Here is a 288358-nt window from a genome sequence, read left to right on the forward strand (position 1 = left end):
AGAGGTATGTGTGTGTTCACATAACATAACTTAGTCTAAAATGTGTAATTTTTAATATGTGTGTGTGTGAGAGAGCATGATCTGCATGGAGAGAGCTAAGTTTTTCATATTAAAAAGTAATTTTTATGCAATTTATTATTATTATTATTTGAAGTTGATGAAGTAATATTTCACTTGCATTTTTCAACCACGTGCATTTACATAAGATTTTTTTCAACTATTTAAATAAACTGAAAAACCAAAAGTACCCTTTTGAAGAGGATTCGTAAACGAAGATAGTGCCATTTTTTGATTTTTTTCATTCTATATATTTTATGATATTGTTTTTTTAGTCAACCTCTTTAAAACAATTCAAAAAAAATTCAAGCATTATGTTTATAATAAATTAGATGAAAAATACCATATCAATTTGAAAATGTGAAACTTATATGCCATTGAATATAGGATTCCTTCATGAAGACAATGTGATCAAATCCACCACCTAAGGACAAATTTAGCCCTAAGTATGATAGGTAAAAAATGGTATTGCAGGAAATTTTGGAAAAGGGGTGCTAAAATTGTGGATTTTAGGACTTATGAGGCTCGATAAAGTGCTTAAATTCGTTCAAGAACCTAACTTCAAATTCAAATAGCTCGATCAAGCTACCTTTTTAGCACCCAAGGAGCTCGATCGAGCCATTATATTTTCCACCCAAACAAGCCCTCTTTAACCATAAAGTGTAACCGAACTCCATGCTTTCACCTGCATATGGATACCATTAAGGTCTAATTTTAGATGGTACACTTCAAAGTTGAATTATAGTAACATGGGCATGATACTGAGCAAGTGGAATAACCTTAGGAATATCTCAAAATACCTTTATTGTTGATAACCTTTTGAAGATCCAAGGGAATAAAGGATATAGATTTTTGAACATCTAATGAACACATTTGCACATTTATGCCATGGGGTCCATTTTTGAGTAATTTTTTCATGATGTTAGAGATTATCACTTATAGAGTTCCCCTTGGATAGCTGTAAGAAAAATTTTCCTTTTAGGGAAAATCTCATGAAAATATCTTGAGCAAGTGGAAGACCCTTAGGTAGAATTCCGAAAACCTTGGAATGATGGTTGACAACTTTTTGGATATACACTAGAGTAGAGCATATAGATGTTAGAACTTCCAATGAAAACAATTGTGCAATTATACAATGGCGTCCTCTTTTTAATAAAATTTGTCATGTTATTAGAGCTTACCACTTTGGAGGATTTCCCTTGGATACCTCTAAGATATATTTCCTTTAAAATCTCGTGAAAAGATCTTGAAAATTGATGGTCATTGTTCCCAATGATTTTAACTGTTGGACTTATCACACAACATTAGCACCACCCATTTGGATTGAAATAATGGGACTATCAAATAAATACTCGCCCATATTAAGCTTAATATTATGGAACTTCCCTGAACAATTTATGGTACCTCCATATACAATCATTTCTTGAAATTATAGTGATGGAAATACAATGCATTTAAGAAGCTTTGCCAATTTGTAATTAACGAAGTTATTGTTACTACCTAAATTGATCAATGTTGTTACCTTTTTCCTCATCAAAGATCCTTCTATCTCAAGGGTTCTTCGAGTACTAATGCCAATCAATGAATGATAATATGTTGTTGGAGTAGTCCCTTCTAGCTCTAAATATTGTGATGGTTTCACTTATTGATTGTCTTCATCTTCACAACCTATTGAAAAAAATTCCTCTTGCCACATTTCTTCGCCTTACTATATTTTCATAGTTAAAACATAGTCCCTTTGATCATCATTCATCCATGTGTTCAGGTGTCAATCTTATCGGTTTGTGGCAAGGAGAATGGTTCAAAGAGATGCACCTCATGTTGGATTACTTCCTTGGTTTTCACCATATTTTCTTCCACATTCTTTATCGATCCTTGCATTTGTGATAACTGATCTTCCAACTTTGTTACTCAATAATAGATATCTTCTATTTCTTCATGCATCATGGATGAGCTTTTAGGAGATTTAATTATTGTAGTAACTTTTATATCTTTCTTTAGATCCATGTGAGAAAATATTAATAGTACTCCTTTTTATGATAGCTTTCAATCACCCAAAAAACATATATTCTAATCAAAATTACTTCATTATAATTTATGTACCTTAAAAAACTTAATCTGGAAAATCTTTGAATGACTGACCTTTCTCTTAATATAACTATGAGATTTCATCCCTTCTAAATATGAAAGTTTGTCCTGTAATACTATGGTGTGTCTTTTATGCAATTCCAAAGCTATGACCAAAATTTGATGTGCCAAGTGAATGTTATGGTAATATTCCCAAATTTTTATTTTTATTTTGGCTTCTTCCCAAGAGAAAATTTATATACCATATCATGCATTCAATTATTTATATGTGATTGTGAAATTTTTATATGAGTCACTCATGTTTGTCTACTCATGAAAATTTCGTAGTCTGAAATGTCTTAAAAAAATTATAGTGAAAATGCCATTATCACTCTTTTAAAATTAATTTTAGAACCATTCACAAACCCCAATTCCACATGGTATATCTATGAAATTATAGTGAATTGCAATATAGTTTTTTAATAGATATACCTTCACTTATTTTATCAATATGCTAGAAGCTTCACAATTTGATTCTTCACAAAAAGAGAGTTATAGAAAGAGTTTGAAGTTCATTTTCTTAAAATTGATTTCAAGGCCATTTACAAACCATAGTTCTCATTTATTATATCTCCAAAATTATAGAGAAACATGGCTTTTACTAGACATACCTTGATATTTCTTCTCGATCTTCTCCAAATTTCATGGTCTCAAACATCTCACAAAAATAATTGTAGTGAAATATCAAGATGACTCATTTGGAATATATTTAAGGACCAATAAAAAACCCTAACTTCCATAGTGTATATCTTTGAATGTATAGCAAACTAATTTACAATTTTAACTAGATGTTCCCCACAAACGCTCTTCAATATAATAAAATTTTCATGATCTGAAGTATCCTAAAAAAACATTATAGTGAAAATTCCATGATAGCTCATTTGAATTAGCAAAACTATAGGATAATAACTCCAATACCAAATGTTATGAATATTTCACTTTAGAAATGACAAGGAACCAATAATCACAATCCACATAAAAGGGGAAGCCTCCTTTTATAACGAATACAATGTATAAGATAAAATTTGATGATCCTAAGACTAGGTCTACTTAGTATATATATAGGAGACAAACATACAATTATAGTGAAACACTACAATGAAAGGTTCTAGCGAGCATAATAATATTTCAATAGATATGTAACAACTTGATATCTAGGGATTTATAATGGGTTTTGGGGTTAACACAAGGCTTATATAGGGCTTAATATATGTCCACACACTTTTATTCAATTATTTGAATGTATGGATCAATAACATTTTCAAGAAAGAGTGAACCATCTTTGAGAACTAAGGTTGTTCCTCCAAGTGATGGAGGGTTGAATTATTTTTTCCTATTGTTTGCCTCTTCTTTAGTAATTCTTTTTTTTCCAGGAAAGAAAAATCGTAATTTACATTATCAAGAAAATTACCTGTTGTAAATTCCCATGGCATAATTAGTAAGATTACCGTGGTCAACAGTAGAGTTGTAGAACCTGTAACAAAATTTACATAAAACCCCTGTTGGGTAGTCTGATTGTTCAAATGCTTATATATTTACATATTCGGATAGATGTGCACTATAATAACAAAATGACTGTAACTAGGGCTCATCTGCCCTTCGCAAAACTTGGTCTATGTACGGTCAGTGGTAGTACTGATAGACCTGTGCCTGAGTATGTTCTCTGATTAACCATTCTCCTCGAGGATGATTCGTTGCCTCTTTCGACAAACTGTCCGCGGCTGCATTGCATTCCCTGTATATATGAGAGCAAGTAACCAAGTCAAAAAGTGATTTTAAATATAAAACATCATCCAAAATTGTTCTAAGAGAGTAAGTATGGCATGTGTATGTGAAATTGAACCAATTTATGACCATCTTTGAGTCCCCATAAATCTGTAGTTGTCGACAGTTTTTGGTAATGGAAAAGTATAGTAATTGGTGCAAGGTCATAAGCTCTACATAGTTGTTGGTGCCATTTCCCAGCCCCAAACTGACATGGAAGTAGTGAGAATCTGATATGTGTAGGATAATGCCACCACCACACCCCTGGCCTTGTGCTGCGCAATCAAAATATGCCTAGGGGTTCCTTCGATCTATGATTTCCGTTGTAATGTGCCGTGTCTTGTTATTCGATGGCTCCTCTGGGATCTCAAGGTAGTTCGTGCAGATTTTTGGGATGATCAGGTCCCAGTTGATGTATTTCCCATGGAAGATAATGTTATTTCTGCTGATCCAAATGTGCCAGGACACAATCAGCGACAAATTCCTAGATTTCAGGGGCAAGCCATTGTTCCACCAATTTTTCCAAGCAGTGGAGATGTTTCCCCCAAACCATGTATGTGTTATATTAAGAATTTGGAGTACATGTGTCCAGACATTCTGAGTTGTCGCACAGGTAAGAAAGAGGTGATTGGTGGATTCCTCCTCATTCTTGCAAAGAACACACCATGTTGGTTGACCATTTTTTGAGGTTGTTTCCTGTCGGAATTTTGTTTGCTATAATCTTCCACATTAGTAGTCTGGTTTTGTGGGGGGGGGGGGGGGGGGGCTCTGAAGTTTCCATAGGTCCCTCCACCAGTTTTCTATGACATGAGGTTTGTGCCTTGCATGTATGATTATGTACCCCGCTTTTGCGGAATATTTCCATTTTGTGCCAGCCCCCAAATCAGCTCATCAAGCTCATCCCTTAATCTGACATGAGATTCGGATAATGCTCGCAAGTATGTCCCCCAATCCTCGAGCCATCTATCTGGGATTTCTAAAATCTCCCCTATTAACGAAGCTTGCTTGAAAACAGATGTGTTTTTTCAGTGCCCAATCTGTGCAAAGAAAAATATTTCTCTCTGATTTAGAATTTCTATAAGGGCTTATGGAAGTAGATGTGCATTCCCACATCCAATCCAAGGATCAACACCGATGCGGGCCTCCTCACCATTACCTATCCACCAAGTGAGTCCTTCTCTGATTGTGTGGAGGGTGTTCAGAACAGCTCTCCAGATGACCGAAATGTTCTTTCGGTTTCGGATAGGAAGTCTAATCTAGTCCGATAGTGGAGTCAGCCAGATATATTTGTAGAAGATCACATCGGGTTACAAGCTCCTATGCTTCAGGAGCATCCATCCCAGCTTTGCGGCAAGCGCTTGGGCAAAGGAAGATAGATGTTTTAGACCCCACCCGCCCCACTTTTTTGGCAGGGCAATGCTGCTCCATTTTACCCAAGAAAATAGCCTACCCTCTTTGTTTCCTTTCCATAAGAAATTGCAGCAGATTCTCTGAATCCTATGGATGATTCCTTGCAGGATCTAGGCCAGGGACATCCAGTATATTAGTGTTACTTCAAGGACCGATTTAATGAGTACCAACTGACCATCTCTAGACAGTAGCTGATGGCTCAATAGATTGAGTCTTCTTTCGATCTTAGTGATTAACCAGATCCAGTCCACTATCTTGTATCCATCTGGTTTTATCCTGAAGCCTAGATACTTCATCCCATCCTTAATGGCCAAATTTTGGAATGGGAAATTTCTCAGTGTGAAATTGATTTCTTGTTGAGAACATTTAGAAAAGGATATGGTATATTTGATCTGGTTGCAATCCATCCCAATGGCAAAGCTAAAGAGGCTCAGAGTGCCTGAGAAGGTGGTGATGTCATGAATCCCTCCATCCAAGAATATGAGGATGTCGTCTACAAATAGTAGATGGGTCAGAGAGCATTGGTATATGATTTTTAGTCCTTTGATGTTCCTAGCATCCTTCTCTACGGCGATCCTTCTGCTGATTCCTTCCATAACCATGAGGAAAAGGAGGGGAGAAAGAGGGCAACCTTGTCTGAGTCCCCTCTCAGCCCAGAAGGAGTGGGTGGCAGAGCCGTTGATAAGGATGGCAAAGGAGACTAAATTAATGCAGCACATGATCCATCGGATGAAGGTTGGAGGGAAGCCCAAGTGGATGAGTATCATTTTGATATATAGCCAACTAACCTTATCAAATGCCTTGGAGAGGTCGATTTTGAGCATCAATCCTTTAAGATTTTTCATCTTGATGGAGTGTAGAGCCTCTTGTGCAGTGCCAATGGCCTCATGAATTTTTGGTTTTGTAGGAAGGCAAACTTCTCCGGGGAGATATGCTCCGATAGGATGGGTTTAATGTGGTTGGCTATGATCTTGGTGATGATCTTGTAGAGAAAATTGTAGAGGGATATAGGCCTGAAGTCATTAGAAGATGAGGGGGAGTCCGATTTGTGGATAAGGGCAATGAATGTGGAGTTGATGGGACCATGTAATCAGCCCTGGACTCGGCATTCTTCAACCACAGCAAGAAGGTCATGTCCAAGAGTGTTGAAAAAGGTAAGGTAAAATTCTACTGGCCAGCTGTCTGGACTCGGGCTCCTGTCTCTTTTGAATCATTTGAGGGTGCTTTCCAGCTCCCCCAAACTCACAGGTTTAGTGAGGTTGTCCAAGATATCAGGCTCGACGAATCGAGGGAAATGCTCAGCCAGATGGATGATATCAAGTAGCGTAGCTCCAGGAGGGGATTTGTACAACTATTTGAAGTGCGGGATACCCAAGTTAGAGAGATGAGCATGAAAGATGGCCAGCCCACCATCCTCCGATGGGAGCTGCCAGATCATGTTACTGGCCTTTCTTCCATTTGCAAATTTATGGAAGAATTTTGTGTTTTCATCCCCTGCTTGAAGCCATATGGCCCTGCTTCTGAGTCTCCAAGACTCCTTCCAAGCTAGAAGAATCTTATCTCTTTGAGCTTCAATCTCCACTAGCTCCAATTGGGTATCTATGGAGTGATAACCCCTGCCCTTTTCGTCCATGAGATTGGCAATCAAAGATTCTAACTCAGAGATGGCTCGATCCTCCTTGACATTCTTCTGCTTGGCCCATTCAATCGAAATTCGTTTAAGTTTGTATAGGTTATTGCAGAACCCCACGACCTTCCATCGCTCGGCAAGGAGGGGGTGTGAATTCCAGAAATCCTTGACCATCTTGTGATAGTTAGGATCCAAGAGCGAGGACAAGTTGAACTTATATGGGCCCCGAGTTTTGGCTGAGGCAACCGCTATTTCCAGGTAAATAGGTGAGTGATCCGATATGCCACCCGAGCCCACCCATTTCCTATAGCTGTTTAATGTCATCAGTAGCTCTTCATGGATCAGGAAACGATCCAGTCTTCTTCCTAAGGCGGCCTCTCCAGTTCTTCTATTATGCTAGGTTGGCCTCTTTTTATTCATAGGGACGTCAATGAGACCTTTCAGTCAAATATGGAGCTCAGCTGATCCGAGAGAGGATCGAGTTGAGAGTGGTGACCCCATGATTCTTCGTTGCCTATGGAGAAATTAAGGTTACCTCCCAAAATATTGGAAGGGTTGGTCAGAGGCCCATCCAAAAGATGATTCCAGAAATTCAGTCTATGTTGATAGGGAGCATATATATTAATGATAGGGATCTGTTTGCTCAGTGATGTGGTGAAGATACCCATAGCAAGAAATCCGAGACCATCCCAAGATGCAATCACTTTGATGGTCTAAGGATTTATCCCGAGGGTAAGACCCCCAAATCTGCCAACTGCATCCATGGCTTAAAAATGCCATCTAGGTAGAATACTCAAAATAATTTTTACAGTTCATTCTAAGGACCCCAGAGTTTCTTGTAGGAAAATAATATCACAGGGTTCGCATGATATGAGTCTCTTGAGTGCCATTTTCTTTTAAGGGCTAACCAGGCAACTACAGTTGAAGGAGATCCATTTCATCGGGAAACCACGGAGGGGGAGTCTGCTGCTCTAAGCACCCAATGAATAATGTTTTGACAGCCCAAGGCAACGTTGACCCTGACAATTTTGATAGCTTTGGCGAGTTTTAAGGGCCACCCTTGTGCCGCGCGCGACCTATCCGATGGGCAACTTCATTTTGCAAAAAATCAGCATTTCTGGATTTGTCATGCAAAGATACACCTGCTCAGCAATTAACAAGAGATTTCATCAAGTTTTGAGCCTCGAGAAGGTCAAAAAACATGCAAAAATTGACTTTTTTCCACCTTTTTGACAAACAGGGAGCATTCTTGGAAGATTGCAATTTTGGAGGGGCAAATGGCCACCAAATTCAGAAATTCCAGTTGAGTTGGAAAGTAGACATCCAAACCTTTCCAACAAGCCCACTTTTGCCTCATTTGGACACCTGGAAGTGCCTCAAACGGAGCTCTAAAGAAGCACGACCTATCAGGCAATTTTCATAATTTTTCACCTACAGCTCAAGAATTCGCCTAGCTTTGGCCAGTTTTGACTTGGGATGGGATTTTTCACCCTCTTTGATGTAATTAATGTATTTTCATGTTGATATGACACTTATTTACCTATTCTAGAAGATTCATTCATGAAATAGCAAACATTTAATGAATGAATTGGTTTCCTAGCTTATAGAGGCAAGTTGTTTTGACTGCCTAGATTTTAGTGCTCAGTTTAGAATTGGTTGAAACAGCTCCTAGAAGGATGAGCTCGACCCCTAGAGGCTAGGGAATGGGTTGGCATGGTCTATATTATGTATTTTCTCAATCATTTTCATGGTTGGAGAGGTTGGACTCTTGAGGGAGAAAGCTCTATTGTATTATTCATTGTATCTCTGCAATTTTGGCAAAGGAAGAAAGACCAGGGTTTTGCAGTCCTTTTTGGGATTCCTGTGGTTACATGTATTGATGGTGTGCTTCTCTTTGTACTTGTAAGTGTGTTATGTGAAATCATCCTCTTTCTTTTTCTTCTGCAAATTAGGCAAATGAAGTGTTAAGGTAGAATTCATGGTTGTTGTGCTCTGCCTTTAAGTTTGCTTAATATCAATGTTTTCAGCTGTTTAAGGAGAATTCAAGGTGATTGCTTGCTCTCCTTAGCTCCTCACCAGTCATTCTCATCCATCCAAATCTTTCAAAGGCATCAATACAGTCTCCTACCTTGCCCCAAAGAACCCCCTGCAAAAACTGTGTCCAATCCCCGCACCCAAAATTGCCTTTCCCCAATTTTCCACCAAAACCCTAAAAATCCCAAAACAAACTCTTTTTATCATTTTACTAGCCTAAAATCAGTGTTTCCTTATTGGTTATCTCGCCCATTGAATATCTTTACCGAGATAGACCGGAGAGAGCCCTCTCCTGCCCCGTAGGGCTAGCTACGATGCTAAGTGGTTTGATGTTGCCTTGGAGTTTACCTTTTTCAGCCTGAGGTGAAATTTCAAGCGCTAACATATTGGCGACCATACTGGGGAGAACAAACTTGTTTGCGGGTTGATGTGTTTGTTTCATAAGTCTTAGACGGAGCCTGAAGTTATGCCAGGTAGCCTTCAAAACACTTTTGCTTTGCATAAGCGGAAGTAGATAAACGCTGCTTCAGTCCATCTCTGTGAGCTTGTGAATACAACACTTCATTTGCATTTTACCCCAGTACATGTATCAAGTTCAGATCTGATTTTTGATAGTGGACAATGATCAGACACTTGAAAGGCTGAAATCATTCACTTGGCGACTCTAAATCATTTTCGAGATCAGATCCAAAGACTCCACTGGAGGATGATCCCGACCAACAAAAACATGAAAGGACAACATGGACAGACCAGGTATTCAAGTTGGAATTTCATCCAAGACATTTTGTTCTTTGTCATAAATTATTTCTTCTCTTTTCCCAAGAATGTCAAGAAGGCTTTGCAAAGTATACTGTATTTGAGAAGAGATCCTTAGCCTGCAGCTGATTCTTTCCCTTTGAATATCGTGAAAACCAAAGATTTGCATGCCTTTGAGCTTGATCAAGACCTTTCTTCTAAATCTTTTGATGACTGTCTTAAAATTGATGAACCTCAAAAGACCAAGACTGATTCTATACTTGTTGTACATACCCATACACCTTGTAAAATTCCAGATCGGTATAAACCTCTTGTTTTACCTTCTGTGCTTCATGCTTTCCCCAAAAACTATGATCTATACTTGCCGAGGTTTGATGGTGAAAGTAGGAATGTCAACGCTGAGCAACATGTGCAGAATGTTGAGAATTTTCTAGATCTTTTTGAAGTTGATGAAGAAGATGTCAGTATAAGGCTTTTTGCTCTTTCTTTGCAATCCAAAGTCAAGAGTTGGTTCAAAACCCTGCCTGATGCGAGCATCTCAGATTTCCAGCAGTTCGTCAAATTTTTTCTCGATAGGTAGATGATCGGGCAGAACCTTCTCTTGATTGTAGAAGAGTATAACCAGCTGAAAAGATTGCCAGGGGAGACAGTACAACAGTTTTCAGCCAGATTTAACCAAGTTTATTATTTGATGCCAGTTGATATAAGGCCTACTCCTAAATCTGCTCTCTTGCACTATCCGGGTGCCTTTGATCCGGAGATGGAGTTTCAGCTGAGAGAAAGGGATATTGCAACACTTCACGAGATGCAAAACAGTGCAGTAAATTTAGAGGCTCATCTGCTGATCCGAAGGGCAAGGTTGAAAGAAGAAGAGATGAAAAACATAGATCCGGAAAAATCGACATCTCTAGAGGTAAAGCTTGATATTTTGGTAAGTGCAGTAGAAGAGATGATGGACAAGATCAACACAAGGAATGATTATGATGTTCAAGGCTCGCTGATTGAAGAAGAACAAGTTGTTGATCCAAAACATTTTGTTTCTTATCCTAGTTGTCATAGATCTGATAATGATTGTTTTGTAGATCACCTTGGCGAAGAAAGAACTGTTGATATGGCCTGCATGCTTGATGATGTGTTTTATAGTGATGGTTTGCCTCATTTTGATCAGTATGATGATGATTATGTTCTCCAAACAGAAGCTAATCTTGCAGACAAATCAGCAGCTAGTTTGTGGGAGGAAAAAGTTCATTTTCAGCAGCTTGAATACAATGTTCAGCCATCACATATCAGCTATGACATTGATGAGGAAAGTGCATCAAATTTTGAAGTAAGTGAAGGATCTTTGCCTTTTTGTTTTGATTCTTTTCAGTTCATCAGAGATAACTACTATGCAATCGGAAATCAAATGTCAACAAGTCTTGATTTGGACCATCTTGAGAGAAATGAAAATTTTGTTCAAGACTTCTCATATTCAGATTTGCAACCCCTGAAAGCCATTGATTGTCAAGTTGCAGCTGAAGACTTGGAAGTGGACACACATGATTTAATGATTCAAGGTGACTCCGTACCATTCTGTTTTGAATCATTTCAGTTTGTGAAGGGTAGATTGCATAGTAAATCTTCAAATGAACAGCCTATAACAAATCAGCAATCTCTCAGTGTTAATGTTGAGGATGAGACAGATAACAAAATTCTTGAGCAGCCTGTAGCATCAGATTTGCAGCCACCAAATGAAATTGAAAGGCAGATTACAGATGAAGTTGTGGCAGACAAAATACATGATTTGATGATGCAGGAAGATTCTATACCCTTTTGTTTCGAAGCATTTCAGTTTATAAGGCAGAATCTTCGTAAAATCTCTCAAGAAAAAGATGAACAGCTAGAAGGATGTCATGCATTTTCAACGGATAAATTACAGCAGTCTTTTCAAGTTTTTCATGATCCAATAGCTGATGTTTTGGATGAGGTTTGCAGTCAAAGTCTTTCTCCATTAACTACAGGTGAGCTTGAAACATGTGCTGATATGAACTTGATCTGGCAGCCAGTTTCTTCGTCATTTTCAGCAGAGGTCTCGTCACAAGGCTCAAATCAAAGTTTGCATTCATGGTATGAGGAAACGAGAAGTAATCCATTAGATGAGCTAAGTTCCAGTGTGCTTGAATTTCAAGATCCTTATGCAGTGTTTTTGGAGGTGGATAGAGAATTCATATCATTCCACGGATCTGTTTCTAAGTTGTCATGGGAGTTGCCTTTCAGGAGTTCTCTCTTGTTATTCATAAGCGAGAACTTGTGGAGAATTCAACCAGCAGACGTGATACTTACTTGGTTGCATTGGTTGTTTCATTTCACTTGATCAGGTGATGAATGAAACTGTTAGAGTAGGTTTTGATGAATAAGCTCAAACTTGAGCATCATTTCAGTTTGTCAGTTGTGTTTAAGTATCGAGTCAGTTTTTAGTTGAGTGAGAGTCAATTTGTGTTGTCAAGTCATCAGTTTTTAGTCATGCATTTCAGCTTGAGTTTTTGACTCCATTGCCCAATGGTTGAAAGCACTGGTTTGCTCTCCCAGAGGTCTATGGTTCTTGGCACCTCCAAGGAGCTACCATCCCCATTGGAGCCAATGTTAGTGTCAGTATTTCCAGCCTTCCTCCAGTGATCAAATATGCTCTTACAAAGTGGTCTCAGAGTGTCAAGGTCAAATTTTGTCATTTCAGTGAGTCTTCAAGCAAAATTTGGTCACTAGGCATTAGGTCTAGGGTTTGCTCTCACTCTTTTCAAAGTTGCCCAAATGCCAATATATGTCATCTTTCAGCTGAGTGTATCATCATTCAGAGGGTTTTCATCATCATGTCAAGTTCCATAGGGTCATTTTACATCTTGTTCATGCTTCAGTTGCGCCTAGGCAAGGTCATTTCCCTCTCCTAGGGTTTTGAAAGCTAATTTCTCTTGAATGGTCAAATCATTAGCAAAACTTGTATCTAGATGTTCATACACCTTCCCCTATCCTTCATGTACCTTATCAAACACTTTCCATCACTGAGATCCGCCAAATTCCTCATTTTTGTACAAACCCTAGTTTCTTGCTACAACCTGACAATTTTCTAGGTTGGGACTCTGTTTTGCCCTTTTGGACCCCTTCCCCTCACTCAATCTCTGAGATTCTACTTTCCCCTACTTCCTAACATCCCTCCCCACTCCCAAAAATTTCCCCAAGAATTTAGAAGCCCCTTATCCCCTTCATTTCGCTTCATTTCGACAAAATTCCTTGTTTCACACATCGGGATAAGTTTCACTCAAAAGATGTTTTAGAGAAATCAAAGATGAATTTTGGGAAACTGAGAGAGTTTTTTGTCCACAACATGCCAAAGAAGAAAAACCTTCTTCACTTTTTGCACAAGTGTCATGGTTTGAGAGAAATGTCAAGAATACCATTGCCTCAGGAGAATTAAAGACACCTCTGAAGTGACCTTGGGAAAATCACGTTTTCTCCTAGCTTGGCTGGCCAAATGATTTGATTGATGGGTAAAATGATAACTAGACACAAATATCTTTCCAATGAGCTATCATGAGCTCAATTTTGGGTTGAGGAAGGCATTCAAAAGTTGACTGCAACGGCACTCTTCCTTGAGGCAGCCTCATTTGGCACTTTCTGACAAGTCTTGGGAGATTTGATCTTTTACAAGGAAAATGAACTCCAAATTGAAAAATTCCAGTTGGGTTGGAAAGTAGACTTAAAGACCTTTCCAACGAGCTATCCTGCGCCCGATTCCGACACTGGGAAGGCCTCCAAAGGCCTCCTGAAATATCGCGCGACCTGTTGGGTGCGCGCGACCTATCAGGGGGTTCATCCAGTTGAAAAAATACACTGGCGCGACCTATTGAGCGCGCGCGACCTGTTGGGAATTCATCCACAATCTCTTCAAGGTTGCAGGTAGGTCTCTAATCATCAAGGTTTATTGCTTGCTAAAGCTTGCATGAGCATGAAAATGTGTTTTAATACCATCAATTTGAAAGGAGAAGTTCATGTGTATTTTGTTTAAAAATGTCAAAGTGCAAGTAAAGCTAGGGTTTTGTTTTGCTGCTCTCAAGGTTATCCCTTTCACTTCCATATTTTCCCCACATCCCATTGCCATCTCCCTTGTCATTTTCACCTAATCTCCTTACCAAAAATATCAAAGTCCCTAAACCCTACCTCCTATGAAACCCCTACAAAATATGATTATGTGATGGTATATGTTTCATAACTGCTTCCCTAAATTCCCCTTTCATATGTATTTTCCCTAAATCCCTTCAAAAGTCCCCCTCCCTAACATCTCCCTTGTGTTTTTGTCCCCTTGGAGCAGCATTTAAACAGTCAAAACAACAGGGTATCCCATGGGAGGATTTTATCTCTCGAGAGGCTATGCTTCTCCAGGTCAATGCTCATTTGGAGAGGCTGCTGGCTAAGGCCAACAAAGATAAGGACCTGCTCAGGAATATGAAAAACCACTATTGGGCCCGAATGCACGTATGCAAGGCGAAAATGAGGGTGATTCAAGGGCGGTTGGCCAAGGCACTAAAACGACGGAGAAGGCCCGGTCCCCTCCACATCTTGGCTGAGGCTTCCTTGAGGGAGCATGATATTAAATGACCTCACTACAGCGCAAATTTCAAAAAAATTTGAGCATTTTTGGTCACTTATGAATTTTTGGGCAAAAAACAGGTTTTTCACATTGATAGGTCGCGCGCCGCGCGCGACCTATCCGATGGGCAACTTCATTTTGCAAAAACTCAGCATTTCTGGATTTGTCATGCAAAGATACACCTGCTCAGCAATTACCAAGAGATTTCATCAAGTTTTGAGCCTCCAGAAGGTCAAAAAACATGCAAAAATTGACTTTCTGCCACATTTTTGACAAACAAGGAGCAGTCTTGGGAGATTGCAATTTTGGAGGGGCAAATGGCCACCAAATTCAGAAATTCCAGTTGGGTTGGAAATTAGACATCTAGACCTTTCCAACAAGCCCACTTTTGCCTCATTTGGACACCTGGAAGTGCCTCAAACGGAGCTCCAAAGAAGCACGACCTATCAGGCAATTTTCATAATTTTTCACCTACAGCTCAGGAATTCGCCCAGCTTTGGCCAGTTTTGACTTGGGATGGGATTTTTCACCCTCTTTGATGTAATTAATGTATTTTCATGTTGATATGACACTTATTTACCTATTCTAGAAGGTTCATTCATGAAATAGCAAACATTTAATGAATGAATTGGTTTCCTAGCTTATAGAGGCAAGTTGTTTTGACTGCCTAGATTTTAGTGCTCAGTTTAGAATTAGTTGAAACAGCTCCTAGAAGGATGAGCTCGACCCCTAGAGGCTAGGGAATGGGTTGGTATGGTCTATATTATGTATTTTCTCAATCATTTTCATGGTTGGAGAGGTTGGACTCTTGAGGGAGAAAGCTCTATTGTATTATTCATTGTATCTCTGCAATTTTGGCAAAGGAAGAAAGACCAGGGTTTTGCAGTCCTTTTTGGGATTCCTGTGGTTACATGTATTGATGGTGTGCTTCTCTTTGTACTTGTAAGTGTGTTATGTGAAATCATCCTCTTTCTTTTCTTCTGCAAATTAGGCAAATGAAGTGTTAAGGTAGAATTCATGGTTGTTGTGCTCTGCCTTTAAGTTTGCTTAATATCAATGTTTTCAGCTGTTTAAGGAGAATTCAAGGTGATTGCTTGCTCTCCTTAGCTCCTCACCAGTCATTCTCATCCATCCAAATCTTTCAAAGGCATCAATACAGTCTCCTACCTTGCCCCAAAGAACCCCCTGCGAAAACTGTGTCCAATCCCCGCACCCAAAATTGCCTTTCCCCAATTTTCCACCAAAACCCTAAAAATCCCAAAACAAACTCTTTTTATCAGTTTACTAGCCTAAAATCAGTGTTTCCTTATTGGTTATCTCGCCCATTGAATATCTTTACCGAGATAGACCGGAGAGAGCCCTCTCCTGCCCCGTAGGGCTAGCTACGAGGCTAAGTGGTTTGATGTTGCCTTGGAGTTTACCTTTTTCAGCCTGAGGTGAAATTTCAAGCGCTAACATATTGGCAACCATACTGGGGAGAACAAACTTGTTTGCGGGTTGATGTGTTTGTTTCATAAGTCTTAGACGGAGCCTGAAGTTATGCCAAGTAGCCTTCGAAACGCTTTTGCTTTGCATAAGCGGAACTAGATAAACGCTACTTCAGTCCATCTCCGTGAGCTTGTGAATATAGCACTTCATTTGCATTTTACCCCAGTACATGTATCAAGTTCAGATCTGATTGTTGATAGTGGACAATGATCAGACACTTGAAAGGCTGAAATCATTCACTTGGCGACTCTAAATCATTTTCGAGATCAGATCCAAAGACTCCACTGGAGGATGATCCCGACCAACAAAAACATGAAAGGACAACATGGACAGACCAGGTATTCAAGTTGGAATTTCATCCAAGACATTTTGTTCTTTGTCATAAATTATTTCTTCTCTTTTCCCAAGAATGTCAAGAAGGCTTTGCAAAGTATACTGTATTTGAGAAGAGATCCTCAGCCTGCAGCTGATTCTTTCCCTTTGAAGATCGTGAAAACCAAAGATTTGCATGCCTTTGAGCTTGATCAAGACCTTTCTTCTAAATCTTTTGATGACCGTCTTAAAATTGATGAACCTCAAAAGACCAAGACTGATTCTATACTTGTTGTACATACCCATACACCTTGTAAAATTCCAGATCGGTATAAACCTCTTGTTTTACCTTCTGTGCTTCATGCTTTCCCCAAAAACTATGATCTATACTTGCCGAGGTTTGATGGTGAAAGTAGGAATGTCAACGTTGAGCAACATGTGCAGAATGTTGAGAATTTTCTAGATCTTTTTGAAGTTGATGAAGAAGATGTCAGTATAAGGCTTTTTGCTCTTTCTTTGTAAGCCAAAGTCAAGAGTTGGTTCAAAACCGTGCCTGATGCGAGCATCTCAGATTTCCAGCAGTTCGTCAAAGTTTTTCTCGATAGGTAGATGATCGGGCAGAACCTTCTCTTGATTGTAGAAGAGTATAACCAGCTGAAAAGCTAGCTTGTACAATAATGGAAGAGATTGGATTAAGGAACACAATATGTGAGAGCAAAGGATGAACACAAAGCATGATGCACAATGAAATGAAATATCAAAAGGAACATGACGACAACTTTAAAATGTCTCATGTGTAATGGATAGGGACCGAACAAATTAAGAGATTTTGGATACAATTATAGCTTCAAATTTAAACCAATTGGGAAGCATGTACAACTTTTGAAGTACTAAAATTTGTTAGTCTAAAAGAAAACCATTGTCTTCTCATATATCTCTTATGTTTATTCATTTCTATCAAATTCTTTGACAAGATGAAATGGAATTCTATGTCAAATCATCTTTAATCAAATTATAGATTTAGGTCACCAAAGGACCTAACTAACCCTTTGACTAAGTAATTGTTGATCTCAAAATACATTATCTAATATTGTTTTTGATATAAATTTTGAAATCTTTATATTTATTTTTTTCAAATATATATAATATATTTTTAATGATAAAATTATTGAGGTCTATATTGACCTACCACTCCATGTACCAAAAAACAAACTTCAACTCCTTCGAAAACCTACCTTTATTTGCTCTTTTACCATCCTACAATCAACTTAAAAAAATACTTATGTACTTTCTCTCTTCGCTCTCCTTGATCACCACCATGCATGATTTCTCTTCAACTCACTTAACTAACCTCCAAAAAAAACCTTAAACGTTACACTTTCAAACATACCAGTAATGTTTACGATAAAGGGGAATTGAAAAATTGGTGAATAATAATGAAGTTGTTGTTGGTAGCTTCTGATCTTCAATCTGTTCAGACAAGATACAAAACTATGACACATGGCATGTTGCTAAAATGCCAACTGCCACTATCCAACACCACTTCCACCCAAACCTAAATATGATTCAAACAAAGACTAAAAACCATAAACATCAATAAAAATATTTTCGGATGGTAATAAGTGAAGAACATACAAATAAATGGAAATTATTTATGAAAACATTGAAATGACATATTCTTTTAACAAAGCTACCATTTGCATAATAGATTTGATAAATTAAATTCAAAAACAACACCTTGCTATTAAAGCGAAGATAAGCTGTACTACTTTAGAAATAGCATTGCCGAAAAAGATCATCAAACAATAATGGTTGAATTCGAAAGCTCCAACTGCTTAAATAAAATACATAGAGAGACTATTCCACGACTCCTATGCTCATGCTAAGCAGCATAGCCTTAGAGGGGAACTCCAAGGGATCCATCAACGTTGAAGCCAGACATTAGATCTAAATTTCATTTTCTAGAAAAACGAAACAGAAAAGGTTGCCAGAAGAAACTTGCTTTAATCTTCGTATGATTTAGCTAAAAAACTGTTTTAATCTTCGCAACAAATGCGGAAAGCCAGCTTGTACAATTTAGCTAGATAACTGTTTTACTCTTCGCAACAAACGCAGAAAGCTAGCTTGTACAATTTAGCGCAATAACTGTTTTAATCTTCGCAACGGGCTATAACTGCTGATCAGTTCTTCAAAACAGCCACAACTTTATGGCTATTTAGATATGACCAAATTTACAACCAAACAATTAGCAAGAACCAAGAAATCTATCAATTTACATGAACGTTCCTAGTCGTTTGAAACTATAAAAACTAAATAATAGCACTCGAATCTTATTTACAAAAACTACTCTGCAACCGCTGAATTTAAATCGATGGCAGGTTTCGAAATATTTTGAAATCTATTCATTTACATTTATTTAGATGAACGTTTTAGTAGTTTGAAACTATAAAAACTAAATAAATGCACTTATGTGCAAGGACTGCTTTGCAACTCTTAAATTTAAATTGATTGCAGATTTCCAAATATTTTGGAATATGATAAATAAAATGAAGATCAAATTAACTTTACTCTTATTCATAAACTCCTGGAAAATTTCCGAGACCTACACTATAGAGTTATTCATATATTCTATAAAATTTCCGAAATCTACGATAGAGAATATAGATAAAAACGGCTAACAGCAACTCCTGTCATATGCCGCACGCTTCCGTTAAACAGTTTATAAACCTGTCAGCAACATGAAAGTATTGCATGGCCGATCGTCTGCTCAGAGCTAATGCACCGACCACACTGCCAAACCCAATTGCGATTCCAAAACCCATTCCAGCTTCCCATGATTCCCACCAACGAACAAGTGTCTGCTCAGAGCTAATGCACCGACCACACTGCCAAACCCAATTGCGATTCCAAAACCCATTCCAGCTTTCCACGATTCCCACCAACGAACAAGTGTCCGCTCATGACTATGGTCAGGCTCACCTGATGCTTGATCGCTGCAGTTTCTCTGAAGCGGAGAACCGCACAGCTCCAGGTTACCCGAGAACGAGGGTACCCCAAATGTGTCCAATTGTCCTACATATGGAATCCTTCCTGATAGGTTGTTATTTGATAGGTTAAAAGCGCCGAGGAAGCTAAGCTTTGCAAGTGTAGCAGGTATTATTCCCTCTAACTGGTTGCATGACATATCTAAACTTTCTAAATTTACCATTCTCCCAATTTCTTCTGGAATGTTTCCCATAAGATGATTATGGGACAGATTCAAAATCTGCAGACCCCGCAGATCTCCAATTTCCACGGGGATGTCACCAGAAAGGATGTTTCCCGAAAGATCCAGAGAAGTGACAGACGTGAGGAAGAATTCATACGCCATTTCCTGACCCTTGTCAGTCACGTTAACTACATCTTTATAGTACTGTCCATACCTCAGCTCAGGCTTAGCGGGTCTGTACTTGGGGAAATTTTTGTCGATCATTACTGATATGTTTGAAAGATGTGGCGGTATCGTACCTGACAGACGGTTCATTCCTAGATCAAGAATTTGGAGCTGCTGAAGGCATCCGATTTGGATGGGTATTCTACCTTCCAAATTGTTTGATCTGAGAACAAGTATGCGGAGTTCAGAAAGTTCCACAATCCATTCGGGCACTTTGCCTGAGAGCCTGTTTCTGCTCAAATCCAAAATTTCTAATTTTTTACAATTTTGCAGAGACTCGGGAATATTTCCACTTAAATTGTTACTATTGATGTGCAGTACCTGAAGTTTCTTCAATTTTTCCAGTTCCATCGGTATCGGTCCATGGAATTTATTACCTGCTAGATTCAATACCTTGAGAAAAGAGCAGTCACCTAAATGGGAGGGCAGGTTGCCAGATAACATGTTGTCCGAAATATCCAGAGCCTCTAGATGCTCTGATTGCTCACAAATGCAAGAAGGAATTTGACCCTCTAGTTCATTTGAGGCTAAAGATAAGAAATTTGAAGCATGCAACATCGTGCAGAATTCTTGGGGGACTGAACCAGTAATGTTATTAATTGACAGATCAAGTTCCCAAGGAAAGGCAGCCACCGAACTTGATAGATGGCGAAGGCTGCCATTCAACTGATTACCTCGTAGCGCCACCTCCTTCAATGAAGTCGACGAGTTATACAACTGAGATGGTATTGGCCCTTCCAACTGATTGTACGAGAGGTCTATTTGCTCAAGCATGGGAAGATTCCACAACCATGAAGGAATTTGTCCCTTGAGGGCGTTCCTAGATAGAGCCAATGTCGTCATAGAATTTTGAGCCCTCAGGAAAAGAGGAAAGCTCTCTACTTCACAATAAGATAATCTCAACACATCTAACTGAAATGGTGGGTTCCAGTTGGAGGTGATATTGAAAGACAATTTGTTCTTGTACAGGTCAAGATATTTTAGATTCTTCAAACTGTGAAAGTGTGTCTCTGAGATCGGTCCGCTCAAACTGTTGTGAGAAAGACTAATATTTGTCAGTTTAGACAACCATCCTAGGGAGATAGGGATTGATCCCGATAAAAGGTTGTAGCCCAAGTCTAGTACAGTAAGCGAGCGGAGAAGGCCTAATGAAAATGGAATCCTTCCCTTCAAATGGTTGTGTTTCAGATCCGGCTGAGCCAAGGCCGACAGTTTTCCTATAGAAGATGGCAAGGATCCCTTCAAACTATTGTTTTCCATATGGAAAAGGGTCAGGGTCTTCCACTGGCCCTGAAAAATCTGAGAAACATTGCCAGATATTCTATTGTTGTCCAAGTAAATTCTTTTTAGGCGAGGCATCTGAGAGAGTTCAAACGGAAGAGATCCGTTGAGACTTGAATTGGACATCTGCAAGGAAATCAAACTAGTCATATTGCTTAACCAACTGGGGAATTCAGTGTGAAATGGGTTGCTATCAAGATGTAGAATTTCTATGGATGTAAGGTTTTGCAGCGAAGGGGGAATGGCATGTTGGGTATTTTTTTAAATGGAGAAATACCAAAACCAAATAAAATAACCACTACAGAGACAATGCTCTGTTTACTCTGTCCAGGATCTTTTGACAGAAAACCTCTTAGAAACAAAATGACTCAGATGACACCATTAAACTAACACAAAGCATTTCTATTCAAAAATATATTGCCTCATACATATTCATCCTCTGTTACTAAGAGGGATTTACCACTGTAAAATCTTTTTAACATTCACTGCCTGTGAAAAACAACTTACTGTTGTAATAAAAGTTTACATAAGTTTACTGCTGTAAACAAAATTCACACAGACTTACAAAAATCGCTCCACCATTTCCTTTATTCACTGTTGTGCAAAACCACACATGGTTTTTGCTATTTCTCAGTTTTACGATAGCAAAAACTAAAACATTACAACCTGTTCATATATTTTTTTTTACACACTGCTGTGCGCAGTCACCACAACAATAAAACTACTGCACGTAAACCTTTTTTACGACATACATAAAACATATAAAAAAAACTATATTAAATACATGCCCATAACGAGATTAAATGGGCCTCACCTAAATCTATATAAAACATATATAAAAGATATATGGGACTTATGCCCATTACCAAAATTAAACATATGCCCATGACTAAAATTAACGCCTGCACCTAATATCTACGAAGACACATTAAAAACATTGAATTCCTCCTACGGCGGTCAACCCATAAACCTTTTACTCCACGTAAAAATCGATTTGACGTGGGCCTGTGCACTTTCCGGAGATCGACGGTGAAGATTTCGTGCCCAGATCACTTGGCTGATCCAACGAGGTTCGCACACCAACCTCGGGCAAAACAAACGAACTTTACCGTCCGGGGAAAGTGGTTTTTGGGTGCTCGTACATGGGACGCGTGGCGGCCAGTGAATGTGTTCGGAGGGCTCCAAGGAAAAACAGCCTTTGCCAAAAGGCGGTGCGAACAAGATAGGTGGTTTTGTTTGGTGGTTTTCGGCTGCGTTGAAATTACACATTTAACACTCCCCTTTAATTTCAACAGCTGGGCATTCGGTCATTCCCAAACACTTCCTCAAAAATTCGAAACTCTTCTGAACTAGTGGCTTTGTCAAGATGTCTGCAACCTGTTCCTGGGTCCTGCAATGTTCTAGGACAATTTCTCCATTGTTCACTAATTCTCTGATGTAGTGAAACCTTGTATCAATGTGTTTCGTTCTCTTATGAAACACTGAATTCTTTGACAAAGCAATAGCAGAGCTATTGTCACAAAAGACCACTGTCGCTTTTGCCTACTCTTGGCCTAAGCTTCTCAACATCCTTCTCATCCAAACTGCCTGACAAGCTGCTGCTGTCGCTGCCACATATTCTGCCTCTGCTGTAGATAATGCTACAATGGACTGCTTCTTAGAAGCCCATGAAATGGCTCCTGAACCCATATTAAAAACATAACCGGAAGTGCTCTTCCGATCATCTACACTTCCAGCCCAATCGCTATCTGTGTACCCAACCAAATCTGAATGTTCTGAGGCATGATATAGAATTCCAAACATTTTGGTACCTTTGACATACCTCAAAATTCTCTTTGCTGCCTGCCAATGTGCCTCCTTTGGCCTCTCCATGAACCTGGAAATCAAACTAACAGCATACATAATATCAGGCCTAGTTGCTGTTAAATACATAAGGCTGCCCACAATGCTTTTGTACAGGCTAGGATCAAAATCCTTGTTGCTGTCCTCTCTGCTGAGTTTTAATCCCATCACTGTGGGAGTGATGGCTGCCTTGCATTCTTGCATGTTAAATCTGCCCAAAACTTGATTTACATATCTTGCTTGAGATATAAAAATTCCTTTTTCATTTTGATCTACTTCTATGCCTAAGAAGTATCTCAACAAACCCATGTCAGTCATTTCAAATTCATTCTTCATGACTGATTTAAAATTCTCAATAAGATAAATATCATTTCCAGTGAAAATAACATTATCTACATACAAGACAACAATTAAAATTTTACCATCCTTTTCCTTGATGTAGACTGTGGGTTCTCCTTCACATTTGTCAAATTCATTCTCCAATAGATATGAATCTATCCTGCTGTACCATGCTCTTGGCACTTGCTTCAGCCCATAAAGAGCTTTCTTCAATTTGCACACTTTGTGCTCTTCACCTTTCTTCTCATATCCGAGAGGCTGTTCCACATAGACCTCTTCCATTAACACTCCATTTAGGAATGCTGATTTCACATCCATTTGGTAGACTTTCCATTTGTTTTGAGCTGCTATGGACAGCACTGCTCTCACGGTTTCCATTCTTGCAACCGGGGCGAAAGTCTCCTCATAATCTCTCCCATACTGCTGCTTGTACCCTTTGACAACCAGCCTTGCTTTATGCCTTTCAATCTTGCCTTCAGCATTGCTCTTGGTCTTGTAGACCCATTTCACACCAATGACTTCTTTGCCTTTTGGTAGCTCAACCAAATCCCATGTTTTGTTCCTCTCTATGGCATTCATCTCCTCATCCATAGCTTCTATCCATTTTCTATCTTTAATAGCTTCTTCAAAATGAATAGGATCATCAACATGACAAAACAAGGCAAATAAGGAATTCATTCCTTCTTCATAAATTTCACTTAGATTTCTAAACTTCTTACCTCTTTCACTTGGTGTGCAAGTGCTTGAAGATGCACTTGAATTTCCTCCTTGTGGTGTGCTTGGAGAAGCACTCTCATTGAACCTCAATGGTGTACCTTGCTGTCCTTGTGTTGGTGCCGCTGTTTGGGGATTCATTTCAGCCACCTCCTCTTCATCCTCATCATGAGACAAACAGTTTTTAATGTTCACTGTTTTCTCTATGCTTCCATCCCAAGCTTCCTCTTCAATGAATTGAACATCCCTGCTGACAAAGAACTTCTTGGTAGATGGAATGTACAGCCTGTAGGCTTTGGATTCATCACTGTATCCAATGAAGATGCATTTCTCCCCTTTGCTGTCCAACTTCCTCCTTAGCTGATCCGGAATGTGTGCATAGGCCACACACCCAAAAACTCTCATGTGGGTGACTCCTTGCTTTCTCCCACTCCATGCCTCTTCAGGCACTTTGTTCATGACTGCTTTTGTAGGACACCTGTTCAGTATATACACTGCACAATGTACAGCTTCAGCCCAATACTCATTTGGCAAATGCTTTGCCTTCAACATGCTCCTTGCCATCTCCATGATGGTTCTGTTCTTCCTTTCAGCAACTCCATTTTGCTGTGGGGTGTACCGAGTTGTGAATTGTTTATGTATTCCATTTTCTCTACAAAACTTTAGGAATTCATTTGAGATATACTCACCTCCTCTATCAGTTCTCAATACTTTTATGTGCAGCCCGCTTTGGTTCTCCACAAGTGCTTTGAAGTTTTGGAATTTCTCAAAGACTTCACTTTTGTTCTTGAGGAAATATATCCAAGTCTTTCTTGTAAAATCATCAATGAATGTCAAGAAATATAGGCTGCCAGCTAATGATGGAGCTTGCATTGGTCCACACAAATCTGAGTGGATAATCTCTAAGGGTGCCTTTGCCCTTATGCTTTTCCCTGATGGAAAACTCTCTCTATGTTGTTTGCCCAATATACAGCCTTCACAAAGGCTATCCGGCTTCTCTATCAATGGCAATCCCTTTACCATTCCTTTTCTGCTCAATAAGTTTAGACCTCCAAAATTTAAATGCCCGAATCTCAAGTGCCATAACCAGTTCTCATCCTTTGGCACGCTTTGGAAGGCCTCTTGGGTGACTGCTGCCATTTCCTTCTTGTTCTTCAAGTCTGCTCTTATTCTAAGAGGGAACATTATGTTCCTTGTCATCTTCACTTCAGCAATGCATCTTTTGCTGGGTGGTATGTCCATGATGGTGCACACATCATTTACAAAGTAAACATTGTAACCCTTTTGGATAAGCTGTCCAACACTCAATAGGTTACATCTCATTCCGGGGACATAGTATACATCTGCTATGGTTTTCCTTTCTCCTTGTTTTGTAAATATTTTTACCTCCCCTTTTCCCATAACAGACACTTTACTATCAGTTCCTAGAGTGACCTCTGATTTCAAATTCTGATTTAAGGCTGAAAAGAGGGCTACATTCCCTGTCATATGGTTGCTGCAACCTGAGTCTAAAAACCATATGTCCTCACTATGTGTTTCAGCCATGTTACAAGCTAACAGGACATTTTCTTGACTGTTGTTTTCTCTTGTAACATTTGCATTTTGTCTGCTGTTCATATCATGTTGTTTCTTTCTACAATCACTAGCATAATGTCCATACTTTTTGCAATAATAGCATTGAACATTAGATTTATCATACCTTTGTCCTTGAGCATGATACTGATCTCTTTGTTGGCTGCTGCCTTGACCTTGGTTCTGATTTGGATTGCTGCCTCTTCCTTGTGCCTTTGATGGGCTGTTCCTTCCACCTCTGTTCTGGCTTCTGCCTCTTCCTCTTCTGTTTCCTCTTCCTTGACCTCTTCCTCTTCCAAAGGACATCTGGGTCTTGAAGGCTTGCTCAAGGGATGAGTTTTCATTCCTACTCAACCTCTGCTCATGAGTTATCAGTGATGCATGTAGCTCATCAACTGAATATTTTGAGAGATCCTTTGTCTCTTCAATGGTGGTGACTATGGCATCAAACCTTGAGGGTAAGACCCTCAATATTTTCTCCACTATTCTTCTATCTTCAATTGTTTCTCCATGAGTTCTCATTTGTGTGATTACACCAATCACATGAGTGAAGAATGATTCAATGTTGTCTGACTCCTTCATGTTCAAGTTTTCAAAATCCTTTCTCAGCATTTGCAATTTTGCTGTCTTCACTCTCTCCATGCCTTGATAGGCAGTCTTGAGGGTTTGCCATGCATTGTGTGATGTTGTAGCTGCTGCTATCCTTGGGAATATACTCTGGTCCACTGCTTGATACAAAAAGACAATGGCCTTTGCATCCTTCTTCCTATTGAGCTTCAGCTGATCCTTCTCTCCCTGAGTTAATGCATTGAACTCAGTTTCATCTGCTGGTTCCTCAAACCCATATTCTACTAGTTCCCATATATATTGAGCGATGAACAAAGCTCTCATGGTTATAGACCAGTAGTCATAGTTCTTCCCATTAAAGTGTGGGAGCTGGGTGTTGAACATACCCATGCTTGTGCTTGCCATTCCTTGCATCTTGAACTATGGTTTTAAATCCTTGACTGTGATTTTTTTTTAAAACTGACTGTCTTCAGCAATAACAAGAGAAATGCTTTTGGGGAATACCTGAATCCTTCGCTGTCTGAGTCTTCTGTCTGCCTGAGAGGTTTTGCTGCAGCAGCAACCTTCTCCCTTCAGCTTCTTTGTCTCCTACAAAGAGCCTAAGCCTTGCTCCGATACCACTGTTGGGTATTTTTTAAATGGAGAAATACCAAAACCAAATAAAATAACCACTACAGAGACAATGCTCTGTTTACTCTGTCCAGGATCTTTTGACAGAAAACCTCTTAGAAACAAAATGACTCAGATGACACCATTAAACTAACACAAAGCATTTCTATTCAAAAATATATTGCCTCATACATATTCATCCTCTGTTACTAAGAGGGATTTACCACTGTAAAATCTTTTTAACATTCACTGCCTGTGAAAAACAACTTACTGTTGTAATAAAAGTTTACATAAGTTTACTGCTGTAAACAAAATTCACACAGACTTACAAAAATCGCTCCACCATTTCCTTTATGCACTGCTGTGCAAAACCACACATGGTTTTTGCTATTCCTCAGTTTTACGATAGCAAAAACTAAAACATTACAACCTGTTCATATATTTTTTACACACTGCTGTGCGCAGTCACCACAACAATAAAACTACTGCACGTAAACCTTTTTTACGACATACATAAAACATATATAAAAAAAACTATATTAAATACATGCCCATAACGATATTAAATGGGCCTCACCTAAATCTATATAAAACATATATAAAAGATATATGGGACTTATGCCCATTACCAAAATTAAACATATGCCCATGACTAAAATTAACGCCTCCACCTAATATCTACGAAGACACATTAAAAACATTGAATTCCTCCTACGGCGGTCAACCCATAAACCTTTTACTCCACGTAAAAATCGATTTGACGTGGGCCTGTGCACTTTCCGGAGATCGACGGTGAAGATTTCGTGCCCAGATCACTTGGCTGATCCAACGAGGTTCGCACACCAACCTCGGGCAAAACAAACGAACTTTACCGTCCGGGGAAAGTGGTTTTTCGGTGCTCGTACATGGGACGCGTGGCGGCCAGTGAATGTGTTCGGAGGGCTCCAAGGAAAAACAGCCTTTGCCAAAAGGCGGTGCGAACAAGATAGGTGGTTTTGTTTGGTGGTTTTCGGCTGCGTTGAAATTACACATTTAACATGGCACCCGTCAGGCCACAGTTCGACAATGAAAGGTTCCTGAGCTGAGAAAGGCGACCTACTGACCGTCCCCATGCGGAAGACATCGCTGAGAGGTCGACTCTGTCAAGGGAAAGGTGTTTCAAGGCTGTGAGATTTGTAAGCCATGAGTGGTCGGGACTTTCCAGCGTAAAAGCAGAGGAAGAGAGATCGAGTACTGTCAACCTACAGAGGTTTCCCAGCTGCCGTGGAATGGTGCCTGAAAATCCCGCTTTAGAGAGGTTAAGGTGTGTTAATTTCTTCAACAGGCCCAGCTCTTCGGGAATATTTTGGCCCTTAAAATTATTGGAGCCGACATTCAAACGCTCCAAATCCCTTAATTGAGAAAGAAAGAATAGTGCAGGACGGAACTCACCATTCAGACTGCAATTATACACATCCACACCAACCACATGACCGGTCCGTCCGTCGCAAGACACGCCATCCCACTCGCAACAGTTAATTGAAGCAATATTCCATGAAGCCAAGCGTCCAACAGAATCATGTAGATGGTTTTTAAAATTCAAGAGAGAATGAATTTCGTGATTCAAACAACCAGTGTCGCAGTAAACAGGCTTCAATATAACCAGGAAAATGAAGCAACAAATGAACACCTGGGTAGCAAAACTTAACAAGCTCTTTCGCATGATACCTGTCAGACGCCATTCTTGTTTCAAGGGTCTGCTTCTGCAGTGTTGCAGGCTGCCTATTTTCGACATCATAATCATTTTTCCTGGGTGGCGGGATTATGGGTCCTCAACTATCTGGTTTAACAATACTAATTGTACTCTTTTATGCTTCACGAAAAGTCGAACGCTCTTATTCTTCACGACTTTTTTATTCTTTACTACGAAGGATATTCAACGCTTTTATTCTTCACGACTTTTTTATTCTTTACTACAAAGGATATTCAACGCTTTTATTCTTGACGACTTTTTTATTCAACGCTTTTCTTCTTCCCGACATTTTTATTCTTTACTACAAAGGATATTCAACGCTTTTATTATTCACGATTTTTTTATTCTTTACTACAAAGGATATTCAAAGAGAATGTAGGACTGAATAAACTAGCATTTACATTACATGTTGGAAAGGAACCAGTTAGTAGACATATCTATCAACATTAGGATTATACATAATGATCAAGAAATTTCCCATATACAAATAGCACCTTCCACAACAACTTTTTGTCACATTCACATTTTAAAAAATGCCTTGGAAAGTGATTGGAATCTCCCATATTGTCTTTTTCATTATGTAGATAAATCTTCCATATTGCTATTTTCGTCATGAATATTGTTAGTTCAGTGTTGTAAAGTGTTAAGTGTGTTAAATTCAATACTATAAGTTTGACAAGCGAAAAACATTCCTCAATTAGCGTTGTATACATTTTTCTCTCACCGTGTATTTTTCAGTCATGCATTACAAAACTTCTATCAAAGAACACAAATAACAGATTAACATGTATTTTCCCTTCATTATTTTCATCATAAAGCCAAGAAATCTACGCCTTATCTATAAAGTAACAAAAACATTTTGAAATAAGTTTAATATTTCAAGCCAGTGTCTAGCTTATAAAGTAACAAAAAAATTTGGAATAAATTTAACAGTTTAAGCGATTGACTAACCTAATTTAATAATTGAAAATTTCTCAAAGATGAATTATACTCCATGATAAGAGAGCCAACATTGGAGCCTATACTTTCACTGAAACCAAAAGAAACACGACCACTTGTTAAGAAGAAATTCAAGTGATAATAATAAAACAAAAATAATAAACATTAAAGTATAAAATGGTATTTCCAACACACAGGTATAAATATACATGCTCTATGTCCATTGTTAGATTAAATGGGTGTGGAGAAAATTAGTAGAGAACCCAAAATTGTATTTCTAACTAGGAGAGGGGTGGAGAAATGCTTTAAATGCGGGTTGTTATCATTATAATGAAACCCTTTGCAAAGGGGATGTTAAGATTCTGAGAGAGAAGCTAGGCTTGGCTCCTGTGAATCTGAACATCTCTTGAGGAACGATTATTTGTTATATTGGCTAATGATTCCTTTGACAGAGAGATATTTTTGTAATTCCTGTTTCCTTTCTTGTCAAGTCAAGTTGGGAGAGCATTATAGTTAGGCTTATATATAGCTAGAATGAGTAGAGTGAATCTACTGACACGGTGCCTGAGGCTTTTGAGAAGCCATTGTAATCCCTTCACGACAGGGGTGTAACTTTTATATTGTGTGGATAAGAAAATATTAATTGTTGTTTAAAACTACGCGGTATAACTTTTATATTGTGTGGATAAGAAAATATTAACTGTTGTTTCAAACTATTGTGTGTTGTCCACTATATTCATGTTGCCTATATATGTGTAGTTTGTGATTTTTTTTATTACTCGAATGGAAGATAACACGAATCTGGCCTCTGTCGATGATATAGAATTTAGTAATCCGGTAGGTTCCACTACTACTATTTTCCTTGGTGACTCTGAAGGTGTCCTTGGTGACTCTAAAGGCATGAGTTCATCTCTTCAAAATTAGAGACTTCCCACTGCTATTGTTGGTGCTTTTTCTAAACATGATGAACATGAGCAAGGTAATGAGGAAGATGTTGACCGAAATTCTAAACAAACCAGGCAAATTGTTGACTCTCCATCATTTAGGCATGGTATTTGCAACAAGAGGGTCAGGTCTCCTAGTGATGATCTGTCAGTATTGGAGAGTTAAAAGAAGATATCCAAACAGTCTAGGGATTCAACACTAACACAAATAAAGAACGATCCAGAAAATACCATAAAGTTCATCATGGATCTGCATTATTTTCTCGATATATTTTGGATGGAGATCATAAAAGCAGTGAAACAAATCTTGAGCCATTTATTAGAAATGGGCTTGGAGCAGTGGATATTCAATTTCTAAGAACACTAGATCTTGCCTTACCTGGAATTTCCTCTCCTCTTGGTAAAGAGAACGTCATTTTTCTCTTATAGTGGATAGAGGATTTGACCCTAAACTGCCTTTAAACATTCCTTGAAGAGTTAAAAAGGAGCATAACTGAAGGAAAATGGCTAAAACACATATATTCTCCATAGAAAAGAACTCAAATTTCGTCTAATTTCCTTGGTAATTGGAAGTAATTTTTCTCAGTCAGAGGTAAACATTTTCGTGGTTGCACATTTTTCAATGAATTGAAGATGATATAAGAAATTTTCTGCTAGATATTTCGTAAAAGTCATATTCTTTCAATGATTTTGATGATGTTATTTATTAAGATAGTCCATACAGTTTTGTAAGAACCTTTTCTCAATTAAGATACACAAAATAAACAAATTTTGGAAAATATGCCATACTAGCAGCGTATTTTCGCTTGAGAAGGGAATATTATTTAGTCATTTTGCCCATTCCTAAAATGAAGAACATGCACTCTGCCCTAGCAGCATATTTTCGCTTGAGAAGGGAATATTATTTAGTCATTTTGCCCATTCCTAAAATGAAAAACTCTATGCTTTGATTACACTTCTCATTTCAAATTCTCCAAAACAGACACAGATGTAATGAAAACAAAAAAGTGATATTGTAATTTTCTTTTATCAAAAATTGTTTATTGTAACAGTAATATTTATTTTACTTGAAAAACCAAATTGCTATGTTCAGCCCTAATTAAAGATAATGTATGCAAATGTCAAGCAAGAAATGAATTAAAATTTGATGCAGAACTCTATGCTTTGATTAAACTTCTCATTTCAAATTCTCTAAAACAGACACAGATGTAATGGAAACAAAAAAGTGATATTGTAATTTTCTTTTATCAAAAATTGTTTATCGTAACAGTAATATTTATTTTACTTGAAAATCCAAATTGCTATGTTCGGCCCTAATTAAAGATAATGTATGCAAATGTCAAGCAAGCAATGAATTAAAATTTGTTGCAGAACTCTATGCTTTGATTAAACTTCTCATTGCTATGACTTCTATTCGAAAATATGTGAATTGTCTTTCATTCCATGTCCCAGCTTTAAAATCCAGTTTCTAAATTTTTTATGACTGGTCCTTGAAACAATTACCTTACAAAATTAAAATTAAAATAACCTCAATATCACTGTTGTTATACAATAATCGCCCTAGAGATGCAGAAATTTCTATTTGCATATGTCTTCTTCTTATAGAGTATATTCTCCATAGGAAAGAACTCAAATTTCGTCTAATTTCCTTGGTAATTGGAAGCAATTTTTCTCAGTCAGGGGTTAACATTTTCGTGGTTGCACATTTTTCAATGAATTGAAGATGATATAAGAAATTTTCTGCTAGATATTTTGTAAAAGTCATATTCTTTTAATGATTTTGATGATGTTATTTATTAAGATAGTCCATACAGTTCCGTAAGAACCTTTTCTCAATTAAAATACACAAAATAAACAAATTTTGGAAAATATGACATACTGGTAGCGTATTTTCGCTTGAGAAGGGAATATTATTTAGTCATTTTGCCCATTCCTAAATGAAGAACATGCATTTTGCCTGTCAAATAAAAAACATTTTGCCAATTCATCCAATCGTCTTTGTGATAATTCAAATTCTCCAAGACAGACACAGATGTTAACGATGTAATGAAAACGAAAGAGTGATATTGTAATTTTTCTTTTATCAAAAACTATTTAGCTAAAACTTAAATCTTAAACTTAAAGATTACAGATAATTGGAGTTTCCTCTAACCAGAGACAAACGCTCCAAAGGGATTAGTCAAGTCCACCATTCCCTTATTCAATGAGGGTATGGCTTATGCAATGACAATAGTTTCAATAGTTGCACTTGCTAGTCTTGAACGCACAACATTTTTCGTGCTCTATGCATCTTTTTCTTCCCATATCTAAGGCAGGGCTTCTCTAATGTTGTGAATACTTTCAAGGGAAAAATATGATTCCTTTGTTCAGACTGAAGTTCACACTTGATGATGACAGTGAACACCAATATTAAATTAAGAAAATATTGGACCAATTAAACGAGCTTACAAAAGCCTCATATCCCATTTAGAAAGATACAGTCTTACCAATACAGTTTGCAAGCCTACACGCTTTCCTGTGGCTATATTTTGGTGATTGTCATCAAATAAAATCTGCAGGGAAACACAATAGATTTAATAGCAACTCCTGCAATAGACGCTTTTGAAATGACCTGCATACGGTAAAGAAAAATGGATGTTGTATGGTATGCCACAAGCCAAAAATGGCTGAAGTATGTGATGTCTAATTGCAGGTTGCCAGATTGTTTTGAGACTTGATTATGATTCAGTACAACAGTCTCTTTGTAGCTCCTCTCTACTAAAAAGGGGCTATAATTTGGGAACATAACTATAATTGAGCATTATGTGGGATGTGATCAAACTAATGAGCATGCCTTGTTTAAATATATCTGGCACACACCTTAAGCTTTATGTTTTGGGATGAAATTATTGCTGAACACAATATTCTCTTTCTAGATCCTCTTTGTTGAAGGATTGTGTACAGACACAAGTGGGTAATTGCAAAGTATATGTGACATGATCAGAGTAACATGCATCTCTTTCTTGTCAAAATACCACTGTAACACAACTTTTCAAAAGAAAATAAGGCATTCACCCTGGGGCAAGTTTTTACATTAAAATGAGAATTAACTCTCCATATTGTTAGAAAATTATATATTACGAAGCAATGGAACACAGAAAATATTGCAGAAATATAAACACAGAAAACGCATAAAACAAGAGAGACACAAATATACGTGGTTCACCCAGTTTGGGCTACGTCCACCCCGAACAGCTAGTCCTTCCTTTCTATTATCCAGCAAAATGAAGAGACGCAACCTGCAACAGATCCGATGTAATATCCTCTATTTTCTCTCACTGTCTCACCTCTCTGCTTCTCACTCGAAGAATACACATCTATTACACAGCCTCAAATACAATGCCCTCATACAAAGAGAGGGGTTTCCTTCTAGGGCAAAAAAACCTAAACTAAACATAAGTTCTACTGTCAGATCATCCGCCTAATGAACAACCCAGATTGACTAGAAATTACTATACTTTTACAAGGCAAATTTACATATGTTTTTAGCTTCGAGGGCGCTACCCCCGAAAACCCCCCGCAAGGGGGGGGCTCCCCAAAGGTCACAGCCGCCCCCCCCGGAACCCCCCCCCTGGAAATACAGAAGATAATCAGGCTCCACACCCAACAATCTCCCACTTGGAGACTGATTATAGAAACTCCATCGCTGCTTCATTTGCTGGACGATGACTCCTCTTTGGACTTGGCTGTTTCTCATCTTCATCGTCATCCTTGAAGACCAATTGAAACTGAGCATATTCTCAGTTTCTCCCTAGTTACAACTTTTGTTAGCATATCTACAAGATTCTGGCTAGTGTGTATCTTTCCCAGCTTCAACTCTCCATCTTCCAACACTAATCGTATGAAATGGTACTTGAGCTGTATGTGTTTAGTCCTGGAATGAAATGTTGAGTTCTTTGCAAGATGAATGGCACTTTGGCTATCACTGTATAACGTGCTCATATCATGCTCCTTACCCAATTCACCCATAAACCTTTGTAACCAAATCATTTCTTTACTAGCCTCTGTAGCAGCAACATACTCTGTTTCTGTTGTTGAAAGTGCAACAACACTTTGGATTTTTGAAACCCAACTGACAAGTGTTCCACCAACAGTAAATACATATCCTATAGTGCTCCTCCTATTATCTCTGTCACCTGTCATATCTGCATCAACATATCCCTGTAGAGAAATGTTTGAACCACCAAAGCATAATGCTTGATTTGTGGTACATTTCAAATATCTGAGAATCCATTTCACTGCCATCCAATGTTCATTTCCTGAATTGTTCATGTCCCTACTTACAACTCCCACTTCATGCACAATATCAGGCCTTGTGCATACCATTGCATACATTAAGCTTCCAACTGCTAATGCATATGAAACTTTAGACATATAATCCATGTCTTCTTGGGTCTTTGGGCACATTTCCTTACTAAGTTTGAAATGGCCAGCAAAAGGTGTACTAACTGGTTTTGCATTGTGCATGTTAAATCTTTTCAACACCTTTTGTATGTACTCATTATGAGATAATGTTAATTTACGATTTTTCCTGTCTCTAGTTATTCTCATACCAAGGATTTGTTTTGCAACTCCCAAATCCTTCATTGCAAATGAATTTGCCAATTTTCTTTTGAGCACATTTATTTCCTGCATGTTAGACCCTGCAACAAGCATGTCATCTACATACAATAACAATATAATATAGCCGCCATCATCTTTCCTTTTTAAATAAACACAATGATCAGAGTGACATCTAGCATAACCTTGTTCAAACATAAACTTGTCAAATTTTAGATACCACTGCCTTGGAGCCTGTTTTAAGCCATACAAGCTCTTCTTCAACCTGCACACTAGTTTCTCCTTCACTTTCACTTCATATCCTTGTGGCTGCTACATATATATCTCTTCCTCCAAATCCCCATGGAGAAAGGTTGTCTTTACATCTAACTGCTCATAATGCAAATCTTCAGCTGCTACTAGACTTAAAATAGTTCTGATTGAAGTCATTTTAACAATAGGAGAAAATATTTCATCAAGATCAATACCTTTCTTCTGTGCAAACCCCTTCACCACAAGTCTAGCTTTGTACCTTTGTTTTCCTCCATCTTCTTCATTCAAACTGTAAACCCATGTATTCTTAAATGTAGTTTTTCCTGCAGGCAACTTGACTAAGTCCCAAGTTTGGTTATGCATTAAGGAGTCCATCTCTTCTTCCATGGCTACCTCCCACTTCTTCTTGCTTTCAACCTGCATTGCTTCTTCATAAGATTCGGGTTCACCAGAATCAGTCAACAATAAATAATATAATGAAGGAAGGTATCATTCAGGGGGTCTACTTATCCTGGTAGATCTTCTAACACCAATTTCAGGTGTTTGGGGTGCCTGTTGCTGTTGTGGTAGTTGTTGTTGTTGTGGTTGTTGATTATTATTATTTTTAGGCACCTTTACTTTTTTAGTGATTTCATCAAGAACTGCATATTCCTTGTTTTCTTTTTCCTATTCCTTTTCCTATAACTGATTCTTATACAGGATCTTTTCATTGAATATTACATCTATGATCCTAATGATTTTGTGATTTTCATAATCATATAAGCGATAACCAAAATCATTAGCACCATATCCAATAAAGGTACATTTCTTTGACTTTGCCTCAAGCTTTGTTCTATTTTCTTTATCAATATGAACAAAGTCCTCACAACCAAAAGGCTTTAAAAAAGAGTAGTTTACCTTTTTACCTGTCCATGCTTCCTCTGGAACACCACCATCCAAGGAACTTGAAGGCCCTCTGTTTATTAGATAAACAACAGTATCTATAACATCTGCCCAAAACTGTAAAGGCATTCCTGCATGCAATCTCATGCACCTTGCACGCTCCATGATTGTTCTGTTCATCCTTTTTGACACACCATTTTCTTTTGGTGTTCTTGGAACTGTCTTCTCTCTACGAATTCCATGCTTTGAACAGTACCTATCAAACTCTTTGCTGCAATATTCACCTACATTGTCTGATCTAAGACACTTCAATTTCTTTCATGTCTCAATCTCAACCAAAGCTTTCCATTTCTTGAAAGTATCAAATACATCAGATTTATTCTTAATACAATAAATCCAAGTTTTTCTAGTTGCATCATCAATAAAAGTAACATAATAACGAGAGCCACCGAGAGATGATACCTGAGTAGGTCCCCATACATCTGTACGCACAAGCTCTAATTTTTCGCTCTTATTTTCTTTCCCAACTCTAAGAAATCTGACTCTCTTCTGTTTTCCATAAATGCAATTCTCACAGAAGTCCAAATCAACATTCTTCAAACCCGGCAACAAATTCCTTGAGTGAAGAATCTTCATCCCCTTTTCGCTCATGTGTCTGAGCCTATGATACCATAATGTTGCATCTGCTCCTTTGGAAGTTAAAGCATTAACAGAGTTAAAAATACCATTGCATAAATACAATGTACCAACCTTTTCGCCTTTTGCAATTACCAGGGCTCCTTTGGTAACCTTCCAAGCTTTATCTGTGAAAATTGTCACACAACCTTCACCGCCTAGCTGCCCTGTTGAAATCAGATTTTTCTTTAGATCTGGAACATGCCTTACCTCCTTTAGTAGCCATTGGTTTCCATTCTGCTATTTTACAAGAGCCTTACCCATTCCAACAATTTCACAGGGTTTATCATCACCCAAACGAACTTGTCCAAAATCTCCTTGAACATAGTCATGAAAGTATTTCTTATTAGGTGTGGCATGGAATGAGGCCCCTGAATCTACCACCCATGAATCAGTAATATTTTCGAAAGAAAGAATCAAAGCATCTTGTAACACCTCACCTGTCACAATTGCTTCATGATTGCTTTCTTGTTGTGCATCTCCTTCTTTTCCCTTCCGAGATCTACAGTCTTTCTTTAGGTGTCCTTTCTTTTCGCATTTCCAACACACTATCCCTGATTTGGACTTGGATCTTCCTTTTCTTGATTTACTGCGATATCCTAAGCTCTTTCCTCTTTCCATTTTTCTTCCCCTAAACTCTGCACTCAAAGCATTACCCGATGTCTCACCGGAGCTTTTCCGTTGCATTTTCTCACTAAGGATAGCACCGACAACATCATCAAACTTTAAAGTACTAGATCTAGAAACAGAGTTACTAATGGCCATTACTAAACCATTCCAACTTTCTGGTAATGAGCACAAGAATAACAGAGCTCTAACTTCATCATCAAAGTTTACCCCTACAGAACATAACTGACTTGTAACAGTATTAAAATCATTTAGATGGTCTACAACAGAACCACCTTCCAACATCTTCATATTAAATAACCGTTTCATAAGAAATACCTTGTTTGAGGCCGAGGGTTTTTCATATAGTTTCTCCAATGCCTTAATTAAACCCTCTGCCATTGTTTCTTTCGAAATGTTGAAGGCGACTGACGCTACGAGGCACAACCGTACTGTTCCAATTGCCTTTCTATTAAGAAGGTTCCATTCTTCATCTATCATACTCGTTGGCATCTTTGATTTTCCGCCCAATGGTAGGTATAGATCTTTCTGATACAGATAATCTTCCATCTTCATCTTCCACGGCGAGAAGTTTTGGCCGTTAAATTTCTTGACCCTAAACTTACCATCTTCCGCCATTGCTCCCACTCGAACCAGAAACCCTTCTTTCCTGTGAGTTTATTAACCAAATAGACCTTTGGCTTTGATACCAGTTGTTAAAAAATTATATATCACAGAGCAATGGAACACACAAAATATTGCAGAAATATAAACAGAGAAAAAGCATAAAACAAGAGAGACACAGATATACGTGGTTCACCCAGTTTGGGCTACGTCCACCCTAAACAGCCAGTCCTTCCTTTCTATTATCCAGCAAAATGAAGAGACACAACCTACAATAGATCCACTGTAATATCCTCTGTTTTCTCTCACAGTATCACCTCTTTGCTTCTCGCTCGGAGAATACACATCTATTACACAGCCTTAAATACAATGCCCTCATACAAAGAGAGGGGTTGCCTTCTAGGGCAAAAAACCCTAAACTAAACATAAGTTCTACCGTCAGATCATCCGCCTAATGAACGGCCTAGATTGACTATAAATTACTATACTTTTACAAGGCAATTTTACATCTGTTTTTAGCTTCGGGGGCACTGCCCCCGAAACCCCCCCGCCAGGGGGGGCTCCCTAAAGGTCGCAGCCGCCCCCCCTGGACCCCCCTGCAGTGAATATTTTACGGGCGGCGTTGCCACCCCCATTTCGAACTAGGTTCCAATGTGGCAATATCTTTGAATACAGAAGATAATCAGGCTCCACACCCAACACAGATTTTAGCCAAGATGGCCTTTTTAAGAAAATGTATAGATACCCCTGGGCCCTCACACTAAGCCAAAGCACAGATGCTAGCTATCCTTATTTGTGTACCAAGGGAGATTTGGTATAAAATTTCTATTTTACCTAAATGAGTCAATCTTAATGTAGACCTATATTGATTGCTAATGGATTATATAATTCATTTTCATGAAAAAAGCGATAGATGAAAGAAAATAGCCATCAAAATATTTAGTCCCATACCATTCTTAGTGGATCAACATTTGCAAGGTGAATAGCCTGCTCCATGGCCTCTTTTGAGGGCTTACAAATTATAGGTGCCTTCCGGGTTGTAGAGTTTATCAGTGGGCATATCAAAGTCATTATTGCTTTCAGTAATTTTTGAAGGAGGGTTAAGTGTCTCAAAGCATATTATGCCTTCAAAGTAATCGTCCAACCCTAGCTTGTTAAGGACCTTTGCAACATGAACTTTTTCATTGTTTGTAAATATTTGTTTTACACAACAAAGTTACAAAAGGTTGAGAAGTATGTTTATATATTTCCAAAAAAACCTAGGACTTCGTCATGTGCTATCATCATATAAAGAATTTGAAGGGATCCATATGATCTTAGAATTTTCCTCTCAGGCATGCTTAATAAAAAGTTCTTCAGCACAAGGTCTGGTTTAAGACTCTCATATGGAAATCCTCCATGAAAAAAATTGTATAAGAAATATTTGATTCCATTGAGTGAAGAAAGATAGTGTTTTTCACCAAAAGCAATATATGGTATTCTAAACAACGTAAACAATGCAAGTCAAATCAATGGAATTTTCTTTGATCTTGTCAAAAGTTAAAACATTAGATAGTTGTAAATTCACCAACCAGAAGACATAATATTTCTTAGGTACCTGTGGTAATCATCATAGTCGAAGTCATAGCCCATTACCTGCGTAGATCAAAGACAATTGTCAATAATAAGCAATGAATTCATGAATGAAAGCAATTCAAATGCAATTGTTAGCCATAAGATTGAACATATTGATGCCTAGTAATTATTAAATAAAGAAAATTTCAATTTGTAACACAATAAACTTGTATTCATACATCATCCTTAATGGACCAAGAAGAGAGATCCTTGAGGCTTAAACACCACAGACAAGAAACAAGGTTTCGGTCTCATAAATTTGCAAAGGGGCTTTTGGTAGAGCGCCACTAGTGGATCAATTTCCTTGGTTGAATCATAAAAACCCATCGAGTGATTATGGACAGTATATCTCAGATGTTTTGTATTCGTTTCAGGAAGAAGGGTCTGATTGAAATCAGAAAATAACTCTACTCTTAAGCTACTTTCCAAACTATTGCAATTAGCAGGGTTACAAAATTTCTTCAATAATCAGCTATAGAAGGCTCCCAATGCTAAAAATCAATCATTTTAACCTTAAAATTTGAAATACAAAGTTGAATCACATGAAACAATAGAGATTAAATGCTGACCCTGAGTCCATCCATGGTTGTCCCATAAGTCTCATAAAACTATCTCCTAAAGTTTGGGACTCAGCTCTTTTAAACTCCCATTTTTTTATGCATATAATATGGTATGCAACAACGAGGCCACACACATGATTCAAAACCCAAACGTTCCGTCAATGCCTAAGGATAAGTCTTAATTGCATCTACATCCCCAGTAGGGGTGGGATGATCCAACTCTTAGTGTGTGCAATAGTGCATTGAATCTAGACAACACAATTGGCGTATTGAATATGAACACTAAGCGCATGTCCATATGGGTCTAATCACCTTCAAGTTGAAAATTTGGAGATGCATATAAACGACTATACAAACAAGAATTAATGCAACCGAAGACAATGACTAATCGTAGGGATGAAACCCTCAATAAATTAAAAACCCGGTCCATGAAAAATTAAACATCGTTGTCTTAGCAACTTGTTATAGGACACCTTGAACATAATATTTAATGGCAAACTTGTCATGTATTTGGAATAGAGGACAGACCATATTAAGCAACAAAACCTCATCAAAGCCCCTCGACATTGTGGATGAAAAGGGAAGTTTAGGGTACCTGATTTAGGGTAAACGACAGTTAGAAAACAAGGTAGGAAAGGGAAATCTACTCTTCAACAGCATTATGGTGTCTATACATGTTTTTTTATTGCCATATCTGCAACAAGATAGCAATTTACCTACTAACAAGTAGACATGTTAAAGTTAGGGCATGTAGAAGTCAAGAATTACACTAAACTACCAATTCAAAGTATTACTTGGGTGTATAATCTTTGTGACACTTAAGCTAACAGTTGATGCGATGCTTCGGAGAGAGGCAAAAAAAATTGTGTAGAAAATATTAACCTGTAAGAAGGAATTATTGTAATCTGATGTAAATTAAAAGGGGCATATCAATGTATAGGGAAGGATTTATCTTCATACCTTGGCCATGTATGTTGCAATGCATTCCAATGCAAAACAAATACATATATAAATGTATTCCAGTGAAAACTTGAACGAGTAGTACCGCAGAGGAATGTTAACAAAAAGAAAACATAGCTGAGCTTTGGAGCCACAGTGAAAGTGAAATTTATAGTGGATAGTCAAGAAAATTTTCACTTACAAAACATAAAATGAGTTTTGTGCCTCCATCGCTTATCACTAATTACCCTGTAGTAAATAGTGGCTACAAGAAACTAAAGTAAAACAACAGAAATGAATCTAGGGTTTAATATATGCGATGGTAGAATCCCCAAAACATGTGGAGTTCGGAGCCATAGGGTGGAACGGTTGTCTAATAGCGCTAAGCCTGTTGACAACCATGCAAAGCTAAAGAGTGACCTGCGGGAAAATCAAACACAAATGTCATATTAAAACTTGTAATTATAATTAATCTATCTAGCTAGAAAAATTACCTTTGTCAGGTTCTGTTGAGTGGGCTCCAAGCCCCACACCGCCAAAATATTATGTGGGTTGGGATTGAGGTCGCAAAGGCTTCTGCATTTCCATAGCAGTCTTCCATGGTCCCCTTCTAAGCTCTGAGAAGTCCTCCTCCAAAGACCAAATCCTTAACTGTAGAATCGTGAGTGAAGAAAATAAAGAAGGTTGACGGAGAACCTTTGGATTATGGATAGGATGTTACACCCTCCCACGTGGCTTTGACATTCTGACTAGCCACAGGGCCACTGAGAAATTCCTCGATCGAAAAAAATAAATTGTAAAGCCCGGTTTGTATTTTCATTATTATTTATGTTTTATTATATATGTTATAGTTGGTTTCTATTTAATTTTTTATGTGTGTTAAAAAAAATTATTTATGAAAAAATGTAAAACATTAAAAATAAATTAGTTATAAACATATTATATAAATATAATAATTTAGAAAAAAACTTTTAAAACTAAAAAAAAACTCTATTTTTAAAAACTTATTCAATATGTCATTTAACAATTAAATGGTTACAATACATATTACTATATACTTTATAATATTTGGGAAATTTTTCATAATACAAAAATCAAAATTAACTCACTATGTTTTTTTCTTCCACCTAGCACTAAATAAATAAACATAACTAAAGCAATAAAACATTTGTATTTTTCATCTTTACTAGATCAATAACTCAAAACAACTAATACAACCAATAGCTTATTTTTATTTTTTCCCGGTATAGAAATATATTTTTTTTTTCACAAAGTCGGTTGTTGGCTTATATTCAAAAGAAAAAAGGAGGGATACGGATCTCCTATTTTACAAAATGATGTTGTAATATGATGATCCAACAGCAGATGCAGTTGTTGATTGAGTCAGCATTACAACTTGTTTCCTTCTCTGTGAAGAAGCGAAACGCTGTATAAATTCTGACAAACTGTAATGAAATATAACAGGTTTTGCACTTCATTTTTTATTTTTGCAGGTGTAATGAGTTTGCCGCCCACTGAGGTTATGCTCTTCCAGCAGTCCACCATATATCAAAACTAGATCCGCCATAGCTGCAGCAGCATGACAACAGCGCCTTGTGAGTTCGAGCAATGCTTCCCAACCAACAACGTCAACACTGTATCTTCCTATCCAAGGACTAATAGTCACTGACTTCCTGTCGCACCAGACTCCAGCTGCTGTATCCAGGACTAAAAAACAAGCATTGCAAATGTCTTTTATTTCCCATGGTTTATAATGGAAGGTGTGCAAGAGCGTTATGCCACTTGTGCAAGCAAAAAGGACTAGACAAGGACGCAACAGAGCCTCCTGTAAAGCGGACTCGGAGGAATACCAGGTTGTCAAGGGACTAAATTTGGGAGAGAGACACTCTGTCTGGGGGAGCTAAGAAGTTGTATTCGCAATGCCATTTCCAATATGCGCCTGAGACCGATAGGCTGGAGAACAATTGAATGGGCGCGAAGTGTTGGATTCGCTGAGATCGCAATGAATTCATGAATGAAAGCAATGAATTCATGAATGAAAGAAATTCAAATGCAATTGTTAGCCATAAGATTGAACATATTGATGCCTAGTAATTATTAAATAAAGAAAATTTCAATTTGTAACACAATAAACTTGTATTCATACATCATCCTTAATGGACCAAGAAGAGAGATCCTTGAGGCTTAAACACCACAGACAAGAAACAGGGTTTCGGTCTCATAAATTTGCAAAGGGGCTTTTGGTAGAGCGTCACTAGTGGATCAATTTCCTTGGTTGAATCATAAAAACCCATCGAGTGATTATGGACAGTATATCTCAGATGTTTTGTATTCGTTTCAGGAAGAAGGGTCTGATTGAAATCAGAAAATAACTCTACTCTTAAGCTACTTTCCAAACTATTGCAATTAGCAGGGTTACAAAATTTCTTCAATAATCAGCTATAGAAGGCTCCCAATGCTAAAAATCAATCATTTTAACCTTAAAATTTGAAATACAAAGTTGAATCACATGAAACAATAGAGATTAAATGTTGACCCTGAGTCCATCCATGGTTGTCCCATAAGTCTCATAAAACTATCTCCTAAAGTTTGGGACTCAGCTCTTTTAAACTCCCATTTTTTTATTCATATAATATGGTATGCAACAACGAGGCCACACACATGATTCAAAACCCAAACGTTCCCTCAATGCCTAAGGATAAGTCTTAATTGCATCTACATCCCCAGTAGGGGTGGGATGATCCAACTCTTAGTGTGTGCAATAGTGCATTGAATCTAGACAACACAATTGGCGTATTGAATATGAACACTAAGCGCATGTCCATATGGGTCTAATCACCTTCAAGTTGAAAATTTGGAGATGCATATAAACGACTATACAAACAAGAATTAATGCAACCGAAGACAATGACTAATCGTAGGGATGAAACCCTCAATAAATTAAAAACCCGGTCCATGAAAAATTAAACATCGTTGTCTTAGCAACTTGTTATAGGACACCTTGAACATAATATTTAATGGCAAACTTGTCATGTATTTGGAATAGAGGACAGACCATATTAAGCAACAAAACCTCATCAAAGCCCCTTGACATTGTGGATGAAAAGGGAAGTTTAGGGTACCTGATTTAGGGTAAACGACAGTTAGAAAACAAGGTAGGAAAGGGAAATCTACTCTTCAACAGCATTATGGTGTCTATACATGTTTTTTTATTGCCATATCTGCAACAAGATAGCAATTTACCTACTAACAAGTAGACATGTTAAAGTTAGGGCATGTAGAAGTCAAGAATTACACTAAACTACCAATTCAAAGTATTACTTGGGTGTATAATCTTTGTGACACTTAAGCTAACAGTTGATGCGATGCTTCGGAGAGAGGCAAAAAAAATTGTGTAGAAAATATTAACCTGTAAGAAGGAATTATTGTAATCTGATGTAAATTAAAAGGGGCATATCAATGTATAGGGAAGGATTTATCTTCATACCTTGGCCATGTATGTTGCAATGCATTCCAATGCAAAACAAATACATATATAAATGTATTCCAGTGAAAACTTGAATGAGTAGTACCGCAGAGGAATGTTAACAAAAAGAAAACATAGCTGAGCTTTGGAGCCACAGTGAAAGTGAAATTTATAGTGGATAGTCAAGAAAATTTTCACTTACAAAACATAAAATGAGTTTTGTGCCTCCATCGCTTATCACTAATTACCCTGTAGTAAATAGTGGCTACAAGAAACTAAAGTAAAACAACATAAATGAATCTAGGGTTTAATATATGCGATGGTAGAATCCCCAAAACATGTGGAGTTCGGAGCCATAGGGTGGAACGGTTGTCTAATAGCGCTAAGCCTGTTGACAACCATGCAAAGCTAAAGAGTGACCTGCGGGAAAATCAAACACAAATGTCATATTAAAACTTGTAATTATAATTAATCTATAGCATAACACAATAGCAGTGTTTACAAAAGAGGAATTAGTCAGCAAAGGAAATAAATGACAGCTGCCTCCAAGCCTGTGAAGTAGAGAAATCCTGGGAAGTTGTGGTCTCTAACCAATAGACCGCAAACAAAAAGAGATTATTAAGAAAACTTAGGGTGTACACCCATAATGAATCCAGCAGAGACAGAAAATAAAGGAACCATGGAAAGGAAGAAAATAAAAGAACCATGGAAAGTAAAACCTTGTTAACGCAGAAGTTATACCTGATAACTAATAATGGAGCAGAGAATCAGTGGCTAAGTGGATGTGGCTTAAAGGCAATGGCAAATAACCTGGAATCCCAAGTAGAAGAGGTGGTTGTATCCGTGACAATGTTACTGTTGACAGATGGGGTTAAGAGCTAAACAGTCCCATGACAAACGTGAGGAAACCAAAAAAAGACCTTCCAAATTATAACTGAAGAATACCTGTATTTTTTACAGATAGGGTTGAGAGCTAAACACTGTGGGAAACCACTAAAAATACCTTACAAACTGTAACTGAAGAATACTTGTATCTCCTGTGAATCTGCGCATTCCAGTAGTCGGTCCCTTCTTCTAGTCTTTCTGGAGGTTCATATTCGCCCGAGAGCCTCTTATGCGCAAAATGTTCATACCACAGAGACATTTGGTATCCGAATATTTCCCCTCGAGCTCCGCGACCCTGTTGGTTGATGTGCTCTAGCTGGTAATAGCCTTGGGCTATTTCTGTGTCTCTGGCTCCGTCCATGGATCGCTGGAGGATCATATTTGCGCTACTCAGGTGGTTAGGGAGTTGCAACTACCTCAACATAATCGAATGACTCAACATGTCTCAATCGTCTAACATGTCATCTAATGGTGCAAAGTAATGACATGTAGGCAGAGAGAAAGTTGATTTCAGAGGGAACGCCTTACGACATAAAAATTATTTTATTAACCAAAAAAGGTTGCCTTATTTATAAAAATAATAACAATATTATGAATTAAGTCAGCCATATAAATTACATAAAGTTCACATAAACATTATTATATAATAAATATCAAAATTTTTACTTTTAAATAGTTTAGTCTAAAGAGTATAGCTCAGAAAATAATGGAAATTTTGGCAAGATTATGATAAAATCTGATAGAACTTTTTTAAAATCTTAGTTATAGTTGTGAATTTCAGTATTTTGAGTGCCTTAGGGGTTCTTGATGGTACCGAACCCATTTCAACATTGAAAATACAATTCAAATACTGGAGCATTCTAATTTTTTGAATTTCTTTTCCCCTAATTCCCATAAGAAATATGTCATACGAGCGAATTTGTGACATCCATAGACAACTCCCTAGACTCTTAAACATTCATATAGAAATCACTATATAATAAACATCAAAACATTTACTTTAAAACACCTTTGGCATTGCTAAAATAAAAAAAAAAATCATAAAATCTAACTAAATTATAATATTATTTCAATTTAAATTATTATTATTAATTATAAAAAGAATTAATATATCATTGTAAAACATATATATATGGTTAACAAACATTCATATAAGCATTACTATATAATAAACATTAAAACATTTACGTTAACTTACATTTCAAATTCCTAAAATAAAATAAAAATCATAAAATCTAATTAAATTATGCAATTCATATCATTAGTTTCAATCACACTTCTTCACCCTTGTGAGCATCACCAATGAGTGCTAAGCGGACTATTCAAAAATCATGAGAAATTTAAGTGATCGTTGAGGCTATGTGATTCATTTCACTAGTTTCAATCCCGCTTCTTCAACCTTGTGAGAAGAGCATGACCAATAAGTGCTAAGTGGACTATTAAAAAATCATGAGAAATTAGTTAGTTACGACTACCTCTCATGGAAATGATCATAGATGAATGACTTACTTAACGCAATTGAATCCGGAAAAATGATATCTAATATAATGCATTGGGAAAACTCCTCAATATTTAAAAACATTAATTTAATTTAAATTATTATTATTATTAATTATAAAAATACTTAATATAAGACTGTGAAACAAATATATAGAATAAAATTTTTAAATATGGAGATTTATCCCAACCTTATTATGGAAAGTATTAATTTGTAAAGAGACTTTGTTACAATATAACTGGCAAATATCATGACTTATCAATACCACATCTTCAAAAACTATAACTCACTTTATATGACACTTGTTTATATGATATTTTTTTAAATTATTTTATTAAATTAAACCGCAAAAAAACATAAATCTTAGTTTTTGATGCGTCTATATTATTATGAATATTCTACAAAAATACTCCATCCAAATTAAATTCTTTCTATTCACCTAATAATTATTAATTATTAAATTGAAATTCTAATTTTTATTTTTTTTTCAAAATAAACCTTCCTAAAACATAATTAAAAAAAGAGACGATACTTCCAATTAACCATCATTCATTTGATTTCTAACGTTATTATTATATAAAGATGGCGATGATTATAAATTAAAATTTTATATTTTATATTCATTACATACTTTTTATTATATGAAGGTTAAAATGATTTGTATTTTATATTTTTCTCGAGAAAAAATTGTAACTTCCTATTAATAAGAGAAATAAAAAGTTACATTAGCAATCAATCCTCTTGTTAAGAGGCTAAAAAGAAATCTAGTTGTTTTGAATAAAAACCAGCGCAAAACTATATACAAAAGATTGTTTATGTTCATTGGCATATTGATCAAAATTGTTACATATACATTGCATGTATCGTACATAAATAGAAACTAAGAGCATGATAACCATAAAAAGGAGGGAAAGAGTCTAGAACCTCATTAGCTACAACTAAAATATGTCTATGATGAAAAATTAATAAGCTTAGATAGTTATTAAATTACAACAAAAGGCGTATGCTAAGAGTGACACTTCGTCCCATTTATGGGTTAAGTGTTCTACCAATCTCTAAGAGCATGTCAAGTGCTTTCATTGGATAGGGAATCTGCTTCAAAATTCCCTTCCTCGTATATATGGAAACAATAAATATAATTAAAAGCTTGCTTTAGTTGTAAAATTTCTTCAAGAATAGGAATTTTTGTGTGATTGTGTCATCTTTGTGAGTTGTTGAACCAATTAATAAGATTTATAGAATCTCCAAATACTTGAAGAGATTTGCAATCATGTTCCAGGACCTAGCACATTAGATGTTTTAAGGAAAGAAGCTTTGCGTAATTGTTAAACCCCTGCCTAGTCCACTTTTTTATTTTAGGACACATTGGGTACTTAAGTGAAGGACTGGGCCACCCCACATATGCTTTCTTCATTTGATGCCCCATCAAAATATGACCATGGCATTTGGGAATTTATTTCTTCTGCAATGATCATGTGAGGCATTTCAATAGGTTCTTGCTTAGGTAACATAGCATAGATTTCTCCAACTTCAGTTGCAATAAGATTTGGGATAAGTGGCGTTTCCCTAAAAGTAGCCTTGTTTCTAGCCAACCATACTCCCCAACATATATGAGGGGGGATATTTCAGAGAGTTTCATCCCGAGATGATTCCCACTAGCTTCTCCAAGCCTCAAACAGACTTGCCCCTCTCCATTCCATATTAAATCCCAACATTTGTCTACTCTTAGCCCAGATGCTTTGTGGGAAAGGGAAAACTAAGAACAAACGAAGAATTGATTCTTCAACATTTCTACATAGAGTGCACCATCCTGGCCCTTATTTTAGGCTCTTTTGGAGATTATCCCAAGTTGGCACTCTGTTTATAATGATACACCACATTAAAATCTGCATCTCAGCTAGGAATGTAAGGTTCCATAAGGGCTTCCATCACTATTCAAGGTTGATCACCCTTAATCTATCCTCAATATGATGACTATAACCTATTTTGTAGTGTAAATCCTGAATGGACTGTGTACCCAACATAACGTATATTCTTTGTCTCTAAGTCTAATACGCGACCTCTTTAGCACATCGATATAATCAACCCATATGCTAACATGATCACCACGAAGATTTAGTTGAGTTGTTGATTTCCAACATGCTGACGAGAAGGTATTTTGTGTTCCGTCCCTTATTTGGTGCAAATGAATGAAACCCTGACCATTTAGAAGAGTCACCATTTCATCCAAAAGTTTGAAGGTTTTTGAACAACCTGTCCAAGGGTCTAGCCCAATTCTCACTTTTTCTCCATTTCCCACCCTCCACAGTAGGTCACTTCCAATGATATTAAAAGAGTCATTGACTGCTTTGAAGATGACTAATGAATTTGGTATCATTTTACCTTGTGTTCTTATCCAGTCATCAATTGAGAGGGGGAAGATATATTTCCTTGTGACCACCATTGTCTATAGACTATATGTAGATAGGAGCCTCTAACTAACTTTCACAAAAAGAGTCTTTGCAAACATAAGAATGTCCTTAAGGCCCCATTCTCCCTAGGATTTTGGGAGGGCCACCATTTTCCAAGCTACCCAAGGATGGACATATTCTTCCTTTGATCTAACCCATAAGAATCTACCACATAGTTTTCATATCGAGGCTAAAATTTCTTTTGGGACCCATGCGAGGGCCATCCAATAAACTGGTATGGCCTCCAACACGAATTCAATAAGGACTAATCTTCCAGCTCTCGTCAACCACTTGAAGCTCTAGTGTTGAAGTATTTTTTCCATCTTGGCTAGTAACCCCAACCAATCATTTTTCTGGTAAGAGTTTGGTTTTAAAAGGAAACCTAGGCACTTGAGACTATCCCTTTGGGGATGATTCTAAAGGGATTTTTTTTTTTCACCCTTCTCACCTTGAATTGAGACAACCCTGTCACTGATAGTATTGATTTTTGAACATTTATTACCATACCTGTGGCTTTCTAAAAAAGAGTGAGGGATTATTTTATGGATTCCAAGTCCTATCTAAAGCCATTGCAAAAAATTAAAACGCCATCAACAAAAATTAAGTGGGTGGTGAATAATTTTAATGCCACTTTGATTCCATTTATCTCTCCTCGTCTTTTTTCTTCCAGTAGAAGTATACTTAGCCCTTCAACTTCCAATAGAAATCAGAGCGGGGGACAGGGGACAACCCTGTATCTGACCTCTCTAGCCATCAAAAAAGTTGGAGGTTGAACCATTTATTAAGACAAAAAATGAGAAATTAGTTATATACCCCACAACCCAATTAATAAATGGCACATTAAATCCTAGATGAGTAAGACTCATGCAAATGAAAATCTAGTTGATCTGCTCATAAGCTTTAGACAGGTCTGATTTTTCCATTACCCACTTTAGCTTTCACATTTTGATACTGTACAATCCTTCTTGGGCCACCCCAATGGCTTCATGGATCTGCTTGCCTTCAAGGAACCGAAATTGTTCTCTTGACATGTTTCTCGACATGACCGGTCTGAGGGGCATTACTATTATCTTGGCTATGATTTTATATATGCAATTGCATAGGGAGATAGGTATGTATTCATTGAATGATTTAGGCTCATCTACGTTTGGGATGAGTGCTATGAAGGTAGAGTTAAAGGGGCCATAGATTCTCCCTGTCTTGTGGGAATCCTCTACAACTTGCAAGAGTTCATCCATGAGAAACTAAGAAAATCGTAAATAGAATTACACCATCCATCCATCTAGCCTAGGGATTTTTTCCTTCTACAACCCTTCGAGAATTGCCCCCAACTCCCCTTTTGAGATAGGCTCCATCAACTGTTTAGTTTCTTCCTCCTCCACAAACCGAGGAAAATAATAGGCTACTTGGGTGACCTCTACAATGGAATCTTCCTCTCAAGCCTTGAATAAATTTTGAAAAAAAACCTTGTCGAGTGACACAAGTTCACCAAAATATTTTTCCTTTCTCCCATCAAGATATGGCATTTCCCAATTTGTGTTTGTATTCTTTTGAATTTTGGCATAGTCATGAAGGAATCTAGTATTCTCGTCCCCACCTTTTAATCACATCACCCTGCTCTTTTGCCTCCATTGTTCCTCTTTATCAGCCAATGATTTCCCCTCGGAGATTTGCAGTTGCATGATCCTTTACTTGGTCTCTACAGAATCATATCCTCCTCCTGTAGGTGATTCTAGCCTCTCCAGTTCTTGTTCAATTGATTTGAGATATGCTTCATCTCTAGTCTTCTTCTAAATAGTCCATTCAATGGAGGACTTTTTTTTCCTTTTTAGATTTTTTACGAAGTGATAGGTTGGGGAAATTCCCATATCATCTTTGAAAGGAATCCATGTTTCGTTTACGATCTGAGTATAACCTTCATCATCCAACCATGAGGGGTTGAATCTAAATGGACTACCAGGTTTTCTGTTCCCCCCTTTAGTTCTAAAAAAATTAGATGGTGGTTAGAAGACCCCCCTATACCAATCTATTGTTGGAGTAGAGGTATATTATTAACGAAAGTTCTAGCAAGGAGGAATTTTTCTAGTCTCTTGGAAACCCTATCTTCTCGAGTATGCTTGTTCTTCCATGCAGGTTTGAGTTTGTTTAAGTCAACATCAATAAGGTGTTTTTCCATGAAATTGAGACTAAATAATTTTTCCATTGGGTCTAGGAGAGCTTGGGGACCCCATATTATAGAGGCCCCTAGGTAAAAAATTATGTTCCCCCTCCCCCACCCCCCCCCCCCAAGAATTAGGTTATCCTCCTTCATAAAAGATTTGGCCATCAGTCTATCCCAATAATTGCCTCTATTGTGACAACGCCTATAAATGTTTATTAATCTCAGGTCCATATTCATGAGTTGAGTAGATGTTTATCCCTAGGATATTCTTTGAGCCCAAAGTGCTTGAGATTTTGATATATTTCATATTTATTCCCATAGCTAATCCCATAGATCAACCTCTCACAATTAGTGAGAAAAAGTACCAGCCTAGGAACATCTTAACCAAAGCTTCAATTTTTAGTCACCCTGCCCCATAGTTTCCTGAAGCATGATGATATCAGACCCAAAGGATGAAAGAGAGGGTTCCATCATTTTAACAGGACTGTTGACCCAAATTTCAACATGAACCAACCACTTGTAAGGATAATTACCTTAGCTTCTCTCCCTGGAGTATCGTCCCATGAAGCATGTATCCACCCATCTATTTTTTTTTGCTTTAAAGTGTCTTCTCGATGCCCTCCCAACTAGAATGTGCTTTGCCACCTCCATGCCTGAATCCAGTTGTATATCTTTCCCTAACACTAGGTGCTTGTCATCCAAATTGGTTTGTATGAACTTCCTTTTTTGTCAGTTTCACTCCTACCTTAATATTTTCCCCTTCCTCAATTCCAATGACCCTATCCACCACCTGTCGAAAAGGCTTGTGCCCTGCATGGCCCAGATCTGGATATTATGGCCTCCTCGAATTGATATTATAAGGATCAACTAACCCTTTCTCTATGAAAACTTCCCACGAAACTAATCCTATATTTTGTTTATGCTCTTTTAAGGTGTCCTCCCTCAACACCTCACAAATAGGCACATTTTACCCTCTCAAATTCTATAAATATTCTTCGGGACATACCCTAACCCAAAACATGATTGGTTTCCTACCGACCCTCTTACTAGAGCTTCCTCCTTGAGGCCAAAATTGAGTGTTCCTTGACCATCCAAAATTTCCCAACCATAAACAAGTGAAACTCCCTTCTCTAAAAATCTGCTAGAGAAAAACAACTCAAGGCTTTGGGAGCTTAGCTGCTTCGAGTTATTTCTGTCCAAGTGAGAAACCCTCGATGCCTGAAGAGAAAATGTTGGAGCTCAACCCTACCCAGGAAGGATTAGAAGGATTAAAGATATTAGATCTTACCCTAACACTGTTATGGATTATGTCTTTGAGCCCTCTTGATTGTTGAGCAAACTAAACCTCTGACCCTATAGGAAATGAGGGTCTTGTGCTAACATTAAAAGAGGTAGCCATGATCAAATTTGCACTAAGGTGGCCAGGATCACATCTGCACTGAGGTTGTTGTCTCCACCACAACAAACTAGGTTTCTTGTTTCTTCGATGGTTAAGGATTTCTTTCCTTCTAGAACATCAAGAGTTGGTCCCTTTAAGATACCTTGATCCAAACAAAATGAAGAGAATTCATCCCTGTGCATTGATGCTGAAAACCAACAAGAAGTTTCATCCCTCTGAAGCTGCTCGCCAAGATGATCAAATTTAGGGTCCACCTATCGCGCCACCAAGAAGCCCTCATCCCTATCCAACACCATCAAAGTTGATGCCACATCCAAAAATGCAAGGCCTCTATCTAGCTAGAAAAATTACCTTTGTCAGGTTCTGCTGAGTGGGCTCCAAGCCCCACACCGCCAAAATATTATGTGGGTTGGGATTGAGGTCGCAAAGGCTTCTGCATTTCCATAGCAGTCTTCCATGGTCCCCTTCTAAGCTCTTAGAAGTCCTCCTCCAAAGACCAAATCCTTAACTGTAGAATCGTGAGTGAAGAAAATAAAGAAGGTTGACGCAGAACCTTTGGATTATGGATAGGATGTTACAGCCTCCCACGTGGCTTTGACATTCTGACTAGCCACAGGACCACTGAGAAATTCCTCGATCGAAAAAAATAAATTGTAAAGCCCGGTTTGTATTTTCATTATTATTTATGTTTTATTATATATGTTATAGTTGGTTTCTATTTAATTTTTTATGTGTGTTAAAAAAAATTATTTATGAAAAAATGTAAAACATTAAAAATAAATTAGTTATAAACATATTATATAAATATAATAATTTAGAAAAAAACTTTTAAAACTAAAAAAAAACTCTATTTTTAAAAACTTATTCAATATGTCATTTAACAATTAAATGGTTACAATACATATTACTATATACTTTATAATATTTGGGAAATTTTTCATAATACAAAAATCAAAATTAACTCACTATGTTTTTTTCTTCCACCTAGCACTAAATAAATAAACATAACTAAAGCAATAAAACATTTGTATTTTTCATTTTTACTAGATCAATAACTCAAAACAACTAATACAACCAATAGCTTATTTTTATTTTTTCCCGGTATAGAAATATATTTTTTTTTCACAAAGTCGGTTGTTGGCTTATTCAAAAGAAAAAAGGAGGGATACAGATCTCCTATTTTACAAAATGATGTTGTAATATGATGATCCAACAGCAGATGCAGTTGTTGATTGAGTCAGCATTACAACTTGTTTCCTTCGCTGTGAAGAAGCGAAACGCTGTATAAATTCTGACAAACTGTAATGAAATATAACAGGTTTTGCACTTCATTTTTAATTTTTGCAAGTGTAATGAGTTTGCCGCCCACTGAGGTTATGCTCTTCCAGCAGTCCACCATATATCAAAACTAGATCCCCCATAGCTGCAGCAGCATGACAACAGCGCCTTGTGAGTTCGAGCAATGCTTCCCAACCAACAACGTCAACACTGTATCTTCCTATCCAAGGACTAATAGTCACTAACTTCCTGTCGCACCAAACTCCAGCTGCTGTATCCAGGACTAAAAAACAAGCATTGCAAATGTCTTTTATTTCCCATGGTTTATAATGGAAGGTGTGCAAGAGCGTTATGCCACTTGTGCAAGCAAAAAGGACTAGACAAGGACGCAACAGAGCCTCCTGTAAAGCGGACTCGGAGGAATACCAGGTTGTCAAGGGACTAAATTTGGGAGAGAGACACTCTGTCTGGGGGAGCTAAGAAGTTGTATTCGCAATGCCATTTCCAATATGCGCCTGAGACCGATAGGCTGGAGAACAATTGAATGGGCGCGAAGTGTTGGATTCGCTGAGATCGCAGAGCTTTGATGGATTTGAAAGGGCGGTCCAGAAAAAGTCCGAATTTGGTGTTGAAGAGATTAAAGCTGTGGTGGCCAATGCCATTGGATAGGAGGCAGAGATTTGGTTCTTCGCAGAGAGACAGGGCAGAGAGCTTCGAAAACCACGAACAGTGATCTGCTGTGGGGTGGATCTACAACTGGGATAGGGCCTGATCATGGCAGGAAAAAGTAATGGTTCGTGTCATTGCACCGAAGGTTGCCAACAGGGTGAGAGCAGGCTTTATTTGCCAGTTTATCTGCAGTTTTGTTAAGAGATCGAAGGACGTGGTAATAGTGATTGCCTTTCATTTGTTGGTCCAGAGTATGGCATTGCTCGATGATTTGCTGCAGACTCAGATTTTGGGCTTTTCTGTTGCTTATCATCAGACCAATGATAATGGCAGAGTCTCCAATGATAATAGCCTTGGATATGACAAGTTTCTGAAGCTGGAGCAGACCTTGAAGGAGGGCGAAAGCTTCAGCCCTGTTGTTTGAAGGATGGCCCAGACCCCATTCATATTCAGTTAACACATCTCCATTACGGTTGCATATAAAACCTCCAGCCCCAGCCATTCCTCGGTTTGATTTGGAGGCTCCATCGAAAAAAAAGATAATGAATATTGTTGTTCCTGAGCCACCGAGCAAATTCTTCATCTTTCATCCTGATTTTCCAGCTGCATCTGGGCCTGTCTCTGCTATTGGGATCACATCTTTTTTGTTCTATGTTGTTTCTGTCCAGCATATGCCCTATATAATTCCTTTCTTCTACTGTTAGATCCAGCACCTTCAGATTCCCATGACATTTTGTGAATAGAGTTTCCAAGTTGAGATTCCAAGCTTTGTTGAAGAGCTTTCTAACATTAGTTTTTGTGCCTTTGAAGATCGTTCTGTTTCTTGCTAGCCATATGTTCCAGAGAAGTGTACAGGGCAGGGCATTCCAGACCCTTCGAGCTGTATTGTTTCATTTTCTTCCCCACGGGTAGCTCTTTTTCCATATTTGCAACACTTCAGATATACTAGTGCCAGGCACCCAGGGGGGATTGTGACTCCGAAAGGCTTCTTTCCAGCAGGCTGAAGCAAAGGAACAATCTATAAATAGATGCTGAGATGTCTCTTCTTCATTTTGGCAATTTGGACAGCGTGATGGTCCAATTGTTCCTCGCTTTATGAGGTTCTCAACAGTGAGGACTTTCCCTCTTAAGAGGATCCATAAGAAGAATTTGATTTTTGGAAGGGTTTCTGCCTTCCAAACGAGTCTCCAATGTGCCCAAATTGTCGTGGGATACTCGGTGCAGATCTGATGATAAGCAACCTTAATAGTGTAGATAGTGCCTGAAGGATCCCATCGAAATTCATCAACAAGATAGAGTTTGATGGGCGCTATACCATGAAGATAAGTTTTCAGGTTGTTGAGACTGATTTCTACATCTGCTGGTATATGAGGGAATCTCCAACCTTTCCAGGAGTGGGAGTGGGTTTCCCAATGAGAGATCTGGGCCAGAGTTTGAATACCTACACTGTTGAAAAGAGCTAAAGCCCGCTGAGTACCAGGCCGTTGGCTTATGGGTTGTTGCCCCATTATTTTGTCTTCTCCAATTCTTATGTAGCTGCCTCCTTTGGGCACTTTGGAAGTGTTTTGGTCAAGAAAAGGAATAGCTTTCTTACACATCCTCCAGATTTTAGAGCATGCTCTGTTGGGGAGCTCATGATCCAAAAGCTGGTGCCTTGGGTGGCTGAGATATTTTTTTTCGAGAACAGTTTTCCACCAAGCATTCCTTCCAGTTATGAGTCTCCAAACCAGCTTGCCAGCAAAGGCGAGGTTTAGGAATTTAGATGATCTGATTCCCAGCCCTCCATTCTCACATGGCTGAGTGACCTGCTTCCAGCTTACCAAGTTGTATTTTTTTTTTCATTTCTCCCTCCTTGCCAAAGAAAGTGACGAAGGAGAGCATCCATTTTAAAATGGAAGTTAGCGGGGGCTTGTATAAGTGTAAAGCAGTACAAGGGCAGGGAGGAGAGGCCTGCTTTCAGAAGAGTTATGCGCCCTGCAGGGTTAAGCCAAGAAGTGCCCCAATGCTGTATCTTCCTTTTCATTTTGTCAATAATAACTTCCCAAGTTGTAGCTTTCAAGTTGCCAGCACTTACAGGCATGCCAAAGTAGGTAAATTGCTCCCAATTCAGCTTACAAGGGACCCCAAGAGTACGAGCAATCCTATGGAGAACATGTGCCGAAGTGTTCCACCCATATATACAGCTCTTAAGATAATTTATCAGACCTCTAGAGTAGCTCATGTAAATGTCTAGGAGGGTTTTAGAACGACGGGCTATGACGTTTGAAGCTCCCCCCATTAGAAGAGTATCATCGGCAAACTGAGAGTGGTTGATGTTTTTGACTTCATTGTCAAATTTGATCCCGGTGATGAGGCCCATGCGACGATTGTAATCCAGAGCTCTACTAAAAGACTCAGCCATTAATATAAAGAGATAAGGTGAGAGAGGGCAGCCTTGTCTAAGGCCTCGAGAGGATTGGAAGGAAGGTCCAGGTCTACCATTTAGAAGAGGGGAGATCCAAGGTCCTGTAATGCAGGCTTTGATAAGGCTAATAAAGGATGTGGCAAATCCCATTTTTTCAAGCACAGCAAACAGGAAGGAATGTCTGACACGGTCAAAGGCATTGGCTAAGTCTAACTTTAAGATGAAGCCTTTCTCATTTCGGGTTTGACTGGAGTGTATGGCCTCTTGGACAAGAAGGATGGAGTCCGTAATTTGCCTATTGGCCAAAAAACCCCCTTGATTTTCAGATATGAGAGTGGCGAGGATAGGCTTTAGACGAGTAGCCAAGATTTTTGTCAAAATTTTATATGATGAGTTACACAAGGATATTGGGCGAAAGCGAGAGAAAGTCAAAGGTCGATTTTCTTTAGGGATAAGGGCAAGATGGGTGGCATTAGTGAATCCTCCAATTTTGCATTTACGTTGGACCCATCTTAGCATTTTGACAAGATCTTTTTTTATTACTCCCCAGTATGTTCTATAGAAACAGATAGGAAAGCCATCTGGACCTGGGGCTTTATCTGGCTGGAGAGCCCAGATGGCATCATGTATTTCTTCTTCATTGATCTCCTTAGTCAAGTCTGCATTAATATCCTCACTGACTCCTTTGGGCATATGCTGTAGGAAGTCTGAATAATCCTCTGTTTCCTTTGTCTCAGTTAGAAGAGTGTTGTAATAGGGTGAGGCAGTTTGCTTGATAGCTTCTTGGGTTTTTTGAGGACGGCCTTCCTCATCGTTGATCATGGTGACATTATTCCTGACTTTCCGGACAACTGCTTGCTTATGGAAGAATGTTGTATTTTTGTCTCCTCCATGAAGCCAAAGCTGTCTTGACTTAATTCTCCATTTCTGCTCTTCTTCTCTATTAACCCGGTACAGCTGATAATATATATCACTTTCTAATGCTTTATCCTCTTGGGACAGCCCATTTTCCTCAATTTTTCTATGGGTTTCTTTCAATTTATTTTTCATCTCATCTTTGACATTTTCTGGTTCTTTGTAATGCTGCTTCACCCATTCCTTCAGGGCGTGTTTTGTATTCTTCAGCTTGCATTCCCAAATTAATCCCGGAGATCCTTCTATATGATGGTGCCAGGCTGTTTGGACAATCTGATCCACAATAGGATTGCTACGCCAAAGAGAATTGTATTTGAAAGGTAACGGCCCCAATGGACAGTGTGCTTCAAGAACAATGCTAGTGGGATAGTGGTCGGAAGCTGAATAAGGTAGAATATCAGCATGAGCAGTGGAAAAAACAGATAGGAAATAAGTATTTACCAAAATTCTGTCAAGGCGCTCCAGAATGTTATCTCTGCCCAGCCTGCGGTTGTTCCATGTGAACCTCCAATTTTTTGGGATGATGTCTACTAAATCGCATTCTTGCATGATGTTTTCTAGCTGTTCTCTGTAAGGATCATGAGTAAATATGCCTCCTCTTTTTTCATTGGAGTGTAATATAAGATTTAGATCTCCCCCAAAGATGATATTTCTATTGTCTTCAGTTTGGATGTCTTCCTGAAGTGTGGCCCAGCACTGATCTTTATCTCTGAAATGGTTTGGAGCATAAATGTTATAAATGACTATTTGCTTATCCTCTGCTTGCTTTTCTAGAGTGACTTTGATCCAGTATGGATTGATAGTTTTGGATGTCCATTTCCAAGTGTTTTTGTTCCACATTGTGGTGATACCGCCATAAGCTCCTCTTGCTTCACATATTTGTCCCTCATAGTGCTTGAGCTGTTCTATAATTCTTGTCATCTCTTGCAGTCTTTGCTTTGTTTCCTGAATCATTACAATTCCTGGCTTCTCATGTGCTGTGAGATCTTTCAGGGCAGCAATTTTTGAGGGGTGCCCTAGTCCCCTACAGTTCCATGATATGACTTTAATCATTGAGTATTTGGGTTTCGGAGGGATGCTCGTCCCTCTTGCTCCTTATGTGTTGTTTCATTGCTATTTTTCCCCAATATATAAGTTTCTATGGGGTTTTGAGTTCCCATGGCAATGTCTTTTTGAGCATTTTCGTTCCTTTGTTGTTTACTTGATTTCCTACCAGGTCCTTTTTTTTTAGGTTCTAGATTGACTCCATGCTCTTTCGAGGAGCTTCTAGTAGATCGGGGTGGGGGTGGGGCGAGGGAATGGGAGGGAGAGGATTGAGAAAGAGAAAGAAGGATGGGGGGGTCATTTTCAAGGGGGATCAGGGGGTCATTATCAGGGAGAGAGAGGGCGCCAAAGGGATTTGAAGAGATCAGGGGAGAACCAGGGGATGGCCCCAAGGTGGGGAAGATGGGTGGACCAAGAGGAGAGGAGGAGGAAGGGACAGCTGAGGAGGAGGCTATGGGCGGAGCTGAGGGGGAATTAGTCTTGGGAGGGGCAATTTTGGAAGGATCTTCAAAGTTTGCTTTCAAGCCAGAGGCAGTCTTCTTTTTCTTTACAGTTTCCCATTGTTCTTCTAATTGAGCAGGTTCAACATTAACAATTTTAGAACAGCGATTGGCAAAATGGCCGTATTCGTGGCATACCTTGCATTTGAAGGGAATTTGTTCGTAATCCAGTGGCTAAATATGCGTCCAGTCGTCCACTTTTAGTTTGATCGCTTCTGGAAGACCCTTGCCGAGATCAACTTCAACGCATATCCGCGCACATGCCTGCATATTATCCTTGGGCTCACACCGATCAATGTATTTTCCAACAGCATTGCCGATGGCTCGGACCGAGTCATCTCCCCAGCAGTGGAGCGGGAGGTGCGGTAGACGAACCCAGACCGGAACAGCATTAGGGACATCCAGCTCAGGATCGAAATCTGGAGTCCATTTGTTCAGGTACAGACCACGAGAGTCCATGAAGTACGGCCCATTTCTGAAGATTAGGTCCTTGTCTGCTCTAGATTCAAAGTGGAAAGTATAATAACCTTTTCCACAGAAACGAATGGAGATTTTGCCATTAACTTTGTCTGCCCAGTTTCTTTCGATCCATCGTTGAACAGTTTTCGGGGAAGGCCATAGGCCAGTGAACTGTCCGATGAGCCCCCGCTCAGCTAAAGAGAGAGCAGCCATTCGAGGTATCGAAGGAGGAAGGACAACCTCTTGCAACCCATCCAGTTTCTTGACAAACTTGGACAGCACAGGGCGAGTTCTCTGTGGCTGAAGAGATTTAACTAAGGCGGAAAACGCATCTGCTGCATTTTGGAGGCACGTATCTGCATCAATCTGAACTGGGCCCTCCGTGGCAGGGATCGGAGAGTCCATGGAAGGCCAGAGGCCAGGGCCTCGCTCTGCAAGGTAAGGACCAGCAGTCAGCTGCTAGGTCAGGAATGCGCAGGAGGCGCGCGCAGTCTCAGAGCCTACAAAATTTTATCCCCGGTATAGCAACATATTATTCTCTACTCCACTATAACATTGAAAAATTCTTTGATTACTTTTCGCTCCACTACAACAAGATAGGTGTATGACATACAAATTGCTAAAAATTTTTAACTAAAATTGATAAATATTATATTAATTTTAAATTAAAACTGATAAATAATATATTAAAAAGCATTATAACATAACTAAAAAAGCTTATAAAATTTAGAGTTTTCCCCATCCAGATAGAAAAGTTTTCAAAGATCTTGAGATATTACATCTAAAGTGTCTTTGAAGGTATACTTCTAAAAAAACACATATTCTATTTTACTTTAAGAAACATAGAAATTAACCAAAAAAATGCCAAACACTTATAGCTTCCTCTCAACCTTCATTCAACGAAGGAGGACTATGTCCTTCTGTGTCTCTATCATTTTTTTTTGTTGGTGCATTGTTTCATTGTTTATTTTCTTTAAAATATTCTTAGAGTGAGTTAATTGATACAGTTATGATCTGAGATAGTTGATCTTTTATGATTCGAAGCTATGTAATGAGAACTATTATTGAGCTTGATGAGAATATTTTGTAGCATTTTATATTTCATTTCTAGAGACTATTTGTTTCTCATGTTAAATTGAGATACCCACTATTGTTTCATTTTGTGAGGTACAATGTTGTTAATTTTCATGCACCTTGGAAGCTATTAAGAAGTGGGGTTTTATTGCATTAGATAGGCTTTTGAAAAGAGCTGGACGAATCTTTTGTGTTTCTGTGTAAATTTCATTCTTTACGGATCAAGAATAAAGATATTTGAATATAACATCGTCGAAATCGAACCAGTTTGACCAAGTACAAACCTACAACCAACAAAATGAAAATCCAACTCCATAAACAAAACAATAATACTACCAAATATCGTAGAAATTCTTGAAACCGAAATTTAAAAGGCGAACACATGGGAACCCAAATAAAATTGGATACTCATTTTTTGGGCTAGCAGAAAACAAAGAGCCACCTGGCCAAATTTGAAAATAGATGACAATTAAAATAGCATAGATAAATGCCAAGAAAGGAGAAATTCGCTAGAAAAGAAGGTTGCGTAGATATCACCCTTTAATGTGGGGAAGTCATAGAAATGAATTCTAGGATCTAGAACCCAAGAAATCCATGCCTGAGAGCCTGTTTCTGCTCAAATCCAAAATTTCTTATTTTTACAATTTTGCACAGACTCGGGAATAATTCCACTTAACTTGTTACTATTGATGTGCAGTACCTGAAGTTTCTTCAATTTTTCCAATTCCATCTGTATCTGTCCATGGAATTTATTATGTGCTAGATTCAATACCTTGATAAAAGAGAAGTCACCTAAATGGGATGGCAGTTTGCCAGATAACAGGTTGTCTGAAAGATCCAGAACTTCTAGATGCTCTGTTTGCTCACAAACGCAAGCAAGAATTTCTAGTTTATTCGATGCTAAAGATAAGAAATTCGAAGCATGTAACATCCTGCAGAATTCTTGGGGGACTGAACCATTAATGTTATTAATTGACAGATCAAGTTCCCAAGGAAAGACAGCCACAGTACTTGATAGATTGGGAAGGCTGTCATTCAACTGATTACCTCGCAGCTCTACCTCCTTCAATGAAGTCGACGAGTTATACAGCTGAGGTGGTACTGGCCCTTCCAACTGATTGTGCGAAAGGTCTGTTTCCTCAAGCATGGGAAGATTCCACAACCATGAAGATATTTGTCCCTTGAGGACGTTATTAGAGAGAGCCAATGTCTTCATAGAATTTTGAGCCCTCAGGAAAAGAGGAAAGCTATGTACTTCACAATAAGATAATCTCAACGCATCTAACTGAAATGGTGGGTTCCAGTTGGAGGTAATATTGAAGGACAATTTGTTCTTGTTCTTGTAGAGGCGTTAACTGAATTCCAAGAATCTTGTTCTTGTAGAGGCGTTAACTGAAATTCCATTTTGGAAAAACAATCTTTAAAAATTTCTCGCATTTTCACTTTAAGAATTTATATATAAAATAATTTGTGATGGTCAAATCTAACATTAATTTAGTTTCATGTAAATTGTTTTCACAACGAAAAAGCTGAAATATATTATATTGAGGCAATATAAGAAAGCAAATAATTACAATCAGATAGAGACCTTCAAAAGCTTATGAAAGCATATAGGAGGGCATAACTGGACACCCTGTGCATCAGGGGAAAACAAAACAAAAGACTGACACATATGAAACCGGAATACCAAGATACACTTGATCAAAAAAGCCCAAAGCTGTAAAACAGATTGCCAAAAGTATTAACAGCATACCTGTACAGGAATACATATCAAAAGGAACAAAAAGGACAGCACACCTGCAACTTGAGGGCATCAAAAACCCAGAAAGGAGAAATCCTGAATGGGGAAGGATTCCCCCTCAGAAAAAACCTTTACAGACCAGATACCTGTTTGAGTAAGCAACCCTTCCTTAGATAGGCAGTCAGCTTGCTGATTCTTTGACCTGTAGATGTGTTGAATGGAACACCCATCCACTTTATCCCACAAAAACATAATTCTGTTCATCCAGCCCAAAAGATGAGGGCAGGTTATACGGCATTTACCCAAGACGTGATCAATCACTAATTTAGAGTCCCCATAGATTGAAACCAGGTGAATGTCAAAAAAAATACAGAAAGAAAGAAGCCCTGCTAAAGCCATCGCCTCTGCCATGCTATTTGATCCCTTACCTCCATTCCAAGAAATGAGATAATGGAGGTCCTCATCCATAACAATATGAACCCCACAACCACAGGAATTTAGCTGAGCGGCACCATCAAAAAAAGCCCTGGGATTCCCTGAGGACACCACTTCCTGCCCGATCCGGTTGACTTTTAACCTTTTATGATTTCTTGCTGGAAGGGATTCATAAAGGGAGACAACATTTTGAAAAATAGTCATAAAAGGCTCTCTCCTGTCTCTAAAAATTATATCGTTTCTCCACTTCCAAACATACCACTGTAGTGTTCTAGCTAGTGTACTAGGCTAGACTCTATATTTAATATCGACCAAGGTGCGTAAGCTTAGAGGCATGGTCTAAAATATATAGACATAAAGGATTGTTGGCCAAGTGATTATGATGTAGGTTACAAGGCTTCTTTACGGAAGGCTGGGATATGTCACCTATCATTTAAACACTCAGATTACCTTACTAATATACCTGATTACAATGCTTATCATTAAATGCATTTACCAAATTAAACCCTGAACCTAAGCACTGTGTATGACTGTGCAAACCTAAGCACTGTGTATGACTGTAACAATGATTTTAATCTCCTTACAAAGATATTACCCAGAAAACCCTTGTTCAGTAAACACACAGCATTCAATGATATTTACACTATATCAAACTATATAGAGAGCATAAATGAATTGTGGAATAAAAACAGAGTTTATGATGGTGCTTTTACGAGACACAAAGAGATCGAATCCCTTACAGGACGCACTTCCAAATCTCAGTGATGACTGTGCAGCATAACCATAAACGCAAACCAACCATAAGCGCAAACCATATACATTCAATGGAAATCGAAAGCTATGGAAATCGAAAGCTATGTAATTGTAACTGTTATGCAAACCATATAAAACCTATTGAAATTGAAATCCAATCACTGTGCAAACCATACGATAACCGAAATGTAAATGAAATAAATGGACAGTATACCGATTGAACGCAGGGCCCGTCCGCGTTCCAAGGGTACACTGGCTTATAATCGACCGGCTACCAAATCAATGCACGAGATACACAAGTCGTAACTATGAATAGGTCTTAGTATTAAACTTAAAACTCTGTTCTGGAACGATTCAACGATTAAAACATTAACCATTAACCGGACTGTATTTACATATGTATATCCACAGCCATGTCATTGCTACAATGAATGTACATTCGGTTGTTGCCGCTTTTATTACATCAAGCCTTTTCAAAATGTTTCTATCCTAAGTGTTTTCAAAAAGAACAAAAACAAAATAAAAATAGAACGAGCTGTTGTTGCTGCTTTTGTCTGCCAGGTGCCATGCTTTGACTTGAGTTGACCGCGCATATAGGAGGATCGATTCGGCTGGGAGATAGGTGTTTGTCCATGCTTGGACATTCTGCTTTTCGTCCATGCCTTTCGTTCTAGCCCAACTGTTGCGCCACATGTCAAACGATAAGCTTATTACAGGATGTGGGAACTTCCTGTAACCATTTCATCAAAAACTTCTAATTCTTCAACATAAAACCCCTAAATCAATTTCTATGCAATTTAATAACTATAAGACTATTAATAATCAATTTTCAAGGATTCTAAGGGATATATGATGAAAATGAATGGATAAATGATATGTTTTTGGGAGGAAAAAGGGGTCTTGGGATGATACCAACATCTCTCCCCGACTTAAGGATTAGCATGTCCTCATGCTACCCCCGAAGTGCTTCCCTTGAACTCTGTCCCTGCCTGGATCTCTACTGCATTGAGCAAGGTGTCCACATTCTTTTTCACCTGGTTATCGTTCTGTCCCTTGAGCTCCTGCTTTAACTTTTTATATTTTTATTTAAGGGTCTTCTTCTGATTGTACCACTTAGTGGCCCAGTTAGAAATCTCAGTTTGCTCAGTCTCCAATTCACTGATTCTTTCCTTTAACTTTTCATTTTTCTTCTGAGTTTCTTTGCTTTGCGCCCGGAGCATTTCATTTTCTCTTTTAATAACTTTTTCCAACATGTTAGCTTCCATGAGTTCTTCCTTCAATTCTTCAATTTGTTTCTCTAATTTCTTCTGTCTTTTGATGGGAGGCGGTGAACATTTTTCCTGTTTGTTATTGCTTTCTACCTCCATGTCAACTTCTGGTGCTGGTAGTGAATGGTCACCACTCTCAACATCCATTTGTGCAGGTGCATGAGATTCAAACTGATCTTCTTGCAACTGGGCTTTTGGTGTCCGCCTTGTTCTTCGTGAGTAAGTGGTAAAAATTTTGTCTTTTTCGGCCCTCTTAGCATCTTATTTTTGCATGTTCCTGGTCCTTATGCTGCCCACAGGTAGAGGTGCTTTGCTGGCTTTGGATACTGGAATTTCTTCATCAATGTCCTTCATAAACCCTGAGTCCTCTTGCACTTCTTCTTTTTCTTCCTCATCTCTAATTTGATTGACAGCTAGGAATTCTTTCCATGGTTTCCCTCTTTTCTGCAATTCATGCTCAAGGAGGATTTTAATTAAGCCAAAATGGTACAAGCTCTTGTCTTCATTCCCCTTCTGCTTCTGGATAGTCTTGGACATCTTAGTTAAGCTTTGTAGCAGAAAATATGGCACACTGATTACACATTGTTTCTTCAAATGGAGGAGTAGTTTGATGTGGTATAGATAAACAATATTGTACCTACCTTCACAGGTTATGAATTTTTGAAGGATGTAAACCATTTCATCCCAAGGATGAACTAACCAGCTTCTTGGAACACCCTTCTTCCAGTTTACTGAGGAGACTCTAGATCTAGACATGAACTGTGTCCATGATTTCTCTTTAAATTGCTTGGTTTTAAAGTACTTCTCCCCTTCTGGACTAATCCCTATTGCCTGAGCTATAGTATCCTCTGAAATTCTGAAGGAGAAGTTACCTATTAGGGCCTTTTCTCCCTTAAAGGTGAAGGCAAATTGCTTGGTAACTTCCTCATTACTTCCATGGAATTTTTCTAGAAATGGTAACCACTGTATTTCTCTAAGAATTTCAATGCAATCCTCATGGTATTGTGAACTGTCAAACACACTCGGTTCGACCCTATTAGTCATGGTGGTGGCAGAGGGTCGTGCTTCTAACCCTTCTCTGTCTATATTCTTACAATTTTAACAAAGAAATTTCGAGTTGGTTACCTGATGTATCGCTTCCTTCAGTCTTCAATATGATGCTTGGCCGGTCGATATGACTGTGATGGGTGTCAAAATAGAATGGTGATACTTTCCTCTTTCGGCACTCACTAGTTTCAATCTTCACTGTGTAAAACGACCCAAACGGTAATACTCCCTTCGGCGCTCCTTGCTTCTGATTCCACTGTGTAAATCTACCCAAATGATAATACTCTCTTCGGCGCTCCTTGCTTCTGGTTCTCACTTTGGAAATTATGGGAATCGAAGGTGGAAATGATGGTGAGATAACCCTGTACTCACTTCACAACGTAACCATTCATTTAAAAAACAGAGGAGTGTTGTACGCTTGCATGGATGTCACCACAAGAGCGCTGGTAGCGTATCTATAATGCTGGGTATGATTTCGGGGAGCCCCTTTTGATCATTGGGTACGTTGGGTGGTGAAGTTATGATTTGGCTGTGTGGAGTGAAATATATATAGGTCGCTTATTATGATTTGGCTGTGTGGAGTGAAATATATATAGGCCGCTTTACATCTGTCTCTTCCTTTGTTTTTAAAAACACAACTCACCACGTGCCCTTTTCAGTTGGTATTCGGTCGTATAGAGGATGTTGGTATGACTGTAGGATATATGACAAGGTGGATGTGTTGGTAATGGGTTTTAGGGATATGAATAGGTTGATGTATGGGAATGATGAGAATCGGTGGGATAAGGGGTGATAGGAGATTGATGTAGGTGTCCTTGAAACTAATCATAACAGTTCATAGTCATCAAAGTTACATTAAAAATCAATCTAGGAAATTAAATGTTTAAGAACAGAAACACATTACTCTTTTGTTGATCGTTATTGTATTGACATGCTGAGTAGCTAGTCCCTTTTTGGACTGTTCTTTTGCTTGTTGTAACAGGTCCTCTGAGGAAGATTGAATGCACAGGTCCTTTGAGAAAAATTGAAGATGTAACAGGTCCCTTAGAAAATTTTTGAAGATGTAACAGGTCCCTCAGAAAATTTTTGAAAATGTTCATGCAGCTCCTTATATTGTTACGAGTTCACTGAGCTTGGCATTTGATGGAGTGTTGGTGCCCAAATCCTTGTAGAAGCTTGATGAAATTCTGTTGAAGTAGCCCTTGGTGTCAATTTCTTTAACAGGTCCCTTCTGAATGTCTTAAAACAGGTCCCATTAATGCTGGTGTTGGTAGCGTAGATATTTGAACAGAACAGGTCCCCCTGCAAAATGTTTAAGACCAGGTCCCTCTGAAATAAAATCATGACAAAACAGCTTATTTATTGAAGTCTGGAATGCTGGAACAAGCTGCTGTTGGAAATTTACATTGAAAATATAGAATAAGAAATCTTGAAGAATTTACAAGGGAGAGATAAAAGTAACAGAACAGAATGTTGATGCCTCTCTCCCCGACTAAAGTTTGACTTGTTCCTCAAGTCATGATTCAGCTGAGAAATCAAACAGTGAACAAAAGAAAGAGAATTCATACCCACCAGAGACTGGTTTTCAAGTAGGAATTCGAGGTTAGAGTGTGCCAGAGACTGGTTTTCACATCTAACCCATTATTTTTTTTATATTCTCTTTTTTTTTTAATATTTTTTTTAGTTTTTGTTTTATATATTTTTTTTATATTTCTTTTTATTTCTTTTTAACTTTGAAATTGAAAGGAAATGAAACTAAGGCAGTGATACTGCAGCTGAGGGCTGCAGTATCTCAACCTCTCTTTGCTGAGATAGTGTATGGAGAAAATCTTGCTTGCTGATGGGCTTGGTGTACAGTTTCAGGCGATGACCATTGACTGTGAAGGAGTGACCTTCGCCATCAATAGTTTTGAGCTTAACTGAACCATTGTCATAAGCCTGAATAATTTCATAGGGGCCCATCCAATGGGTGGTGAACTTGGCTTTATGATCCTTGAATTTTGAATCAAAAAGTAAAGCCCAGTCACCTTCCTTGAAGTGCTTCTTCTTAATGTGTGAATCATGCCATTGCTTCCTGTGTTTTTGCATGAGGATGGTGGTTTGTTCTGCTTGCTGCCTCATCTCATCCAGCTGGTTCAACTGCTGGATTCTTTCTTTTTGTGCTTGGTCCAAATCAATTTGTAAATATGTAGCCAGTTTAAAAGTTTGAATTTGGAATTCAATAGGAAGCATGACCTCCTTACCGTACACCAATTGGTATGGTGTAAATCCTGTGGTATCTTTCCAAGTAATCCTGTAAGCCCAGAGTGCCTCTTTGAGCTTTTCTTCCCAATTTTTCCTGTTTATTGCAACAGTTTTGGTAATGATCCCCTCCAAAGTTTTGTTTGTTGATTCCACCTGCCCATTGGCCTGTGGATGATAAGGGGTACTTTTTCTATGCTTTATTTGGTACTTGTCTGTGATGTCATTCATGAGATTTGAGGTGAATTGAGTACCCTGATCAGTTACAATTTCCCTTGGTACTCCATACCTCACAAAGATCTCCTCAAAAAGGAAATTGACTACTGTGTGTTCGGTTGCTCTCACCAGTGCTTTTGCTTCTGCCCACTTTGTGACGTAATCAGTACATACTAAGATGTACTTCTTACCATTGGAGGCTGGGTTAATAGGTCCTATAAAGTCCAGAGCCCACTTATCAAATGGCTCTAAGTGAACTTGGGGCTGAAGGGGCATCTCATCGGTAGCTGTTGGTCTGCCCATTCTTTGGCAGCTGTCACAACTCTTTACATACTTCTTGGCATCCTTGAAAATGGATGGCCAGTAGTATCCAAGAGTAAGAACTTTGAAGGCTATCCGCTTCGCTGCAAAATGCCCACCACACGGTTCATCATGGCAAGATTTTTAAATGTCAATTACCTCATCATTTCTTACACATCTCCTAATGATCATATCAAAACTAGTATAAAATAGATCGCCATTAAGCCATGAATATCTAGCACTTTGTTTGATTAGTCTTTTCCTTTCCTTTGCAGTGAAGTGTGGAGGTGTCCTTCCTATAGACAAGTAATTAGCCAAATCAGCATACCAAGGAGTTACTATGGAAATTGCAAATAAGTGTTCATCCGGAAAAGAATCTTCAACTGGAACAACCTCACCTGGATTTTGCAGTCTAGAGAGAAAATCAGCCACCTGGTTCTCTTTGCCTGGTCTATCTAACACTGTGATGTTAAATTCCTGTAACAATAGTAACCATCTGGTAACTCTGCCACTAGTTATTGGTTTATTCATGAGATGTCTAATGGCAGAATGATCAGTATGTACAAAGACTTCATAACCAGTTATGTAATGTCGGAATTTATTCACAGCATAAATGATGGCAAGCATTTCCTTTTCTGTAACTGTATAGTTTAGCTCTGCAGGTGTTAGATTTTTACTAATGAAATAAATGGCATAAGTACAAGATTCCTCTTTTTGGCCTAGTGATGCACCTATTGCAGTGTCAGATGCATCGGTAAAAATATGAAATGGTAAACTCCAATTAGGCCCTCTCAAGACTAGTGCGGTAGATAGTTTCTTTTTGAGTTGTTCGAATGCATGTTGACAGTTCTCAGTCCAATTGAAAAGTACATCTTTGGTTAGAAGTTTAAACAAAGGTAAAGCTATCTTGCTAAAATGTTCAATGAATCTGCGGTAATAGCTTGCATACCCAAGAAAACTTCTTACCTCTCTCTGATTTTGTGGAATAGGCAAATCGGCAATAATCTGGATCTTGGCTGGGTCAACCTGGATGCCTTGAAAAGAGATATAATGGCCCAACACTATCCCTTCATTTAACATCATAAAGCACTTTTCGTTGCTGAGGGACAGGTTAGCTTCAATACACCTTTTCAAAACTCTCTCAAGATTTTATAATGCATGTTCAAATGAATTGCCATATACTGAAAAATCATCCATATACACTTCAACACAATAATGAATTAAATCAGCGAAAATAGCTAACACAGCTCGCTGAAATGTAGCCGGAGCGTTACAAAGTCCAAATGGCAAAACATTGTAGGCATAGGTGCCCCAAGGACAGGTGAATGTGGTTTTGTCCTGGTCTTCAGAGGCAATCCTGATCTGGTTGTAGCCACTGAAACCATCAAGAAAAGAAAATGATGATTTGCCAGCTAGGGTGTCTAACACTTGGTCAATAAATGGCAGTGGGAAGTAATCTTTGAGCGTTGCTTTATTCAGCTATCTGTAATCAACACAGATGCGCCACTTACCATTTTTCTTGGGCACGATAACCAATGGGGATACCCACTGACTGTCAGAAATAGGATATATAAAGTTGACTCTCAAAAGTTTTTGCAATTCCTCTCTGACAATGTCTTGGAGCATGGGGTTCATTCTTCTTTGTGGTTGCCTCACTGGTTTAATGGTGCTATCTGTGTAGATATGGTGAGTGCATGTGTCGGGGTGAATCCCATGCATGTCAGTGTAATCCCAAGCAAAGGCTTTTTGGTACTTCTTCAAGAGTCTAATCAATTTCTCTTGCTGAGATGAGTCTAGGTGGTTGCCTATGTTCAAAGTTTTCCCTGGACTGATCTCTATGACCTGACTCTGTGTATTGGTGATGGATTGAACTGGAAAGATGTCGTGAAATGTAGATTGCAAAGAGTGGATAGTGCATGTTTCTTGAAAGTTTTGAGCCAAAAGTACATCTGCAACATTATATTGTTCATTTCCCAAATTTTCAGATACATCGGGTTGAGAAAGAAATAATTCTACCAAATCATTATTGTCTTCGTGGAAATCATAGATCTGGTCAATGCTAAAAACAGATTGTACTTCTTCTTTATCATTAAATTTATCATCAAGCCACAAGTTATGTGTTACTGCTGGTGATTGTGCCGATGGATAGAGGGTGAGTTGTTTTCTTTCGGTCCCTCTGGAAATAATCATGTTGCCTGATCGGCATCCAATGAATGCATCAGCAGTCGCTAACCATGGTCTACCTAGGATGATAGGGTGTCCTCCTAAATTGGATTTGGGTTGAAGGACTAGGAAATCCACTGGATACTCCCAAGAGTCCAGTGAGACAATGATGTCTTCCAAAATCCCTTCAGGAATGACTTTGGACCTATCAGCTAGTTCAAGAACAATCGTGGTATGTTGCAAATTCATGAGTTGGAGTGTTCTCATGGTTTCAAGGGTCATGACATTGATTGCGGCTCCAAGATCTATCAAAGTGTTTGGAATCCGTATGTTGTTAATGATGGTGGTCACTTTGGGAATGCCAGGATCAACATACTTCTCCATGGAGATGGTATTGGTCATAAGGCCTGCTAAATTTCCTAAAACATGAATGGTCTGAGGATCAATCCTTTTCCTAGCAGGCTTCTTGAGACACATGTCTTTGATGGCTTTGGTATAGATAGGAATGTCCTTTATAGCTTGCAGCAGTGGGATTTTTATGTAGACATTTTTAAGTTCATCCAAGACATCAAATTGTGGTGGAGGCAGTGGTGGTTTTACTTGGACCAATCGGTCTGGAAAAGGTGGATGCAGTGATTGCATCTGTTTTTCTTTGGTATCACTGCTTGGTTTTGTTTGAGTTGTCATTGCATTGTCTTTTTCTGAGTTTTCTTCTTGCTGATCTGTTATTGGAGAATCCTTCTGGAGCACCCTACCAGACCTCAGATTAATGTTTTGCAAAGGCAGTGTGGAGTATGAAGTTCCTTCCTCTACATTATAGGTTGGACTCTCTGCTCTATTATTCGGATTTGGGACAGTTTGAGCAGGTATTTGAGTGGGTCTGGGAGGTTGTGGGTTAGTTGGAAATTGCAGTTGTGGTACATTTATTGGTGGAGGAGCAGGCAGTGCTTGTTGAGAAGGTTGGGGTTGATAAACAACTTGTTGAGGGTGTTGCTGATATGTTTGAGAATGTGATGGATATGGCTGTTGGTACTGCTAATATGGCTGTGAGTAAGGTGGGTATGATTGCGGATATGGATGATAAGATGGTGAGTACTGTTGGGACGGTCTCCATTGATTTTGTGGTTGGTTTCCATGCTGCCATGGCATGGGTACATTCCATGAGTTTTGTGCATACATCTGATCATTCATAGGAAATTGCAGATTTTGATTAGGAAACATACCTTGGGGTGCTTGCCTTGGCTGCCATGGTCGCTTTGCGCCCATGTAATACACGTTTTCCATCTCTGTACTGGCTGCCATGTTACAGTTCTGCAAAATTTTAACTTTAGGACAGTTAAACATATCATGATGTTCAGTACAGAAAGCACAAACTTGGATATTTTCTAGAGGGCAGTCTTTTAATGCATGTTTCTTGCGGCATTTGGGGCAGAAAATAGCCATGATATTATCTTCTTCTTCCTGTTTCTTTTTGGCCTTTAAGGTATCAATTTGGTTCCCTAGAGTGCTCAACAAATCTGTTTTAAACTCTTCTAAAAGATTACCAATTTCAGCCCGGGTGACACTAGCAGAGGCAGTTTTTGTGACCCTTGATGACAAGGTTCTCTTTCCCATTTTAGCTTTACTCCTTGAATATTTTTCACACAGCTCAGCTATTTATTCAAAGGGTAAGGCAGAAATGTCACCTTTGCCCATTAAGTTGAGATCATCCATGTATTCTTCCCGGATACCTTTCAAGAATATTGTGCGGACCAGATCAGGAGGCATTGTTCGGTGTTTAGATTTTTGCAAGTTATAGACAAACCGTTCTAAATATTCTTCTAAGGTTTCATCCTCCTGCTGACTCATTCTAAAGATGTCATCTTTAGAGTCTTTGGATCTGCAATAAGGCTGATATTTCCTTAGAAATATTCTCCTCATGTCATCCCAATCAACTATGGCATGCTCACCTAGCCCCATAAACCATTTCAAGGCTGCTGCCTTTAATGTGGCTGGAAAAAATCTGAGCCTATGAGCATCATCTGTATAGCCATAAGTTCGACATACAATGTCAAACTCGAATAAGAATGAGTCCGGATCCTCTGAAGCCATACCATAGAAATTGGGTAGCACGGATGGGGGTATATTTTTCATTTTGATCTCCTCATCCTCCTGTGGTTCTTGTATAAGGAACTTAAAAGTTGACTCCTCCTCTTGGTGGGGAACTGATCCAGATCCCTCCTCAGCCATTCTAATTTGTCTCTTTGTGTCAGTGTCACTTGGTGGAAAAGAGAGAAAGGAAGATCGCTTGGTAATTGTACTACTTTTCCCTTGTGTAGAAGATCTAGGAAAGGGCTTCTGCTGTGATTTATGTGCAAATAGAGTTTCTCTCTCAGCAAGAGTAATTTGCTGTCCTGAATAAAATATTTCTTCCAACGTTTGGATATCCTCCTCAGCTGGTGTTGTATTCCCTAGAGAGTCTGCTCTTGATGATGATGGGTTAGTTTTTAGATGGTGGGGGGTTTTTACAAATCTCCCTTGATTGTCTCTAAGTCTAGGCATAAATGAACATGATTTCTAACTGTGTTTTTGTTTATTTTTGTGTATTGAAATTTTTTTTCTTTTTGTTTGAATCCTTTAAGTACGCCTCCCCGGCAACGGCGCCAAAATGTAGTGTCCTAGCTAGTGTACTAGGCTAGACTCTATATTTAATATCGACCAAGGTGCGTAAGCTTAGAGGCATGGTCTAAAATATATAGACATAAAGGATTGTTGGCCAAGTGATTATGATGTAGGTTACAAGGCTTCTTTACGGAAGGCTGGGATATGTCACCTATCATTCAAACACTCAGATTACCTTACTAATATACTTGATTACAATGCTTATCATTAAATGCATTTACCAAATTAAACCCTGAACCTAAGCACTGTGTATGACTGTGCAAACCTAAGCACTGCGTATGACTGTAACAATGATTTTAATCTCCTTACAAAGATATTACCCAGAAAACCCTTGTTCAGTAAACACACAGCATTCAATGATATTTACACTATATCAAACTATATAGAGAGCATAAATGAATTGTGGAATAAAAACAGAGTTTATGATGGTGCTTTTACGAGACACACAGAGATCGAATCCCTTACAGGACGCACTTCCAAATCTCAATGATGACTGTGCAGCATAACCATAAACGCAAACCAACCATAAGCGCAAACCATATACATTCAATGGAAATCGAAAGCTATGGAAATCGAAAGCCATGTAATTGTAACTGTTATGCAAACCATATAAAACCTATTGAAATCGAAATCCAATCACTGTGCAAACCATACGATAACCGAAATGTAAATGAAATAAATGGACAGTATACCGATTGAACGCAGGGCCCGTCCGCGTTCCAAGGGTACACTGGCTTATAATCGACCGGCTACCAAATCAATGCACGAGATACACAAGTCGTAACTGTGAATAGGTCTTAGTATTAAACTTAAAACTTTGTTCTGGAACGATTCAACGATTAAAACATTAACCATTAACCGGACTGTATTTAAATATGTATATCCACAGCCATGTCATTGCTACAATGAATGTACATTCGGTTGTTGCCGATTTTATTACATCAAGCCTTTTCAAAATGTTTCTATCCTAAGTGTTTTCAAAAAGAACAAAAACAAAATAAAAATAGAACGAGCTGTTGTTGCTGCTTTTGTCTGCCAGGTGCCATGCTTTGACTTGAGTTGACCGCGCATATAGGAGGATCGATTCGGCTGGGAGATAGGTGTTTTTCCATGCTTGGACATTCTGCTTTTCGTCCATGCCTTTCGTTCTAGCCCAACTGCTGCGCCACATGTCAAACGATAAGCTTATTACAGGATGTGGGAACTTCCTGTAACCATTTCATCAAAAACTTCTAATTCTTCAACATAAAACCCCTAAATCAATTTCTATGCAATTTAATAACTATAAGACTATTAATAATCAATTTTCAAGGATTCTAAGGGATATATGATGAAAATGAATGGATAAATGATATGTTTTTGGGAGGAAAAAGGGGTCTTGGGATGATACCAACAACCACAGTGCTATGACAATTATGGATCTCCACGATTCACGCTGCCCACTCCACCAAAAGAAAGCATCCTGCGTAGAAGCATGAGACACGTCGGGGAAGCCAAGTAATGCTGCCAAATCATACCACAACAAACGCGTTTTCTGACATTGGAAAAACATATGGAAATTGCTTTCCTCTGCCGCTCCACACAACATACATAAACCCGGACCATGCCACTTTCTCTTTATCAGATTCTCCCAAGACAGATTTTTATTGTAGAACACCAGCCACGCAAAGTAGATAAGTTTGGGAGGACATCCGGATTTCCAAAAACAGGGAGGAAACAGAGGGCCGGCGGGAGCATTTTTCAGCCCAATCAGGTGAGAATATATGTCTTTTACACAAACCTGTGATTTTGTATTTGGAACTTGCCAGACCAGAACATCAGCAGGCTGCGAGCGAAATAAACCACTACTCCGCAGGCCGTCCCTAATAGAGTTCCACTGTCGCGCAAGAAAAACATTCATCCCCAAACTGTCAGCCTCAATCCACATTGGGACGTGATCCTGCCATGAAGCAATGAGTTTATCCCAGGTGAAGAAACCCTTCCTATGGAAGAAACTTAGAAGATTTTCCGGAATAGAAATTTTCTCACGCCCGCTTATAAAAGAATCGACTCCAATGATAATCTTGGTTCCGGATTGGAAGCTCCATATTAAGTTCTTCAGAAAATAGTGTTCGATCTTTCGAAAACTCAGCCAAATAGCCGACCCTTGCTTGGATCCGATTCTCCCTAATCTGTACCAATGAGCCATCTCTTTGCCGCCCATGTATTTCATTTTAATTGTGCTGCTCCAGGGACCCTCACCATAGATCCCCCTCCATAATGATTTACACAGGAGCGCCTTCCCGAAAGATCTCAGGTCCAACAGACCCCATCCGCCAGAAGACTTCGGCATGGAAATCTTTTCCATTTTTACGAGATGAAATTTACTCTGCTGATATTTACCACCCCAAATAAAGTTTGCAGTGATCTTATTCATCTTCTGGAGGACACTCGCAGGGAGAAAGAATAAATGAGCCCAATAGACAGCGAGTTGAGATAGAACTGCCTGCGCCAATATAATCCTACCTGCCAGAGATAGGCATCTATATTCCCATGCAGATATTCTTTTGTAGTATCTGTCAATTATCCATAGCCAGTCTGCTTTTGAATATCCCTTTGCCTTTAGCTGGAAACCTAGATATTTAAATCCATCCTTTATGGATTTCATATCAATCCCAAACAACCGAGAGACCCATTCAGCCGTATCCATGTTGACATCATTGTGGAAAAGGATAGACTTTGACTTGTTGATATGAAGACCAGTAGCATCTTGGAACCTTTTCAAAATGATATAGAGGTGAGACCAGGTACCTCTGCACAGCATTGCGAAGATGAGCACATCATCAACAAAAAGGTTATGTGAAATGGAGATATTCCTGCAAATCTTTAGAGGTCTGCATCTGTTACCCCTGACTGCTTCGTTAATGTGAAGGCTTAAAGAGTTCATAGACAAAATAAACAAGAGAGGAGATAGGGGACAGCCTTGACGAAGGCCTCTTTCAGCAAGAAAGAAAGGGGAAGGGATCCCATTTATAATAACAGCATAGCTAACTTTCTCCACGCAAGCCATGATCCAGCTTATAATATTGGATCTGAGACCAATCTTAGCTAATAAGCATCGGATAAAACCCCAATCTAAGCAGTCATATGCTTTTTGTAAATCAATTTTCAGGATGGCAGCATCAGACTTATTTGAGAGCATGGAGAATAAACTTTCTTGCGTGATGGCCACCGCATCCAGAATATTCCTCCCTTGAAGAAAAGCATGTTGGTCCTTTGATAAAAAACAAGCTAAGGTAGATTTGATCCGCTCAGCAATGATTTTAGTGATAATTTTGAAAGTAATATTGCAAAGGGAAATCGGCCTAAAGTCTTGAAAGGAAACAGCCTCCGATTTCTTTGGGATGAGGGCTATTTGAGTGGAGGACATAATCTGGTGAATGCTGCCTGACATTCTCGCCGCCTCAACCATCCTTAGCAGGTCACGTTTGATAAGTTCAAAAAAGTGGATATAGAAATCTATTGTCCAGCCATCTGGACCAGGGCACTTGTCTTTCTTGAAGGACATCATTACGCCAAGAAGTTCATCCTCCGAGATGGGCCGGAAGAGATCTTCATTTTTTTCCTCATCAAACATTTGGGGATAAAGATCTATGCCCCATAGAATATCCTGAAACCTGCAGGCATCCCCTCTTTTATATTGCTTTTCAAAATATCTCACAGCTTCCATTTGGATGTCTTGCTGGGAGAAAAGGAAACCCCCCTGACCATCACTGATTTTCCATATGGAATTTTTTTCCCGCCTGGAGCTAGTGAACCTATGGAAAAATTTTGTGTTTTTGTCGCCTTCTTTAAGCCAAGTCGCCCTGCTTTTAAGTCTCCAAGAAGCCTCCTCCTGCTTTAAGATTTTTTGCTTACTCCTTTCCAGCTCATTTATGCGACATCTGATCTCAAAAGGAAGTGAATTAGCATCCAGGGATCCGGAGATACTGTCCAGTTCCTTTTGAATTTCCCACAGGAACTTTTTGTCCGAGTGTCTTTTCTTTATCTGCCAGTCTTTCACCACCTTCTTTATCGAGGCCATTTTGTCTCTGAAGGTCAAAAAGGGGGGGAGCTTATCTCTTGTTGATAGGTCCTTCCAAGCTCTCGATACAATCTCGTTGAAATCTTGATCTTCCAGCCAACACCTGTTAAATTTAAAGGGGTACCCTTTCCTAAAACCCTTCTCCCTCCATCTGAGATATATCGGCCTATGGTCAGAGATGAAAACATTTTCTATAGATGAGAAAGGCATTCCCAATCTGTCAATAATGCTGGCATGAACAATAAAACGGTCAATTCTTTTTGCAACATACGCCTCCCCGGACCTTCCATTGTCCCAAGTTGGCATCATTTTGGAAGGGGTAATATCTATAAGATTCCTGTGCAAAAGTTCACATTTGATACGATCTGCCAATGGGTCTCTTTTCCTGCTTTTGCCCCATCGTTCCTCTGAATTTAGAGTCACATTGAGATCTCCTGCAATCATTAAGGAATCAATATCAAAAATTTCTGAAGCAAATAACTTATCCCAAAAAGGGAGCCTGTTCTTGTATGGGGCATAGATATTCAAAATGTTAATTGGGCACACGTTTCCTCTAATAGAAGCCGAGATGAGAATGCCTGCGAAACATTTGAAAGCTTTTGCTCTGATCCAAGCAGGATCCCATAATACTGCAAGGCCTCCCGACAGACCATTTGCCTCCGAGGCAGCCATGTGCCAGGAAGGAAACATCTTCCTAAAGTAAGAGATGGTCACCGACTTATTATGCATAGTTTCTTGAACTAGAATAATTTTTGGCTGATCCGAGAGAAACAGATTTTTTAGAGCCAAAAATTTATGGTCTGCTCCCAGACCTCTAATGTTCATAGATAAGATGAAAGTCATCGAGGAGATTTCTCAGCCGCCCTTGCTCTAAGAGGCCGATTCTCAGTCATATCAACGATGGGAACGTCAACCAGAGACAGATTCCTTACTCCTTTTGCAGCGCCCTCCGGCCTCCCCCTAAAATGTCTGCTGCCTCTGTTGTTTTTTCTCCTCACTGTTATATTCTTTGCAGAGTCAGGGCTTATAAAAAGAGGCGAAGGATTTCTCGGCTTGTGGATAGTCAGGGGTTCCAGTTCAAGCGACTTCTTACTAAGAAGAAAATCGATGTCGCTATCAAACAGGTTCTGAGGAGAGGAGGCTGGAGAGTTGAGAGGGGTAGCAGAGATCAAAACCTCTTTTCCTTTTATAGATGGGCTAGCTGCCTTTTTGAGGGGCGGGGATGGAGATGAAATGACTATGGTTTGGGACCCCACGGATGAAGAGGAACTTCTTTGTCATCAATAGGTATCGGGGGGGGCAAACACTGGAGGCCTTGGGTCACAATGCCAGAGGATAAAACAGGCCTACTGGAGATTTCCGGAAGGGAGTTATCCTAAGAAAAATATAACGGGGATTGACTTATATACTTTCCCACATTAGACAGATCTTGCAATTCATCGTGATCTGAAGGCAAAAGGTTGATAGTGGAGGATGGCTTCGCCTTTTCAGGAGGCCGAGGATTCATTCTATGCCTGTTTTTATTTGTTTGATAGCTACCGGGAGCCATCCTGCGCCGCGGGCAATTTTTTATCAAATGTCCTGTTTTGTGACAAACCGCGCATCTAAAAGGGACTCCCCAGAAGTCCAATCTTTGAACAATTTTTGAGTCCTTCCACGATATCTCTAAATGGTTTGGGAACCCTCCTCTGAAAGCCTTTTCTATAAGAATCCATGCTATCCTTTTATCCTTTTCCCCAAGACATCTTGGGTCGACGTACACACATTTACCTATGGCATTTCCAATCTCCATAAGAGTTTCCTTTGACCATAGCTCCAAGGGCAAACCCGGGAGTTTAACCCATATTAGGTTGTTTGAGGGAGTGTTCTTCAGTGGGTTGTATCCAATATACCAGTTATAAAGAGCTAGGAAGCTCCTTTTATAGACCCATGGCAGTTTCTGGATAGCTTCAAGATCACTGGCGCTGATGAAATGAAAGCAGTACCAGTCTTTCATGAGGTTTGAAATGATTGGGACATAACCAATGAGGGGCTTCCATTGAATCTCCAGCCATTTCCGCATCGTGGCGTCGTCCATCTCTGGAAAATGCCACTTACCAACCAGAGCCAGATCCTGTAAACTTGAGATGCGATCAGACAGAAAGATGTTGTCTAAGTGGATAGCAGCAGGCGGAGGGGAAATTTTGACAGGCTTTCGGTTTTTGTCATGTTCATGTCTAACCTTATATCTACCCTTTTCCAAGCGGATATCGACTGTTCCATGGTTTTCCTCCCACTTGGCATGCACTTTGGATGACTCACCACCCATCCCGACATCGACCGGCATCGTGGGATGAATGACCACGTCGTCAAGGGTTGACTGCCAAGCACCCGGAAACGTGGCGCCATCCTGACCGGCCTCAGCTTGTATCGCTGCTCGAATCATGGCCTCCGTGGCCGCAGAATCCGACGCACTGTCCATGCGACGTCACACGCCACACCTCGGGATTATCTAGGGTACCTTCTGTCTTGGCCGGATTTCCCAAATCGGGACTTTACTCCCCCCGTTAATGGAGTTGTACTTTAGTTGTAACAAACACCTGGATAGGATAGAGCCAAAGGGGGAGAATTAAGAATGATCTGATGGAAGTACCGACAGATGGAAGAGTCGCGAGAGAGATCCGCTTAACGAGGAGGAGTTAGGAACCCAAGTAGGCAGATTCCCAAGGAAAAATAAAACCCAGTGACGTGTCCAGATATAAGACAAGATGGGTATAAGACTGGCTTTTACTCTACAACCCCGTCAAGTACATGCCACATCATCTTCAGTACAAAAATTTCGAAAACCAATAAGATTTGCAATCCAAGTTTTGCAGGCTTTTACAAAACTTTTGCTTGCAAGTTGAAATTTCCGGGAACCTGAGGGTTTTCCGGCCCTGAAAAATCAGGGCAGTCTTCTGAGATGGAAACCTGCCAATTACAGGCTCAGGGGGAACCTCCTCATCTCACAAGGGGATTCAAGGCTAACATTCAGGATTATGCAGGCCAAAACATAGCTTGAGACCATCCTACATTACTCCAAAATGATATAATCTTGCATCCAGACTATCAAGATGAAAAACTTGGGCATGAAAGACAACAGCAATACATTTCAATAATGCACCACCATGAACCTATTTTAAACCGGAAATCAGAACAAGGTTTATAAAGAACTACGAAATTCTTTGCTTTCTAAGCTAAAATTCGGAGAAAACTGAAACTATGAGCTTGGGAGTGTTCAGCTTCTGGGCTCATTGGAGCAAAAACAGTCTTCTTAACACTTTTTTTTTAAACCAGATAGACAAAAAAACTCTCTTATATCCTGCAGGTATATTAACCGTGGCTGTGCACTATATAATTTCAGAGCTATCCCATTGTAATCCTTGAAAAATCCTTAAAGCTAGACTATGAGCAAAAGAGAATCTGACCTTTTACCAGAAGCATGCCGAGGAAGGAGCCGATCACCGCCCGCCAGCAGAACCAGAGCCAGGAAGACAGATAAACAAAACTTGCAGGTCATCCGAGAAAACCATAGAGAAGCATGGCAGATGGAAGTCGAGACGATAGAAAAAAGTAGTAGGATAAGAGGTAAGCTGACCCCGCACTTTACGCGCAGGGTGGCGAAAGGAAAAACTGAGCGTTCTACGTGCGATGAAAACTGGAGTCTAGGGAAACTACTGAGACTGGAATCCAAACCTGAGAGAGTGGATGTGTCAGGAGGATGTTGTGCATGCAAACAGGCTGCCAAGGGGTAGACACGTCGCGGACTAGAGGTCAAGGATGGAGTAATATAGCGCGTGAGTATGGTAAAAAACCTTGCCTCGGAGGCTTTCACCTGCCTGAAAGCGATTGGGTGGTCGCCATGGGAGACCACTCCTTGGTTGGATGCTATAACGACAGCTCACCTCCTCGACAGCTCCCTTCAAAGTATAGCCATGAATAACCAACAAATGCTATAATGATATTGTTTTAAACATAATTTTTAATTTGACTTAGTTTCTAACATTGATTTAGTTTCATGTAAATTGTTATTGATTGTATAATGATATTGTTTTAAACATAATTTTTTAATTGATTTAGTTTCATGTGAAAATCAACACGGTCAACACATCTAATTTTTGTAGTGACATTGAAACCAAATTTGCATGAACAATGCTATATTTATCTGATATATGTGGAAATTTCGAAGTAATACATTATTTGAGAACATAATATAAATGAATCATTTAAATTTATTTATTTATAAAAAAAAATTTAAATAAATGAGTAAATAAATTTAAAATTTTCAATAACATATAGTAATTTAAATTTTAAAATTTCTATTATTAAAAATAATAAAATAAATTAACTAACATTTAATTTTAAAAATACTAAATTAAAAATTAAATTTATTTATTTATTTATTATTCCCATAAGCGTATCTATTTCAACTCACTGTGGATACATGCTTGTAGAATTTGATTTAGTTTGATGTAGAATTTTGCATTAAAGCTATCGCGATTGGAGAATCAGATAAGGGGTCCCTTCAATAATTATAAGATCTATGGATTCATTCTGGGGCCCATGATTTACCGGTAACAATTTTTTTGCATTAAATCTCTCGCGATTAAAGAATCAGATGGTGAGGTGTTCCCTTCAGTAAATATAAGATCTATAGGTTTAGTCATAAGTCTGGGCGAACACGTTTGAACATCATATTTTGCACTCTGATCATTTGATGGCATTGGAATATCATATTTTGCACTCTGATCATTTGATGGCATTGGAATATGGTGGGGTTGAAGTTGTTTTGTTGCTTTATTTACCATTAATAATATAGTCTATCATATTATATATAGGATTTTTTCCCAATATTACAAATTATGATTTTAATATTTTTAATGGCGACACCATGTGCTTAAAGGGGCATTTTAAGTCGATTGCAGATTCTCCAAATATTCAAAAATCAATGGATATGTCTGTCTGATTCCCAAATATTTGAAGAATCTGAAATCTACTTAAGCTCAAGGTGCCTCAAGCATTGGCACTCATAAACAAAATCAAGTGCATTGTTGAATTGTGTTCACAGAAAGGTACATTTTTGAATTGTGTTCACAAACAAACAGTTGACACTCAAGAATATAGTTATGTGCTACATTGGTGAATTTTGTTTTAAGGTTGGGCAAGATTATATAAAGCAAATAGTGCAAGGTGACAAACTAGTTTGATTACTTAAAATTATTTCTCTTATAAAACTATACAATTGGTCAAACTTGACGTACTGGCCAATAATATGTAAATTAATTTTATAATATTTATAAAAATATTAGATATTTAATACATTAATACATCCATTCAAATATGTTAATAAATTGATGGTGGTGGTGGTGGTGGTTAACGTCCACTGAGACCAAATTGGTCTATTAGACCTATAATTTTCTTAGTTTTTAATTATCTGTCTCCTCGTCTTTCATGGCGAGATTGGTGTTGCAGCTTTCTTTTTTTCTCTACGGTCTTCCAACTTCCTTTATCTTGCATCTCCTACATCTCTTCTGGTTCTTGGGACATTGGTGTCTTAGCTTTGCGATCTATTTTGTTCGTCCTTTTGAAGATAGTCAGAGAAGAAGTTTGGTCTAGGAGATCTGCTTTGCTGTTAAATGAAGATTTATTTTGTGCGGTATTTGAATCCTCATAACTGTTGATGCTTGAGGGGTTGTCGAGTTCACTTTTTTGTTGTTGGGCGGGGCTTTCTCCCTGCTTGTCTTGAGAGTTGTTTCTTTCTTGCCCGATTTCTTGTGATTCAGAGTTTTCTCTAGAGTATTCTTCTTTGATGACAGTGTAGTGTTCTTTTTGTGCTCCTTCCCACCATGTAGATCTGTGGTGGTTTTTTCTAGCAGAATTTTTCTGGGAGGCTTTTGGGCAATTTTTAGCTAGATGGCCTGTCTCAAAGCAGGATTGACATCTAAAAACGACACTTTCGTAATCGAGTTTCTAGTTCCACACATAGTCTTTACTTGTTAGGTTTATTTCCGCTGAGAATCCGGCGATGAAGTCCATTTCCACACATATGCGTGCATAAGTGGTTCTTTCATATTCCTCTGTTTCTGGGCACCTGCAGTAAAATTTCCCAATTGCATTTCCAGTGGCTTTTAGTGAGGTGAGATTCCAGAGATGCAAGGGTAGGCTTGGCAATCTCACCCAAACTGGTGCTGAGATTATGACTGCTATTGAGGGATCGAATGATGGGTTCCATGGCTTCATGAATAGGCCTAATTTTTCCCAAAACCAAGGGCCATAATCTAGAATACATTGTCTGCTTTCAGGGTTTTCAAAATCTACTATAAAGAAACCCCTAGCACGGGTAGATATTAATTTCATCAAAAATGACAGGCTTCCATACGTCCGAAATCCAATTGTGGAGAGTTGTCAGCCACGGCCAAAAAACCATTGAACCGACAGATTAGGGCACTTTCGGAAAACTTCAAAGCCTCATCGAGTGAGGCCTAGACCACCTGGACAGTGGGAGTTGGGGCTTTGCTAAAGATATGAGCAGGAGCTTGCCCTCCAAAAGCAGACGAAACTGAGCCAACAACTATTTTCGCGAAGCTAGGAGCCATATTTTACTTGCCCGTAGAACCTAGCCGTAGAGAAATAAGGCAGAAGATAAGATTAGATCTAGATCTAGCCGCAGAAGATTAGATCTAGAACCTAGCCGCAAAGAAATAAGGCAAAAGATTAGATCTAGATCTAGATCTAGCCGCAGAAGATTAGATCTAGAACCCAGCCGCAGAGTCTCAGTAAGCCTTTTAATCTGCAAGAAACCCTTAGCATACGTTTATTGCTGGTCTTGCCCAAACTGAATTGTAAACTCCAGAATTGGCAAACTCCAATCTTTACACGCAAAACGTCTTAATATATTTTCTTGAATGGTGATTGCCGACAAACACAGTCACTATTCGCACTGGAGATTGGCGGCAAACACTGCATCTCTATTCCAATTGACTGTCGAAAAGTGCCGCAAAGGCAATATGATCTCAATTCAAGGGGGATGGCCCGACTATCGAAGGATTATCTTGTCACAGAAAGAATAGCCATTCACCCAAGCGGATAGCTCTGCATTTTACAGCTGCTTGCGAGATCTGCTCCGATAATGGATACTGAATACTCTGTATTTAAATCAATTCAAAAGAAAAACATGATTGGCCTGGTCAATTCCCTAAAGATGCGGAGAAAACACAGCTCCGAGATTTCGTAAATTGGGAGATTTGAAATAATAAAAGCAGCAGAGACACCCAGTGTTTTCCAACGATCATAAAATCAAAGGGTCAATGGATAGCATTTGTATAGCAATTGGATTAGATCATGGCAAAACAGAAGAACCCAAATCACTATTACTGAACAACAGAATGGAAGATTGTAGCAAAACATTGATATATTAAATTTATTTAATACATTAATATAAACCTATCAGGACATATCAATCACATTGGTAGTTAACTATTTAACTCACCCCTATTTTGACTTTCTTATTATTAACCTGCCTGAAATAAAAAATATATATTTTTTAAATCATAGAATCATTATTTGCTCAATTCTTGCCTATGTGACAAATAGAAGTTCGAAAATAAAGAGAAAACAAGGACATTCATAAGGGTAATATCATGGCATGTCATGACATGGTAAAATCCATTCCCTGTGGGCAATGGGTAGGACAATGAATGAGCAGGATGTTTTTTGCTGCAATCATAAGGACAATGAATGAGCAAGATGTGATAATTCCCCGAGTTGTCGTTTTCTTCTTCCTGAAAAAAGAAAAATTCATCGGTGATAACTGTTGATCATACAGGGTATCGAATTTCTCAGTGTAGTGGCACAAACTTTGACGCAACGCCGACCACACCCGTAACAAAGTGTACTGGATTAAATGAAAAGCTCGTGGTAGATTCCAAGTGGATATCGACAGACAAAAGGCCGTTGTAAAACCTCCATTTAAAAAAAGCCTTCGGCGTAAATATGCAAGCCATTGAGGCATTTTTCAACAAAAAGTATGAAAATTCTACCAGATGCATGTAATTAAGTAATCAAAATAAATTATTTGTATTATGGAAGATACGGTTAATAAAAAATGTCGAAGTTGTGAACTGGATCTTCCACGCACCGTCAACTATAAATACCCACATCATGGAGTTGGGCATATAGATTTGTTTTGTTCCGTTATACCAACTGGTAACCGCATCTTTGAAGACACGGACATTCTGCTAGATGTTATTGTAATTCCTAGGCTTCCATTCAAATCACTGTTTTAAAATTCGGCTGAGTCATTAGTGACTTGGCCGAGTTGATCCGAGTCACTAAAAAAATTTACAACCCAACAGAAATACCAATTCGAGAGGCCGAGTCATCACTGACTCGGCCGAGTTATTGCATGACTCGGCTGAGTCAGTCATGACTCGATCAACCCGACCGGTTCCGCAATAGCTCGGCCAAGTCAATGAATGCGGCCTGTAACCCCAAAAAAAATGCGATTTTTCATATATATTTTTTTAAATTAATTGTTAGCTAAGTGTTGGGGACTCCAAGGTGTTTTATGAATTAGTTAGATGCTATTTGGGGTCCATTCCCCTCTCCCAAACCCTAGTATTTGATCATATTTCCCTACTAAGGCTATGCTATTCATGGTAATGTTAAATTCTTAAAGTAAAAGGATGAAAATGAAGATTAAGTAAAAGTGACATTCTCCTTGATCTTCATTTTCATCATTTTACTTAAATTTTTAACATTACCATGAAATGATTCAAGATGTTTGAGAGTGGTTCCAGACTCATTGGATTTCATATGGAGAAAGTAGAATTTTAGATTTCATTCAAAATCCAGCAGACTTATCGGTTTTTCAGGATTTCAAGATTGGGGAATTGCAATGTTTCCATTGAAGTTTGTCATGTATTAGGGTATGGAACTCGTATTTAATCAAGAGCACCAATCCCTCTATGTACCTTGATGTTGGGAGCTTCCAAAAATGTCGCTCCCGCTCCCGTTTTCACTCCCACTCCCGTTTTCGCTCCCGCTCACGCTCCCAAGTAACACTGAGCCAGATGATGTTGGCAACTCTAGTAGTAGCCAGTAGTACTGGTCACAAACTTTTGTTGTAGGGGCCATTTCTAGCCTCCTTGATTATGTGTTTTTTTTTATCTCTATATCATCATCGTGTATGTATTGGACAGTGCACTGGGTGCCATTTTAATATAATGGATATATTCATGAGCCTACTTTGATCATATGTCGTCTTCTATCTATATTCTAATGCTGCGTTTGGAAACATGAATGAAAATCTTTAAAATTATGTGTTTTTATAAAAAAATAAATATTTAATGTATTTTTTACAACGACCGAGTCATTGAAATCGAGCTGGCCGAGTCGATACCGAGTCAGAGTCGGAGTCGGAGTCAGCCATCGGCCGAGGCGGAGTTTTAAAAAATTGATTCAAATCCAAATTCCAGTGGAAAAAACTTAACAACCCACGTGCGCCATTGCCATCCGTCCTTTTTCCACGTAAGGTTTAAAAATATCGTTAGCTACTACAAGCTTAGCTACTCTCTACGTACACAACCACGTCACATTAGTTTCAAAGTGTCAACTCCAAAGTGGTAATATGGAACATGGTATCCTCCCAGCAAGTTTCCACCTAGTGGTTGATGTACTCTTTTTCTGTGTGGGGACAATGTTCAAAATTGAACCCTTCCTAGCTCTTCCTTAGGCTCGTGGCCTTTCCTAGAAGGGCTAAAAAAATTACACTTGGAAAAAAAGTTAAAATATCAAAATCACTCGTCAATTACAAAGGTTAGATTAATTTTTTATATTTCAAAAAAAGGGAAATATTACTAATAACCTGTCAATACTTTTTTAAGTTTACGATAATTTCGAGCCTGTACTAGCACATAAATCACTCTCACTAGTGATATTTTCGTAGAACAGACCAGTCAAAGTCCAAATGACCTCATACACTTTAATAGTTATGTCATGATTTGGGGACGTTTCCCTAAGGCCCCCAACTTACGCCAACACGATGCAACTTGCAACAATAAGACATGCAACAGTCATGGTACTATTACACCTAGCACAGGGCAGCAGAGCACATTGAATAACCATTCAACAACTATGCACGTGCTTTCGCTCCTTCGTGATTATCCTTTAGTGCTCTTTCCCTACATCCATTTTTTCTATTTTCATTTGAATTGCAACCCATCATCCATAGAAGGAAAGTTATCATTTGACACTAGACTATAAGGTATTTTTTATTATCCTCCTCATATCTTCATTAACATTTGGTTTTTCATTCTATGGATTTTTTACTTGATCCAGGTGGATATTGGTGGCCATCCGCCAATTCCACTTGGACCCCCACCATTTCTTCTTTCAGTTTTTCAGTTTCCTTAATTGTAGCACAATTTACTATTTTTAGCAGTTTTTTGGGTCCTAAACTTCTAGAGCCGTTTTGAGGACCTAAACGACGTTTTTTGGAAATCTGCCAACGATTTTTTGTGTAAAATCGTCTTTTTCTTCATAGTTTTCGGAGAGATCTTTCCAATGGGTTATCATGCGCGTCAAATGGAGATAATATGACCAAGTCGCGACCCTGGGAAGTTGGTTGTCCAACTCACCCCAACGGGGCCCATAAACTCTTGATGTTACATCTCCTCGGGTTAGGGTTTGGGTTGTTTAGGGTTTGCTCTTATTGTTTAATAATAAAAAGGCCCTTGAGCCTCATTGTAAGGTAGTTCAGAGACATGTAGCTGCCACATCTCTTCTCAGAGATAAGCTACCATTGCCCTAGCTGGTTTTATTTCCATTTCTGTTTGTAAGCATATTTCAATATTTTATATTAATGAAATGAAGTATTATTTCTGCTGCATATCTGTGTTTATGGTTATCTCTATAATTTGTTGTGCTCCTGTTTAAATCCGGATTAGTGGTATCAGAGCGGTCTCCTTTTTTCTCTGTTTTTCTTTGCATGTCCCCAACGAGGTTGAGATACAAGGAGTTAGGACTTGAACTGCTTGAACCTTTGCAAGACCAGCCTCACAAATCCCGATGGCCTCCCATGGCAGATGAAAAGAAAGACGAGGGAGCAGGAGATCCTATCAAAATATTGCTCGAAGAAGCCCTCGAGCGACAAATGAACGCGATGATGGACAGCTTTGCTCAGATCCTTCAGCGGCTACGCAGGGGCAACGAATCAGCTTCCAATAGCTACTCGGGAAACACCACACCATTTAAGGTACAAGTTAATTTTGAAATCCCCATATTCAAGGGTCAGATAGATGCAGATGTCGTCGATAAATGGTTAAATCTGCTAGAGGGTTATTTTCTATTCATGCTTTTTCCAGTCGAGAAAAGATTATTTTCGCTCTTCTCAAAGCAGCCCCCACGTCAAGGATTGGTGGGAAACCTATTGCGAGCAGAAGGATGAAAGTACAGGCTCACTATTTTTATCTGCACCCACTTGGAATTCATTCCCGGATGCCATCAAGGAGCAGTACTACCCTGTCGAACGCTATGAGGATCAATACATAAAGTGGACCACACTGTGGCAGGGAAAGGACCAAGACATGCCGGATTTTACCATTATTTTCCATACCCTTCACACAAAGCTGGGTATCAAGGATTCGGAGCAGCATTTGGTACTCAAATACTGTGGCTACCTGCACATGTACATCCAGGAAGAAATAGAATTCCTGAACATTTCCTCGCTTGGCACGGCATACCGATATGCCATCAAGGTCGAGCAAAAGTTTAAACAAAAGAAGTGAGACTTTGGATCTATGAATTCGAAGCAAGGGAAAGGTGCCCCCAAACCGCAGAACAAAGGACAAAGCCAAGGCGGGGCAGCCCAAGACAACCCGCCAAAGCTGCAAGTAAAGAACAACGTCGTGAAGCCGAGAAAGGACATGGGAAAGTGGTGTGAGTTCCATAAGAGCTCCACTCACAACACAAGTGAGTGTTGAGCCAAGCAGTCACTGGTGGCCAAGCTAAAGGTTTCAAAATCATATGCATGTTCCAACTCTGAGTCAGAACCTGACAAGGGAATGACAAAGAGAAGCAGATTATCGATGCGGAGCCCAATGCCACCATTGCCACCACGAAGATCCAGAAGGAGGAACCCAAAGATCCAGAGGAGGAGGAGTGTCTCTTCCACTACCAGATGTGAGTAAAGGGCTCCCCGCTACAGTTCATTGTCGACAGCGGGAGCCAAAAGAACCTTATTTCGGCAGAGGTCGTGAAGAGGTTGGGCTACCGACCACAGCACATCCATAACCGTACACCATCAGTGGCTTCACCAAGGACGGGATTTTGACGTGAGCCAGCAATGTCGCCTTCCATACAACATCAAGCCCTTCACAGATGAGGTATTGTGTCACATTGCTCCCCTTGAAGTTTGTGATGCATTATTAGGACAACCATACTTGTGGAAGTGACATGCTGTGTATGAATCAAGGCCCCGTGTTGTTATCATTACCTTGGGAAATAAGTTGTACAGGATACCGGAGGTAGCACTGCCTGCTGCCATCTCTTTGGTTACTGCAAAACAATGTAGTGAGCTCATTTCCAAAACTGGGAAATTTGTTTTCCTGATGATACACCCTCAAAGAAATAAGAAGACAGTGGCCACGACCTCTAGACAGGGCCCCTTTGCACGATAACCACAGATGGACAAGGTCGTGGAGGAGTACGAGGACATCTTCACTTCCCCCGCAGAGGTTCCTCTGCACTGTCAGGTCAAGCAATCCATCGATCCAACCCTAGGTGTGTTGTTGCCCAATGGACCAGTCTATCGGTGCTCCGTTCTAGAGAACGATGAAATCAAGAGGCAAATTCAGGATCTGTTGTAGAAATGTCACATCCGTCCGAGTTCATCGCCCTGTGGGAACCCGATCGTGTTGGTACAGAAGAAGGATGGGACTTGGAGACTCTATATTGACTATCGGGCACTGAAAAAGATCATTGTTCGTAATAGGTACCCGATCCCACGGATTGATGACCCCCTAAACCAATTGAAGAGGGGAAAATAGTTCAGCAAGATCGATTTGAAGTCAGGATATTACCAAGTACCAATCGAACCCTCCGATGTGTGGAAGACTACCTTCAAAGCTGAGGGCCTTTTCGAATGGTTGGTTATGCCTTTTGGATTGGCGAATGCTCCTGCAACTTTCATGAGGCTAATGGACGACATCTTGCAACCATTCACCAACTCATTTGTAGTGGTATACTTGGATGACATCCTGATCTTCAGCCAGAGTTGGGAAGAGCACCTCCACCACATCCGACAAGTTCTCCAAACATTGTGGCAACACAAGTTATGTGCCAATTTGGACAAATGCACTTTTGGCATGACCCAAGTTCAGTATCTGGGATACATTATTGATGAACAAGGGGTGCATGTGGATCCAACCAAGATTCAAGTCATCCAGGATTGGCCATCTCCAACCACTCTGACAGAGCTTCGCAGCTTTCTAGGTCTTGCCAACTTCTACCACAGGTTCATGTTTGGATTTTCTCATATCACTTGGCCCTTAAGTCAAGTCACCAAGGGAGGAGCGAAAGCAAAATTCTTTTGGTCTGAATCTCAACAGAAGGCATTCACAGAGTTGAAAGATCGCCTCTGCTCAGCACCAGTGCTCGCATTACCAGACTTGTAACAACCTTTTGAAGTCGAGACAGATGCCTCTAACTATGCTATTGGGGCAGTCCTTAGTCAACATGGGTATCTAGTGGCATATCACAGTGAGACACTTTCAACACAGTCCGAAAGTATCCCACTTATGACAAAGAGATGTATTCCATTGTGCAAGTCTGCCGACAATGGAAGCATTACATTTTGGGGAAGGAAATGATCATCCACATAGACCACCGACCCCTGCAGTTCATACAAACCCAAGGGAAATTGTAGAATGATCACCATTAGAAGTGGTCCACATACCTGCAACAATTCCATTTGAATATCAAGTATAAGAAGGGAAGCACCAATAATGTTGCAAATTCCCTCAGTCAACCACCGATCATGGCGTTAACCACCGTGCTCAACTCTTGTGGGCACGAGACTTTTGATTGGCCACTTCTCTATAAAAGCGACCCAGAATTCGACCACACATACCAAACACTCTTGGAGGGTCAACATGTTCCAGATTTTCACCTCCAGGATGCCCTGTTATGCCACCTAGGTCACCTTTGTGTTCCTTCAAGCGAGTGTGCCAAGATGATTTGGGAAGCACACTACAGTCGGGTTGTTGGGCATTTCGGGGTCGAGAAAATGGTGGCAATACTACAAAAGTATTTCTATTTGCCGAATCTTCGACATGATGTCGAGAAGTACATCAGATCATGCACTGCCTATGCCATTGCCAATTCAACCATCAAGAAGCAAGGCCTCTATACCCCGCTGCCTACCCCTAGTCGGCCTTGGGAATCCATCTCCATGGATCACATGCCAGGCCTTCCTTCCACTAAGCATGGAAATGACTGTGTTTTTGCGGTCATCGATAGGTTATCGACGATGGCCATTATGGCGGCCTGCAAGAATAATATCACAACAAAATCCACTGCTAAATTCTTCTTTGAATGAGTGTGGGTACACTTTGGGATCCCACAATTTATCATCTCAGATCGAGATAGCAGGTTCCTCAGTACATTTTTGTCCAGTCTCTGGTTGATGTTGGACACAAAACCTACTAAGTCCATAGCCTTACATCCTCAAACTGATGGCTAGAAAAATGTTGTGAACAGGATGATCGTACACATTCTGCGAATGTACAACTCAAAGCATCCACGCACATGGAACGAGAGCCTCCCCTATGTTCAACACAGCTACAATCGGGCTCTCCACAACTCGATTAGCCACAACCCTTTTTAGGTGGGCTTGGGATTCCAACCACTATGTCCCATTGATGTGGCCATGCCATTTGCAGCTACTCACATAGATTTAGCTCATGTCCAGTCCAAAATAGATAAGGCAAGCAGCTTCATTGAGCGTATCCAACATATTTTTCAGTAGGTCCACGACATTCTGGAGAAATCAAATGCCAAGTACAAGCAGTGACATGATCAACATCGAGTGCCACATAAGTTTCAGGTGGGCGATAAAGTCTGGTTGCATTTGCAAAAGGAATGCCTTACCGGAGCTTATCAAAAACTCGTACCACTCTGATGTGGTCCTTACAACATTACCAAGGTTGTGGGAGATAATGCATTTGAGTTCAGCATTTCCCCATTCCTTAGCTCGTACCCAGTGTTCAACGTGGACCGCCTTCGGCCATACTTTCCACCATTACTAAACACATCCAACATTGCAGAACAACACACACCCACAGAGTTAAATTCAAATTGTATAGAACAAGTTGCAACTGATCGGATCATGGACACACAAATCAAACACACTCGCCAACAGAATATCCAATTGTATCGAGTTGTCAAAGCAAGCCAACTCCTTCACCACGGCAAGTGGCTCACCAGGGACCAAGTTCAGTAGAAGTTTCCTCATCTCATGGAGGAACTCAACGTAATGGGGACCATTGCTTCCTAAGGGGGGAGGAATGATCTAGGTAGATATTGGTGGCCACCTGCCAATTCCACTTGGAACAATGTAAACTTTGAAATGGGAACTGATACTTTTATCCATTTTGTAGAGATAGCAAAAAAGTAACCCGATTTTGAAAAGGGGTGACGCAGAACACACATGTTTTTTTAAAGAATAGTTTTTTGGCACTATAAATTTTTTTATGTACATTGTGTTTTAGAATGGTAGTGATTTGATGTTGATTTTAAAAAGTGGTAATTCTACACCATGCCCTTTCGTTAAAAGGTTTTTTTTTTTTTTTTTTATAATGTATGAAATGTAAATAATTATTTTGTAAATTTAATAATTTTGTAAGTGGTTTTCTTCTTCATATTTTCTTATTTTTACTTCTTCTTTTTTGTAGTGAGGTTTTTATCATTTTTCATATTTAAAGAAGAAGGTCGATATTTTGCATTTTCGATATTCTACATATTTATACATCGTTAATTAAATTTTCAATCCACATGACATAATTGTCTCTAAAAAACATATATAAAAAAGACAGAAATAAAAAATAAAAAATGTTAAAAAAAATTATCTCATAAACCATAAAAGAATTTGGAAATATATATATATATATATATGTATATGTATATATAAGCAAAAATAGAGAAATTACAAAAAAACATTAGCAAAAACTATTAAAAAAAATTAAAAACAAACTAGTTAAAAAAAATAAATAAAAAATAGCGACAAAAAAAAAACAAATAACTAATAAAATTAATTAAAAAACAAAAACAAAAATAAACTCAAATTATAAATAAAAGGATATGAAAATTATTATAAAAAAAACCAAAAAAATATGAAGATATTAAAATATATATAAAATAAAAAATATATATTAAATTAAATTAAATTAAATTTTTTTTAAACAATTTTTTTTATTAAAAAAATATTATTATTACTATTTTTTGAACACTATTTTTTTTTATTTAAAAAAATAAATAAAATAATAATAAATTTTTTTTTAAGAATTTCATATTTTAATTTAAAATTTTGAAAAATCATTTCAAAAAAAAAATAAATGGTTTTTTATTGTAATTTCAAATTTTAAAAAATCATTTAAAAAAAAAATTAAATGATCTCTTGCACAACCTCCGCCTACTGTCGTGCAATTTTTTTTTTAAATAAATAAAAAAAAAAAAGCAAACAAACAACAAAAAACATTTAACTATTAAAAAAAATTAAATGATTTTTTTTAATTTTTAAATTTGAAAAAAAAAAAAACCAAATGATTTTTTAAAATTTTAAATTAAAATATGAAATTCTTTATAAAAAAATAAATAAATAAATAAATGATTTTAAAATAATAATAATATTATTGTTTTAACAAAAAATAGTAATAATAATTTTAAATAATATATATATATATATATATAATTAAAAAAATTGTTTAAAACAAAAAAATTAAATTTTAAATTTTTTTTTGTTTTTTTAATATTTTAATATTTTTTTTGTTTTTTTAAATAATTTTCATTTTTTTATGTATAATTTGAGTTTATTTTTGTTTTTTAATATTAATTTTATTTTTTTATTTTTTTTCACTAATTTTTTTAAACTAGTTTTTTTTTTTTTTTTTTTTTCCAAATTATTTTATGGTTTATGAGATAAAAAAAATTTAACATTTTTTATTTTTGTCTTCTTTAATCTTAATTTTAATAGTTTTTAAATTTTTTTTTTTGTTATTTTCTATTTTTTTTAAATCTAGTTTGTTTTTAATTTTTTCTTAATTTTTTTAAATTTTCTCTTTTTACCTACTTAATTTTTAGTTTATTTTTAATGTTTTCTTTTTTTCTTTTTTCTTTTTTCTCTCCTATAATTTTTTTTCTTTTTCCAATTTTTTTTGTATGGTTTGCCCAAAAAAAAAATCCATTTTTTTTTACTATTTATTTGTTTACAATGTTTAATTTTTTTTAGTTTTTTAATTCTTATCATTAATTTTGTTTTTTTTTAACATTTTTATGATTGATTTTTTTATATATATATATTTGATTTTTTTTTCCTTTTTTATTTTTTATTTATGTTTTGTTTTTAGTATAAATTTTAATTTATGTTTTGTTATTTTTTTAACCCTTTTTTTTGTTGTGTGTTTTTTCATTGTTTTAAAATTTTTATTTTTTATTTTATTTTATTTTTTATTTTTTTTTAATGTTTTTCGGGGTCATGATAAAATATTTTACGCCATTATTTCGAAATGTTGAAATTTTACTTTTGAAAAAAAAAAAAAATAAATAAATAAATATTTTCCCAGCGTTAACACTTTTCATTTTGAAGGTGTTTTCTGGACCATTTTTGCACAAAAAATTGGTTTTCAACGCCATTTTTAAAACATGTTGAAAAATTACCCAAAAAAAGGTGTTATTCCAGTATCAACACTTTTTTCGTTTTTAGCACTGCTTTTGATGTTTTTTCGAGGTTTTTTGGCCAGAGTTCCCGTTTGAGTTTATAGTTCCTGTTTCAAAGTTTACATTGTTTTGGACCACCACCATTGCTTCTTTCAGTTTTTCAGTTTCCTTAATTGTAGCATAGTTTACTATTTTTAGCAGTTTTTTGGGTCCTAAACTTCCGAAGTAGTTTTGAGGCCCTAAACGACGTTTTTTTGGAAATCTACCGCTAACAATTTTTTTCTCTAAAATCGTCTTTTCCGTCGGAGAGATCTTTCCAATGAGTTATCATGCACGTCAAACGGAGATAATATGACCAAGTCGCGACCCCGGGAAATTGGTTGTCCAACTCACCCCAACGGGGCCTATAAACTCTTGGTGTTACATCTCCTCGGATTAGGGTTTTGGTTGTTTAGGGTTTGCTCTTATTGTTCAATAATAAAAAAGCCCTTGAACCTCATTGTAAGGCAGTTCAGAGGCATGTAGCTGCCACATCTCTTCTCAGAGATAAGCTACCATCGCCCTAGCTGGTTTTATTTCCATTTCTATTTGTAAGCATATTTCAGTATTTTACATTAATGAAATGAAGTATTATTTTCGTTGCATATCTATGTTTATGGTTATCTCTATAATTTGTTGCATTCCTATTTAAATCTGGATCATTAATGCAACACTCCTTGAAGTAATTACAACCTTCATGGTCACACAATATATCTTGGGCACCATAGAATCCACACCCCAGGAAATCAACATTGTGGCTAGATACCATGAATGCAACTGCCACATCTCTTCTCAGAAATAAGCTACCATCGCCCTAGCTAGTTTTACAGGAAATCAACATTGTGGCTAGATACCCTGAATGCAACTGCTTGCCATCCTTCCATTCCAGGCATGGGTGGTCGAGTTGTTTTCTACATTGTTAATGGTGCAAAATTTTATTGTCATAATTATATGAATATACGAACTATGAGAAGAATATCTATCTTATATCGAGGGTATTGGACTCCACAACTATGCGCACTCATTCAAACTCTTGCTTATTTTTCTTCGTTGCTTAAATCCATATAGATTTCTTGTCCAAGTACCATTTTTCATGAAGTGTTTGTTCTCTATCATAAAGCTACAAGTTTCCTTGGATGTTACAAAACATAATTCAACAAATCAATGAATAACCTATTAAGAAATCTATAGTCAAATCCTATGGCATCTTGCTAAGGTTGAATATTTTCTATCTCAATCTTGCTAAGGGATTTTTAATTTATGTATTTACTTATTCTATTTTATTTATTTATTTAATAGTGTAAAACTTGAAAAACGTCTCATATTGGTCGTCCTAAGAAGGATAAAATGCAATTGTCAATTGTTGAATCATTTGGTCTTACACAACATTCTAATCAACTATGTAATATTCAAAATGAAGTTGATGCTCATCTACATGAATATGATGAATCAAATAGTGTAGAGTTTGTTGAAATAGAAAATCCCTCAAAGAAACACAAAATAATATTCAAATCTAAATGGAATACAAGGTTTCCATGGGCTTATGTTTTAAATCATTTAATGGTAATGAAAGGATAAAAAAATTTTGACGTGTTAAATTTAAAAGTGAGACTCCATTTTCAAAAGAGGGAACTACCACTCTTCAAGTTAGTGGTATAAGTGGTCATGCAAAATCAAAAGCTCAATTTTTGTTTTACAAATTTTGGAGGGAAAAAGCGATTGAAGTAATATTCTAATCACTAAACATGTAGAACTAATGGTAAATGTGGGGAAGGAGAAAATTATATCAATGATTGAAAACATGTATTTTTTTGCTATACATGATTTATCTTCAGAAATGTATAAGTTCATATGTGACTTGAATTGGTATAAATGCACTCCACGTGTACTTCTAACAGATGAATTTTCTACATACACAAATACCACACCAAGAAAATATTTTCTTCTAGTTTCTAAAGAGGCGTATTGGAACAATCTAAAAAAGAAGATTTTACATAGGTCATTTTACTCAATTTCGGTTGATGAAAGCACTGATCAAATTATGGAACACCAATTGATTGTTTATATTACATATTTGACGAAAGGAGGAAGAGGTCAATGTTTAACCAAGTTTATATGTTTACTTCAAATAAAGGATGGAATAGCTCAATGTACGTATGAACTAGTGAGAACTCTTTTAGAATAAATGGATTTATATTTGATGAATTTTGTTGGTTTTGGTTCAGATGATGCGTCTTCCATGACGGGTATTCATGAAGGTTTATCTCCTAAGCTTCGTATGATCCTGATTTATTAGTTATCCATTGCATAGCTCACAGGGGATCATTAACAAGAAATGACGCTTCCTCTCATTTTCCAGAGTTGAAATATATTAACAAATTTGATCAAATTTTATTCATGGCTTGGAAAATCAACTAAAGGACATGGAAAATTGAGAGAGATAACGTATATATTTCAAATCACTAAGTTAGTGGTATTACAAATTCATCAAATTAGGTGGATCTCAAGAGGAAAGGTCATGGAAAGACTTGTTAAACTCATGCATTATTTGTTAAGATTGGGAGTTAGTGGAGAAAAAATGTATGAGTTGGCAACAATATTTCAAGTGCAAATTTGTATCCATATACTTGTAGACATGCTCGTTGAATTAAATAAGTTGAATCAAAAGTTCAAAGAGGATCATGTTGATATTACATATATTGACACTATTTTAGATGTTTCTATTAGCATACTTCGTAAACGATTTTTGGAAAGGATTTTTGGTGTAGATGCAGTGCATATGTCTTCATTTTTAGTTAAAGCATAAAGAGGAACCCTTGAATTTAGATAGCACAGGTATGGTACATTTACATCCATTGAGGTTCGAAACTTTTCCAAAGATGAAAATATTCGCAGCTACTATATGATTGTATTCTTTTGGGAAAATGTTTTCTTGTAAAGGTAATTAAATCTTTAGATAGGAGATTCAAAGATTTACATGTATTTAATGTGGCTAAGTTTTTCACTTGTCAACATTATTATGAAGAAGTGAATGATATAGACTGTCCAACAAAAAGATAGTTGAAATGTTTATGTGAAAAAGTTTAGCACTGGGGAATCATCTATTGTGGATACTGCTAGATGTTTGGGTGAAATGAATGAATTTATTTGTGCTATTTGTAAATCATATCCTAAATATCATATGTATGGCATGAGACCTATGTGCATATGAACATGAATGATTTGAAGACTTTCCATATTTGATGCAATTATGGCAAGCTATTCTCGTTATCCCAACAACCACATCAATGCGTGAAAGAGGCGGCTTCTAAAAATTAAACAGGATAAAAAATGATGATAGATAAAGACTTTCATTGGAGACACTAGATATGTTAATGTTTATATCTCTAAGTGCACATCATGCTCTAAATGAGGTAGATTGGAATGCTACTTATGATGTATGGAAATAAATGAAAACTAGAATCCATTTCTATTGGGAAAATATATTTATATTTTCAATTATGTAAGTCTGAATACTTTTGAAGATCATCGAATGAATAGAAGAAACATATGTTTACCTTTTTTTAATGGAATTTGAGAATTTTTTTTTGTTTATTTACTAGTTATATTGAGATTTTATAGTGTTTTATTGAATCTACTCTTTCAATTTTAAAGATTTAGAATTGCACTATTTCATTATGGAATTTTTTTGAGGGGTTTATTTAATATATACTTTACAGTAGAAGTGAATTTTTTTTATAACCTTTCATCCTTGAAGGGTCAGATAAATATATGCCCTTCCAAATGAAGTTAAGAACAGACCTTCAAATTTGATCACTGTGTGGGGAGACGTTTTTCATTGGCACTTGTGAATGTCTACTGTTAACATTTCACGTTTCTCATGGATTCACGCGTTAACATGATAAGCGCGTCAAGTTCATCTTAGCAAGGCCCTTCCTATGTAGCATCATCTTTGTAAAGGCGCATTATGCTTATCTGGTGCATCGTCCCGTCGTTATTATTTTTGCCCACATAAATATACCAATTATAAAGGAAAACATATTCTGACTATGATGTATTCATAAATCATAGTGGTTTGGGTGTTGAGAACATTTTCACTATGTCTGGACTTCTTATTCCGACTAGAATGTGTTCATAAACCATAGCGTTCACAATGTTAATAATACGTTCGCTAGTCATCAGACGCCTTATTGACCATGGATTCATCATTATGGAAAAGTCCTAATTGGAGAAGGATGAGAATATTTATTCTCAAATGATGGACGCCAATCGAGTAGCCTCTATCCACACTACCATTTTTTCCCTATTGTTGTCAAGATGAACTCCTCATGAAAGATTCTGGAGCTACCGTCCTTCCCGTCTTTCTCAACGTAGAGCATTATGTGGTTTGTCAGTGTTAAAGACAGGGAGTAGTTTGAAGCTATGCAAAGGCTCCTAGAGAAAACAACATTTGGCCCTCAAACTAGGGAAGGAAACCACATTAGGACCAGGAGACTATTCAAAAAACTGAGAAACGCTCTTCCTTATGTAGCGGATAGAATGAGTGACGATTCCACTTTTCCATGCATGTTAGTTTTCAATTTGTTCGATTGATATAAAAAGCATGCTACTTGGACGTTTCTCCTTGCTTATAACTCTCAATTAAAATAATTTAGGGACGAGGGTGAGCTCTTGGATAAGGCCTTACACAACATTTTGCAAACAATTCCAAAGACACTAGTGGATGTGGCTATATATTCAACTAGCTTGGGCGAAAAGTTGTGAGTTTGAAAAAGGAGTGTTATCACAGCATTAGGAGGAGTGGTGAAAAGAGAGGTTGTTGGCACTGTTGATATCGGTGTGGTGGGGAAACGACATTGGCCAAAAAAATGTTCAATTGTAGGAGATCACACTACAATAAATCCTCTAATAAATACTCCTTTATATTTGATCTTAGAGAAAGGGCAGCTGGAATGTCTCTAAATTCTGTGCAGAACTATATTAAGGACTTGAAAGGTATAGATGTCAAAATTGAGAGTAGTACCCAAGGTATATGGATACTTGACATGCATCTCTCATATTATCGCGCTATTATCATTGTAGACGATGTAGATAATGCTGAACAGCTGGATGTGCTTTTGCCAATTAAAGATATTCTTAGTCCCCAAAGCTTGATTTTGGTTAACTCCCTGGACATACCTATCCCCAAGAGCTCAAGAATATTACAGTTGTCAATTTATAATTTCATAAAGGAGGAAAAACGTGGAGAGGGATTGCTCTTCTCAATATTCAAAATGGTTAAATAGATTACATTGTAAACATCAACAATAAATGACTGAAGTAGAACTCGACACCTATGGAGTAGAATTGAAGTAAAATTAAACTGTTTATGACACCTAGCAGACAACAAAATCAAATGAGATGACACCTAACCGACAGTGAGATTAATATCTCAACATCCCCTCCTAATCTCAATTGTTACATTTAGAGACACTTACAATGTCTAAATGTTTTCTTTGAAATTCTAATACATTCTTGCCCAATGACTTTGTGAAAATATCTGCTAGTTGATCTTTGGATCCACAAAAAGAAAGTATTATGTCTCCATCATTGACAAGCTCACGGATGAAATGAAAACATGTGTCAATGTGCTTGCTCTTTTTGTGGAAAACATGATTTTTTGATAAAGAAATTGTTGAAATGTTATCACAGTAGATTGGAGTTCACTCCTTCTGAATATTTGAAATATATTTCAATAATCTTCTCAACCACACAGCTTGACAAGCTGCTGAATTTGTTGCTACATATTCTGCCTCTACAAAAGATATTGAAACGATTGATTGTTTCTTCGATTCCCATGAAATCAAATTGGTTCTAAGATGAAAAACATATCATGAAGTGTGTTTGCGATCATATAAACTCCCTGCATAATCATTGACTGTATAACCTGAAAGTGAACAATTTTCAGAATGTGTATAGAACAAACCATAGTCTATTGTCCCTGCAATATACCTTAAGATCCTTTTTGCAACCTTCCAATGAGTGATCTTAGGTGACTGCATAAACCTCGAGACAAAACTTGCTGCAAACATAATGTCAGGTCTAGTTGTAGTTAGATACAACAAACTACCAACTAGACTTTTATACATTGTGGAATCAACTGGTGGTGCTACATCTTCTTTGCTCAGTTTTGTGCCTTGAGAAATTGGTGTATCTGCAGGTTTACAATTGGTCATTCTGAACTTTTGGATGATATCAGTGACATATTTTTGTTGACCAACAAAAATGCCATTAGCATATTGGTGAATTTCAATGCCTAAGAAGTATTTCATGACTCCTAGATCTGTCATATCAAACTTTATTTGCATTGCTGCTTTGAAATATTCTAACATCATGTTTCCTGTATAAAGAAGATCATCTACATAAAGGCATACAATAAGAATTTTACCTTCATGCATTTTGGTATACAAAGTTGGCTCATGATTGCTTTTGCAAAAACCACTTTTGATGAGATAGGTGTCAATGCGACTGTACCAAGCTCTTGGAGCTTGTTTCAAACCATACAAAGCTTTCTTCAATATGTATACCTTATGCTCCTGTCCTGAAACTTCAAAGCCAGGAGGCTGCTCTACATAAACTTCTTCCTACAATATACCATTTAGAAAGGCATATTTTACATCAAGTTGATAGACTTTCCATTTGTGTTGAGTTGTTGTGGACAAAATGGTTCTGACAATGTCTAACCTTGCTACTAGAGCAAAGGTTTCACCATAATCGACACCAAATTGTTGTGAGAATCCTTTTGCAACCAACCTTGCCTTATGTTTCTCAATCTCTCCTTTTTCATTCAGCTTGGTCTTATATACCCATTTTACACCAATTCTGGTTTTGTATTTTGGGAGATCAACTAATTCCCAAGTCTAATTCTTCTCTATGGCAGCAATTTCTTGGTTCATTTCATCTACCCAATGCTTTTCTTTAACTACTTCTTCAAAATGAGTTGGTTGAGATGAAAGAAATGCAAACATATTCTGCTATTCAAACTCATGCTCCTGCTCCTGCTCATATATTTCTCTCGTGCTTCTTGTTTTCTAATTGTCTTATGAATATGTTGAATCACTGATAGATTCACCACTTGAAGATGTACCATTTTCAAAATGGTATGGCTCTTCATTAACCTACAATCTTGGTGGTTGTGCTAGATAAAAAGGCTAATTTGAAGCTTCATCAACTTGATCAGACCAAGATTTATTTTCAAAAAAAATTATATCTATGCTTAAAAAAAACTTCTTGGTAACTGGATTATAAAGTTTGTAGGCCTTTGACTTCTCACTATAGCCTACGAAAATACATCTTTCACTCCTATCATCAAGCTTCTTTCTTAGCTTCTCAGGAACATGTGAAAATGCTAATGATCCAAAAATTCTAAAGTGAGATACATTTACCTTTTTACGAAACATACATTTGGCCATGTTCATGATTGACTGAATTTTCCTTTCTTCTACTCCATTTTTTTGTGGAGTATATATTGTTGTATTTGGCATTATGATTCCTTGTTGTTGACAAAAAGCTTTGAAATCATTGGAGATGTACTCTCCTCCTTTGTCGGATCTGAGTACTTTCAAGGATTTCCACTCTATTTTTCTGCTTCTGCTTTGATTTCTTTGAACCTTGAGAATGTATCTGATTTACTTTTGAGAAAATACACCCATGTCTTCTAGCTATAATTATCAATGAATGTAAGAAAATAAAGATTACCACCAATGGACTGTGTTTACATTGGACCACATAGATCTGTATGAACAAGCTCTAAATGCTCTTTTTCTTTAGAAGAGGGTGTGGGAAAGCTATCTCTTTTATGCTTAGACATAACACAAATTTCACAATTACAATATTTTGGGAGACCAGTGACGATTGACTATTTATGGCGCTGACTTAAAGTCTTGAATGGGATATGGACATATCTAGAATGCCATAAATGAGATTCATCTATTCTTGACACATTGTGGACTAAAGATGTGAGAGATTTCGACTTCTAAGAGTCAATGGAGACATCCTATTCTTGGTTTTTTCAACCTTTGCTAAAAGTCTTCTATTGGGAGGTTTGTCATAGATATAACATATGTTCCCTTGAAATAGTACATCATAACGATGTTCCATCAGTTGTCCTACACTAACGTGGTCATGCTTCACATTTGGAACATAATAAACATCAAGAATGCATTTCTATTGATTATGTTTTGTAAAAATAGGGACAGTACCTTTTCCTTCAACTTTAATGCAAGAATGATCTCCAAGAGTAATTTCTAATGTTATTAAAGCATCAAGATAAGAAAGTATATTTTTGTTACCTGTCATATGATTGCTACAGCCATTGTTGAGCAACCAAAGATCCTTGTTGTGAGCATCTTCAGAAAGATGGCAGGAAAGAAACATCGTTTCAAAGGATTCTCCTTCATTGTTGGAGAGATGGAGATTACCTCTTTGCTGATTTGGTTGTTTCTTTCTACATTCATGTTTATAATGCCCAAATTTCTTGTATAATAACTTTGGACATTAGATTTGCTCAATGGTTTGCTCCTCTAAGTTTGGTTTTGGGGAGGTCTCCACTTCTCTGTTGCATGATGATGTTATGCTCTACCTCTACTTCGGCCTTTGCCTCGCTTGTTTCCACCTCTATATCCTTTGCCTCTGCCTCTGTCGAAAGAGAGTTGTGCTTTCAAAGCTTGTTCCATGGAATCTTCTCCCAAGTTGAGTCTTGTTTCGTGTGCCATAAGTGATCCAGTCAACTGTTCTATTGAGAAAGTTGTAAAATCTTTGGATTCCAGAATGGTTGTTACAATCATGTCATATTTATTGGGAAAACTTCGAAGGACTTTTTGAACAATTTTATTATCTGAAATGGTTTCATCGATGAGCTTGATCTGATTGATTATTCCCACGACTCTAGTCATGAACTGGCCCACATTTTTTGTGTCAGACATCTTTATGGTTTCGAACTGTGATCTCAATGTCTGTAATTTCACTATCTTCACTATATCATTACCTTGATATGCAACTTTCAAGATTTCCCAAGCTTCATGTGTTGTGGATGCACCAGTTATCTTGTCAAAAATAGAGTCATCGACTGAGTTTTGTATCGAACATTTGGCTTTGTGTTCTTTCTTTCTGAGTTTAGTAGTTGCATTCCTCTGATTATTTGACATGGCCACCAATTCTTCTTGGTTCAGCTCTACATAGGCAGTCTTAAGTGTATCCCAAGACTCTTGGGCTTACATGAATGTCTTCATTCTCAAGAACCAAAACTCGTAATTTTTCCAAGCAGAGTCGGGATGTGTGGCAAAGCGCTAAAAAAAACCATTTCTTCAAACACATATTTACGCACCCTTCTACCTTTTTTAAATCCATTTTTTTGAATTTTTTATAAACCCCCTTTAAACAAAAATAATTCAAATAACAACCATACCTTTGAATTTAGACAAAGCCCCTCTTAACATATCTCTTTTAAAAAAAAAAAACATTCACGATTTTTTTTTAAATCATGAATTAAAACCTTTCATGAATAAACTCTTTCATGACTTTGTATTGTTGTGATTTTTTTTAGATTCAGAAAACGACAAATAATTTTGATATTCGAAAAACAAAAAATAATTTCGTGGCTTTGTGAATTTTAAAACAATTGAACCTTTGAACTTTGAACGAATTCTTGGGCGGATGTTGTTAATTCGTCAGGAATAAGTTTGACATTTCACACCTTAAATGTACGAGCCTTCGACCTTGAACTTTTAACTTTTACAATGTGCGCAGCTCCGACGGGATATGTTGAGCATAGATGTGCACAGTTCTTTAATTCACGGGGTTTAGGGTTTAACGCGCCGAGCCTCTTTTACTACTGCGCAATTGCTCTTTTCTCCTCGACTTTACACGTTTTTTACTTTGCAAGCCCAAAATATTTGAAATGCTCCTCTCTGTGGAGTCTTATGTGACCTCGTGCTCTGATATCATGAGAAAGAATGAGAAAAAATGTAGAGCAAAGATGGCTCTTTTCAATATTCAAATTGGTTAAATAGATTATATTGAAAATATCAACCATAAATTATTGAAATAGAACTGAAATAAATCTGAATTGTCTATGACACCTAACTGACAACAATCAATCAAATGAGATGACACCTAACCGACAGTGAAATTAATATCTCATGAGACTGAATACACTGCACTCCAAAGAACTCTTCTGTTGGTATGCCTTTATCGATAAACTACTTCTACCACCAAAATTTGAAGATGGGGTAGCTCTGTTTGTAAAGGCATGTGATGGTTTTCCATTGTCGTTGAAAATAATGGGGACCATTGTTTATAGAGGAGATGAAAAAGGTTCCTGGAAGGACCAATTGGATCGACTTCCCCAGACACTAATTTTGGAGATACAATGAAGATTTAAATCAGTCATGACAAACTCCATGATGAGTTGGATCACTGGTTATTCTTAGATATTGCTTAATATTTCATAGGAGAAGAAAGATAAGGTAATAAAAATATGGGGTATCGATACCCCTCCGTCGGGCATGACATGGCAGAAAACAATGATGATTTGTTGGAACAATCGTGACATCTGAGTGCTTCAATCATTTAAAGCTTTGCCTTTTCCTTTAAAGAGGAATCTTTAGTTTCTTAGAGAATCAAGACAAAGATAGATCTCTATAATGCATATTTTTTATCAATGAAATCTAATAACTGAAGTCATCGGAATCAAGATGGTTGATCACGCAATCGGATAACTTAATCTACACAAAACGATGATATCATAAATGTCCTGGTACAAAATATGGAGTGATGGGATTTCGGTTGTGGTGGTATTCTAAATTTGCAATTTGTTGCAGTTGAAGATGGTCATTTAGAATGGATATTAAGGAGGGTGCCGTGACCAAATCTCATATGGCCCCACTGATATAATTTTCCATATTATTTCCTGCCTTCTTTGATTCCCATGGAGAATTTCAAAGTTTTAGAGTGAAATTAAAAACATTATTGAAACATCCATCTCAAGTATCTGTATTGTTATTTTCTGATTCCACTCCATTTGTAAGTGAAAATCATCCTGTTCGTCTTTCATATAGCTCAAACATGGCAGGCCCCTCTTGAGTGGCGAGAGGTAAATATCATCTCTCTGGCACTTTGAGGCATTCCTATAGGGCAGCTGAAGCACCTCGAAAAAATTTCATGTGTTATCCAAATTTCGGAAGCAGCCTATTGCATCCTTTGCCGACAAAATTTTGTGACCCATGCTCCTTGAAATACCTTAGGATTTCAGCTATTGTGGAAGATGAATGTCGCTGCCTGATACCTTAGCAAAGCTAACAAATCTAGAGCACATCAATTTGACATGTGCTTCCGTTTTGCACATTATTTTGGCCATTTACGTCGACTCAAATATCTATGTTTGAATTGTTGGTCCACTTCCTTGATGCTTTATACTTTTGGGCATTTCAACTCAAACAATTGTATTTGGGGAGTTTCTCCAATTTGACCATGTCCAACGGAACAATTGGAAATATCATAACACTGGAATATTTGGATCTTTGATATTGTGGGCAATTGAAAGAATCGGCTTCCGATATCGCACATCAATAGCGCTTTGGCAGAATTATTATCGAAGGAAAGTGACTTAAAAGAATCTAGGAGGTAGTGGAGATTTTTGGAAATAATACTTCCATGTCATGTGTAGTTGTCATTAGGAGTTAAGAGGAGTCAGTATAGAAGTCATTGTTTCCAATATGTGAGTTGTAATGATGATCTGGTTGTGTAGAAATCAGTAATTTGTGTGTTATATATTTGTATCTGTGATGTGATGATCAATAAACTTATTGAAAAGTGATTTGTGTTATGTGAAATTACTCTCTGTGTTGTCGATCTCAATTTCTAATATGGTATCCGAGCTTGTTCTAGCTTGATTCCCTTACCCCGAAGACCAGGAAAATGAGAGATCCTTGAATTTTACTGCTTTATAAAATAGATAGAGAGTGTGAAATATGTGTGAAATTTTCGTAAGCTAAAGTGTTTTGTGTGCATCATTGATCTGTGTAAAGACATAGAATGATTGCCAAGAGGAATTTATGTTGAGTCAATAGATAAATCGTCATTTGTTAAGTGGAGATCTGCGACTGCATCTGAAATGCTTGTTGAATATTGGAGGAGGAAAAGGGTTCAACTACCGTGTAGATCTCCCCCTTGCGCCACTTCAAAACAAAAATCCTATGCAATCAGAATCCGTTGGAGTTGTTGTGATTGGTGTTATATCTGGGTAGAAGAAAAGAGTTCTGTGGGAGTCTGGGCTTGAACTCTCGCTAGAAACATTGATCTGTTGAAGTGATATGTCTTAAAATCGCCACCCTCACGTAGAAAAAGACCAAGATCCGAGCAGGAATTGAGATCCAGGGGTCTCACCATTCGCAAAGTAACTAATCCTAAGCGTGCAACAAGTTGTTTTCACTACTGACTGTGTCGTGGCAGAGGAGATTTAAGTTCGAAGAGTCCATCTCCGGTCTTATGTTGCAGAGTTTGGTCTTTGGGTGTCATTGTCCCTCTCAAAAGAACATTGTTGGTCTTCTTGTCCCGATCTGCATTGCGTAAACACGGTAGAATAAGAGTTCGGATCACAGTAGCGTAAGAGTTCGGATCTCTTGCAGGTGTAAATAAAGACTCATTTCTTGTTGGGTTCTTTTAGGAGGGAGACAAGAAAATATAGATTGATGTTGTGGCGAGGAAGAAGAAACTGATCCGCTCAAATCTCAAATGTCGACGCTGCAAAGGAGAATCGTCCTCAATTTTAATTTCATTGCTAATTTGTAACATATCTTCATAATAAGAAGATTCTTCTATCTTCATAATAAGAAGATTCTTCTTGTATGAATTAATTGTATTGATTGTGGGCTTGTCTGTATGTTTGTCCAAGTGTGTCTATGTTTTTGTTGTATGACTTGAAGTAGTTTTCTATTCTGGATATAAAAAGGGTTGGCGGTTTTTAAATTGGAAGCCATGGTGTCTGAAACATCAATTCTTGTGTGTTTTTATTAGTTATAAAAAGGGTTGGTGGTTCTTAAACTGGAAGCCCTGGTGTCTGAAACGTCAATTATTGTGTAAGGTCAAGTTGCTTGATTAACTCTTGAGAACATTCAATATCGAGATCTCCATTTTATCAACAGACAGACAGCTGAAAACAAAATATCCGACAAATGGTGGTTGGTCCATAGGATGGTTCATTACTTGACGACTCTTATCGCAAATGCCCCGATGAGACAAGTTGTCAATATTGTTGATCCTGCAAAGTTAGTCAATGATGGTCAGAGGAAGTTACGTTTTAAATCGAGGTCAAGTCACATATCAAAGATGTGGTGGTGAAAGAGTAGTGTTTGCGATATTTTAGATTGGATGTGGGTGTTGATGAAGACCAGTTAGACATATATCATATTGTTATTGTAATATTTTTTCCATGTAAGCATTAAGGGAGGGTGTTGGAAGTAATGCTTCAATGCCATGTGTAGTTGTCATTAAGAGTTACGAGGAGTTAGTCTAAAAGTCATCGTTTCCAATGTGTGAGTTGTAATGATAATCTAATTGTGTCGAAATCAGTAATTTGTGTGTTATATATATTTGTACCTGCAATAATAAATAAAAGTATCACCACACTGGAATACTTGGATCTTTGATATTGTGAGTAGGTGAAAGAATTAGTTCCCATATTGCACATCAATAGCACTTAGCAACATTATTATTGAACGAAAGCGACTTAAAAGAATTTCTAGGAGGTAAGTGGAGACCTCTGTAATTTTAAAGTTATGAGTTGAGGGACTTTGTTGGAAGATCTTCCACCTTGGCTCGGTAACCTTAAGAGCTTTAATTATTTGTCAATGATCTAGTTGACCCAAACTGATGCCCTTTTTTGCTTCTTTCAGACCGTTGACTCAGTTGAAAAAGTTGGAATTACCCGAATGAGGGATAGAATTTGGCACAAGATTTTTCTATGAAGAATTCCCTTGAGATTTAAAATGTGTATGATTGTCCATTGCGGGAACTTCCATCGCAAAGGGAAGGAGGAACAGGGGAAAGAGAGTTGAAGACATGCATGCTTGGTGAGAATAAAAATTGTTAAATACAAAAATATGTTGGGGGTAGACTTTTCTTTGGATATTCCCCATAACCTCTAAAGCCTTGAAATTCTGTGTTTTTCCATAATTGAGGCAAATAAGAGTGTTTTGTAGTTTGGGAAAACTTAAATGTCTCACCAGTACCAAATGTAATAAAGGTAAAGAGTTTTCCAATTTTGAATCATTGATATCGCTGGAGTGGTTGAGCGTTGTAGAGTGTGACCAGATGAAGAGCATAGAAGGGTTGGGCAGCTTTTAGAGAACTATTTGTCCTTGACTGCCATGAGATACAAGAACTTTGTGGTATGGAGCATGTGATGTCGTTGAAAACGCTAGAACTTTGGGCATGGCACAAACTAAATTGAATTAGAGGAGTGTTGGAGAAATTGAAGCATGAGTGATGGTTCATGGCATGATGAATTTATTGGGACGTCTGTATAATGTTTTTGAAAAATCAATGTATTCGAGTGTCCAATTCCAAATTCCAAATACACGCATCTATTTGCAATGATTATTTATATGTCAAATTTAACATTGATTTAGATACATCTATCTAGAGAATATATATGTGTGTTAATGTTGATTTAGTTTTATGTATATTATTATTAAATATATATGTGTCAAAATTAACATTGATTTAGATGCATCTATCCAGAGAATATAAATGTGTCGAATTTAATGTTGATTTAATTTTATGTATATTGTTATTAATTGCATAACAATATTGTTTTTAACTTATTCTTTTTTATATGATTTATATTATTATTTAATGGTTTAAATAAATTTATTTTTAATGAATTATTTTAAATAAATTGAAGTGACTGATTGGAGGCTTCCACACTTTATCATATTCTTAGAGATTTCTGAAATAACAATATGTAACATGTGTGATCTGTCCAATGCTTCGAATGGTGACTCTATCCATCATGAGGGATCACAGAGAGCCTTATGGGTAAACAGTGTTGGATAGCCTTTTTATAGGAAATATTTTTTCTTGAATGTTGGATTAACCATCAAAAAATAAATAAATAATATTTGACCAAATTCTTGAGATATGAGTTTAAAATGAGTCAAAAATAAATTAAAATGGTTTATTTTTATTTTTATTTTTTTTAGGTTATATATTAAATTAAGATATAAATAATATTTGACCAAATTCTTGAGATATGAGTTTAAAATGAGTCAAAAATAAATTAAAATGGTTTATTTTTATTTTTATTTTTTTTTTAGGTTATATATTAAATTAAGATACGAGTGTTTTTTTCCAAATGATATATATAACTTTTAAAGCAATGATTTTGATTATTTACATGGAAACTTAGCACAAACTCCTCACGTTTGAGTATATGACTTCTTAGCCAATTACTGCGAGATTATCATGGATGTGGAAGGGAGCACCCCCACTCTTTTCTATAGTATCTAGCCTCAATGAGAATTGAGCTTGGATAGGCATGGAGCTACTCCACCTAATTTACATTTAAACGATGAGCTCATGTGCTTACAAATTGAAGGACACAAGGTGGCTTTTTATCCACTTATCTATGAACAGGTAATGAAATGAATTAATATAATATCTCTAAGTGCATCCACACATTCAATAACTACCTCTAGGGGAAGCCATCACTCCATGAAAATCCCTTTTGGGTTCATTCAACATTTCTCATTAGTGATAAACCACTTTCTCTTCCCTAATGGATCTAACAAAAATAATTAAGGATATGGGAGTCTCCTTTGATCCACTTATTTACGCACATGTCAATACAATTTAATATAATCTCTATCACTGCAACCATATGTTTGGTTTCCACCTCAAAGTGACCATATGGCTTTAGAAAATACCTCATGAGAATTGAAACTTTCCCAATAGTGAAAAATCCTTGCTCCTCACCAATGGATCCAATAATAAAACTTAAAGGACATGGAAGTGGGATCTAATCCATTTATTGGTGTACAAATCACAATTCAATATAATTAATTTGAATGCAACCATACATTTGGCCACTACCTCGAGGTGAACTATGGCTCCAAGAAAATTCCTCTAGGGGATTAAATCTTTCCTAGTAGTGGAATGCCCCTTGTTCTTCACCAATGGAACCAAATACTTTGGGAAAACAAAATTGAAGGACATGGAAATGAGTTTTATCCAATTATGTGGATTAAATTAAAGGATGTGAGAGTGGGATTTGATCCACTTATTTATCCACGAGTCATGAGACCATTTAATATAATCTCTCTGAGTCTAACCACATATCCCACCAATACCTTAAGGTGACTCCAAAATATCTAGGAAAATCTCTCATGGAAATTGAACATTGCTCCTCTCCAACAAATCTGACCCTTTTGAGTTAAAAAAATAATGGGCACAGAAATGGAGTGTAATCCACATGTGTGTAATATGAGACAATTTAACTTAATATCCTTAGGGCCAACAACATGTTTTATCACCACTCCAATGTGACCATGGCTCCAAGAGAATCCATCATAGGAATTGAACTCATCCATTGGTGAGAAAATCTGTGCTCCTCACCAATAAATCCAACCATTTTGGGACTACTCAAAAAAAGAATGGTTGTTTACCCAATTTGTAAAATTGAGGCACTAATGAGCCTCCATCAAGGTTGAAATCTCGCCAACAATATTATATAAATATTTTGAGTGGACTTTGGGCCTTGTGCTATATTATGTTCATGTTGTTGTTTTGGGGGGGAATTTGGTTATCAAGGAATGCTACTTATTTGAGGATAGAGTCATTATCCCTCCATATTGTGGTTTATATAATTGGAATATTCTTAATAACTTTCCACAAAATATGGCCACTAAAATCCCTAGGGTTATTGATGAAGAAGGCATTTAAATTTACTTTGATGGTTTAACTTAAGGAGGCCCTCTTATTTGTGGAGTGGGATGTATATGTTATTTTTCATACTCTCATTATTTGAAATTCAAAGTAGGTTTGGAGAGGGGAACCAATAATTTTTTGGAGTTAATAGAATTAAAATTGACTCTTTTATTGGATACGGAAAAGGAGGTCAAAAAATACAAGTCTTCAAGACTCTCTTTTCATTATAAATTGGGTAGAGGAATATTTTGTTATTATCCAAGTGCCTTGAGAATGATAAAAAAGTTAATGAATATAATCAAATTCAAGGGGGAAACCTCCTTTCACAATGAATCTATTACAAAAGACAATATGAAATGATCCTAAGACTAGGTCTCCTTGGTATATATGGGAGACAAAGGGTAAATTATAATGAAAGAGCACAATGGTTTTGAAACACATAAAAATGTAAATGTAATAACTCAATATTTAGGGATCAATAAGGAGTTTTGCGTGCTTAACATGCTCTTCTGTTTGATGAGGTATTTAGTAATTGCTTGATTTTATAGCCACTTAATCCTTGTTTAGAGGATTGTTTCTAGTTCTAGTATAATCTTCCCTTCTTCATTAGTCTTTATTAAAAGAGTTTGGATTGGGATCTTGTCAAAAATTACCTTCTTTAAGTAAGAAACGTGGAATATTAGTAAGAAACGTGGAATATTGGATGTACAGGTGAAGATGAAGGAAAATCCAATATGTAAATCACACTTCCAATCCTCTACAACACCTTATAGGGACCATAATACCTATGTGTTAATTTATTATCATTCTTTTGTTTCTTGAGGGACATATGTTTATATTATTATAGCCTCAAAAATACCCAATCCCCCACTTCAAACTCTTGTTAATTGCAATGTTGATATGCTTGTCATTTCATCATATTTTGTGTTATAACAAAGTTTTCATTCAGTAGTTTGACAACCTCTTGTTGGTGCCCTATGTCAATTTCCACTACTTAAACCTTAGAAATTCCTTTCAGAGGTGATGTGATGGATGGAGGATGATATCCATAAAGTGCCATAAATGGGGACATTTTTTATAAAGTATGGAAGGATGTGTTGTACCACCCTTCTCACAAGGGAAACCACTTGACTCATTTTATTTATTTATAAGATATAAAGCAATGAAGATATCCTTCTGAGCATTTATAAAAAAAATTATTTTTCCCATCAAACTGAGGATCGATGATAACATGAGCTATGAGGAACTTGCCATATGAGTACCCAAATGAGAAAATAATTTAGTCCAAAATTTCCATTGAAAATTGGATCTTCGTCACTTACAATAATCTTATGGATTCCATGTCACTTTTGGAATATTTCCATGAATGTTGATTCCAATTTAGTTTCTTTAAAAGGATGAGAAAGAGGCAAAAAATGGACATGCTTTTCTAGTCAATACATTGCTACCATAATGGAATTATTTCTTTCAAATTTGGGTAACCCTATAGTAAAATTCATTGAAAATTATTCACAATATTCACTTCGTATAGCTAATGGTTGTAGGATACATTAGGTCTTAATTTTTCTCCCTTATTCTATTATTCAACCACACAATATTCCATTAAAATTTTAACATTAGTTTTAAGACATTCCTATAAGAATTCCTTCTTGATCATGTGGTATGTTTTCAAGAAAATGTCCTCTTATAGGAGAAGTGTGCAAATCTAAAATGGCCTTTTGTTTGAGATGGGAATTCCTACATAAATATAGGTGATCATGATACAATAACATATCATCCTCTCACACAAATTTATCTAATTCACTTAGGTCCTCTTGTAGTTGTGGAATCATATCACATACACTCTTGCCATGCTTCCATTCTATCCTTGCTTCTTCCACCTAGTCAAATTGTGGAATAGAAATATCACATGGTAAACCCTCTATTTCTTCTTCTTTTCTTGAAAGTGCATTTTCCGCCATATTATGTTTTCCTTTTTTTGCAGATAATATAAAAATCATAAAATAGCATATGTGTAACCCACTTTTATTGTTCATCTGAAGATAATCATTGTTTCAATAAGTACTTCAAATTATCATGACCTTTTTCTACTTTGAATTGTCTTCCAATTAGGTAATGGTGTCATTTTTTAATCACATACAGTATGACTAAAATTTATTTCTCATAAATGGGTTTAATCAAGTTTTCTCCTTTAAGTTGGATACTTCCTGTTAGCACCAATTTTGTAGTTTCCTAAAGGTTCACAGGTTATGATTTTCAGTCAATTGTGCAAGGGGTGTAAGGGCCTATCAATTTTTTATGCATAAATTACTATATGAGCCTAGGGACATGTCAAAGAAAGTCATTTCACCTAACCCTAAGCTTTCCCTAATTTTTTTTCAATGAAATCAGCTTATCGCAACCCTACAATTGGCGCTATGAAATATTTTTGTAGCGCCCACAAAAAAATATAAACTTAGGTTTTCAAGATGCTAACCTTATCATTTCAAATGCCTAAGTGGTTTTTCACAAAGTTATATCCATTTTTATCCTTGATGTGACATTTAGAACCATTTTAAAGACCAATAAATAATTTTAAAACCAAACCCTAAAAACACCAAGTTTTCCCTAAACAGTAATTTCCAGCAAACCCAAAAAATCATTTGTAGTGCGTAGGAAGGTTGTATAATGGTTTACAGTGTTCGATCATGGGGATTAAAGGTTGTGGAAGGGTTTACAGTATCTGACCAGGGGGATTCAAGGTCGTGGAAGGGTTTACAATGTTTGTCTAGGGGGATTCAAGGTTGTGGAAGGATTTGCTGTGTCAATGCATTTTCAAGATGTGAAGATCGCACCATGTGAAACGTTTTGAGACAGATGGAATGTATTTTGAGGTTTATCCATAAATGTTGTCATTATTCTGAAATGCAGGCTAGGATTTAGTCTTCCATCACTTCAATTGACATAACCTGAGTTAGTGTCATAACTTTATATTATTTTGATGGCAACACAACCCAGATACGAACCCTACAATTTCCAATCACCGAAGAATCCATTACACATGCCATGGGTTTTCCTACTGAAGGAGAGATATGGTTTAAAAAGAAGATACTACAGAACGTGGACCTAAATTTCTTCCTGAATGAGGACTATCAAGACCAAGACTTGAACGTAGGAGTCCCCCAAAACATGTTGAAGCCTGAATGGTCTAGCGATCTCAGGACTGTGCAGCTCTTGTTCACTTGTGAAGGCATGTAACCTTAATATTATTTGTATCACATGAGGTTTTTGTGTCATTTAACAAATTTCAGTAAAATGAATTTGCCATATTTTCTTCATCAAAGTTTGCTGAAAATGTGTACAAAAGCTAGAACCAGAGCTGAGTTGTTACCTCATGACATATGTCATCATGGCCTGATAAAGATATTTTATACTCGTGAGTTTAAAAAGCAGGTGGAACAACCGAGACAAAGAAATATGAGAAACCCTTCACCCATAAGGGAAAGGAGAGGTCAAACAATTTTTTTTGTCAAAACTCTAGCTCAAGAAACAGAGGGAAAACCTAGTCATATCCTTATTGAAGAAAATTTTGAAAACCTAACAAAAGGACGAGAGGTTAGGGTCTATGAGAGGAGAACAAGAAGAAAATAGAAGCAAATTCTAGAAGAAGAGGAAGAAAAATAGAAAACAAAAAAAAAAAGTGTAAAAGGGAAACAGAGCATGGAAATAGGGGATGACGAAATAGAAACAGAGCCTAGGGTTTACTATAGAAAACCCCATACTCATCCTACAAATAAACTAAGAATGAGTTTGAAATAAAATTTAAACCCTAAGCTACAGGAGGTAGTGATTGTTGATGATGAAGAAGAAATTGTGAATGTTTCAAAGAGAAAAATGAAGGCCACAAAACAAAGAAAAACATAGTATGTAGGCAGAAAAGGAAAGGAAACCCTAAAAGCTAGCAAAACCATATAGAAAGGTACAAGAAGGATGAAAATAAGCCAAGATAAGTTAAAACTCCTTTCTTAGGCTGCAAAGGCTATGGAAGTATGATCAGTTTAGTTTGTTGGAAAAGAAATATACAAAACCCTAATTTTCTTGAAAAACCCCTAATTCTACTTCAGTGTTTTGACACACTTCATTTCATCTTTTTGAAAGTCAGATTAATTTAGATATATTATGGTAATATGTCATAAAGGGTTTTGTGGATAAGGGAGGGAAGAAAATACGAGTCAACACAAGAGGAAAGAGCCTTAAAAGGACTAAACAGTTACACAGGACAATTGCACAATTTCAGTAGATTTTGCACGTTCATGTTTCAATTTTTCTACCAAGGAGGAATATAAGTTATAATTCCATATATGAACCCTACAAGGGTGTGAACAGTTTCAGGCATACACTTCAACTATGACTTGTCCTTTTCATATAAAAATTGCAAAGGATGCATACAACATTTTTTAGATGCTTTGACCTATGTTTAAATGGAGAATAAATATCTGACTAGCTAAAAGGTAGGATTTTTACAGTTCCATATATGAACCCTACAAGGGTGTGAACAGTTTCAGGCATACACTTCAACTATGGCTCGTCCTTTTCCCAGAAAAATTGCAGAGGATGCATACAACATTTTTTAGATGCTTTGACCTATGTTTAAATGGAGAATAGATATCTGACTAGCTAGAAAGGCAGGATTTTAATTATGATTGGTAAATTAAACTCTGAGATATTGTAAAATTCATAGTTATGCTACTAGACTTTGCGGATCTAAAACTTTATTTATCTCTCCTATGTAATACATCAAAAAGGAGGAAAAAAAGGTTGGATTTTGGAAACAAAAATAGTCTTTTTGTTGTTTGTGATCAATTTGTTGATTTTTAAGTACCAAGAGGACTAGGAGATTATGTTCATGATACATATATTCCTTTGATGGTATGCTCAGTCAGTTCTTCTACTATGATAGTTTCATTTTCTATGTGATATCATTTAGCTTCTATCTTCTAATGTTTGAATGAGATTATGTGACAAAATTCATTAATAAATGCTATGCTTCATATTGTTTAAGCATCTACATTATTTCTCCTAAATATTGCAGGATCATGTTTCATGCCCTGCTATAGTGGATTGTTTTCTTTTTATACTACCAACCATAAATTGTTTGACAGGTCTACGTTCTGCCCTATCCCTGTCTTTGTCCCTCTTGATTCATACAGTAAATATCTTGGTGTCTACATATAAAACCTAATTGGTTGACTCCATTTACCAATAGATTACTTGTCTCATCCTAACCCTAATGAAGATCTAAAAACCCTACTGAAGATCTAACAATTGTTTGAAGACACAACTAGCTGCTAAGCTAAGTGATTAGGTTTTCAAAGAAAACCCTCTCTGGATTGAAGGGGCTAGCCTTCAATCTAAGGGATTTGTTTGGAAAGGGTCACCTTAGGGAGTTATATGTTACATCTAAGAAAACTTTTTGAGTACTAACATCTTGGCGACCATACTGGGGATATGAAAGTATATCTTCCCTTTTAATGATCAGATCTACTTTCTGAGGGAAAACAAAAGGTTAGATAACAACATTAGTTGTTCTGTTTTCTCTAGCGACTCCACAATACAAAGTTTGAGGTACTTTTATTGGAAATTCTGGGGTGTAGAAGGATTCGTACAAGGAGAAATCTAGATCCTAATCCACCAAAGATCTTGACAAGCGTGGAAAAATTCTTTAGGAAAAGGAATTTTGCAAAAGAAACATGTACCATTCTTTTAGAAAAGTCTTTGTCTCTACCTAAAGAGATAGAATTTGTTGATGACATTTAATTTGATTTAAAATTTGAGCATTGTTTATTCAGGTCAAAATCATAGTTAAACAAAATTTAAACATTATATTCCTAGTACTATTGTTCAATGATGAAATGTTTTAGAAGAAGAAAAATATATTTGGTTACAGTTTCACAAATTAGAGAATTTCGTTCACCAATTTCAAATAGTTGTTTCTAAATCTCCCACATTTAAGTATTTTGTCCTACCACTTTCTACTCCAACTATTTCACTTCCATTTTCATTCGATATTTTTATGTTCCAGCTATTTCAGTTAGATCTGATATACCCATTCCATCAATTATTACAACAATAATTTCACTTCCTCTATCATCTGTACTCTAGATTCCTAGTATTGGTTCAACTTCACCTTACACAACCATGGCTATTAGATATGCCCCTCTCAATATCCATGCTCCACTACATGATCTTCCTTTGAATTATGGTCAATGTTTGCTATAGTTTTATGGTACATGACCCCTTACAAGTCAATAACATGTAGATAAATTGAATGACTTCATAGATTTGGAGGAGGTAGATCATGAAGATGTTAAACTAACACTTTTGGCACAAAACATCTTAGGGGAGGTTAAGAAATGGTTTAGAGGACTACTTGTAGGAAACATTGCAAATTTTCAACAGTTTGAACAACTCTTCCTTGCTAGATGGGAGGTGAAGAAAAAACCTTTTTAAATCTTGCCTGAATATGAGAATCTAAAGAGAAACCTAAGGCAAACAGTTAGGAGTTTTTTCCTACGTTCAATAGGGTTTATAATTCAACACCTGCCAATATTAAGCCCCCTTCCCCCCTACCCCGCCCCAATTTATCCCTACTTAACTATCCTGATGGTTTTGATGTTGAGCTAGATTATCAACTCAGAGAAAGAAATCATACTACATTGGAAGATATGAAAAACAATGTTATAGGAGTGGAAGCAATTTTGTTGTCTAAAAAGGAAAAAATGAAGACCGAGAGAAGAGAGGAATTTCAGGATGAACCATATTCTTCAACATATACCAAATTTTAAAGATCATCGAATGAATAGAAGAAACATATGTTTACCTTTGAAGATCAAATACTTTTGAAGATCATCAAATGAATAGAAGAAACATATGTTTACCTTTTTTTAATGGAATTTGAGAATTTTTCTTTTGTTTATTTACTAGTTATATTGAGATTTTATAGTGTTTTATTGAAGTTGCTCTTTAAATTTTACAGATTTAGAATTGCACTATTTCATTATGGATTTTTTTTTAGGGGTTTATTTAATATATACTTTACAATAGAAGTGAATTTTTTTTTATAACCTTTCATCCTTGAAGGGTCAAATAAATATATGCCCTTCCAAATGAAATTAAGAACAAACCGTCAAATTTGATCACTGTATGGGGAGACGTTTTTCATCAGCACTTGTGAATGTCTACTGTTAACATTTCACGTTTTTCATGGATTCACGCGTTAACATGATAAGCGTGTCGAGTTCATCTTTGAAAGGCACTTCCTATGTAGCATCATCTTTGCAAAGGCGCATTGTGCTTATCTCTGGTGCATCGTCCCATCGTTATTATTTCTGCCTACATAAATATACCAATTACAAAGGAAAACATATTCTGACTACGATGTATTCATAAATCATAGTGGTCTGGGTGTTGAGAACACATTCACTATGTCTGGACTTCTTATTCCAACTAGAATGTGTTCATAAACCATAGTGTTCACAATGTTAATAATATGTTCGCTAGTCATCAGACGCCTTATTGACCATGGATTCATCTTTATGCAAAATTCCTAATTGGAGAAGGATGAGAATATTTATTCTCAAATGATGGATGCCAACCAAGTAGCCTCTGTCCATGCTACCATTTTTTCCCTATTGTTGCCAAGATGAACTCCTCACGAAAGATTCTGGAGCTACCATCCTTCCCGTCTTTCTCAACGTAGAGCATTATGTGGTCTGTCAGTGTTAAAGACAGGGAGTAGTTTGAAGCTATGCAAAGGCTCCTAGAGAAAACAACATTTGGCCCTCAAACTAGGGAAGGAAACCACATTAGGACCAGGAGACTATTCAAAAAATTGAGAAACGCTCTTCCTTATGTAGCAGATAGAATGAGTGACAATTCCACTTTTCCATGCGTGTTAGTTTTCAATTTGTTGGATTGATATAAAATGCATGCTACTTGGACGTTTCTCCTTGCTTATATCTCTCAATTAAAATAATTTAGGGACGAGGGTGAGCTCTTGGATAAGGCCTTACACAACATTTTGAAAACAGTTCCAAAGACACTAGTGGATGTGGCTATATATCCAACTAGCTTGGGTGAAAAATTGTGACAGTTTGAAAAAGGAGTGTTCTCACAGCATTAGGAGGAGTGGTGAAAAGAGAGGTTGTTGGGATTGTTGATATCGATGGGGTGGGGAAACGACACTGGCCAAAAAATTGTTCAATTGTAGGAGATCACTCTACAATAAATCCTCTAATAAATACTCCTTTATATTTGATCTTAGAGAAAGGGCAGCTGGAATGTCTCCAAACTCTGTGCAAAACTATATTAAGGACTTGAAAGGTATAGACGTCAAAATTGAGAGTAGTGCCCAAGGTATATGGATACTTGACATGCATCTCTCATATTATCACGCTATTATCATTGTAGACGATGTAGATAATGTCGAACAGCTGGATGTGCTTTTGCCAATTAAAGATATTCTTAGTCCCCAAAGCTTGATTTTGGTTAACTCCCCGGACATACCTATCCCCAAGAGCTCAGGAGTGTTACGGTTGTCAATTTATAATTTCATAAAGAAGGAGAAAAAACGTGGAGCAGAGATTACTCTTCTCAATATTCAAAATGGTTAAATAGATTACATTGTAAACATCAACAATAAATGACTGAAGTAGAACTCGACACCTATGGAGTAGAATTAAAATAAAACTGAACTGTTTATGACACATAGCAGACAACAATTAAATGAGATGACACCTAACTGACAATGAGATTAATATCTCAACATCCCCGCCTAATCTCAATTTGCTACATTTAAAGACACTTACAATGTATAATTGTTCTCTTTGAAATTCTAATGCATTCTTGCCTAATGACTTTGTGAAAATATCTGCTAGTTGATCTTTGGAACCACAAAAAGAAAGTACTATGTCCCCATCATTGACAAGCTCACGGATGAAATGAAAACAGGTGTCAATGTGCTTGCTCTTTTTGTGGAAAACATGATTTTTTGATAAAGAAATTGTTGAACTGTTATCACAGTAGATAGGAGTTGGCTCCTTCTGAATATTTGAAATATATTTCAATAATCTTCTCAACCACACAACTTGACAAGCTGTTGAATTTGCTGCTACATATTCTGCCTCTGCAAAAGATATTGAAATGATTGACTGTTTCTTGGATTCCCATGAAATCAGATTGGTTCCAAGATGAAAAACATATCCTGAAGTGCTTTTGCGATCATCTAAACTCCCTACATAATCATTGTCTGTATAACCTGAAAGTGAACAATTTTCAGAATGTGTATAGAACAAACCATAGTCTATTGTCCCTGCAATATACCTTAAGATCCTTTTTGCAACCTTCCAATGAGTGATCTTAGGTGACTGCATAAACTTGGAGACAAAACTTGCTGCAAACATAATGTCAGGTCTAGTTGTAGTTAGATACAACAAACTACCAACTAGACTTTTATACAGTGTGGAATCAACTGGTGCTGCTACATCGTCTTTGCTCAGTTTTGTGCCTTGAGAAATTGGTGTATTTGCATGTTTACAATTGGTCATTCTAAACTTTTCGATGATACAAGTGACATATTTTTGTTGACCAACAAAAATTCCATTAGCATATTGGTGAATTTCAATGCCTAAGAAGTATTTCATGACTCCTAGATCTATCATATCAAACTTTGTTTGCATTGCTACTTTGAAATCTTCTAACATCATGTTTCCTGTATAAAGAAGATCATCTACATAAAGGCATACAATAAGAATTTTACCTTCATCCATTTTGGTATACAAAGTTGGCTCATGATTGCTTTTACAAAAACCACTTTTGATGAGATAGGTGTCAATGTGACTGTACCAAGATCTTGGAGCTTGTTTCAAACCATACAACGCTTTCTTCAATATGTATAGCTTATGCTCCTGTCCTGAAACTTCAAAGCCAGGAGGCTGCTCTACATAAACTTCTTCCTACAATATACCATTTAGAAAGGCATATTTTACATCAAGTTGATAGACTTTCCATTTGTGTTGAGTTGTTGTGGACAAAATGGTTCTGACAATGTCTAACTTTGCTACTAGAGCAAAGGTTTCACCATAATCAACACCAAACTGTTGTGAGAATCCTTTGGCAACCAATCATGCCTTATGTTTCTCAATCTCTCTTTTTTCATTCGGCTTGGTCTTATATACCCATTTTACTCCAATTCTGGTTTTGTCTTTTGGGAGATCAACTAATTCCCAAGTCTATTTTTTCTCTATGGCAGCAATTTTTTGGTTCATTTCATCTACCCAATGCTTTTCTTTAACTGCTTCTTCAAAATGAGTTGGTTGAGATGAAAGAAATGCAAACATATTCTTCTAGTCAAACTCATGCTCCTGCTCATATATTTCTCTAATGCTTCTTGTTTTCTGATTGTCTTATGAAGATGTTGAATCACTGATAGATTCACCACTTGAAGATGTACCATTTTCAAAATGGTATGGCTCTTCATTAACCTACAATCTTGGTGGTTGTGCTAGATAAAAAGGCTGATTTGAAGCTTCATCAACTTGATCAGACCAATATTTATTTTCAAAAAAAATTACATCTATGCTTAAAAAAAACTTCTTGGTAACTGGATTATAAAGTTTGTAGGCCTTTGACTTCTCACTATAGCCTATGAAAATACATCTTTCACTCCTATCATCAAGCTTCTTTCTTAGCTTCTCAGGAACATGTGAAAATGCTACTGATCCAAAAATTCTAAAGTGAGATACATTTACCTTTTTACCATCCCATGCTTCTTGGGGTACTGTATCTTGGAGATTGGTTGTTGGAGATATGTTGAGAACATACACTGTTGTCGAAATTGCTTTAGCCCAGTAGTTATTTGACAACTTCTTCTCACGAAGCATACATTTGGCCATGTTCATGATTGACTGATTTTTCCTTTCTGCTACTCCATTTTGCTGTGGAGTATATATTGTTGTATTCTGCATTATGATTCCTTGTTGTTGACAAAAAGCTTTGAAATCATTGGAGATGTACTCTCCTCCTTTGTCGAATTTAAGTACTTTCAAAGGCTTTCCACTCTATTTTTCTGCTTCTGCTTTGATTTCTTTGAACCTTGAGAATGTATCTAATTTACCTTTGAGAAAATACACCCATGTATTCTAGCTATAATTATCAATGAATGTAAGAAAATAAAGACTACCACCAATGGACTATGTCTACATTGGACCACATAAATCTGTATGAACAAGCTCTAAAGGCTCTTTTTCTCTAGAGGAGGATGTGGGAAAGCTATCTCTTTTATGCTTGGACATAACACAAATTTCACAATTACAATATTTTTAGTCATAGTAGGGAGACCAATGACGATTGATTGTTTCTAAAGTTGACTTAGAGTCTTGAATGGGATATGGCCATATCTAGAATGCCATAGCTGAGATTCATCTATTCTTGACACATTGTGGACTAAAGACTGTGAGAGATTTCGACTTCTAAGAGTCAAAGGAAACATCCTATTCTTGGTTTTTTCAACCTTTGCTATCAGTCTTCTATTGGGAGGTTTGTCATAGATATAACATATGTTCCCTTGAAATATTACATCATAACCATGTTCCATCAGTTTTCCTACACTAATGTGGTCATGCTTCACATTTGGAACATAATAAACATCAAGAATGCATTTATGTTGATTATGTTTTGTAAAAATAGGGACAGTACCTTTTCCTTCAACTTTAATGCAAGAACGATCTCCAAGAGTAATTTCTAATGTTATGGAAGCATCAAGATAAGAAAGAATATTTTTGTTACCTATCATATGATTGTTGCAGCCACTATCGAACAACCAAAGATCCTTGTTGTGAGTGTCTTTAGAAAGATGGCAAGAAAGAAACATCATTTCAGAGGATTCTCCTTCATTGTTGGAGAGATGGACATTACCTCTTTGCTGATTTGACTATTTCTTTCTACATTCATGTTCATAATGCCCAAATTTCTTGTAGTAATAGCATTGGACATTAGATTTGCTCCATGGTTTGCTTCTTTGAGTTTGGTTTTGGGGAGGTCTCCACTTCTCTGTTGCATAATGATGTTATGCTCTGCCTCTACTTCGGCCTTTGCCTCGCTTGTTTCCACCTCTATATCCTTTGCCTCTGCCTCTGCCTCTGTCGAAAGAGAGTTGTGCTTTGAAAGCTTGTTCCATGGAATCTTCTCCCAAGTTGAGTCTTGTTCCGTGTGCCATAAGTGATCCAGTCAACTGTTCTATTGAGAAAATTGTAAAATCTTTGGATTCGAGAATGGTTGTTACAATCATGTCATATTTCTTGGGAAAACTTCAAAGGACTTTTTGAACAATTTTATTATCTGAAATGGTTTCACCGATGAGCTTGATCTTATTGACTATTCCCACGACTCTAGTCATGAGCTGCCCCACATTTTTTGTGTCATAAATCTTTATGGTTTCGAACTGTGATCTCAATGTCTGTAATTTCACTGTCTTCACTATATCATTACCTTGATACGCAACTTGCAAGCTTTCCCAAGCTTCATGTGTTGTGGATGCACCAGTTATCTTGTCAAAAATAGAATCATCGACTAGTTTTGTATCGAACATTTGACTTTGTGTTCTTTATTTCTAAGTTTAGTAGTTGCATTCCTCTGATTATTTGACATGGCCACCAATTCTTCTTGGTTCGGCTCTACATAGGCAGACTCTTGGGCTTGCATGAATGTCTTCATTCTCAAGGACCAAAACTCATAATTTTTTCCAAACAAAGTTGGGGTGTGTGGCAAAGCGCTAAAAAAAACCATTTCTTCAAAAAAACACAGATTTACGCGTTGTTTTACCCTTTCTTTTAAATCATTTTTTTGATTTTTTTTATAAACCCCATTAGACAAAAATAATTCAAATAACACTATACCTTTGAATATAGACGAAGCCCCTTTTAACATATCTCTTTTAAAAAAAAAGCATTCACGATTTTTTTTTTTTTTTAAATCCTGAATTAAAACCTTTCATGAATAAAACCCTTCCTGACTTTTATGACTTTGTATTGTTGTGAATTTTTTTTAGATTCAAACAACAACAAATAATTTTGATATTCGAAAAACAAAAAATAATTTCGTGGTTTCGTGAATTTTAAAACAATTGAAACTTTGAACGAATTCTTGGGTGGATTTTGGGAGTTGTTTATAATGCGATTTTTTGGAAAGTCCGGTGACGGAATCTGGCGGAAGAAATTGAGGTTAAATTTTGATTTGTTGCAGTTAAAATGGTTTTTTAACTGCATATTTGGATTCAGCACTCTGAAAAACCCCTGGGACGCTTTGATTATGCAGAAACTAGCTATCAAACTTGCGATTCCAATAAATTGCTGCCGGATTTTGACCGGAAAAACCCACCAAAAAAAACTTCCAAAAAATCTCATTATAGACAACTGGTTTTGTTAATTCGTGAAAAAAAAGTTTGACATTTCACACCTTAAATGTACTAGCCTTCGACCTTGAAATTTTAACTTTTACCATGTGCGCAGCTCCGACGAGATATGTTGAGCATAGATGTGCACAGTTCTTTAACTCACGGGGTTTAGGGTTTAACGCGCCGAGCCTCTTTTACTGCTGCGCAATTGCTCTTTTCTCCTCGACTTTTCACGTTTTTTTCTTTGCAAGCCCAAAATATTTGAAACGCTGCTCTCTGTTGAGTCTTATGTGACCTCGTGCTCTGATATCATGAGAAAAAATGTAGAGCAGACAGGGCTCTTCTCAATATTCAAATTGATTAAATAAATTATATTGTAAATATAATCAATAAATTACTGAAATAAAATTGAAATAAATCTGAATTGTCTATGACACCTAACCGACAATAATCAATCCAATGAGATGACGCCTAACCAACACTGAAATTAACATCTCAACCTAGTTTAGTGGATCTGAATACACTGCACTCCAAAGAACTCTTCTGTTGGTATGCCTTTATCGATAAACTACTACTACCACCAAAATTTGAAGATGGGGTAGCTCCGTTTGTAAAGGCATGTGATGGTTTTCCATTGTCGTTGAAAATATTGGGGACGATTGTTTATAGAGGAGATGAAAAAGGTTACTGGAAGGACCAATTGGATCGACTTCCCCAGACACTAATTTTGGAGATACAATGAAGATTTAAATCAGTCATGACAAACTCCATGATGAGTTGGATCACTGGTTATTCTTAGATATTGCTTAAGATTTCATAGGGGAAGAAAGATAAGGTAATAAATATATGGGGTATCGATACCCCTCCGTCGGCATGACATTGCAGAAAACAATGATGATTTGTTGGAACAATCGTGACATCTGAGTGCTTCAATCATTTAAAGCTTTGCCTTTTCCTTTAAAGATGAATCTTTAGTTTCTTTGAGAATCAAGACAAAGATAGATCTCTATAATGCATATTTTTTATCAATGAAATCTAATAACTGAAGTCATCGGAATCAAGATGGTTGATCACGCAATCGGATAACTTATTCTACACAAGACGATGATATCATAAATGTGCTGGTACAAAATATGGAGTGACGGGATTTCGGTTGTGGTGGTATTCTAAATTTGCAATTTGTTGCAGTTGAAGATGGTCATTTAGAATGGATATTAAGGAGGGTGCGGTGACCAAATCTCATATGGCCCCACTGATATAATTTTCCATATTATTTCCTGCCCTCTTTGATTCCCATGGAGAATTTCAAAGTTTTAGAGTGAAATTAAAAACATTATTGAAACATCCATCTCAGGTATCTGTATTGTTATTTTCTGATTCCACTCCATTTGTAAGTGAAAATCATCCTGTTCGTCTTTCATATAGCTCAAACATGGCAGGCCCCTCTTGAGTTGCGAGAGATAAATATCATCTCTCTGGCACTTTGAGGCATTCCTAAGTCCATAGGGCAGCTGAAGCACCTCGAAAAAATTTCATATGTTATCCAAATTTCGGAAGCAGCCTATTGCATCCTTTGCCGACAAAATTTTGTGTCCCATGCTCCTTGAAATACCTTACGATTTCAGCTATTGTGGAAGATGAATGTCGCTGCCTGATACCTTAGCAAAGCTAACAAATCTAGAGAACATCAATTTGACATGTCCTTCCGTTTTGCACATTATTTTGGCCATTTACGTCGACTCAAATATCTATGTTTGAATTATTGATCCAGTTCCTTGATGCTTCATACTTTTGGGCATTTACTTCAACTCAAACAATTGTATTTGGGGAGTTTCTTCAATTTGACCATGTCCAACGGAACAATTGGAAATATCATAACACTGGAATATTTGGATCTGTGATATTGTGGGTAATTGAAAGAATCGGCTTCTCATATCGCACATCAATAGCGCTTTGGCAGAATTATTATTAAAGGAAAGTGACTTCAAAGCATAGTTACCAAGTTCGAATTTGAATTCAATTCGATACTATAAAAATTAGAATAAAAAAAATTCAATTCACAAAAAATTCGATAATAGACATCATAAAAACATTTTTTTTATTAAATTTTTCTCAATTTATTTTGAATTATGAATATTTTTTTATTAATTTTAAATAATATAAACAAAAAATTTCTAATATCAATTTTACCTTCTATTTTGCTCTGCCTTTTTAACTTTTTATTTTTCTTCTTTATATATGTCATCTAAACTCTATTTATTTCTATTCATAGAATCTTATAACAAACAAAGAATAAGTTACTTTCAATTATTTTCTGTTTCTTTTCTAAATTGGAGATTGAAAAACAGATTTTTCCTAATTTCACCAATATTTTCAATATTTGTTTTCTCTATTCGAGCAAGGGAAATTAGAAATGTTCTCTAATTGGTGGAAATACTATGAGTCTCACCCTCCTTAATAATACCAAGTCCATCCATGTCAGTTCTATTATTTGGGAGAAGAAATCAAAACTTATATATTTCCCTCTAATCGAATTTAACCGTATTAATCACCGAACTGAATCCAACTGCCGAATATTCGAATTTTTCAAGCTGATTCGGCCGAATTTGGTAACTATGCTTAAAAGAATCGCTAAGAGGTAGTGGAGATTTTTGGAAATAATACTTTCATGTCATGTGTAGTTGTCAGTATAGAAGTAGTCGTTTCCAATGTGTGAGTTGTAATGATGATCTGGGTGTGTAGAAGTCAATAATTTGTGTGTTATATATTTGTACCTGCGATAATCAATAAACATATTGAAGAGTGACTTGTGTTATGTGAAATTACTCTGTGTTGTGGATCTCAATTTCTAATATGGTATCGAAGCTTGTTCTAGCTTGATGCCCTTACCGGAAGCCAGGGAAATGAGAGATCCTTGAATTTTACTAATCTGTAAAATAGATAAAGAGTGTGAAATATGTGTGAAATTTTCGTAAGTTGAAGTGTTTTGTGTGCATCATTTATCTGTGTAAAGACAGAATGATTTCCAAGAGGAATTTATGTTGAGTCAATAGATAAATCGTCATTTGTTAAGTGGAGATCTGCGATTGCATCTGAAATGCCTGTTGAATATTGGAGGAGGAAAAGGGTTCAACTACCGTGTAGATCTCCCCCTTGGGCCACTTAAAAACAAAAATCCTATGCAATCAGAATCCGTTGGAATTGTTGTGATTGGTGTTATATCTGGGCAGAAGAAAAGAGTTCTGTGGGAGTCTGGGCTTGAACTCTCGCTCGAAACATTGATCTGTTGAAGTGATATGTCTTAAAATCGCCACCCTCACGTAGAAAAAGACCAAGATCCGAGCAGGAATTGAGATCCATGGGTCTCACCATTCGCAAAGTAACTAATCCTAAACGTGCAACAAGTTGTTTTCACTACTGACTGTGTCGTGGCAGAGGAGATTTAAGTTCGAAGAGTCCATCTCCGGTCTTATGTTGCAGAGTTTGGTCTTTGGGTGTCATTGACCCTCTCAAAAGAACGTTGTTGGTCTTCTTGTCCCGATCTGCATTGCGTAAACACGGTAGAATAAGAGTTCGGATCACAGTAGCATAAGAATTCGGATCTCTTGTAGGTGTAAATAAAGACTCATTTCTTGTTGCGTTCTTTTAGGAGGGAGACAAGAAAATATAGATTGATGTTGTGGCGAGGAAGAAGAAATTGATCCGCTCAAATCTCAAATGTCGACGTTGCAAAGGAAAATCGTCCTCAATTTTAATTTCATTGCTAATTTGTAACATATCTTCATAATAAGAAGATTCTTCTTGTATGAATTAATTGTATTGATTGTGGGCTTGTCTGGATGTTTGTCCAAGTGTGTGTGTTTTTGCTTTTGTTGTATGACTTGAAGTAGTTATCTATTCTGGATATAAAAAGGGTTGGTGGTTCTTAAATTGGAAGCCACGATGTCTGAAACATCAATTCTTGTGTGTTTTTATTAGTTACAAAAAGGGTTGGTGGTTCTTAAACTAGAAGCCCTGGTGTCTGAAACGTCAATTATTGTGTAAGGTCAAGTTGCTTGATTAACTCTTGAGAACATTCAATATCGAGATCTCCATTTTATCAACTGAAAGCAAAATATCCAACAAATGGTGGTTGGTCCATAGGATGGTTCATTACTTGACGACTCTTATCGCAAATGCGCTGATGAGACAAGTTGTCAATATTGTTGATCCTGCAAAGTTAGTCAATGATGGTCAGAGGAAGTTACGTTTTAAATGGAGGTCAAGTCACATATCAAAGATGTGGTGGTGAAAGAGTAGTGTTTGCGATATTCCAGATTGGATGTGGGTGTTGATGAAGACCAGTTAGACATATATCATATTGTTGTTGTAATATTTTTTCCATGTAAGCATTAAAAGAGGGTGTTGGAAGTAATGCTTCCATGCCATGTGTAGTTGTCATTAAGAATTACGAGGAGTCAGTCTAGAAATCATCGTTTCCAATGTGTGAGTTGTAATGATGATCTCGTTGTGTCGAAATCAGTAATTTGTGTGTTATATATATTTGTTCCTGCCATGATAAATAAAAGTATCACCACACTAGAATACTTGGATCTTTGATATTGTGAGTAGGTGAAAGAATTAGCTTCCCATATTGCACATCAATAGCACTCGGCAGAATTATTATTGAAGGAAAGCGACTTAAAAGAATTGCTAGGAGGTAGTGGAGACCTCTGCAATTTGAAAGTTATGAGTTGAGGGACTTTGTTGGAAGAGCTTCCACCTTGGCTCGGTAACCTTAAGAGCTTTAATGATTTGTCAGTTATCTAGTTGACCCAAACTGATGCCTTGCTCGCTTCTTTCAGACCTTTGACTCGGTTCAAAAAGTTGGAATTACCAGAACGAGGGATGGAATATTTGGCGCAAGATTTTGCTACGATGAATTCTCTTGAGATTTAAAATGTGTATGATTGTCCATTGCGGGAACTTCCATCGCAAAGGGAAGGAAGAACAGGGGAAAGAGAGTTGAAGACATGCATGTTTGGTGAGATAAAAATTGTTAAATACAAAAATATGTTGGGGTAGACTTTTCTTTGGATATTCCCCATAACCTCTAAAGCATTGAAATTCTGTGTTTTTCCATAATTGAGGCAAATAAGAAGGTTTTGTAGTTTGGGAAAACTTAAATGTCTCACTATTACCAAATGTAATAAAGGTAAAGAGTTTTCCAATTTTGAATCATTGATATCGCTGGAGTAGTTGAGCGTTGTAGAGTATGACCAGATGAAGAGCATAGAAGGGTTGGGCAGCTTTTAGAGAACTATTTGTCCTTGACTACCATGAGATACAAGAACTTTGTGGTATGGATCATGTGATGTCGTTGAAAACGCTAGAACTTTGGGCATGGCACAAACTAAATTGAATTAGAGGAGTGTTGGAGAAATTGAAGCATGAGTGATGGTTCACGGCATGATGAATTTATTGGGACGTTTGTATAATGTTTTTGAAAAATCAATGTATTCGATGAATTTATTGGGACGTTTGTATAATGTTTTTGAAAAATCAATGTATTCGAGTGTCCAATTCCAAATCCCAAATACACGCATCTATTTGCAATGATTATTTATATGTCAAATTTAACATTGATTTAGATGCATCCATCTAGAGAATATATATATCTAGAGAATATATATGTCTGTTAATGTTGATTTAGTTTTATGTATATTATTATTAAATATATATGTGTCAAAATTAACATTGATTTAGATGCATCTATCCAGAGAATATAAATGTGTCGAATTTAATGTTGATTTAATTTTATGTATATTGTTATTAATTGTATAACAATATTGTTTTTAACTTTCTTTTTTATATGATTTATATTATTATTTAATGGTTTAAATAAATTTATTTTTAATGAATTATTTTAAATAAATTAAAGTGAGTGATTGGAGGCTTCCACACTTTATCATATTCTTAGAGATTTCTGAAATAACAATGTGTAACATGTGTGATCTGTCCAATGCTTAGGATGGTGACTCCATCCATCATGAGGGACCACAGAGAGCCTTATGGGTAAACAGTGTTGGATAGCCTTTTTATAGGAAACATTTTTTCTTAAATGTTGGATTAACCGTCAAAAAATAAATAAATAATATTTTACCAAATTCTTGAGATATGAGTTTAAAATGAGTCAAAAATAAATTAAAATGGTTTATTTTTATTTTTTTTAGGTTATATATTAAATTAAGATATGAGTGTTTTTTTTTCCAAATGATATATATAACTTTTAAAGCAATGATCTTGATTATTTACATGTACTCATATATGTATAATTTCTAAACTCTCTTTTCTCTTTTCTTTTTTAAATGGAAACTTAGGACAAACTCCTCACGTTTGAGTATATGACTTCTTAGCCAATTACTGCGAGATTATCATGGATGTGGATGGGAGCACCCCCACTCTTTTCTATAGTATCTAGCCTCAATGAGAATTGAGCTTGGATAAGCATGGAGCTGCTCCACATAATTTACATTCAAACAATGAGCTCATGTGCTTACAAATTGAAGGACACAAGGTGGCTTTCGATCCACTTATCTATGCACAGGTAATGAAATGAATTAATATAATATCTCTAAGTGCATCCACACATTCAATAACTACCTCTAGGGGAAGCCATCACTACATGAAAATCCCTTTTGGGTTCATTCAACATTTCTCATTAGTGATAAACCGCTTTCTCTTCCTTAATGGATCTAACGAAAATAATTAAGGATATGGGAGTATCCTTTGATCCACTTATTTACGTGCATGTCACAATACAATTTAATATAATCTCTATCACTGCAACCATATGTTTGGTTTCCACCTCAAAGTGACCATATGGTTTTAGAAAATAACTCATGAGAATTGAAACTTTCCCAATAGTGAAAAATCCTTGCTCCTCACCAATGGATCTAATAACAAAACTTAAAGGACATGGAAGTGGGTTCTGATCCACTTATCGGTGTACAAATCACAATTCAATATAATTAATTTGAATGCAACCATACATTTGGCCACTACCTCGAGGTGAACCAACCATAGCTCTAGGAAAATTCCTCTTGGGGATTAAATCTTTCCTAGTAGTGGAATGCCCTTTGTTCTGCACCAATGGAACCAAATCCTTTGGGAAAACAAAATTGATAGACATGCAAATGAGTTTTATCCAATTATGTGGATTAAATTAAAGGATGTGAGAGTGGGATTTGATCCACTTATTTATCCACGAGTCATGAGACCATTTAATATAATCTATCTGAGTCTAACCACATATCCCACTAATACCTTAAGGTGACTCCAAAATATCTAGGAAAATCTCTCATGGAAATTGAACATTGCTCCTCTCCAACAAATCTGACCTTTTTGAGTTAAAAAAAATAATGGACATAGAAATGGAGTTTAATCCACATATGTGTAATATGAGACAATTTAATTTAATATCCTTGGGGCCAACAACATGTTTTATCACCACTCCAATGTGACCATGGCTCCAAGAGAATCCATCATAGGAATTGAACTCATCCATTCGTGAGAAAATCTGTGCTCCTCACCAATAAATCCAACCATTTTGGGACTACTCAAAAAAAGAATGGTTGTTTACCAAATTTGTAAAATTGAGGCACTAATGAGCCTCCATCAAGGTTGAAATCTCGCCAACAATATTATATAAATATTTTGAGTGGACTTTAGGCATTGTGCTAGATTATGTTCATGTTGTTGTTTTGGGGGGATTTGATTATCAAGGAATGCTACTTATTTGAGGATAGAGTCATTATCCCTCCATATTGTGGTTTATATAATTGGAATATTCTTAATAACTTTCGACAAAATATGGCCACTAAAATCCCTAGGGTTATTGATGAGGAAGGCATTTAAATTTACGTTGATGGTTTAACTTAAGGAGGCCCTCTTATTTGTGGAGTAGGATGTATATGTTATTTTTCATACTCTCATTATTTGAAATTCAAAGTAGGTTTGGAAAGGGGAACCAATAATTTTTTGGAGTTAATAGAATTAAAATTGACTCTTTTATTGGCTACGGAAAAGGAGGTCAAAAAATACAAGTCTTCAAGACTCTCTTTTCATTACAAATTGGGTGGAGGAATATTTTGTTATTATCCAAGTGCCTTGAGAATGATAAAAAAAGTTAGTGAATATAATCAAATTCAAGGGGGAAACCTCCTTTCACAATGAATCTATTACAAAAGACAATATGAAATGATCCTAAGACTAGGTCTCCTTAGTATATATGGGAGACAAAGGATAAATTATAATGAAAGGGCACAATGAAAGGTTTTGAAATACATAAAAATGTAAATGTAATAACTCAATATTTAGGGATCAATAAGGAGTTTTGTGTGCTTAACATGCTCCTCTGTTTGATGAGGTACTTAGTAATTGCTTGATTTTACAGCCACTTAATCCTTGTTTAGAGTATTGTTTCTAATTCTAGTATAATCTTCCCTTCTTCATTAGTCTTTATTAAAAGAGTTTGGATTGGGATCTTGTCAAAAATTACCTTCTTTAAGTAAGAAACATGGAATATTGGATGTACAAGTGAAGATGAAGGAAAATCCAATTTGTAAATCACACTTCCAATCCTCTACAACACCTTATAGGGACCATAATACCTATGTGTTAATTTATCATCATTCTTTTGTTTCTTGAGGGACATATGTTTATATTATTATAGCCTCAAAAATACCCAATCCCCCACTTCAAACTCTTGTTAATTGCAATGTTGATATGCTTGTCATTTCATCCTATTTTGTGTTATAACAAAGTTGTCATTCAATAGTTTGACAACCTCTTGTTGGTGCCCTATGTCATTTTCCACTACTTAAACCTTAGAAATTCCTTTCAAAGGTGATGTGATGGATGGAGGATGATATCCATAAAGTACCATAAATGGGGACATTTTTTATAAAGTACGGAAGGATGTGTTGTACCACCCTTCTCGCAAGGGAAACCACTCGACTCATTTTATTTATTTATTAGATATAAAGCAATGAAGATATCCTTTCCATTGAAAATTGGATCTTCGTCACTTACAATAATCTTATGGATTCCATGTCACTTTTGGCATATTTCCATGAATGTTGATTCCAATTTAGTTTCTTTAAAAGGATGAGAAAGAGGCAAAAAATGGACATGCTTTTCTAGTCAATACATTGCTACCATAATGGAATTATTTCTTTCAAATTTGGGTAACCTTATAGTAAAATTCATTGAAAATTCTTCACAATATTCACTTCGTATAGCTAATGGTTGTAGGATACATCGGGTCTTAATTTTTCTCCCTTATTCTATTATTCAACCACACAATCTTCCATTAAAGTGTTAGCCTTAGTTTAAGACATTCCTATAAGAATTCCTTCTTGATCATGTGGTATGTTTTCAAGAAAATGTCCTCTTATAGGAGAAGTGTGCAAATCCAAAATGACCTTTTGTTTGAGATGGGAATTCCTACATAAATATAGGTGATCATGATACAATAACATATCATCCTTTCACACAAATTTATCTAATTCACTTAAGTTCTCTTGTAGTTGTGGAATCACATCACATACATTCTTGCCATGCTTCCATTCTATCCTTGCTTCTTCCACCTAGTCAAATTGTGGAATAGAAATATCACATGGTAAATCCTCTATTTCTTCTTCTTTTCTTGAAAGTGCATTTTCTGCCATATTATGTTTTCCTTTTTTTGCAGATAATATAAAAATCATAAAATAGTATATGTGTAACCCACTTTTATCGTTTATCTGAAGATAATCATTGTTTCAATAAGTACTTCAAATTATCATGACCTTTTTCTACTTTGAATTGTCTTCCAATTAGGTAATGGTGTCATTTTTTAATCACATACAGTATGACTAAAATTTATTTCTCATAAATGGGTTTAATCAAGTTCTCTCCTTTAAGTTGGATACTTCCTGTTAGCACCAATTTTGTAGTTTCCTAAAGGTTCACAGGTTATGATTTTCAGTTAATTGTGCAAGGGGTGTAAGGGCCTATCAATTTTTTGTGCGTAAATTACTATATGAGCCTAGGTACATGTCAAAGAAAGTCATTTCACCTAACCCTAAGCTTTCCCTAATTTTTTTCAATGGAATCAGCCTATCGCAACCCTACAATTGGCGCAATGAAATATTTTTGTAGCGCTCACAAAAAAATATAAACTTAGGTTTTCAAGATGCTAGCCTTATCATTTCAAATGCCTAAGTGGTTTTTCACAAACTTACACCATTTTCATCCTTGATGTGACATTTAGAACCATTTTAAAGACTAATAAATAATTTTAAAACCAATCCCTAAAAACACCAAATTTTCCCTAAACAGTAATTTCCAGCAAACCCAAAAAATCATTTGTAGTGCATAGGAAGGTTGTATAATGGTTTACAGTGTTCGATCATGGGATTAAAGGTTTGGAAGGGTTTACAGTATCCGACCAAGGGGATTCAAGGTTGTGGAAGGGCTTACAACGTTTGTCTAGGGGGATTCAAGGTTGTGGAAGGATTTGTTGTGTCAATGCGTTTGCAAGATGTGAAGATCGCACCATGTGAAACGTTTTGAGACGGATGGAATGTATTTTGAGGTTTATCCAGAAATGTTGTCATCGTTCTGAAATGCAGGCTAGGATTTAGTCTTCCATCACTTCAATTGACATAACCTGAGTTAGTGTCATAACTTTATATATTATTTTGATGGCAACACAACCCGAATAAGAACCCTACAATTTCCAATCACCAAAGAATCCATTACACAAGCCATGGACCTAAATAGAAGATACGGTTTAAATAGAAGATACTAGAGAACGTGGACCTAAATTTCTTCTTGAATGGGACTATCAAGACCAAGACTGGAACGTAGGAGTCCCCTAAACATGTTGAAGCTTGAATGGTCTAGCGATCTCAGGACTGTGCGGCTCTTCTTCACTTTTGAAGGCATGTAATTTTAATATTATTTGTATCACATGAGGTTTTTGTGTCATTTAACAAATTTCAATAAAATGAATTTGCCATAATTTCTTCATCAAAGTTTGTTGAAAATGTTTACAAAAGCTAGAACCAGACCTGAGTTGTACCTCATGACATATGTCATCATGGCCTGATAAAGATATTATATACTCATGAGTTTAAAAAGCAAGTGGAACAACCGAGACAAAGAAATATGAGAAACCCTTCACCCAGAAGGGAAAGGAGAGGTCAAACTAAATTTTTTGTCAAAACTCTAGCTCAAGAAATAGAGGGAAAACCTAGTCATATCCTTGTTGAAGAAAATTTTGAAAACATAACAAAAGGACAAGAGATTAGGGTCTATGAGAGGAGAACAAGAAGAAAATAGGAGCAAATTCTAGAAGAAGAAGAAGAAAAATAGAAAACAAAAAAAAAAAGTGTAAAAGGGAAACAGAGCATGGAAATAGGGGATGAAGAAATAGAAACAGAGCCTAGGGTTTACTATAGAAAACCTCATACTCATCCTATAAATAAACTAAGAACGAGTTTGAAATAAAATTTAAACCCTAAGCTACAGGAGGTAGTGATTGTTGATGATGAAGAAGAAATTGTGAATGTTTCAAAGAGCAAAACGAAGGCCACAAAACAAAAAAAAAAAACATAGTATGTAGGCAGAAAAGGAAAGGAAACCCTAAAAGCTAGCAAAACCATACAGAAAGGTACAAGAAGGATGAAAATAAGCCAAGATAAGTTAAAAATCCTTTCTTAGGCTGCAAAGGCTATGGAAGTATGATCAGTTTAGTTTGTTGGAAAAGAAATATACAAAACCCTAATTTTCTTGAAAAACCCCTAATTCTACTTCAGTATTTTGACACGCTTCATTTCATCTTTTTGAAAGTCAGATTAATTTAGATATACCATGGTAATATGTCATAAAGGGTTTTGTGGATAAGGGAGGGAAGAAAATATGAGTCAACACAAGAGGAAAGAGCCTTAAAGGGACTAAATAGTTACACAGGACAATTGCACAATTTCAGCGGATTTCGCACGTTCATGTTTCAATTTTTCTACCAAGGAGGAATATAAGTTACAATTCCATATATGAACCCTACAAGGGTGTGAACAGTTTCAGGCATACACTTCAACTATGACTTGTCCTTTTCCTAGAAAAATTGCAGAGGATGCATACAACATTTTTTAGATGCTTTGACCTATGTTTAAATGGAGAATAGATATCTGACTAGCTAGAAAGGTAGGATTTTTAAAATTCCATATATGAACCCTACAAGGGTGTGAACAGTTTCAGGCATACACTTCAACTATGACTAGTCCTTTTCCCAGAAAAATTGCAGAGGATGCATACAACATTTTTTAGATGCTTTGACCTATGTTTAAATGGAGAATAGATATCTGACTAGCTAGAAAGGCAGGATTTTAATTATGCTTGGTAAATTACACTCTGAGATATTGTAAAAATTTCATAGTTATGCTACTAGACTTTGAGGATCTAAAACTTTATTTATCTCTCCTATGTAATACATCAAAAAGGAGGAAAAAAAGGTTGGATTTTGGAAACAAAAATAGTCTTTTTGTTGTTTGTGATCAATTTGTTGAATTTTAAGTACCAAGAGGACTCGGAGATTATGTTCATGATACATATATTCCTTTAATGGTGTCCTGAGTCAATTCTTCTACTATGATAGTTTCATCTATGTGATATCATTTAGTTTCTTTCTTCTAATGTTTGAATGAGATTATGTGACAAAATTCATTAGTAAATGCTATGCTTCATATTGTTTAAGCATCTACATTATTTCTCCTAAATATTGCAGGATCCATGTTTCATGCCCGGCTATAGTGGATTGTTTTCTTTTTCTACTACTAACCATAAATTGTTTGACAGGTCTACATTCTGCCCTCTCCCTGTCTTTGTCCCTCTTGATTCATACAGTAAATATCTTGGTGTCTACATATAAAACCTAATTGGTTAACTCCATTTCCCAATAGATTATTTATCTCATCCTAACCCTAATGAAGATCTAAAAACCCTATTGAAGATCTAACAATTGTTTGAAGACACAGCTAGCTGCTAAGCTAAGTGATTAGGTTTTCAAAGAAAACCCTCTCTGGATTGAAGGGGCTAGCCTTCAATGTAAGGGATTTGTTTGGAAAGGGTCACCTTAGGGATTTATCTGTTACATCTAAGAAAACTTTCTGAGTGCTAACATCTTGGCGACCATACTGGGGATAGAAAGTATATCTTCCCTTTTAATGATCAAATCTACTTTCTGAGGGAAAACAAAAGGTTAGATAACAAGATTAGTTGTTTTGTTTTCTCTGGCGACTCCACAATACAAAGTTTGAGGTGCTTTTATCGGAAATTCTGGGGTGTAGAAGGATTCGTACAACGAGAAATCTAGATCCTAATCCACCAAAGATCTTGACAAGCCTGGGAAAACTCTTTAGGAAAAGGAATTTTGCAAAAGAAACATGTACCATTCTTTTAGAAAAGTCTTTGCCTCTACCTAAAGAGATAGAATTTGTTGACGACATTTAATTTGATCTAAAATTTGAGCATTGTTTATTCAGGTCAAAATCATAGTTAAACAAAATTTAAACATTATATTCCTAGTAATATTGTTCAAGGATGAAATGTTTTAGAAGAAAAATATATTTGGTTACAGTTTCACAAATTAGAGAATTTGGTTCATCAATTTCAAATAGTTGTTTCTAAATCTCCCACGTTTAAGTATTTTTTCCTACCATTTTCTTCTCCAACTATTTCACTTCCATTTTCATTCGATATTGTTATGTTCCAGCTATTTCTGTTAGATCTGATATACCCATTTCATCAATTATTACAACAACAATTTCACTTCCTCTATCATCTGTACTCTAGATTCCTAGTATTGGTTAAACTTCACCTCACACAACCATGGCTATTAGATATGCCCCTCTCAATATCCATGCTCCACTACATGATCTTCCTTTGAATTATGGTCAATGTTTGCGATAGTTTGATGGTACAGGACCCCTTACAACTCAATAACATGTAGATAAATTGAATGACTTCATAGATTTGGAGGAGGTAGATCGTGAAGATGTTATACTAAGACTTTTTGCACAAAGTATCTTAGGGGAGGTTAAGAAATGGTTTAGAGGACTACCTATAGGAAACATTGCAAATTTTCAACAGTTTGAACAACTCTTCCTTGCTAGATGGGAGGTGAAGAAAAAACTTTTGCAAATCTTGCCTGAATATGAGAATCTAAAGAGAAACCTAGGGGAAAGAGTTAGGAGTTTTTTCCTACATTCAATAGGGTTTATAATTCAACACCTGCCGATATTAAGCCCTCGCCCTCCCCCCGCCCCCCCCCATTTATTCCTACTTCACTACCCTGATGGTTTTGATGTTGAGCTAGATTATCAACTCAGAGAAAGAAATCATACTACATTGGAAGATATGAAAAACAATGTTATAGGAGTGGAAGCAATTTTGTTGTCTAAAAAGGAAAAAATGAAGATCGAGAGAAGAGTGGAATTTCAGGATGAACCATATTCTTCAACATATACCAAATTTGATGTTATGTTAAAGACAATGGAGAAATCGGTTGACAAATTAACCCTTCTTAGAAGGGATCCTCAACCCCAAGTTAGAAATCCCAATTTTAGAAGGCCACCTAGATCTCAGGCTCGCCAGAAGAATCCATATGAACAACAAATAATCAAGCCTCCATTTCTTGAAAATTTTGTTCATGAGGAAGATAATGAAGAGACTGAACAACAAAAAATTAATTGTTTTGATGATGAAGAAACTCAAGTATTTCTAACGAAAGAGGAGCATGATAGGTTTGTTGAATGTTCAAAAGAAAGGGATAGTAATCAATTGATGTTTGACTCAGAAATATATCAGCAAGGGTACAATAATGTTATTGTTGATTTCTAGAGACAATGTAACCTCGAAGGTAAAAATATAGTTGTCGTTAAACCTCCTCGAGTGAAAGTTGCAATTGAGCAGAAACAAATTGAGCACAAGAAAGCAGAGGAACCTAAGAAAATAGTAGAATCAAAGAAATATACATCTAATAAGGGTGATGAAAGAAAAAAAGAAGGAAATGTCAAGGATTTAGAAAAAGTTCAGTCTTCTTTCAGTTTGGAAAATGAGATAGGAAAGGTTAAGATCTCCATTCCTTTTGTTGAATTGTTGAAGAATATGCAGTATAAAGAACATATTATCAAGATGATAAAGGGCTCACCAGTTGATCAAACATTGAATATTAATAATCAAGATTTTTTGAATATCCAAGATGATTCACCTACATTCTTATTTGGTCCTCATGCTATTGAGATAAATGAACATGTGTCTCCCTTTTATGTCAGCTTTAACATTCATGATATGGTTTTGCATAATGCAATACTTGATTCAGGGGATTTACACAATTTGATGCCCAAGATTGTTATGGATAATCTAGGGATGGATATCACTAGACCTTATAAAGATTTATTTTCATTTTATTCAAGAAAAGTGCAATGTTTAGGGCTGATTAAATATCTAGTTGTGAACTCGACTCAAATTCCAACAAAGACAATCGTGATGGATGTTGTGGTGAAGATATACCATCAAGTTTCATAATGTTACTTTCTCATTGTTGGGAAGCCAAAGTGGGTGGTATTCTACAAATGGACATGTCCTATGACTCCATCCGTAGTTTTGGAGAAAGAAGGAGACTCTATATGGAGTTCAAATGAAATATGTGGTAAGTAGTAAGACTAAACCATAAAATCATCCTATTTATGATGTAAATACTGATTTGGGGTCAACAATTTTATATAATGATTTAAATTTGGAGGAAGAAAATCAATAGCAAGTAGAAGATCAAGTTCAGACAGAAAATGAGCAGATAGCTGACATGGATGAGACATGGAGCATGCGTTTTGATGGGTTTGTTTACAAAGAGGGGTCAAGAGTTGGTATATGGATCATTACACCAGATGGAGGTAGTCAAGTTTATTCTTTCAACTTATATTTTGAATTCTCTAAAAACATAGTTGAATATGAGGCTTTATTCATTGGTTTGAACATACTCAAGGAGAAAAGAGCTAAAAGGATCCGCATTTTTGGGGACTCAGAGCTAATTATAAATCAGGTTAAAGGGATATATCAAACAAAGCACCCAAGGATGAGAGCTTACAGAAATGAAGTTTGGGACTTATTTGATAATTTCTTTGTTGAACCCAAAATTTTAGTAGTTTCTAGACAAGAAAACTATATTGCTAATTCACTAGCGAGTACAACAATTATGTTCAAAATTCCTATTTATCCAAATAAGAAATATCATATAGAAATGAGATATATACCTTCCATTCAAAAAAACATTAAACATTGATAGGTCTTTGAAGATGATCAACAAATAAAAAGATTTTTAGAAATGACAGATGAGTTTGCCAATAGTCCTATTGATGAAGTTAGAGATTCGGATAACCAAGTTGATATAGATGATTTTTTAAATGTTACAAGTGACTCGACAATAATTCAACTAAGCGATAATTGTTTGCCTAATGGATTAGTGCCCTTGGAAAAATTATTTGATAACCATGATCTGGTTGTTAAACCAAAGATGAAGCCTGATAGTAATGAATTACATTAGTATAATCTAAGCACAAAAAAGAGCCAAAATTTGTCAAAATTTCCAATTCTTTAAATGAGGAGTAGAGGGAGAAATATGTACTTTATTGCAAGAATTATCTAATGTATTTGCATGGAAATATGAAGTTTTAAGGATCTATGACAAAAGTATAATTTAGCACACTATACCCTTAAAAGAAAATGAAAAGCATTTCAAGCAAAAACCGAGGAGAATAAATCCATACTTGTTGCCATTAATAGAGAAAGAGGTGAAAAAGTTTTTGGATGCTAAGATTATAATTTCTTTGAGATGTTCAAAATGGGCTGCTAACCTTGTACCAGCGAGGAAAAAAATGGGGAGATTCGACTGTGTGGACTTCAGAAATCTAAACAAAGTGTCATTAAAAGATAATTACTCATTGCCTAAGATGGAGCACATTTTGCAAAGTATTGTTGGTTTAGAGAGGATTTCAATATTAGATGGTTTCTCAGGGTACAATCAGTTATTGGTGCAACTGAAAGACCAGGAAAAGACAACCTTCACTACACCATGAGTAACTTTCATGTACTCCAAAATGCCTTTTGGATTAATGAACGCATGAGCTACATTTCAAAGGGTGATCGACATAGCCTTTGTAGGGGAAAAAGATAAGTTTATGGTAGTCTATTCGGATGATATCACAGTATATCTAGTATCTAACTCAAAGCACTTAAAACATCTCAAGAAAGTATTTTTGAAATATAGAAAATTTGGTATTTCACTGAACCCCAAAAAATCACATTTTGTTATGAAAAAGGGTAAGCTATTAGGTCATATAATATCTAAAGATGGCATTCCAATTGATCTAGAGATATTTGAATTAATACAGAAGCTTGAGTTACCCAGAATTAAAAAGGAAGTCCAGTCATTTTTGGGTAGAGTAGATTTTTTGTGAAGATTCATTCCAAAATATGATGAAATCTTAAAGGTAATTAACAACATGTTAAAGAAGAATAGTGAAGTAAAGTGGACACTTGTGGCCAAGCAATCTTTTGAAAAAATAAAATCAGAAATAACTAAATCCCTCAATCTTATCAACCCATATTTCTCAAAATAATTCATAGTCTTTTCATTTGGTTTAGAACACACTATTTTAGGAGTCTTGTTACAGAAAATAAGGATAATTAGGAGCAACCCATTTCATTTTTTAGCATAACTTTAGGAGATGTAGAGCTAAAATAAAAAATTGTGGAAAAACAATCCTCTGCACTAATAAAAGCACTAACAAATTTCAAGGTACATGTTCTTCACTCTCATGTAATAACATTTGTTCCCAATGGGACTTGCTCATACAGCAAATTGAATGCATTTGCATATACTTGTAACTTTTTATCGATTATATAAAAAGTTCATTTTTTTCTTTGGAAAAAAAACATTTGTTCCCAATGTTGTTGTAAAGGACATCCTCAGTGAGCCTTACAATGATGGTCAAAGAGGCAAGTTGGTAGCAATATTATTGTAGTATGACCTAGATATTAAATCAACAAATTTGATCAAAGATGAGGGTCTAGGAAAACTTATGATTGAAACCAATTGTGACACTTTGGGCATAATTTTTTCTCAATCTTTTCCAATGATTCAAAAGAAATGTTGGTTCTTAAGGTTTCTAATGAACTTGGAACTTACCCCTGGTAAAACGACATAACATCTGTTTTGTAAAATTTGGAAACCCCACCAGAGATTAATAAAACTAAATCATGGTCATTGAAGTTGAAAAGTACCAAGTTATGTTGTGTTTATGGCTACTTGTTTTGGAAAGATCCAACAGGAATCATTTTGAATTGACTCATTGAAACTGAAGCAAAAAAGATTGTAGAAAAAATTCATCAATGAGTGTGTGGAGAGAATCACTACTCGAAATCCACACAAATTTAAAAAATAAATAAAATAAATAAATAAATAAATCCTTGTAGAAGGTTATTATTGGCCAACTCTTTTTGCATATGTACAAAAAAGAAGTAGCAGCCTGTTTCAAGTGTCAATTTTTTGAAGGAAAAACAAAATTGTTATCATTACCTCTGAAGCCAATCTCAGTAGAAACTCCTTTTCAATAATGGGGGTTGGAATTTATTGGAGAAATTCATCCACATTCTTCAGGACAACATAAGTGGATATTAACTGCTACATATTACTTCACTAAATGGATTGAATCCATACCAACAAGACATGCTACTGATAATGTGGTGATTCAGTTTTTAGAGAGTATCTTTTCAATATTTGGTTTCCCTAGAAAGATCATAACAGATAATGCTCAGTCTTTTAAATCTCATAAAATGGTTAAATTATGTGAGAATTAGCTTGTTACCTTAGGTCATTCAAAAACCTATTACTCCCAAGGTAATGCACTGGTTGAATCATCTAATAAAAGTTTAGTCAGAATCATTAAGAAAACAAAAAGGCTTGGCATACCAAGTTGAAGTTTGCATTGTGGGAAGATAGGATCAACATCAAAAAGTCCATTGGCACATCACCATTCTAGTTAGTCTATGGCACAGAAGTATTTTCCCACTTTCCTTTAGTATACTCGTGATGAGATTAGCGCTAGAACATGATGCAGAGGTTGATGATTTTCAAAGAAGAACTAATCAACTTATCGAAGTGCAGGAGCTAAGAGAGAAAGTACATAATCAGTATCAGTTGTTCGAGGACAAATCAAGATGATCCATGATAAAAAGGTCAAGGAGGATGATTTTAAGATTCAGGATTTAGTCTTGAAGTGGGATGTTAGATTTGAGGAAAAGGGGAAGCATGGAAAGTTTGATCATTTATGGAAGGGACCTTATAAAATTGTTTCTTTTAGAGGTAAGAATGCTTTCATTTTGGAAGATATAAATGGATTTATGTTGAGTTGAGGTCCAATAAATGAATGCTTCCTAAAACATTTTCTGGTTTGAGAAATATCAGTTTCCATAGTTCATTGTACATAACCACGTTCAGAGTAATTTGGAGGATTGGACAATGAAGGAGTTGAAGCCCAAGGTGAAGGCCATAAGATTCTGATTAGTGGTTGTGACACTTTAAAGAAATTCCAGTTTCATTTTTTTAGTTAAGTAGTCTAGAGCGTTTATATTTTAGAATAAAACATATTGAAATTTTCAAGTTTCTTCATAGGATATTTTCAAAGTTTTTTTAGTTCAATGGATCAGGCACAGGGTCTATATGTTCTTTTTTGCCTCACGAGGAGACAATATCCCCATTGGAGCCAACTGTTAGAACCAAGTTTATACTTTCCTAAAGGTTCACAAGTTATGATTTTCAGTCAATTGTATAAGGGGTGTAAGTCCTATCATTTTATTTTTTTGTAAATTGTTATATAAGCCTAGGGATATGTCAAAACAAGTAATTTCACATAACCCTAATCTTTCCATCAATTTTTTGCAACGAAATAAGCCTATTGCAAGCCTACAGTTAGAGCTACGAAATATTTTCGTAGTGCTGCACTACGAAATATTTTCATAGCGCTCACAGAAAAATTTAAACTTAGGTTTTCGAGTTGCTAGCCTTATCATTTCAAATGCCTAAGTTTTTTTTTCACAAATTTCTATCCCTTTTATCCTTGATGGGACATTTAGAAGCATTTTGAAGCCTAATAAAGAAGTCTAAAATCAACCCTAAAAATGCCTAGTTTTCCCTAAACAGTAATTTCCAGCAAACCCAAAAAATCATTTGCAATGCACAGGAAGGTTGTGGAAGGGTTTACAACATCTGGCCAGGAGGATTCAAGGTTATGGAAAGGTTTACAACGTCCAGTCATGGGTATTCAAGGTTGTGGAAGGGTTTACAACGTCCGACTAGGGGGATTCAAGGTTTCGAAAGGATTTGCAGCGTCATAGCATTTGCAAGATGGCAAGATCAAGCCATGTGAAACATTTTGATCTAAAATGCAAGCTAGGAATTATTATTTCATCACTTTAATAGACATAACCTGAGTTGGTGTCATAACTTTATATATTCTTTTGATGGAAGCATAGCCTGAATAATAACCCTACAGTTTCCATTCACCGAAGAATCCATTGTAGAGGCCACATATTTCCCTACTGAGGGAGAAACGTGATTTAAAAATCAGAGACTATAGATTGTGGACCTAAATTTCTTCTTGAAGGAGGAATTTCAATACCAAGACTGGAACATAAGAGTCCCCCAGAACATGTTGAAGCATGAACAATCTAACGCTCTTAGGATTGTGCAACTCTTCTTCACCAGTGAAGGCAAGTACTCTAAAGTTTACTTGTATCACATGGGTTTTTGTTTCATTTAGCAGGTTTCAGTAAAATGAATTTACCCTATTTTCTTCATCAAAGTCTGTTGAAAATGTCTATCAAAGCTAGAACCAAACTTGATTTTTTACCTCATGACATATGTCATCATGCTCTGATAATGATATTATATACTCATGAGTTGAACAAGTAGGTGGAACAACTGAGACAAAGAAATATGAGAAACCCTACACCCAGAAGGCAAAGGAGAGGTCAAACTAAATTTTTTGTCAAAACCCTAGCTCAGGAAATAGAGGGAGAGCCTAGTCATATCCCTGTTGAAGAAAATATTGAAAAGGTTAGGGTCTATGATAGGAGAACAAGAAGACAATGAGGAAAAAAGGTTGGATTTTGGAAACAAAAATAACCTTTATGTTGTGTGTATTCAATTTGTTGATTTTTAAGTACCAAGAGGACTAGGAGATTATGTTCATGATACATAGATTCCTGCGATGATATGCTCAGTCAGTTCTTCTACTATGATACTTTCATTTTCTATGTGATGTCATTTAGCTTCTATATTCCAATGTTTGAATGAGATTATGTGACATAATTCATTAGTAAATTCTCTAGTTCATATGGTTTAAGCATCTCCATTAATTCTCCTAAATTTTGTAGGATTCATGTTTCATGCCCTAGTATAGTGGATTTTTTTCTTTTTCTACTACCATTCATAAATTGTTTGGCAGGTCTATAGTTTGTCATCTATCCTGCTTCTATCCCTCTTGATTCATACAGTCAATATCTTGGTATCTACATCTCAGACCTAATTGGTTGACTCCATTGCCCAATACATTACGTGTTTCATACCAACCCTACTAAAAATCCAAAAACCCTACTAAATATATAGCCATTATTTGAAGACACAACCAGTTGCTAAACTAAGTGATTAGGTTGTGAGAGAGAGCCCTCTCTGGATTGAAGGGGCTAGCCTTCAATCTACAATATTGTTTTGAAAAGGTTACCTTAGGGAGTTCTTTGTTACAACGAAGAAAACTTTATGAGTGCTAACACTTTGAAGGGAAATGAGCCTTCCTTATCACATTAAAACTACATCAATGTTATGGCCTGAAAGATCACACTCCATCACAAAGGTTTTTGAGAAGCCAAGTGTGCCATGACAAGAGTTGTACACATGGCTTCCTTAAAAAATTTAGAGGCTTGGTTTCTTGTTGAGTCCAAGAAAATGCTTCCTTATTTTAAAATATCATTAGAGACGCTACTAATTAATCATAATCCTGTACAAAATTATAGTAATAGCCTATCAATCCTAAGAATCCTCTAAGTTTCTTCAACTTTTTTTAGATTGGAAATTCCATCATAGCTTTAATTTTGTTAGGATTTACTTTTAAACTGTCATGAGATACAATATGACCCAAGTATTCCATTTCTTTAACCTCAAAGGAACACTTGGGAGTATTTGTATATAATGTCACTCTCGCAATAGTTTTAAGACCGTGATAAAGTATGTTACATGACATTCACAAGATTTGTTATAGATTAGTGTGCCATAAAAAAATACTAACACAATTTTTTAAGGAACAATTTGAAAATATAATTCATCAATATTTGAAATTTAGAACGTCATTGATAAGCCCAAATGGCATAACCAAAAACTCATGATGACCTTCATGTGTTCCAAAGGATGTTTTGAGGATGTCTTCGTGCCTCATTCTGATTTAATGATATCCCAAATGAGGATCCAACTTAGTAAAGAAAACTACTCCATGAAATTCATGTAATATTTCATCAATGAAAGGAATATGAAACTTAGATTTGATGGTGATTTTATTGAGTTTTCCACGTTCTAGAAACATACACCATGAACCATCCTTTTCGATAACCATCATCACTCGTGAACAAAAAGCAATTTGGCTAGGTTGAATGATGTTGTCCTTTGACATTTCTTGAATCAAACACTCAATATCACTCTTTTGTGCATGAACGAAAGCATGAATATGGGTTACAATTTTGGGGCAAATGTGGCGATGAAATTTCAATTTTTTCCTTTTTTATCGAATTGAAGCCCTCAAAATTCATATAAGCACTATGAATTTTGATTCAGAGTAAAAATAAAAATTGTGGAGAATTATATTGTTGTCCTAATGATATTTTTTGAAAAAACATTTAGTGTCGTATAATATGTCAATTCTCCATTAATGAAATGTTTTTCCTTGCAATTTTTCACACATCTTAAGAGGTATGTGTATGTTCACATAACATAACTTAGTCTAAAATGTGTAATGTTTAAAATATATATCTATGTGTTGGCTTGTTGAGGCCTGACCCAGGTTCAGAAGTGATTTAGCCAAATAAATCCTGAAACTACCAACCCTTTCGGCAACAGTCCGCGATGCGTGGAATAAGGTCTCACCAGAGGTAATATGGGAGGGTGCTGGAAACAGGTTTCCGCACCCTAGGGATGTCTTGATGAAGTTTAGGAAGTTCGTGAACCGAACCCGGCGCTTGCGCTGCTCTACGCAGTTGTCTGTCCTTCGCAACTTGTGCAACTACTTTCGCACAACTCTGTAAAGAGCGCGAAGAGGTGCTATCTAGATCCTTTATCCTCACTATGTTATTATTATATATCTTGACTTAATTGTGTGTACCCAATATTCTCATTAGCCATTCAACATTCATAACAAGTGTGTGCAATCATAAATCTACAAAGAGATGCATAAATATAACAGAAACATAAACACACAATATTTCATAATCAACTTATATTTTATTAATCCTCTGTTCAAGTACAATCCCAACTTCACCCCATGCACTCAACTGCAGGGGTCCATGCACACAGCTGCAAACTTTACCAGGCCTCTACACACACAACTGCAAACTTTACCAGGCCTCTACACACACAACTGCAGAGCCTCTTCCTACTACTACAACCCAAGGCTCGAACTTACAGACTCAGAGCTAATTCATCATCCCAAAAGAACATGTCATTTCTCCAAAACTAAGACTACCTTTACACTTAGAGCCTTGCTCTATTTATACAATCCCATGGTCCGCGGACCATGGGTAGGCTGACACACTTTACATTAAATTATATTATTTTAGGGTGGCCAACCCTAGACTCTAACGCTCTGCCGCTTCATTTCATGTGGTCTTTACATTGCACTTGATCAAAATTCGAGCTTCAAGCCCCAAAAACATACTATGGGGGGATCCGTTGCCCAACAGGCCCCCAACACAGTGATCGTGACTCGTCCCGAATCACTCTGCTGGTGCGAAAATCTTTGCGCGAAGTCCATACAGTTGTGCCTATGCTACACAAAGATCCATAGGGCACTGCTCTACCGTCTGTTGGGTCCATTCTGCTTGCTCGGCCAAATGCTCATTGTCAGTGTCAAATCCCTGTCTCAGATCAAGCATCGCTTTCATTTGCGTGAGTTTTCCTTCGATATCGGCCGTGATGAGGAAGGCCTCATCAATCCAAGGCTAGATGCATGCTTTAAGTACTGCCTCTTTTTGGCACGTTGTATCCACTTGCTTCTTCAATGCCTTTGCCTGTTGCAACCTCGCGAGCCGCTGAGTTAGGACCACTGTCTGCACCGTCTCGTGCACGCTATCATATTGTATTTGAAGCTCCCACGCCTTTGTTTCCAACCGTTGTATGGTGGGGTCCTCCTGTAAGGTTGTGAGGACCCTAAAGGATTCTTCCAACAACGTGGTGTAGCTCTGCACTGCCTGTTTAATTTCTTCCAACCCTTTTCGGATATCGTCAGCACAATGATCTTGAACTTCTGAGGGCGTGGAGGGTTGCGCCCTTAACCGTAGTTCAGCAAATTTGTAGGTTGAGTTCATGTTGGATCCTCATAGCTTCCTCCTTCGCCTCGCGGAATCTAGTGGCCAATTTGTGGATCCGCATTCCTATTGGCAGATCTGTCGCAATTTTCAGTTCTGGGATGTGGCGATATGCTTCCTCTATGATCTACTCCAATTGCTGGTTCTGAGCCACCGCTTCATCACGTTGTAGGCTAAGCTGTTCGATGTTGATTCGTTGTTCACTTAGCATTTGCACTACGCGTCCCTCCCCAACGCAGAGTTCTATCGTTGCTCTGTCCTATAGCTGGTATAGAATATCTCGCGAAAGGGCAGCCAAGTTTAGGCTAAGTCCCTTGATCTGTCCTATCACAGCTCTATCCTCCACATTGTCCGTTGTTAGTGCTCCTTCCGGTAGCGCGATGGTGTTGGCCATTTTGGCTCGCAACAACTACTCTATTACCGATTCTCCTATGGCACCGTAGACGGCTATTGTTCCTTCTTGTGGGAGCTGCACCTGAAGTCCCTGCAGTCATGCCCTGAGTGCCCCCAACACATTTTGTTGCTCCGTCATTGCTTCTTGGAGCGCATCCCTAGTGACCTCGCGAACTGTATCGTCGATGTCGCATAGATCACCCTATGTCAGTGTAATAGGCTCCCCATCCAATTTGGAAGCCTTGGTCTTCTTCTGTGACCCTGTTCTTTCCATCCCACGCAGCCGTTTCAATTGTGTAGAGGTGGTGCTTGGGTCCGCGCCCTCCACCGTATCATCTATCCCATATCCTGTGGTCAGGTCTGATCCTCTGTCCTCTTGTGTTGTGGTGGCCCCAGCTATTGTTGTCTTTTCGACAGCCTTGGTCTGTTCTGTGGCGTCCTTTGCTACCTCGTGGAAAGTCCTTACCTCCTCGACTAACTGCTCATTCCGCTTTTGTTGTACTAGCAGCTTAGCAGCATCCTTTTGTTGTTGTGTTGCTGCCTTCATTGTGTGCTGTGAGATCCGCGGCACGCCATTGAGGTGGCCATGAGTCGAGCACCGCGAAAACAGCGTCATCAATTGAGACGAACGGGAGTTGGTCTAGTTCAGCGCCGGATCCTTCCTCGCCTTGATATACACATTGGGCATAACCGCCTTAAAGTCTGCAAAGCTCCACAGATTGTCGTATACCGTGGGGGATAGGCACGACCGTTTGTGGATCCACATCCGTACGCTCGCCTCCATGAGTATCTAGAAGATCTTGATCTCCCAGATGCGCGTGGCATGCCTTATCGCCTAGAGCGACGCATATTTCGCTGCCTTTGGCAAGTCCTGGTTAAGGGGAGGAAGCTGACTGTCCTCCAGTGATTCCCCTGCAACCAACAAGATGGATAAGATCAACCACGTGTAGTGGAAGGTATTATACCCTGCTCCTGAGCCTCCCTGCAGTTCGTCAGGAACTCCTCGCAGATGAACTGCACCTAGTTGAACTATACCCCCTCGACGCATTGTTCGGTCGACGCGATGACCGTTTCTAGTACCTCATTGCCGCAGCATTTTCTCATCACTTTTCTTGCCAGCAGTTGAGTGGCTACGTGCACCCCTTTGTCTTGAATGCTAGTAATCACATAGCCCCTCTGCTTCTTCTCCAACTTGTATTTCTTCTTCATGGCTTCTACGAGCACCAAGTCTTCGCCTTGGCCATCTATTTCCGCGGGGTCCCTTCTTGTACAGGGAAGGTTTGAAATCCTATGAATCAATTCTGTCTTAATGGGAATCGGCTCCTCCAACTACAAGTACCCCTCATGCAATAGGCAAAGCAGTTGCCTGATGATGAATATCGTGATTGGTACCCGGTGAAAATGCAAAATCCATAATAGGTGGAGTAACCTGGCCTCCTCCACCCCGCGCAACCATTTTCGTGGTTGCAGCGCTGTAACTACCCCCTCCTTGCTTTGTTTCATAAGTCGACTAATCTCCAAATGTGGGAAATTTTGGTTGTCCGCGAGGTCCCAATTTTAAAATTTCACCGTGGGTACGCGACCCAGGACAGAACCCTCAAATAGAATTCCATCTAGGAGGAGTGGGGTTTCGAGTGCATTCTTAACGGTATCCACGTCCTTGGGTACTTTTTCTTTCCCTTTCCGTGGGGGGACATATTTGGGCAGTTTTGCTGCAATGCGTACTGGCTAATTTGTCTTCCTCCACTTCTTCATCTGGTTCAATCTCTTCTACAAAGGCCTGAAGATCATCATCCTCATCATCTATCTCAATATTAACCGTCTTGCCCTTATCTTCCATGGTCAGTTTACTGAACCGCGAATTTCGTGGAGACATATGAACTCATCCTGTTGCCTATGGATCCTTTTTGGGTCTCGGCGTCCAAGGCGATTTAGGGATTTCCGGTGCATCCCCTACCGGCGGCGTCGAGCTCTACGCGGCTCCCTCGGTTGTTGACATCATTCTGATCAGGGAATCCTATGTCTCCTTTGGCAACGTTTCAAACCATGGATGTGCTCTCACAACCTCCAAATTTGTTAGATTCATACCCACTTGATAGCGCAACAATTGAATTTTCAAAATGCCAAGGGTTGTTCGGTGGAGAGCCCCCTGTGATTTATAGGCCTTTTTGAATTCAAATTCAACTGTTTCCCCCCTTATTTGGCTCATTAATGTGAGATTTGTGGCAGTTAGCCTCAAATCTAGTTTTGACTTCGTGTCTTAATTGCCCGCCGCCCACTCCTCGTTGCCTTAAATTGGACATCATGTCATGAACAGTGACTCCAACGGTCACTTCCCAACCTACCTGTGTGGCAGTGCAGCCCCCTGTCCGCATACGTGACCCATGCGTCATACTGATCCTGTGCGCAACTTCAATGTCGTGCAGCTCCCATACAGACTCATTTATAGTCCCACGCTCTCTTTCAACTGCTTGGAGCGCTGATATTGTGCTTCCTATGGATAGTCAGGTGGTCGCACCACCAGTGCGAGGCTTCACGTCACCTTCCAACCCAATCCACAGGCCTTCCTTAGTCGCCCTTGCGCCAGTCCACGCCTCGCGTTCTTTCTTATGTGTGCGCTTCCCTGGTTACTTCGTCTAATAAGGTGCGGTCACATCCATGGTAGTATAGCCAGATATTCTTGGCCACAGTCTTCTAGCGCGGTGGTAGGGTTGCCCATACATTGCCATGTCCTTTTGTCGACGCGTAATGCTTGCACGATTTAGGTTTCTAGTTTTCTGATATCCGCGTCCATTAACATGCTCTTCTGCTTCATTCGTACCTGATCTTCTTCGAGTTCACGAACCTCAAGGTTCCCTTGCCGAATGCCTTCTTGAATCTGCATATGTTCGTCCTCGTGCGACTGCATAATCTCCTTACTTTGGTCCTTGCGTTGTTGCATAATCTCTTCGCTCTGGTCCTCGCGCGTTATCCCAATTATGGAAAGTTATTGTGTGAGGATTCCTTTCCCATGCTACGGCCTCGACTCTGCTCGTCATCTTCGGAATCATTCCCACGCTCAAGTTCTTATGCATGACGTTATAGGACCATTGAACCATTGGTATGCGCAGGTCCCAATCAGTTCGTTCCGCCTGGTAAACTATGTTCATGATCCCGCATAGCTTTTCAAATGCTCCAACGTGGAATGTTTTTGGTGCACGTCACTTTTCCTGCTGCCATGTCTGGTTTTGATTTTTGATCCTTAGTCAGGGATGCGCTTGCACAACACACGTCTGTACCCATCGACACAGGTGGGCACGCAAGCTTCTTTGTCCTGAATACCCGGCTCTCAATCGACGCTGGAGACTTCCAAACTGTAATCACATCCATCTTCTGCATTCGCACCAGTTTCCCGTGGTCTTCTGATGTGTACTCCACCATCGTGCAGGTGTTGCGCGCAATGCCCATTCCATCGCACCATACTGCTAAAATTCTGGTACTGCACTTTCAAATTTGTCTAAAAATTCATCCACCGTTGTTACCCCATCATACGTTGGCAGTTCCCTTGCCTCTATCATCACGCGACACAGTGATCTAATCATCATATTGCAATTTAGTGTTGTCACTTCGTGCAACCGGCTCTGCCAATGTTCTACTTCTTCGTCTGAATTCGAAGTATAAGAGCTATCACGCTCCCATGAAATTCTCCCATCTGCAGTTGGATTCACCCGATCCTGGTCTTGTTTCATTATCTGGTAAATACAATCCAGCTCATCATTGCTTTCATCGTCGCGCACTGGTTTAGGGTAGTGCGCTCCTTCGACTGGGTCTAGCGGAACTACTACGCGTAGGGACTTTTTCTCAAATATCATATTTCGCTTCTTCAGGTTAATGACTCCATTCATATCAGTGGCCCAGTCTATTCCTAGCAACACAGGATAAGGATTGTTGTCATCAACAATCTCTATTACTTCAAATTCTGTCTGTGTGCTCGCGCCTTCGATATCAACCGTTACCCCTTGCAACTTCCCCATGGGAAAAATCTTATGTTGGTTCGCCATTCGTAATTGAATAGGGAACCATTGTAATGCGGGCCTACCCATACGCTCCCATGTCTGCTTCGGTAATACATTCGTGTCTGAACCTAGGTCTAGGATTACCTTATCCATTTCATATTCGCCAATCTGCGTCGTCAATCCCATTTCCCTCCTAGTGCATAATGTATGCTTCCCCAATTTCCGGACTACGCGCGGTTCCCGTGATCCCACACACTTGGTGACCAACTCCTATAGTCCCTTAACTGCCTTATTGTCGTGTAGCAATTTCATGCACGTTTCTAAAAAGGTAGTAAGCATAGAAGGATCCATCCCTAGCTCTGGTTGATCCTTACTACCTGAAGTGGAGGCCTCCGCGAAACTCTTCTTAGCTTCCATAAATGTATCCTTCGCGCGTTCTAAGTCAAACTTAGGTTCCTTGGTAGGAGCCTTGCGAACCCATGTATCCTCCTCGGGTTGTTTCCCCTTATCTTCCCCTGTGGTCGCACCACTTCCCTAAGACTCGAACTTACAGACTCAGAGCTAATTCATCATCCCAAAAGAACATGCCATTTCTCCAAAACTAAGACTGCCTTTACACTTAGAGCCTCGCTCTATTTATACAACCCCATGGTCTGCGAACCATGGATAGGCCGACACACTTTACATTAAATTATATTATTTTAGGGCGAACAACCCTAGACTCTCACGCTCCGCACTCATATTTCGCAGGGTTTTTACATTGCACTTGATCAAAATTAGGGCTTCAAGACCCAAAAACATATTATGGGGGGATCCGCTGCCCAACACTATGTGTGTGTGTGTGAGCATGATTTACACGGAGAGAGCTAAGTTTTTCATATTAAAAATTTGTTTTTTGATGCAAAAATATATTTTTTATTATTTTTTGAAGTTGATGAAATAATATTTCAATTGCATTTTGCAACCACTTGCATTCACATAATGTTTTTTTCAACTATTTAAATAAATTGAAAAACAAAAAATACCATTTTGAAGAGGATTTGTAAACAAAGATAGTGGTATTTTTGAATTCCTTCATTTTGTATATATGATATTGTTTTTTTATTCAACCTCTTTAAAACAGTTCAAATGAATTTCAAGCATTATGTTTAAAATAAATTAGATGAAAAATATCATATGAATTCGAAAATGTGAAATTCATATTCCATTGAATAGAGGATTCATTGATGAATCCAATGTGATCAACTCCACCACCTAAGGACAAATTTAGCCCTAAGTCCACTAGGTACAAAATGGTGTTGTAGGGAATTTTGCAAAAGGGGTGCTAAAATTGTGGATTTTAGGACTTAAGAGGCTTGATCAAGCACTTAAATTCGTTCAAGTGCCTAGATTTCAAATTCAAATAGCTCGATCGAGTCATTATTCTTTCCAGCGAAACTCACCCTCCTTTACCATAAAGTGTAACCCAACTCCATACTTTCACCCGCATATGGATACCATTAAGGCCTAATTTTATATGGTACACTTCCAAGTTGCATTATAATAACATGGGAATGATATTAAGCAAGTGTAAGACCCTTAGGCATATCTCCAAATACCCCAAAATTATTGTTGATAACTTTTTGAAGATCTAACGGAACAAAGGATATAGGTTTTTGAACATCTAATGAACACATTTTCACATTTATGCCATGATGTCCATTTTTGAGTAATTTTGTCATGATGTTAGAGCTTATCACTTAAAGGGTTCCCCTTAGATACCTGTAAGAGCAATTTCCTTTCCTTTTAGGGAAAATCCCATGAAAATATCTTGAGCAAGTGGAAGACCCTTAGGCAGAACTCCAAAATCCTTGGAAAGAATGTTGATAACTTTTTGGATATACACTAGAGTAGAGTATGTATATGTTTGAATTTAAAATGAAAAAAATTGTGAAATTATACAATGGTGTCCTTTTTTTAATAAAAATTTTCATGTTATTTGAGCTTACCACTTTGGAGGATTTCCCTTGGATACCTCTAAGATCTATTTCCTTTAAAATCTCATGAAAAGATCTTGAAAATTGAGGGTCATTGTTCCCAGTGATTTTAACCATTAGACTTATCACACAACATTGGCACCACCCATTTGGATTGCAATCATGAGACTATCCACTAAATACTCCCCATATTAAGGTTAATACTATGGAACTTCCCTAAACAATTTAAGGTACCTCCATCTACAATCATTACTTGAAATTATAGTGAGGGAAATACAATGCATTTAAGAAGCTTTCACAATTTGTAATTAATTAAGTTACCGGTACTACCTGTTAGGATATTCCGACACATAGGAGATAGTTACCGGTACTACCTGTTAGGATATTCCGACACATAGGAGATAGTTAAGTACAACTTGGTCTAGTATAGGGTTAGGTAAAGTGTGTTTCTTTACTATGTACATTTTGTAACTTACAATCCGACGGTCACGATATGTAGTGATCTGACGGTTCATTCTCTCCTCGGTATTACCGACACTTGATCCATGGCTTGACACCCGATTGGTCCATGATTTATATTTAAAGCGCATGGAGGGTCATTTGTAGGGTAATCCGTCTATGAGAGAAGCTTATGTAAATTTTCATTCTTTTATTAATAAATTGCCTGAAGTGGTCGCGTTGGCTCAGGCCGTGGACTGTTTCCCTCTTTGAGGGTTTTAACCACGTCAAAAATACTGGTGTATTGATCTGCGATCTGGTTGTGAGCGGTGTCCTTTGGTGTTCTGTCTGAAGAACTTACCCTGTAAATTCCTACATGGTATCAGAGCTATTTGAGGGCCATGTCCGTTGGTGATCCAAATCTGAAGCCGGTAGAACTGCATCCGACTGTCGTTTTCCAGATCTACTGTTTCTGACTACTTTCGGGCCAAGAGGACTGCTCTATTGTGTTGGGAGCATCTGTTCCAGTGAGGAACCCCTTTCGTTTCACGCGAAAAGGTTTCCGGTAGCCCTAGCTGCGTCATTTTTAAGATCTGGAAGTATACAGTGTTTATTTGCAGTTTACAGTGATTTTCTCTCTGTTTATTTCGATTTCGGTTTATTTAGCTTTTTTTATTACCGGATCTATACCTTTCATTTCTGTGTATACTCTTTGCCCTGCGACTCTATGCGATCTGGACAAATCAGAAACAGAAAAGAAGGATTTTTCTCATGCGTATGCTCTTTTCCCTGCGCATGTTCTTTTCCCTGCGCCTTAGTGTGATCTCGGAAAATCAGAAACATTGAGGAAAATATTTAGTTTCCGGCTAAAGCTAACTTCGAGCCGTAAGGTTCGTTTTCTTTGCATGTCCGTGTTGGATTTTGTGTTTTTTGTTTTGTAGGAAAAAAGAGCTTTCTCAAAGCAAGCACACAACCCAAAGCTTCACCCCCCCCTCTCTCTCTCTCTCTCAAATTTTTTGTATAGCTCAATTGGTTCAAAGCTAGTTTATGAGAGTAGAGGTCTTGAGTTCAAATCTCCATTTTGTGGGGGCATTTTTTTTCATTTCCGCACATTCCCGCACTTCGTCGGCATCTTCAACAACTTTTCTTCAAAAAGCCATAACTTCTTCATCCGGAAGCCGTTTTCAGAGCCATTTTTTTTAAACCAGCCTAATTTTTCGAGATCTTTCCATTGGAACACTTAGTTTCAGCATCTATAGCTTCAGTTTTTTTCAAAATGGAAAGTCCATGCCAAGTTATTCTTGACAGCACCAACTACTTCCAATGGTTGTCCTACATGGAGGATTTACTTAGAAGTAAAGGTCTCTACAGAATAGCCTCAGGCCAAGAAAAGAAACCGAAAGATGAAGATAAGGTTGCTAAATGGGAAAATAGGCAAGATCAAGCACGTGGTTTGATAGGGATGTCTATTTCTCCAGATCTTAGATTCCATATTGCAAAACTTGATACTCTTGATGAAGCAATGAAACAGATCAACAAAGTTTTTGGAATTAAAAATGAACTTAGAGCTCATCAACTTGAAAATGAGTTGCTTACATTAGACCCCAATAATTTTTCTTGCATTGAAGATTTCTTGTCCAAATTCAAGACCCTTAGACACCTCTTGGAAGGTGTTAAGGTTAAGAAAGAAGATAGTAACCTTATCTATTCCATTCTTACTAAGTTGGGACCAGCCTATTCTATGTTTGTTTCCACCTTCCATTCTACAAGAGAAGCCTTCATTTCTCAAGGACAAGACTACAAGTCCCCTTCCTTTGATTCTTTCTGTGATTCTTTAATAAGAGAACAAGAAAAACTCTTACACCTTGGTCTTCTTAATCTTGGAAACTCCTCCAAGAAAGCGTTAGCCGCCCAGCAGCAACCAAATTCAAAGAATCCTAAGAAGTCATATCCTAAAAAGAATGGTCCTAAACCAAACAAGGGTCCTAAGCAATCTCAGCCTCAAAATGAAAAATCATTTCAGCAAAATGATAAGACAAATAAAAACAAAGGGAAGAAGTCTGATAGACATTGCAACTTTTGTAATCGAGATGGCCACTTAGAATCCAAATGCTTTAAGAAAATGGAAGCCTTGGAAGCAGCAATGAAGAAGCATAACATCCATTTGGAGCACTCTTCAACTTCAACTTCATCTTCGGGAATGGCACTTTCTGCATGTGGTTGTCAATCATCTCGGTCTGGTTATGCACTAAATGTATCTTCTTCTTCTCATTCTCATGAGTGGCTCATTGATTTTGGAGCTTCTTATCACATGGCCAAAAACAAAGCCATGTTTTCTTCTTTAAATGATTGTAACACCAAAAATATATATGTTGGTGATGATAGATCTCTTAATGTTGTAGGGACTGAAACTGTTCATCTAGACAATGGTCAATTTAATGATGTATTATGTGTTCCAACCTTATCCTGCAACCTTCTATCTGTATATCAGATAACTCATTCAGGTGAAGGTAAAATCGTTGAATTTTCACCTCATGATGTTGTAATCAAGGACCTAAGAGATCCTAAACAGATTTTAGCTACTGGCATTGCTGATGATTCTACAAGGTTGTATAAGTTTCACAACTTTGGGTCATCAAATCTTCCCTCAGTATTTGTTGCTCATAACGATGAAGTGAGCAAACTTTGGCATGAGCGACTTGGTCACTTAAACTATCGCTCCCTTCAGCATCTATGTAAAGAAAATATGGTGATAGGTCTTCCAATGGTATCTTGCAGAGATGGTGTTTGTTCCAGATGTGTACTCAGAAAACATCATCGGGACAGTTTTGAAAAACGTGCCTCTTGGCACGCCTCAGCCCTTTTACAGTTTGTGCATAGTGATTTATGTGGTCCACTTCCAGTTGCTTCATTCTCTGGCTGCAAGTATTTCTTAACTTTCATTGATGATTTCTCCAGACGCACTTGGGTATACTTCTTAAAACTCAAGAGTGAAGTATTTAACACATTTTTGGCCTTCAAGGCCTTTGTTGAAAAACAATCTGGACATCAAATTCTTAAGCTAAGATCTGATAATGGCGGAGAATATGTTAAAAACACATTCATCAACTTTTGCACTGAGAATGGAATTCAAATGCAACATAATGTTCCATACATTCCACAACAAAATGGTGTAGCTGAAAGGAAGAATCGCACCTTAAAGGAAATGGCTAATTGTATGCTACAATCTAAAGGACTTGGTCTTAGTTTTTGGGCAGAAGCAATTAACTGTGCAAATTACATAATAAATCGCACTCCTACTAAGGTTTTAAAGAATATCACTCCAGAAGAAGCATGGAGCTCAATTAAACCAGATGCAAGTCACTTTCGTGTTTTTGGAAGTGAAGCATGGGCCCATATTCCAGATGAAAAGCATAAAGCTTTAGAACCTAAGAGTGAAAAATGTACTTTTGTTGGATATTCTGAAGATGTCAAAGGTTATAGACTTATTCCACTTAAGTCCAAAAATGTTATCATTAGAAGAGATGTAAAATTTGCTGAAAATATATCGCCCTGCGAGCCTAGTTCGGCGAATGTGCCACCTCTCCCTATCTCTTCTACTTTTGAAAATATTTCTTCTTCAGATGATGAAAGTGAGGATGACAATCCTCCCCCACCTTCTCAGGATCCTCCTTCAGCTCCTCAGCTTCCAAGATGGGTTCGTGCTACTCGGGATGCAGTTGGTGATCTTGCCGGTGATCCTACAGATCAGCGACGCACACATTCTCAGTTTGACAGAGCCTCTTCTTTACTGGCTCAAGCTCCAGTGAATTATGATCCTAACACCTTTGCAGAAGCTTCAGGCCATCCAGATTGGGAAGCAGCTATGAATGAAGAATATCATTCATTATTGACAAATGATACATGGGATCTTGTTCCTCTACCAAAGGGACGAAAACTTGTTAGATGCAAATGGGTTTACAGAACCAAGTATGGACCAGATGGGAAAGTTGATAAACATAAAGCTCGTCTTGTTGCTAAGGGTTTTTCACAGGTTGAAGGCATTGACTACACTGAAACCTTCTCCCCTGTTGCCAAAATGAACTCTATTCGCCTTGTTCTTTTCCTTGCTGCCTCTTTCAAATGGGAAGTCCATCAGATGGATGTTAAATCTGCCTTCCTGCATGGGGACTTGCATGAAGAAATCTATATGGAACAACCTATTGGCTTTATAAAAACAGACTCCAGCCTTGTATGTCGGCTTAATAAATCCCTTTATGGTCTCAAGCAAGCTCCTCGAGCTTGGTATGCCAAAATGGATAGCTTTCTTTCAGAATCTGGCTTTTCTAGATGTCATTCTGATAATACTGTCTACACCAAGAAAGTGGGCAAGTCTCTTATCATTCTTGTTCTTTATGTTGATGATCTTATCCTTACTGGTAGTGAGCCCAACCTTATAAACCATGTGAAGTCCAGCCTCAAAAGGAAATTTGAAATGACAGACTTAGGACACTTACATTATTTTCTCGGTCTTCAAGTCTTGCAATCCAAGGAGGGTATTTCCCTTTCCCAGTCCAAGTATGCCTGTGATATTCTACGCCATTTTCACATGGAAGACTGTAAGCCAGCCCCTTCTCCCTTTCAGTCTGGAGTCAAACTTTCAGTCACTTGTACTTCTCCTAAAGTTGATGCTACCTTATACCGTCAACTTGTAGGAAAACTTTTGTATCTAACCCATACTCGTCCTGACCTTTCCTTTGTTGTTGGCCTTGTTGCTTGGTTTATGCAAAACCCACATGAAAGTCATTGGAAAGCAGCTAAAAGAATACTTCGTTATGTTCGAGGTACAGTTCAGTTTGGGATTCATTACAGTGCCGACGCAGCTCCTCTATTGGTTGGTTTCACTGATTCTGATTGGGCTGGTGACCCTGATGATCGGAAGTCTATTGCTGGTTATGTGTTCACTCTTGGTTCAGGACCTATTACATGGGCTTGCAAGAAACAGGGTGCCATTTCTCTTTCTTCAGCAGAAGCAGAGTATTGTGGTGCCGTAGAAGCTAGTAAGGAAGCCTTGTGGCTTCGTCAGATCCTGTCAGAGTTTGGCTTTCAGCAGCAGCATCCGACTACACTTTGGTGTGATAATCAAAGTGCCATTCAACTATGCAAAGATCCAGTCCAACATCAGCGCAGCGAACACATTGAACTGCACATGCACTTCATCAGAAAGCTCATTCACGACCATGTTCTTGAAGTGCAATATTGTTCAACAGATGATCAAGTTGCAGACATCTTTACAAAGGCTCTCACAGAGGTGAAGTTCACTAAACTTCGATTTATGCTTGGAGTTCAGGAAGTTGTCACTAAGGGGGGATAGGCTCTAGTGCCTCCTTCCTTCTCCTATTGTGTCATATTTGTAAATCCTTCAATCCTATCCCAAGTTGTTCTTAAGGGCGGATGTTAGGATATTCCGACACATAGGAAATAGTTAAGTACAACTTGGTCTAGTATAGGGTTAGGTAAAGTGTGTTTCTTTACTATGTACATTTTGTAACTTACAATCCTACGGTCACGATATGTAGTGATCCGACGGTTCATTCTCTCCTCGGTATTACTGACACTTGATCCATGGCTTGACACCCGATTGGTCCATGATTTCTATTTAAAGCGCATGGAGGGTCATTTGTAGGGTAATCCGTCTATGAGAGAAGCTTATGTAAATTTTCATTCTTTTATTAATAAATTTCATGAAGTGGCCGCGTTGGCTCAGGCCGTGGACTGTTTCCCTCTTTGAGGGTTTTAACCACGTCAAAAATACTGGTGTATTGATCTGCGATCTGGTTGTGAGCGATGTCCTTTGGTGTTCTGTCTGAGGAACTTACCCTGTAAATTCCTACACTACCTAAATTTATCAATATTGTTACCTTTTCCCTCATGATATGTCTTTCTATCTCAAGGGTTCTTGGAGTACTAATGCCAATCAATGAATGATAAGATGTTGGAGTAGTCTCTTCTAGCTCTAAATATTGTGTGGTTTCACTTCTTGAGCATCTTCATCTTCACAACCTATGGAAAAAAAAATCATCTCGCCACATTTATTCGCCTTACTATATTTTCACAGTTAAAACATAGTCCCTTTGATGATCATTCATCCATTTGGTGAGGTGTCAATCTTGTCGTTTTGTGACAAGGAGAATGGTTCAAAGAGATGCACCTCATGTTGGATTACTTCCTTGGTTTTTTCCATCTTTTGTTCCACATTCTTTATCGATCCTTACATTTGTGATAATTAATCTTAGAACATTGCTACTCAGTAATAGATATCTTCTATTTCTTCATGCATAATGGATGAGATTTCAGTAGATTTAATTAGTGTATTAGCTTTTATATCTTTCTTTAGAGCCACGTGAGAAAATAATAATAGTACTCCTTTTTATCATAGCTTTCAATCACCCAAAAAGACACATTCTAATCAAAATTACTTCATTATAATTTATACACCTTAAAAAACTTAATCTGGAAAATATTTAAATGAGTGACCTTTCTCTTAATATAAGTATGAGATTTGATCCCTTATAAATATGAAAGTTTGTCTTGTAATACTCTAGATTATATTCTATTAAATTCCAAAGGTATGACCAAAATTTGATGTGCCAAGTGAATGTTATGGTAATATTCCCAATTTTTTTTTTTCTTTTGGCTTCTTCCCAAGAGAAAATTTATATAATGTATCATGCATACAAATCTTTATATATAATTCTGAAAGTTTTTATCTAAGTCACTCATGTTTGTCTACTCAAATCTATGAAAATTTCATAGTTTGAAATGTCCTAAACAAATTATAGCGAAAATGCCATTATGAGTCTTTTGAAATTAATTTCAGAACTATTCACAAACCCTAATTCCACATGCTATATATCTAAAATTATAGTGAAAAGGAATATAGGTTTTTTTATCAGACATACCTTGATTTGTTTTATCAATATGCTAGAAGTTTCACACTCTGATTCTTCACAAAAAGAGAATTACAGAAAAGTTTAAAGTTCATTTGCTTAAAATTGATCTCAAGACCATTTACGAACCCTAGCTCTCATTTGGTATATCTCCAAAATTATAGAGAAACATGACTTTTACCAAACATACCTTGAGATTTATTCTTGATCTTTTCCAAATTTCATGGTCTGAAACATCCCATAAAAAGAATTATAGTGAAATGTCGAGATGACTCATTTGAAATAGATTTAAGGACCAACAAAAAAACCCTAACTTCCATACTGTATATCTCTTAACGTATAGCAAACCAATTTAAAATTTTAACTAGATATTCCCCACAAACTCTCTTCGATATACTCAAATTCTCACGATCTGAAGTATCTCAAAAAAATATCATAATGAAAATTCCAAGATGACTCATTTGAATTAGCAAAAATATAGGATAATAACTCCAATACCAAATGTTATGAATCTTTCACTTTAGAAATGAAAAGGAACCAATAATCACAATCCACATAGAAGGGGAAGCCTCCTTTTATAACAAATACAATGTATACGATAAGATTTGATGATCCTAAGACTAGGTCTACTTAGTATATATATAGGAGAAAAACATACAATTATAGTGAAATAATACAATGAAAGGTTCTAGCCAGCGTAATAATATTTCAATATATGTGTAACAATTCAATATATAGGGATTTATAATCTGTTTTGGGGTTAACACGAGGCTTATATAGGGCTTAATATATTCCCACACACTTTCCTTCAGTTATTTGAATGTATGGATCAATAGCCTTTTCAAGAAAGAGGGAACCATCTTTGAGCAATAAGGTTGTTTCTCCAAGCGATGGAGGGTTGAACCATTTTTTCTTATTGTTTGCCTCTTCTTTAGTAATTCTTATTTAAACAATAGGTCTCATTTCAAATAACATTTAATTATCATTTTTCCAAGTTATTTGGACACTAGAACACTTGACATTACAAGCTTAGAAGCAACCTTGCCACATTATCATGTTTTGTTTGCTTAAAAAAATCCAAAACAGTTAGATTATCTAAAATGGTAATTTCACTTTAAATGTCTACTAAGTCGGACACACACATATATATATATATATATATATATATATATATATGTCTTTTAAAAAAATACATCACAAATTTTGGATACAATTATAACTTCAAATTTAAACCAGTTGGGAAGAATATACAACTTTTGAAGTACTAAAATTTGTTAGTCTAAAAGAAAATCATTGTCTTCTCATATATCTCTTATGTTTATTCATTTCCATCAAATTCTTTGGCAAGATAAAATGGAATTATATGTTAGCTCATTCTTAACCAAATTGTAGGTTTAGGTCATCAAAGGACCTAACTAACCCTTTGACTAAGTAATTGTTGATCTCAAAATACATTATCTAATATTGCTTTTAACATGAATTTTGAAATCTTTATACTTATATTTGCCAAATATATATCTATATATATATATATATAGATGTATATATTAACATACCACTCCATGTACCAAACAAAAAACAAACTTCTCCTCCTTTGAAAACCTTTATTTTATTTTTTTCCATCCTACAATCAACTTAAAAAAAATACTTATGTACTTTCTCTCTTTTCTCTCCTTGATCATCACCATGCATGATTTCTCTATCAAAAGTAATACGAATCAACTTTATTAACTTAATTGAGCAGCTTACAGGTGTGGAACACCACCTGTAAGACTACCATTTCAATACACACTCTGCCTCATTCATTACATGAGGAATATATATACAACAAACACACAATTAGGGAAGTTGAACAGAATCCTATAAAACAGGAACACAATCCTAATCTAGGGTTCGGTTTGAAGTGTTTTTACATTAATCTCAACACTCCCACTTAATGGAGAAATGGATTCACAGATATGCCTAACACTTCCCTAAACAACTCAAATTTGATTCTACCAAGAGGTTTGGTAAAAATATCAGCAACATTGTCACAACTATTACAATACTCAATATTGATTTCTTTTGACTGAACTTTCTCCTTGACAAAATGAAACTGTGTATCGATATGCTTTGTGTTCTTATGAAATACTGGATTATTTGCAAGTTTGATGGAGCTCTGATTGTCTCATTTGATCACTATTGAAACCTTTTGTTCTTCTCCAGCATCAAAAAGAAGTCTCCTCAACCAAACTGCTTCACATGTTGCTGCACACATAGCTTGATATTCAGCTTCTGCAGAAGACAAGGATACTGTGTTCTGCTTTTTGCTACTCCATGTAATGACCCCGGATCCAATGTTGAATGCACAGCCTGTTATGGATGGTCTGTCATCTACATTTCTAGCCCAATCAGAGTTTGAAAAACCTGTCAATCTAACATCACACGAATCAGTGTAAACAATACCAAAATCTAAGGTTCCATGGAGATACCTTAAAACACCTTAGCTACAACCCAATAGCTCTCAAGGGGCTTTGACATAAATTGGCTCAATGCATTGACTATGTAAGCCAAATCAGGCCTAGTTGTAGTCAAGTAGATAAGACTCCCAACCAACTGTCTATACAACACCACATCTACCGCCTTAGATCCATCACCATTCTGAAGTTTTAAATTTTGTTGTAAAGGTACTGCTATAGCTTTGCACTGATCCATTCTGAATTTTTCCAGTAAGTTACTTACATATTTACTTTGTGACAGAAAAGTTTGTCCAGAATCTCTCTAGACTTCCAAACCCAAACAGTAATGTACCTCTCCAAGGTCTTTCATCTCAAAAACTTATGACATCTACTCTTTGATTTCTTTAACGAGATTATTAGCATTCCCTGTAATGATTAGATCATCTACATGTAAAGACATCAAAACAGTCCTCCCCTCTTTATCAAACACGGTATAAATATTAAGGTCATTTTTTTTTCCTTTTATAACCATGCTGCAAGAAAAATGAATCAATTTTGTCACACCATGACCTAGGTCCCTGTTTTAGTCCTTATAGTGTTGTCTTCAACCTGCAAACTAAATGTTCTTCGCTCTATTTGACAAACCCCTCATGTTGCACTAAGTAGACTTCTTTTTTTAAGTCCCCATTTAAAAATGCAGATTTAACATCTAGCTAGCGAATTATCCAATGGTGTTTGGTAGCTAAAGCAATTATCATTCTAATCGTGTTAAGTTTAGCTAAAGGGGCAAATGTTTCATCATAATCTATGCCTTCTTGCTGTGAATACCCCTTTGCAACTAGCCTAGCTTTATACTTACCTATACTCCTATCTGCTTTAAATTTAGGCTTATACATCCATTTTCATCCTATGGGTTGTTTGCCTTTAGGTAATTTAACTAAATCCCAAGTTTTGTTTTTTAGAATTGATTCATTTTCCTCTTCCATAGCAGCCCTCCATTGACTATATTGACTGGCTTCTTTATAACTAGAGGGTTCAACAACATTCATCATACTAGTTATAAAAGCATTTTCCCTATATCTCGCTAGCAACTGAGCTTTCCTACCTGATCTCCCGAGTGGTGGGGTAGCTTCAAACCTTGTTTGATCATCATTTTCTAGACTTGGCTTGATAGCTACATCATCTTCTCTCCCTTCCTGCTATTGCTACTGCTAAATCTTCTTTTGCTCATTGTCGTCACCTGATTCATCACTTCCTTCTTCCAACAACAAGGGTACGTGCCATTCTTCATTAGCACTCTCATGGCTTCCATCATTAACCTGCTCATGAAACGCTACATCTTTGCTCGCAAACACTTTATGAGTAGAGGGATTAAACAGTTTGTAAGACTTAAATTCTGTATAATACCCAACAAAGATACATTTGATGGCCTTTGAGTCAAGTTTATTTCTATCTTCCTTTGGGATATGGGCAATGGCTTTGCCACCAAAAACACTCAAATGCTTAACTGCAGTCTTATAACCAAATAAAGCTTCAAAAGGAGTTTTAAAATCTAAACTTCTTGTTGGAGTCCCATTCTTTAGACATACTGCGGTATTAATCGCTTCAACCCAAAAGCCGTTAGAAATATTCTTACCTTTTAACATACTGTGAGCACACTCCACAAGGGTTCTGTTCTTCCTCTCTGCAACCCCATTTTGTTGAGGAGTGTGGGGTACTGTAAACTATTATTGTATCCCATTATCTTTGCAGTATTTGAGTACACAAGCCTTCTTGTACTCTCCCCCTTAATCCGAGAGAGAATCTTGATGCTTTTACTTGTATGCTTTTCAATCATACTTCTGAACTCCTTGAAGTATTCAAAAGTGTTGCTTTTCTTCCTGAGGAAATACACCCAAGTAAATCTAGTACAGTCATCAATAAACAGTAAAAAATAGTATGCACCACTTAACGATCTTGTTTGCATAGGCCCGCATAAATCTATGTGTACCAACTCAAGTATATCTCTCTTCTTTCTATCAAGATTCACAAGAAATTCATCTTTGTGCAACTTTCCCAGTGCACATGCATCACAATCAATATGAGCAAATTTTAAAACAGGAAGACATTCGGCCATACCTCTTTTCTGTAAAAGTAGTAAATCATTGAAGTTAATATGGCCGAACCTCTGGTGCCATTAGCCCATTGTAGTCATGGTAGATGATGCCAATGCCTGATGTGGTGCGCTTTTGACATTTAGCTTGTACAATCCTCCCACACGAATATCTGATGCAATAGGCTTCATACAATCCAACAGGTTTTTAATGACACGATATGATTTATAAAACTCTACCTTGAGATTCTGATAAATTATAGTAGAAACAGAGATCATATTCTTTTTTATCCCTGGTACGTACATCACATTATGGATATGTCTAATATTTCCATCAGGCAAAACAATAGGAATATTACCATAACCTTTGATTTTGTACCCTCTATCATCGTAAAATAGATATTTGCTCCATTGTTGGTCTCTTTGAAGTCTTCAAACCACTGTCTGTTGCCTATCATGTGGATGGATGCCCCTGAGTCGACAAACCAGGTATCTGCTTCATCATCCTTAGCTGAAAGTGCAGAGTCAAAATGACCTGCATGTTGTTTATGTCTCTTCTGACCTTCATCAAACTTCTTCTTCATGCAATATATGGCTATATGACCGATTTTACCGCAATAAAACATCTGGTCGCAGAGTCATTTCTATTGAAAGACGTACCTTGAGGTGAGGGCATTTTTCTCTATGGGGTTGCGCTGCTCTTCTATGCTACATTTGGCTTTCCTCTGAAGGGCTTCTTTTTCGCCATTAAGGCCAGATCTGAACTCTTGGGTTTATGAGTCAATCGTCTTTCCTCCTCTTGGATGAGGATCCCTATCAATTCTTCAAACACGGGGGATTTTTCTCTTTCATTCAAGCCAATGATGAACCTCTGGTACTTGTCGGTCATACCATTCATGGTAATCGTGACCACGTTTGTATCTAATATAACTTCACCGATATAACCCAACTTGTTCTCGAGCTCCTTGATCCGTGAAATGAATGCTACAATTGTCCCATTCTCCTCCATATTGAAGGAGAATCTTGCTCTTCAAGAACAGCAATCGATTGGTGTTCTTGACCTCATAGAGATCCTTGAGCGTCTTTCAGATCTTTGGTGCAGTCTTGCAATCACAGATATGGGGAATTATGCAATCTTTGACTGACAATTTCAAGAGCATTCTCGCCTTAGTCTCTCGCTTGTCCCAATCTTGGATTGTTGCTACTGTTCCTCCAGCAACGAGGTTTGGCTTCACCTCATCATTGTTCACAATCGTCCATGCATTGTGTCCCTCAAGCAAAGTTTGCAGCTTGAATTTCCAACCAAAGTAATTGGATCCATCTAGCTTGTTCTTTTCATTGAGAAAAGTTTCTGCTAATTGATTATTCATCTTGAATGAATAAAAGACTTCAACCCCAATAATTAAAAAAAACAACACCAGATCTTCTAAAAACAACAATTGTCTCAAATGCCTGATCTAAAAATAAAATAAAAAAAGAGCCCAAATCTGTTTTTTTCAATGGCCCCCTTTTTCTTTAATTAAAAAAATTAAAAAAAAAAAAACTTGAATTCTTTAATAAAAAACTTAAATTAAAAACCCCATACCAAACTTCAAATTCCTTCCCTTTTTAAATAACTAGCCCCCATATTTTTTTAATTAAAGAATTAAAAACTTTAGTTAAAAAAAAAATTCCAATCAACATGGCACCATTCCTCCAATTTTTTTGAAATGTATTTCGACCTCACTTTAAACAAACTGGTTTGAACGCAACAATTTTCCTCTGCAGTGGCTCTCCTTTGTCGCAGACAGCAGCTATGCCTCGACCTGGCCTCCGATCTCAGCGGCACCTGGCTTTCCCGATCTCCCGTAACCTCCTCCACGCCGTCTTGTAACAAGGGAATTCCAAATCATGAGAGTGACTTCAGCTAGCGTGTGGGTAACCTCGCCAAGCCAAACTCTACAATACATCAAGAGACGGAGATCAGAGAGTCAGACAAAAAATTGCCTCCCAGAGTTGTTGCTCAGCAAATGGACTTGTATCTTATACCATATCAGTTCACTTAACTAACCTCCAAAAAAAACCTTAAACTTTACACTTTCAAACATACCAGTAATGTTTATGATAAAGGGAATTGAAGGATTGGTGAATTATAATGAGGTTGTTATCTTTTCAAACAAGATACAAAACTATGACACATGGCAAGTTGCTAACATGCCAGCTGCCACTATCCAACACCACTTCCACCCAAACCTAAATATGATTCAAACAAAGACTAAAAACCATAAACATCAATAAAAATATTTCCGGATGGTAGTAAGTGAAGAACATAGAAATAAATGGAAATTATTTATGCAAACGTTGAAATGATATATTCCTTTAACAAATCTATGATTTGCATAATAGATTTGATAAATTAAATTTAGAAACAACACCTTGCTATTAAAGCGAAGATAAGTTGTACTACTTTAGAAATAGCATTGGCCAAAAAGATCTTGTAACAATAATTGTTGAATTCGAAAGCTCCAACTGCTTAAATAAAATACATAGAGAGACTAATCCACGACTCCTATGCTCATGCTAAGCAGCATAGCCTTAGAGGGGAACTCCATGGGATCCATCAACGTTGAAGCCAAAGATTGGATCCAAATTCATTTTCTAGGAAAACAAAACAGAAAAGGTTGCCATAAGCAAATTTCTTTTAATCTTCGTCGCAAATAAGGCCAGTTTGTATGATTCAGCTAAATCACTGTTTTAATCTTCGCAGCAAATGCAGAAAGCCAGCTTGTACAATTTAGCTAAATCAATGTTTTAATCTTCGCAACAAACGCAAAAATCCAGCTTGTACAATTTAGCTAAATAACTGTTTTAATCTTCGCAATTGGCTATAATTGCCGATCAGTGCTTTAAAACAATCACAACTTTATGGTTTTTTAGAACCCAACATTTAGCAATGAACCAAGAAATCTATCCATTTACATGAACGTTCCTACTCGTTTGAAACTATAAAAACTAAATAATAGCACTCGAATTTTATTTACAAAAACTACGTGCAACCATTGAATTTAAATTGATTGCAGATTTTGAAATCTATTCATTTACATTTATTTACATGAACGTTTTTAGTAGTTTGAAACTATAAAAACTAAATAAATGCACTTGAATCTTATGTGCAGGAACTGCATTGCAACTGTTAAATTTAAATTGATTGTGGATTTCCAAATATTTTGGAATATGATAAATAAAATTAAGATCAAATTAACTTTACTCTTATTCATAAACTCGTAGAAAATTTCCGAAATCTACACTATAGAGTTATTCATATATTCTATAAAATCTCTGAAATCTACGATAGAGAATATAGATAAAAGTGGCTAACAGCAACTCCTGTCATATGCAGGACGCTTCCATTAAACAATTTATAAACCTGTTAGCAACATGAAAGTATTGCATGGCCAATCGTCTGCTCTGAGCTAATGCTCCGATCTGTTAGAAAATATTTAGTAAATTTAATTTTCGTGGAGGGTCGAGGTTTCTGACTTTCGCGCAGCTACCTTCGGGCACCGCGAAGCTATTTCACAGACTTGGATTTCACGCACCGCGGAGCTATTTCAGAGACTTTTGATTAATATTTAGCTATTTCAGAGACTTATGAATAATATTTACTCACGGCAAAAATGACAAAGTAGGTTTGGAGCAACACAATAAAAACTTAGTATTATATTCTAAAACATGAAAATACATTCACATCGGCTCATTCACTAAGTAAAAACTAAAATTTTACGGGGAATATAACACAGTGAAATATTGTCATTGTTGTTTTCATGCATCCACCAAAATTTGCTCCACCACTTTCTCTCCAAAGACTTGCGCTCTCTTTTTCACTAACCTCTTCCTCTCTAACCTATTACAAAATGACTTTTACATTCATATATGACTCAACATACGATTTTACATTTAATTCGTGACAAAGCAAGGTAATTAATATGATGTTGTTGAGTGTAATCATAATGGCTCAGGTGTTTCTGGAGTGTGGGCAATAGTCTCTAAATGAATGTTTGTCGCCCATATCTATTTACCAAAGTACATTGACTGCTTTAAATTCCTTGCTGTGTTTCAGAATGGTTCATGTCTGGCTTCAGTCCTTCCATCTTCAAACATAGACGCAACCTGCAAAAATACCTCTGACAAGTATGGCTGCTATCAGGCTGTTTATTGTGATGGTTGAGATTATTATTTCCAACACTCCCCCTTAATCACAATTGCCACCATTGACAATTCCCAAACAATTTCTGAGATAAACAAAACTTGCACATGCCAATGGCTTTGTGAAGATGCCAGCAAATTGTTCCTATGACCTATAGTGCTGCAACACAATTTCATCATTGTTAATCAACTCCCTAATAAAATGATATTTAGCATCAATATGCTTGGTCCTCTTGTGGAATACAGAATTCTTTGACAATGCAATTGCTGAGGTGTTGTCGTAGAAAATAGTTGTCGCTCCCTCTTAGTCATGACGAAGATCCCTCAGCATCCTTCTCATCCAAACTACCTGACACGCTATTGTTGTTGCTACGACATATTCAGCTTCAGCTGTTGACAGTGACACTATTGGCTACTTCTTAGAGGCCCATGAAATGGCTCCAAAACCCAAATGAAAAACATATTCTGACGTGCTCTTTCTATCATCGACACTACCTACCCAATCATTGTTAGTGTAACCAACCAGCGTGAAATCACTTGTTGCGTGTACAAAACGCCATATTGTTGTGTCCCAATAACATACCTCATAATCCTTTTTGCTGCTTGCCATTGTGTCTCCTTGGGTGTCTCCATGAACCTTGACACCAAACTTACTGCATACATTATATCTGGCCTAGTGGCGGTCAAATACATCAAGCTGCCTATCATGCTTTTGTATAATGTCGGATTGGCATCGCTGCTACAATCTTCTTTGCTCAGCTTCAACCCTATGACAGTTGGAGTTGGTGCGGACTTGTTCTGCATTTTAAACCTCCCCAAAATTTCTGCCACATACTTTGCTTGAGAGATAAAAATGCCATTTTCAGTTTGCTTCACTTCTATCCCCAAAAAATATCTTAACAATCCCAAGTCAGTGATTTCAAATTCACTCTTCATGACTTGTTTGAAATTAGCGATGAGGAAATCATCACTCCCTGTAAAAATCAAATCATCTACATATAAGACGACAATGAGAATCTTACCTTCACTCTCTTTGATGTAGAGAGTAGGCTCACCATCACATTTGTCGAAACCACTGTCCAACAAGTAAGCATCTACCCTATTGTACCATGCACGTGGCACTTGCTTCAACCCATAAAGAGCTTTCCTCAACCAATATACTTCGTCTTCTTGGCCTTCAATCTCATAACCAAGCGATTGCGAGACATACACTTCCTCTTTCAACACTCCATTCAAGAATGATGATTTTATGTCCATTTGATACACTCTCCATTTGTGCTACGCGACAATCACCACAACTGCGCGAACTGCCTCCATCCGCGCGACTGGCGCGAACATCTCTGCATAATCTCTTCCATGTTGCTGCTTGTATCCTTTGACAACTAGCTTTGCTTTGTGCCTTTCAATCTTTCCCTCAATGTTCCTTTTAGTCTTATAGACCCACTTCACTCCAATGACATGTTTTCCTTTTGGAAGGCTCACCAACTCCCATGTGCCATTCCTTTCTATTGCTTCTATTTCTTCCTCCATTGTCGCAACCCATTTTTCTTCTTTGATTGCATCTTCAAAGTCGATTGGGTCATCTACATGAAAAAATAATGCAAATAAGGAATTCAGACCTGCGCCACTATCAACTTCATCTTGCTATAAATTTCATTTAAATTTCTAAACTTTGGTCTTCTTGTGCTTGCTGAAGATGGGCTTGACATGTCACTTGGTGTCACGCTTTGTGATGTGCTTGGAGAAGCACTTGCTTGGCTGCGCGAAACTATCGTATTATTTGTTGATGGCGTTGCTCGCTGCCTACTTTGCTGCACTTGAATAGGAGTAGAGGGAGTCACTGTTGAGGAGTTATTTATTGTTGTTAATTTCTCTTTGTCCTCATGTGGTATGCATGCTTTGACATTCACTGTCTTTTCTAAACTTCCATCCCATGCTTCCTTTTCTATAAACTGCACATCTCTATTGATTATGACTTTCTTGCTTAATGGATTGTAGAGTTTGTATGTCTTGGATTCATCACCATATCCAACAAATATGCATTTCTCCCCCTTGTTGTCCAACTTCTTTCTCAACTCATCTAGGACATGTGCATAAGCCACACATCCAAAAACTTTCATGTGAGTGACACTATACTGTCTTCCACTCCATGCTTCTTCAAGAACTATGCTCTGGACGCTTTTGGTTGGACATATATTAAAGATATATGTTGCACAAGCGACAACTTCAGCCCAATAGACATTTGACAAATGCTTTGCCTTCAACATACTCCTTGCCATCTCCATAATGGTCCTATTCTTCCTTTATGCCACACCATTTTCCTAGGTGTATATCTTGTTGTAAATTACTTGTGAATTCCATGCTCCCTACAAAATCGAAGGAAGTCATTTGAGATGTATTCTCCACCTCTGTCAGTCCTAAAGACTTTGATGTAGTGTTCACTTTGCTTTTCAACAAGAGCCTTGTATTGGAAAAAGCGCTCAAACACTTCACTTTTCTGTTTTAGGAGAAAGACCCATGTCTTCCTTATGTAGTCATCTATGAAGGTCAATACATAATGGTTGCCACCAATTGATGTTGTCTGCATTGATCCACATAAATCTGAGTGGGCAATCTCCAAAGGTGCCTTTTCCCTCACTGAATTCCCTGCTAGAAATGTCTCTTTATGTTGCTTGCCCAAGATACACCCTTCACATATGCTGTCTGGTTTTTATATGAGTGGTAAACCCTTCACCATGTCTTTCCTATGCAACAAATTCAAGCCTCCAAAATTGAGATGCCCAAATCTCAAATGCCATAACCAGTTTTCATCTTTTACCTCTACTTGAAAGTTTACTTGTGTGACAACTGCCTCTTTTCTTCCATCTTCTTGTGAGTTCATAGATAGTTGTGATTATGCACCTTGTTTCTGCAAATCTGATATTATTTTTAGGGGAAACATTCTATTCTTTGCCATCTGAACCTTTGCAATCAGTTGTCTGCTAGGAGGCCTATCCAAAATTGTGCACACATCATTTTTGAAGAAGACATTGTAGCCTTTCTGCATGAGTTATCCAATGTTCATGAGATTATGTTTCAGACCGGAGACAAAGTAAACATTTGAAACGTATTTTTTCTCCCCCTTCTTTGTTAGGATATTAACCCGTCCTTTTCCCATGACAGAGACTTTTCTATGAGTCCCTAACGTCACTTCAGATTTCACACTTTCATCTAGATCAGAAAACATTTCTATGTTTCCTAACATGTGGTTGCTACACCCTGCATTTAGATACCATATATCACTCTATTTTTCTTGTGCTACATTACAAGCTAAAAACATGCTATCATGGTTCTGATTTTCTCTTGTGAAATTTACACTTGGTTTATTACTAATGTCATATTGCTTCTTTCTACATTCATTTGCATAATGACCATACTTCTTACAGTAATGACATTGAACTTGAGATTTATCATACCTTTGACCTTATGCCTGATTTTGGCTTAGGCCTTGACTTGGATTTTGATTGTTGCCTCTTCCATTTCAGCTTGAAGGGTTGCTTCTTCCACCTCTATGTGGGCTTCTTCCTCTTCCTCTAGCATATGATCTTTCTCTACCTCGACCTTGACCAAATGATACTTGTGTCTTGAAGGCATGCTCCAGTGAGGAGCTTGTTGCTCTATTCAGTCTCTGTTCATGAAAAATTAGTGATGCATTCAACTCATCCACTGAGAACTGTGAGAGATCCTATCTCTTCTATGGCCACAACAATCGCCTCAAACCTTGCTGGAAAACCTCTCAAAACTTTCTCAACTATTCTTCTTTCCTCAAGTGTCTCACCATGAGACCTGATTTGAGTAACCAGCATGTGTAAAAAATGAGTCTATATTCTCAAACTCTTTCATACAAAGTGTTTCAAAATCTCTTCTCAACATTTGCAGCGTTGTTGTCTTAACTTTTGCCATGCCTTAGTAAGCTATCTAAAGGGTGTCCCATGCTTGCTTGGACTTTGTTGTCGCTGCAAACCTTGGGAAAATACTTTCATGAACTGCTTGGAAAATATAAAACAGGGCTTTTGAATCCTTATTCCTGTTGTATCTTAACACTTCTTTTTCTTGTTGAGATAAGGCATTGTATCTGAATTAATGCTTGCCCATATCTATTTACCAAAGTACATTGACTGCTTTAAATTCCTTGTTGCGTTTTAGAATGGTTCATGTCTGGCTTCAGTCCTTCCATCTTCAAACAGAGACGCAACCTGCAAAAATACGTCTGACAAGTATGGTTGTTGTCAGGTTGTTTATTGCGGTGGTTGGGATTATTATTTCCAACACGATCACACTTCCAAACCCAATTGCGATTCCAAAACCCATTCCATCTTCCCAATATTCACACCAACGAACAAGAGTCTGCTCATGACTATGGTTAGGCTCACCTGATGCTTAATGGTTGCAGTTTCTCTGAAGCAGAGAACTGCAGAGCTCTGGATTACTAGAGAACAAGGGTACCCCAAATGTGTCCAATTGTCCAACATATGGAATCCTTCCTGATAGTTTGTTATCTGATTGGTTTAAAGCAGCAAGGAAGGTAAGCTTTGCAAGCGTTGCAGGTATTCTTCCCTCTAACTGGCTTCATGACATATCTAAACTTTCTAAATTTACCATTCTACCAATTTCTTCTGGAATGTTTCCCATTAGATTATTATGGGACATATTCAAATTCTGCAGACCCCGCAAATCTCCAATTTCCACGAGAATGTCACGAGAAAGGATGTTTGCCGAGAGATCCAGAGAAGTGACAGTCGTGAGGAAGAATTCATACACCATTTCCTGACCCTGGTCCGTCACATTAACTACATCTTTATAGTATTGTCCATACCTCAGCTCAGTATTAGTGGGTCTGTACTTGGGGAAATATTTGTCGATCATCACTGATATGTTTGAAAGATGTCGCGGTATCGTACTTGACAGATAGTTCATTCCTAGATTAAGAATTTGGAGCTGCTGAAGGTATCCAATTTGGATGGGTATTCTACCTTCCAAATTGTTTGATCAGAGAACAAGTATACGGAGTTTAGAAAGATCCACAATCCATTCGGGCACTTTTCCTAAGAGATAGTTTTTGCTCAAATCCAAAATTTCTAATTTTTTACAATTTTGCAGAGACTCTGGGATATTTCCACTTAAACTGTTACTATTGATGTGCAGTACCTGAAGTTTCTTCAATTTTTCCAGTTCCATCGGTATCAGTCCATGGAATTTAATTTAGGCTAGATTTAATACCTTGAGAAAAGAGCAGTCACCTAAATGGGATGACAGTTTGCCAGATAACATGTTGTTTGAAAGATCCAGAGCCTCTAAATGCTCTGTTTGCTCACAAATGCAAGAAGGAATTTTACCCTCTAGTTTATTTAACACTAAAGATAAGAAATTCGAAGCACGCAACATCGTGCAGAATTCTTGGGGGACTAAACCAGTAATGTTATTAATTGACATATCAAGTTCCCAAGCAAAGCCAGCCACCGAACTTGATAGATGGTGAACGCTTCCATTCAACTGATTACCTCGTAGCCCCACCTCCTTCAATGAAGTCGATGAGTTATACAACTGAGATGGTATTGGCCCTTCCAACTAATTGTACGAAAGTTCTACTTGTTCAAGCATGGGAAGAGTCCACAATCATGAAGGAATTTGTCCCTTGAGGGCATTCCTAGATAGAGCCAATGTCATCCTAGAAATTTGAGCCCTCAAGAAAAGAGGAAAGCTCTCTACTTCACAATAAGATAATCTCAACACATCTAACTGAAATGTGTTGGCATTATGATACAGGTGTTGTCCTTGATGGAAACTCACTCAAATGACAGTTCACAGTGCGGCAGGTCAACATCAAAGGATTACAGATCAGACTCAAAAGAATAAAGAAAGAGAGGTATACGTTGGTTCACCTTGTCCAAGGAGCGTATACACGCAGATTAACAGAGCAAAAGTAATTTCTAACATATACATGCACTTTCACAGGAGGAAAAGCACGCACATGTTGGAAAAACAAGTTTTTGGTCCAAGGTATTTTGATCTGAGGTATTGATCCAAGGTATTTGATTCGAGGTATTTGGTCCAAGGTGTTGACCCTCGGTATTTGGTCCAAGGTATTGAGAAGAGCCTAAGAGTATATAAGGAGGAGAAGATCATTAAGCCAAGGGGCAAGCAATAAGATTCTAAGGAATACTTCTATCTGGAGCATATTTTATGTTGCAAGGTTGTGTTTGGGACTAGATTTGAAATATTCATGTGCACCTTGAGTTCAATATTGGATCGAGAATCATGAGACTTGAAATGACTTATTATTGAATGATTTGATATTGGTCGAAACTAGATCTAATGTTTTGCGTTTGTTCTATTTGTTATCTATCATGATTTAGGTTTGTCTGAAGTCTGGAATTGCAGCAAAGTTCTGAGTCAATATTTGCAAATCTGTACGCAGGTTCGTCTCGGCCAAAGAGCGTGTACACGCAGGTTCGGTTTTTTCAAGTAGCGTATACAAAAGAAAATCTTATTTTCAGATCTAACTGATCTATCTGATCAAATTCTGTTGCTTTCATGTTGTCTGTCAACGAAGTCTTCTTAGATCTGAATGTAAAACTAAATGCATAAGGAGGTTGGCATTTGATTGATTGATTGTATAAGTGAGAAGAAGTGATCTTTGTCTCTACCTGTGTAAAGCTCTGTATATATATTCAGTGTATTGATGGTTGGTACAAACTTGATTCAAAAGTTTATGTTTGTTGTAGTTTTGAAGGTATACGCAAGTTTAATTCACAGAAGTATCGTATACACGCAGGTTGGATTCAGCTAAGTAGCGTATACACTCTAATGCATGATTTTGAGGTTACTGCTGGTTCTGAATAATGCAGGGTTCTGGGTTCAGCACAGTGTTCTGGTGTCAGTGATTTGATTATTCAGATAAACTGAATATTGGTTGATGCAGTTTAAGTTTAAAATCTTTGATGGGTCCAGTGTGAAAATTTGATGAAAAGTGGCCTTCAGATTGTGGTGTTGTGATCCAGAAGTATCCAATCTAAAAATTCATGAAACGTGGTCCTTGGTGGAAGAATGGAGTTTTCTGTAGGTTGGCACCTACGTACTAGTAAACATATTGGCTAGTACAAGAGCTAGGGGTTGTAGCTCCCTTCTAGTAGAAGCTGGAAAACGAGAAAAGGTTGTAACCTTCTACAGGTAGAAGCCTGCGTAATGGTATGAGTCTGCACCAATACAAGATTGTAAATATATTTTCTTATTATTAAAATAAGACAGAGACAACAACAACAAGTGGTTTTTACCCACATTGGGATTCCACCTTAAATCTTGGTGTTCATGTGTGTTGCTTATGTGTGATGCTTTATTTTGCTTTTACTGCACTGTCTAGTAAATTTCTGATATACTCATTTAAACTCAACACAATAAATTGTCTAAATCACAAGTTCTCTTCATATACGTTGGTTTCTTTAAGCATACTCGTGTATACACGCTAGTACACTTCGCTGAAGTAGCGTATATAAATCTGTTTGGGAAATAAAATTGTTGATCTGATAATAATGATTCACCCCCCTCTCAGTATTATTTCCAACAATTGGTATCAAAGCAGGTCCTTCAAAAGAATCTTGATCGCTTGAAGGGACATCCAACATCATGAATAATCAAGAAAGCATGGGATCCATCAGACCACCAATCTTCAATGGAAGCAACTTTGTTTATTGGAAAAGAAGAACCATAGCCTATCTACAATCATTTGTAACAGATGTTTGGGAAATTGTGGAATGAGGATATACATGTCCAACAGCAATTCCTATAGATGCGGCAGATAAAAAGAAATATGAAACTAATGCCAAAGTTGTCAATACTTTATTGGGAAGTCTGTCAAAATCAGAGTTTTTCAAAGTCATGCAACTCAAATCAACTAAAAAAATTTGGGACAAAATCGTTCTGAGCTACGAAGGAGACTCTCAAGTAAAACGTGCTAAGCTTCAAACTCTCCGAATTCAGTATGAAACTCTTAAGATGCATAGTGATGAAAGTATAGGTAGTTACTTCTTATGTATAGATGAGGTTGTTAATTGTATGAAGAATCTGGGTGAAGAAATAAAGGGAGTTACCTTAGTTGAGAAAGTTTTGAAATCCTTGTCTGCTAAATTTGAATCTAAAGTGTCTGCCACAGAAGAAAAACAGGATCTGTAGAATATCACTATGACACAGTTTCACAGAAACTTAACTGCCTTCAAGATGAGAAAAGGAGGACAATCAGATATGAGAGAAGCCGCATTTAAAGCTTCAACAAAAGGAAATGAAGAACACAATGAATTAGGATATATTTCAGAAGAAGAAGAAGAGGTAAATTTTGTCAAGAAGCTTCAATGGGGTCGTGAAAGATTTAGAGGTAAGCTACCCTTCAAATGCTTTGCTTGTGGTAGAATTGGTCATTATGCTACCAGATGTCCTCATAAAGATAAATATGAAAAAGGAAAGGAATATGAAAAAGGGAATAGAAAACAAGTTGTGAATAAAAGGAGTTACTATACTCATGAAGATAGCGATGGTTTATCTAATAGTGATGAAGATGAAACTGAACAAGATTACACACTTCTCATGGCTTATGATAGCAACGATTTTTGGGATAGTGATGGTTTATCTAATAGTGATGATTATAGACTTACCATGGCTTATGACGATGATAATTTTTGGGATGATTCAGAAAAGGAAGACCTTCATGAAGAAATATCTAAACTCAAAATCTGTTTGGAAGAAAAGAATATGGTTATAGATACCTTGACATACCAACTTGTTGAAAAGGAAAAACACAATGAAAAACTAGAATGTGAAATTGTGGGTCTAAGAAAGGATCTTGAGAAAATGAAATCTCTCAATCTTAGATTTGCTAAAGGATCAGAAACTTTAAATGAAATTATCAAAGTTCAGTGTTCTCCTCTGATAAAGACAGGTCTTGGATATACTGAAGAAGCATCTCAATCACAGAAGCCGTCAACCTCCACCAAAAGCTATCTTGATGCAGCAAAGACCAGTGAACAATATGACAATTGTCAACAAAGGCATAAAGCAGATCACCAGGTAAATCATACTCAATTTACTCCAAGGATGAATAGAAGCCACAACCAACCTCAGGAAAATCATACTCAATTTGCTCCAAAGATGAATATCAATAGAAACTACAATCACCAGGTTAATAGATTCGATAGTCGCAGGAACTTCTTTAATGGGCAATGTTTTTCATGTCATAATTTTGGGCACAAAGCTGCTCAATGCGTTGCTTACAAAACCATCATGACTAGAGAAGAACGAAATCAAAGGAATGTAACATGGATCAAGAAAAGTTCCTATAATAACTTTTCTCCTCTTGAAAATGAAATAGAATGCTCAATCTATAACAACTTTGGTCATGAAGAATCTGAATGCAGAAGCAAATTTCGACAAACATCTCAAAAGGAGAAAACACCATTAAATCCTAAGATATGGAGAAGGAAAGAATCTCAAACAGAAAGATGTGGCATAACCTTGTATGCAAAAGGATAAGAAAATCAATGGTACATCGATAGTGTATGCTCAAAACACATGGCAGGTGACAAAAAAAACCTTCACTCATATAATGCCTTAGAAAAAGAAAAGAATGTCTCATTTGGAAATGACACTCATACTGTCATAAAAGGTAAAGGCTCTATTTTCTTGAAAGAAAAGGTTAAAGCTGGAAATGTTATGTATGTAGACAATTTAAAGCATAACTTGTTGAGTGTCAGTGAAATGTGTGATTAAGGAAATGAAGTAGTGTTTTGATCAAATAGATGTGTTGTTCGTGAGCTTGATACAAGAGAGACCGTGATCAAAGGTACAAAAACTCCAAACAACTTATACATACTCAAGGGAGGACAACAACAATGCTATCTAAGCAAAAATGATGAACACTAGTTGTGGCATAGAAGATTGGGACATCTAAGTTTTTCTCAAATAAGAAAAGCATGTAGACTCAAAGTTGTTCGTGATCTTCCAGATATCAATACCCCAGAAAATACAATATGCAAACCATGTCAAATCGGTAAACAAACCATAGTCCACTTCATGGAAAAAGAAAGGTCAACTAGTAAGCCTCTTGAACTTGTCCATACTAATTTATGTGGACCATCAAGGAAAAAGTCACCTCATGGAGAAGAATACTTTATTTTGTTCCTTGATGATTTTTCCAGAACGTGTTAGATAGGTCTTCTAAAGCATAAATATGAAGCATTTGAAAAGTTCCAAGCCTTCAAAGCCTTGGTTGAAAATGAATCAGAATGAAAAATAAAATGCCTCAGATCTGATCGAGGAGGGGATTTACATTGAATAAATTCTTTGAATTTAGTGAACAACATGGAATAAAAAGGCAATTCTCAACCACAAAGACTCCTCCACAAAATGGTGTGGTAGAAAGAATGAACAGAACAGCTCAACAAATGGCTCGAGCTATGCTAAATGAATCTGGAACTCCTGCAACCTTCGGGGGTGAAGCTGCACTCGCTGCCGTGACTATTGTCAACAAAGCAAATGTTCGAGTAAATAGCACTCAAACTCCACATGAGCTTTGGTATGGAAAGAATCCTATTGTAAAATACTTTAAAGTTTTTGGAAGCAAATGTTTTATCAAAAGGACCGATGAAAAAGTTGGTAAGTTTGAACCCAGAGCAAATGAATGTATTCTTCTTGGTTATTCTTCTATAAATAAAGGATATAAATGTTATAATAAAAGACTTGGGAAAATTGTTGAAAACATTGATGTTGTAGTTGTTAAAGCATGAAAAAATCCAAAACAGATAAAATCAACAGAAGATTATGACAATGAAGAAGATGGGGATTATTTTCCCACATCAAATCAAAATGATATTGAAGAAGAAACCAATGAAGCACTAGAAAAAGAGATAATGGCAGAATAAAAAGACTATGTCCGTGTATGTTTAGAAAAATCATCCAGAAACTCAAATTTTAGGGAAAAAGTGGCAGGTGTACAGACAAGAAAAACTATAACAGAGACCTCAAGCTATCTAGCATTACTATCCTCCACCGAACCTCAAAATGTAAATGAAGCATGCAAAGATGAATGTTGGGTCAAGGCCATGGATGAAGAACTTGAGCAAATTGAAAAGAATGATACTTGGGAATTAGTTCCTAGACCTCATGATAAAAATATTATAGAGACTAAATGGATATTAAAAAACAAGCTGAATGAAAATGGAGAAGTCATTAGAAACAAGGCCAAACTTGTTTGTAAAGGGTATGCTCAACAAGAAGGTATAGATTTTAAAGAAACCTTTGCACCTGTTGCCAGACTTGAAGCCATAAGGATGTTTCTTGCTCTTTCTAGCTTTAAAAAATTCAAGGTATACCAAATGGATGTAAAATCATCCTTCCTTAATGGAGATTTAGAAAAAGAAGTTTATATTGAACAGCCAAAAGGATTCATTCTTAGAAATGATGCAAAACTTGTATGCAGACTCAAAAAGGCTCCCTATGGTCTGAAACAGGCTCCAAGGGCCTAGTATTACCGCCTTGACAAATATCTACACCAATAAGGTTTTACAAAGGGTTCTGTGGATAGCAATCTATACACAAAGATTGAAACTGATAAATTGCAAATTATTATTGTTTATGTTGATGATATCATTATTTGTAGCAATGAAGAATCCATGAGTCAAAATTTTGCTTCAATAATGCAACAAGAATTTCAAATGTCCTTGCTTGGTGACCTTATCTATTTTCTTGGTCTACAAGTTCAACAAATTAAAAATGATATTTTTTTGTCACAAACTAAATATCTCACTTGAAAAGGCACGGAATGAAATATTCTAAACCTGTATGTACCCCAATGGTAACAAGATGTAGTCTCAACTCAAATGATGAATTGGCAGCAGTACATCAACCAACTTACAGATCCATGATTGGCAGCCTGCTTTATCTAATAGGTACCCGACCTGACATCATGCATGCAGTAAGAATAGTTGGAAGATTCCAAGCAAATCCAAAGGAATCACACCTTCAGGCAGTGAAAAGAATTTTCAAATATCTTCAAGGAACTCAGGAGTTTGGTTTATGATATCCTAGAGATACAGATCTTACTCTTCATGCATATACAGATGCAAATTGGGTAGGAAGTGTTGATGATAGAAAAAACACTAGTGGTGGTGCGTTCTATATGGATTCCAGGTTAGTGTCTTGGTTCAGCAAGAAACAAATTTCAATTGCTTTAGCTACAGCTAAAGCAGAATATGTGGCTGCTTCATCTTGCTACACGCAACTACTTTTGATGATGCAAACTTTGCAATACATTCATATCACATGTACTCCACCTATCTCCATTCCATGTGATAATACAAGTGCCATCAGTATTTCCAAGAATCTAGTCATGCACTCCAAGACCAAGCACATACCCATCAAATACCAATTTTTACGTGAACAAGTGCTTGAACAAAAGGTCAAATTGAAGTATGTTGCCTCCAAAGAATAAGTTGTTGATATATTCACTAAACCACTGCCAAGAGAAACATATGAATATCTCAGACAAACGTTGGGAGTAGTTGCTGGATCATCCTACTGTTAAATCCCATTTTTCAGAAAAAGGTTATTATACGCGTGTTTCATGAAGTATAGTCACGTACACACGCCAGTTTCTGTGGGTCAAGGAGAGTATTGTTTTTCAGACAAGAAAAACAGTGGTGCAAACTCTGATATGGGTGCTCTGTCTGATGTTGATGATTATTGTCTATCGATATGCTTTGTTCATTAATTTTTTATCTAACTAACAAAGATGCCTTGATCAGTGACTTGTTAACAATGCACAGGTAGCACAGGTTCAGGGGGAGCATTAGCCTTCACATACATTCAACATTGTTGGCATTATGGTCGTTGTTAACACCCCAAGAAACTCACCTAGGTTGTATATCAGTGATGCTCAGGAACATTAAAAATTCAACAGTTTATAGTTGGATAAATGGTGGATGAATGGAACAAATGCTGCATATTCAAGCCAGATAACCACTTCTACTATGATTGACCCCAGACATGGGTGAACACCCCCAGACTACAAGGCTTTTAACCACCTATTACTCACAGTTTGAGGATAAGGTGATAATGGAGAAGACTGACCACACCAGCAGATGCACAGGACCCTGTGATGGCCGGCTGCAACCAGTTAAGAGATCTGTAAATCTAGTTTCTAATGCACAGACAGGATGACAGCTCTCTTATGCATTAAACAACAGAAACCTGCACACATGTTCTATGATACATGCTAAATTCGAACACAGAGGTGGAATGACAGCCCCTCTGATGCTAAACATTCACAGCAATAGAACAAATGGAAACAGGCACAACCTGGAACAAGAAAGAGAAGTGGAAAGTGAGCAATAAACAGCAAAAGAAGCTTGTATTAGTTGGAAATGAAAACCAGACGCTGCAGGTTACAAAGTAATTACAGTCTCCAGAAGTTGAACCTTACAACAGGGTTCTCTTCTTCTAACACTCATCAATCTGATTACATCTCTGTTCTGGGTATATATGGTGTTACATTACAAAATATCTCTGCCAAACATGCGTGGTGGAGTCAATAAATGGTCACCAACCACGTTTACATTTAGAAATGGGCCTCTGATACAAATCTGGTTGTGTTGTAAATGGATTTGACCCCTCTGATGCTCTGCTGTCCTCCCTTGAGCAGGTGGCGTGTAATACCAAAGGAACCATAACCATTGAATGCTCTGCATTGATAAACGGCGTCCTGCTTCCTCCTCGGCCATACTTTTGATTAATGGCAGTTGCTGAATCATTAAAACGACTCAATCATGACTGTTTGGCTTTAAATCAGAGAAACGTTGTTGCACTGTTCATTCCCGCCCATCACTGTTTCGACTTTGGCTTTAAAAGGCTCAGGCATGGTTCAATCATCTATCAGGTCCGCCTTTCGGGTCGCAATGCATATCTTAACCGGCCAATCCTCTGTTTCTTTATATTTGAAAATACACATAAAACTACTGCAAAATCATGAAAAATGGCTTTGGCGGACTTGAACAATATATATATTTTACTTCCGAACCCTTTCGGATCCAATACTCATTGCAATCGGCACATGCCCAGGCTTCCCTTTGTATTTCCTTATATTTCTTTTAACAAAGAAAATGTGCCCAAAACCAATAAAAATGGCCCAGCGCGGACTTGAAATTTTAATAAAAATCATTTATAGTCCCATCGGGTCCGAGCTTATCGCATCACAAACATAACCATTGAAAAGGCCTCCTTTGTATTTTCTTTATACAAAGAAAATACATAAAAACAATGAAAAAGCGACAGGCGCGGATTTGAAATATTATGCAACGGAGTTCTAAATGGCCGTCAGGTCCGGCCCATCGCATCGGCACATAACTAATGGTAAAGGCCCGCCCCTTTGGTTTTGCCGATAGCGAAAAGCCGACGCAGCGTGAGCCGTTGATCCACGCACGCGATCAACGATCCTCACTTAATCGTTGATCTCCATTGTCACTGCCCATACCACCGTCCCATCGATGCGCCGATTGCTGCGGACCTGATATTTTATAAGAAGGAATTAATACCGCCATCGGGTCCGGCCCATCGGCGAAGTCTTGTCGCTGCCACTGCCTCCTGCCGATGCGATATGCCGATATTGCCGCGGACCCGATAATCTATCAAAAGGAGTTAATATGCCATCGGGTCCGGCCCATCGGCGAATGCTCATATATGCAAAAGGCCATGCTCCATTGTAACTCGCCGATGCGATATCGGCGATCGCCCGTCGGTGAATATTAAAGCCCCTTTGGTAAGTCTTCCACTGCGATACGCCGATAGCGATATCGGCGATCGCTCATCGGCGATGCATCATGTCTTTGCCTCTGCCTCCCCGATTTGCGATATGTCGACGCGATCTGGACCGTTGATCGGCCAGATCGAACGGCTGTCGCTCATTTGAACTGCTAGGCCTGCGCTTTTGATTTTTGATTGTTTTGGAGTGTTTTAGGCCTCCCGATAGATTATTTCCGCCTTCCCAAGGGCTTTCCTTTGCGATAGCTTTGATCGGTGGAGGGCCATTAACCAAACTTTGAAGATTTGAACAGCATGCATGGATCCTTTTGGGCACAACCAAGCAAACCAAGTCTGTCTCCGACCATATGGAATCCTTGTTTTGTAGCAGAGCTAACACTGGCTCCTTCTGGGGATGAGATCCTCCCTGTGAGGTCTCAAGAACCTGCAGACCAATGCCTTCATACAAAACAAACTTTAAAAACATTTGCCTAGTGTCCACTGGGCATGGAGTCAACTAAGCATACAATAGGAAACTGTAAAAGAAATTAATTACAAACATTAAAGCCTGAAAACTTAAACTTCAAAATTTGCCCATTAGCAGGACAATCAAAATTGTTTCTCCTGCTCTCAGCCCAGTTCATCATAGATCAGCAGGACTGGATTTATTTGATCCTCTACCTTAAAAAGTTTGAGGCATTTGAGCTTATTGGGTAGAAGAGGATCAAATTTCATTTCCCCTCTGCGTATTTTCCTCCTTGGATGTTTTTTGGAGGAGCCTTCGTACACCTGCTGAATAATCATGGCTGTTGTGTACTTGTCTGTGCCTTTTGTATTCTGCACAACTAATATGAAAGATGCGCCATTGTATTCTTGTGCAGGGGACACAGAGACATTTTCTGCTCTTGAACCTTTCTTTAAATGATCCTCATCCAAGGAGAAATCCCACAACTGTTCACCCTCTTCCTCTGTTAGCCGATAAGCTGCCTCTTTAGTCTGTGTGGAGGCCATCTGAGCAGACATTAGAATATCAAGACTAAGGTGATCAGTCTCAGCCTTGAGCACTGAATTATGTTCTACCTCAATGTTCAAGGGGCAGCAATGAGGGCTTTCCTGATGAGCAGACATAGGGACAAAAGATGATGGGGATTTTTCCTCTCCCTTCTTTATCACTGGGCCGGGAACAAAAGCAGGCTGGAAAATTTGCAGATCTGCATAGCCATGTGAAGATGAGCTAGCCTCGGGCTCAGATTCATGGAGGAAGGGACCTGCTGCCATCTGCTGCTGCTGATCAGCTTGTTGTTCTGCAGCTACAACAAATTGCTGAGCAATGCCCTTGGACATTGCTTTTTCATAAGCGGCCCTTGTCAGGAAAGGAGCACCTTCCAAAACATGGACTTTCTCCTCTTCAAACAGCTCCTCTTTCATGGCTACATTCTGTAAAAGGGGCCTTACCCCTTCATCTTCATTTGTAACTCTGTTTCTCTGCAAAATCTGCAATTGCTCCTGTGCTCCTTTATCTAGATTTGGAGCTGGAAGAGAAATGGAACAAGGAGCTCCTGCTTCCTTAGAATACTGCTCAGCTTTTAATTTGGAAACTTCAGAGGTCAAAAGCTCGATCATCCTAGCTAATTTATCAATCTCAGGCTCTGAGGATGATGAGGATTCACCTCCCTGACTTCTGCTTTCAGCATCTCCTTCAAGTCTCTCTGCAGCTAGAATGTTTGATTCAACTTCAAAAGCTGCATCTTGCATATCAGCTAGAGAAGCACATCTCCTTTCTCTTAACAACAGGCAGAACTGAGAATCGAAGGCATTGGCATATGTGAGCATGGCAGCAGTAGGGGTAGGTTTTATTTCTGCTGGCATTCTGCTATACAAATGATTGAATCTGATGTTAAAGTCAGACAGCAGCTCACCCTCTTCTCTCTGTAAGTTTCCAAATTCATCATGAATAAAGAGCAGATCTTTATTATTCCCCCAGTGCTTAAAAAATACATCATCTAAAGCATCAATGTCTGTAATGGACCTAGGCGGTAAATCTCTAAACCATTTTCTAGCCTCCCCATCTAGGCTTTGAACAAAAACCCTCATCCAAACATCCTCTTCATTGATATCTAAATTGTCAGCATAACTATAAAAAGCTTCAAGATGTTCTTCTGCTGTCACTCCCTCAGTTCCAGTAAATCTAGGCATATATTCCATATAATCTCCTATAGGCATGGCATTCAAAGGGGTAGGCAAGACCAAAGGTGCATACCTAGCAGCAACTATTCGTTCTATCTTTGAAAGGGCTTGCTGGCCTGCCATGACCGAGGTAAGGTAAAAAGATACTGGTAAACTGAGTGATATGAATGAATGAAGAGGATAGGAGAGACAGTGGAAAATGATGGACAGCACGGGCTGCTTTTATGGACAGAGATCCGAAAGGAAATGAATAAACAAGAGCTGTATGAATCTCTAAAGGTGAACTTCACTAACAGAGACATAAAAATTCTTTAAGGCTTACCTGATCTTGATGCTCCCTTCCGCAAAGTTTCTTCTGCTTAACGATCCTCTCATGATCAGGCACTGGGTAGCGAGTGATTTATGAAGATTTCTCCGAGCATGCTTCACGAACTAGACCAGAAATTCAATGTGGAGTCGCCAAAGGATGGCCTTCCTCCAGTGAAGTCGCCAGACAGATGATTACAACCAAAATCTGTGTTCAAGCCTTGTCTGTCATCAAAGCTTGAAGCTGTGTCGTCTCCCAGGGAAGATGAGCTTCGATTCTCCTCTCCCCGGCAACGGCGCCAATTAATGTTAACACCCCAAGAAACTCACCTAGATTGTATATCAGTGATGCTCAGGAACATTAAAAATTCAACAGTTTATAGTTGGATAAATGGTGGATGAATGGAACAAATGCTGCATATTCAAGCCAGATAACCACTTCTATTATGATTGACCCCAGACATGGGTGAACACCCCCAGACTACAAGGCTTTTAACCACCTATTACTCACAGTTTGAGGATAAGGTGATAATGGAGAAGACTGACCACACCAGCAGATGCTTAGGACCCTGTGATGGCCGGCTGCAACCAGTTAAGAGGTCTGTAAATCTAGTTTCTAATGCACAAACAGGATGACAGCTCTCTTATGCATTAAACAACAGAAACCTGCACACATGTTCTATGATACATGCTAAATTCGAACACAGAGGTGGGATGACAGCCCCTTTGATGCTAAACATTCACAGCAATAGAACAAATGGAAACAGGCACAGCCTGGAACAAGAAAGAGAAGTGGAAAGTGAGCAATAAACAGCAAAAGAAGCTTGTATTAGCTGGAAATGAAAACCAGACGCTGCAGGTTACAAAGTAATTACAGTCTCCAGAAGTTGAACCTTACAACAGGGTTCTCTTCATCTAACACTCATCAACTGATTACATCTCTATTCTGGGTATATATGGTGTTACATTACAAAATATCTCTGCCAAACATGCATGGGGGAGTCAATAAATGGTCACCAACCACGTTTACATTTAGAAATGGGCCTCTGATACAAATCTGGTTGTGTTGTAAATGGATTTGACACCTCTGATGCTCTGTTGTCCTCCCTTGAGCAGGTGACGTGTTATACCAAAGGAACCATAACCATTGAATGCTCTGCATTGATAAACGGCACCCTGCTTCCTCCTCGGCCATACTTTTGATTAATGGCAGCTGTTGAATCATTAAAACGGCTCAATCATGACTGTTTTGCTTTAAATCAGAGAAACGTTGTTGCACTGTTCATTCCCGCCCATCACTGTTTCGACTTTGTCTTTAAAAGGCTCGGGCATGGTTCAATCATCTATCAGGTCCGCCTTTCGGGTCGCAATGCATATCTTAACCGGCCAATCCTCTGTTTCTTTATATTTGAAAATACACATAAACCTGCTGCAAAATCATGAAAAATGGCTTTGGCGGACTTGAACAATATATATATTTTACTTCCGAACCCTTTCGGATCCGATACTCATCGCAATCGGCACATGCCCAGGCTTCCCTTTGTATTTCCTTATATTTCTTTTAACAAAGAAAATGTGCCCAAAACCAATGAAAATGGCCCAGCGCGGACTTGAAATTTTAATAAAAATCATTTATAGTCCCATCGGGTCCGGGCTTATCGCATCGCAAACATAACCATTGAAAAGGCCTCCTTTGTATTTTCTTTATACAAAGAAAATACATATAAACAATGAAAAAGCGACAGGCGCGGATTTGAAATATTATGCAACGGAGTTCTAAATGGCCGTCGGGTCCGGCCAATCGCATCGGCACATAACTAATGGTAAAGGCCCGCCCCTTTGGTTTTGCTGATAGCAAAAAGCCGACGCAGCGTGAGCCGTTGATCCACGCACGCGATCAACGATCCTCACTTAATCGCTGATCTCCATTGTCACTGCCCATACCACCGTCCCGTTGATGCGCCGATTGCTGCGGACCTGATATTTTATAAGAAGGAATTAATACCGCCATCGGGTCCGGCCCATCGGCGAAGTCTTGTCGCTGCCACTGCCGATGCGATATGCCGATATTGCCGCGGACCCGATAATCTATCAAAAGGAGTTAATATGCCATCGGGTCTGGCCCATCGGCAAACGCTCATATATGCAAAAGGGCATGCTCCATTGTAACTCGCCGATGCGATATCGGCAATCGCCCGTCGGTGAATATTAAAGCCCCTTTGGTAAGTCCTCCACTGCGATACGCCGATAGCGATATCAGCGATCGCTCATCGGCGATGCATCATGTCTTTGCCTCTGCCTCCCGGATTTGCGATATGCCGATGCGATCTGGACCGTTGATCGGCCAGATTGAACGGCTGTCGCTCATTTGAACTGCTAGGCCTGCGCTTTTGATTTTTGATCGTTTTGGAGTGTTTTAGGCCTCCCGATAGATTATTTCTGCCTTCGCAAGGGCTTTCCTTTGCGATAGCTTTGATCGGTGGAGGGCCATTAACCAAACTTTGAATATTTGAACAGCATGCATGGATCCTTTTGGGCACAACCAAGCAAACCAAGTCTGTCTCCGACCATATGGAATCCTTGTTTTGTAGCAGAGCTAACAGTCGCTGAGTCTAGCTATGGCTTCAGATATTTATACCATTTGTTGCTTAAGTCATGTAAAAGTCTTGGGTGTGATATGTCTTCTCATACATTTGAATGAGTCCTCTTGGAGAAATGATGTAATTTGTATCCCCACTTTGCATGGGATGGATGATGTAATATTTATTATTTTTGTCATGTATAAATAATTGGTATATCCCCACTTGGTTGGGAGATGGATGTATGTATGAGTCATTGGAGATAAGAAGCTAATACTCACATAGTTGAATTATAGAGTCATGTTATACTTTTGGAGAATATTTTTGCAGACTCTGCATGTGCTCAGGAGAAGCATGGACGGTTTCAGTGCATCTCAGCATGTACAAAGGGGAGCTCAATCAGAGAATTCAACATGTACTCAGGGGGAGCATGGACAGCATAATGCATGTCAAAGGGAGAGAATATCTTGGTCCACCTTTTTCCCTTGATGTCAAAGGGGGAGAGTGTCTTGGTATTGTTTTTGCCATCAAGTCCAAAGGGGGAGATTGTTGGCATTATGATACAAGTGTTGTCTTTGATGGACACTCACTCAGATGACACAGTGCAGCAGGTCAACAGCAAAGGATTACAAATTACAATCCAAAAAATGAAGAAAGAGAGGTATACGTTGGTTCACCTTGTCTAAGGAGTGTATACACACGGGTTAACAGAACAAAAGTAGAATATAACATATACATGCACTTTAATAGAAGGAAAAACACGAACATGTTGGAAAAACAAGTTTTTGGTCCAAGGTATTTTGATCCGAGGTATTGATCCAAGGTATTGGATCCGAGGTATTTGGTCCAAGGTATGGCTATAGGTATTTGGTCCAAAGTATTGGTTCTAAGTGGTTTTGTTCCAAGGTATTGAGAAAGGCCTAAGAGTATATAAGGAGGAGAAGATCATTAGGCCAAGGGGCAAGCAATAAGATTCTAAAGAATACTTCTATCTAAAATATATTTTATGTTGCAGGGTTGTGTTTGGAACTGGATCTGAAATATTCATGTGCACCTTGAGTTCAATATTAGATCAGGAATCATGAGACTTGAAATGACTTATTCTTGAATGATCTGATATTGGTTGAGACTAGATCTGATGTTTTACGCTTGTTATATTTGTTATCTATCATGATCTAGGTTTGTCTGAAGTCTAGAATTGCAACAAAGTTCTGAGTCAATATTTGTAGATCTGTACGCAAATTCGTCTCGACCAAAGAGTTTGTACACGCAAGTTCGGTTCTTTCAAGTAACATATACAAAAGAAAAGCTTATTTTCAGATCTAACTAATCTATCTGATTAAATTCTGGTTCTTTACTGATGTCTATCAATGAAGTCTTCTTAGATCTAAATGTAAAACTAAATGCATAAGGAGGCTGGCATTTGATTGATTGATTGTATAAGTGAGAAGAAGTGATCTCTGTCCCTACCTGTGTAAAGCTTTGTAGATATTCAGTATATTGATGGTTGGTATAGACTTGATTCAAAAGTGTATGTTTGCAGTAGTTTTGAAAGTATACGCAAGTTTAATTCACAGAAGTAGCGTATACACGCAAGTTGGGTTCAACTAAGTAGCGTATACACCCTAATGCATGATTTTTGAGGTTACAACTGGTTATGAATGATGCAAGGTTCTAGTAGCAACACAGTGTTCTGGTGTCAGTGATTTGATTGTTCAGATCAACTGAATATTGGTTGATGCAGTTTAAGTTTAAAAGCTTTGGTGGATCCAGTGTGAAAACTTGATGAAACGTGGCCTTCAGATTGTGGTGTTGTGATCCAAGAGTATCTAATCTGAAAATTCATGAAACATGGTCCCCGATGGAAGAGTGGAGTTTTCTGTAGGCTGGCACCTACATACTAGTAAACATATTGGCTAGTACAAGAGCTAAGGTGTTGTAGCTCCCTTCCAGTAGACGATGGAGAACGAGAGAAGGTTGTAACCTTCTGCAGGTAGAAGCCTACGTGCTGGTATGAGTCTGCACTAGTACAAGATTGTAAACATATTTTCTTATTATTAAAAGAAGACAGAGATGACAACAACAGGTGGTTTTTACCCACATTGGGTTTCCACCTTAAATCTTGGTGTTCATGTGTGTTGCTTATGTGTGATGCTTTATTATGCTTTTACTACACTGTCTAATAAATCTTTGATATATTGTTTAAGCTCAACACATAATAAATTGTCTAAATCACAAGTTCTCTTCATATACATTGGTTTCTTTAAGCATAGTCGTGTGTACACGCTAGTTCACTTCACTGAAGTAGCATATATAAATATGTTTGGGAAATAAAATTATTGATCTGATAATACTGATTCACCCCCTCTCAGTATTATTTCCAACAAAATGGCGAGTTCCAGTTGGAGGTGATATTGAAGGACAATTTGTTCTTGCACAGGTCAGGATATTTTAGATTCTTCAGACTGTGAAAGTGTGTCTCTAAGAACAGTCCGCTCAAGCTGTTGTGAAAAAGACTAATATTGGTCAGTTTAGACAACCATCCTAGAGAGATAGGGATTGAACGCTATAAAAGGTTATATTCCATGTCTAGTACAGTAAGCGAGCGTAGAAGGCCTAATGAAAATGGAATCTTTCCCTTCAAATTGTTGTGTTTAAGATCTAGTTGAGCCAAGGCCGATAGTTTTCCTAATGGCAAGGATCCCTTCAAATTATTGTTTTACATAGGGTAAAGGGTCAAGGTCTTCTACTAGCCTTGAAAAATCTGAGAAACATTCAGATATTCTACTGTTTTCCAAGTAAATTCTTTTAGGCGAGGCATCTAAGGGAGTTCAAATGGAAGAGATCCACTGAGACTTGAATTGGACATCTGCAAAGGAAATCAAACTAGTCATTGCTTAACCAACTAGGGAATTTAGAGTGAAATGGGTTACTATCAAGATGTAGGATTTGTAGGGATGTAAGGTTTTGCAGGGAAGGGAGAATGGCACACATCAGTCCACAGTTCGACAATGAAAGGTTCCTGAGCTGAAAGAGGCAACCTACTGACCGTCCCCATGCGGGAGACATCGCTGAGAGATAGACTCTATCAAGGGAAATGTGTTTCAAGGCTGTGAGATTTGTAAGCCATGAGTGGTCGAAACTTTCTAACGTAAAAACAAAGAAAGAGAGATCGAGTACTGTAAAGCTAGAGAGATTTCCTAGCTGTCGCGAAATGGTGCCTGGAAATCCCGCTTTAGAGAGGTTAAGGTATGTTAATTTCTTCAACAGACTCAACTCTTAGGGAATAGGTTGGCCCTTAAAATTACTGGAGCTGACATTCAAACTCTCCAAATCCCTTCACTGAGAAAGAAAGAATAGTGTAGGACAGAACTCACCATTCAGACTGCAATTATGCACATCCACACCAACCACATGAACAGTTCGTCCGTCACAAGACACACCATCCCACTCGCAACAGTTAATTGAAGCAATATTCCATGAAGCCAAACATCCAACAAAATCATGTAGATGGTTTTTAAAATTCATGAGATTGAATTTCTTGATTCAAACAACCAATGTCGCAGTACACAGACTTCAATATAACCACGAAATTTATGCGACAAATGAACACCTGGGTAACAAACTTGAACAAACTCTTTCGCATGATACCTGTCAGATGCCATTCTTGTTCCAAGGGTCTGCTTTTGCAGTGTTGCAAGTTGCCTATCTTCGACATCATAATCATTTTTTCTGGGCACCTAGATGATCAGTCCTCACTATCTGGTTTAATACCACTAATTAAGATTGTACTCTTTTCTTATTCACGAAAAGTCGAACTCTTTTATTCTTCACAAAAAAGGATATTCAAAGAGAATATATCCGGTAAATAAAAAATTATTTTATTGCCATAAAATTGAATCCACTTATTTATAAAAAAATAATAACAATTTGTTATTATAGATTAGGTCAGTTGTATAAACGTTTATATAAATGTTACTATAGGTCTAGTCTAATTTATAGATGAAATGGCTCTTAATTTTAATCAAAATATGACGAAGATTTTTAAAAATTTAAGTTTAAATGGTTTAATTTGCATAATTCTAGTGCTCTAGGGGTTTTCCAAGGTGTTGAATACATTTATGCATTTAAAGTTGTATTTTAGACAACAAAAAATCTTGAAATTGTATTTCCAGATTATGATGAATTCATAATAATTTTCACTGGTTGATTCTTTCTATATATGTCCCCCAACGCTTTTTTATGATCTATTCTACTTTACTTTAGTCAAAAAGTAGGACATCAATAAACTCGCAATTATATCAACATGACTATCGGTTCTGTAAATATACACTCACAAATATATTTCTTATTGTAGTATACTTATGGTTTAAACAGATAAATTAAAAAAATATATATGATCAGTAAAATCCATAAAAACACTGAGGCATATATATATATATATGTTTCATTTTTCTTTCTTTTTTTTAAAGAAAGAAAAATTGGGAGTTTGTCTATTATAAATAAGAGGTAGTCTATTATAAATGAAAATCCATTACATAGTTCCAATAATCAGTTTGATTCCATATTTACCCTATCACAATAGTAACAACATTTAAAATATTACATCCATTTCATCATCTAAGACCCTAAAACAACATATTAGAAACATAAGTATTATGTAAACCTAAATTAAACATTGTGTATGAAATGTTGCATTTCAAAAAATTTGATTTCATCTTCATCGCATTCCAATGTCAATCAAACTTGTGTGGCTATCATCTGATAAACCGACTAGAGCACAATCATACCAATGGGATGAAACCAGCGTGCCTTCACTCGCCCAAGCAGAAAAGCTCACAGCAAATACATGTAAGAGGAGCCATGAGGTCCCTTTTGGAGAGGGAATCAACATTCATGTTATTTTCCCGAAAGACATGCAAATGTGATCCATTAAAATGTGTCTTCCAAAACACTAATCTTTCTCAACCAATTTTGCAGAAGTGGTGGAGCAAAGGTGGCTTCTCATATGATCCAATCAATGACCACCGTGGAGTCACCATATATACTAATAAAATCTAAATAAAGCCACTACGTATAATATAGTACTCTTAATAGTGCAACAACCTCATCCCTCGAATTTGTTTGTTCACCACAACCCTAAAGGAATTTATATTGTGTTGCCATAGAGACATCTATATGAGCACCACATCTACAACGCCCCTGTTGTGTGGCCCCGGGAAAATATCCAACCAAATATTGAACAAAATGTGGGATTTCCATGTTTCTCTAAGGCTTTTCACATCGAGCCTTCCTCCATTATTCCTTATATGCAGCACATATCTTGTCACAAGTTATGTCTATGTTGTATGAGCATCCCTCAAAAATCATAAAAAGATTTCCTTTCCATACACCCCATAAAAAAAAAATAGGAGTCTAATTTTCCCTTAATTGCATCATCCACCTCTTGATGAATTCATCCATGGACAAGAAGTGCCAATGTAAATGAATCTTACAATTGTGTAAGACATTATTCCAAGTGGCAATAACATAAGTCCATTGAACGAATAAATGTATAATGTATTCATTCTCACCCATACAAAGATCACATCTATGAGGACCAATGATACCTCTTTTACATAGATTCTCCCATGCGAGGATCATATTCCTCCAAACCAACCAGCCAAAAATTTTAATTTTTAGAGCCATGTTCTAGGACCATACAATCCTAAAAATACAAGTAGTTTCATTTGCTTGTAGGCATAGATAAATCATCTTGTATATCTTTGATACATCAATTTGACCCTGAGAGAGTGCACCATTCTCTCTAAGCTTGTATTCCATTTGACTAATTGATATCCCGTCCCACTGTAACTGCATAATGAACCACTCCCAGATGTCAGTGTTCTCACCATCGAGACCCAAATCCCTTGCTGCTTTCCACATAGTAACAAGTTGTAATGCATCAAATTTGTCCTAAATTTGGTTAATAAAAAATATGCCCCCACTGAAGATGACTAGTGATCGAATCCGAAAGCATTTGAGCACCATACAGTCCAAGAATAGGATCGATTCCCACTCTAACAGAATCACCATATCATATCTCACATTATAGGTTTTCCAACCATTTTTTGACCTTCATAAAACCATTCCATATGTTTCATCTGTTTTTTTTTTTTAAGCCATCCCTACCCTATACCATTCCATAAAAGTTCGATTTTTCATGTATTTCTCCTTTATGATAGATTGTCAAATCCCTGTAACACAAATGGCCCTCCAAAAAATCTTTGACAGAAGAGCCCAACCAAAGACTTTTAAGTCTTTTAAGCCCCATCCACCACTATCCTTTGGTTTTGTAATTTCACCTAGGTGCACCAAATGAAATTTGTATCGCCCCTTGCTCCAGATCAAAGAAAAAATGTGATGATGGCATTGATATTCTTAATGACCTAACTAGGAAGCATAAATAAATGCATCCAATACATTGTGATGTTCTGCAACACTAATTGAATGAGGACCATTCTATCCCCAATCTCCATCCATCTATGTGTCCAATGTGACAACTTGCAATGAATTTTTTTTATAGTCCATTGCCAATCCATAATATGATAACAATTTGGCTTCAATCTACAACCTAGATAGGAGAAACCATCATCCAAAGGTGAGACTCCCACATCATAGATGTGTGTGACCTTAGAGATGATTTCCAATTGTTCAAAGGTGTGGAAGAGTAAAGATTTTAAACAATTCATAAATAGGCCAAAATTATTCCCAAACATTGAGATGATGAGGAATAGGTGTTTCCACTTACATGCGGATACCTTTCCAGATATAAGAACATTGTAAACAAACATAAGATGAGTTATAAATACCTTCTTTGTGACTTGTAGACCAATAAAAAAATTATTGATCTTTGCATCTATTATTTTATTGCTAAGTCCATTGATGACTAGTAAAAACGGAAGTGGAGAAAGTGCACACCGCATGTCTCAATCCTCTATGATCATTGAATAAATTTGTGGGCACTCCATTTATAAAAACATTGTAATTAACCATCATCATGCATGCCATGATCTAGTCCATAATATCAATTGAAAGGTCTATTTTGAACAAAATCATCCTTGGAAAACACCATTCAACAATGTCATAGACCTTGAGAAGATCCAACTTAAGTAAAATAGCCTCCTTTTGTTGTGACTGTATAGAATGAACGCACTCTTGTGCAATGGCAAAAACATCTTTAATTTGTTGATTCCTAAAAAAGACGAATTGTTCCATCGATATGAAGTCTGATAGCTTCCCTTTCAACTGGTCAGCAATAATTTTTGAGATCATTTTGTATGTCATATTTCCATAAATATATTGGTGTGTAATCCTTAAAATAAGAAGCACATGAAGACTTAGAGATGATGGTGAGGAAAGTGTCATTAATAGCACCGAAAACCATTCTTTCAAACATGGATTCCTCTGCTAGATTCAACGGATCCTCACCCATAATATCCAAGAAGTGAATGAAGATCTCAACCATCCATCTATTTGGGCCTGGACATTTGTCCCTTGCAAATGATTTAAGGACAGATGTAAACTCCCCCATTGTAATTAGCTTGTCCATCTCCACCACATCCTTTCCTGAGAACATTTGAGGAAAGGAATTAATAAATTTTGTTTGATTATCTATGTCAACATTCTCCCTCTCCTGGAAAAAACCACTGAAATATCTTATAGCCTCCTTGTGAATGTCCTCGGTATGTGTGAATATCTCACCTGAATCAGAGACAATCTCCCAAATTGTATTCATTTCCCTATGCATCGAGGTGTATCGTTGAAATAACCTAGTGTTTTTGTCACCAGCTTTTAGCCAAACAGTGTGGCTTTTAAGCCTCCTTTCTCTTCCCGCATCCTAGACATATGTCTTTTGTGTTCTTTTAGATCTTGAATCTCTTGTATATGTGCCAGAGAAATAAACCTCGCATCATCCCTTTTGAGGTTGTGCAGCTTCAATGAGACCACCTCCATCAGTGATATTTCATTGGAAACTGTGAATAGGGACCAAGTGTTGCGAATCAATTCACAAAAGTTCGGCTCCCCTAACTGGGATGGATTAAACTTATATGGAAGCCTCTTCCAAATCTGATCATCCTTCCATTGGAGAATGATCAGGGCATAGTCTGAAAGCGATGTAGGAGAAACCCATCATGTCATAAACCCCATACTATCCAATAAATTTCTGTGCACCATTAAACGATCCAAACACTTAGCAATGTGTTCATGACCAACCCAAACATTTTTCCATGTCGACACTAATGGATTAAGACGAATTTCCACCAAGGAATTTACTTCAAAAAGAATTTTAAAAAGTGGCTCCATAGGATCTATTTTGCATCTTTGTCCTCAACATTTCTCACTCGATACCTTGAGATTCATGTCCCCAACTATGATAAGAGATTCAATATTCAATATGCCACTTTCATCCATTCTATCCCAAAATGCCCTTCTATCCTGAGATGGCACATAAAATTGAGCAGGTGGATATGTTTGACAGATCCATGAAAAAACCCAATGAGCAAGATCCCTACAAAGAATTTATAAGCCATGAAATCAATCCACAGAGGATCCCACATTGCAATCATACCCCCTGATCATCCATTAGAATCTGTAGACATTATCTTCCAACCTAGACATATAAACATAAAATATAACATGACTTTTTCTCCAACCACCATTGTTTCTTGAATCAAGATAATCGTCGGTCTGATAGACTCTGCAACCATACCCTCGATAATCCATTAGAATCTGCAGACATTATCTTCCAACCTAGACATATAGACATAAAATATAACATGACTTTCTCGCCAACAAACATTGTTTCTTGAATCAAGATATTCGTCAGTCTAATAGACTTAACTAAGTGCTTGCGGGATAATTTTTTGGGGGCATTCCCCAAGTCCCTCTAATTAAGGGAAATAATATTTATGGAGGAATAATGTTCACTGGTGTAGCATCTCCAAGGGACCAAGATATATCAAAAACCATAATTGAGACCTCATGCAGGTTTAGATCGTCGACAAAATCCAGAGCCATAGCCACCAAACTATTAGCCCCCAATACCACCTTGGGGCGTCCTTTCCTCTTATTCCTAATAGTAACATTCATGGCAGATGAAAGACTAATAATAGCACAACAACTATATATTTAGCTTTGTGAATGGTCACAAGAAACAAATCCATAGACGAATTATGCATAAGGATCTCAATACCACTACCAAAGGAATTGGTAAGCAAGAGACTGCCTAGAAATGAACCAAAATGGATTACCCTATAAATGAACCAAAATGGATTACTCTTGCAACCCCCCCTCTACACAAACCAAAATGGATAGAATGAGAATCATGATTCAAAGGAGAAGTGTCGTGTTTTGATGGATTACTCTCGCAATCCCCCCTCTGCACAAGAATCCCTTTAGGGACAAAACTAACAATAGAATCAATTGAGACATGATGGATATGGGCCAACGAGGAGGTAACAGGCATCTCTGATTCCATGGCACATGAAATCAAGATATATCTTCGATTTTCGATGCACACTATCGAGTTATGAAACTAACTTGATGGCATTGCACCATGCAACACTTCACAGATATTCGATGGACCATGTTTATTAGACATAGCTAAATGTTCACCAAAATTAATATGTGATAAAGATGGAGAATCAAAAAGATTTTTACCTTTAAAAGAAGGGCTTTCCCATCCTCAAATGACTTGGATGTCAATTCCATTATAGATGTGTCCTTCTCATCGTCAGACTCCTCGTTGTGCCTAATCCCTTTGTCATCTTTCATATATTGAAACTGTCACGTGCATTTAGCCATCACGTGTCATGTTTGCAGGGGAAAAGGAAGAGTTTATGGTATTCTATCTAGATGATATCAGAGTATATTCAGTATCTGATTTGAAGCACTTTAAACATCTTACACAAGTATTTTTGAAATGCAGAAAGTTTGATATTTCACTGAATCCCAAAAAATCTCATTTTTCTATGAAAGAGGGTAAGCTCTTGGGTCATATAGTATCTAAATATGGCATCCAAATTGATACAGAGAGGGTTGAAGCAATACAAAAGCTCCAATTACCCAAAATTAAAAAGGAGGTCCAGTCATTTTTGGGTAGAGTAAATTGTTTGTGGAGATTCATTCCAAAATTTGCTGAAATCTTAATGGTAATTAACATCATGTTAAAGAAGAATAATTAAGTCAAGTGGACACTTGTAGCCAATCAATCTTTTGAAGAAATCAAATCAGAAATAACTAAAGCCCCATTCTTATCAACCCATATTTCTCAAAATAATTCGTAGACTTTTCATTGGCTTCAAAACACACTATTTTAGGAGTCTCATGGCAGAAAATAAGGATAATTAGGAACAACCCATTTCATTTTTTAGTAGAACTTTAAGAGATGCAGAGTTAAAATACAACATTATGTAAAAACAAGCCTTTGCATTGGTAAAAGCACTAACATATTTCAGGGCACATGTTATTCACTCTCATGTAATAGCATGTTCTCCCAATGTTGTTGTAAAGGACATCCTAAGTCAGCCTGACAACGATGGTCAAAGAGGCAAGTGGATAGCACTATTATAGGAGTATGACCTAGAGATTAAACCAAGAAAGTTAATCAAAGGTCAAGGTCTATAAAAACTGATGATTGAAACCAATTGTGACACTTTGGGCATAATGTTTCCTCAATCTTTTCCAATGATTCAGAAGAAAGGTTAGTTCTTAAGTTAGTAGAATGTGAATATTTTTGTATCTCTTCTCATTAATTCATGTTAGACATGATGGAATCAAACCACCGACCTGCTGCTTGCAAGGCAGGTGCTTTTCCATTGAGCTAGCACCTTTTAAAGAAATGTGTTATCTCGATTAAAAAAATATAAAAATTAATAAGCCAAATGTACCATCATATCAGTGAAGAAAAATATAGATATAAAGGCATCGGAAAGGAAATGACACCTCGATAAACAAAATATTAGGTAGTCAACTTCATTGATGAACAACTAGAGAGATTTCTGGTGCTTATCACCAAGAATCACCCTTAGGTTCTCCTTAAGAAATACTCACAGTTTCAAGTCACAACAAGAAGTTGTGATAGATACTAGAGCCTAATTAATTATGGATATAGTTCTACTTGAAACAAACAAGACGGTTTTGAGCATCTGGCAAAGAAATCCGAGGCCATCTCCACAAATCATTTTAACATGAATTTTCAAGGCTCTATCTCACTATTGCACTAATGGAAAATTATGTTGACTATTGGTCAAGCAGCATAGAACCATGCAGATGAAAGGCATATGTTACCCAAAAATAAATTTTGGTCAAGACTTTGTCTCACTGTTGCACTAATGGAAAATTGAGTCGACTTCTGGTTAGTGAGCATAGACCCATGCAAACGATATATAACTACATCCTCATGAAATCCTAATAGAGGGAAGTGTGACCAATGCATATGATATCATATGTCAGCGTTTTAAGATAGCAGTTCATTAGTCTGTGTGTTTGCGTCATTTAATACAAAGCATAGAACCCTGGAGAATATTAGTGACCTGCATTTAGAGTCAAACCTGCCAACCCAACATGGAAATGTGGATTTATATCCCTCGTCGTGGACCTCACTCATTTTTATGACAACATAGTACAAATGAAACTAACATTTATCTTTTCTCTTCAGTAACCAGACACATGTCATATATAAGTTGCAATTAAATTCTTAAAGACTTTGTCAGAACATAGTACAAATGAAACCAACATTCAACTTTTCTCTTCAATAAGTAGACACATGCCATATATCAATTGCAATTAAATTCTCAAGACTTTGGACTTTTTCAACACAACTACATAAAAAGAACCAAAAAAAGACCAGTTGAAACCATGCCTCTCGCTCAAATTGAAGTAAATTATAAAGAAGCAGATCATTTAAAAAGAATAGTGATAGATATCTACTAATAGTTGAATTACAAAAGAATAGTGATTGAAATTTGATGAATCCATTAGACTGAAACTACACATATTTCAGTGTATATAATTCCAAGGAATGAATAACACATATTTTAGTGTATATAATTCCAGAGAAGGAAGAAAAAAAGAAAAACAACAAGTGGCTAGACATGCAATGGACTAACAGACTGAGACAACCCCTGCTTTTGACTAATGTCAAGACATCTGGGTTGAATGTGGAGTGAAATATCAATAAATATTATGAAGTAGATTGTTGGTTGCAAGTAAGGAGCAAGATGGATTCAGGATTAGATGGATCTAGGTTGGTATTTTACATTTTACATTACTGGCATTTAATATTGTTTCGTAATAGGAAGATAAATAAAAAATGTCTGGTGAATGTATGTAAAACACTAAGAAAGAGAAACCAACATTTATATCACATATAAGCATTGTAATGTTTGATTATGACAATGAATTCAGTGAGATTAACCACAAGCTATGTTACCAAGGGAACCAAGATCATTCTCATATCGTTATTCATTAAATTCTTCACGAAAATTTATGTTGTACCCTAATTCCAATCAAATTTACTTACCAACATGTACTTCATGTTGCTTCTTCATATTTGGCACTGTGTCAATTGTAACATCAGGCTTGGTATTCTTCCAAGAGTCTCAAACATGTAAATTGAATTAATTTTTTTTCATACCCACAGAAAAGAAAAAGTGAAAACAACAACCAAACTATTTAAAATGATATTTCTACATAAAAGGAAAACAAGTGGGTCATTTTCATTTAGTTATTAGCTTTAAAGAACTGCCATGCTAGTAAGCAACTTACAAATTGATTTATTGTGGGGTGAAGCCACCCGGTAGTGATAGCCTTTGTTGTTGTGATTGCTTCCAGTGCACCGACAACACCAAGAGTATGTCCAGTCATAAACTGGAAAAGTAAGCCATAGTTAATGTCAAAACAAAGGTGTTTGGAATGGAAAGATTCATGGCCAGAAAACTAAGTGTTACAGTATAATAGACAAATAAATAAAATCATAACAGGAAAAAAGAATTCTGCAGAAAAGGAAAATTATTTTTATCTAAGGACAATATTACATTTTATATTTCATTACATTAGCAGACATTTAAATTTGTTTTGTAATAGGAAAATAAATAAATAATCCCTCCTGATTGCATGCTAACAAGATGGCCAATTTGGAAACAACATCTTGCACCACAGTGTTGGCTATAAACAAATAACCCAAGTGACTGCGGAAAATCAGAATGGGCAAATAATAATTCCTATAATAGAGGAATATGCCTTTGAGACGAGCCCAGAAAATTTGGCCCCATGGGGATTCTGGGCTCCAAGTTGGTTGGTGACCCTCCCAGTCCATGCAACAGTTCAAGGGAATGCAAGCATGTTCTTCAAGAGATGTTGGGGCTTCTATTGTATCACTCTTGACTAATTACCTAGTTGCAACAAGAAATCCAAGTGACATAGACAACTCCCAGTCGTTGATGTTCAAGCTGTAAGGTATTCAGACACCATATTATTCAACTTGAATGCAAGATCTTGTTCTGTAATAGCTAAATTAACCATTGTAATTTCATTTACGTTACAAACTGTGATTGTTCACATTTTCATCAAATCGTGAAAAGTGATTACTTGTGTCAACAACTCTACAAGCTTGAAATGAAGCATTGTGGCCCCTTTGAAGCGATCAGTGGTTTGGCAAAGAAAATTGTTTTTGGAATTGAACTCTGAAATCCCTCTCAAGGCGATTTGTGGCTTGACAGAGTAGATTCTAATTGTTTCATTTTATATACCTATTTCATACCAAACACTGGTTGGATTCAAATGTGGATTTCTACCTTCGCTAACACTAATCTACCTGCCCATTTCGCAGTGGAGACTGGTTTGATTCATAGCATATATTACTCCTCCATCTTTATTCACAATTAATGGTAATGGTTTCTCTATATCATATAAAAATGAAATAAAGATATCTAAAGCCAATTTTCTTACCAAATAGTGAGTGAATTAACAATAACTTGTGTGTTCTTTATTTGTCTTGTCACCAGAACCAAAATTCTGTAATACCAAATCTCCAAGATGTTGATAACAATGGAAAACCTTAGAAATCCCAATGCATAATGGGTAATGGTTTTGCATTTGGTAAACAAGGATGTCCTCAGATAAGCTAATCATATAAACTCGTTATAACAGTCAAAATTACTTACCATAGCATGACACTAGATGTAACAGATAGTTTTAGAAATGGCCGAATTGCAAAAAAATCTTCCCTTGAAAATCCAGTCCATATGAGTGGGCACCCTCCACAGGTATCATACAGGAATTAGATAATAGAAATAATCCACCACCCAATGTCTAGTGAGATAAGTGCGTCATTGAGACCCATATTCCACTTCAAGACAAAATGTCAATTTAACAAAATGGGGATTATTGTTCCAACTGCAGCTGACCATGCTATGATACTGTTCTTTCTCTGTGAAATTAAATATCTCTGAATGGAAAAATAGAATGGAAATGAAAAGTGAAGAGGAATGCACCACAATACTACTCTCCCTGATAGTTTCAGGTTGCACAACAAGTCTAAGTACATTGTCTCCTAACATGATCCTTATTGTCCCTTGTTTTCATGTTACATGTGTCATTGAATGAACAAGTGAGTGAGCCAATAGCTCTCTCTTACACAATACACTCCACCCTATGTTTCTTTAATAAGAAAAATGGATATCATTAAGGATTTAAGTTACACTAACATTTGCACCAGATGTTGCAAAGGAAATGCCGTAAGGCATAAAGTGCGGAAATCCGTTATCCATGTAGTGTGTGCATCATAATGGGTCGTGTCACAGGCAAATCTGTTAAGGAGATAGAAGAGATGGAGCCAACACATGAATCTACAGGTCCAGGCATTTGCAGAATTTGTTGCATGGTAGACTGTAAAGTAGACTGAACACCAGTACCTGGAGAAGCGATATTTCTATCAAGGTTGGGCAGAGGAATTTGCATAGAAGACAATTTACCACCAGAAATGGAAACATCCTGCACTGTTGGTTGATCCTCAGGGCTCTTCCGCTTTCGGTCATTTGTTCCTGTATTACATCATAATTGCAATAAAAAGGATCTTAGTCCACATTAATAAACTGAACAACTTTTCTGCAGCCAACACATGAATCTACAGGCCTAGGCACTTGCAGAATTTGTTGCATGGGACACTGCAAAGTAGACTGAATACCAGTACCTGGAGAAGAGATATTCCCATCAAGGTTAGGCAGAGGAATTTGCATAGAAGACAATTTACCACCAGAAGTGGAAACATCCTGCTCTGTTGGTTGATCCTCGGGGCTCTTCCGCTTTCGATCATTTGTTCCTGTATTACATCATAATTGCAATAAAAAGGATCTTAGTCCACATTAATAAACTGAACAACTTTTCTGCAGCCAACACATGAATCTACAGGTCTAGGCATTTGCAGAATTTGTTGCATGGGACGCTGTAAAGTATACTGAATACCAGTACCTGGAGAAGAGATATTCCCATCAAAGTTAGGCAGAGGAATTTGCATAGAAGACCATTTACCACCAGAAGTGGAAACATCCTGCTCTACTGGTTGATCCTCGTGGCTCTTCCTCTTGCATCACTTGTTCCTGAAATACATCAAAATTGCAACAAAATAGAACTTAATCCGCATTAATAAACTGAACTTTTCTGGATTCAACACATGAATCTACACGTCTATGCACTTGCAAAATTTGTTGCACGGAAGACTGTAAAGTATACTGAGCAAAAGAATGGATACACTACTGAATCAGAAAACAAAGTTCAAAGTTGAGAGGCTAAGAAGTGAATGAAAAAGGATGGATACATTGCACAATCTAGAATGGAAATTTGAAAAAAAAAAAAACAGATACCTCTTGTTGGCGTGACTGATGTTGATAGATCTGATGTTGAATATTTTATCATATGTTTGCAGGGATTCTAGCAAGTTCTATGGGTTAGTTTTGCCAAGTACTAAAAAGTAATACGTTATTTTTTCAATGTCAATTTGAAATGGACCAGTAAATATTGGTGCCATGCTTTAGTGTTTTAGAGATCATTTTCTATTTATGTCCCAGTGTTTAAACAACTACGAGATAGACAAATTCGTCTTTCTCTGAAGAATTTTCAACTTCAAAAGAAGTCAAAATGGCACAAGTATTTTTTGTTTTAGGAATTCTCCAACATTTGTACCTCACTCTGCTGCAGTGGGATCATCTTAGAATATCTGAAAACAAATATCTAAACATTTTAATGCTCACAATAAATTCCATTGTAGACCTTGATGTTCTCCCTGTGTTTTAGACATTATCCCATGTTAAAATGTCTATTAAGCATCTAATAGAGATGCGAGAAAAGAATTACCGAGAGAAGTTGCAAGTGGGTTAATGTAATGGTTGGAAATTCACAAATTGCCTGTGGAGCTCCCAAGTCACCATGACATCATGGTTGCTGAAGGAGCACATAGTTACATTTGAGCATTTTTCTTTACTGACTCAGACTCAAAATCAGACATATTAGAGCATAATCATTTCAGTATTAAACCTTATAATAGCAATGAGAGGTTAAACTTAATATGGATAATGATAAAACAATTATTGCTTCTCCATTTTTTGTACAACTCAAAAATCATTGTTATCCATATTTTCTTATGTATGGAAGCAAGCATGTTCCTGTTTGTTTGAAGCCCAATTTGTTCATCTCTAGGAATCTGCTCATGAAAAGGTTGGTGCTCTTAAGAAATTTTATTCACTACGGCTGGACCTGTACATGATGCATAAGAAGCTGGACCAAACACTCTTAGGGTAGGAAGACTACTGAAGAGGAGCAATGATGTCCTAAAATGATATGCAGTACTCCTGGAGTGGAAGAGTGGCTACCTTGGGTTCCTATGTGGGCACTCTGGAGAATCTAAAGGAGAAGTGCTGCTCTCTTGCTGTTATGTATATTGATATGCTTGTCGATGCCTGGAATAATGAAGGTCTCATTCCCAAATATATAGATCTTCAGAAATCTCCTATCCCATTAAACAAGTATGCCTAAATGGGAGTGATTTAATTCTAGTAGTGTTTGATTTCTCTCCTTCACATGACTACTTGTCCATATTATTAACAAACAAAAACTTCCTTTTGTCAAATTGAGAGCTGTTCCCTCCGCAAGTGGTTCAGATCTCCTCAACGTAATAGCTGAAAAGAATTGTAAGAAATACCATACTTGAGATTGATTGGTGATTATCTTAGGCTTGAGAGTAGAGGTTAGTTGTAGTAAAATGCCTTTTCTGCCATCCAAGCATGGTCTATTATCAGTTTCCCAAAGCCACGTAATTTGTTGTTTCCCACCTTTGTCAAAATATTCTATGAAATCAAGTGTATCAACTGACATGGCTTCAACTGAATGGAGCTGTGATTATCTATCTGGTCATTTCTGTGATGCATGTTCTTCGTTCGTTTTTGGTTGACATTTGTACAGTCATTGCCTTGGGTCTGTTACTTTTGAGTCATTTCTTCATCATGGAGAAAATCAGATCCCATTTTAATGTTCACCGTCAGTTTTTGCTGGAGGATTTGAGCCAACATCCTGATTCTCTTCATCATGGCTTCCAAACTTTCAAGTTTGTTTTCCACAATCCCAAAGTGGGTTCTCTGTCAGTAATGGGTTGTCTGTAGGGATCCCTAATCATCATGTCTCTGAGGTCATGGGTACCAATCGATGAGAACGGGTGGGCAGCATTGCCCTGCGTCCCATGTGAATGGGGACAGCTGCATTTTCCCAGCCTCAGAAAGACAGCAGGTGCCTCAGTTTTACAGAGGCCCCTTGCTACAGAGAACCTTCTACATTGAAAGGATAAACGAATTAACTGGCAAAGAGGTTAATCAATTTCTTTCGTAATCACAGCCACCTTAAGAACTGTTTACATATGGCAAGTTCAGAATCACATCAAAATTTTCTAAATCCTACCCTACGCAATATTTAATTCTAGCATGTTCAAAAACATTTCTTATGAATCACATCAAAATTTTCGAAATTCAACCCTACGTAATATTTAATTCCAGCATGTTCAAAAACATTTCTTATGAATCTCCAGGGATTTCTGTTCTGCAATCCTGAAGTGTCTCAACTGTCACAAAACCTTAAAGAAAATTTTGAAATCTAATGTCCACAAAACCTAAAACACAGACCATTTTACGCTCAACAGGTTGAAAGCTTGGAACATTTAATCTGCCCCTTCATCTTGAGCTTTGACAAAAGCTTCTTCCTCAACTTTGCGACCAGCAACACTTTCTGTCTCACCATAGACTGGTAAATGGGCTTCAGAATTTCCATCCTCTGTAAGCTGGGCATGGGCAGCATCTCCTTTATATAACTTCTAGCGTTCTTGGATGGCATATCTCTTTCTTCCTTCAGTGAATCATCTTTTCTTTTTCCAAGAACATTGTCTTTGCCAGTCTCTGCTGTCTCCTACTCCTTTGTCTTTGCCATTCCTAACATGGACAGGTGTTTTTTCCCTGACATATGCAGCTCATGAAGATTTTCTAGGCTTCCACAGTTAACCTCACAAAGAGAACACCACCCCACCAGTCCTTGTGGCTGCTTTTTCTGTGGCTTTACTACATCTTCTGAACCCTTTTCCTTCAACTTTTTTAACCTGAACACATGTTGTTTGTGAAGAACTTCCTTTGTGCTACAGGTAACATCACAGAGTGAGCACCACCCAGGGATCTTTGGAGTCTTAGCATCCATATCTTTGATGCCTGGGATCTCCCTATGTGCCCTGTTTTTAGACTTTGGTTGCAATCCAGAATCTGAGTTCTTACCCAACCTGGACTTGAAAATCTGAAAAGCATACCCAATGTTAGTAATAAAAATAGTATGCTCTATAATTTCCAATATGAAGATCAACCTCTCTGCATTTTCCCAGCCTCAGAAAGACAGCAGAGAGGTTGTTTTAATGCCTAGTGAATGTGGTATTGCCCTCAACAGTGATAAAGGCTCCCACAATATCAAACATTGCTCAATTAGTAAACAAAAAGAATGGACAAATTACTGAAACAGTAAAAAACTTTTCTGGCACAATAAGAAAAGGTAGAAAAAGAATGGATACACTACTGAATCAGAAAACAAAGTTCAAAGTTGAGAGGCTAAGAAGTGAATGAAAACGGATGGATACATTGCACAAGCTGGAATGGAAATTTGAAAAAAAAAAAAACAGATACCTCTTGTTGGCATGACTGATGTTGATAAATCTGATGTTGAATATTTTATCATATTTTTGTAGGGATTCTAGCAAGTTCTATGGGTTAGTTTTGCCAAGTACTGAAAAGTAATACGTTATTTTTTCAATGTCAATTTGAAATGGACCAGTAAATATTGGTGCCATGCTTTAGTGTTTTAGAGATCATTTTCTATTTATGTCCCAGTGTTTAAACAACTACGAGATAGAGAAATTCGTCTTTCTCTGAAGAATTTTCAACTTCAAAAGAAGTCAAAATGGCACAAGTATTTTTTGTTTTAGGAATTCTCCAACATTTGTACCTCACTCTGCTGCAGTGGGATCATATTAGAATATCTGAAAACAAATATCTAAACATTTTAATACTCACAATAAATTCCATTGTAGACCTTGATGTTCTCCCTGTGTTTTAGACATTATCCCATGTTAAAATGTCTATTAAGTATCTAATAGAGATTAGAGGAAAGAATTACCGAGAGAAGTTGCAAGTGGGTTAATGTAATGGTTGGAAATTCACAAATTGCCTGTGGAGCTCCCAAGTCACCATGACATCATGGTTGCTGAAGGAGCACATAGTTACATTTGAGCATTTTTCTTTACTGACTCAGACTCAAAATCAGACATATTAGAGCATAATCATTTCAGTATTAAACCTTATAATAGCAATGAGAGGTTAAACTTAATATGGATAATGATAAAACAATTATTGCTTCTCCATTTTTTGTACAACTCAAAAATCATTGTTATCCATATTTTCTTATGTATGGAAGCAAGCATGTTCCTATTTGTTTGAAGCCCAATTTGTTCATCTCTGGGAATCTGCTCATGAAAAGGTTGGTGCTCTTAAGAAATTTTATTCACTACCAGTACTGATGGACCTGTACATGATGCATAAGAAGCTGGACCAAACACTCTTAGGGTAGGAAGACTACTGAAGAGGAGCAATGATGTCCTAAAATGATATGCAGTACTCCTGGAGTGGAAGAGTGGCTACCCTGGGTTCCTATTTGGGCACTCTGGAGAATCTAAAGGACAAGTGCTGCTCTCTTACTGTTATGTATATTGATATGCTTGTCGACGCCTGGAATAACGAAGGTCTCATTGCCAAATATATAGATCTTGAGAAATCTCCTATCCCATTAAACAAGTATGCCTAAATGGGGAGTGCTTTAATTCTAGTAGTGTTTGATTTCTCTCCTCCACATGATTACTTGTCCATATTATTAACAAACAAAAACTTCCTTTTGTCAAATAGAGAGTTGTTCCCTCCGCAAGTGGTTCAGATCTCCTCAACGTAATAGCTGAAAAGGATTATAAGAAATACCATACTTGAGATTGATTGGTGATTATCTTAGGCTTGAGAGTAGAGTTAGTTGTAGTAAAATGCCTTTTCTGCCATCCAAGCATGGTCTATTATCAGATTCCCAAAGCCACGTAATTTGTTGTTTCCCACCTTTGTCACAATATTCTATGAAATCAAGTTTATCAACTGACATGGCTTCAATTGAATGGAGCTGTGATTATCTATCTGATCATTTCTGTGATTGTAGGGATTCTAGCAAGTTCTATGGGTTAGTTTTGCCAAGTACTGAAAAGTAATACGTTATTTTTTCAATGTCAATTTGAAATGGACCAGTAAATATTGGTGCCATGCTTTAGTATTTTAGAGATCATTTTCTATTTATGTCCCAGTGTTTAAACAACTACGAGATAGAGAAATTCGTCTTTCTCTGAAGAATTTTCAACTTCAAAAGAGGTCAAAATGGCACAAGTATTTTTTGTTTTAGGAATTCTCCAACATTTGTACCTCACTCTGCTGCAGTGGGATCATATTAGAATATCTGAAAACAAATATCTAAACATTTTAATACTCACAATAAATTCCATTGTAGACCTTGATGTTCTCCCTGTGCTTTAGACATTATCCCATGTTAAAATGTCTATTAAGTATCTAATAGAGATTCGAGGAAAGAATTACCAAGAGAAGTTGCAAGTGGGTTAATGTAATGGTTGGAAATTCACAAATTGCCTGTGGAGCTCCCAAGTCACCATGACATCATGGTTGCTGAAGGAGCACATAGTTACATTTGAGCATTTTTCTTTACTGACTCAGACTCAAAATCAGACATATTAGAGCATAATCATTTCAGTATTAAACCTTATAATAACAATGAGAGGTTAAACTTGATATGGATAATGATAAAACAATTATTGCTTCTCCATTTTTTGTAAAACTCAAAAATCATTGTTATCCATATTTTCTTTTTTTTCAGAAGAAAAAGCGATATATATATATATATATATATATATATATATATATTGAGGCAATATATACAACATAACCTGCAGAGTACAAAGTAGCTTTGTGGTTCCCAGAAAAATGGTGACCAGACTCTAGATAGACAGATTTTTACAGATTTAACAAGGAATAAAAGAGAGCCACATAAAAACATTGGGGCATCCATATAGGATCATATGTACTAAGCGGAACACAGAAAAACGCCGAAGCAAGCTGTTGAAGGTCTGATTTCCTAAATACCAATACGACAATCATAGACAAAACAGCAAAAAAGATGAGCCCGAAACCTGCAATCACTCAGAAGCTATTCGGCAGCTTGCTTTGGGTCGACTCATAGAGAGCGGAGATGCTTAGCAAAACAGACTTGAAAGCTTTGTTACACGGGAACCGCTCCCTAGAGGTGGGAAACCCGTTCCAATGGTTCCCGCGTTCCCGGAAGCTTTGGAACTGTATGGGAACGTTCCCTTTTCTGCGGGAGCTGCAATGGGAGCTTGGGAAAGTTCCGGGAGCTTTGAATGCTGCTTTTTTTGGAGTTCCCACGTTCCCTGGGGTTGGAGAATACAAAGCATGTAGACAAATATGTTGAACTGCCCACAAAACATGAGGCTTTGTTGAAACCTTCACAGGAAGAAAGGTCAAAGATATCCTTAACACCGATATCCTTAATTCAGAAACTGGAGCAATCTCTTGATGGGTTAAGGAAGCGTGTGACACCTCAATGTAAGGGCGATATCTGGGATGTCATGCTGATGAGTATTTTTTTGTTTGTTTATGTATATGTATCTCAGAAGATTGTGTGCATATTGTATGTGGCATTCAATGCTTAACCATTAGAGTCACTTTACTTTTTCTCATAAGAATAACTAGAGAAATATAGGTAAAATTGTTCCTTTGTATTTTTAAGGTAAATTGTTTCCAATACTGGTCATGTGTCAAAGAACTGATAATGAACTTGACATTTTAATATTTTATATATATAAAAGGGAGAGACTCACGAAGAGAGACACCTAGAGAATATATTTATATATAAGAGAGATTATATATTTAAATTGATTTTAATATTTGAATATTTTTATTTAATATTAATTTTGATTATTATATAATTATATATATATATATATATATATATTTTTATTATATAATATTACCGTTCCCGATTAACCGTTTCCTATAAATTTTGGGGAAACCTCTAGCCGTTCCCGACACCCGTACCCAAGTTCCCAACGTTCCCACGTTCCGGAAACTCATGCAACATAGCTTGAAAGGGAGTTTTGAGTCTTCAAAAATCTTGTGATTTCTCCATTTCCAGACACACCATAACGCAATGGGAAGGATTGGACGCTTAGATTCCTCTTGCCTTCCCCACCACTCGAACGCTGCATGGATAGAAATGAAACCTAGGTGAGGAAAATGAAAAGAAAAAGCCAAATCATACCAGATTTGTTGGGAGGCCGCGCATTTGAAGAACATGTGAAAGTTTGTCTCCTCCTCAGCTTCGCACAACACACATCTGCTTGGGCTGTGCCACCATCTCTTCCTCAAGTTTTCCCATGTTAAGTTTTTGTTGTAGAAAACTAACCATGAGAAGATAGTCACTTTGAGAGGACAACCTAGTTTCCACCATACCATCGGAAAAATCTGTCTTGCAGGCGGGATCTTTTTGGAAACAAGATCATAGTAGATATCTTTTACATTTGTTGTCGAATGAGAATGTGTTAGAGACCATACTAAATGATCTTCTGGCTCGGCACGCTTGATCCCTCCTTCCCCTAGGGCATCTTTGACATTTGCCCAAGATGATAACAAGGCAGCTGGTAGGCCAATATCGGCAGCGTCCTTCAAAATAGGCACAAGGCCCCTCCAATCCGCAATGATCTTGTCCCATGTAAAAAGGCCCATTCTGTGAAGGACAAAAAGAAGAGGGTCTGGAACAGGAAGAATCCCCCTATAGCCTGCAAAAGAGTCGATACCAATAAAGATATTCCTTCCAGAGAACATCCTCCATTTCAGGTTCTTTAAGAAGTATTTTCCATTTTTTCTGAAACTGTGCCATATGGCAGATCCCTGTTTAATTCCAATAGAGCCGAACCTGAACCAGAATTCCAAACTTCTACCTTTTAGATACTTCTGATGGATGATAGCACTCCAAGGATTAACGCCAAAGATGCCTCTCCACATTGATTTGCAAACCAGAGCCTTTCCGAACAGCCTTTGATCCATTAGACCCCAACCCCCGAGCTTTTTTGGCATCGATAAGCTATCCATTTTAGACAGATGGATTTTGCCTCGATCAGCCTTTGCACCCCAGATAAAGTTGGCGGAGATCCTGTTCATGGAATGAATTATGCTAGCCGGGAGAATAAACAGATGGGCCCAGTAAACCGCCAGTTGCATCAAGACAGATTGGGTGAGGACAACTCTGCCTCCCAAAGATAAGGATCTATGTTCCCACATCGAAATCTTCTTAAAAAATCTGTCAGTTAGCCATCGCCAATCGTTCCTTGAATAAGCTTTCGCTTTAAGGTGAAACCCCAAGTATTTGATTCCATCTTTCAATGATCTTGATTCTATACCAAAGAGCTGTGAGATCCATATAATCATGTCCCTGTTGGAGTCATTGTGATAAAGGAAAGATTTTGCCTTGTTTATAATAAGCCCAGTCGCTTTTTGAAATCTGTCAAGGATATTTTTTAGGCAGATCCAGGATGCTCTAGATAGCATTGCAAATAAAAGGACGTCATCAACGAACAGGTTATGCGAAATGAAGATATGCTTGCAGATCTTTATCGGAACACACATTTTTTCCTCAACTGCTTTGTTGATGTGTAAACTCAAGGAATTCATGGCCAAGATGAAAAGGAGTGGCGATAGTGGGCAGCCCTGGCGCAAGCCCCTTTCCGCACGAAAATAAGGAGAGGGAAAACCATTTATAATAACCGCATAGTTAACATTTTCTATGCATGCCATGATCCATCGGATAGGGTCGGGTTTCAGACCTATCTTTGCCAGGAGACTTTGCATAAACCCCCAGTCCAAAACATCATAAGCTTTCTGGAGATCAATTTTCATAATAGCAGCCTCTGAATTGTGGGAGAACATAGAATGAAGGCACTCCTGTGTACTGGCCACAGCATCTAGTATATTGCGTCCTTTTAGAAAAGCATGCTGATTTGGAGTAAGACAGGATGCCAGCGTATCTTTGATTCTTTCAGCTATAATCTTAGTAATGATCTTGAATGATATGTTGCATAAAGAGATCGGTCTGAAATCAAGGAACGATTCAGGCTCTCCCTTCTTTGGGATAAGAGCAATCAAAGTAGACGTAGTGTGATGGTGAATGCTGCCCGACATTCTAGATGCCTCCACCATTCTCAGAAGATCCAATTTGAAAAGATCGAAGAAATGGATCAGGAAATCAATTGTCCATCCGTCGGGGCCAGGGGATTTGTCTTTCTTGAAAGACTTCATAACTCCAAAAAGCTCATTTTCAGTGATTGGCTGAAACAGAGCTTCATTCTTCTCATCATCAAACATTTCCGGGATCAAGTCAATACCCCATAGAATATCCCTGAATGCTATATCTTTTCGTCTGCTATACTGTTCCTTGAAAAAACTAACCGCCTGATTTGTAATGTCATCATGGGAAACAGCATACCCGCCCTTATCATCCTTTATTTTCCATATGGAATTTTTGGCTCTTCTTGCACTTGCATAATTATGAAAGAATTTGGTATTTTTATCACCTTCCTGGATCCATAAGGCTCTGCTTTTGAGTCTCCAAAAAGATTCCTCCTGCTGCATCAATTTGAATTTTTGCTTCTCCAATTCCCTTAAGCGACACTTCATCTCGAAAGAGCAAGAGGCATAATTTGTTAATCCCAACAGAGAGTCCATAATCTGTTATCCATATTTTCTTATGTATGGAAGCAAGCAAGTTCCTGTTTGTTTGAAGCCCAATTTGTTCATCTCTGGGAATCTGCTCATGAAAAGGTTGGTGCTCTTAAGAAATTTTATTCACTACGGCTGGACCTGTACATGATGCATAATAAGCTGGACCAAACACTCTTAGGGTAGGAAGACTACTGAAGAGGAGCAATGATGTCCTAAACTGATGTGCAGTACTCCTCGAGTGGAAGAGTGGCTACCCTGGGTTCCTATGTGGGCACTCTGGAGAATCTAAAGGACAAGTGTTGCTCTCTTGCTGTTATGTATATTGATATGCTTGTCGATGCCTGGAATAATGAAGGTCTCATTCCCAAATATATAGATCTTCAGAAATCTCCTATCCCATTAAACAAGTATGCCTAAATGGGAGTGCTTTAATTTTAGTAGTGTTTGATTTCTCTCCTTCACATGATTACTTGTCCATATTATTAACAAACAAAAACTTCCTTTTGTCAAATAGAGAGTTGTTCCCTCCGCAAGTGGTTCAGATCTCCTCAACATAATAGCTGAAAAGAATGGTAAGAAATACCATACTTGAGATTGATTGGTGATTATCTTAGGCTTGAGAGTAGAGGTTAGTTGTAGTAAAATGCCTTTTCTGCCATCCAAGCATGGTCTATTATCAGTTTGCCAAAGCCACGTAATTTGTTGTTTCCCACCTTTGTCAAAATATTTTATGAAATCAAGCCTATCAACTGACATGGCTTCAATTGAATGGAGTTGTGATTATCTATCTGGTGATTTCTGTGATGCATGTTCTTCGTTCGTTTTTGGTTGACATTTGTACAGTCATTGCCTCGGGTCTGTTACTTTTGAGTCATTTCTTCATCATGGAGAAAATCAAATCCCATTTTAATGTTCACCATCAGTTTTTGTTGGAGGATTTGAGCCAACATTCTGATTCTCTTCATCATGGCTTCCAAACTTTCAAGTTTGTTTTCTACAATCCCAAAGTGGGTTCTTTGTCAGTAATGGGTTGTGTGTAGGGATCCCTAATCATCATGTCTCTGAGGTCATGGGTACCAATCGAGGAGAAAGGGTAGGCGGCATTGCCCTACCTCCCATGTGAATGGAGACAGCTGCATTTTCCCAGCCTCAGAAAGACAGCAGGTGCCTCAATTTTACAGAGGCCCCTTGCTACAGAGAACCTTCTACGTTGAAACGATAAACGAATTAACTTGCAAAGAGGTTAATCAATTTCTTTCGTATCACAACCACCTTAAGAACTGTTTACATATGGAAAGTTCAGAATCACATCAAAATTTTTTAAATCCTACCATACGCAATATTTAATTCCAGCATGTTCAAAAACATTTCTTATGAACTACATCAAAATTTTCGAAATTCAACCCTACGTAATATTTAATTCCAACATGTTCAAAAACATTTCTTATGAATCTCCAGGGATTTTTATTCTGCAATCCTGAAGTGTCTCAACTGTCACAATACCTTAAAGAAAATTTTCAAATCTAATGTCCACAAAACCTAAAACACAGACCATTTTACGCTCAACAGGTTAAAAGCTTGGAACATTTAATCTGCCCCTTCATCTTGAGCTTTGACAAAGGCTTCTTCCTTAACTTTGCCACCAACAACACTTTCTGTCTCACCATAGACCAGTAAATGGGCTTCAGAATTTCCATCCTTTGTAAGTTGGGCATGGGCAGCGTCTCCTTTATGTAACTTGTGGTGTTTCTTGGATGGCATATCTCTTTCTTCCTTCACTAAATCATCTTTTCTTTTTCCAAGAACATTGTCTTTGTCAGTCTCTGTTGTCTCCTACTCCTTTGTCTTTGCCATTCCTAACATGGACAGGTGTTTTTTCCCTGACATATGCAGCTCATGAAGATTTTCTAGGCTTCCACAATTAACCTCACAAAGAGAACACCACCCCACCAGTCCTTGTGGCTGCTTTTTCTGTGGCTTTACTACATCTTCTGAACCCTTTTCCTTCAACTTTTTTAACCTGGACTGGTGCTTCTTCCCAAACACATGTTGTTTGTGAAGAACTTCCTTTGTGCTACAGGTAACATCACAGAGTGAGCACCACCTAGGGATCTCCCTATGTGCCCTGTTTTTAGACTTTGGTTGCAATCCAAAATCTGAGTTCTTACCCAACCTGGACTTGAAAATCTGAAAAGCATACCCAATGTTAGTAATAAAATAGTATGCTCTATAATTTCCAATATGAAGATCAACCTCTCTGCATTTTCCCAGCCTCAGAAAGACAGCAGAGAGGTTTTTTTAGTGCCTAGTGAATGTGGTATTGCCCTCAACAGTGATAAAGGCTCCCACAATATCAAACATTGCTCAATTAGTAAACAAAAAGAATGGACAAATTACTGAAACAGTAAAAAACTTTTCTGGCACAATAAGAAAAGGTAGAAAAAGAATGGATACACTACTGAATCAGAAAACAAAGTTCAAAGTTGAGAGGCTAAGAAGTGAATGAAAAAGGATGGATACATTGCACAATCAGGAATGGAAATTTGAAAAAAAAAACAGATACCTCTTGTTGGCGTGACTGATGTTGATAGATCTAATGTTGAATATTTTATCATATGTTTGTAGGGATTCTAGCAAGTTCTATCGGTTAGTTTTGCCAAGTACTGAAAAGTAATAGGTTATTTTTTCAATGTCAATTTGAAATGGACCAGTAAATATTGGTGCCATGCTTTAGTGTTTTAGAGATCATTTTTTATTTATGTCCCAGTGTTTAAACTTTAAACAACTACGAGATAGAGAAATTCGTCTTTCTCTGAAGAATTTTCAACTTCAAAAGAAGTCAAAATGGCACAAGTATTTTTTGTTTTAGGAATTCTCCAACATTTGTACCCCACTCTGCTGCAGTGGGATCATCTTAGAATATCTGAAAACAAATATCTAAACATTTTAATACTCACAATAAATTCCATTGTAGACCTTGATGTTCTCCCTATGTTTTAGACATTATCCCATGTTAAAATGTCTATTAAGCATCTAATAGAGATGCGAGGAAAGAATTACCGAGAGAAGTTGCAAGTGGGTTAATGTAATGGTTGGAAATTCACAAATTGCCTGTGGAGCTCCCAAGTCACCATGACATCATGGTTGCTGAAGGAGCACATAGTTACATTTGAGCATTTTTCTTTACTGACTCAGACTCAAAATCAGACATATTAGAGCATAATCATTTCAGTATTAAATCTGCTCATGAAAAGGTTGGTGCTCTTAAGAAAGTTTATTCACTACCGCTGGACCTGTACATGATGCATAAGAAGCTGGACCAAACACTCTTAGGGTAGGAAGACTACTGAAGAGGAGCAATGATGTCCTAAAATGATATGCAATACTCCTCGAGTGGAAGAGTGGCTACCTTAGGTTCCTATGTGGGCACTCTGAAGAATCTAAAGGAGAAGTGTTGCTCTCTTGCTGTTATGTATATTGATATGCTTGTCGATGCCTGGAATAATGAAGGTCTTGTTCCCAAATATATAGATCTTGAGAAATCTCCTATCCCATTAAACAAGTATGCCTAAATGGGAGTGCTTTAATTTTAGTAGTGTTTGATTTCTCTCCTCCACATGATTACTTGTCCATATTATTAACAAACAAAAACTTCCTTTTGTCACATAGAGAGTTGTTCCCTCCGCAAGTGGTTCAGATCTCCTCAACGTAATAGCTGAAAAGAATTGTAAGGAATACCATACTTGAGATTGATTGGTGATTATCTTAGGCTTGAGAGTAGAGTTTAGTTGTAGTAAAATGCCTTTTCTGCCATCCAAGCATGGTCTATTATCAGTTTCCCAAAGCCACGTAATTTGTTGTTTCCCACCTTTGTCAAAATATTCTATGAAATCAAGTGTATCAACTGACATGGCTTCAATTGAATGGAGCTGTGATTATCTATCTGGTCATTTCTGTGATGCATGTTCTTTGTTCGTTTTTGGTTGACATTTGTAGAGTCATTGCCTCGGGTCTGTTACTTTTGTGTCATTTCTTCATCATGGAGAAAATCATATCCCATTTTAATGTTCACCATCATTTTTTGCTGGAGGATTTGAGCCAACATCCTAATTCTCTTCATCATGGCTTCCAAACTTTCAAGTTTGTTTTCCACAATCCCAAAGTGGGTTCTCTGTCAGTAATGGGTTGTCTGTAGGGATCCCCAATCATCGTGTCTCTGAGGTCATGGGTACCAATCGAGGAGAAAGGGTAGGCAGCAATGCCCTGCCTCCCATGTGAATGGGGACAGCTGCATTTTCCCAGCCTCAGAAAGACAGCAGGTGCCTCAGTTTTACAGAGGCCCCTTGCTACAGAGAACCTTCTACGTTGAAAGGATGTAAAGTTTTGTAGATGTTCTATGCTAAGAGCAATTTCACTTTTCTCACAGCAATCATACAAGTAGATAAGCAAAATGCAGATAGAACATATAAGCAGATCTTACAGAAGACAAATCAGAAACAAGAAAAATGTATGTGTTCGTTTCGGCGGTCAACAGGATGCCTCAACCAGCAAAGTCTCCTTTGGTCAGCCAGCCCAGCATGTGTCACAACAACCCTCCAACCAGTAGATGAGTCAACCCAAGTCAGTTCTACAAAAGTCAACGTTGTCCTGAAAAGTCAACGCAGGGGCAGCAAGCTAAAAGTCAACGCAGCAGCAAAACGGTCAACCCTTTGACCTCGATTTTTGTGCCAGGTAGTACGGCCTTCAAAAATCGAACCTCCCACAAGTTTTCAGCTTGTTTGGACCAAGCGTTGACCAAAGTCAACGCTGGTCAAACTTCTGCGAAACCCTAGCAGCAGAAAAATCCTCTTCGTCCTTCCCACGTGTGGCTGAAATTCGTCCTCCAGGTAGCTCGTACTTTTTAGGATGAGAGAGGAAGATGTGAGTTTTGTGTTGTGTTCAAATTCTCTCCAACTTTTCCTGTATATATATCCATCAATGAGGGTGTGTGACACATCTGTTGGGCATGTGAGCCTACATTACAAAACTGGCTGACCTTGCACATATAATTTATTAAGAATAATAAATTCAAAATATAAGTTCTGCTCATCGCATTAAGACTATTTTTATATGGATTTTACACCTCTCAGAAAGAGGAATCCAACAAAAATATTAGCCTCTTAATCTGAGCATCAGAACATGGAGTTTGGACCTAGTTGTCCAAATTTAACACTCCCTCTCAACTAGGGAGAACTCCATCTATTAGTGCAATTAACATCGTGAGTCATCCCGCCGAAACTTGCTTTGCTGGCTTCTTTATTTCAGAACAGAAGTGGGTCAGTCACAAAGACATCATTCCCCAACTGACATAATCAGTCCAGAGGTCCCAGACCTCACAAATCTTGATCCCAGATCAAGTGGTTGGACCATGCCATCCTAGATAGAGAGTACGGCAATCTCTGATGCGTCCATCAGTCTTTGCTAATAGTCTCTAGCTTTTCCACACCTCATTGGCCAAATGAGAGGTACTTCCCATGAGCCCTGAACTCAATGGGTAGGATGCATACGGGGCACAGATTAAATGAGTGGCGAACCAACTCAATAATCACAAGGGTGGGGCAGAAGCATTATGAGTGCTTATAGCTCCGAGAAGCTATCCCCAAAGCCCCCCAGAGCTCCCATAGCTCATCGTCCAACAGGACCCACATCATAGGGTCTTTCCACGACACCAAGACTCTCACGGAAGGTTAGGAACTTGACCTTCCCCAGGGGCTTAGTGAGAATATCCGCAACCTGCTCATCAGTTCCTATATGATCGAGCCTTACGGCGCCTCGCTGTACCATATCCCGGATAAAGTGGTACCTGATATCAATATGCTTGGATCGGTCGTGGAACACAGGATTCTCAGTCATACGAATCCCACTCTGATTATCACAGAGTATTACAGTGGTATCTAGCACATGTTGGAACAGCTCACTAAAGAGCTTCCTCAACCAAACTGCTTCACAACAGGCCATACTAGCAGCAATGTATTCGGCCTCCGCGGTGCTCAAAGCCACCGACTTCTGCTTCCTGCTCATCCATGAGATCGAAGCAGAACCAAGATTGAAACAGCATCCAGATGTGCTCTTACGATCCACCACACTGCCAGCCCAATCGGCATCAGTATATCCCCGGAGTATCACACTCCCGGCAGTGTATCTCAGCCCATGGTTTATCGTGCCCCGAAGATATCTCAAAAGATTCTTGGCACCAAACCAGTGAAAATGATGAGGCTCAACCATCTGTTGACTCAAAGTATTCACTGCAAAACATATGTCCGGACGGGTGTTCACTAAGAACATCAAAGCTCCTATGAGTTGACGATACTCAGTAAGATTGGCCAAGATAGGCCCTGCAGCGCTGCCACTCAACTTCTTAAAGTTGAGTTCCATTGGTGTCGACACGGACTTACAGTCCACCATCCCAAATCTTTCCAGAAGCTTCACAATATACTTTCCTTGAGAAAGGAAAATCTCTCCAGGTCTCTGCCAGACCTCCAGGCCTAGGAAATAGTGCATCAGTCCTAGGTCTTTCATCTCGAACTCAGCAGCAAGCTCCCTCTTACATTGATGAATGAGAGGGTCATCACCTGTCAGGAAGAGGTCGTCCACATACAGCACTAGAATGAGAGGCTTTCCTTCCTCAACCTTAAAGTAAAGGTTTGGATCAGCATTGCTTCGAGTGAAGCCCAGCTTCATCAAGTAACTATCCATCCTCTCATACCAAGCTCTGGGTGCTTGCTTTAACCCATAGAGGGCTTTCTTCAACCTGCAGACATAAGTGTCTCGATCTTGAACTTCAAATCCCAGAGGTTGTTCTACATACACCTCTTCCTTTATTGCACCATGCAGAAAAGCGGTCTTGACATCCATCTGATGAAGACTCCATCCTTGCGTAGCAGCAAGGGCTATGATGGATCGGATGGTGGTATATCGAGCCACAGGTGCAAATATATCGTCATAGTCAATTCCTTCCTTTTGAGAGAAGCCACGGGCAACAAATCTTGCCTTAAACTTTTCAGCACTCCCATCAGATCCATGTTTAATCTTGTAGAGCCATTTAGCGGTGACAACAGATTTGTCCTTCGGTCTCGGGACCACATCCCAGACATCATTCTTCATAATAGCCTCATATTCTTCATGCATAGCATCCTTCCAGACTTGATGCTTGATGGCTTCCTCAAAAGATCCAGGTTCAGATTGTATAATAGTACTCATGGCAGCTAGATACCCTTGGTATCTACACGGCTTCTTGCTTTCTCGGAATGTTCCCCTTGGGGCAGCATGACCCTCAGCATCTTCGAGGGTGTCCCTGAGCCATGATGGCCTCTTTCCTAGAGAAGGGGAAGGATCAATAGGGTCCATTGGCCCTTCAACATCAGGCATAGTCTCATCCTGGGGTTCTTCCAGATTTCCAGGTCTTTCTTCATGGTTTTCTTCAGATCTAGGAAGATCTACTACTTTCTTCAGGGAAGCATCTTCGTCAAAAGTGACATCATGGCTTATCTCTACTTCCCTTTGACCAGGTACATAGACTCTATATGCCTTAGAAGTCTCACTGTAGCCCACAAACATTCCTTTCTTCCCAGTAGCATCCAGCTTACTTCTCTTTTCTTTCGGCACATGAAAATAGACAGGACATCCAAAAATTCTAAAATGTGAGACATCAGGTTTCTTACCAGAGAAAACCTCTTCGGGAGTTTTGGAGTCCAAAGCGGAATGAGGGCATCGGTTTTGAATGTACATAGCAGTATTTGCAGCTTCTCCCCACAGAAACTTTGGAAGACCCTGGTCACATAGCATGGCACGGGCAGCTTCCACAATAGTCCTATTCTTGCGTTCAGCAACACCATTCTGCTCAGGAGTATATGCAGTGGTAGTCTCCCTCTTAATGCCAGCTTCTCTTCAAAAGTCTTTGAACTCATTTGACTCATATTCAGTGCCATTGTCAGTCCTCAAAATCTTGATCTTCTTTCCGGTCATATTTTCCACCAAGGCTTTGAAGGTACGGAACCACATGAAAGCCTCATCCTTCTTCTTCAAGAAGTATATCCAGGTTTTGCGAGAGAAGTCATCAGTAAATGTCATATAGTAAGAACATCCCCCCAGGGATGTTACAGGCAACATACCGGAAAGATCAGAATGGACCAGTTGCAATATCTCAGATGTCTTTGTGACACTTGAGGGGAAAGGTCCCCTTGTATGTTTTCCTTCAGCACAGCCCTTACATACACCTTTATGATTATTTCCAAAATCAGGCATCCCTGTCACCACCTTCCTTGCTTCGGGAAGAGCCTTGTAATGAAGGTGTCCAAATCTTCGGTGCCATAGTTCGGTTTGACGGATAGTATCACAAGTCATAGCTCCCAACGGACTCCCTCCAACCTGGTAGAGTGTACCAACTCTAAAACCAATTGAGATAGCTTCCTTGAAGCTCTTCTTCCACATGAGTACCTTTCCATCAGAGAAAGTTACATTGAATCCTTTGTCTTCCATGGCAGATACAGACACAAGGTTCTTCTTCAATTTGGGTACATAGAGTACATCTTGTAGATGGAGGACTTGTCCTTGAGACAAGTGGAGGGTCACAGTCCCGGTCCCTTTCACAGGATAAGTGGCATTATCCCCAAGGATAATTTCTAGATTAGTATCCCTTTCAACCATGTCAGAAAGTGCTTCCTTGAATCCGGTGATGTGTCTTGAGGCACCACTATCGATTAGCCAGACATCCATAGTGTCGGGCGGAGATGCAGCTGAGAGAGCAGATATTAGAATATACTCATTTCTTTTATCAACAACATTAGACTCCTCATACCTGGTATTTCTGGTCCTTTTAGAAGGTGGATTGTTTCCTTCAAAGTGAGCCTTCCTCTTTCCTTTGGATTTGTCATTTCTTCGATTCCCATTCCTTCGGTTGTTGTTGTTGTCGTCACTATCGGGAGAATTCTTCTGGAAGGGGCATTCTCTAGCATAGTGTCCAGTCCTATGGCAGGTGAAACATTTACCCTTCTTCTTTTGAGTCTTAGTCCTTCCTTTGTCCTTGGAACCACCAGAGTTCTTCTTTCGGGAATGAGCAACATAGGCAGCATTTCTTTCATTATCAAATTCCTTCATCCTTGTTTCTTCTTGCATACATCTAGACAGAAGCTCATCAAAGTTAGGGATGGTATTATTGTTGAGAATGGTAGTTGTGAATACTTGCCATTCATATGGAAGTCCTCCAAGTGCGGTGAGAACCATCTCACGATCAGCTATTGTCTCCCCAATAGCTAGCAGATTGTTCCTGGTTTCGGTCAACTTCATAAAGAAAGTTTGAATAGACTCGTCTCGGCCCTTCTTCATATTCTTCAACTTGTTCTTGAGGAATAGCACTTGGTTCACATTGTTTACTCGGAACATAAGTATCAGTTTGTCATACATCTCCTTGGATGTGCCTAGTTCAGATATGTAGGCAACCAGACTCTTATTTATGGATTCCCTGATCAGCAGCTTTGCTCTGATTTCTCCCTTCTTATACTTGTATTTAACAGCAGCAGAGGCATTTGATGGAGGTTCTTGAATCTTCCCTGTCACATGATCTAGGAGATCATGATCTTCTAATTTGAGATCTAATAACATCTTCCAGGCATGGAAGTCATCACTTCCAGTCAGCTTGTCATTCTCCCTGAATTCAAGCTTAGAGGAATCCATTTCCTTCGATGATGATTGCTATAGATAGAGTTTGTCTTCACCTCAGCTCTGATACCATGTAAAGTTTTGTAGATGTTCTATGCTAAGAGCAATTTCACTTTTCTCACAGCAATCATACAAGTAGATAAGCAAAATGCAGATAGAACATATAAGCAGATCTTACAGAAGACAAATCAGAAACAAGAAAAATGTATGTGTTCGTTTCGGCGGTCAACAGGATGCTTCAACCAGCAAAGTCTCCTTTGGTCAGCCAGCCCAGCATGTGTCACAACAACCCTCCAACCAGTAGATGAGTCAACCCAAGTCAGTTCTACAAAAGTCAACGTTGTCTTGAAAAGTCAACGCAGGGGCAGCAAGCTAAAAGTCAACGCAACAGCAAAACGGTCAACCCTTTGACCTCGATTTTTGTGCCAGTAGTACGGCCTTCAAAAATCGAACCTCCCACAAGTTTTCAGCTTGTTTGGACCGAGCGTTGACCAAAGTCAACGCTGGTCAAACTTCTGCGAAACCCTAGCAGCAGAAACCCTAGCAGCAGAAAAATCCTCTTCGTCCTTCCCACGTGTGGCTGAAATTCGTCCTCCAGGTAGCTCGTACTTTTTAGGATGAGAGAGGAAGATGTGAGTTTTGTGTTGTGTTCAAATTCTCTCCAACTTTTCCTGTATATATATCCATCAATGAGGGTGTGTGACACATCTGTTGGGCATGTGAGCCTACATTACAAAACTGGCTGACCTTGCACATATAATTTATTAAGAATAATAAATTCAAAATATAAGTTCTACTCATCGCATTAAGACTATTTTTATATGGATTTTACACCTCTCAGAAAGAGGAATCCAACAAAAATATTAGCCTCTTAATCTGAGCATCAGAACATGGAGTTTGGACCTAGTTGTCCAAATTTAACAAAGGATAACCGAATTAACTTGCAAAGAGGTTAATCATTTCTTTCGTAATCACAGCCACCTTAAGAACTGTCTACATATGGAAAGTTCAGAATCACATCAAAATTTTCTAAATCCTACCCTACGCAATATTTAATTCCAGCATGTTCAAAAACATTTCTTATGAATCACATCAAAATTTTTGAAATTCCTACGTAATATTTAATTCCAGCATGTTCAAAAACATTTCTTATGAATCTCCAGGGATTTATGTTCTGCAATCCTGAAGTGTCTTAACTGTCACAAAACCTTGGAGAAAATTTTCAAATCTAATGTCCACAAAACCTAAAAAGAATGGATACACTACTGAATCAGAAAACAAAGTTCAAAGTTGAGAGGCTAAGAAGTGAATGAAAAAGGATGGATACATTGCACAATCTGGAATGGAAATTTGAAAAAAAAACAGATACCTCTTGTTGGCGTGACTGATGTTGATAGATCTAAGGTGGAGGTAAAGTTTGATTAACAAATTCCTGCTGTTTGATATTGTAGGTGGCATTGGCCTGCCTCCCATGTGAATGGGGACAGATTGGTGGAGAGCAAACGCCGAGGAAGGAAACGATGTTGATGAGAATGGTAAGGGGGAAGAGTTGTAACGCCTTGCAGAGATTCCAGTGTGTAGTAAGTGTCGCCTGAAGATAACCTTGATAAAGGAGCCCTTGCACCGCCATGATTCTCTGTATAATCGATTTGGGACACTCCTTGGGCTGCTCACGCTATAGCTAGGGAGGAAACAATAACTGATTTTTTCTCCGAGTGCTCAAAAAGTTGAAGACTGATGAAATAAATATCGTGAACAATTCCAACCACTCAACTACCTTCCCTTGATCGAACGATTAACAATCCTCTAATCGTCTAACACATAATCTAACGGCACATAGGGATGACAAGTAGATTTTAGGAAAGTTCATTTCAGAGGGAAACGCTGATTTTTTCTCCAAGCGCTCAGAAAGTTGAAGACTCATGAAGTAAATATCGTGAACAGTTCCAACCACTCAACTACCTTCCCTTGATCGAACAATTAACAATCCTCTAATCGTCTAACACATAATCTAATGGCACATAGAGATGACAAGTAGATTTTAGGAAAGTTCATTTCAGAGGGGAAACGCCTTACGGCGTAATTAGAGAAAAGCAAACCTGAGGGTAATTTCTCAAGCCATCGAATATAGTGATTGAGGAGATTGGTTTGTAGCATAGTCCCTCTATTTCACTTTTGCAAAAATTCATATTTTGTATCTTTGTAGGGTTTAACACTACTTTGGAAAAGGTTTTGTTAGAGAATAGTTCTAACACAAACTGTATAACACTAAATGTTGACTTAATCCCACACCCATAACAATCTCCTCTAAATGCTTCCCATTTATCATTAAAAATAAATCTATGTTAAAGCCACAAACTATTTCAGTCAACATAAGAAAACCTATAAAATGTGTTCACTGTGAAAGAGATTGGAATTTATCGAATTAAGAAAAATACCTTGTGGTGGATAGTGAGACTCAACATTCCCAACAGCATCCATGATGACCTAATGAGAAAGAGTAGGTGTTTGGCATGAGATGAGTAATTATCAACTCTGAATACCAGATTTCCTAATTGGTGGTCTGATTAACCGCGTTTTTGTTTCCCAAGCTAACATTATAACAGGTATGGATGGCCTGCAGTAGGCAATCTCCATGAATCCTTAAGATCATATATGTAACCCCATAAAGTAGGGTTTTTAGAAATAAGAGCTCGATATTCTCATCTCCCAAATCGTGGCAGTTACAGAACAGTCTAGTTACATAACAAAGTAAATGTCTACAAGTTTGTACATCAAAATTGTAAAGATAGTTCATGTAGATTGCAGCAATGAGTGGCCAGAGACTAGAAGGTTAAGGCAATGTCAACAGATAGTTGGAGCTCGAGTGAGAAACTCAAAAGCCTTCGACAATTCTCACCTATTTTTATCAAATCAGATGGATTGAATCCAAAATCACCGTTTAAACCCAATTCTTGGATATTGTCACAATTTTTAAGGGTTTCTGGGGAATTATTAGACAAATTCCTACAAATTGCAAGATTGATAACACTAAGCCCTTTACAAACCCTAGTCAAGGCCTCAATACCTAAATCCTACAAATTGGGTATGGGAGTCAAGGAAACATCCTCCACCACAATTCAATTATTCACAAACCCTACAATCCTTAGATTTGAAATGCATTTCTATGGTTGGTTAGGGTTCCTTAATAATAAAGTAACTAGGTTTTTAATGGATTCATAGGCCAACTGGAGATCTTGGTTTGCGATTGATCCATGCACTGAAAGATATTTAAGTGCTTGACATGTTTGAAGTGAGAAACGAGAGAAGGGAAAGTGCACCAGACCTGATCAGGAGTTTTTGGGTTTCCCGTGTGAGCACTTCATTCCAGACTCTACATACCATGAATGTCGAGAGCATGTCTTGCAGCCCAAGTAGTTGTGTCAAGTTTAGGGACAACATTCCCTAGTCACCTACGGAAATCTCCGTGTTGCTCTCCATTTTTATGTTTCCTTTCTTTAACAAAAAATTTAGCTCTGGTATGGCGATCATTCTACTCCCGCTCTTTTTTTTATTATAAAAAGAAATGTTGTAAGGGAGAGCAAAATAAATAAAAAGTAAAAAAGACAATTTGAGACCAAATTATTATTTCGTCTCAAACTAATATCTTAAAATCCCTTATCATGTGAGTACTGGTTAAAGGGGAGCTAAATATGTTTGGATTTGGTTGATTATTATGATTTAATAATCAACCAAATCCAAACATATTTAGCGATTTGGTTGATTATTATGATTTAATGTGATAAAAAGTTGGTTGATTATTATGATTTAATGTGATAAAAAGGTTATGAATTGTGATTTATGTGGAGTTTTTTAGAGAATTTATGAAATTTTTATCACATTAAATCATAATGATCAACCAAATCCAAACACAAGCAAGGGACTTATAATTGGCTTCCTTCCATCCTAGTTTGAATTGTTCTCGGCAAAAGACAAGTTGATAACCTTTCATGAAATTTTCTGCAATATCAAAAAGGAAAATTCCATTGCAAGAGTGTAAAAACATATGAAAGACTCACTTTAATAGTGAAATATAACATGAATGTATTCATCATAGATGAAAATACAAAAAAATACTACTAGACCTTCTTATTCAATCTTGGCTTATTTTATCTGAAAATAGTTCATTGACAATCCTTTTGGAAAAAAAACCTTCATTGTTGTAGCCAATATCAAGTTTCAAATCAGAATGGAAGAGAATGATTGATATTGGACTATATTTATGTTTTTTAAAACCAAAAAGAGTAGTATATTTATATATAAATCGTGCCCATTCGCGTCCAAAATCAAGATTTTACATCAAATTTTAGGGCTTCTGAAAATTCATTTACTCCCCATTCCTTCCCAGAGAATTTTTCCCCAAAAAGCCAAAAAAAATTCCCATAACTGGTATCCTATGGCTATACATTCTACAACATTGATGTAATAAATATTTACAAGTGAAGTTTTCCATTAAAAAGCATTTTTAACTCATAGAGAAAACATATTACTCCTCCATTGGCGTTGGACTATCAAGATCAAGTCCAATATATTGTTCATCAGTCCTCGAGATTTTCTCTACCATTTTGAGCTTTAGTTGCTCAATTTGTTGTCTCAACACGTCCACCTCATCCTCCAATTGTTAGATGTGTTCCTTCTTCTCAGTCTGCTGCTCCTGCATTTATAGTGCCTCCTTTTGTTGCTGATGGATGCACCTCTACATAATTTCTAGACCTTCCCTGAATTCTATATCCTCTTGCAATAGTCATTACAGATATGCTTGTTTCTACCACCCTCCCGAGCCCTGCCCTACCTTAACCCCCCCGTCCGAGGCTGACAGTGGACCCAAGAACCAGACAGCAAGCCCTCCTCCACTGAGTTTCTCTGCACACTCATTTCCACCACCGAGGATCTACCAGAGTGACCAATCTCTAAGGTGCCACGAACCCCCCACTCAGGATTATTCCAGGAAATAAACCCAATGCCACCATCTTGTTGCACAATGAAAATTCCACCCTTACCATCACTCAACTTCCTCCCACGACTGCACACACCGCCAGTTACCAACCTTGTGGCCAACACCCTGACCAGAATCCTACAGAAATTACTCAGTGACCTCAGCCCTGGCTGTTGGGTCTTCACAGAGACCACCCAAGCAGATACTGACCAAAAAAATGACAAAAGCTTAAATCGTTACCCAATTTATAGAATATGCAAGTCTTAACTCTTATGCAAGATTGGAAATTGGTGCTCAAAATGTTGAGATCTCAATGCTCCGCCAATATTTTTGATATTCTCACTTTGTCCTTCATCCTTACCCATGCATTCCTCCCACGCACGATATGATCAATTCATATCAGACGGATTAAATGCTTATCACCCTCTCCCATTTTCTTACTTTCTCCTATGTTGGAACGCCAACCACTGCAATTGTTTCTATGTTGTAAGCATTGGGCTCTCATGCTATGAGTGCTCTCCAATTATAGGACATATGTGATGGGAGCATCCATGTTGCAACAGCAAGTCGAGCAAACCTATGCCACAAGGCACGAGTACGGGCTGGGCAAAGTTAGGGCCGATGAGACAGGGACCAAGGATCGGGAGATGGTTCGGTTCAAAACGAGGCTTCTTGGATTGAAATGAAGAAAGGTGACAAGGGCTAGGGAGGAGAAATGGCATGAAAGAAGAGAGGAGGGGAAGGAGGGGGCGAGGGGGGTGGGGAGGGGGGGTAGGGGAACGAAGAGGGTGAATGGAGAGAGGGGGGAGCAAAGCATATATAGGTGTTAACTCCAAATTAACCTTGTTTATTTTGTTTCCTAACCTATTGTTCCAGCTAAGAGTGCCTTCCCCAGTCCAATGTTTTAAAACCTTTACCATGTTTAGGGAATGCATAGTGTTTCCTCTATTTCATTCACTATACTTCTTTCTACATTCAACCGATAGGCTAAATTTGCTTGCTTATCTATTTCCCAGTTATTCCCTTTTAGGATGTGAAAGAATGACACCAAATCAAAGAGAGGAATCATACCTTGGGATCTAGTAATGATTTGGTTTAGATTCATGTTGTTTGTTGATGAATTGTATTTCATGTGTTTTATTATCAAAATTGAATCTCCTAAGACTTGGATTTTCCTGATGCCCTTTTTTTAAGCCAGAGAAAGTCTCAGACTATATTTATATTAGTCGTTAAAAATATGGTATTAATTAAAGTTGAAAATACATAAAATACTACTAAACTTATTATTCTATCTAGAGTGATTTTATTTGGAAATAAGTCGTTGATAGTTTTTTGGGAAAAACCTCTTTTTGTGTAGCTAATATCTAGTTTTAGAACTAGAATGGAAGAGAATGGTTGATAATAAACTATAGCTTCATTGGTCATTAAATATATTCCTATATACTTAGATATCTAGAAAAGGAAAAGAGGTCAAAATCAAAGATACCATAATAAATAATCCACGCATTTTTTAACAATAAAACTCTAGAGAGTGAAAAAATATTTATAAAAACAAGTTTCAATGCGCAATCAACACATTCTTTATTCAGGAAATAATTAGCCATATATCATCTTTCAACAATCTAGTTTCCCTGTACTAAAAGGCATAAGAAGATTGCCACTCTAAAAAATTTCTATGTTTCAACACTTGAAATGTAGCATGATAGTTAGAGTGTGATACTTCAGTACCATTACGTGTTGGGAAGACCAAGAATGAGTGGATGGAAAGGAAATGGATTTGACACCTAATTTTGGGACAATTCAAAAAAACTAGGACAAGAGAAGTGGTTCACTAAGTTTGTTTTAGAACGTGAACTTGTCCTCAATGTCCTATAGTTGTTATTAGGGTTTATGTGTGAATTTATTTAGGCATATTGAGGCAACAAGCTAAACAACCAAAAAAAATTCAAAAAGGAAATAGAAATACTTAGGGTTTATTCTCCCCTTTCTCTTTATTATGCAAATTAACTTCTTGCATGAAAAAAAGAGTTGGAAATAAAAGTATGCAATACTAGTTAACACCTTGTTCCATCGAATGCAAATAGAAAGAAATAAGCATTAGCCATTTAATAGATTCATTAATTTCCATTGATGAGAAAGCAAACTTGGAAGGAACATATTAACCTTCTAGTTTGGCAAGATCTATTAACTAGGTTTGATATCTAATCAAACAAAAATCTAATTTAAATAAACAACAAGCTACTGGGGCTCAGAGGAAAATATATAAATAGAAAGTCATAAAGAGGGTTAGAGCCTATTCTATGTATTTATGTAGTGCTTCTCTTGTGAAAACAAACTAGGATATGTTATCTCCAAATGAAATGAAACAAGAGAAACAAGAAAACTATATAACTAAGGATAAATCAAAGAAATGAAATTATGGACAACTTGTATACCCTTAGCTGAGAACGTTACATCCTTAGCCATAGTTTTATTGAAACTCCCTTTTGAGTAAAGGGAGAAAGGATGATAAAATGTGAATAAGGTACCAAGACAAATACATCAATAAAATTAACCAAAGCAACAAAGGAAAATCTAATCCAAATGGAGAGGAAAGTGCCAAAAATAGAAGCCTCCAAATAGGGGAAAGGTTAACAAAGACAACATATCCTAGTAAGAATAACAATGTAGAATGTGGAAGGAGATCACAATATTTTTGGAGATTGTTTCATTCATCAAATAGTATATCGAAGGGTGAGATTAGAGAACATTTAAAATTAGAGAAAAGTTTGTACAAATATATATTGGGTTGTTTGAGGGATAGCAAACTTTGTTATTGGTCTTTGAGTAGGTGGCTTTCTCTAGAAAAATCAAACCATATACTTTAGTCCATGTACTAGAGGTATTTCTAGAAAACTAACATTCTCTACTACAAAAAAAAATGTTGAATCATTTGGAAACAAGTGTGGTACGTTTGAAACAACTCATGGTTTGGAATGCATGTCAAGTTCCTCAAAGGGTATGCCAAGTACATATGTTTGGGGACCCAAAGGGCACTCCTCAACTAAGTCACCAACTAGTGCATGAGGCCTAATAGAGATCCTAAGTAGCAAGGGAGGGGCCCAAATGTCTTTGTTAAATCACAAAGCCCAAAAAGACACTTAATTGGACAAAGGAGAGCATGTACCCCAAATTATTTTTCATGTGCATACCACCAAAACCCACAATGAAAGAAACACCCATAAGTTGCATGAGAATAAATGGATATGAAGCAAACAATGAATATAAAAGTGACCGCAAGAGTGGGGGACAGAGAAATTAGAGAAGATATAAAAGTTTGGATACATGATCTATTCCCTACCCTTTTCACAGAGAAAATATTGGAATATGTGATAACTAAAGAGGTCTTCTCATTTGCATATAGATTCTCTAGATACCACCAAGTAAGGAATGAAGAAAAAGACAATAAAAATACCAATTTTCTATGAAGGGGGCATTCTTTATATAAGGTGAGGCCCTTCAATTTAAGGAACATTCCTGTAGTGATTTCACTAATTATAGTTGCTAATTTTAAAGAATTCATGCACAAATTATTAGAAGTATACTTGAATGACTTCACATTATATACTTTGTTAAAGAAGCACATCCAAGTATTGTACTTAATGCCATAAAAATGTAGACAACTATTGTTATCACTCAACTTGAAGAAATGCATTATTTGTAAGCAATGGGATGCTTCTCGATCATGTAGTTGGCAAGGATGGACTACTTGTGGACAAAGAAAAATTGCTTTCATAATTGACTCACCTACCCCAATGAATGTGTATACACTACACATAATGGTGGGACATTTTGGACATTATAGGAAGTTTATTATAAACTATGTAACAATCACAACACCACTGGAGAAGCTACTAGAAAAAGACACAAATTTCCTCTGGATAAAAGAGTGTTAAGAAACTTTTAACATAAACAAAGAAAAGTTGGTTATTGCACTAATATCAATGTTTCTACATTGGTTTACAATGTTCCATGTGCATGTAGATGCTGTTAGAGCCTAGATCAACCTTAGGCTGAAGGGAGGCAATCTTAGGATAACCACAAACCAAGTTTAACCTGGTAGCTAGCGCTACGAGGTCGAGAGAGGGCTCTCTCCTTCTCAATCTCAGTGGAGATGACTGAATTGAATATGAATTTTAGGCTAGGTATAGTAGCTCTAGGGTTTTGGTTGATTTTGAAGGTTTTGTTGTTGGATCAAATGGAGCACACAGCTTTGGGTCTGGGAAATCAAGTCAGAATTGCAGGGTGTTCTATGGGGCGAGGTAGGTAGGTGTTTTGGCACTTGGAATTGAGTAATATGGAAGGTCTAAGACTGGTGAGAAGCTGAGGAGGGCATGCAAGGATCATGAGTCCTCTTCATACAGCTGAAAACATCAAAAACTAAATGTATTCCCAAGGCAGAGCACTGTTACCAATGTATTCTACCTATCTATCTTGATTTCATTTAGTTAAGAAGAATGAAATAGATTTTGGCACATACAACACGTGAGAAAAACTAATGAAAAAAGGAGAAACAATGCCAAGACACATTACCACAAGAATCCCACAAAAATAGCTGCAAACCCTAGTTTATTTCCTTGCCAAACTATTGTAGTGATGTACAATGAAGCTCAAAGCATCCACAAGAGTCCAACCTTTACAAATGACTAAGAAAGTACATAATATAGGCATCAAACCACCTGTGCTAGCCATTAGGGGTCGAATCCATGAGAAGAGGAGTGGTTTCAACCATATCTAAACTAAGAACAAGAATATAAGCAGTGGAACAGCTTGCCTCTAAAACCAAGGAAACTAATTCATTTACCCCCCAAACCACCTCAAAATGATGTATCTACCCTCAAGAGTCATTTTTCAATTACATTTGCATAGCATAACATCATTTACATTCATAAATTCATCCAAGATGAAAGAAAAAGTCAACTTGTAGAAAAACTAGGCAAAATTTTGATTTTTGAGCAAAATTAGCAAAATTAATCCTATGCAGAGCGCCACTGTTCCTATGCGCAACACCTTTTCAGACCCAGTTTTGGAGGCCTTCCCCTGACCAAATTGAGCCCAAGATAGCTCCTTGGAAAGGTCTTCATGTCTAGTTTCTGGAACATTTTGAATTGTTGCATTTGAAGGTCATTTTCCCCCTCAAAAGTGGAATCTCCCAATACTGCTTCCTGTGCGTCCAAAAAGTGGCAGAGAGTTCATTTTTTGATGGTTTTTTGACCTTTAGGTTTCCAAGATCTTCTCCAAATTTGCTAAAACTTTCAAGGATTGATGTTCTCATCATGTTGAATCTAAATATGTGAGCCAATTCTCCAAAAACTGTCCCAGTAAAAAGCGCAGCGCCAGTGGTGTTATGCACCTATTACAATTTCCTGTGTTGAAAATTTCAAATTTTCAAAATGACAAAATTTCACCAAAACTTGCCCAGATTTGGCACAAGGCTCCTTCATTAGTTGCTTTGATGGGCAAGTGAGGCCTCAACCAAGATCTTTAGCTTGTCATGCTCATTTTTACTTCTCAAAGCTTTTGTCACACGAAATGAGTCGTTCTTGCTGACAAGACCGACCTCCCTAGTATCTAATGATAGCTAGCGACAAACAAAGCAATCAAATTCTATCTTTCACTAAATATGCAATTTATAAATACAGGCAAACAAGTGTTTAGGCCTACCTTGGGTCCAGTGCAAGTTTGTAGAAGCCTCGCTCCTTTGATCCAAATGAGCTCCTTTATGTAGAATCTGCAGACACAAACAAGCACACACATTAAATAGCACCTGAAAAACCAATATAATAAAGCATATCCATCATAATGATCAAGGAATTTATGAAACAAATCACATAAGACAATTTGTTGAGAAAAATGAGTTTGATTGTAAATTAAATCAAAGAGGAACTTTACAACCTGTGCCTTGATGTTGTACAAGTTCCTCCCAGGGTCCAATAAGAAGTTTCCTCTACTTTGACAAGTTCACTCACTTCCCAATGAAGCCAAAAGGTATGTAATCTCTCCTCTCAAGCTTAACTAGGGAGTCTCAATTTCACCAACATTTACCCTTAGAAATGTTCAGCTTCTAACCTCTCCAGCAACCAGCCCACTGCCTTAATTTATAGTGTAGTGGAGGGAAGTTACAAGGTCCATCTTCAAAGGGATAAGCTCCTCCTTCAAAGGGATAACTCCTCTCATCAAGGGATTAGCTTCTTTAATATTGGGATGCATGAACCACCTAGGAGCAAACCATCCACGTCAAGAAACCTTCTAGAATCATCCAGAATCAACCACAAGTAAGTTTTTTGAAGATAAACTTGCGCCTTTTTTACTTTTACAGGGGTCCGCACCCACCCCTTTAGATACAGAGCGGGCATGTCCGTAGGTAACACGAACAAGAGGTGCGAGACCACAGGCAATAGTTAGAGAAAGTGTGGAACCAGAGATTTATTGATTTTTTAAAGGACTTTCTCTCTTTTTTAAAGCTTGACATGAGGAGCTGAGGTGTGAGACTTGCCAAGGAGGATAGTATGGATGATGATGGACCCATACTGACTGCAAATAGTCATGGTGACAATATTTTGTGTAACAGATTTCCCCCTAAAGTGCGAAGTCTGTAGTAGATAAGGGTTTCATGTATCATCTAAGAAGAGTGAAGTACTTTATCATTTCAAGGATTATCTTGTGGAGAGCCCGGTTGGAACCTGTCAACATTCAATACAAAATATATATATGAGATTATATCATCGCTGAGGTAGGCATTCCCATACTCAGATCAAAACTAACTAGCAAACTAACTACTGCTCTGATACAGGAACGATCTTGCAATACATCATAAGCATAGACACATGTAGACACAGTATGGACACAACCATCTGTTTATGAATAGTCTACAGTATAATGAATACAAAATTCCTCGCAGCCTGGATGGCGAAAACTAGATCCAGGGTCTTGATTTCTACTTCCCGAAATAGTACGATTCTATCCATGTGAATGAATGTGTTGAAGTCGAACATCGTAGAAACCACTTGATTACCAGTCAATGATGTAAACTGTTAACAAGTGTGAGAGAAACCACCATTAATGTCAATGGCTCTCAAAGTACTTAGTACAATGCATGAGATGTGAATAGATGTGTTGATGTCGAACATGTCACGGAGTCCTTTGATCGAAGGTCAATGATGCAACCTGTCGTCGAAGGCGAGAAACCTGCCATTGAGGCATGCAGATCCCAAGGTACTGACGATTTCTAGATCATCTTTCTATATAATGAGCTAAAGTCGATAGAAAGCGATCCGTCGTAGGCAAGCCCACAACACGAAATCATAGATCAAGTTTGACGAAATCTTGTTGCAAGGACTGACTCAGGGATGGTCAAGATGGATGACAGATATTTTGCATATGAATGGCTTATTTCCACGAACCTCTTGAACACATAACGACACATCAGATGGTTTGGTGGCAATTGACCCAAAGTTAATACCCAAAAACCAGCTAAAGACTTTCAAATGGTTTGATCAACTGTTAGGCAAAGGATTTCCCAACCCAGGTGAATGAAAAGTGTCGTGTTCAAGAGCGGTTAAATGTTTTTCTGAGACATAAAGTATGACAAATAGGCTCATTTTTCTCTCTTTTCCCCCACCATTTCTGGCAAGCACCTCTTTATTTTTGACAAGCTTGAGGAGGATAACGTTTGCTTGATTATAAGCTCATCCTTCGGATGAGTCCAACTTAGTTTAAATTCGAACCCTAAGAAGGAGTGGTCCGTTCCTGTTTGTAATTGAACAGGTCCTTTACTGTTAAATTTTAATGAGTCCAGTATAGGAGAAACTCGACGTTTTTCATTTTTAGGGAGTTTGAAAAAACTTAAGAAAACTCCATGGTTGTCCTTTTTCGTAAATTTGTGTCTCCCAAGCCCGAAAAAGTATAAAATAATACTTGAGAGAACCGCTTGATCATTACGATCAAGGAGTATTTTTCATAATTAGTGTCTCTGATCTGAAAAAGTAAAAAAGCGATCAAGGACACGTCGTTTTATTACCAATATTGAATTTGAAACGACAAAAATCCGACAAACTTTTCGTGTTTTTACGGTCAGAAAAGGGCTGTAAGAGGACCGTCTTTTTAGTTCTTTTAACGAGTTTAAAAATAAAAACTCGACGATTTTTTCATGTTTTAGGAGTCAGAAAAGAGCTTAAAGGTGACTCTAATGTTTTTCCGTAAAAAATGATCAACTTTACCTGAAAAATCCATTATCCTGCACAAAAGCCGAAACATTACTCATACCTGTTTAAAATAGATAAAAATGCTTCGAAAATACCTTTCCACAGTGAAAAATAAACAAATTGACAATTCATTTATCCAAAAAACTTATAAAAAGGACTTTTACCAATTCATTTTTACCGTTTGACTGTTGAGGTGAGAAAAGAGGGCTTTTGGTCAGAAACTTCCCGTGAAGACTGCGGAAAATCCGACCATTGAAATCGAATGCCGTCTCCTCCAGGTAATCCACATCATCCTACTCTTCATTTTCATCCGTTTCAAATTGATTTTTAGGTCTTTAGATTGATTTTTTGGGGGTTTCTAGGTTTAAAAACCCGCGCGCGGGGGTCCGCAGGTGTAACACTGGGGACCCGCGGACCCCGACTTTTTCGCATTTGGAAAAAAGTCGGGGGTCCACACCTGCCCTTAAGGCAGAGTGCGGACCCACGCACTGTCTCTAAAAGAGAGGGTGCAGACCCCACGCAAAGGTTTTTAAAACCTAATAAACTCAAAATTCACCCAAAAATTTTAATTCTATATATTCTAATTCACCATTTTACTGAATGTAGATCACTCATCATGCTTGATTGGCGAGAACGGGAGCACGAGGATGTGGATTTGGCCGCCATTAATCATCAACCTTCGATTGATGCATTGAAGGCATGCGGCTTGTACAAATTCTGGGCCATACCTGGCATGAGGGCCCAGGTGGACTTCTTGCAGTGGCTGGTAGATAGATGGAACGTCCAGGATCAGTGCTTCTTCATAGGTGGTCACCAGCTCGAAATGGAGCCGGAAGACATTTATTTTCTGACTGGTTTGCCTAAGAGAGGTGAACATTTGACTCTATTCGGGACTAGGCCAGGTGGCCAGTCTGTCGATAGCCTCCGGCTAGAGTGGTGCAATGTCCAGACCAGAGACAAAGGGATAGATATCAAGACCATATCCCATCCTGAACTTATGGTTATTGCTTTTACAGTTACCAGGCTCTGCGGGAGCGCAGCACTACATGTGGCCACTGGATCCCAGATGCGGATGGCAGTGGATTGCTTTCGAGGCACCATCTTCAACTGGTGCGAGGCTGTGTTGGCTAATGTAAAAGGCCAATTGACCAGAGCCAAGAACGAACAATTGAAGACTTTTGGATATGGTGCTTTAGTTGTGAACTTTGGCTTGGAGAGGGTTCCAATGTTGATCCTGCAACATCTTACGTTGAAGTTGGGCTTCCTCGAGAGCCCAAACTGATGCGATGGGTCGCAGTTATGGCCCGTCATCCTGAGGAGGGGACGGAAGTTGTTCGATTCACTCCTGAGTACTTTCATTGGTTAGAGAACCAAATATTTGCTATTCAGGACTTTCCTTATGCCGGGGTTGATTTCCGTGGTGACCCGGACATGGCTCTTCCACCAGGAGAGCAATGGGATGACTCAGGTAACATCAGTTTGACATTCTCTAATTTAATAATTTTTTTGTTTTTATTTCGTCCCAAAATTGATAGTAAAAAGTTTCAAATGTAGATGTAGGTCCACGACGACCAGCCACTCTCCGGCCTTACGAGAGAAAACAACCAGTTGCAGCGGCACCGGCCCCACAGGACGAAGCCACAGAGACTTTGGCCGAGTTGGAGAGCCATCTAGAGCGACTGACAGCGGACATTCCAGAGACCACTATAGATGACATTCCTCTCCGGCTGCAACGCTATGTGATCGGGGTCCCAGGACCTTTTAGGAGGTTCCTTTGTAGGGTGGCCCGTACAGTGGTTTCGTATCGTGATCATCACCAGTGATAGGATGATCGCTTATTGTAGACACATATGACATTTTTGCTTTTTGTATTATCATTTTTGCCGATCATAAGGTGTTTTTCAACCTATGATCAAAGATGATATATATTTGACACACTACTATGGTATACTATATCATTATTACCAGCTTATCTTGCAAAACATGTTATGGAATGTTTGTAAATTTACTTGTATGATTGATTGCAAATGTCTATTTAACATTCGAGAAGCAATTGCATCTGCTAATGTGTTTAAATATCTTGGAATATGTTGATATTCAATGTAATCAAACTCACGTTCCAAGAGACGAAATTGTAGGAATTTACAGGGTAAGTTCCTCAGAAAGAACACCAAAAGGACACCGCTCACAACCAGATCACAGATCAATACACTAGCATTTTTGACGTGGTTAAAACCCTCAAAGAGGGAAACAGTCCACGGCCTGCGCCAACGTGGCTACTACAGGCAATTTATTAATCAAAGAATGAAAATTTACATAAGCTTCTCTCATGCACGGATTACCCGAACAATGACCCTCCATGCGCTTTAAATAGAACTCATGGACCAATCGGGTGTCAAGCCACGGATCAAGTGTCGGTAATACCGAGGAGAGAGTGAACCGTCGGATCACTACATATCGTGACCGTCGGATTGTAAGTTACAAAATGTACAACGGTAAAGAAACACACTTTACCTAACTCTATACCTAACTCTATACTAGACCAAGTTGAACTTAACTATTTCCTATGTGTCGGAATATCCTAACATCCCCCCTTAAGAACAACTTGGGATAGGATTGAAGGATTTACAAATATGACACAATAGGATAAGGAAGGAGGCACTAGAGCCTATCCCCCCTTAGTGACAACTTCCTGAACTCCAAGCATATATCGAAGTTTAGTGAACTTCGCCTCTGTGAGAGCCTTTGTGAAGATGTCTGCAACCTGATCATCTGTTGAACAATATTGCACTTCAAGAACATGGTCATGAATGAGCTTTCTGATGAAGTGCATGTGTAGTTCAATGTGTTTGCTGCGCTGATGCTGGACTGGATCTTTGCATAGCTGAATGGCACTTTGATTATCACACCAAAGTGTGGTTGGATGCTGCTGCTCAAAGCCAAACTCTGATAGGATCTGACGAAGCCACAAGGCTTCCTTACTAGCTTCCACGGCACCACGATACTCTGCTTCTGCTGATGAAAGAGAAATGGCAGCCTGTTTCTTACAAGCCCATGTAATAGGTCCTGAACCAAGAGTGAAGACATAACCGGCAGTAGACTTCCGATCATCAGGGTCACCAGCCCAATCAGAATCAGTGAAACCAACTAATAGAGGAGCTGCTTTGGCACTGTAATGAATCCCAAACTGTATTGTACCTCGAACATAACGAAGTATTCTTTTAGCTGCTTTCCAATGACTTTCACGGGGGTTTTGCATAAAACGAGCAACAAGGCCAACAACAAAGGAAAGGTCAGGACGAGTATGGGTTAAATACAAGAGTTTTCCTACAAGTTGACGGTATAAGGTAGCATCAACTTCAGGAGAAGTACAAGAGACTGAAAGTTTGACTCCAGACTGAAAGGGAGAAAGGGCTGGCTTACAGTCTTCCATGTGAAAATGGCGAAGAATATCACAAGCATACTTGGACTGGGAAAGGGAAATACCCTCCTTGGATTGCAAGACTTGAAGACCGAGAAAATAGTGTAAGTGTCCTAAGTCTGTCATTTCAATTTTCTTTTTAAGGCTGGACTTCACATGGTTTATAAGGTTGGGATCACTACCAGTAAGAATAAGATCATCAACATAAAGAACAAGGATGATAAGAGAGTTGCCCACTTTCTTGGTGTAGACAGTATTGTCAGAATAACACCTAGAAAAGCCAGATTCTAAAAGAAAGCTATCCATTTTGGCATACCAAGCCCGAGGAGCTTGCTTGAGACCATAAAGAGATTTCTTAAGTCGACATACAAGGCTGGAGTCTGTTTGGATGAAGCCAATGGGTTGTTCCATATAGATTTCTTCATGCAAGTCCCCGTGCAAGAAGGCAGATTTAACATCCATCTGATGGACTTCCCATTTTAAAGAGGCAGCAAGGGAAAGAACAAGGCGGATAGAGTTCATTTTGGCAACAGGGGAGAAGGTTTCAGTGTAGTCAATGCCTTCAACCTGTGAAAAGCCCTTAGCAACAAGACGAGCTTTATGTTTATCAACTTTCCCATCTGGTCCATACTTGGTTCTGTAAACCCATTTACATCTAACAAGTTTGCGTCCCTTTGGCAGAGGAACAAGATCCCATGTATCATTTGCCAACAATGAATGATATTCTTCATTCATAGCTGCTTCCCAATGTGGATGGCCTGAAGCTTCTGCAAAAGTGTCAGGATCATGATTTACTGGAGCTTGAGCCAGTAAAGAAGAGGCTCTTTCAAACTGAGAACGTGTACGTCGCTGATCTGTAGGATCACCGGCAAGATCACCTGCTGCATCCCGAGTAGCACGGACCCATCTTGGAAGTTGAGGATCCTGAGAAGGTGGGGGAGGATTGTCATCCTCACTTTCATCATCTGAAGAAGAAATGTTTTCAAAAGTAGAAGAGATAGGAAGAGGTGGCACATCCGCCGGACTAGGCTCGCAGGCCGATTTATTTTCATCAAATTTTACATCTCTTCTAATGATAACATTTTTGGACTTAAATGGAATAAGTCTATAACCTTTTACATCTTCAGAATATCCAACAAAAGTACATTTCTCACTTTTAGGTTCTAAAGCTTTATGCTTTTCATCTGGAATATGGGCCCATGCTTCACTTCCAAAAACACGAAAGTGACTTACATCTGGTTTAATGGAACTCCAAGCTTCTTCTGGAGTGATATTCTTTAGAACCTTAGTAGGAGTGCGATTTATTATATAATTTGCACAATTAATTGCTTCGGCCCAAAAACTAAGACTGAGTCCTTTAGATTGCAGCATACAATTAGCCATTTCCTTTAAGGTGCGATTTTTCCTTTCAGCTACACCATTTTGTTGTGGAGTGTATGGAACAGTATGTTGCATTTGAATTCCATTTTCGGTGCAAAAGTTGATGAAGGTGTTTTTAACATATTCTCCACCATTATCAGTTCTTAGCTTAAGAATTTGATGTCCAGATTGTTTTTCAACAAAGGCTTTGAAGGCCAAAATTGTGTTAAATACTTCGCTCTTGAGTTTTAAGAAGTATACCCAAGTGCGTCTGGAGAAATCATCAATGAAAGTTAAGAAATACTTGCAGCCAGAGAATGAAGCAACAGGAAGTGGACCACATAAATCACTGTGCACAAGCTGTAAAGGGGCTGAGGCGTGCCAAGAGGCACGTTTTTCAAAACTGTCCCGATGATGTTTTCCAAGTACACATCCGGAACAAACACCATCTCTGCAAGATACCATAGGAAGACCTGTCACCATATTTTCTTTACATAGATGCTGAAGGGAGCAATAGTTTAAGTGACCAAATCGCTCATGCCAAAGTTTGCTCACTTCATCATTATGAGCAACAAATACTGAGGGAAGATTTGATGACCCAAAGTTGTGAAACTTATACAACCTTGTGGAATCATCAGCAATACCAGTAGCTAGAATCTGTTTAGGATCTCTTAGATCCTTGATTACAACATCATGAGGTGAAAATTCAACAATTTTACCTTCACCTGAATGAGTTATCTGATATACAGATAGAAGGTTGCAGGATAAGGTTGGAACACATAATACATCATTAAACTGACCATTGTCTAGATGAACAGTTCCAGTCCCTACAACATTAAGACATCTATCATCACCAACATATATATTTTTGGTGTTACAATCATTTAAAGAAGAAAACATGGCTTGGTTTTTGGCCATGTGATAAGAGGCTCCAGAATCAATGAGCCACTCATGAGAATGAGAAGAAGAAGATACATTTAATGCATAACCAGACTGAGATGATTGACAACGACATGCAGAAAGTGCCATTCCTGAAGATGAAGTTGAAGTTGAAGTTGAAGAATGCTCCACATGGATGTTATGTTTCTTCATTGCGGCTTCCAAGGCTTCCATCTTCTTAAAGCATTTAGATTCTAAGTGGCCATCTCGATTACAAAAGTTACAATGTCTATCAGTCTTCTTCCATTTGTTTTTATTGGTCTTATCATTTTGCTGAAATGATCTTTCATTTTGAGGCTGAGTTTGCTTAGGACCCTTGTTTGGTTTAGGACCATTCTTTTTAGGATATGACTTCTTAGGATTCTTTGAATTTGGTTGCTGCTGGGCGGCTAACGCTTTCTTGGAAGAGTTTCCAAGATTAAGAAGACCAAGGTGTAAGAGTTTTTCTTGTTCTCTTATTAAAGAATCACAAAAAGAGTCAAAGGAAGGGGCCTTGTAGTCCTTTCCTTGACAAATGAAAGCTTCCCTTGTAGAATGGAAGGTGGAAACAAATACAGAGTAGGTTGGTCCCAACTTAGTAAGGATGGAATAAATAAGGTTACTATCTTCTTTCTTAACCTTAACACCTTCCAAGAGATATCTAAGGGTCTTGAATTTGGACAACAAATCTTCAATGCAAGAAAAATTATTAGGATCCAATGTAAGCAACTCATTTTCAAGTTGATGGGCTCTAATTTCATTTTTAATCCCAAAAACTTTAGTGATTTGTTCCAATGCTTCATGAGGAGTATCAAGTTCTGCAATATGGAATCTAAGATCAGGAGAAATAGACATCCCTATCAAACCACGTGCTTGATCTTGTCTATTTTCCCATTTTGCAGCCTTGTCTTCATCTTTTGGTTTCTTCTCTAGGCCTGTGGCTATTCTGTAGAGACCTTTACTTCTAAGTAAATCTTCCATGTAGGATATCCATTGGAAGTAGTTAGTGCTGTCAAGAATGACTTGGCATGGAATTTCCGTTTTTAAAAAAAACTGAAGCTGAAGATGCTGAAAGTAAGTGTTCCAATGGATAGATCTCAAAAAATTAGGCTGTTTTAAAAAAAACAGCTCTGAAAAAGGCTTCCGGATGAAGAAGTTATGGCTTTTTGAAAAAAATTTGTTGAAGTTGCCGGCAAAGTGCGCGAATGTGCGGGAATGAAAAAATCCGCCCCCACAAAATGGAGAGAGAGAGAGGCGGGGGGGGGCTTGGTTTGCGTGCTTGCCTTGAGAAAGCTATTTTTCCCTACAAAACACAAAACCCAACACGAATATGCAAAGAAAAACGAACCTTACGGCTCGAAGTTAGATTTACCCAAAAAACTAAATATTTTCAAAAATGAACATTGCGGTTCAAAGTTAGCTTTAGCCGAAAAACTAAATATTTTTCTCAATATTTCTGATTTTCCGAGATCACACTAAGGTGCAGGGAAAAGAGCATACGCATGAGAAAAATCCTTCCTTTCTGTTTCTGATTTGCCCAGATCGCACAGAGTCGCAGGGCAAAGAGCATACACAGAAATGAAAGGTATAGATCCGGTTAAAAAAAAAGCTAAATAAACTGAAACCGAAATAATCAGAGAGAAAATAACAGTAAACTGCAAATAAAGACTATACCTCCAGATCTTAAAAATGACGCAGCTAGGGCTACCGGAAACCTTTTCGCGTGAAACAAAAGGGGTTCCTCACTGGAACAGATGCTCCGAACACAATAGAGCAGTCCTCTCGGCCCGAAAGCAGTCAGAAACAACAGATCTAGGAAACGGCAGTCGGATGCAGTTCTACTGGCTTCAGATTTGGATCACCAACGGACGCGGCCCTCAAATAGCTCCGATACCATGTAGGAATTTACAGGGTAAGTTCCTCAGAAAGAACACCAAAAGGACACCGCTCACAACCAGATCACAGATCAATACACCAGTATTTTTGACGTGGTTAAAACCCTCAAAGAGGGAAACAGTCCATGGCCTGCGCCAACGTGGCTACTACAGGCAATTTATTAATCAAAGAATGAAAATTTACATAAGCTTCTCTCACGCATGGATTACCCGAACAATGACCCTCCATGCGCTTTAAATAGAACTCATGGACCAATCAGGTGTCAAGCCACGGATCAAGTGTCGGTAATACCGAGGAGAGAGTGAACCGTCGGATCACTACATATCGTGACCGTCGGATTGTAAGTTACAAAATGTACAACGGTAAAGAAACACACTTTACCTAACTCTATACCTAATTCTATACTAGACCAAGTTGAACTTAACTATTTCCTATGTGTCGGAATATCCTAACAGAAATCTCAAAAATAATCTCAATAAAACTGGATTTCTAATGGCATATACTCTATTAAGCTGTAATACAACGAGTTCAGAATCTAACCTCACTATCAAACTCCGAATCCCAAATGAGATGGATTCAGATAATAACTCAATCACTGCACTATACTCTGCAATGTTGTTCGTTGTTTGACCGAGGCTTACCTCATGCATAGATACCAACTCGTCAGAGGGCGAATAAATAACCCAAGCTGCGGAAGAAATGTTCCGTGTATTACGACAAGCACCATCAGCAAAACCAATATATGTTTGGAGAGACGTCGACATCTGCAATATCAAGAGTAAAATCAAGATAAGCAGGAATAATGATAAAAACACTCTCTAAAACTAAGCACACTTTTAAAATCTAAAACACACCAACTATAAAGAAAATTAACCTAACTAAGATCTCCACACCCAAACTTAAGCATAATATCTCTTCAGGTAAAGACCATTTTTGGGTTTACCTAAAGAGACCCCGTCAAAGTCTACCAGTTCATAGGACCCTTTTGCCAGCTTTCGCTTAACAACATAAGGACCATGCCACATGGGCACGAATTTTCCAGCGCCTAATTTATCATTTGCTTGATCGTATAATAAAACTAGGTCTCCCTCCGAAAAATTTCGAGGGGTGACATTTCGATCATACTGAGCTTTAATACGTTTGGCATGAGCTTCGATTGCTAGTGCAACATCTTGTCGACTCTCATCTAGCTGAGCTAAGTATAACAAATGTCTCTCCTCTTCGGAGGTGGCTGGAAGTAATTCGATGGCCATTTGCAATGACGGGATTTCGCATTCAATGGGTAGCACAACTTCCAAACCATAAACTAGTTGGAAAGGAGTGAAACCGGTTGACATTTTTACTGTGGTTCGGTATGCCCAAAGCGCTGAAAATAGCATGTTATTCCAATTCGACCGATGAATCCCAATGATTCGTTGGATCATGATAACTAGAACTTTGTTGATGGCTTCAACCAGACCGTTAGCTTGTGGATAATAAGGCATTGAACTATCGTGACGCAATCCAAGCTGGTCTGTAAGTTCTGTCATCATAATATTTCGAAAATGACGCCCATGATCAGTGATAATCGCTTGTGGAACACCAAACCTAGCAATTATATGATTGAACACGAAAATCGCAGCAGTTTTGCCGTCTGCCTCAAATGTAGGCATTGCCTCGGCCCACTTGGTAAAGTAATCTACCGCAAGGATAATGTACGCATGCCTCTCGGCCGAGTGAGGGTTACATGTAATAAAATCGATACCCCATTTCACAAAAGGACCGACGACAATTATAGGGTGGAGAGGAGCAGGTGGAGCGCGCATCTTTCAATCAAAAATTTGGCAGTTGTGGCATTTTCGGACCGTGTTAATACAATCTTTAAACAAAGACGACCAGAAATAGCCAGCGCGAAATATCTTTTGGGCCGTGGAAAACCTAGACATATGATCGCCACACGCTCCAGAGTGATAGCCATTGAGAACCCTTTCGGCTTTTTCATGAGTTAAGCAGTGTCGGAAAATGGAGTCCGCCCCACGACGATAAAGTGTATCTCCAATAATCTTGAATTTTTGGGACTGGAATCGTATTTTTCAACGCTCTGATCTTGAAATTTCAGGCCGAAAGGATTGGGTTTGGAGATAAACTATGATATCTCCATACCAAAGATCTAAAGTGCTGATTAGAAATAAAAATTCATCCGCAATGGGTTCCTCTGCCACTATTTATGTGTCAGCACGCGGGAAGTCACACATTAACTCCGCAAAAACTAAAGATTTTTTTTACTTAACTTTTCAAATTCCAGGTCAAACTCCTGCAGGATGACAATCCATTTGGAGTACTTGCCCCCTAGCAATTGTTTAGTTAAAATATAGATCATAGGGTTGCAATCGGAAATTACTGTAGTTTTGCGTAGTAAAATGTAATGACAAAAATGCTGGATAACTTGAACAACTGCCAGAGCCAATTTCTCCACATGTGAGTATTTTAGCTCAGTGGGATTTAAGGTTCGACTAAGGTAATATATCACATGTTCACTACCGGATTCATCTTCCTGAACTAGGACCATCTCGATGGTGGAATGCGAAGCGACGAGATATAAAAAGTAGTCCTGGTTGTTGTTGGGCGGATGCAACAGCGGTGCATGGGTTAACGCGTGTTTTAAAGCATCGAAAGATTTTTCAGCTATCTCATCCCAAAAAAATGGTGTATTCTGCTTCAACAACCGGGTAAAACCCTTGGTAATCTGGGCGTTTAGGAATGAATCGACGTAAAAAGTTTTCTTTCCCTTGCAAACTTTGGAGTTGGCGAAGACTCGAAGGAGGAGGCAATTTGATAATAGCTTCAACCTTCGAGGGATCGACGCGAATGCCGGCTTTCAAAACAACAAACCCAAGTAACCGACCCGTTTCTATACAGAAAACACACTTATGTGGATTCAACCTAATCCGATAATGCCTACACCTCATAAAAATTGCTCGTAAATGGATGAGATGATCAGCTCGATGTAATGAATGAGCAGGTAAATCATCGAGATAGGGTTGCACAATGTGTTTGATGTCATGAAACGCGTAAGACATGGCCCGTTGAAAAGTTGCCCTGGCGTTCTTGAGCCCAAAAGGTAATTTGCAATAAGCAAATGTCCCCCATGGACAGATGAAAGTCGTTTTTGGTTGATCAGCAGGTAGAATATTTATTTGATTGTATCCGAAAAAACCATCCATGAAGGAAAATAATTCACTGCCGGCACAATCATCGATGATTTGATCGATATAGGGTGTTGGGTAATTGTCTTTTGGACAGGCTCGATTAATATCCCTATAATCGATACATATTCTTATTGTTCCTTGTTTTTTATTAACAGGAACAATGTTCGATACCCAGTCCGTTAACGGAATTGGATAAATGAACCCTGCTTTGAGTAATTTTTCAACTTCTGCTTTAATGGCAGCAGCTTTTCGCGGGTGAATCTGACGCAAACGTTGCCGGACGGGTTTAGCATCCGGGTAAGTTTTGATCTCATGAACAACAATTGCGGGGTCGATTCCTGGCATTTCCTCATATGACCAGGCAAACACGTCGCAGAATTCTTGAAATAGGGCCTTATATGTTTGAATTTCATCTTCCGTACAAGAGGCACCTATATGAACGTTTTCAACAATTCCGGGCTTAACCGAAATGTCAATGGGATTAGTTCGAGAAATGTTTCCCAAATTTAGCTCAGAATCAGGATTTTTCATTGGACTCTGAGGTTCCTTGACATAATCGATTGAGAAAATAGATGAAAAATCATTTTCAAATCGATCGATCTCAGGTAAAAACGAAGATCTGTGATGAAGATCTTCCCATGGTAAGTCATCCACACATAGGATTTCACAAATTTTCTCATCAGTGTGAACAGGTTCGGAAAACGTTATTGAATCTGAGTTCGATGTTGAAAGTGATTCGTCATGGACCACGTTCATTAAGTCAATTTTGGTCAAAGATGGGTCGGAAAATGACTATACAGCCTGATACACAATTTCATATGGACTCAAAGGCATAGCATCACCGAATGAATCTATCTCAGATTCAGAGGGTACGATCCAAGGATCGTTATAAATAATAGTGTCCGATGAAATCATATGAATGGTTGCTATAGAAGACGATACATTTGGAGGAGGAAAAGAAAAAGTTCCCAGTAAACCAGAATCTTTAACGAGTCCTACTCCAACATCCTTATAAGGGATGGTTGTTTTACCGACATGTTGGATACTTTCAGAAGAGGCTGGGTCAGACGAAAAGTAAGTCAGCTGATCTATAGTTACGATCTTTCCATTATGAGGGAACTTTACAAGCCAGAAGACCGATGAAACAACAGCTGTCATAGCGTAAGACCAACTACGACCCAAGAGAAGGTTGTAATCCAGAGGGGCATCGACCACTTCCACATCTAGATTAATAGTTTTACCTTCAACCCCTATAGGCAAATCCTGTAGAATGCCAAAAGGATGGAACCCACGGCCATCAAAGGCCTTCAGAATTGTCGGGGATTGATTAAGTGTAGGAGAGCCAAGCGTTCTCCAACACTGGATCGACATAATACACGTCGAGGCTCCCTCATCAATCACAGTCCTATAGCAGGGCCTGTTTTTGACTAACACTGGAATCTGGAAAGCCATTTGATGAGGCAAGCGAGGTGTACTATTTTCTAGATCGAAAATTATCAGGTTCGAGTCCTGAATGTCAACAGCTCCTATAGCCGACAATAGTAATTTACGCTGTGCTGGGCATGACTGCAGCACTTCCAAAGCCGACATTGCCGAAGGTGAAACAACCAAATCTTCAACAATGTTATAGTTCTGAGCCGCTCTCGCATGAGGATTGAAAGCTGACTTTCGAAGTATACCCTTGGCGGGCGGTTTGATTACTAAGTCTGGGTTAGGTTTCTCGATCTGTAGCGGATCGGAACCGGGAGCTGAAGTTGATGGGTTTGAGTTAGAAGATTCTGCTTCCTTACCACCAACAGGACTTTTACTTCCATAATCTTGCGATCGAGTCGCAATCCTAACATGGGACATCATCATTATGGGTTCTTCAGAGGCATTCGAGGAAGAACCTATCATCTTACTGTCTTGACTAGGAAAAGGATCCTTCAAAACAGCAGGCGTTTGGGAACCTTTGACAATTTTTGCAACCTCAGTGCAATGAGGGCAATCTCTTGTAAAATGCTCTTCTTCACAAATGAGACAAGGATAACGAGGTTTGCGTTTCTCATTAGTAGATTCTGTTTTTTCTAGTTTCTCTTTTAAATTTTTATATGCTTTATTTTTCTTCTTCCCTTCGTTCTTACCACCGGATTTTGATTTAGCTGAAGATGACTCTACAACGTGAATATCGGCGGAAATTTCCGCGGAAGAATCTCCTGTCGGGGAATCTGGTAAGGTTATGATAGGAGAAGAATTCTTGGAAGATTTCTTCTTACTTTTAGTATTAACCGTACACATGAGACCCTGAAGGAGCTGCAGCTATTTGATTTTGTTTGGGAAGATCGGGGATTTTCTCGTGTAACGTACCTGACTGCGTGTAAACTAGGTCAAGGTACTGTGCTTGAGCGATTACTTGCTCTTTAGTAACCACTCTGGCTTTAGCTACATCCTCAGTAATTTTCGGTAACAACGATTTGACAAACCATTCAGCTAAGATTTGATCCAGGATAAAAACTTTCACTAAACGCCGTTGACGTCTCCATTCATGAATGTGATCTGAAATGTAAGTGGACGTTGACTGTTTTAATGAAGTTAATAACTCCGTGCCATTGTCATACCTGACTGGCAACTGAAAATGAGTTAAAAACAAAGTAGCTAACTGACTAAAATTATAAAAAGTGGCTCGCGGTAACTCAATGTACCACTTGGCCACAAGACCAATTAGAGTGCGTTGAAAAAGCCTTAAACGGATTGAATCATCTGAAATGGAATTAGAGGCACACCAGAGGTGATAGGTCATCACATGGTTGGACGGGTCCTCGCCTAGTTTGCCTTCAAACTTGGGAATATCACTAGGCAACTTATTCGGCATTGGCGGCCAAAACGGAAGATAGTTGATTGGATCGTTCGTAAGGCGCGACAAGTCAGGCAAATCCAAAGTTGCGATAAACAGTAACTGATGATTAGGGTCCCTGAAACCCTGGGTCATTAGACCAGCCCCAGGAGGAGGATATCCAGGATAACTAGGAATGGGAATTGCATTTGGGATATTATATCCTCCCGGGAAACCAGGATTAACCAGGCCGTACTGGGGTTGTTGAGGTTGTTGATATGTATATCCAGGGTACGGTTGATACTGATAGACTGGCTGTTGCACAGCAGGACTGAATTGGTACTGTCCCTGGTATGGTTGATTAGTAAATTGATGTTGACTTGTGACAACCGTACTTGGACTAGGTTGTCCTACAGGTATTTGAACCGAAGTCTGAATTGTGGATCCAGACTGAGGTAAAGATACTTGAGGAATTGATACAGGAACAGTAGAAACCGAGGCTGTAGATACTCCGAAAGTAGGTGGGGTAGATGGAACAGATGTTGCAGCAGTTGCAGCAGCCGTTTGAGGCGGAGTTCGAGGTGAACTAGGCCTAGGCTGAGAAACTACAGAAGGTGCAGAAGTTTGAATAGTAGACTGGACAGGTTGCTGGACTGAACTAGATACTAAGGGTTGTCTAGTTTGAGATGACAACTGCACATTCGGTTGCAATACCTGTTGGGATTGTGATGGATCCCACACTAAGTTCATTCCGGGGTATGGACCCATAGCAGTTTGAGCATATTGAGGACCATAACCAGGTTGAGGGTAGGGTTGATAATTCAAAGGTACATTTCCAGTTCCTTGAACAAATGACTGACCGGAAGGTGGTTGGAAACCTTGGGTTGGGTACTGACCTTGGGGTTGATAACCTTGAGGCACGTACTGATACTAAGGTTGATCTTGAGGTACATATTGGTACTGGGGTTGACCTTGAGGAATGTATTGTCCCGTAGGTATGTAATGTACTTGAGGTTGCCCCCCAGGCGGTAATTGGGTACCTTGAAGTTGCCCCCCAGGCAATAATTGAGGACCTTGAGGCTGCCCCCCAGGCGGTAACTGGCCACCTTGAGGTTGCGGATTAGGAACAGTACCTGACATCATAAGAATATCTTCTACACTCAATGGCTTAGTTCCGTTATTTCCAGTTAATAACCCTTGTTCAATAGGTTGAGAAGATGCTCCCGAAAAAGTACCAGCAAGTGACTGATACCCAGAGGGAACAGAAGGACTGCCGTATAAAAATGTTTCTAGAGATTGAGAAAACATGGACGACTGTCTTGACATATTTAATGGAGGATAATAACCCCTAGGTGTTGGGTGAAAAGGAATACGAGGTGGTGAAAAACTTAGTCCTGGGTTTTCCAAAAAATTAGTCAATGAAAGATACCAAGCGTCACTCCTAGGTGGACTGTAAAAGATGGATTCACGCTCCCTAAGTTCTATAACTGGTTGATTTTCAGGGATAGAGATACCTTCCTCTTCCGGAGTAACAAGTTCTTCGATGGCAATAAGTCCAGAAGGAAGATTTTGGGTAATAACTCTTTCTACCCTGGGTGAACCAGGACCACTAGAAGTTGGAGAGGCTAACCCCGATGTTGGAGTAGCAGGAGGTTCAGTTTCAGGTTCAGATATTTCAGGTTCCTCGGCTAACTCACTAGTAGATGAAAAACTACCAGTGACTTCGGAAAATGAAATAGACTGCGGATTATAATCTGCTACTAAAGCTTGGTAATCAGGATGTACCACCAAAGAAGACTCTCCTTCTTCAGGTGACCCTACTCTATTGTCACTAGGAGTGACAAGGGCTTGTAGCCCTTCAGGCTGGCTCGGTGAAAACTCAAGAGCTTAGCCCCGAAGTCTACGAGACTTCCTCGATAATTCAACCATGATTAAAAAAATTTAACTACTTCACACGCAAACAATGTAAAATCTCAATGAAAATCACCTAAAGCCTCTAAAGAACCAAACAATTTTGAAACACACACCTAAAGAATCTAAGGAGTCAAACCACACACAAACAGTAACTTTCCGTACTGAAAACACTAGTTGGTGATGAAATCCAACGTCGTAGAATCCAATACAGAAATGGCGGTTGGAACAATTACCGTGGCAACCTGCTTAATGAATAGACTGGCACAAGTTCCTCCACAAAACTGTCTCGAGTGAAGAGAACCCCCCAGAAAATCCAAGTGAGTCTAGCCGACGTCTGCTCCAAGTACAGTGGGATCTTCCCTCCATCGTCACCTTAGGAAAGAATCCTATAGAATATGGTCACTATGGTTACCAACGGAAACAAATATACCTGGGGGAACAGTCTACAATCCGATACGCATGCAAGGGCAGAGTAACAAGCTCAATCCCCTTGAAGGCTCCTTGACATAATCCAAGGTTTACCAACAAGTGACCCTAGGCTCCTCGACAATGGTTAATCCAAGGTTTACCGTTTTTAATACGTGAATATCTGGCATCGTTCCCAATGAAGAAGGATTGATTCCCTCACTGGTTTGGACACGATCTCGTGCTTCTCCTTTAAGAGGAGTTTTCCCAGAGCATAGATGTAACAATTGGATTTAATCCTACCGCAAGATACAACTACTTGTTTGTTTTACTGTCTTGGAGTGTTAACTAAAACCTATTCCAAGACACTAGCCTAAGCTAGATTGGTGGAAAGAGCCCTAAGAATAAAAAGATTACTAGATTGATTTTACTTTAAGCGTTAATTTTATTGGTTTTTCTTTAAGTCAAGAGGTGTGGAGATGAAACTTGTGGTGTGAAGACTCGACTCGAAATCACTAAAAAATATGCACTTAAGATGAAAAGCAATCCTTTCCTTTCGATGAACTTCTAGCTAAGAGAGAGTTTGAGAATGCAAATATTTGTAAACACAAATCTTTTCTTAACAATGAAATCAAAAGAAGAGCTTTTGTCTTTTCCAATGCACTCAAAACGAGACAACTAGTTATTTTCACAAAAATTTCCCTTCTCTTATCCAAAACTCAAATACTACAAAAACAAACTTTTTCTTCAAAAGAGATTTTTTATATTTTTATAAAACACTCAAAACCATTAACAAAACTAATCTTGAGATCTATAAACCCTAAAAAACTATTGAAGTAAAAGCTTACAAAATTTACTTTCAAGGATGTTTTACTTAGCTATAATCAAACTAAGGACTAATTTGTCCAGAATCACAAATCAGTCAAAAAACAATCAGCTGTTGTTTTCTTTTCTAAAAATGAAATCCAAACTTTGAACACAAGTTTTTCGAAGTTTTGCAAGGAGAAAAACAAGATGGATTCCTCAACAAGGGCAGACTTTACCAAACGGTCAGACTCATAAGAAAGCCAGTCAAAACCAAGGTGATCTAAGGTATCTAAGGCTTTCAAGCTCCGAGCTACTACAAGACCAGGATGAAAATCAAAGCCCACACACAAAACTTCTAGGAATTTCACCTAAAACCCTAACGCCAATGGAATCAACCCAAGGAAAGTTTCTGACAAGTCACATGCAGGTCTGGGCAGTGGCTAAAAACTTATAAACAAATCCTAAGCTGACTAAAAGAGAAAATTTGAAAATTTTCAAAATTTTGACAGGGTACGCAGGCACCCAGTTGACACAGGTGCGGTCCCGCTCTGTGTGCAAAGCAAAAGTGCGGATAAGTCCACACTGTGCTACAAGCATAGGGTGCGGTCTTCTCCCAAAAATATGAAAAATAAAAAATAATCCAAAATCTACTAAATCTACCCAATCCCACAATCATCAAGCCAAAAACTAGAAACAAAGACATAGTTTCTCAGGCCAAAGTACAAACAAAGGAAAAATCAAAACATCAGTTCCCCAGCGGAGTCGCCATTTTGTCACATGGAATGAGTCGTTCTTGCGGACAAGACCGACCTCCCTAGTATCTAATGATATCTAGCGACAAACAATCCAATCAAATTCTATCTTTCACTAAATATGCAATTTATAAATACATGCAAACAAGTGTTTAGGCCTACCTTGGGTCCAATGCAAGTTTGTAGAAGCCTCGCTCCTTTGATCCAAATGAGCTCCTTTATGTAGAATCTGCAGACACAAACAAGCACACATATTAAATAGCACTTGAAAAACCAATATAATAAAGCATATCCATCATAATGATCAAGGAATTTATGAAACAAATCACATAAGACAATTTGTTGAGAAAAATGAGTTTGATTGTATTAGATTAAATCAAAGGAGAACTTTACAACCTGTGCCTTGATGCTGTACAAGTTCGCCCCAGGGTCCAATAAGAAGTTTCCTCTACTTTGACAAGTTCACTCACTTCCCAATGAAGCCAAAAGGTATGTAATCTCTCCTCTCAAGCTTAACTAGGGAGTCTCAATTTCACCAGCATTTACCCTTAGAAATGTTCAGCTTCTAACCTCTCCAGCAACCAGCCCACTGCCTTAATTTATAGTGCAGTGGAGTGAAGTTACAAGGTCCACCTTCAAAGGGATAAGCTCCTCCTTCAAAGGGATAACTCCTCTTATCAAGGGATTAGCTCCTTTAATATTGGGATGCACGAACCACCTAGGAGCGAACCATCCACGTCAAGAAACCTTCTAGAATCAACCACAAGTAAGTTTTTTGAAGATAAACTTGCGCCTTTTTGACTTTTACAGGGATCCGCACCCATCCCTTTAGATACAGAGCGGGCAGGTCTGCAGGTAACATGAAAAAGAGGTGCGGGACCGCAGGCAACAGTTAGAGAAAGTGCGGAACCAGAGATTTATTGATTTTTTAAAGGACTTTCTCTCTTTTTTAAAGCTTGACATGAGGAGTTGAGGTGTGAGACTTGCCAAGGAGGACAGTATGGATGATGATGGATCCATACTGACTACAAATAGTCATGGTGACAATATTTTGTGTAACAACTTTCCTCAACCTTGCCTTAAGCTTCCTTATTCTTATGTTGCAGATTTTGTTCTAGGTCATGTGGTGAAGCATATTTTTGTCTCTGTTAGCCCTCTCAATCAACTTCTCCAGGAGTATGTTAACCCTCTCAAGACAAATCTCCCTAGAATTCTTAATTTCCTTTGCCTTTTGTCTTTTAGCCTTGCCTCTTCGTTGCCTAGTCACTTGGCCTTTTTCATTGTTTGTGAACACTTGTGGTGAATGATGAGATAGGGTGGATGGATGAAAGATGAGTATGAAGAGATTTTAGGATGAGTAGGTGAGAGTGAATGGGATTTAGGGAGTGAGTAGGGTTTGGGATAATGTAGGGTTAGGGATATATGTATGTAGGGTTTGTATGTAGGGTATAGGGTTTCATATGGAGGGTAGGGTTTATGAGTTTATGTGTGGGAATGGGACGTATATAGGATAGGGTTTTATATGGAGGGTAGGGTTTTAATATGTAGTGTATGAGGTTTTAGGAACCAACAACAAAGATAAATGAGTGAACCTTGAACAATTATGGTGGACAGTGAATACTAGGGTTTTGTTTTTATGGGTAAAATACCAACAAGATTTCATGCAAGAACACTCTTCAACAAGGAGGATCAGTGTACTTACTTGTAAAGAGGAGGAAATTGGAGTTTTGAGGTAGTTTGAAATGATTTGGAGCAATCTGAGTGTGTCTGATAGGTGCAGCGCCCTCACACAAGTGTGCAGTGCCAGTGTAATTTTCCACTGCCCAAACTTCCCAGGTGCGCAGCGCCGGCTGCCAGGTGCACAACGCCTTTGTGTAGACCACTTTTTAAGGCCTTTCCAATGTAAAAATTGGGCATGTGATAGCTCGTTGGAAGTATTATCGAGTCTACTTTCCAGAACATCTTGAGTTTTCCCATTTGGAGTTCATTTTCCCTGTCAAAAGTCCAATCTCCCAAGACTCGTCAAAATGTGGACAATGAGGCTACCTAAATGAAGAGTGTTGTTGCAATCAACTTTTGAAGGTCTTTCTCAACTCAAAATTGATCTCATGATAGCTAATTGGAAATCTATTTGTGTCTGGTTATCATTTGACTCATCAAGCAAGTCATTTGGCCAACCAGGCTAGGATAAATCTTGATTTTACTAAGGTCACTCTAGAGGTGCAACAACCCTCTTGAGGAAACTATATTTTTGACATTTATCTAAAACCATAACACTTGTGTAAAAACGGAAAGAGGTTTTTCTTCTTGGGTCAATGATGGACAAAAACCTCTCTCACTTTTGTCAAATTCATCTTATATTTCTCAGAAACATCATTTGAGTAAAACCTATCTCGATGTGTGGAACAAAGGATTTGTAGAAATGAAGGGAAATGAAGGGAATAAGGGGCTTCTAAATTCTTAAGAAAATTTTGGGAAGTAGGGAGGGATATTAGAAAGTAGGGAAAAGTGAAATTTCAAAGATTGAGTGAGGGGAAGGGGCCCAAAAGGGCAAAACACAGGCCTAGCCTAAAAAATTGTCAAATTGTAGCAATAAGCTAGGACCTTAGGAAAATGATGAATTTGAGGGATATCAATGATGGGAAGTGCTTAAGAAGGTACATTAAGGATAGGGGAAGGTGTATGAGCATCAAGATACAAGTGTTTTTGGATTATTTGACCATCCAAGAGAAATTATCTTCAAAACCCTAAGAGAGGAAAATGAACCTTACCTAAGCACAACTGAAGCACGAACAAGGTGTAAAGGGACCCATTGGAACCTGAAATGATGATGAAAACTCTCTGAATGATGGTACACTCAGCTGAATGGTGACATGGACCGACACTTGGAAAACTTTGAAAGGAGTGAAAACAAATCCTAGACCTAAAACCTAGTGACCAAAATTTACTTGAAGACTCACTGAAATGAAAAAATTTGACTTTGACACCCTAAGACCACTTTGTAAAAATATGTTTGATCACTAGTGGAAGGTTTCAAATACTGACACTAATAGATGCATCAGGGATAACAAATAGTGCAGTGCTAGGACAACCAAGAGAAGGGAATGTTGATCATCATTTATCATTTTCTACTATGAAGTTATAAACTAAAAGAGAATTATACCATGATGGAATGTTATTTAATTACGTTGTCTTATGCAATCCAAAATTTCAGGCATTACCTACTAGCTAATAAATTGATATTCTTTAAATGCCACTTCATGTTGAAGCACTTAGTAAATAAACCAATACGGCGGGGGGTGGGGGGGGGCATTTGGGAAAAAAATATGGGACTTGATCCCTGTCAAAGATCCAATTTGGGGAAGACGAAGGAAGCTTAGATGATGATTTATTGAATGTGTGGTTATTTTGAGTTGAACCAGTGCTATATTAATTCAATGAAATAGTAAAATTTTGGACAACTATAATGGAACGCAATCCCTGCAGAAGTTAACAAAGAAGACAACCAGTCATAAGAGAAGCCTATTATCAATTGATTTTACAACACATGTAGAAACTCAATGCAAATGGAATCTTTAAAAGGTGTGTGTAAATACCATGAGAAAAGATATATTATAAGAATCACGTGCATGGATTGTTGGAGGGCTACTATTTGTTTGGTATGTGGTTTTTTTCTGGTATTGTTAAACAATGGATTCTAACTCGATGTACCACTAATATTTTTATAAAACCCATGCTTTGTACCACAAGAAAATATGAATTCTTGAAAGCAAGCATGGTAGGCTTGAAACAACCCATGGCATAGGATGCATCTCAAGAGCACTTAGGTTACAGAAAAGTTTGACTAAGTAGGTCCTTCTAAGAGTATGCAAGAATAGATAAGTAATAATTAAGGATCTATGGGACACCCATCAACTGAGTAAGACCATGGCTAATGCATGTAGCCCAGAAAATATCCTAATTAGTAGGGATGGACCCAAATGTGTCTAAAAAGCACAAGCCAAAAAATGCAATGGCAACAATACAACAAATCGTTAAAATATGTAACTGGGTTGGGTCTTCATAATGACATATGTAATCATGATTTTAGGTATTTAATGTAATGAGAAAAACAAATTTATTATTGTTTTCTTGAGGCATGGGTTTCATTCTCACAATGAATTTATTTTTATGGGTCAAAGCTCCCATTGAGAGCTTCTAGGGCTTTTGAGTCTTTGTCATGTATGAATGACCCATTTGGGCATGTTACATATTGTAAAAAAAGAATTTATTTGAGTCAAATTAGAGTCAAAATACCCTCCAAGACCATGTCAAATGTGCAAGCATCAAGTCGGTCTCATGGATAAACAAGTCGTCCTAATTACGACACTTCATGTTGGCCTAAAAGGATGTGTCAAGGAGCCTATATATAGAGCCATCGACTTCATTTGAAGAGAACTCACTCAAGCACAAAAAAAGTTTGATCAAGTGACAAAAAGAAGCCTCATATCCTAGTGAAGGAAGGAGAATCATAAAGAGAGGAAGAACCGAATTATTTGGGCCTTTTTTGGATAAAAATTCTCACATGTGTGAAGAATTCAGCCATCTCCTTGTTGCAAACAAGACCAAGATATTACAACCATCATAGAAGGTAGAAATCAAGTAAGAGAAGGTCAATTTTGCAGGCTAAATTGGTGAGGAAGAAGCATATATCCAAGCAAAAGGTTTAAGGAAGATATATTGTCCATCATCTCACTAATCTAGTGTTTCAACAGTATGAATTGCAGGCACATATTGCAGATTCGAAATTTTAGAGTTGCAGAGTCGAAGTGCAGTAGCAGGGTCGAAGAAGATTCAAGGTTGAAGTTGCAATTGCAGAATTGAAGTTGAAAATATCAAAGGCAAGGTTGACTTGGTATTGGAGGGGTTCTTGGTCAAGGGTCTTGGTCTTGGAATTCATCAATTGAAGATTCTATAAAAAGAAGAATATTATGGGTTTTCCTCTCAAGATTGGAGAGGCTTTGGCCTTAGTTGATCGCCTATATCTTGTGTCCTTTGTATCATTGTTATTTATAATTTGGTAGTTGTTTGTCGATAGATAACACTAATAATAACTAAAGAAAAGAAGAAGTCATCAAGAAAAGTTAAAACATATCATAAGAAATTATCAAGCAAAGAGATATCACTTGCACTTGTTGCTCCTAGATTTCTCAACACAAACCACAACCAACAAGCCCCCAAATAGGTCTACAAAAGCATGAAGCCTAAAAATGAAAAGGTGGCAAGCCCCATGCAAAGGAAGAGAAAGCCCACAAATATTTGAACTTGGATCATCTCCACGACGCTGCTCCAAGTTGCCATTAGATCACAACCCAACAAACATGTTTAGACAACTCAATATGGAACTTTACTCTGACAACTATATGAGCACATGCCCAACAAATTATTCTTATTTTTTGAGCAAGTGCCTTAGTGTCGATATTGAAAAGGAACAAAGGAGATAAATATAAACCAAAATGCTAGAAAGCATGTCAGAAATTGTATGTGGAGGATGAAGCATATCAGAATGGTTCCAATCAACAAACTACATAAAAGGAGAACATTGTTATCTAGAAGTGTTAAATTAGGATAGAAAATAAAGCATAAATGTCAGGTTTTTCTCCTCGAGGGTGGTTGTTGTAAATGAAGCCCCTCCAAGGGGAATGAAGAGATTTCACATATCCAATACCTTTGATTTCAATTAGGAATTAATTCCCTAGATCCTCGTTTCTGAAGTTTCAAATTATAGTTAGTTAGTGTGAATTAGGTGTGGTATGAAAATTATCCACAATGCCGCTTTTTCCATCAAAATTCTAGGTAGTAAATCCTGCAAAAATTTAGGGGCATGACATAGTTCTATGGGTCAAAATTCCAAGGGCATAGTTCCTCCATGCCTCCAAGAGTTTTAAGGGTCTTTAACCAAAATTCTGGAAAATTTCTAAAGCACCTAGAACTAGACCCTCTGTGGAATTTTTCCTTCACCAAATTTAACACAAATAAAGTTTTCGAGACCATTTGATATAATGCATACAAGAGCCGACCAATTTTTGTCATGTTAGTATATTGGCAGTACTCGTGAGTAAATTAGTCATGGAATTCACAAATACCAATTAGTTATGTGATCTATGCTGTCTGGAAAGAATGGCATGAAAAATCCATCTAATACCTCTCTTCAACAAATCAAAATAGGTGTGTTAACTTATGACCAATAATTGTTATATTTGCATTGTTTAGTACTGCAAGCCAATAACCTAGAGCCTTCCCATTATGCAAGAATAAGATAATCCATAGATTTTTCATTTCTTTATTAGCAACAAACACTAATAGAAGGGTTGCATCAAATTTGCACAGGATTGAAATTCTATTGAATCATGAAGAAAGAATGATGGTTAAATAAAATAAAAGTTGTTTATGTTGTTGAAGTTGAAATATATATTAATCTCTTGATCATTGCTTTGACTGTTGTTGCACAGATAGGGGAAAGGATATTAGTTATTTCCGAACAATGACAAAATTATTGTTTCTCAAACAAGATGGATATATGTTTTGTATGACTACTACCAACTTGAGACTATAACGAAACTCAAAAGTAATGCTTGAATATCAAATGTCAATGGAGATTCTTGTGTCTGTAGATGATATTGTTACCTTGCAAGCTTGTTAGTCAATTGGATAAATCTGTAAAAGGACGCCTATCTACAATAAACAAAAATATGTCTGTAATTTCTCATTTTTTAAGGTTGTTGTAAACTATATCATCCAATAGTGCAAATGAGGTGTCAGTGTCAAAAATGGCCTGAAAGTCTAGTTTGACACTAGCATTTCGCACATAAAATTTGGTCACATTTACATGAAATATCAAGTTGAAATCCAATAAATTATTTATGATATAAGAGTCTATACAGTAGATTTGAAGTACTTTTGAAAAATTGGGTTGAATGCATAGAACATGGCTAACACTCACAACATTTGATCAAAAGGAGTTTTGTTTTGGTCTCAATTACCTTTATCTCCAAAGGTAAACCTTCTAACATTTGAATTGTATGGGAAGCACATAGAGGAAGAATTTGATATAAGGCCTAAGTTGTTTAAAAATCTAGAGGCAGATATATTTTCAATGTCAAGCCCAAGAAAACCATATGGAGCCACATCTTGTATAAATAAGCCTATTTGTAAATTTCCACACCTATTAATTGCAACAAGAAAAAACCAATTCAATGAGTGTGCATTCATCTATAGAACTTAAAAATGGAAAAACATTTGTGATTGCACACTAATTTTCAGGCCATGTATCATGGTCTAATTCAATATGGCCTCAGACGGGCATATTCATGCAAAAAACCCACTTGTAAGAATCTTAGTTCTCTAGAGAGGAGGAGCAGTGTGAATTTTTTGCACTTCAACTATCTCAAACAAATACGCTAAAAAATGACCTCATTATCAATGACTTTGAAGAGGAAGAGCAGTAAATGTTCAAGACAACCAGATTCACTTTCACCAACAAGAAACAAATCATACCCAAATATGATAGGTGCCTTCACCCACAGGGTCTTCAATAGGGGAGCAATACCAGAACATGTGTGTTCATATTGGGGGATATCTACTGAGAAAAAATGACACAGTATATTGAGAATATAATAGGGGGTGAAGGTTTTTTATATTGGCAGGTATAAAAAATGGATCTCAATGTTAATGAAAAATATAAACGAGTATATTTTTTTTAATAAGAAAATGGATGCCTACAATATTTAGTGAAATTAGGGGTTTTTTAAATTGGGAAGGTGTGTTGGGTTTGTATTGGTAGGGGGTTAAATAATGTGATTTTTAGTGGTATTTTCCAATATGTAGTCAAAATAAGGGTATTTATTAGTATGTCACGAACACATGTGATATGTCAATGGTTCATTGAGTGAATCCCCCATGCCTTCACCACCATTCCTTTCTGTGATCCATCCCCAGGAGTCAGATAAAGAATATCCTCCACTAAAGTTCCTAAAGTGGATGTATTTGTAGAGGAAGATTAAACATTGTACGAGCATTGATTACTAGGTTTGGAGTATTAATTTTGTAATTGAAAGAGAGTATTACTATAAGAAATTGTCTTTCTTGTCTACAAGGTGGATGGACTGTAAGTCTATAAATTGATACCATGTTTAAATCAAAATTAAATATCAACAAAAGAAAAATCCATTCCAAGTTGAGGCATATAAACAGATACTAATTTTGCTGAGGAAATTCATTATCAAGGGAACAAAATGGCATATTAAGAAGATTAGGCATGCAACAAAATGGCCCTTTTCTTGCAACTCTTGGTGGAATCCAAATGAACAATTCTTCATCATTCCCATGGATCCAACATGTTTCCATTTTTTTTACCTCACAGGTTTATTCAAAGACGAAAAAAACCCATATCAGGGAGGATCTATAAGCAAGAAGTGTGGAAACATGATTGATCACTATATTCAAATAAGAATGACATTAGAAACATCTCAGAAAAAGGACTCTTTCATAAGTTGTTCTGCAATTAGGAATCATTTTAACTTGCTCCACTTGCACTAAAGAGGAGTTATTTTCATGAAGAAAAAGAATATAAATGCATTTAGCAAGTAGAAAAATGTTGTGGATATGAAAGAAGTTGGAAATAATGTAGCTCATATAGAAGGAACCTTTTCACTTTGCCACAATTGATAAGGATCTGAAAGAACAATCTGATGCTAATAATGCCTGAGAATTCGACCATCAACGTTAAAAAGTGTAGATTGATGAGAATGATGGCAGTACAGGAATATATGAGCTTGGTAGTATCAACATTTTCTTCCCAACTATAGATATGGTGCTTGAAAATATTACGATCCTGAGGTGTTTTATAGGATGGTGAAAGCTGAAGGGATAATGTTTGAGTAACCTTTTACAGTGTTGCAAAACTTAGAAATGGGGTCATCAATTCAGGAAATTTGGAATCAGGGAAACATGACAAAAACTTAACAAGAATAAACCCAAACTTGAAAAGCTGAGAAAACTTAGCAACCACAAAAACTTCGAAAATTTTGGAGAAATGAGGAAAAATATAAGACTTCTATATCTTCTTCACTACTCAGTTCTATCCAATTTAGATTTGGCTACTAGTTGTTAGTTTTCTAGGGACTAGTTCCCTATTAAATCTAAGATTCATGAATGTATTCGATAATAGGAATATATGACTAAAAGCCTTTACCAGTTTTTATACTTCTTCAAATAATCCTACATCTCTTGATAAATTATATTAACCTAATTTTTGTTGATTTATTTATTGGAAGAATGTGCCAATCTTTAAAGCTAGGTCAACCCCTTCAATAAAAGATGGTTAAAAATGAAGGTTTTAGTTCAAATTGATTAATAGAATCCAATTTCCCACATCAAGGAAAATAATTTATTGTGAGTTGTGAAGTAGATCTTATATATCTTTCACCATGTTGTTTCTTAAGTATTAAAATGGTTTCAATTGAAATGAGTGGCTAGCTGCTTGATGTTTGGGAAAATTCAAAAGAAAAAATCTTTGGTTGATAATCCATTAAAGAAAATAGCATCAAGTCAACCAAACAACCCTGGCAAGTTTAGGAAGTAATTCTAATATATGTACCGTGTAAAAGGAAAGGCTCTTGCTTGTCTTTGCAGACGTACCTTGAATTTTTTTGATTGATGCAAGATAGGGAACAATAAAGAATACGACTTATTTTCGATGCAGGAAAATTTGTGTGACCAGAATGTGAACCGCCAAAATACATTCAAATACCCTTATTGATTTTCCTTTTTCTCTAGTGTTAAAACAAACTAATGGATGCAATAGCCCATGACTAAAACATCATCATTCATGTGATTTTTCTATCTTGTCTCTGAAACAATAGTGTAAGCTGATTTCATAACCAATCAAACTAAATATAATCATTGATAAAGAAGAATAAATCAAAACATTGAGTTAATACAACTACATTTAACAGGGAAAGGCTGAAAATTCAATACATTTAATCCACAGCTAGTTGTAGAAGTAAGAGAACATGCTTGGCAATCACAAGGCACCCAGAACACATTACTGCCCACATCAAGTGCTACAAGTAAGGTTATGTTGGGAGTCTCCACTTGAACCATGGAGTAGAAAGAACTCTCCAAACCATAGAACAGGAATTTAGGAGCCTAATGACAAATTGAATTCCAATAACAGGGAACTTTAGCAACTTTGATTTTGAAATTTGTGAACACCTTTGAAAAGTCGAAACCAATGCTTTAATTGCACAATATCCTAGTTGTCTATGAATTATAATATTTATGATCTATTATCAAGTTTATAATTTCTAAAAGTGTAAACCTAGACAATTTTATTTTGGCTTCATCCCAAATTGATATGCAACATAAGTAATAGACAAGGAAGCAAAACTCACAATCCCAACTATGAAAGTTGGATTGTCTTATTCCCTTTTGAAAATGTAAGAGAGGGTAGTCGGCCAATTTATGACCATGGCGAGCATAATAATGATGATAAAGTGCTTTGTAATACTCACTGTTTCCCTCCACATGCCAACCATCTTTAACTAACCCACGTCTCCAAGTGTTGTACAAAAAATTGTCACCTTAACACTCTGCAATCTGTGTGAGTCCATTACCACTCATAATTTCCTTCTTTGCAAGACTTAAGCCTTAGTTCCTCATATCAAGCCTTGAAAATAAGAGAAAGCCCTCAAAATTCTCTAAAACTCTGGTTCCGCACTTTCTCTTAGCATTACCTACGGTCCTGCACCTAATGGTCATGTCTCCTGTGCACCTGACCGCTTTGTCTATGTGTTATGGGTGCGGACCCCTGTAAAAGTTAAAAAGGCGCAAGTACATTCTTAAAAGCTCACTTTGAGTCATTTCTAGAAGCTTCTGGAAGGAATCTCGAGGTGGCAAGTTCACTCCCTTAAGGTTCATGCATCCCATACCTTAAGGAGCTAACCCCTTGATGTGAGGAGCTTATCCCTTTGAAGGAGGACTCTATCCCTTCATAGGTGGACCTGTAACCTCCTTCCTGTGCACTATAAAATGAAGCATTGGGCTGGTTACTTGGGATGTTGAAAGCTGAATATTTTTGAGGTGAAAAACTGTTGGAACTTAGTCTTCCTAATTGAGCTTTTATGAGGAGAGATTACATACCGTTTTGATCTCATTTGGAAGAGTGTAAGGCTTGTCAAAGTAAAGGAGATTCCTATTTCAGACCCTGGGAAGAGCTTGTTCAACATCAAGGCTGAAAAGGTTGTAAGGTTCTTCTACTTCAAAGTTCATACAAATAAGTTTGTTTTTCTCAATAAGCTGTTGTTTTATGGTTTATTTTATGGATTCCTTGATCACCATAATGGACATGATCTATGATATTAGCTATGCAGGTGTTATTTGATGTTTGCTTGTTTGTGATTGCAGGTTCTCAAAAGGAAACTCTTTCCAATGGTTGAAGGATGGCTGCTACAAACAAGAGTTGGACTTAAGGTAGGGTCTAAACATCTCTATAGTTTTTGTTTATGAATCACATATGCCTAGAGAAAGATAGATTTTATTTGTCTGTTTGTTGCTAGAATATCTTCTGATACTAGGGAGATCAGCCTTGTTCACAAGATCGATTTGTCCGGCCAAAAAATTGGCAACTCCACTGGGGAACTGAATTTGGTTTTTTGTTTTCCTTTGTCTTTGACTTGAGAAACTTGTTCTCATTTCTAGTTTTTGCTTGATGTGTGTTGGATTGGCTAGTTTTTAGGATCTGGATTATTTTTTGTTTTTTTTTTTCAAAATTTTCAGGGGACCGCACTTTCTCTTTACAGACAGTGCGGCAGCTCCGCACTTTTCCTTTAGTACACAGAGTGGTACTGCTTCTGGTTCTTCTAGAAGCCTGCTGACCGTGTAAATTTTTTTGAAAAACCTAAAATGTTTTCTTCTAGTTAAGTTTAGTTTTCATTTACGACTTTTAGTATCTACCCGGATCTGCATGTGTTCTGTCAAAAATCTCTTGTGAGTAAGTTCCAATAGTATTTTTGTTTTAGATGATTTTCTAGAAGTTTTGCATGCCTGGAGTGGTTTTTACTTGGCCTTTGTAATGACTCAAAGATTAGAAGCCTGAGAAATCTTAGATTACCCTGGTGTCTTTTTGTCTTCTTGCTGAGTCTGACTGGTTTGTGAAATCTGTCATTTGCAAAAAATAGATTTACTTTTCTCCTTGCAAATCTTTGAACGAACTTGGTTATAAGTTTTGAATTTCATTTTTATAAAAGAAAACATATCTGGATGTTTTTTGATTGATTTGTTATTCTCAACAAATGAATCCTTAGTTTCTTGAATAACTAAGTAAAACGCCCTAAAAAAGAATTGAAGCTTTTATACAATTAGGTTTTTAGAAGTTTCTAGATCTCAAGATTAGTTTTTGTAGTTTTGAGTGTTTTCTAGAACTTGTAGATCTCTTTTGAAAGGAAAACTGTTTTTTGTAGTTTTGAGTTTTGAAAAAGAGAAAGGGATTTTTTGTGAGCTTTAATTAGTAGTCTCGTTTTGAGTTCTTATTGAAAAAGACAAAAATATTTTCTTTTCATTTACATGTTGAAAGAAAGATTTGTTTCTCAAAGAATTGCATTCTTGAACTCTTTCTTTTAGCTAGAAATTCATTGAAAGAAAAACGAATTGTTTATCATTTTAGGTGCATTTTTTAGTATTTTTGGAGTCGAGTCTTTACACCATCAAAGTTTCATTTCCATACCTATTGACTTAAAGAACAACCTATAAAAGTAACGCTTAATTAAAATTGATCTAGCAATCTTTTTTATTTCTAGGGCTCTTATCACCAATATAGCTTAGGCTAGTATCTTAGAGTAGGGAGTATTTAACTCTCCAAGATAGTTAAAACAAACAAGTAGCTATATCTTGCGGTAGGAAATAAATCCAATTGTAATTAATACATTATGGGAAGCTTCTCCTAAAGGAGTCAATCACGAGATCATGTCCAAACCTTTGAGACAATCAAGTCTATTTCATTGGGAAAGATAGAAGATTTGCGTGTATTATAAATGGTAAACCTCAGATTAACCATTGTCGAGGAGCCTGGGTCACTTGTTGGTAAACCTCGGATTGATCATGTCGAGGAGCCTTCAAGGGGATTGAGCTTTGTTACTCTGCCCTTGCGCGTAGATCAAATCGTAGACTATTCCCCTATTTGTATTTGTTGTTGTTGGTAACCTTAGTGTCCATAAACTTAAGATTATTTCCTAAGGTGACGGTGAAGGACGGGTCTCATTATACCTGGAGCAGACGTCAACTAAACTCACTTGGACTCTCTGGGGGGTTCTCTTCACTCAAGATGGTTTTGTGAAGAAACTTGTGCGAGTTTGTTTCATTAAGCAGGTTGTTGGGGTAACTGTTCCAACTACCCTTTCTATATTAAAATTCTACGACGTTGGATTTCATCACCAACTAGTCTTTTTAGTACATGAAGTTACTGTTTGTGTGGGGTTTGAACTCTTAGATTTTTTAGGCGTGTGATTCAGTTGTTTGTTTCTTTAGAGACTTTAGGTGCTTTTATTGAAATTTTCTTTGTTTGCATGTGATTATTTTCATCCTACACCCAGAGATTATTATTCTTATCGATCATGTTAAGACAATCATCTATCTTTTCCCAATCACCAGAAACATTTTTATATGGCTGTCCTACTATTCCTTTTGGGTACCAGTGTTGGGTCCCTATAATACTAGTGATTACCCCATTACTATTGTAGTTATACCCCTTATTTATATTGTTGTGCCCCTATTACCCCCATATTGTTATTTCTGTGCCCCATAGAATCCCTCTATTGTTATTTTTGTGGCTTTATATTATTATTGTTAGGTCGGCTGGATTATATTGTGACTCCTTAGACTCCTATATATAGAAAGGAGGTTTTGTCATTTGTATCATCCAAGAATTGTTCATTTATGTAATGTAAAGGAGGTTGCCCCCTCGAAGAGGCTGACTTCTAAGGCGTTGATCTATCTTTTCTATCTTTTCTTGAGCTGGTTTCATAACATTTGGTATCAGAGCTTTGGATTCTAGGGTTTCGCTGCTCCAAACAGGTCGTCGTGGCATTTTTGCTATAACTTTTTTCTGTGACGTTTCAGAAGTCGCAAAAAAAACCCATTTGAGAAGAAATCGCGTTGAACCTTGCGTCCGAATTTCGGATATTTTCGCGGGATATTTGCAGAGATATGCTCTGAGGAAGTTGGTCTTTTTGCAGACTCCTGAATTACATTCAAAACAGGTGACCTGGGGAAAATCGTCATAACTTTCTCTCTGGGAATCAGATTGAAATTTCGTAAGAAGGTACAGAAAGAGGACGGATTGTAGTTTCTTGTATGTGTGTTTCAGATTTAAAGATTGAAACAGTGACTCGTGGCACGTCGTACAAGTTCGCTCTACTGAACCAGTCTAAAAGCAAGTCACTGTGGGAGATTTCACATAACTCTTCCTTGGAGAATCCAATTTGGCTCAGACTTGTGGCATTGGAAAGAGGACGCAGAGGGCTACTACAGGTAGCAATTTCAGAACTGGATGATCCGAAATTACAGAGATACATCAGATTCAATATCAGGCTTCTTTAAGTGAAAAAAGGTGTGTAACTTTTTTTTAAATTTTTATGTAAGCTTGGTTTAACGGAATTCAAAGGGCATAGTAAAGCATTATTATCGGTAACTGATGCCCCGAGGAAAGAAAATGCAAACACCTAGTAAGGAACCTGAAAGCTCTAGCATGACTCATGAAGAAGAGGAAGAAATGCTACATGATATATCAAAATTACAAGAACAAGTGCAACAAATGTCACGCTCACAAAAGCTAACAAAAGCTAAGATAAGTGGCGTGGAATCTAAGATGAATGGCGTGGAATCTAAGATAAATGGCGTGGAATCTAAGATAAAGGGTATGGAAGCTAAGATGGAGGATTCGATGGTAAATTTGAAGATAGATTTGAAGACAGACATGGAAGAATTGAAGAACTTGCTACAAGAAAGGGTCACTAATGGTGAAAAGGTAGTAAAGGAAACTCATGATGAGAACAAAAGAAATGTTAATCATGATTCCATAGACTCTAATGTTGGATCGAAGACTCACCATGTTCCAAAAATCGATATGAGGAAGTTTGATGGCAAGGATCCCGCCACATGGATATTACAGATGGAGCAATTCTTCGATCTCAATAATGTGCAAAACACACAAAAGGTACGTATGGCAACTTTATATTTGGAACCAAATCAGTTTGTATGGTATCAATGGCTTTGTTCTCGTAAACAATTTATCACTTGGGCAATTTTTACGGAAGAATTGATAGCACATTATGAGGATACAAAAAGCAACACTTTTTTTAGCCAATTGATAAGTCTCAAACAAAAGGGTTCAATAATGGAGCACATTGAGGAGTTCCAAAAATTGAACATAAGGGTAAAAGATATTCCAGAGGAGCATAGGATTGATGTGTTCATAGGGTCTTTAAAGGATAATATCCAACATGATGTGCGCCTTTGGGAACCTGATTCATTAGAGAAGGCATTCAGGTTAGCAAGAAAAATGGAAAGCAAAATTATGGCAACTAGGAAGCATACCATTCACAACTATAAAGATGGAAGTGTTGTTGCCCATAGTCTTCCACAACCTACAAGGTTGACACCACAACAATTGGAAGAAAAAAGAGCAAAAGGGCTTTGTTACAATTGTGATAGCAAATACACAAAAGGTCATAAGTGTGCTGAGAAGAAATTATTCTACATAGATTGTGAAGAGGAAGAAGAAAAGGAGCAAGAAAGGTCAAAAGAAGAGGATATATTCCAGGAACAAAGCCTAGATGAAGAACAAATAAATCCGACCATATCTTGTAATGCATTGGCGGGAATTACCACTCCTCAAACCATCAAGATAGAAGGACAAATCAAGAAGAAAAAGGTAATAGTGTTGATTGATTCAGGAAGCACCCACAATTTTATTCATTGTAGGGTAGCAAAAGAATTGAATTGCTTCCTATATCCAGCACCAGAGTGTCAAGTGATGATTGCAAATGGAGGAACAATAAATTGTTCTGGAAAGTGCCATAATATCAAGCTATCCATGGGAGAATATGTATTGACTAGCCCAATGCTTTCCATTCCAATGGGAGGTGCTGATGTTGTACTAGGAGTCCAATGGCTACAATCCTTGGGTACAATAGCTTTTAATTTTCAAGAACTTTTCATGAAATTTTCTGTGGAAGGAAAGGAAGTTGAATTAAGGGGTATTGCAGGGAAACCAGGAAAGATAATCAGCTCTAATGGCATGACAAAGCTTCTAAAAAAGGAGCAAAGAGGTGTAATTGCACAATTATGTTCGCTAGATGTTTCCACATTGGAATCATCTATTTCTCCAGATCTCCAAAAAGTCCTGGACAATCATTCCAAGGTATTTGAGACTCCCAAAGGTCTCCCACCTATGCGTGATCATGATCATGCTATTCATCTGATTCCAGGAAGTGTTCCTCCAAACATCAGGCCGTACAGATATCCATATGTCCAAAAAAGTGAAATTGAACGTATGGTTGCAGAAATGCTAGAGGCTGGTATAATTCAACCGAGTCAAAGTTCTTTCTCAGCTCCAGTAGTATTGGTGCACAAGAAGGATGGATCATGGCGCATGTGTCCAGATTATAGGGAGCTCAACAAGCTCACTATTAAAGATAAGTTCCCCATTCCTGTCATTGATGAATTACTGGATGAATTGCATGGATCAATTTACTTCACCAAGTTGGATCTTCGTTCGGGATATCATCAAATCAGAATGAAGATTGAAGACATTCCGAAAACGGCATTTAGAACTCATGAGGGTCATTATGAATTTTTGGTCATGCCTTTTGGCCTTACCAATGCACCTTCAACATTTCAAGGTTTGATGAATTCAATTTTCAAACCATTCCTTAGAAAATTTGTGTTAGTATTTTTTGATGATATACTAATCTACAGCAAGTCTTGGAAGGATCATGTTGAACATGTTGACAAGGTGCTACAACTATTGGAGGAGAAACAATTATATGCAAAAAGATCCAAATGTTTCTTTGGAGTCCAGGAGGTGGAATATTTGGGTCATATTGTATCTCATGAAGGAGTTAAGGTAGACCCTAGCAAAATTAAAGCCATTAAGGAATGGAAAATCCCCACATCCATAAAGCATCTGCGAGGATTTCTTGGGTTGACAGGGTATTATCGCAAGTTTGTTAAGAATTATGGGAGAATAGCAGCACCTCTAACAACATTATTGAAGAAAGATTCATTTTCATGGACTCCGGAAGCAACAAAGGCCTTTAAACATCTTAAAGAGGCAATGTGCCAAGCACCGGTCTTAGCTACACCGGACTTCACAAAAACCTTTATTGTGGAATGTGATGCTTCAGGAAATGGAATTGGTGCTGTTCTAATGCAAGATGAAAGACCCATTGCTTTTGAAAGTCGTCCAATCAAGGGAAAGTTTTTAAGCAAAGCTATTTATGAGAAGGAAATGTTGGCAATACTCCATGCACTTAAGAAATGGCGACCCTACCTAATGGGAAGACACTTCAAGGTAAAAACGGATCATGATAGCCTTAAATACTTTTTAGAACAAAGATTATCCTCTGAAGAGCAACAAAAGTGGGTCACAAAGATGTTGGGTTATGACTTTGAAATCATCTACAAAAAAGGGAAGCAAAATGTGGTGGCAGATGCACTCTCAAGAAAGGATGAGGATATGGAAGCATTGTTGTGTGCCATTTCTATTATCCAACCAGATTGGATAAACGAAGCAAAGGAGGAATGGAAGAATGACGAAGAAGTGTGGGCACTTATTCGAAAGCTACAACAAGATTCCAGTACTTCTGATACATTTAGCTGGCAAAATGATTCGTTATGGTACAAAGATCGCTTATACCTCTGTAAGAATTCCCAGCTAAAACAAAAGATTCTTATGGAATTGCACACTTCTCCCTTAGGAGGGCACTCAGGATTTTTAAAAACTTACCACAGGGTTAAGAAGGAATTTTTTTGGGATGGCCTTAAATCAGATATTCAAAAGTTTGTGGCGGAATGTTTGGTTTGCCAACAAAATAAAGTTGAAACAATTAAGACACCGGGTCTATTACAACCTTTATCCATTCCAAGCCAACGTTGGGAGGAGGTTTCAATGGATTTTATCACAGGTTTACCCAAGTCTGAGGGAAAGAGTGTCATCATGGTGGTAGTTGACAGACTTACCAAGTATGCACACTTTTGTGCATTATCACATCCATTTAAAGCCAGTACAGTTTCTACTGCATTTATGGAAACAGTTCAAAAGCTACATGGAAACCCAAAGATTATTGTAAGTGACAGAGATCCCATTTTCACTGGAAATTTTTGGACAGAATTATTTTCTTGTCTTGGTACTCAGTTAGCTCATAGCTCATCTTATCATCCTCAATCTGATGGGCAAACTGAGATAGTAAACAAATGTTTGGAAGGATATCTTCGTTGCTTTGTATCTGATAAACAGACACAATGGGTCAAATGGTTGCCTCTGGCTGAATGGTGGTATAACACTTCCTTCCATACAGCAACAAAAATGACCCCATTTATGGCACTTTATGGGTACCAACCACCATCAATCACATCATATTTAAGAGAAAATTCTAAGGTTCAGGCAGTGGAACATCACATCGAACATCAACAACAAGTCCTCCAACTCTTAAAGGATAACCTCGTGTTGGCACAAAATAGAATGAAACAACAGGCAGATCAACATCGCAGTGAAAGAAGTTTTGATGTAGGTGATTGGGTATTCCTACGGCTACAACCATATAAGCAAATGTCCCTAAAGCAAGCTAAGAAGGATAATAAATTATCACCAAAGTATTATGGTCCGTACAAGGTGTTGGAAAAGATTGGTACTATGGCATACAAATTGGAGCTTCCTGCAGCTTCTCGATTGCACCCAGTTTTCCATGTTTCATGTTTAAAGAAGGTTATAGGCGACAAGCTCCCAGTTCAAACAATATTGCCAGAACTTGACGAAGAAGGAAAAATTATATTGGAACCGGAAGCAGTCACAGAAACAAGAACTCGACAGCTACGAAATCGATCAATTTCAGAGTATCTTATCAAGTGGAAGAACTTATCCGCTGAAGATTCCACATGGGAGGATGAGAATTTTATGCAGAAGTATCCAGAACTGCTCAAGCGTTGAGGACAACACTTTTTTGAAGGAGAGGGGCATGTTGGGTCCCTATAATACTAGTGATTACCCCATTACTATTGTAGTTATACCCCTTATTTATATTGTTGTGCCCCTATTACCCCCATATTGTTATTTCTGTGCCCCATAGAATCCCTCTATTGTTATTTTTGTGGCTTTATATTATTATTGTTAGGTCGACTGGATTATATTGTGACTCCTTAGACTCCTATATATAGAAAGGAGGTTTTGTCATTTGTATCATCCAAGAATTGTTCATTTATGTAATGTAAAGGAGGTTGCCCCCTCGAAGAGGCTGAATTCTAAGGCGTTGATCTATCTTTTCTATCTTTTCTTGAGCTGGTTTCATAACAACCAGTCACTTTCAGGTACTTTTTCAAGAGCAACTCCTCGACCGACTGAACATCAGTTATCACTTGGTAATAATGGAACTAAAACGTTGAACGTAGAACATATTTTTATGATGTCAGGTATTATTCCAAGTACTCAACCTCAAGGTAGTCAGTTACTGCCTGGGGGAAAGGTAGTCAGTTACCACCTAGGGGACGAGGTAGTCAGCTACCGCTTGGGGGGCAAGGTAGTCAGTTACCGCCTGGGGGGCAACCCCAAGGTAGTTAGTTTCCGCCTGGAGGGCTACCTCAAGGTTTTCAACCTTCAGGACAGTATATACCCCATGGTCAACCCCAAACTCAGTATATTCCTTAAGATGCTTATCAACCCCAGATTCAGTACGTTCCTCGTGGTTATCAACCTCAAGGTCAGTACCCAATTCAAGTTTTCCAACCGTCTTCTGGTCAATCATTCTTACAAGGAGCTGGAAATGTACCTTCTAATTATCAACCCTATGTTCAACCAGGTTATGGTCCTCCATATGCACAACCTTTTATGGGTCCTAGAATGAATATGTTGTGGGATCCGTCTCAAACTCAACAGACTATGCAACCTAATGTGCAGTTATCTAATCAAGCTAGACAACCTTTGGTTTCTGGTCCAATCCAGCAACCTGTCCAACCAATGGTTCAAACCTCTGCACCTGGTTTAGTTTAGCAGCCTGGGCCTAACTCACCTCAGACTTTGCCTCGAACTGCTGCTACAACTGCTGCATTTTCTGTTCAACCTACCACACCTATTTTTGGAGTATCTGTAGCTCTAGTTTCTACTATCCCTGCATCAATGCAAACTCCTCAAATCTATGTGCCCCAGTCAGGACCTACAGTCCAACCTTCGGTCCAGATGCCTGCAGGACAAGCTAGTCCAAGTACAATTGCCACGAGTCAACGGTACCAGGGCGTGTATCAATTTGGTCCTACTGTACAAAACCCACTTTATCAAAATCAATCGTATCCTGGCTATACTTATCAACAACCTCAACAACCCCTGTTTGGTCTGGTTAATCCTGGTTTCCCAGGAGGTTATAACATTCCTAATGCAAATCCGATTCTAGGTTAACCTGGATATCCTCCTCCTGGAGCTGGTCTCATTACTTAAGGTTTTTGCGAACCTAATCATTAGTTACCATTTATTGCAACTTTGGATTTACATGATTTGTCGCGCCTTACGAACAATTCAATTTATTATCTTCTGTACTGGCCGCCAATGCTTAATAAGTTGCCTAGTGATATCCCGAAATTTGAGGGTAAGTCAGGTGAGGATCCGTAAAATCATGTGATGACTTATCACCTCTAGTGTGAATCTAATTCCATTATTGATGATTCAATTCGCTTACTTCTTTTTCAAAGAACTCTTATTGGTCTTGCCGCCAAATGGTACATTGAGTTACCCTGAGGCTCTTTTTATAATTTCAGTTAGTTAGCCACTTCTTTCCTAACTCATTTTCAGTTGCCTGTTAGATACGACAATGGCACGAAACTGCTAACCTCACTGAAATAATCCATGTCCACATATATTTCTGATCATATTCATGAATGGCGACATAGAAGGTGTTTAGTGAAGGTTTTCATTCCGGATCAAATTTTAGCAAAATGGTTCATTAAATCATTATTACCTAAAATCACTGAAGATGTAGCTAAGGCAGGAGTTGTCACTGAAGAGCAAGTCATTGCTTAGGCTCAGTACCTTGACCTCATTTATACGTAGTCAGGTACTTTACACGAAAAAATCCCTGATATTCCAAAAACTACAACTCCTTCAAGGTCTCATGTCGCTGATGGTATGATTGGTTCAGTTAGTATTAAAAGCAAGAAGAATTCTTCTCCTACAACAACTTTACCTGATTCCCCGAAAGGAGATTCTTTCGTTGAAGTTTCTGTCGACATCCATGTCGTAAATTCATCTATGACCAAATCCAGTAGTAAAGAGAAGGGGAAGAACAAAAACAATCAAAATTCAAAAGATAAAACAAATAAAAATGAATCTATTGGCGAAAAACGAAAACCTTGCTATCCTTGTTTCATTTGCGACGAGGACCATTTTACCAAAGAATGCCCATATCGAGTAGAGTTTTCGAAATTTGTTAAAGGTTCTCAATCGCTTATTGTCTTGAAGGATCCTTCTCCTAGTCAAGATAGTAAGATGGTTGCTTCTTCCTCGAATACCTCAAAAGAACCCATTATGATGATGTCTCATGTCAAGATTGCGACGCGATCGCAAGATTATGGTAGTAAAAATCCTGTTGATGGTAAAGAAGCAGAATCTTCTAATTCAAACACATCAACTTCACCTCCTCCTGGTTCTGGTCCACTACAGATCGAGAAACCCAACCCTGACTTAGTAATCAAACCGCCTGCTAAAGGTATATTTCAGAAATCAGCTTTCAATCCACATGCAAGAGCTGCTCAGAATTATAACATTGTTGAAGACTTAGCCATTGCCCCTTCAGCAATGTCGGCTTTGGAAGTGCTGCAATCATGCCCAGCATAGTGTAAATTACTATTGTCTGCTATAGGAGCTATCGATATTCAGGATTCGAACCTAATAATCTTCGATTTAGAGGATAGTACACCCCGCCTCCCTCATCAAATGGCTTTCCAGATTCCAGTGTTAGTAAAAAATAGACCTTGCTTTCGGATTGTGATTGATGAAGGGGATTCTACGTGTATTATGTCGATCCAATGTTGGAGATCGCTTGGGTTCTCCTGCACTCGATCAGTATCTGACAATTGTAAAGGCTTTTGATGGCCAAGGGTTCCGTCCTTTTAGTATTTTGGAAGATTTACCTATAGGGGTTGAAGGCAAAACGGTAAATCTAGATGTGGAAGTGGTTGATGCCCCTCTAGATTACAACCTTCTCATGGGTTGCAGTTGGTCTTATGCTATGACTGCTATTGTTTCATCAGTCTTTCGGCTTATTAAGTTTCCTCATAACGGAAAGATCGTTACGATAGACCAACAGAGTTATTTCTCATCCGACCCAACCTCTACAAATAGTGTTCAGCACATCGGTAAAACGACTATCCCTTACAAGGATGTTGGAGTAGGTTTGATTAAAGATTATGGTTTATTGGGAACTTTTTCCTTCCCTCCTCCTAACGTATCACCTTCTATTGCAACTATTCATATGATTTCATTGAACACTATTGCTTTTGATGATCCTCGAATTGTACCTTCCAATTTTGAGGTTGATTCATTTGATGGCGTGATGCCTGTGAGTCCCTTTGAAATTGCATATCAGGCTGTATAGTCATTTTTTGATTCCTCACCAATCACGAGGATAGTTTGTTCCTGTCTCAACGTTGTTAAAAAATGAAACTAGATGTCGCGAGGATAGTTTGTTCTTGTCTCAACCTCGTTAAAAAATGAAATTGGATGTTGCGAGGATAGTTTGTTCCTGTCTCAACCTCGTTAAAAAATGAAACTGGATGTTGCGAGGATAGTTTCTTCCTATCTCAACCTCGTTAAAAAATGAAACTCGATGTTTCAAGGATAGTTTTTTCCTATGTCAACCTTGTTAAAAAATGAAACAAGGAGTCATAAGCATAATTCCTTGTCTTGTGTCAAGCTCGTTTAAAAAATGAAACAAGGGTTTTTAGGATAGTTCTTTTCCTGTGTCAACCTCATTTAAAAATGAAACAACTCCCTTTCCAAGTAGAGTCTTTTCAAGATCTCGAAAGTGAACCTTCATTTCATCCACCTGGTTGAATGCAATGAAGCTTGGGGGGCATGTGCCTCAATTTGAGTCTTTATGCCGGGGGCATGCGAACTTATAACAAGCATAGTTTGTTGTTTCAATCTTTTTAAAACATGAAACTGAATCCAAGCAGAGTTTTCTATGGTTCAAGCTTGTGTAAAAATGAACCCATACCCGTTTTACATCTCGTGATTTCCGTTTTTATTCGCTAAATTCTGTTAGATGAGCCTTGGTTGTTTTCATTCTATCACCACCATCTCTTTGGTTGATCATACGCTTCCACTTGATTGTTTACCCTTCCTGAGGGACCGCATCTATGAGTGGTTTTATTAGCCAGCCTCTTAACCATTACATGTTTTGAGCAGTTCCACCATTACCACAACCAGCTGCTACCCTTTATACCACTCGTTCCTCTAGGATGAGTCTTCTTTAAGCTCTTTTCTGACTCGTAAAATATGAAAATATTGCTGAGTTTTTCCCTTTTAACTCGTTAAACAGAATAAAAAGGCGGTCCACTTACAGCTCTTTTATGACCGTATAAACATGAAAAGATCATTGGGCTTTTATCGTTTCAAGTTTGATATTGGTTATAAAATGACGTGTCTTTGGTCGCTTTTTTACTTTTTTGGATCGGGGCCACTAATTATGAAAAGTACTCCTTGATCGTAATGGTCAAGCGGTTCTCTCAAGTATTATTTTATACTTTTTCGGGCTTGGGGGACACAAATTTACAAAAAAGGACATTTTTTTCTTCTTACTCCGTAAAATTGAAAAACACAGAATTTTTCCTATACTTGACTCGTTAAAATTTAATAATAAAGGACCTATTCAATTTTAAATAGGAACAAACCACTCCCTCTTAGGGTTTGAATTTTAAACTAAGTTGGGCTCATCCAAAGGATGAGCTTATAAACAAGAAAATGTTATCCTCCTCAAGCTTGTCAAAAATAAAGAGGTACTTGCTATAAATGGTGGGGGAAAATAGAGAAAAATGAACTTGTTTGTTACACTTTGTGTTTTAGAAAAACAATTAACCACTCTTGAACACGACACTTTTTTTTCACATGGGTTGAGAAATCCTTTGCCTAACAGTTAATCAAACCATACTGAAAGTCTTCAGCTAGTTTCTGGGTATTAGCTTTGGGTCAATTGTCACCAAACCATCTGCAGTGTCGTTATGTGTTCAAGAGGTAAGTTCAAATAAACCATTCATCTGAAAATATCTGTCATCCATTTTTATCATCCCTGAGGTAGTCCTTGCCGATATATTTCTTCAAAAATTGATCTATGATTTCGTGTTGTGGGCTTGCCTACGACAGATCACTTTCTATCGACTTCAGCTCATTATCTAGAAAGATGATCTAGAAATCATCAGTACCTTGGAATCTGCATGCCATAATGGCAGGTTTCTCGCCGTCAACGATAGGTTGCATCATTGACCTTCGATAAAAGGATTCTATGACATGTTCAACATCAACTCATTTATTCACATGGATAGAATCGTACTAGTTCAGGAAGCATAAATGAAGATCTTCAATCTAGTTTCTACCATCCAGGTTGCGAGGAATTTTGTTATTCATTATACAATGGACTATTCATAAACAAATGGCTGCACCCATACTGTGTTTACATATGTTTATACTCGTGATGTATTACAAAATCATTCCTGTATCAGAACAATTTAGTTAGTTTTCTAGTCAGTTTTGATTTGAGTATGGGAATGCCTACCTTAGCGATGATATGTTCACATATATATATTTTGCATTGAATGTTTTACAGGTTGCGAATGGGGTGTCCATAGGATGATCCTTGAAATGATAAAGTACTTCACTCTTCATAGATGACAAACTCTATCTTCATTTATTACAGACTTCACACTTTAGGGGGCAATCTGTTACACAAAAAATTGTCACCTTGACATTCTGCAATCTGTGTGATTCCATTACCACTCATATTTTCCTCCTTTGCAAGTCTTAAGCCTCAGTTCCTCATATCAAGCCTTGAAAATAAGAGAAAGCCCTCAAAAGTCTCTAAAAGTATGGTTTCACACTTTCTCTTAGCATTACCTGTGGTCTCGCACCTAATGGTCATGTCTCTTGTGCACCTAACCGCTCTGTCTCTGTGTTATGGGTGCGGACCCCTATAAAAGTTAAAAAGGCACAAATACATTCTTAAAAACTCACTTTGAGTCATTTCTAGAAGCTTCTGGAAGGAATCTTGAGGTGGCAAGTTCACTCCCTTAAGGTTCATGCATCCCATACCTTAAGGAGCTAACCCCTTGATGTGAGGAGCTTATCCCTTTGAAGGAGGATTCTATCCCTTCATAGGTGGACTTGTAACCTCCTTCCTTTGCACTATAAAATGAAGCATTGGGCTGGTTACTTGGGAGGTTGAAAGCTGAATATTTTTGAGGTGAAATGCTGCTGGAACTTAGTCTTCCTAATTGAGATTTTATGAGGAGATATTACATACCTCTTTGATCTCATTTAGAAGAGTGTAAGGCTTGTCAAAGTAAAGGAGATTTCTGTTTCGAACCCTTGGAAGAGCTTGTTCAACATCAAGGTTGAAAAGGTTGTAAGGTTCTTCTACTTCAAAGTTAATACAAATAAGTTTTTTTTTCTCAATAAGTTGTTGTTGTATGGTTTATTTTATGGATTCCTTGATCACCATAATGGACATGATTTATGATATTAGCTATGCAGGTGTTATTTGATGTTTGCTTGTTTGTGATTGCAGGTTCTCAAAAGGAAACTCTTTCGAACGGTTGAAGGATGGCTGCTACAAACAAGTGTTGGACTTAAGGTAGGGTCTAAACACCTCTATAGTTTTTGTTTATGAATCGCATATGTCTAGAGAAAGATAGATTTTATTTGTCTATTTATTGCTAGACTATCTTCTGATACTAGGGAGATCGGCCTTGTCCGCAAGATCGATTTATCCGACCAGCACCAAGTCATCCAATCATTTACTTCATGAGAATATTTATGATACATCTATAAACTGTAGGATTTCCCATTTGAATTCTGAAATCCAAGAGATGTAAATAATATTAAAGAACAAATAAAGCTCAAAGTTGGACATTCCATGAGGAAGAGAAACTAGAACGAATTTGCAAAAAATTTGAGCCAACAGAGAGCCCTGCTAGTTCTAACTGGTTTTCTAGCTCAATGACAATAATTTCTTCTACCTTGTTCTTGTTGTTGGGTAGGGAAGTGCAAGGCATATCATATAATGACCCCTTGCATGTTTTTGACCCAATCAAATTTAATGGTTAATCTTGTGTATTAGACAATGGGAATTGAATAACCCTTGCAATTTGAATTGATTATATTGTATTGAATGTTGGAAAAATAAGGGAGGGGCATTTAAGTTTGTTATCAAAAAGTTTTCAAAAGAAGAATTGTGAGTTGTGCTATAAATTACCATTTTTGTACCAAGAAGAGTTAAATGATTGTATAGGGATAATAATATCTAGGCCACCTTTATATGCCTAGTAATGACTCATTGGTAGTCTAAGGTAGATAAATTAAAATGTAGCCTCAACGTAAATGGTAAAAGTGTGGTCGTGGACCTAGAAGTAAAGGAAATGTCTCCTTGTAGGGTATTAGAAGATGGTTTTACGAATATGTTATTGCATTGATACTTATCTTTGGAGCCAACCCACATCATGGAAAAGTGGTAAATTCGAGCCTAGGTTGTAAAAAATGTTTAAATGATGTTTGCGGGATCATGACAGACAACTTCTTGCATAACAGATCCATCTGTTGAAACAAGTTATTAAAGGATGGCCTAAAAGTGGGAACCTCGACACAAAACAATTATCTATTGATTGAATAAAAGAATGATGCAAGTGATCAATTCTTGTTAGAATTGAACCATAATAAATTCGGGGTCATGGAAAAAGTGAAGTTATCAGATCAAGATTTGTAATTAAGTCTTTTATAGTGTGTTCCTCCTTGAATTTATTTTAGAAATAATTTGCGATTAAACACTAAAAAAACGTAAACAAAGAAAATTTTGATTATGGTTTGATAATGAAGAGCATGTTGTTGGATAAAGTTGGTGTCACCTAGAACCTGAGCACAGAGCTTGTTGAAGTTCAAATCCAATGTGACTTCTAAATCCGGTATAGTAAATTTAAATTTGTGAAAGCATAGTTAAGTTTCCAATGTGGGTAAATCACAGAGTCCAGGTTTATTTGTGTTTCATGTAAGCTTTGAGATATAGTACTAAGACCAAAAATTATAAGAGACAAGAAAATGGCAGAACTCTGCATCAAATAAATGGATAGAAAAAAGACAAAAAGGCCCCAATCTACTAAAATTTAAGTATGTATAGAAGTATTGCATTAAAGATATACTTTAGATATGAGGAAAGCATTTCTTGGGCCAATGGCACTTTGAATTCCATTCACTAATAATTGTTGCTTCCCTTTGGTTCACCTTCCTTTACCCTCCAACCAACCAAACTACATTGATTTTCACCAAGCCCTAGAATGACAACATTGTTCCATCATCAAACATGTTTAGCCATCGTTCTCATACTACAAAGTAGGATGCTTGTGATATTATGACTGATGTTAATAGAAGACATTAATGATGAAATTTATCATGTCTCCTCTATTACCACTACTGCCAAATTCACCTGAGACAATGTGCATATGCCTATGTCTCTGTCTATGCTGGGTGGGCTTCTCATTTAACATATAACTTCAACAAATGAGTACCTTCACAATCCCGAAACATTAGGTTGAATCCATCTTTGAATCACTGCTTTCAAGGTAAAATCACAAGTAAAACTCTGTTAGATATGTTATCCAGGCATGACAATAATCATATTCATCATTTAAAGGGGAAGGAATCACAGAATGAATACCAAATCGTAGAAGCTATGATCACTTTACTAACCTTGTCCCTACGTAGGGACATTTTGGGTTGGAGGAGGAAGACGTGGTTGAATACCCAAGTTAAGCCCATGCCCTCTTGAATACAATCAAAAGGCCTACAGATATACATTATGACATGCCCAAGTCCTTAAGGCTAGTTGGATTTCATAAGAGAGAGCGAGACATTACAGATACATCAAAAGAAAAAATTGATCCTTGCAAACCTCCCCGAATGTTGTCTGAGGCTACACAACACCGCTCCACTGTTGGCACCAAAGAGAATTCCCAATACTATCCCCAACATACCAGAAAAAATACTCAAATTCAACATCATCGTATTGGGGAAAATCATGTGTGAAACCTCATTGATGAACCCCAAAGACCCTCCTCCGGCCAAAATTCCCTGTTGCCACTAAGAAAATAGAAATGGGTTGGCATGTTGTAATCATCACATATACCATCGCCATGGTCCTTGACAAGAGCTTATTGTTCTTATTCTGCACCCTGTGACTGACCAGATTTGAACCTTGATATCTGGTCCATGGAAGGTGTTTCCCATCAAAATCCTTGGTGAGGACTGCGAAAGCATCTCAAGCTTTGTTTTAATAGGCGCTAGACATGACCTCATTTTAAGATGAAATGTTATTATCGTCCTTATTAATTGTCTTAAAAGGCCCGTGAAAGCACCAAAGATCTTTTCTAAGTAGGAGTTGTCACATGATCTCAATTTGAGATGAAATGATATTTTTGTCTTAATTTATGGTCTTAAAAAGTCATCGTTTGTAGTAGTTTGAGGTCGTTGGGATTGTTGATGTCGGTGGGGTGGTGAAAATGACTCTTTTTAGATAATTCTTCAACAA

At 37.7% G+C, this 288358-nt stretch overlaps 2 protein-coding genes and 1 pseudogene across 16 annotated transcripts; all 3 read right to left on the reverse strand.

The window, feature by feature from the left end:
- Window positions 1-18637: 18637 nt before the first annotated feature.
- Window positions 18638-28339, reverse strand: LOC149215322 (uncharacterized). Its single transcript, XM_089389699.1, has 2 exons — window positions 27660-28339; window positions 18638-21076 (listed from the first exon to the last, which is right to left on the reverse strand). The coding sequence occupies exons 1-2, from the start codon at window positions 28337-28339 to the stop codon at window positions 18973-18975; spliced, it is 2784 nt and encodes a 927-aa protein (XP_089245825.1). The 3' UTR covers window positions 18638-18972.
- Window positions 28340-29177: 838 nt separating this feature from the next.
- LOC149215323 (uncharacterized) lies at window positions 29178-232050 on the reverse strand. 15 transcript variants are annotated; one of them, XM_089392587.1, is made up of 7 exons: window positions 231910-232050; window positions 209011-209078; window positions 208673-208801; window positions 208395-208523; window positions 206248-206349; window positions 39407-39444; window positions 29178-29318 (listed from the first exon to the last, which is right to left on the reverse strand). In XM_089392587.1, the coding sequence occupies exons 2-7, from the start codon at window positions 209026-209028 to the stop codon at window positions 29240-29242; spliced, it is 495 nt and encodes a 164-aa protein (XP_089248713.1). In that variant the 5' UTR covers window positions 209029-209078; window positions 231910-232050; the 3' UTR covers window positions 29178-29239. The 15 variants fall into 15 exon arrangements, 14 of the variants coding, with proteins under 14 accessions (XP_089248713.1, XP_089248710.1, XP_089248712.1 ...); XM_089392584.1 differs by having other exon boundaries at window positions 29181-29318; window positions 208951-209078; XM_089392586.1 differs by having other exon boundaries at window positions 29182-29318; window positions 208455-208523; window positions 208951-209078.
- LOC149215324 (uncharacterized) lies at window positions 231359-232064 on the reverse strand (annotated as a pseudogene).
- Between the last annotated feature and the right edge of the window lie 56294 nt (window positions 232065-288358).

This window comes from Pinus tabuliformis, chromosome 1_1 (assembly GCF_031772625.1).
Source record: "Pinus tabuliformis cultivar Carrire ecotype Pingquan chromosome 1_1, CPIR1, whole genome shotgun sequence".
Classification (NCBI taxonomy): Eukaryota; Viridiplantae; Streptophyta; class Pinopsida; order Pinales; family Pinaceae; genus Pinus; species Pinus tabuliformis.

Coding starts and splice junctions, on each gene's coding strand:
- LOC149215323 (XM_089392584.1), bottom strand. CDS start 209,028: ATGTTTCCACTTCTGGTGGTAAATGGTCTTCTATGCAAATTCCTCTGC. Junction 208,802..208,950: donor TGGGAATATCTCTTCTCCAG/GTACTGGTATTC, acceptor GATGTAATACAG/GAACAAATGATCGAAAGCGG. Junction 206,350..208,394: donor TAGAAATATCGCTTCTCCAG/GTACTGGTGTTC, acceptor TTACTTTTCCAG/TTTATGACTGGACATACTCT.
- LOC149215322 (XM_089389699.1), bottom strand. CDS start 28,339: ATGATTATGATGTCGAAAATAGGCAGCCTGCAACACTGCAGAAGCAGA. Junction 21,077..27,659: donor ATGTCTTCCGCATGGGGACG/GTCAGTAGGTCG, acceptor TGAATTCCCCAG/TTGGTTAAGCAATATGACTA.